The sequence below is a fragment of the Coregonus clupeaformis genome, chromosome 9 (genome assembly GCF_020615455.1).
Source record: "Coregonus clupeaformis isolate EN_2021a chromosome 9, ASM2061545v1, whole genome shotgun sequence".
Taxonomy (NCBI): Eukaryota; Metazoa; Chordata; class Actinopteri; order Salmoniformes; family Salmonidae; genus Coregonus; species Coregonus clupeaformis.
Window position 1 is genome coordinate 54,879,375 of NC_059200.1, and position 288,358 is coordinate 55,167,732.

At 43.2% G+C, this 288,358-nt stretch overlaps 3 protein-coding genes and 1 non-coding gene across 9 annotated transcripts; 2 read left to right on the forward strand and 2 right to left on the reverse strand.

Annotated features, from left to right (window-relative positions):
- Positions 1 to 20,223: 20,223 nt before the first annotated feature.
- zgc:56585 (uncharacterized protein LOC393297 homolog) lies at positions 20,224 to 24,619 on the reverse strand. Its single transcript, XM_041886711.2, has 7 exons — positions 24,354 to 24,619; positions 24,070 to 24,193; positions 23,101 to 23,207; positions 22,450 to 22,546; positions 22,106 to 22,182; positions 21,114 to 21,277; positions 20,224 to 20,690 (listed from the first exon to the last, which is right to left on the reverse strand). Exons 1-7 carry the CDS (start codon positions 24,444 to 24,446, stop codon positions 20,540 to 20,542), a joined length of 813 nt encoding a protein of 270 aa, XP_041742645.2. The 5' UTR covers positions 24,447 to 24,619; the 3' UTR covers positions 20,224 to 20,539.
- A 5,420-nt stretch (positions 24,620 to 30,039) lies between these two features.
- LOC121574108 (la-related protein 1) lies at positions 30,040 to 180,158 on the forward strand. 6 transcript variants are annotated; one of them, XM_045222681.1, is made up of 21 exons: positions 30,040 to 30,079; positions 31,071 to 31,170; positions 104,125 to 104,195; positions 106,400 to 106,465; positions 108,144 to 108,224; positions 109,958 to 110,108; positions 120,205 to 120,339; positions 128,830 to 128,976; positions 143,181 to 143,343; positions 143,864 to 144,008; positions 151,883 to 152,060; positions 159,363 to 159,559; positions 160,544 to 160,966; positions 163,762 to 163,885; positions 164,223 to 164,455; positions 164,941 to 165,047; positions 165,840 to 165,997; positions 166,391 to 166,535; positions 170,439 to 170,548; positions 170,787 to 170,914; positions 179,437 to 180,158. In XM_045222681.1, exons 4-21 carry the CDS (start codon positions 106,421 to 106,423, stop codon positions 179,656 to 179,658), a joined length of 2,892 nt encoding a protein of 963 aa, XP_045078616.1. In that variant the 5' UTR covers positions 30,040 to 30,079; positions 31,071 to 31,170; positions 104,125 to 104,195; positions 106,400 to 106,420; the 3' UTR covers positions 179,659 to 180,158. The 6 variants fall into 6 exon arrangements, with proteins under 6 accessions (XP_045078616.1, XP_045078615.1, XP_045078613.1 ...); XM_045222680.1 differs by lacking the exons at positions 30,040 to 30,079; positions 31,071 to 31,170 and adding exons at positions 59,417 to 60,181; positions 177,411 to 177,446 and having other exon boundaries at positions 179,437 to 179,489; XM_045222678.1 differs by lacking the exons at positions 30,040 to 30,079; positions 31,071 to 31,170 and adding an exon at positions 59,418 to 60,181 and having other exon boundaries at positions 160,559 to 160,966.
- LOC121574574 lies at positions 159,601 to 159,732 on the forward strand. Its single transcript, XR_006002239.1, has one exon. It is a non-coding gene; the product is annotated as a small nucleolar RNA SNORA49 (small nucleolar RNA).
- An 8,476-nt stretch (positions 180,159 to 188,634) lies between the features above and the next one.
- faxdc2 (fatty acid hydroxylase domain containing 2) lies at positions 188,635 to 200,851 on the reverse strand. The gene is made up of 9 exons (XM_041886713.2): positions 200,712 to 200,851; positions 199,414 to 199,490; positions 198,531 to 198,628; positions 198,292 to 198,395; positions 195,512 to 195,633; positions 193,997 to 194,202; positions 190,563 to 190,668; positions 190,211 to 190,377; positions 188,635 to 189,604 (listed from the first exon to the last, which is right to left on the reverse strand). Exons 2-9 carry the CDS (start codon positions 199,486 to 199,488, stop codon positions 189,448 to 189,450), a joined length of 1,035 nt encoding a protein of 344 aa, XP_041742647.2. The 5' UTR covers positions 199,489 to 199,490; positions 200,712 to 200,851; the 3' UTR covers positions 188,635 to 189,447.
- Between the last annotated feature and the right edge of the window lie 87,507 nt (positions 200,852 to 288,358).

Here is a 288,358-nt window from a genome sequence, read left to right on the forward strand (position 1 = left end):
GTAGGGTGGCTGAAGGTAATATCGCTGTAGTGATGGCAGCCATGGAACCAGTCCTGGTGCAGGGTAGACAGGGAACAACTGTGGCTGTGGCTGGATACTGTAGCAGGAAGGGATACCAAGCTGATCATAGGTGATACGTCTTGGAGGGTGTCTCTCTCTTTGTGGCAGCTGGTAGGCTGGTTCCTCAGGTTCAGCAGCAGCAGTTAATGAAGGAAAGGCACTTAGTGGACGATCATCAGGCACATTCTCAGCAGGCAAGTTAATCTCCTCAGCAGGCAGGTCTTTAACTGTTGTTGTCTCCTCCAGCTGCTTTTCAACAAGAGGCTGTGCTGGTAGCGTATCAGGAACTGGCACCGCAACTGTCTGTTTCACTGGTGGGGGCCTGTTTTCCGACTCTCTCGCTGGTTCAGCATACCTCTCCTCAGGTACTGTAGGAGATGTGGGGACCTGTAGCGGCTCATGATGAAGGTCATATTCATCCTCGCTGTCTTCATCAGAATCTAGAGGCTGTGATGCAGGCTGATGTCTCTTTTTCTTACTTTTGTCATCTTTAGTCATTTCTGGTTGTCTCTCAAAAGGTAAGTGGTCACAGGACATGAGCAGGTTTCTGTGCAGGACCCGGGAGCATCCCCTACCCTTTTCTGGTTTCAACTCATAAATCGGCAGGTCTAAACCCATTTGTCTCACTACTGTGTGAATTTGATCTTCCCAATAGTTACGGAGTTTGCCTGGTCCTCCTCTTGGTGTCAGGTTTTTAATCAGAACTCGCTCGCCAGGCTGTAGCACTGACCTCCTAACTTTAGTGTCATAGTACTTCTTACTTCTTTCAGCAGCTTTCTGAGCATTTTCATTTGCAATGGCGTATGCTTCTTCCATTCCTCGTTTCCAGTTCTCCACGTAGTCTCGCTGGTTACTGGAACCTGCCTCTGTGCACAGTCCAAAGAGCATATCAACTGTAAGCCTGGGTGATCTCCCAAACAGAAGATAAAATGGTGAATAGCCAGTCACTTCACAACGGGTGCAGTTATAGGCATAAACCAGTTTGTTTAGAGACTCCTTCCAGTTTGACTTTTGTGTCTCAGTTAGTGTCTTTAGCGTTTGCAACAATGTTCTGTTCATTCGTTCCACTTGACCGTTCCCCATCGGGAAGTTTCTTTAACTGATGGAACAACTGATTTTCGAATTCTCCCCCTTGGTCATGGTGGATGCGGGAGGGGAACCCAAACTTCAAGTTAAAGTCATTGAAGATGAGATTTGCAGCAGTTTTTACTAGTTACATGTTATTAGTTCATTTAATGTTATTAGTTGACGTGTGTGGAGTAGCTAATGTTTCTGGGCGATTGTTCATCAAAAAACGACCATTATTTGTGCTGTCCGTCGTCGAAGGAGGAGGTTGTCGGGTAAGCTTGGCGTCGGGTAAGCTTGGCTTTATACATAGCTTGGGCTTTGTCGAGTAAGGCTTAAACTATGTATTTAGATTGTAGTTAGGTATTGTAGGTAGGTATCGTGGGTTGTTGTATGTAATTATTGTAGGTTAGTATTGTATTCCGCTGTGCCGGGTGTAGCACGAAGCTAGCTAGCTAGCTAACTCACCACCTGGACTAGCTGGCGAGTAGCTATTAGCAACGGTATAGTTGTTTCACGCCTGAGAGTGCCTGTAATTACGCCAGCTGGCTGCCTACAATAATTACATACAATAATTACCTACCATTCAGCTGTTTTCTAACCTCATTGTCTGAACCGTTAACGTTAGGTAGCAAGTTACTACTGTGCTTGAAATTTAGCTAGCTTGTTGCTATCTGGATAGCTACTAGTAAACAATAGCTGGAACGACCGAACGAACAGACGCAAACTGGCTGAGTCAATTCAGTGGCTAGCTTTGCACTTGGCTAGCTAACAGTAGCTGCTAGGGGTAAGTCATAACCTACACTTGTGTTTTGTTTTTTACATATTGATAGCCCGAGTTGTTCAAGGAATTCGGGACATGGGTGACTAGTTAACGTTAGTTTGGCTCTCTCTGTGTGTTCGTGCCGTGAAAGGAGGGTTTCTTTGTCTGAAAGCAATGGCTAGCTAGTTTGCTAACTATTCTAACTAACTGGCTGAATAAGTTGACGACGGACTCGCTCAAGCTGTCGGGACTAACCCACAACGTTAGACACGGACACGAACGATCTGCTTGCGTGTTGATACACTGGTGGTTTGTTGTGGCCGAGTATTGGCGCTAAACCGTGTTGTTGGAGACCGGCATGCTAGCTGGCTGTGGCGTCTTATGACGAGGTGCCCGGACGTTTTTCACGGAATAATACTGCACCTAGTTAGCTAGCTGAATAAACTAAGTTAGTCTATTCCTAGAAAACATTGAACCGCTGTAGTTTACAACAATTATAGTTTCTGAGGTGGAAGTTGGGAGAGTTATATTTGGGAGTTGTGGTGAGGGAGGCCCCGCTCTCTCCTTTCCCAGATGTTTAGTTCATTTCATTCCGATCTCCTCTGCATTATTGTAGCCATCTGCTGCAGCCTGTCAACTATGCCTCTGCCTATCCCTGTTCTCTCCTCTCCGCACAGGCTACACAAACGCCTCACACCGCGTGGCTGCTGCCTCTCTAACCTGGTGGTCCCTGCACGGACGACCCACGTGGAGTTCCAGGTCTCAGGCAGCCTCTGGAACTGCCGTTCTGCTGCCAACAAGGCAGAGTTAATCTCAGCCTATGCTACCCTCCAGTCCCTCGACTTCTTGGCGCTGATGGAAACATGGATTACCACTGAAAACACTGCTACTCCTGCTGCTCTCTCCTCGTCTGACCATGTGTTCTCGCATACCCCGAGAGCATCTGGTCAGCGGGGTGGTGGCACAGGAATCCTCATCTCTCCCAAGTGGACATTCTACATTTTTCCCCTGACCCATCTGTCTATCTCCTCATTTGAATTCCATGCTGTCACAGTCACTAGCCCATTTAAGCTTAATATCCTTGTCATCTATCGCCCTCCAGGTTCCCTTGGAGAGTTCATCAATGAGCTTGACGCCTTGATAAGTTCCTTTCCTGAGGATGGCTCACCCCTCACAGTTCTGGGGGATTTCAACCTCCCTACGTCTACATTTGACTCATTTCTCTCTGCCTCCTTCTTTCCACTCCTCTCCTCTTTTGACCTCACCCTCTCACCGTCCCCCTACTCACAAGGCAGGCAATACGCTTGACCTCATCTTTACTAGATGCTGTTGTTCTACTAATCTCACTGCAACTCCCCTCCAAGTCTCCGACCACTACTTTGTATCCTTTTCTCTCTCCCTCTCCTCCAACACTACTCACTCTGCCCCTACACAGATGGTAATGCGCCGTCGCAACCTTCGCTCTCTCTCTCCCGCTACTCTCTCCTCTTCCATCTTATCATCTCTTCCCTCTGCTCAATCCTTCTCCCTCCAATCTCCTGATTCTGCCTCCTCAACCCTCCTCTCCTCCCTTTCTGCATCCTTTGACTCTCTATGTCCCCTATCCTCCCGGCCAGCTCGGTCCTCCCCTCCAGCTCCGTGGCTTGATGACTCATTGCGAGCTCACAGAACAGAGCTCCGGGCAGCTGAGCGGAAATGGAAGAAAACTAGACTCCCTGCGGACCTGGCATCTTTTCACTCCCTCCTCTCTACATTTTCTTCATCTGTTTCTGCAGCTAAGGCCACTTTCTACCACTCTAAATTCCAAGCATCTGCCTCTAACCCTAGGAAGCTCTTTGCCACATTCTCCTCCCCTGCTGAATCCTCCCCCCTCCCCCCCTCCTCCCTCTCTGTGGATGACTTCGCAACCATTTTGAAAAGAAGGTTGACGACATCCGATCCTCGTTTGTTAAGTCAAATGACACTGCTGGTCCTGCTCACACTGCCATACCCTATGCTTTGACTTCTTTCTCCCCTCTCTCTCCAGATAAAATCTTGCGACTTGTGACGGCAGGCCGCCCAACAACCTGCCCGCTTGACCCTATCCCCTCCTCTCTTCTCCAGACCATCTCCGGTGACCTTCTCCCTTACCTCACCTCGCTGATCAACTCATCCTTGACGCTGGCTATGTCCCTTCCGTCTTCAAGAGAGCGAGAGTTGCACCCCTTCTCAAAAAACCAACACTCGATCCCTCTGATGTCAACAACTACAGACCAGTATCCCTTCTTTGTTTTCTCTCCAAAACTATTGAGCGTGCCGTCTTTAGCCAACTCTCTTGCTATCTCTCTCAGAATGACCTTCTTGATCCAAACCAGTCAGGTTTCAAGACTGGTCATTCAACTGAGACTGCTCTTCTCTGTGTCACGGAGGCTCTCCGCACTGCTAAAGCTAACTCTCTCCCTCTGCTCTTGTCCTTCTAGACCTGTCTGCTGCCTTTGATACTGTGAACCATCAGATCCTCCTCTCCACCCTCTCCGAGCTGGGCATCTCCTGCGCGGCTCACTCTTGGATTGCGTCCTACCTGACCGGTCGCTCCTACCAAGTGGCGTGGCGAGAAGCTGTTTCCGCACCACGTGCTCTCACCACTGGTGTCCCCCAGGGCTCAGTTCTAGGCCCTCTCCTATTCTCGCTATACACCAAGTCACTTGGCTCTGTCATATCCTCACATGGCCTCTCCTATCATTGCTACGCTGACGACACACAACTCCTTTCTCCTTTCCCCCTTCTGATAACCAGGTGGCGAATCGCATCTCTGCATGTCTGGCGGACATATCAGTATGGATGACGGATCACCACCTCAAGCTGAACCTTGGCAAGACGGAGCTGCTCTTCCTCCCGGGGAAGGACTGCCTGTTCCATGATCTCGCCATCACGGTTGACAACTCCGTTGTGTCCTCCTCCCAGAGTGCGAAGAGCCTTGGCGTGACCCTGGACAACACCCTGTCGTTTCTCCGCTAACATCAAGGCGGTGACCCGATCCTGTAGGTTCATGCTCTACAACATTCGGAGAGTACGACCCTGCCTTACACAGGAAGCGGCACAGGTCCTAATCCAGGCACTTGTCATCTCCCGTCTGGATTACTGCAACTCGCTGTTGGCTGGGCTCCCTGCCTGTGCCATTAAACCCCTACAACTCATCCAGAATGCCGCAGCCCGTCTGGTGTTCAACCTTCCCAAGTTCTCTAACGTCACCCCGCTCCTCCGCACACTCCACTGGCTTCCAGTTGAAGCTCGCATCTGCTACAAGACCATGGTGCTTGCCTACGGAGCTGTGAGGGGAACGGCACCTCCGTACCTTCAGGCTCTGATCAGTCCCTACACCCAAACGAGGGCACTGCGTTCATCCACCTCTGGCCTGCTGGCTCCCCTACCTCTGCGGAAGCATAGTTCCCGCTTAGCCCAGTCAAAACTGTTCGCTGCTCTGGCACCCCAATGGTGGAACAAGCTCCCTCACGACGCCAGGACAGCGGAGTCACTCACCACCTTCCGGAGACATTTGAAACCCCACCTCTTTAAGGAATACCTGGGATAGGATAAAGTAATCCTTCTACCCCCCCTTACTACAACCCACCCCCACCCAAAAAAAAAAACAGAAAACATTTTTAAAAAACATTGTAAAGTGGTTATCCCACTGGCTATAAGGTGAATGCACCTATTTGTAAGTCGCTCTGGATAAGAGCGTCTGCTAAATGACGTAAATGTAAATGTAATGTGGTGGCGTAGGCTTGAGTGAAACGTGTAAAATGATCAACAATCACGAGGATGTACTCATATCCCCCTTTGCATCTGTCTAGATGGAGAAAATCTATACATACCAGTTCAAATGGCTGTGTTGTCGCAATGTTTGTCAGAGGAGCTCTTGTTTCATGGCCTGGCTTTTTCTGCTTGACACAGCTACAAGTTTTTGTCACATAGTGCTCGATGTCAGATTGCATATATGGCCAGAAGAAGCGGTCACGTACTAGTGATACAGTGCGGTCAGTACCTTGGTGTCCCATGTTATTGTGCAACTCTTCCATCACTTTACCTTTGTACTGTCAGCCAATTCTGCAACCCACCTGGAAGTGGTTGCGTTCAGTTTTGCAGTAGACAGAATGTAGCTGAGCGGGTTGTTATCGCTGTATACAGTGAAGGTCGGAGCATAGTACAAATAATCATGGAACTTATCAGTGATTGCCCATTTTAGAGCTAGAAATTCTAGCTTGCCAGAGTGGTAGTGATAGTTCTTCTCAGCTGCTGTTAAGGTTCGAGAACCATAAGCAATGACCCTAAACTTCCCATCTTGCTCTTGATAAAGAACTGCTCCCAAGCCTTGGTGTGATGCATCAGTGTGTACAACAAATGGTTGAGTGAAGTCAGGGAAACCTAAGACTGGTGGGTGAAGCAAACACTCAATCAGATGTTCAAGTGCCTGTTGATGCTGGTCAGTCCACAGGATTGACTTGTTTGAGGGCACCACATTACTTACTTTCTTTGTTTTTGCTTTCCGTGGGTGGTCAGGTAATTTCTCTGAATCTGCTTTCAGGAGGTCATACAGACAGCTGGCCTTCCTAGAAAAGTATTTGATGTACTGTCTGTAGTAAGTGAGTAAACCAAGCATTTTTCTGAGCTGGCCCACAGTCTCTGGTCTGATTTCTTTCAATGCTCTTACTGCTTCAAAATCGTCTGGGTCAACTCTGCTGCCCTCTGCAGACACTATTCTGCCCAAATAACGGACCTGGGGTTTAAAGAGATCACATTTACTTGGCTTGAGTTTGATGCCATACTCTCGGAGACGCTGCAAAACTTTTCGCACATCATTCACATGGCTGTCGAAAGTTTTACTGAAAACTAGCATGTCGTCCAGATAAGGAATGCAGATGTTGTCCCGGAGCCCTTCCAAACATTCCTCCATACAACGCTGAAAAGCTGCAGGAGCGTTCATGAGGCCGAATGGCATACGTATCCACTCATAGAGTCCCCACGGGGTCACAAATGCTGTCAGTGATCTGCTTTCTTCAGAGATGAACCCCTGGTGATACACTTTTCCCTGATCTAAAAGGGAGAACCAGGAATTACCACCTAAACTGTCCATGATGTCTTGGACCCAAAGGATGGGCTGGTGGTCGGGATGTGTCTTTCTGTTCAGGTCTCTGTAATCTATATAAAACCGGAGGGTCCCGTCCTTCTTCCTAACGCACACGACAGGTGAAGAATATGAAGAGTTTGACTTCCTAACCCAACCCTGGGCTATGAGGTCATGAAGGTAACCCTTCATCTCCTGATACAGTGGCCTGGGCACTGACATCTATGTGCGCTTGACTGGTTCAGAGTCCTTTAGGGAAATAGTCATTTTCAATCGTTCAATGCAGCCAATGTCATTTTCTGATCTGGAGAAGGAGTGAAACTCTTCTCTAAGCATTTGCCTAACAACATCTCTCTGTTCTTCGGTTAGGTGACTTAAACCTACTGGTGGATCCCACTGTTCAGTAGCAGTACATGGGGTTCGAACGCTGGTGTGATTCACTGTGGCTGGGGTGACAGCTCTTTCAAAGACCTGGGCAGGTAACACAGTCATAATGGTTTGTACTGTACCGATTATTGTGCGTCCTAGCAGTGCAATGTCATGGTCAGTGGGGTTAGAGACATCAAGCATGATAACTGGAAAAACACCTTTCCTGACTTTGACTAGTGTGTCAAAGAACTCAAGTTCATCTGGCCACTGCAGGTTCAGGTCTGGCTGGAAAAGCATTGTCATGTTGTCTTTGAAAGGCTGGGAAGCTACACGGCACTCAATCTGAATGCTACTGTGTTTTGGTACAGCAACCTTCTCTTTCTTGGTTTTCACTGCGTATTCATCTGTCTGTTCTGCGCTAACAGCCTGTATAAAAGCTCTCACCTTGTTTCTTTTGAGGCTTGGGAAAGCTTTTTTCACTGTACTGTACCGTTTAGTCTTTTCGGTCATTGTCAGGATGTGCTCAATAACATTGAAACCTATGATGGGATGAGATAGGTGACAGCCTTTCATTACCAGCACTGGGATGATCAGTTCCTTCGTTTGGTCAGTTTCAGAGGCTAGCCGAAAAGTTGTTTCAATCCATCCCAGGTACGGCATTTCAGTCCCATTTGCTGCCGTCAATCTTAGATCATCAGGTGAGTCCAGAATTTCTGAAACATCCCTCAGCCTTGCGTTTGGGAGAGATTCCGCTTTCCATCGTTCATCAATGACCGATACCTGAGAGCCTGTCCCATAGGGCTTGGAGGTGGTGGCAATTCAGGTGACACTCAACAAGGCACTGTCTACCGACTAGCGAGGTGACCTTATGGGGGTGGCAACCTTGAGCTAGGGATGGTAAAGAGTGGGCATTTTCCTCTGTACAGGAAAGCTTTTCACAGGTAGTCAATTTTCAGGTGAGTGCATTTTTCCTTATGTTTAGTCCAATGTTGGTTTTGACATCCTTTGGAACAGTACAGTGTCTCTTTACATGATGAACATTGTTTCAGGTTCTCAAATGAATCTTCTCTGGCACAATTTGCACATTTCTGGGACTTTTTGGTAGCTACGGTTAACACTCGTCCCTCAGCGGTAACCTGGCCCCGTTTAAAGGGGCCTCTTTTGATGGTCTGACTCCCCGGATTTTACATCCAGCTTGAAAATGTTCTCCACTCCCACATCGGAACCAGTGTGTGCAGCGTGCATCTCCTTGGAGCTTGAGCAGAGCGGTTGGTATACAGGTTAGGTGCATATTGATGCTGCGCAGGGTCAGGTGCTTGGGGTTTACCTTCCAAGTAGCTGCGTAGCTGTGAGCCTGGAGAAATAGCCCTGATTACTGCGTCTACTATTTCTACCTCAGGATAGCCTCTGTTAAGTCCATTTTCAATCTGATGGGCAAGGCTGGAAAAAGTATGTTTATCTTTCTGGCCCGGTTCACCTATCTGACCAGAAATTTTAAACTCTTTGCACCAGTATGAGCCGGGCTGTGCACTGGGTGAGAGCTGCATGCTCCTCTGAAGATGGGCAGGGAGTTGGGGCTGGCGCAGAGAATCACTGGCTTTGTCTGCAGTACTCTGCTCAGTTCCCACCCCTTGTTGTGGGGTTACAGTTCTCAGTTCCTCTATTCTGTGATGTGTTCTGGCTGTTTCAATATCATGGTCAGTTTGCCCTGTCTTGCTATCTATGCCACTGATCATCTCTGTCATTTTGTCTTTAAGTAGCAATAATTCCGACATGCCGCCATCTTCTAACTCTGCAACTTCCTCTCTTTCAAGGAACATCATAATGTGAGTCATCAATGATATGCGGGATTTGTCTTGAACATCTCTTCTCTGTTCGCCTGATATGTCAAGGAAATCACATACGTCTAGTAACTTCTAGTAAATTCTCCTACTACCTCTTCCTGTAGTTCTTCCAAGGCAGTTGTCATGTTGACAGGACAGGAGGAACCTTTACTGTGCATGAGTTGACTCTGAATTAGATGGTCCTTACTGTCTCTGATGGTCTCTCAATGGCCTCAGTTGACACGTACTTAACCACCAACTTCCAGCTCCCCTCGAACAGCAACACTTTCCTCACTGCAGCCTGCCTGGGTTGTTATGTAGGGCTTTAGCTGGCTCGGAATTCAGCGACCAGGATGTGGAAGCCGGACATCTGAGCAGCAATCTCAGCAGTGCCTCCAAAATGTTACGCCCCTGAAAAAGGGGAGAAATAATCACGAGAGTGATGCAGTTATGTTTCCTCAATGAAAACTTTAGTATAATCCTTTTACAAAAATACCACATTTTACAGAACAACAGATATACAGGAACTAGACAGTTTTGTAGGGTACAAAGCTTATTCAAGTCACAACAGCATAAACTGTAATTCACTAAAACATATACAAATGTTTCAATATAACTGTCAAACACAAAGTAGCTTTAGCTCAGTAACCCATAACTACAGTGAGGGAAAAAAGTATTTGAGCCCCTGCTGATTTTGTACGTTTGCCCACTGACAAAGAAATGATCAGTCAATAATTTTAATGGTAGGTTTATTTGAACAGTGAGAGACAGAATAACAACAAAAAATCCAGAAAAGCGCATGTCAAAAATGTTATAAATTGATTTGCATTTTAATGAGGGAAATAAGAATTTGACCCCCACTCAATCAGAAAGATTTCTGGCTCCCAGGTGTCTTTTATACAGGTAACGAGCTACGATTAGGAGCACACTCTTAAAGGGAGTGCTCCTAATCTCAGCTTGTTACCTGTATAAAAGACACCTGTCCACAGAAGCAATCAATCAATCAGATTCCAAACTCTCCACCATGGTCAAGACCAAAGAGCTCTCCAAGGATGTCAGGGACAAGATTGTAGACCTACACAAGGCTGGAATGGGCTACAAGACCATCGCCAAGCAGCTTGGTGAGAAGGTGACAACAGTTGGTGTGATTATTCGCAAATGGAAGACACACAAAATAACTGTCAATCTCCCTCGGCCTGGGGCTCCATGCAAGTTCTCACCTCCTGGAGTTGCAATGATAATGAGAACGGTGAGGAATCAGCCCAGAACTACACGGGAGGATCTTGTCAATGATCTCAAGGCAGCTCGGACCATAGTCACCAAGAAAACAATTCGTAACACACTACGCCGTGAAGGACTGAAATCCTGCAGCGCCCGCAAGGTCCCCCTGCTCAAGAAAGCACATATACAGGGCCGTCTGAAGTTTGCCAATGAACATCTGAATGATTCAGAGGAGAACTGGGTGAAAGTGTTGTGGTCAGATGAGACCAAAATCGAGCTCTTTGGCATCAACTCAACTCGCCGTGTTTAGAGGAGGAGGAATGCTGCCTATGACCCCAAGAACAGCATCCCCACCGTCAAACATGGAGGTGGAAACATTATGCTTTTGGGGTGTTTTTCTGCTAAGGGGACAGAACAACTTCATCAAAGGGACGATGGACGGGGCCATGTACCGTCAAATCTTGGGTGAGAACCTCCTTCCCTCAGCCATGGCATTGAAAATGTGTCGTGGATGGGTATTCCAGCATGACAATGACCCAAAACACACGGCCAAGGCAACAAAGGAGTGGCTCAAGAAGAAGCACATTAAGGTCCTGGAGTGGCCTAGCCAGTCTCCAGACCTTAATCCCATAGAAAATCTGTGGAGGGAGCTGAAGGTTCGAGTTGCCAAACGTCAGCCTCGAAACCTTAATGACTTGGAGAAGATCTGCAAAGAGGAGTGGGACAAAATCCCTCCTGAGATGTGTGCAAACCTGGTGGCCAACTACAAGAAACGTCTGACCTCTGTGATTGCCAACAAGGGTTTTGCCACCAAGTACTAAGTCATGTTTTGCAGAGGGGTCAAATACTTATTTCCCTCATTAAAATGCAAATCAATTTATAAAAATTTTGACATGCGTTTTTCTGGATTTTGTTGTTGTTATTCTGTCTCTCCCTGTTCAAATAAACCTACCATTAAAATTATAGACTGATCATGTCTTTGTCAGTGGGCAAATGTACAAAATCAGCAGGGGATCAAATACTTTTTTCCCTCACTGTACATTTATCAACCATGTCAACGAAGTATTCGAAACACATTATACAAATAACCCCAAAATATATTATTAACAACGCACATGTTCATTCACAATTAACATAAAATGGCAGCTACTCTCAGTACGAAGCTATTCTTCGCTGCAACCGAGCAGGGTTTCACTCACACACGCACATATTACTCTCTGCAACTTAACTCTAACTTACTCAAGATGTTACTAAAACACACCTTAAACACTCTTGACATGTTAGCAAGTTATTACATTCAAATTAACTCGTTTTATATCAATAACGTACCTGAAAAAGGGGAGAAATAATCACGAGAGTGATGCAGTTATGTTTCCTCAATGAAAACTTTAGTATAATGAGGAAAAAGACTGCGACTTCCCCGGGAACTTGGGTGGAGACCAGAGCAATCGATCTCAGGCTCATAGATTAAGAGCATTTAGTAGATCACAGATTAACACTTTTACCCTTAAATTAGACACCACAAAATAAAGTAGTCAATATAATGTTTACACATTCCTCTTACAATTTTTACCCTTTGTACACTTGAGGATTTCAACCTTTTAACACAATTATGAATTTTATCAATCTCTACGACTAGTACTGAATGCATGATCTTTTTAACCTTAGATATTTTAAGATCCTCGCATACCATGAACTTACTAATACTTTTTAGTGTATAACAGGCTTTGAATATTTCCTTTAACCTGTCACATCTGCGGGTGCGGTAGAAAGGGCGAACCAATCTCTGAAAACTAAATTAGTAAAATTGATTGGTGAAACAAGCCTGACTTGGGTGAAAGTGCTTCCATTGGCACTGATGAGTATGAGAGGCAGATCCCATACAGTCACTGGTCTCTCTCCACATGAGGTACTGACTGGCCGTCCCATGAGGATGCCTTTTCCCCAAAACAGGTTGTCCCTGCAAGGAATGGACGAAGACATGGTTAAGTATTGTGTCACCCTTAACGGTGTTCTGAAGACTATTTTTCCCCAGGTGAAGGCTTCTTTGCCAAATCTAGCAGGTGGAGCTGAACACTGTTTGAACCCAGGTGATTTCGTGGTGGTGAAAGACTTCAGGAGAAAGAGTTGGAAGGAACCCTGTTGGAGAGGCCCGTACCAAGTTCTTCTGACGACCCCCACTGCGGAGAAGGTTGCTGAGAGAGATACCTGGATCCACGTGTCACACCCTTGTGGGAAACCTGACAAAGGGTAGAAGGAGCCCTGATCGAAAAGGGCCAACGCTGGTCTGGAGCAGTGACCCAGAAGCAGATGGTCATCGTCGAAAGAGAGCCCTGTTGGGCCCTCACAATAATGAAGACAATTTGTTTAGTTTGCTTAATTGTGTTATTTTCATGCTGTAAGGCGATCTGTGCCTCTCTGGCTGGTAAGAGTTCAGCAGCTATCATGTTTTCTGCTCCTCCAGAGGATGGTGAACTTAATGAACTGCCGACTCTGGATGAGCTCCCATTTCCTGCTGTAGATACGGACGATGAGTAATGATTAAAGGTTGCTTTCTTTTAACAAGTTGAGGGTAAGGTAATCTGAACCCTAAATCTGTTATCCATGATGTGAAAAACTGAGCTGATGAGCCAGCACCAACCTTTTGAAGATCTTAGACGAATTGTTAAACAACAGGTTTTATATTTTGACTAAGTTAGAAAAACATAGGTCAATCCAACCCGATTGTGTTAAGAGATATGGAAGCAATGGGTAACATTGAGAGATTTATTCACCTCTGAATCTACAGATCCCTTGTGTATGTGTGTGTATTTTTGATACTCACTCCCATTAATAGGAGTATAACCTTTATTATGATTATATTATTACCATACTAATTGGATTGTACAACACAGAATGAAGGGTTTTGAAATGATGAATTGTCTGGTTTTTATGTGTTAATTTCGCTTACTTGAATATAAGTATTTTGAAAACCTCCTTTGAGGGAAGCTAACATCTAAATGATTACATTAAAATGTTTATTATCACACAAGTGATGAGGATGGAATGTGATGGAAATGTTAATGTTGGTGCTTTCCTATTCTATACATTTCTATCTTCTATTAATGTGCTGTTCTAATAACCAATTTCTGTGTTCATGCAAGTGACTGATCGGACGAATCCTCACTTATCAGCATCTGCAATTTGGCAGTACGCCCAGACCTTGTTTTGAGAACATGAGGAGAAAGATATCTCAGTTTCAAGGTCTCAGTTTAGAGAGAAGAAGCCTCGTGAGGTATTGGTCTGTCACATGTTATGAACCAGTATTGGTCGGTCACATGGATGAAACAAAACGGTAATGATTAATTAATTACGCTAAATCATGCAAATATAACTTGTCTGTGTATAGCCGTACAGTTGAAGTCGGAAGTTTACATACACTTAGGTTGGAGTCATTAAAACTTGTTTTTCAACCACTCCACACATTTCTTGTTAACAAACTATAGTTTTGGCAAGTCGGTTAGGACATCTACTTTGTGCATAACACAAGTCATTTTCATAACAATTGTTTACAGACAGATTATTTCACTTATAATTCACTGTATCACAATTCCAGTGGGTCAGAAGTTTACATACACTAAGTTGACTGTGCCTTTAAACAGCTTGTAAAATTCCAGATATTGATGTCATGGCTATAGAAGCTTCTGATAGGCTAATTGACATCATTTGAGTCAATTGGAGGTGTACCTGTGGATGTATTTCAAGGCCTACCTTCAAACTCAGTGCCTCTTTGCTTGACATCATGGGAAAATCAAAAGAAATCAGCCAAGACCTCAGAAAATAAATTTAGACCTCCACAAGTCTGGTTCATCCTTGGGAGCAATTTCCAAACTCCTGAAGGTACCACGTTCATCTGTACAAACAATGGTACGCAAGTATAAACACCATGGGACCACGCAGCCGAAAGAGGACCGTTTCCAAATAATCTGTGGGAGAACAAAAATATTTTCATCCCAAAGTCGTCTGTCTGACCGCCCGCAGCATGAAAAATGCAGACGGCGCCGCAATGATCTCTGTCGGGACCCACAGATCCCGCAGTCATCACGTGGGAATGCAGTCCTCTAGTGCAGTCAGTACACAACACTATGCCCATCATGTCTTAGCAGGATCAGATGTTGACAGGGGTCCCAGAAGGGTCAGACAGCCAGGGAAGACCAGTCTACGGTGTGAAGGCTGGCTGAATTCTGGCAAAGAGTATGTTCTTTTATCTCAGCATGTCTACAGTGAATGATGCAAAGTTTCATCTTGAATTGATGGGTAGACCTACAGTAGCCACAGGACAGCAGTTTAAGCTTAAAGCTACAGTCTGGGATCTGGGAATAATGGTCATTTCAATTATTGAATCATTGATTCTATTCTTGGATAACATAATGTAAAAATGTACACCAAGGTCATTCTTTGTCATGCCTCATTTTAGGAGGATCAGCTGGTGACAGGGGTCTCAGCAGGGTCAGGCAGCCAGGAAAGACCAGTCTGTGATGGAGGCAAGGTACATTTCTGCAGATACAAAACGTTATTCTCTCTGTGCAGCAAACACTGTACAATCCAGATTTCCAAACTGTATCAAGGCTTTTCCTGATGACACAAAACATGTAAAACAAAACTGTGAGGAAGACCTGGTAGAAGCTATTGATGATGATGAATGGATAGTTATGTTTGGAAGGTTGTTTATCCTCCCACAATGTCAAGTTATGAATCACAAGATTTGATTCATTACAAAACTAAGGGTATACTCTGCAACTTTCATAAGGTCTGGATGCCTTATATGGAATACTGTATGACTAAAGGAGTCTGTATTGAAAACATGCCCACGTCAGGGGAGATACCTACAGTGGGGAGAACAAGTATTTGATACACTGCCAATTTTGCAGGTTTTCCTACTTACAAAGCATGTAGAGGTCTGTAATTTTTATCATAGGTACACTTCAACTGTGAGAGACGGAATCTAAAACAAAAATCCAGAAAATCACATTGTATGATTTTTAAGTAAAATAATTTGCTTTTTATTGCATGACATAAGTATTTGATACATCAGAAAAGTAGAACTTAATATTTGGTACAGAAACCTTTGTTTGCAATTACAGAGAGCATACGTTTCCTGTAGGTCTTGACCAGGTTTGCACACACTGCAGCAAGGATTTTGGCCCACTCCTCCATACAGACCTTCTCCAGATCCTTCAGGTTTCGGGGCTGTCGCTGGGCAATACGGACTTTCAGCTCCCTCAAAAGATTTTCTATTGGGTTCAGGTCTGGAGACTGGCTAGGCCACTCCAGGACCTTGAGATGCTTCTTACAGAGCCACTCCTTAGTTGCCCTGGCTGTGTGTTTCAGGTCTTTGTCATGCTGGAAGACCCAGCCACGACCCATCTTCAATGCTCTTACTAAGGGAAGGAGGTTGTTGGCCAAGATCTCGCGATACATGGCCCCATCCATCCTCCTCTCAGTACGGTGCAGTCGTCCTGTCCCCTTTGCAGAAAAGCATCCCCAAAGAATGATGTTTCCACCTCAATGCTTCACGGTTGGGATGGTGTTCTTGGGGTTGTACTCATCCTTCTTCTTCCTCCAAACACGGCGAGTGGAGTTTAGACCAAAAAGCTCTATTGTTGTCTCATCAGACCACATGACCTTCTCCCATTCCTCCTCTGGATCATCCAGATGGTCATTGGCAAACTTCAGACGGGCCTGGACATGCACTGGCTTGAGCAGGGGGACCTTGCGTGCGCTGCAGGATTTTAATCCACGACGGCGTAGTGTGTTACTAATGGTTTCTTTGAGACTGTGGTCTCAGCTCTCTTCAGGTCATTGACCAGGTCCTGCCGTGTAGTTCTGGGCTGATCCCTCACCTTCCTCATGATCAATGATGCCCCACGAGGTGAGATCTTGCATGGAGCCCCAGACCGAGGGTGATTGACCATCATCTTGAACTTCTTCCATTTTCTAATAATTGCGCCAACAGTTGTTGCCTTCTCACCAAGCTGCTTGCCTATTGTCCTGTAGCCCATCCCAGCCTTGTGCAGGTCTACAATTTTATCCCTGATGTCCTTACACAGCTCTCTGGTCTTGGCCATTGTGGAGAGGTTGGAGTCTGTTTGATTGAGTGGGTGGACAGGTGTCTTTTATACAGGTAACGAGTTCAAACAGGTGCAGTTAATACAGGTAATGAGTGGAGAACAGGAGGGCTTCTTAAAGAAAAACTAACAGGTCTGTGAGAGACGGAATTCTTACTGGTTGGTAGGTGATCAAATACTTATGTCATGCAATAAAATGCAAATTAATTACTTAAAAATCATACAATGTGATTTTCTTGATTTATGTTTTAGATTCCGTCTCTCACAGTTGAAGTGTACCTATGATAAAAATACAGACCTCTACATGCTTTGTAAGTAGGAAAACCTGCAAAATCAGCAGTGTATCAAAGACTTGTTCTCCCCACTGTATTTAGGCAATCCCTAGCTGCTGGGCTGCTCAGTCCTGGCCCTGGAGGTCTGCCGTCCTGTGGGTTGTCACTCTGGCCTTGACCTAACACACTTGAAACCAATAATGAATGTTTCACTAACATCCTAAAGATGAGTGGGGTGTGTTGGGTTGGGGTGCTACAGGGCCGTGGACCCCTAGGGGCAGGACGGGGTGACCCAGCTATATTGTGTGTAAGTAGAAAGAGCTCTACAGTACTATTAGTCCTACGAGATTAATTATATGGATGATTTGCTGTTTCTGTGTGTTAATGTATATTTAAGGTGTATGTGTTTTTATTTTATTTAGTTTTTTGTTTCAAACCTTTCCCTTGGGAATTAAAAAAATAAAGGTGTGAACTGGGATGGAAATTGTGTTGTGAGAGAGTTGAGTTATTGAGTAGACTGGTGGGGGTCGGGCGTGCAGGCGGCTCGGCTGGCAGGTCGGTCTGGCTGAAATTTGATATAGAGAATGTCTTCATAAAGACAATCATAAAGCTTTGTATTTTTCAAGAATTGTTCATTTGTTAGGCTTTTGGTTGAAGGTGCAACACAATATGTATTATTGAATTACCTTTGATCTAGTTCAGTATTATTAAATCACTTAAACATATTTATTAATGGTCTCTTACCTAGTTTGATGACCGTGGGCATTTTTGCTTACTTTTTGTTCTAAATGGAGACGGCATAATGGATATTGTAAAAATGCAGGAAATGAGCTTTAGATGCCCCAAAAAATTATGGGGGAGGACCCCCAGACCACCCGCCAGGTTATGTACCCCCCACGTCTAAAACAAAAGGGCCGCCTCTCATTCTTTCCAATAGGAAAACCCTTTCAATCACTACTGCTAATACACCAGGATCACTCCCAACAATGTTTTGCTTTTACCCCTAGTGTAAGGTTTAAAATCCATCTTGGGGAGTGGTTCAATTTGTGTACTCACGAAATGGTTTACAATGTCATCGTTAGGGATATCAACAAAAATTCCATCGGAAGTACAATAAATCGTAGCGTTTAGTTTTCTTAGCAAGTCTCTTCCTAGTAAATTAAATGGTTGAGTGGGTGAATATAGGAAATCCTGTTCAACGTTTACTGGTCCTGTAGAACAGGGCATGGGTTTTGTTTCAAAATGCACTACCAAGTTTGAGGAAATCCCATAAGCGTTTATAGTTTTATTGGTTAGGTGTAGGTCAAGTCCAGTTGCTTTACCAAAGGTTGATGTAGTTTATTGCTTTAACCTTATCTTTATCAAATGATCCATAAAGGGAAAACTGGGAACATTTATCAGAATACCTTTTACACCACTTACAAACATCTACGTGTGGGTGCGCAAGTTGTATTTACCCCGCTGGATCAGCACCTTCAGCAGGACACTTAGAGGGTTCATCATGCATGCTTTCCTACTTGCAGGCTATCCAATTCCTGCTAATATACAGTGCACTTTTCCCACATTTTGTTACATTACAGTCTTATTCTAAAATTCATTTTTTTTATTCCCTCATCAATCTACACACAATACCCCATAATGACAAAGCAAAAACAGGTTTTTAGAAATTGTTGCAAATTCCAAAAAAAAAACAACAACGTATAAATCACATTTACATAAGTATTCAGACCCTTTACTCAGTACTTTGTTGAAGAACCTTTGACAGCAATTACAGCCTCAAGTCTTATTGGGGTATGGCGCAACAAGCTTGGCAAACCTGTATTTGGAGAGTTTCTCCCATTCTTCTCTGCAGATCCTCTCAAGCGCTGTCAGGTTGGACGGGGAGCGTCGCTGCACAGCTATTTTCAGGTCTCTCCAGAGATGTTCAATAGGATTAAAGTCCGGGCTCTGGCTGGAGACTTGTCCCAAAGCCACTCCTGCGTTGTCTTGGCTGTGTGCTTAGGATCGTTGTTCTGTTGGAAGGTGAACATTCGCCCCAGTCTGAAGACCAGACCGCTCTGAAGCAGGTTTTCATCAAGGATCTCTCTGTACTTTGCTCCATTCATCTTCCCTCAATCCTGACTAGTCTCCCAGTCCCTGCCGCTGAAAAACATCCCCACAGCATGATGCTGCCACCACCATGCTTCACCGTAGGGATGGTGCCAGGTTTCCTCCAGACGTGACGCTTGGCATTCAGGCCAGAGAGTTCAATCTTGGTTTCATCAGACCAGAGAATCTTGTTTCTCATGGTCAGAGTCCTTTAGGTCCCTTTTGGCAAACTCCAAGTGGTTTGTCATGTGCCTTTTACTGAGGAAAGGCTTCCGTCTGGCCACTCTACCATAAAGGCCTGATTGGTGTAGTGCTGCAGAGATGGTTGTCTTTCTGGATGGTTCTCCCATCTCCACAGAGGAACTCTGGAGCTCTGTCAGAGGGACCATCGGGTTCTTGGTCACCTCCCTGACCAAGGCCCTTCTCCCCCGATTGCTCAGTTTGGCCGGGCGGCCAGCTCTAGGAAGAATCTTGGTGTTTCCAAACTTCTTCCATTTAAGAATGATGGAGGCCACTGTGTTCCTGGGGAACTTCAATGCTGTAGAAATGTTTTGGTACCCTTTCCCAGATCTGTGCCGCGACACAATCCTGTCTCGAAGCTCTACGGACAATTCCTTCGACCTCATGGCTTGGTTTTTTCTCTGTCAACTGTGGGACCTTCTATAGACAGGTGTGCCTTTCCAAATCATGTCCAATCAATTGAATATAGCAAAGGTGGACTCTAATCAAGTTGTAGAAACATCTCAAGGATGATCAATGGAAACAGGATGCACCTGAGCTCAATTTTGAGTCTGATAGCAAAGGGTGTGAATACTTATGTAAATAAGGTATCTGTTTTTTTATTTGTAATATATTTGCAAACATTTCTATGTGTAGATTGATAAGGATTTTTCTTTTTATTTCATCCATTTTGGAATAACGCTGTAACGTTAAAAAAAATGTCAAGGGGTCTGAATACTTTCCGAATGCACTGCACTGGTCCAACAGTATATTTCACGTGATTATAGGTAAACCGGTCCCTACTATTGAAGAAACCACTGTGCTCCCATTGATCAATGTTAACCGGTCAGATTCATTATTATAGGGACATAGTTCTGCCAAATTGAACCCCAAAATGTCATGGATGAGGAGGACAGATCTTTCACCATTAAGGCTCGGCTGGAAAACAGACAGTCCCTCACAGAAATGTTTGAATAAGGTCTCTCTTTTTTTGGGGGGGGGGGGCTATTGTGGCCAGAGGGATGTCTGGGACCAAGCAAGCGAAACGGATGGAAAAAGTCAGGTCGCTCTCATTCGGGACACGGCACTAAATGTTGTGGAAAACTCGATCCAAAGATTAAGGCAGAGACTATTTAATTGCACAACAGAAACATCTTTAATCAAGCAGCTGCGAGGGAGATCTCTCTGATTTCACAGGGAAGAACTTGAAGAGTAAATGTCCCTTATATAGAGGGAGGTGATAATACAATCATATTGTTTACACAACAGTTATTTTATACAAGCAACAGTTCCAGAACACAATGGCCTTGTGTTAGGGTGCAGACATACCAGGAGTCTATGAAAGGCATAACATCACAGTCCAACACAGAACAGGCTACAGAGCAGCTCACCCCAAATTCTGCCACCACAATGGGTAGTACAGCAGTAGCTGGGGGGGGGGGATTCTGCTACAGAGAGGGGGCAAGGATACTGGGTAGCTGGGAAGCCGCTTGGGGAAACGTTACGTATGAAGCTCCCTCCTTCAGTACCGAAAGGGCCTCTCCGTTTCGACTCTCGTCCGTCACCAGCTTCAAGAAGTTCTTGGCTACCTCAGAGACTCTGAAACGAAACATGTGACAACATGTCCTTAGCATACCGTAAAACAGAGACCAACCCGCTCCTCTCTTCCCTACCTACCAGTGAGCACGGAGCGCACACACCTGCCTACAGGTTGCAACACTGACAGGCCCCTGTTGTTAATAGTGAATTCTCTGGGAGTGTGCATTGTTATCCGTTGACTGTCTTACAAACAATGCGAGGTATTAACATCTGTTTGTTTGTGGGATGCAAATGTGCAGCCTAATTTGTAGCATACTGTCATTGTGTAAAATCATCACAACACTGTAGCTTGTGAGTTTACTGCTCTAAACATGTAGTGTTCATCGCTTCTGTGCTGTAGTAGGGCTACATGGGGTGGGGTAATGAACCTAACATTGCTAACACTGCCCATCTAATGAAAGGGTCTGGGGAGGACAGACTCACTCAAGCACACCAAACTGTTCCAGTAGTTTCTCTGCCACGCCCCTCAGACCGGCAAACTGTCCCGCAGTCTCCTCTGAGCTCAGGGAGGCGAGGATGGCGGTTTGGACGAACGCAGGGCAGAGGACGTTAATTCGCACCCCGTAGTCGCACACACGGGAGACATCCTGTCAGAACACAAAGAAGCATCAGTCCCTGCCTACTGTCCACTGACACAGGGAACCTCAATTGAGCATGAGGAACTCTTAATGTTCTGCTGTTATTTCTGTTGTGGTTTTCCTGTACAAATGACGAAATGTCCTGCTACCACGTTCTCTCAGAATTACGATGCAAATGCCACAGCTGCTGATGAAACTGATGCGACATATAGCAGGAAAAGGAGAAGATGGCGTTTTTGTCACCCTCGTTGTCTGTGCTGCAGAGAGATAAGGGATCCTCTTTCTAATCTGATGTCTGCTTTTACTCACAGATACTGAAGTGCATCATGGGAAATCTCTGAATTATCTCAATCAAACCTATGTTGCATCCCAAATGGCACCCTATTGTACACTACTTTTGACCAGGGCCCATAGGGATGCCCCATTTGGGACAAATCATAATTGTGTGCCTTAGTCTGATAATCTACATACTCTGGCTCTTTGGAATCAATTGACTTCATACAGTGCATGATTAAAACAGAAGTATGTGAAGTCACACCGAGCAATTGTCTATGCCCCCATCATCTATGTCTATGCCCCCATGCCTAGAACCCTGAGAGTTTTTCCTGACCATGTGGCCTGGCAAGGAAAAACTCAAGGCCCTAGTTAGAACCTATAACTGGGGAAACTCCTGGCCATATGCTTTTCCCAATCCTCCTACCTCGGAACCCTATGATCAGTTTCTAACTCCTGGGAGGAGAGAAACTTTGCCGAAACACATCCGTTTGTTTGACCTCTGCAGCTGCTAAAGACCATTAGAGTCAAGCACACCAATTCCTGATTCTAAGAGGGACATACCGCCATAGCCCGGCTGAACCCCACCACCCCGTGTTTGGTGGCTGTGTAGATGGGAGCAGTCATCAGAGGACCCAGACCTATGGAAAGGGGGAGAAACATAATTTCAGTCAGATGTCAGAACAGAAGACACAAGGGCTAAATCCCAAACGGCACACTATTCCCTATTTAGTGCACTACTTGACCAGGGCCCATAGTTGTGCACTATATAGTGAATAGGGTGCCATTTGGGAATCGAGAGTCAGCCAAAGAACTCTCGAATTGTCACTATAACAACTGAAGTGAAAAGTAACTGACGTGAAAGTCAATTAATGGAATAAATATAAATAAATAAATGGACACTGCACCTGCCATAGACGCTACGTTGACGATGACCCCTCCCTGCCCTCTGTTCTCCTTTTTCATGTGCTGGAGGGCAAGATATGTGCCTCTCACCACTCCATTCTGTAGGGCTCACAATGAATCCTGGATGATCATAACAGTACAGCAGCCCAAAGTGCTTAACATTATGGAATGGAAATAATCCAAAAATTAAAGAGAGTACTACAAAATAAAAACAAGGTATAAAACATTTAAGAGCCATAAAAGATTAAAAATAAGAAAAGAACAGCCATAAAACAATCATAGTCCTATAAACAGAAGAGCAATGACAATACATATTCATAACAACCATTTAACAAACATATGTTTTCTATACGTATGGTGTGTATCTTAGCTAGACAAGACGAGTTATGTCGTGTATAATCTTATATACCGGCATATCATAGCCCAAATATTGAATTCATACATGATTTGGAATGAAGATCATTGAGAACTGTTGTTGCAATTCAAGGTGTTGTTTTACTCAAATTCAGAAGTTCTTAGCCAAAGCCAGAGGAGTAAGACACTTTTTCAGACTGCTCAGCTAACCACCAACATTGTTTGTGGCAACAGCTTCCCTAAACAGTTAGAGGAAACTCAGTAATAATGCAACAGAAAAAATACTTCCTCCATCTTACAAGATTTATAGAAACACATTTCTCCCAGTTCTTCTCATTGATGATACCAGCGTTGTTGCAGACGATGTCTAAGCCCCCAAACGTCTCTACCGTTTTCTGAAAGGCATCTGTCAACAGAATATAAATAGAAATGTCACTGTGAGTTGCAAAGTGAAGAAAAAGGTGTGAGTGAGTTACTTCTCACTTGTTATTTTGGGTGTGTTAGTAAATTCAATCTAGAGTGCCAGAGTGCGCTCTGGGTGTTCGTAAATTCAGAGCGTTGGTGACTAACTGCACTGCTGAAAACAATTGAATTACGCTTTTGGCGACGTTTACTGACACCGGCCATATTCAACGGGTTTTGAGCGTTCGTAAATTCATCAGTTATTCTGCACTCTGGCACACTCAGACGAGAGTGCTCTGAAATCGGAGTAGACAGCCAGTGCGAATTTACGAACACACCCTTAAGTGAAGGGAAGTCCTACCCGGTATTACTGTGTCAGAACTTTATGTTGACAAAGATACTGTATCAGCTTCTTTTTGAATCTACTGAGTAATACATTGGAACCACTCAGTTGATTTGAGGGTTATTTGTCCATACATTAAATAAACAACTGTTCTGCTCCTCGAGGAATTAGTGTGCCTAAGAAAGCACAAAAGAATGCAGCAGAAAAGGAAGTCCACCCTTTCAGCCTGACTGTAGGCTTACTGTAGTCTATATGACTCACTGGAGTTTGTGTGTAAAGTAAAACCCAATTGCTGCTCAAAGTTCCTCAAGCATATTCCAACCAGATTTAAAGAAAGATGAGAATAATTGTATTTTCCCCAGAGGAAACTTCAGTTGTGGCAAGTCGATAATTGTAGCCTAACATTTATCTTTGTTAATCAACATGATCTGAAATCACTACCAGTGTTGGAGGTAATGCTGAACAGAATGGATATGGTCAGTTGTGGTTATTTCCTTGAAGCGTGATGTGGGTGATAATTTACCTTTTAGTTGTTCCTCTGATTCAACAGTGCAGGTTAGAAACAGTGTTCTGTCTGGTCCATATTCCTTATCAAAGGCAGCCTTCAAATCCTTCCCTCCTAACTCATTTATATCCAACAAGGCTACCTAAACATACAAGACCACCAATAGATTACTTTTACACTAAAGAAAATCATGTAACATCGAATAAATATATTTTGATTACGTTATTTTCTTTTAATATTAGAATTCATTTACAAAACGTAACACAGTTTCATTGATTGACAACACTGATGCGCACTCTTACCTTTGCTCCGTTTTGTAGAAGAATTTCTGAGAAACCTTTTCCCAAACCTTGCGCCGCACCAGTCACTAAAGCCACTTTGCCATGCAATGCCATCACTGAAACAAGGTACCCTAATAAGCAGAGAAGACGCGGTAACAAACTTCTTGAAGCTCACACAAGAACTACACTTTTGAAGTCGCTGAGAAATGTCACAAACACAGTGCCTAAATTCAGTGCAGAGTCCATGTCAGAAGCGACCTGATTTGACAATACAAATTATTGAATGACGTCGGATCGTTATTTGTAGAACAGCGCACGCGCAATGTTGAATGGTGGCACACCTTCAGCAAAGACAGTACAGTACGAAGATATGCTAAACTGCTTCTCCAATAAAAATCCCTGATTGGCTAGCAAAGGTCATGCGTAGAAATACGTAATTGGGTCTAACGGCCGTCTCGCGCCAAACTGTGCATGTGTGGGCAGTCAAATCAAAAGCACTCGGATATAAAGTTGTTTTTTGATGAAAATGAAAACGTGTAAAATAAAATAAAATGTTATTGGCCACATACACATATTTAGCTAATGTTATTGCGGGTGTAGCGAAATGCTTGTGTTTCTAGCTCCAACAGTGCGGTAATATCTAACAATTCATAACAATACACACAATACACATAAATCTAAAAGGAAAATAATGGAATTAAGAAATATATAAATATTAGGACGAGCAGTGTTGGATTGGCATAGACGAAAATACAGTAGAATAGAACACAGTATATACATATGAGATGAGTAAAGCAAAAATATGTAAACATTATTAAAGTGGCCAGCGATTTCAAGTCTATGTATATAGGGCAGCAGCCTCTAACGTGCAGGATTACATAACCAGGTGGAAGCTGCCTAGTGATGGCTATTTAACAGTCTGATGGCCTTGAGAAAGAAGCTGTTTTTCAGTCTCTCGGTCCCAGCTTTGATGCACCTGTACTGACCTCGCCTTCTGGATGATAGCGGCGTGAACAGGCAGTGGCTTGGGTGGTTGTTGTCCTTGATTATCTTTTTGGCCATCCTGTGACATTGGGTGCTGTAGGTGTCCTGGGGGGCAGGTAGTTTGACCCCGGTGATGCGTTGGCAAACTACGCACCACCCTCTGGAGAGCCCTGTGGTTGTGGGCGGTGCAGTTGCCATACCAGGCGGTGATACAGCCCGACAGGATGCTCTCAATTGTGCATCTGTAAAAGTTTGTGAGGGTTTAAGGTGCCAAGCCAAATTTCTTCAGCCTCCTGAGGTTGAAGAGGCGCTGTTGCGCCTTCTTCACCACACTGTCTGTGAGGGTGGACCATTTCAGATTGTCAGTGAACTTGAAGCCTTTCACCATCTCCACTGCGGTCCCATCAATGTGGATAGGGGCGTGCTCCCTCAACGATCAGCTCCTTTGTTTTGTTGACGTTGGGTGAGAGGTTATTTTCCTGGCACCACACTCCCAGGGCCCTCACCTCCTCCCTGTAGGCTGTCTCGTCATTGTTGATAATCAGGCCTACTACTGTTGTGTCATCTGCAAACTTGATGATTGAGTTGGAGGCGTGCATGGCCACGCAGTCATGGGTGAACAGGGAGTACAGGAGGGGGCTGAGCACGCACCCTTGTGGGGCCCCAGTGTTGAAGATCAGCGAAGTGGAGGTGTTGTTTCCTACCTTTACCACCTGGGGGTGGCCCGTCAGGAAGTCCAGGGCCCAGTTGCACAGGGCAGGGTTCAGACCCAGGACCCCGAGCTTAACGATGAGCTTGGAGGGTACTATGGTGTTGAATGCTAAGCTATAGTCAATGAACAGCATTCTTACATTGGTATTACTCTTGTCCAGATGGGATAGGGCAGTGTGATGGCGATTGCATCGTCTGTGGATCTGTTGGGGCGGTAAGCAAATTGAAGTGGGTCTAGGGTGTCAGGTAAGGTAGAGGTGATATGATCCTTAAATTAGCCTTTCATGATGACAGAAGTGAGTGCTACGGGGCGATAGTCATTTAGTTCAGTTACCTTTGCTTTCTTGGGTACAGGAACAATGGTGGACATCTTGAAGCAAGTGGGGACAGCAGACTGGGATAGGGAGAGATTGAATATGTCCGTAAACACTCCAGCCAGCTGGTCAGTTTGACACTTTCACAAGGTTGGAGTATTAACATGTTCAACTATTTAAGACATTGGCTCGAATCTAGGTTGTGCTTTTAAATTTCGAGAAAATTAACAACTCAAGAAAATGATTTGCACTTCTCTCATTGACTTCTCAAACCCCAAACCCCGGCCTAGTATGTTCAGTCTGTTTCGCAAGCATTCCTGGAAGTCTCGCGAGCCTCTGAGTTTAGAAACTCTGTGCCTTCAGGCTACAATTTTTAGGGTCCCTGTCCTACCTAGCTTGTAACTGTAACACTTTGTAACAGTTTTGTAACACTAACCGATATATAGATATAATGCCTTTTAAACTTGATAACCATGTAACGAGCCCATAGAGGTATATTTTCTATTTAAATATGTGTACGCCTATTTGTATTTGTATTTATTATGGATCCCCAAAGCCTATGGACCATTAGTTATGGCTTACTGAAAACCTTTAGTTAATAATGGGCTGTATAACATATTTTATGCAAAACTTTTTAAACAGACTGAAAATAGCTGTTATAGTCTGAATCATTATGGAATGAAGAAAATATCTTATATGGTAGTCATACCTTATTTTGAGATCCTAAGTATTTATATTTTATATATTATTTTGAAATTCACAAATCTTGATCTTCTTTCTCTCCACTTACAGAAACATAATACTGTAGTTGCATACTTGACCACTTGATGGGAGTAATTAATCATGTGTCATAATAGTCTGTCAATGCTTCTTGTACTTCCTCCCTTTTCCTTAATGAGCACTGGTAGGCGCTCTCACCCATCAAGCCTTTTGAGATCAGTATTGATGTAGGAAAGGTTATAAAAAAAGGAAGTCAAGTGAACTATGTAAATACATCTGGAGTCCTCTGTCATGCTGTATTGGAACTGTCCATTTTGCATCTTGTTTGTGTTTCAACAAGCAAGCTCAGCCTTTAGACATGCTCATCATGAAAGGGTTACAAGATTTAAAAAATATATATTGTTATGTTTGTTTTTGTTTTTTGGGGGGTAGATCAGCTTTAATATTGCAGATAGATTGTAACTTCCATCAATGTAATTGTCTGCATCACTTCCAATCCCCCATATGTTTTTTTTCTCGCAAAATATATATATATATATATATATATATATATATATATATATATATATATATATATATATATATATATATATACACATACATATACACATACATACATATAAATACATATACATACATATACATATCCTTTTTTTAAATATATTTCCCTTTATTACTTTTCAACCCCACCACCCCTTCCCTAATTGGAGTAAACTAGTGAACAACAACGCTTAGGCCTCTACTTCCAACTTATACATACTATATACATTTTATGGACACTGTCAATTTTACAATAATTATATTTTGTTTATTTTTACTCCTGAGCTTCCTCTACCCTCAACCTCTCCGATCATTTTCATGATGTCCATCCGGTTTGCTTCTATGTGCCATATCTTTCTAACTGTGCTCTTTCACAAAAGCTCTCATCCTATAACCTATATACTTATTATGGACACAGTATGCTTTACATTAGTTATCTTGTTGTTATTAGTTGTTGTTAGTTGTTATTAGCCCCATCCTTCAGCTCCATTCAACACCTCCCATCTATGTAACGATCCCGGCAGTCTGAGTCGGGTCCTGTCTGTGGACTTGTTTTTCTGCTCGTGATCTCCAGTTTCCCGAGGGTTCTGGAACGCTCCGGGGAGCTCTCTTGATTTCCGCACCTGCATCCCATCAGCAATCTGCACACCTGGTCCTGATCATCACCCTTCTTAGGCTCTGGCCTAACATCCATTCCCTGCCGGATCGTTAGCCATGAACAGTAGGTTTACCAGAGTATCAGTCTTAGAGCGTCTAGCGTTAGTTTTGTTGTTTTGCACCTTGTTGGTTTGTTGTTTACTTACCTCCGTTTTGTTCCATCTGCAGTCACTCATCCGGGACCTTCATCCAACCTCTGCCTGGTGGTCGGCGGCTGCCGAGCCATGATGGGATCAACCACTGCACCCCCAACAACTAATCAACGCCGCCCGCTCTGTTCCCTGGATTATTCAGCATCACTCTTGAATTTGTAAATAAACACTCACCTTCGTTTCAACTTACCTTGTCCTGGTCTGCTTCTGGGTTCTGGCTTTGTAACTCGTGACAATCTATCTCTTAACACCATCCATATTGGATTTCTATTTGCCATACATTATGATGTTTCACAAAAGTTCTGAATCCTTCTATTCTCATTGTTTCTACAGATTGTAAATTGAAATAAACATTTTTGTTAAAAGTATTATTATATTATTGATTGATTGACTATGACTTTTCAGATCACCCATTAGTGCTATCTACAGGGTTAGCGCCAGGTAAATATTGCAATCCTTCAGCCATTCCTGGAACTTTGACCAAAAACAAGCTACAAATGGACAGTACCAAATCAATTGATCTAATGATTCTGTCGCGTCGCAGCAAAATCTGCAGAGCTGGGAAGATTGTATCCCCCATATAAATAACATTATATTGGTAGCAAGAATTTTGTATAATAATTTAAATTGAAAAATTATAAGTTTTGAATCTGGCGTCGTTTTGCGTATCAGTTCATAAACACTATGCCATGGAATCGGTACGTCAAAAATCTCCTCCCAACTATTTTGCAATCTATATGGGACGGCTGTCAATCCTTTGGTCCTTAAATGAAACTGGTATACTTTTTATTTATTTACATTTACATTTTAGTCATTTAGCAGACGCTCTTATCCAGAGCGACTTACATCACAATTGTCTTTAACCAATTATGTTCTTTAATGCAGGGCCGACAGACAAGTTCCTTACTTTTTCCCCCTTTCACTTTCCTCTTCCATTTTTGCGGTAATGCTGCAATGATTTGGCTGCAATTTTGGGTAGAGCAGACATTTCCATATGTTTTTGTTAGCTGCATGTGCGACATAGCTCCACCAGTCCTACCTATAATATCATTTACGAAGATTATACCTTTTTTAAACATTTTTTCAAAAGATAATGTGTTTTTATCAATTAGTATAATTGAGTTTAACCACAATATTTGTTGCATTATTTGTTCTGTCGTTTCTACAGGATTAAATTGAAATTGCAACCAACTTTCTATGGCTTATTTTAGAAATAGTGATATTTGGGAGATTATTTCCTTTTCAAATAACTGAAAGTAAGTGTCAAAGTGCGACGTGAATGCGGTAGGCGAAGTCAAACGCAGGACACCGAGCTGCTGGAAACGATACTTTACTAACAAAGTAACCAGAATACAAAAACCACCTCCAAACAGGGAGAGGAATACCCGCACACTAGCAACTGCCGAAAATGACGAGAACAATCACACACAACACACAATGAACGACAGAGGGTTAAATAGGGAATACAATACAACATAATAGGAAACAGGTGTACACAATCAAGACAAAACAAGTCAAACACAGAAACATAGATCGGTGGCAGCTAGTACTCCGGGGACGACGAACGCCGAAGCCTGCCCGAGCAAGGAGGAGGAGCAGCCTCGGCTGATTCCGTGACAGCAGAGGTTGTAATCTGAATAAAGGGAAAAGGGCCATTCTTGAACATGGGGTGAGATAATCTTACTTATTTGCTAGAGAACCAGTTCGGATTTAAGTATAACTTTTTTTTTATGACTGAAGCTTTTAGTGATAGGTCTACTGCTTTAATATTGAATTATTTATTTCCTCCGAATTCATATTCATTATTTAAATAGGCCTGTTTAAGTTTGTCTGGCTTGTCGTTCCAAATAAAATGGAATCTTTTTTTCTCCATATAATTTAAAAAACTGTTCGCTAGGTGAGGGCAAGTCCATAAGCAAATAGGTAAACTGGGATAATACTAAAGAGTTAATCAGGGTGATTTTTCCACAAATAGACAGGTATTTACCTTTCCATGGTAGCAAGATCTTATCTATTTTTGCTAACTTTCTATTAAAATGTATTGGAGTGAGATCATTTATTTCATTTGGGAAATGTATTCCGAGTATATCCACATCACCATCAGACCATTTTATTGGTAAACTACATGGTAATGTAAAAAATGTATTTTTTAGTGATCCAATACATAATATAGTACATTTATCATAATTTGGTTGTAATCCAGAGAGGTTAGAAAATGTATCTAGATCCTCTATGAGGCTGTGGAGGGTTTCAAGTTGTAGAATTAAAAGAAAACATGAATCATCAGCGTACAATGACACCTTTGTTTTTAAGCCCTGGATTTCTAATCTCTTTAATATTGTTGGATCTGATTTTAATAGATAACATTTCGATGGCCATTGTTATATTGTTATGTTGGCAACAGACATTATTGTGAAAAATAAGGACAAGAATTAAAAGTGCTTTTACAATCGAAGGTAAAATTAAATTAAAATACACCAATCAAATGTTCTCAGCACACTATTACAATTATTTCAAAATGAAATATTACTTTTTCCATAGCTATATGCCACAACTTTTGATAAAGATAAGCATGAAAAACAAAAAGAAAAGCATAAAACAAAATAAGCAAATGTCAAAAGCTCAATGCATGATTAATAGAGTGCATCTATTTCCGCCAGGTCACCCATGATACAAGTCAGTATTCAACGTCCATCCATTTCTGAGGTCGTCGGGAGATGACCGGCCACTAGGGGCAACAGTGAGAGCTGTTACTTTCAAGTAAGTTTTGTTTTTTGGTATTGTGTATGGGGATGGTAGATGGGCGTAAGCATCTGCCTCAGGTGCCAAAGGTTGCATGTTCAAATCCAGCAATAGAAAGTTATTCTTGTTTTAAGCCTGTCCCAAACCTTAACCTTTACTTTAACCATTCAGAGTTTATTCCTAACCTTAACCGTAACATTAAAAATGTGAAGCTAATGCCTAAACTTAACCTTAAACACTTCAAACTTTTACATTTGGAAGAACTTCGAAATTTGAAGTTTGAGAAATATGGATGAACATCTAATTCTGACGTGAGACTGTGAGAACTAGTTGTCTACGTACTGTATTCACTGTATCTGTGTGTGTTCTCTTGGTCCTCTTTCTGGGAGGGAAGGAGGGAGGGCGGGAGTTAGCAGAACTATCAGTAGCCGTCATGTATGGCACACCCTACCCTGATAGTTTTTCCTCTACTCACTGGGAGGGGTTGATTACAGGAATATCCCACAGACAGACAGCACACTGGGAGTTCACTATTCATAAACTTCCCAGAATAACTAGCTATATTCAAAACCAAAACACATCAACTCCACTGTAACTCCACAGTAAATGTAGGTCTATACTCCCTCACTCATCAAGCTATCTGATTACAGGAACATCCCACAGCACACTGGGAGTTTACTGTTCATAACCCGACCTCCCCACCAGAGGAACTAGCTGCATTCAAAACCAAAACACATCAACTCCACTGAATAGCTAAATTTAGGCCTGGCTATACAGTACCTCCTCATTCATCAAGGTATCTCAATCGATGCTCAATTGTTGCTCAATCTTAACTAGGATCTAAAGTGCATGCTGTGTGTGTGTTTGTGTGTGTGTGCGCGCACCCCTCCCCTATTTCCAAATAGGAGAAACCTGAATATTAGGTTCCCTCTCTACCTGAGGGGATTCAACAGTACTGTTGCCAGAAGGGTTTTGATAGGCATACTTGACAAGACTGTGCATGCCTTCCAATCTTTTTGGGAGAGAAAAGACTCATAGATTCTACTCCTACCATAAACTCAATAATTATCCTAACATATTAAATAATAACACTCAATCATTGGCCTACTTATGATAACATGTCAGCTATTTCAAAAGAAAAATCGATTCAAGCTTTTTGGGAGAGACCAGTTATGTTATGCAAATGTCAAGGGATGGACATTTCACCAGTTACATTATTGTGAATAATTTATGTGACAGGTTTAATTCAACAGGATTTCCACAAACACAATGCAGCTTGAGGGAGTGGAGATGTTAGTAATACAGATGTAGGATCTTAATTTGAGCCAGTTTGCTACAGCAGGAAAATTATCCTGCAGCAACAGGAAATGTGAATTATTATGTGGATTATTATGAATGGATATTTTTGTAGGTGTTGAGACATTTTACTTTTGGGAAAATCAAGTCTGAATTTACAAAGTGGAAATTACAAACTTTAGAAGCCTTTTTAAAACTCAAATACACGTTTGCATTTCCTGCTGTGTAGGAAATCAAATGAAGATCCTACATCTGTAGTGAAACGGCCCATTGCCTTCCTGGGAGACTGAGATAGCACCAACTGGTTTGGCAAACAACCCCACTATGGTGAATCACCAGTTTTAGAATGGGGTCACGGCCTGATGTGCCCATCTAATCTGCCCGAGGGCAATGCCAGACAGAAGAACTTGCTTTGACACACACAACAATAGGATTTATGTTACTTACACGATTCTTTTGCTTTTTGACAATTTGTTTACTATAATGCGAATGGAAACAATGTATTTTGTTGTGCTTCATATGGTTGTTTCTAGAGTGCAAGAAAACAGCAAGGCTTTCTCTACATAAAACTGTGTTAACCACTTCTTTGTACTTGACTATAAAAACCAAATAATTGAAATCAGTGACTACTACCACTAGGTGGGGCTTTGACTGATTTATCCATGAGAGTTGTCTTTTCAAAAGTTTTCACACTGACTACGTTTAAATGCACACCAATATCCCGTTATTATTCGGGACACTCAAATATTCTGTTTTTGAGTTAACCCATATAAACATCATATCCCGTTTACAATAAGCCGAAAAAGCTTGTATCCTGGTTATGAGAAACCTGGATAAGATGCCAGGCATTTGCTTATCTAAGACGGGAGATAGTGGCATGTAAACATCTTATCTTGTTTACTGTTGTTTTTTCCGGTCTGCACAGGCCTCAGTTTCGCATATCATGGGTGTTATGTGATGTTGCTTTCATCTGATTGTCAAACAAATCACTTCAAAACGTAGCCTGCGCAGTTCGATCCACCATAATAATTCACTATAATTGATTTATTATAATTTACTACTGGCTACTTTCACCCCTAATTTAGACAAGTTTCTGCTTATAATTTCGGACATTTGGTAGGCCATATTGTAATTTCCGACATTTGGTAGGCTATTTGTTTGTCAACTATAGTTAAATACCTCTGTCATAACTTGTTGCCCCGGAAGACTAAATAAAGTAGTGCTCACCAGGTTAATGTTTTATATCGATAGAATGAATGCGTTAGTAATCTAGTTAACACAGGTAAAGTTGTCTGTTTCGTTTAGGGATCAGGGAGAAAACACAATAATTCCAAAACAGTGGAAAGATTGGTCCTGCGCAAAATGTCCAAATGTCATCAGTTTGACCGGTTTTAAGGAAATGAAAAACTGAGAAAACGACTAAACACGTTTCTGATAAGACTTCAGTTCATCTAGGGTGCATTTTGATGTGGTTGAAATACTGTCTGCTTGCATAACAGTGTCAATAACACATTACACACGTATTCACATTTTCTCAAGAGATGCTGAAATAAAAAAATCTTATTTCTCCACACCTGTTCCTGAGACAAAATTGACATTTTTTGTTTAATTTTACTACAAGAAATACATAATTCTGCAGGAGTTAATATTATATTACGCTACATGTGAGCGGTTATAGGCCTACAGTCAGTGTGTCCACGCAATTACTATTCATGAAATACTCTGGTCCTAAATATCACCTGGGTTTCATTATTTATTTAACATCTAATTTCCTTCAAAATATCATACATTCTACAAGTTATATATAAAGGGAAACATTTTCACATAACCAATTAGAAAATACTTCTTCTTCAAAATACCATACCTTTATGCAGAAGTAATATTGTCAATAGCTATTATACATACTGTATGTATGAGCATCAATAACAAGCATCAGTTTTGCAGAGTACACTGACTCGGTCCACTCCACCTGCCCAGCAAGTAGCACTTTCACACACCCATTGTAATTGTTCCAGATGCTTCTCATTCAGACAGTATAGCACGCCTGTGGTGGGAACACTGAGTGACAGTAGCACTGTCTCTCTCTCTCTCTCTCTCTCTATTCTCTCTGGCCTGCTCCTGAACCCTTTCGCTGGGCTGCTATGGACAGTTTGCCCTCATAGCCAACCAAGGGATCATAGAACAAAGTAGGGCCCTGAATTTCTCCTGCCCACCTGATCTGACTGGGACAAACTCCAGGGTCTACTTATAGCTTATAACTATAGGACCCAAACTTTTCCCTGCTCGGGTAACATAGTCAGGAAAAACTCAGGGCTGTATCACAAAGGTATAGTATGGTATTAGTGCTCCATACTGAAAGCCTAGTTGAAAAGATCAAGCTGAGCTTGAGCTTACATCTAGATATGGATCACATTCAGGGATTTACAGTTCATCGTCTTGACAGAGGTTTGCTAGTAAAATCACATTTCAGATTTTCCACACTGTGGCATTTGATTACACAGCCTACGCTCTGTTTGCACTAGCTTGGAGCTTGGTCCACTAAGATCATTCAGGTGACTCTAAATTAAAGCCACTTATTTTCCTCAGTTGTTTACAAATGGATTATGTTATAAGGTTATTTTTAGTGTGTAATTCTAGAGTATTTTTTCTCTCTCTCTCTGTCTAGTTCAGAACAGATGTGAAATTTACAGATCCCATAAAGGGACTGTTCTAAAGACATCCAAACCACTACATCTCTCCTAGTTGCCTCCCCTCTGCCTGAGCAACAGCTCCACAATGCCCCCTGCATGCATTGCTTACGGAGCAATTCCACTATTTAAAGCTTTCAATTGTGATTTGCTGACCAGTTGCTGACTTTAGTTTTTATCCCTGTAGCCCATGGCCATTTAACTGGTGATTATATTGCTAAAGAGCTCCAATGGGCTGGACAATGCCAGATAGCTTTACATGTCACTGATGTCATCGGCTGCAAAGAATAGGATTCTGCAGTTGGTCAGAATATCACTGTGTTTACAACAAGGGGCCACCACAGGGTGGGGAGAGAGATAGTGTGTGTGGTTGTGTGTGTGTTTGAGGTTAGAAGGTGTGTGTTCATAGTGTGTTGGTTTAGCATGGTGCTATGGGTGAGCATTTGTGAGTCTGTGTGGGGTGGTGGGTTGTTGGCAGGCAAAAAGAGATTGTGTTGATATGCTTTCCTACAAGCCAACATGTTTTGGAGATCCAAGGAGACTGGGTTTTAGACTTTTTATTCTCTGAAATGAAAAGTGTAATTAAAGTTGGCAATGAATATCTTAGATAATGTGCCAAACAGTATGATATTTATCAAATTCTATCTCATAATATTTATCTCACCATATTCTATCATCAAACCACTAGTTTTCCATAGTTCCTGTATATACATACTAAACACAAATCTAAACGCAACGTGCAACAATTTCAAAGATTTGACTGAGTTACAGTTCATATAAGGAAATCATTCAATTGAAATAAATCAATTAGGATTTCACATGACTGGGCAGGGGTGCGGGCAGGGGTGGGCCCAGCCAATCAGAATTATCCCGCAGGTGAAGAAGCCAGATGTGGAGGTCCTGGGCTAGCGTGGTTACACATGGTCTGTGGTTGTGAAGCCAGTTGGACGTACTGCCAAATTCTCTAAAACAACGTTGTAGGTGGCTTATGGTAGAGAAATGAACATTCTCTGGCAACAGCGCTGGTGAACATTCCTGCAATCAAAATGCCAATTGTATGCTCCCTCAAAACTTGAGACATCTGTGGCAATGTGTTGTGTGACAAAACGGTACATTTTAGAGTTGCCTTTTTTTGTCCCCAGCACAAGGTGCACCATTGTAATGACCATAATGTTTAATCAGCTTCTTGATATGCAGCACCTGTCAGGTTGTCATGACTTCCTCCGAAGCTGCCTCCTCTCCTTGTTCGGGCAGGCTTCGGCAGTTGTCGTCACCGGCCTTCTAGCCACTGCCGCTCCTCATCTCATCACTCCATTTGTTTTGTCTTGTTTATTACACACACCTGGTTCATATCCCCTCATCAGTACCTGTATAAGTGTCAGGACTTTCTCAGAAACTGCCTCCTCTCCTGGTTTGGGCAGGCTTCGGCGTTCGTCGTCACCGGTCTTCTAGCCACTGCCACTACTCATCTCATCATTCCATTTGTTTTGTCTTGTTTATTACACAAATCTGGTTCATATCCCCTCATCAGTACTTCCCACTGCCCCCTTGTCCTTGTGCGTGATTGTCTATTGTGAGGAGAGTGTAGCTCAGTTGAGCTCCGTGTATTTTGTATTGCTGGGGTATTTTTCCCCGTGTGCCTTGTATTTTCCAGAGCGCCTGTTTTGCGCACTGGACTGTTTGACGCATTTCTGCGTAACTCTGTATTCCGGAATAAATTCTGTATTCTGTGATTTAACCTCCTGCGCCTGACTCCTTCAAATCACCAATCACAATAGGTGTTCCCTCTGCCCCCTTGCCTTTTTGTATGATTGTTTATTGTGGAGAGTAGTGAAGATCGGTGGAGCTCCAAGTAGAGAGGTGGGTGAGCGGCTGGTCCACCTGAGACAGGGGACGAAGACCACGCAGGACTTCGCCCTGAAGTTTCGGACTCTAGCGGCTGGTCCGGGTGGAACCAGCGGGCCCTCATCGACCACTTCCGGTGCCAGCTACGAGAGGACGTCCAAAGGGAGCTAGCCTGCCGGGACACCACGTTGTCCTTCGATCAACTGGTGGACATGGCCATCCAGTTGGACAACCTGCTGGCTTCTAGAGGACGTCCTGGAAGGGGCCTGCCCGTTTCCAAAATGCAGGTGACCAAATTACCACCTCATCGGGCGGGAGATTGCGCGATAAACCTCCGGGTAGATGCTGTGCCTCCCAGGAGTCATGTGTATCCCTGTCACAGGCTGAAACAGAGGCTATGGAGACATACGTCTCCGAGTCCCTGCACCTGGGGTTTATACATCCTTCCAATTCGCCCGCATCCTGGAGTTTCTTTTTTGTGAAGAAGAAAGACAGAGGTCTGCGCCCTTGCATTGATTTCCAAGCACTGAATAAGGGGACTATATGTTATAGTTATCCTCTACCCCTCATTCCATCTGTGATCGAGTCAATAAATGGGGCACGCTTCTTCACAAAATTAGATCTCCGGAGTGCGTACAACCTGGTGCGTGTCCGAGAGGGGGATGAGTGGAAGACCGCATTCAGCACAACCATGGGGCATTAAGAATACCTGGTGATGCCGTACGGTTTGATGAATGCTCCATCCGTCTTCAAGTCCTTTGTGAACGAGGTGTTTCGGGACATGCTTGGTCGCGGTCTAGTGGTCTACATCGATTACATTCTGGTGTATTGTACACTTTACATGTTGCGTTCATATTTTTGTTCAGTATAGTTCCTTAGTACCCAGGGTACTAAGCTAACATATGGAATTGTTTTAAGTAGGTCATATCAATTATCATTTCGCTATTTGATATTGAATTTTGAAGTTTGGCCTTACTGCTATTAGCCCATACAAATGCATTGAATAACAGATTCACTACATGGAACAACAGATAGTCCCCCCAAAAATCTAAATGAAGTTTGTTCTGAAGTGTCTGTCCTATATCTGAGATTCTTCAAATAGCCACCCTTTGCCTTGATGACAGCTTTGCAAACTCTTGGTATTCTCTCAACCAGCTTCACCTGGAATGCTTTTCCAACAGTCTTGAAGGAGTTCCCACATATGCTGAGCACTTGTTGGCTGCATTTCCTTCACTCTGCGGTCCAACTCATCCCAAACCATCTCAATTTGGTTGAGGTCGGGGGATTATGGAGGACAGGTCATCTGATGCAACACTCCATCACTCTCCTTCTTGGTCAAATAGCCCTACACAGCCTACAGGTGTGTTGGGTCATTGTCCTGTTGAAAACAAATGATATTCCCGCTAAGCCCCGCCAGATGGGATGGCGTATCACTGCAGAATGCAGTGGTAGCCATGCTGGTTAAGTGTGCCTTGAATTCTAAATTAATCACAGACAGTGTCAGCAGCAAAGCACCCCCACACCATAACACCTCCTCCTCCATGCTTTACGGTTGGAAATACACATGCAGAGATCATCTGTTCACCCACACGTGTCTCACAAAGACACGGTGGTTGGAACCAAAATTCTCAAATTTGGACTCCAGACCAAAGGACAATGTCCATTGCTCGTGTTTTTTGGTCCAAGCAAGTCTCTTCTTATTATTGGTGTCCTTTAGTAATGGTTTCTTTGCAGCAATTCGACCATGAAAGCCTGATTCACACAGTCTCCTCTGAACAGTTGATGTTGAGATGTGTCTGTTACTTGAACTCAGTGAAGCATTTAATTGGGCTTCAATTGAGGCTGGTAACTCAATTGAACTTATCCTCTGCAGCAGAGGTAACTCTGGGTCTTCCATTCCTGTGGCGGTTCTCATGAGAGCCAGTTTCATCATAGCGCTTGATGGTTTTTGCGACTGCACTTGAAGAAACTTTCAAAGTTTGTCACGATCGTCGTAAGAAGTGGACCAAGGCGCAGCGTGATATGCGTACATCTTTTAATGAGTACTATTACAATACAACAAAACAACAAAACGATACGTGAAGTCCTAAGGTAACAAAACACCAACCTACACGGAACAAGATCCCACAAATGACAAGTGCAAAACAGGCTGCCTAAGTATGGTTCCCAACCACCCCGGCCAACATAGAAAACACATGAACTAGAAACTGAACATAGAACACAAAACATAGACCCTACACACCCTGGCTCAACATATAAGAGTCCCCAGAGCCAGGGCGTGACAGTACCCCCCCCCCAAAGGCGCGGACTGCGACCGCGCCAACTAAACCCAACAGGGGAGGGGCCGGGTGGGCATTCCGCCTCGGAGGCGGATCCGGCTCCGGGCGTGACCACCACCCTCTAACTACCCCCATAGCGCCCCCTGGTCTGGTCCCGCTGGCTGGAGCTGGACTGGACATCGGTGGAGCGGATTGCCTAGGGCTCCGGTGTGGAGCAGCTGACCGGTACCTGACCAGGCACCGGTGAAACAGGCACAGGCTGTGCCGGACTGACGACGCGCACCACAGCCTTGGTGCGGGAGCAGGAACGGGCCGAGCGGGTTGACGACGCCGCACCACTGGCTTGGTGCGGGAGCAGGAACGGGCCGGACCGGGTCGACGCCGCACCACTGGCTTGGTGCGGGAGCAGGAACAGGCCGGACCGGGCTGGCGACGCGCACCACTGGTTTGGTGCGGGGAGCAGGAACAGGCCGGACCGGGCTGGCGACACGCACCACTGGCTTGGTGCGGGGAGCAGGAACAGGCCGGACCGGGCTGGCGACGCGCACCACAGGCTTGGTGTGAGGGACAGGAACAGGCCGGACCGGGCTGGCGACACGCACCACAGGCTTGGTGCAAGGGACAGGAACAGGCCGGGCCGGGCTGGCGATGCGCACCACAGGCTTGGTGCAAGGGGCAGGAACAGGCCGGGCCGGGCTGGCGACGCACACCACTGGCTTGGTGCGAGGGGCAGGAACAGGCCGGGCCGGGCTGGCGACGCGCATCACAGGCTTGGTGCGAGGGACAGGAACAGGCCGGGCCGTACTGGGAACACGCACCACTAACTTAGTGCGGGGAGCAGGAACGGGTTGGGCCGTACTGGGAACATGCACCCCTAACTTAGTGCGGGGAGCAGGAACGGGTTGGGCCGTACTGGGAACACGCACCACTAACTTAGTGCGGGGAGCAGGAACGGGCCGGACCGTACTGGGAACACACACCACTGGCCTTGTGCGGGATGCAGGAACAGGCCGGGCCGTACTGGGAACACGCACCACTAACTTAGTGCGGGGAGTAGGAACGGGTCGGGCCAGACTTGTTACGGTCCGGCACTGTTGGTCCTGTCCCCGCTTGTTTTCCTTTTCCTTTTTTCCCTGTGTGTGTTGTCTGTGTCTGTCTCCCTGCTGTGCAGCCCAGTCAGAGGATCTAGGTCAGGGGGCGTGGCCATTCTCTCTCTATGCTCAGTTACATCCAGCTGCAGCTCATTGTCACCAATCAACCAGCAGTTATCTACCCGGCTGGACACCTCTCCAGCGCCAGTTCGTTCCACACCACCTGTGGTAACTTGGCTCCGTACAGCAATCTCAGTTTAGTTGTTACTCTCTCAGCATTATAGTTGTTTCTGCCACGTTTGTAACCTGTCTCTCCTTCGACCAGATCCCGCCGGTTCCTGCTGCCTGCCTGCCTGCCATTCCCACGCCGCAACCTGCTCATCTGTTGTCTGATATCCTCGTCATCCAGCTCTCAGTACTACTGGCTCTCCACCCCACTCAGCTCCTACCCCGGTCTGAAGCTACTCCACCCTGAACTGTTTCTCTCTGCCAAAACACGCTGAATAAACAACATCCTAATTCACCCTCTTTGTCCGTGTGTCCGTCTCTGCACCTGAGTCCCCACCAAGCCTAACAGAACGAACTGGCCAAACATGGACTCAGCAGAGATGCCACATGGAACAACGGGTGATGGCGCATAACGCGCCCTCCATTCACAGGGAATGTTATTGGGACAACACGACCAATTCATCCGGTCTCTATTGGATAACAACCAGCGGTTGTTGGATCAAGTATCTCAGCTCACCTCTCAGGTAGCTAACCTGGTAACACTCACTACTTTTCCTCCCTCTGCTTCTCCTCTGCCTGTTCCTCCTACAGTTGCTCCAGGCTCGAGCTTCCGCTCCCTGCCCTTCGGAACCCCCCTACAACCTCACCCGAACCTTTCACCGGGGACCTGAACAAATGCCGTGGTTTCCTGCTTCAGTGCCGCTTGGTGTTCCAACAGAAGCCCCTGTCTTTCTCCACGGAATCCTCAAAGGTACATTACGCTCTGGGGTTACTGAGGGGCAAAGCTTTGATTTGGGCAGAAGCGCTTGTTCTACTCAGCAGATTGCCAGCCTGTCGCTTGACGATTTTTCCTCTCAATTGAAAATTGTGTTTGATCACCCGACCATGCCGGGACCGCCACAAAGAGACTGTTGAAGCTACGACAGGGCACGGGTAGCGTGGCTGAATACGCCATTGATTTTTGACCTTGGGCAGCCGATTCCAAGTGGAATGACGGCTCTTCAGGGAGCGTTTGTTAACGGTTTGAGTGACACGATTAAGGGATGAACTAGCTGTTCGTGATGAGCCTGCTAACCTTCATGTTCTCGTTTCCTTGCTACACGAATAGACAACAGGCTACGGGAGAGGAGAGACAGGAGAGGGGCGGTCGGGTCCACACCGCAGGCGGGGCCCCTCGCTTCTGCAACCCGAGCAACACCACCACTCGGACACCGCCCACACACCTCAGCGGATCCCTCCACGGAACCAGACGAGCCCATGCAGCTGGGCCGTGCTCGCCTTCCCCTGCCGAAAAGGAACGGGCGCATGCGGGCTGGTGAGTGCATGACTGTGGGGACCGCACTCATTTCCTGGTTAACTGTCCGGTTCGCCCAAAAGACCAAGCTCCAAGTAAAGGTGGGCGTATTTCGAGTGCTACACCTGACTCAATGCCCACAGCACCCCGCTAGTTATCCCAGCTACAGTCCAGTTCAGGAATCTGTCTGTCCCATTAGCTGCTCTCATTGACTCTGGTGCTGAGGATAGTTTCCTTGACGTTAACCTGGTCACTCAGGCTGAGATCCCTGTTAAGCCCCTGCCTAAGCCTATAACAGTAACCGCTATAGACGGCTATCAGTTTGCCAACATCACCCACCAAACTGTCCCCCGCTTTCTCTCATGCTGTCCGGCAATCACAAAGAAACCATCCAGTTTAAAGTAGTCTCCTCCTCGGCCTCCTCTTATCCTCGGTTTCCCGGCTTAGCCTTCACAACCCCCATATTGACTGGCAAAACCACAAAATACACAGTTGGAGCACTCACTGCCATTCTGCTTGCCTTGGGTCGGCTATTCCGCCTCGGTAGGTTCCCCCTGCTTCCCCTGTCAAACCCCCAGACCTCTCCTCAGTCCCTGAAGAGTACCTGGACCTGGCCGAGGTATTCAGTAAGTCCAAAGCACTTTCACTACCACCTCATAGGCCATACGATTGCGCTATTGAGTTACTGCCTGAGCTCCCCTTTGCCGTCCAGTCGGCTTTTCAATCTGTCCCGCCCTGAGAGAGAAGCTATGGAAACCTACATAGGCGACTCCCCTAGCCTCTGGGATCATTCGTCCCTCATCTTCCGCTGTTGGTGCTGGGTTCTTTTTTGTAGAGAAGAAGGACAAAACATTATGCCCCTGCATTGACTACAGAGGACTAAATAACATCACAGTCAGAAATACGTACTCCCTGCCTCTCATCAACTCAGCATTTGAACCCCTTCATGGTGCCACCGTGTTTACCAAACTCGACCTGCGTAACGCTTACCACCTCGTTAGGATCAGGCAGGGAGACGAATGGAAAACTGGGTTCAATACCCCTCTCGGACACTTTGAATACCTAGTCATGCCATTCGGGTCTCACTAACGCCCCAGCAGTGTTTCAGGCCATGGTTAACGATGTGTTGAGGGATTTTCTACACCGCTTTTGTGTTTGTCTATTTGGATGACATTCTAATATTCTCTAAGTCACAGGATGAACACGTCTCCCACGTCCGTCTGGTTCTCCAACGCCTCATGGAAAATAAACTGTATGTGAAAGCAGAAAAATGTGAGTTCCACCGCAGTCCGTCCCCTTTTGGGCTTTATTATCGAGCGGGGACAAGTGTCACCAGACCCTGACAAGATCAGAGCGGTTGCGGAGTGGCCCACACCCACGCCTCGGAAGCAGCTACAACGCTTCCTGGGCTTCGCCAACTTCTACCGCCGCTTCATCAGGGGTTTCAGCGAGTGGTTGCCCCCCTGACCAAGCTCACCTCCCCAAAGGTGCCATTCCTGTGGACGCCTGAGGCCGAGTCAGCCGTGAGTACATTGAAGGAACTGTTCTCCACCTCACCTGTTCTTATTCATCCAGACACTAGTTTGCAGTTTATTGTGGAAGTGGACGCCTCTGATTCGGGGTGGGGGCTGTCCTGTCACAACGTTCCCCCACGGACCAGAAGCTCCATCCTGTGGCCTTTTTCTCCAGGAGATTGACCCCTGCTGAGAAGAACTACGACGTGGGTAACCGGGAGTTGCTTGCTGTCAAGTTGGCGTTGGAGGAGTGGAGGCACTGGCTAGACGGAGCAGAGCAACCCTTCATAGTCTGGACAGACCACAAGAACCTGGCTTACATCCAGTCATCCAAGAGGCTAAACTCCCGTCAGGCCAGATGGGCTCTGTTCTTCAGCAGGTTCAAGTTTATTTTAACATATCGTCCTGGCACACGTAATGTCAAGCCTGATGCTCTCTCTCGCCAGTTTACAGACAATGAAGACTCCAGCAATCCTGAACCTGTTCTGCCCGGCTTCCTGTTTGGTGGCGGCTGTTCACTGGGAAATCGAGTCCCTCGTCCGATCGGCACAAGAGTCGGAACCTGGACCGGCCGATGGCCCCCGACCTTCTCTATGTTCCCGCAGCCGTGCGGCCGCAAGTGCTCAACTGGATCCACACCTCGCGCTTCTCCTGCCACCCTGGTATGAACCGTACACTGTCGCTACTGAAGAGGCACTTTTGGTGGCCATCCGTCGAGACTGACGTCCCGGGAATACGTGGCGGCCTGTTCCATCTGTGCCCAAAATAAGGCTTCCCACCGGGCTCCTTCGGGCCTGCTGCGGCCTCTCCCAGTCCCGAGTCGCCCTGGTCTCACGTGGCCTTGGACTTCGTCACTGGACTTCCTATGTCTGAGGGTAATGACACCATACTCACCATCGTGGACAGATTCTCTAAATCTGCCCATTTTGTTGCATTACCAAAATTACCGTCTGCCAGTGAGACAGCCGACCTCTTTGTCCTACATGTATTCCGTCCCATGGAATACCTGTGGACATAGTGTCCGATAGAGGCCCACAGTTCATTTCTCGGGTATGGAAGGAGTTTTGTTCTGCTCTGGGTGCCTCTGTCAGTCTCTCATCAGGTTTCCATCCCCAGTCCAATGGCCAGACTGAGAGGACCAATCAGGACCTGGAGGCTGCTCTACGCTGTGTGACATCCCAGAACCCATCCACCTGGGCCAAACACCTCCCGTGGGTCGAATATGCCCACAATTCCCTCACCTCATCTGCCACCGGCCTTTCACCATTTGAGGCGGCTTTGGGGTACCAACCGCCATTGTTCCCGTCTCAGGAAAAGGAGTTAGCCGTCCCCGTCAGTTCAGGATAACCTTCTGCCGCTGCCGCAAGGTGTGGGTGGACACCCGTGAGGCCCTTCTACGGACAGCAGAGCGTAACAAGAGAGTGGCGGACAGGCACAGGGTAGTCGCCTCCCCAGTTCCAGCCTGGTCAGCGAGTCTGGCTCTCCTCCAGCAACATCCCCCTGCGCACTGACTCCCGTAAGCTGTCGCCCCGGTATTTGGGTCCTTTCGAGATCGACTCCATCATCAACCCTTCGGCTGTTCGGTTGAAGCTTCCCAGGCCATGAGAGTCCATCCTACATTTCACGTGTCCCAGCTGAAGCTGGTCTCCTCCAGCCCTTTGTGTCCGCCTGTGGATCCCCCTCCGCCACCGCGGATATTGACGTACCATCCAGCCTACACGGTGCGGAGACTGCTGGACGTCCGGAGGCGTGGTAGAGGGCTTCAGTACCTGGTGGACTGGGAGGGATACGGTCCCGAGGAGAGGTCCTAGATTCCCCGACGGTTTATACTGGATCCGCAGCTGGTGGCTGACTTCATAGGGACCACCCTGACAAGCCGGGTGGGTCGCCGGGTGGCGCCCGTTGAGGGGGGGGTACTGTTACGGTCCGGCACTGTTGGTCCTGTCCCCGCTTGTTTTCCTTTTCCTTTTTTCCCTGTGTGTGTTGTCTGTGTCTGTCTCCCCCTGCTGTGCAGCCCAGTCAGAGGATCTAGGTCAGGGGGCGTGGCCATTCTCTCTCATGCTCAGTTACATCCAGCTGCAGCTCATTGTCACCAATCAACCAGCAGTTATCTACCCGGGCTGGACACCTCTCCAGCGCCAGTTCGTTCCTACACCACCTGTGGTAACTTGGCTCCGTACAGCAATCTCAGTTTAGTTGTTACTCTCTCAGCATTATAGTTGTTTCTGCCACGTTTGTAACCTGTCTCTCCTTCGACCAGATCCCGTCGGTTCCTGCTGCCTGCCTGCCTGCCATTCCCACGCCGCAACCTGCTCATCTGTTGTCTGATATCCTCGTCATCCAGCTCTCAGTACTACTGGCTCTCCACCCCACTCAGCTCCTACCCCGGTCTGAAGCTACTCCACCCTGAACTGTTTCTCTCTGCCAAAACACGCTGAATAAACAACATCCTAATTCACCCTCTTTGTCCGTGTGTCCGTCTCTGCACCTGAGTCCCCACCAAGCCTAACAGGACTGGGAACACGCACCCCTAACTTAGTGCGGGGAGCAGGAACGGGTTGGGCTGTACTGGGAACACGCACCCCTAACTTAGTGCGGGGAGCAGGAACGGGTTGGGCCGTACTGGGAACACGCACCACTAACTTAGTGCGGGGAGCAGGAACGGGCCGGACCGTACTGGGAACATGCACCCCTAACTTAGTGCGGGGAGCAGGAACGGGTTGGGCCGTACTGGGAACACGCACCACTAACTTAGTGCGGGGAGCAGGAACGGGCCGGACCGTACTGGGAACACACACCACTGGCCTTGTGCGGGAAGCAGGAACAGGCCGGGCCGTACTGGGAACACACACCACTAACTTAGTGCGGGGAGTAGGAACGGGTCGGGCCGGACTGGGAACACGCACCCCTAACTTAGTGCGGGGAGCAGGAACGGGTTGGGCCGTACTGGGAACACGCACCCCTAACTTAGTGCGGGGAGCAGGAACGGGTTGGGCCGTACTGGGAACACGCACCACTAGCTTAGTGCGGGGAGCAGGAACGGGCCGGACCGTACTGGGAACACACACCACTGGCCTTGTGCGGGAAGCAGGAACGGGTCGGGCCGTACTGGGAACACGCACCACTAACTTAGTGCGGGGATCAGGACGGGCCGGACCGGACTGGTGACACACACCACTTGCTTGGTGCGAGGAGCGGGACTGGGTTTCCTCATAAACCTCCGCTCCCTCTGCTGCCTAACCAGTTCCTCTCGCCGTGCCTCTACACTCTCCTTCTCCCTTATCGCCTCCAGTAGTTCCTCCCTCTGACCAACTAACACCTGCTCCCTCATGACCAATAGCCCCCGTAACCTGGTGGCCTCCTCTCCTATTCTGCAGATTCGCCCTGTAGCTGCCTCCAGCAGCCCCGTCGTCCATGCCGTGTGCCCCCCCAAAAATGTTTTATTGGGGTTGCCTCTCGCCTGTCCGACAACGGCCCGGTTGGCGCCGCTTCTCCTCTCCTGCCTGGACATCCTCCCTCATCGCCCTCAGGTAGCGGACGGCCTCCTCCTCGGTGATCTTCCCCCAACCGAGGAGGACATCCACTAGCGTTACCTCCGGCGTTTGCTCCTGGACACGCTGCTTGGTCCTTAATTGGTGGGATCTTCTGTCATGATCGTCATAAGAAGTGAACCAAGGCGCAGCGTGATATGCGTATATCTTTTAATGAGTACTATTACAATACAACAAAACAACAAAACGATACGTGAAGTCCTAAGGTAACAAAACACCAACCGACACGGAACAAGATCCCACAAATGACAAGTGCAGAACAGGCTGCCTAAGTATGGTTCCCAATCAGAGACAACAAGCAACAGCTGATTCACGTTGCCTCTGATTGGGAACCACCCCGGCCAACATAGAAAACACATGAACTAGAAACTGAACATAGAACACAAAACATAGACCCTACACACCCTGGCTCAACATATAAGAGTCCCCAGAGCCAGGGCATGACAAAGTTCTTGAAATTGTCCGTATTGACTGACCTTCATGTCTTAAAGTAATGATGGACTGTCATTTCTATTTGCTTATTTGAGCTGTTCTTGCCATAATATGGACTTGGCCTTTTACCAAATAGGGTTATCTTCTGTATACCCCCCTACCTTGTCGCAACACAACTGATTGGCTCAAACGCATTAAGAAGGAAATAAATTCCACAAATTAACTTTTAAGAAGAGACACCTGTTAATTGAAATGCATTCCAGGTGACTACCTCATGAAGCTGGTTGAGAGAATGCCAAGAGTGTGCAAAGCTGTCATCAAGGCAAAGGGTGGCTATTTGAAGAATCTCAAATATAAAATATATTTTGATTTGTTTAACACTTTTTGGGTTACTACATGATTCCAAATGTGTTATCTCATAGTTTTGATGTCTTCACTATTATTCTAAAATGTAGAAAATAGTAAAAAATAAAGAAAAACCCTTGAATGAGTAGGTCTTCTAAAACTTTTGATTGGTAGCATATACTTCCATAATTTTTTTTAAACTGGTACCGGGGGATCTTCAGATGAGTCTTGTGAGGCTCGTGGGCATCCTAGAGTAAATGATACAATGGGTGGGTCTAATCCTGAGGGCTGATTGGTTAGAACCGCATTCCAGTCGGTGTCTATTCCACAAGTTACCACCAGCTAAATCTATGACATTAAAATGCCTATTTACTCTGTTCCATCTGACTGCGCAATCCAATTTCCAGTCAGCCCAGCCAGGCAATTTATAAACTTGATCTCCACTATAAAAAGCATATAGACATTATCTCACATTTCTTTTAGACTAACATTTAGTTTTCAACAGTGGAGATTTGTATAAACCTTGCTGTCTGTCTCTCCGACATTTTCAACATTGTTTCAATATTCAAATTCGATCTTCAGCTGTGGAATAGTAGTCATGAACGTGTCGGGAGTCGGGAGTCGGGATGAGACAGACAGACAGGCAGCTTTTCTCAGCAAGTCGAAATCATGAATCAGCATCATTTTTATGGATATATACAAAGAAATATCAACAGAAAACAGGTAAATGAAATGAATTGCAGCTAGTTTGCAGTCTTTCCAGCTTCAGTTTGAAGTGATTGTGTTAGCTTTATTGTTGGCTAGCTCCTCTGAACAACAGTGTCCTGACGAGAGAGCACATTTTCTTTGCCTGGTGAAATCGCTCCTCAGTAACTCATTGTTATGGATGTCACTAGAAAAGAGCTTAAACAAATTCAAATGCAGCTACTTTGTTGTTATTCTGGCTGCACTGTTTGACGTGACTGTAAATTAGCCGTAGTTGGCTAGCTAGCAAGGGATAAGGATATCCAAGATGGCGAAGTAGTGCAGTCCTGTTTCTGTCGTGTGTCTGTAAATAGCCTGTAAATACCCTGTTTTTTTGTATTTTTCGTACATATTTCCCTATCAGACTTTTCATCCTTCTACAAAATATACTTTCCTGCAACCCGCCTCACTCAATGTGGAACGGATTCTATTTTTGACTTACCTTTATCTAGAATCTAGAATCTCCAGTTGAAACTAGCTAGCCAGCTAACTAGCTACTTGCTATTAGCCACAGCTAGCGGTGTTTCACCCAGAACATTGGATTTTTTTCCGCGGGATTAATTTTAATCACTGGACATTGATCACCGGATATTCGGCCAGTCTGCACAGCGCGTTATCGACCCAGAACATATCAGTTTTTCCGCCGGAATCACTGAATCACTGGACCTTTAACTCCGGATTCATCGCTACCAGCTGGCTACAACAAAACGGACGCTGTGGTCTGGCTAATCATCCTGAGCTAGGCCCATCTCCCGGCTATCTACCTCTCTGTCAACCGGACGGGACCACCTAGTGTTGACACGGAGCCCCGCCGATCCTACACGACTGGTCTGCCGACGAAATCGTCTGATGTGGTTACGACGTTAACCACGAAGATTCCATCCCATCGGCTAGCCCTGGCCCGCTAGCACACACTATCCGTGGCCTCTTACTCACAAGTGCTTCACCACCGGACCTTATGATAACTCAGCTATACAGCTGATATCTGCTGGACTGTTCCTTTTTACGGTACTACATCCTGTTTATGTTTAGCCTCAGCCCAAACATGGTTAGTTTATTGTTGTTTCGGTTATTTCTAATTGTACTATATCACTGTAGACCCCCCAGCCTAGCTAAAACTGCCTTAGATATCTCCTTTGTCCCTCTCCCCATACACTCAGAGACCGACTCAATTGATGCCTCTAGAGATACTATCTCTTTCATTGTTACCCAACGCTTAGGTTTACCTCCACTTTACTCATATCCTTCCATATCCTTGTCTGTACATAATGCCCTGAATCTTTTCTATAACACCCGGAAATCTGCCCCATTTATTCTATGTACCCAACGCACTAGAAGACCAGTTCTTAAAGCCTTTAGCCGTATCCTTATTCTAGTCCTCCTCTGTTCCTCTGGTGATGTAGAGGCTAACCCAGGCCCTGCAGCCCTCAGTATCACTCCTACTCCCCAGGCGCTATCATTTGATGACTTCTGTAATCGCAAAAGTCTTGGTTTCTTGCACATAAATATCAGAAGTCTACTTCCTAAGTTTGAGTTATTCACTGCGTTAGCACACTCTGCCAACCCTGATGTTCTAGCAGTGTCTGAATCCTGGCTCAGGAAGGCCACCAAAAATTCTGAAATTTCCATCCCCAACTATAACATTTTCCGTCTAGATAGAACTGCCAAAGGGGGTGGAGTTGCAATCTACTGTAGAGATAGCCTGCAGAGCTCCATCATACTATCCAGGTCTGTGCCCAAACAGTTTGAGCTTCTACTTCTAAAAATCCACCTTTCCAGAAATAAGTCTCTCACTGTTGCCGCTTGCTACAGACCCCCCTCAGCCCCCAGCTGTGCCCTGGACACCATATGTGAATTGATTGCCCCCATTTATCCTCAGAGTTTGTACTGCTTGGTGACCTAAATTGGGATATGCTTAATACCCCAGCCATCCTACAATCCAAGCTAGATGCCCTCAACCTCACGCAAATTATCAACGAACCTACCAGGTACAACCCTAAATCCGTAAACATGGGTACCCTCATAGATATCATCCTGACTAACATACCCTCTAAATACACCTCAGCTGTCTTCAACCAGGATCTCAGCGATCACTGCCTTATTGCCTGCGTCCGTAACGGGTCCGCGGTCAAACGACCACCCCTCATCACTGTCAAACACTCCCTAAAACACTTTAGCGAGGAGGCCTTCCTAATTGACCTGGCCCAGGTATCCTGGATGGATATAGATCTCATTCCGTCAGTAGAGGATGCCTGGTTGTTCCTTAAAAGTAATTTCCTCTCAATCTTAAATAAACATGCCCCATTCAAAAAATACAGAACTAAGAACCGATATAGCCCCTGGTTCTCCTCAGACTTGACTGCCCTTGACCAGCACAAAAACATCCTGTGGCGTACAGCATTAGCATCAAATAGCCCCCGCGATATGCAACTTTTCAGGGAAGTTAGGAACCAATATACACAAGCAGTCAGGAAAGCAAAGGCTAACTTTTTCAAACAGAAATTTGCATCCTGTAGCACTAACTCCAAAAAGTTTTGGGACACTGTAAAGTCCATGGAGAATAAGAGCACTTCCTCCCAGCTGCCCACTGCACTGAGGCTAGGAAACACTATCACCACCGATAAATCTACAATAATCGAGAATTTCAACAAGCATTTTGCTACAGCTGGCCATGCTTTCCATCTGGCTACCACTAACCCGGCCACCAACTCTGCACCCTCTGCTGCAACTTGCCCATGCCCCCCCCTGCTTCTCGTTCACACAAATTCAGACAGCTGATGTTTTGAAAGCGCTGCAAAATCTGGACCCCTACAAATCAGCTGGGCTAGACAATCTGGACCCTTTCTTTCTAAAACTAGCCGCCGAAATTGTCGCAACCCCTATTACTAGTCTGTTCAACCTCTCTTTCATAACGTCTGAGATCCCCAGAGATTGGAAAGCTGCCGCGGTCATCCCCCTCTTCAAAGGGGGTGACACTCTAGATCCAAACTGCTACAGACCTATATCCATCCTGCCCTGCCTTTCGAAAGTATTCGAAAGCCAAGTTAACAAACAGATCATCGACCATTTCGAATACCACCGTACCTTCTCCGCTATGCAATCCGGTTTCCGAGCTGGTCACGGGTGCACTTCAGCCACGCTCAAGGTCCTAAACGATATTATAACCGCGATTGATAATAGACAGTACTGTGCAGCCGTCTTCATCGACCTGGCCAAGGCTTTCGACTCTGTCAACCACCGCATTCTTATTGGCAGACTAAATAGCCTTGGTTTCTCAAATGACTGCCTCGCCTGGTTCACCAACTACTTCTCAGATAGAGTTCAGTGTGTCAAATCGGAGGGCCTGTTGTCAGGACCTATGGCAGTCTCTATGGGGGTGCCACAGGGTTCAATTCTTGGGCCGACACTTTTCTCCGTGTATATCAATGATGTCGCTCTTGCTGCTGGTGACTCTCAGATCCACCTCTACGCAGACGACACCATTTTGTATACATCTGGCCCTTCATTGGACACTGTGTTAACAAACCTCCAAACGAGCTTCAATGCCATACAACAATCCTTCAGTAGCCTTCAACTGCTCTTAAACACTAGTAAAACTAAATGCATGCTTTTCAATCGAACGCTGCTAGCACCCGCCCACCCGACTAGAATCACCACTCTCGACGGGTCTGACCTAGAGTATGTGGACAACTACAAATATCTAGGTGTCTGGTTAGACTGTAAACTCAACTTCCAGACTCACATAAAGAATCTCCAATCCAAAGTTAAATCTAGAATCGGCTTCCTATTTCGCAACAAAGCCTCCTTCACTCATGCTGCCAAACATGCCCTCGTAAAACTGACTATCCTACCGATCCTTGACTTCGGCGATGTCATTTACAAAATAGCCTCCAACACTCTACTCAGCAAATTGGATGTAGTCTATCACAGTGCCATCCGTTTTGTCTCCAAAGCCCCATACACTACCCACCACTGTGACCTGTACGCTCTTGTTGGCTGGTCCTCACTACATGTTCGTCATCAAACCCACTGGCTCCAGGCCATCTATAAATCACTGCTAGGCAAATCCCCGCCTTATCTTAGCTCATTGGTCACCATAGCAGCACCCACCCGTAGTCTGCGCTCCAGCAGGTATATTTCACTGGTCATTCCCAAAGCCAACACCTCCTTTGGCCGCCATTCCTTCCAGTTCTCTGCTGCCAATGACTGGAACGAATTGCAAAAATCTCTGAAGCTGGAGACTCTTATCTCCCTCAATAACTTTAAGCATCAGTTGTCAGAGCACCTTACCGATCACTGCACCTGTACACAGCCCATCTGAAATTAGCCCACCCAACTACCTCATCCCTATATTGTTATTTATTTTGCTCTTTTGCACCCCAGTATCTCTATTTGCACATAATCTCTTGCACATCTAGCATTCCAGTGTTAATACTATTGTAATTATTCTGCACTATAGCCTATTTATTGCCTTACCTCCATAACTTGCTACATTTGCACACACTGTATATATATTTTCTGTTGTATTTCTGACTTTGTTTTTTTTTACCCCATATGTAACTCTGTGTTGTTTTTATTGCACTACTTTGCTTTATCTTGGCCAGGTCGCAGTTGTAAATGAGAACCTGTTCTCAACTGGCTTACCTGGTTAAATAAAGGTTAAATAAAAAAATAAATAAAAAGAATGTTGCCAGCCAGTATGGCAATAGAACATTTAGAATGAACGACTCCGTCGCGTCCATAGATACAGAACAAAAATACTTTACGACTGGGTTGCGTCTCTGGCAACAGAACTGATAGAACAAACCCTAGATTTGTGTCGGGACTATATCTTGTGGAAGGATGAAATAGTATGAATGCATTCATCATAATAACATTTTTAATGAAAATATGTAAATCATTATTTGAATATGTTGGTAACCCATTGTATAAAAGTAATGATGAACTCAAAGCTGATGTTTGGAGGATATATTGGCATAGTTTGCCAGCCCTCAACTGTGTCTCAGGCCTAACAACACCCCTGCCAATATATCCTCCAAACACCGGCGTCTCGGGCATTATCACTTAAACAACCTACTTGTACGTGTTCGTGAGAGACTCACCTTTCCACAGAGGGTGTGTAGCCCAAACTGTTCGAATGCTACAGACAGAAGTTGGCAGATCGACTGTACCGACTTCAGACGAGTGCCAAAATGCTTTTGGGTGTCATAGAGCAAAACGACCCCCAGAAGCGTTTGGACGCTACAGATATTTTCATGGTCTGACAAACACTGCTCCAACTCTGCCACCTTTCACCTCAGATGCGCAAGAGCGACATCCGCGGATGCGGTGGATTGAGACGCATCTCATGCAAAAAACAGATATCTCTAGCTTAAACAGATTTTGATGGGGATGTGTTAATTATGCTAATTAGATTTCCACAGGGGCGCGGACATTGACTCTAGGGGGTTTAAACAAAAACGGTGTTACTGTTGAGAACCATGTCAGCAGCTTTCTACTGATATATTCCACAGAGACAAGCATGTAAGCTTACTCCCTTCAACATTGTCCCTGCCTGGCCCTAGGTTAATCCCTAAATAGGCAAAATGATCAGGTTTCCCAGGGAAAGACAGACACTTGTTGTCCCTGTGTGTGCTCCTGAGTGGCCAGCTTGTTTGTCTGTCAGCTGTGTTGTTGTGGGTAGATAGTTACAGGAACAGTAGTCAGGATGGGCTGAAATCAGGTTATTTTGTCACCCTGCCAGCCTGCTGCCACCTGTGCTGCTGGCTTGTTTGTCATGTGGGCAGCACAAATATGACATTTCACTATGTGTATTTTCAACAGGACGCCCCTTGCATCTCACGAGGGTTTTGTACTATTGACCCAGAGGCATGTCAAGGTTTGTCCACCATTCCCACGCAGCGTAGGTGGTGGGTCAACGTACTATAGATCTAACAGCCATCACTATGCCTGCTTAAGAGTATAGATTCCTTCCCTGTCCCTCACTGGGCTCAAACCAGGGATCCTTGGTAAAACTAGCGATTTAAAAAGAGAGAGTGAAGAAATTTCAAGCTGGGGAGTGAGGTTACTAATCCAACTCGTTACATAGGGCCCAACATCAAATCGACTCCTAGACCCTATCAATATACACCCGGCCTTCTTTCTTGATTCCCCCTTGCAGATCTATACTTGGTCAGGTATCAGCTACATAGTAAAAACATGGTAATAGTTCCACCTGGCCTTATGATTGGCTGGATGGAGTTTCTGCCTTATTGGGCTGCTCTGCTGCTAATTCCTTTCCAGTCCATGAATGGTCTGCAACATGGGCATTAGGTAGGGGTGAGGGAGCTGTTTCAGACTGGGCCATAGTGTCTCCTGGGCTCGTATTCAGGATCAGTTTGGACTATTAGTCAGATCATAATGAATAAGATTATAATGGGAAGATCAGTACTCCTAATCTGAGATGGACCCAGGAGTCTGTTATGCAAGGGTTGGGGTGAGGTGTGACCCAGGTGCGGTGCAGCATATACATTAAGCAGTAGGCAGAGATGGTGAAACAAGGATCTTTACTGGTGGTCCCGAAGCCTAAATACAAAATAATGGACTTACCAGAAATAGATAAAAGAAAGGCGGAGCAAATAAGTCTCCAAAAACCGTCTGACAGCCAAAATACGAAATACTACCTAAGACTGAAACAAATAACGAAACAGGAAGAACACTTCTCAAGTACCTGTACATAGGTCTCCGATCAGACACTGAGTAGTACTGCAAGACATAGAGAAACTAGCAGAGAAAACTGAGCAAGGGAACACATGGAAGTGAGGGCATAAATACACAGGTGAACAGATAAACACAGGTGACACCAATAGGATCATGATTAGTCCCGACTGTGAGTGAGGAGGTGCCTAAGGTTGTTGGGGGATGACACCTAGTGGGTCGCTCCGGAACTGCGACCCCCTCCTGTAACAGTGCCCCACCCCTTCCATTTATTGCAATGGTCATAAATTGCACAGCACAAACAATGAAGAAATCAGAGGAAATTTGAATTATTGTGAGTGCGGCAGAACGCTTTTTGGGACTCAGTGAGTTTACAGCCGAGGTATTCCAAGAAATCCTGTTAAAGGATGTTCTGCCCTCACAGGCCCCTGAGCCTGTGTAGGGATGTGACTTGAATTGGAAAGTGACTGAAGGAGTGGGACAGTTTTATTTTAATGTGTCTCTTTTGTGTAAACTGAAGAGGTGGTGTTTGCTCGATTGCGCTTAAGACATTGTACATTGAACATCTGGTTGGCAAGCATGTGAATGGTTTGTGTCTGGAGTGTATGGTCGATGAAACGGTGGCGCATGTGTTGTTATATTGTTGTAAGTATGTTGATGAGAGGGAAAGAATGAAGTGAAGGATCATTGAGGTTGGACAGGATTGTGGGGTTTGGAAGGGATTTGGGGAGGGTCTATTAGAATTTAGTAGGACTCTTTTTTATTTTCTCAGAAGTACTGAGGAGGATTTAGAAATGTTGTAAACAGTAATTGACCACAAACACCAGTACAGTAGGTGGCAGCATGCACCTTTAACACCTTTAACATTTGTTTGCGGACTGTCATTATATCATAGAAGAAGAAGAAGAAGAAGAAGAAGAAGAAGAAGAAGAAGAAGAAGAAGAAGAAGAAGAAGAAGAAGAAGAAGAAGAAGAAGAAGAAGAAGAAACCCAATTGCGCGGAGGGTGGACCATGAGATGTCGGAAGCAGAAGTGTCGTTTATAGCTTAACGCGCGTCAAGTACAGTTAGCGAGAAAGATGAGTGGACAACATTGAAGTCCAAGAATGGAACAAAAAGGGCTAAAATTATTGTGGAAAATGAGTCTGATGAATCGTTCCTTGTTGGAGTACATATTTTGGATAAAGATATTTACTTGGGAAACCCTTTTGAAGTCACAAGGATGGTGAAGAAGGCGTTGGGAAAAGTGGATGCAGTCAAAGTAACCAGGAGTGGTATGGTGTTGATATGGTGTGTATCTAAAGAGCAAAAGGAGCGTGCATTGTGGCTCGCAAAAATATTGAAGCATGAACTGAACAGTTTTAATTTTCTGTGTTATTTCTGGCATCCCGTTGGACATTGATAAGCAATATCTTAGGCAAAAGTTTCCAGGAGTAGTTAATGCACGTCCCTTGACCCGTTTGGAGAATGGGAAAAAGGAGCAAAGTTGATCTGTATTATTGATGTTTGATGAGTATTTACCATACTATGTAAAGTTGGGATACAGTGCATTCAGAAAGTATTCAGACCCCTTGACTTTATCCACATTTTGTTACGTTACAGCCTTATTCTAAAATTGATTAAATAAAAACATTTCCTCAGCCACCCTGTTTCCATTGATCATCCTTGAGATGTTTCTACAACTTGATTGGAGTCCACCTGTGGTAAATTCAATTGGATTACTGCAACTCGCTGTTGGCTGGCCTCCCTGCCTGTGCCATTAAACCCCTACAACTCATCCAGAATGCCGCAGCCCGTCTGGTGTTCAACCTTCCCAAGTTCTCTCACGTCACCCCCCTCCTCCGCACACTCCACTGGCTTCCAGTTGAAGCTCGCATCCGTTACAAGACCATGGTGCTTGCCTATGGAGCAGTGAGGGGAACGGCACCTCTGTACCTTCGGGCTCTGATCAGTCCCTACACCCAAACGAGGGCATTGCGTTCATCCACCTCTGGCCTGCTGGCTCCCTTCCTCTGCGGAAGCATAGTTCCCGCTCAGCCCAGTCAAAACTGTTCGCTGCTCTGGCACCCCAATGGTGGAACAAGCTCCCTCACGACGCCAGGACAGCGGAGTCACTCACCACCTTCCGGAGACATTTGAAACCCCACCTCTTTAAGTCTTTAAGGAATACCTGGGATAGGATAAAGTAATCCTTCTACCCCCCCAAAAAAAAATGGTAAAGTGGTTATCCCACTGGCTATAGGGTGAATGCACCAATTTGTGAGTCGCTCTGGATAAGAGCGTCTGCTAAATGACGTAAATGTGCCCTTGAGCAAGGCACTTAACCCTAATTGCTCCTGTAAGTCGCTCTGGATAAGAGCGTCTGCTAAATGACTAAAATGTAAATGTAAATGTAAATTTGGAAAGGCCAAGCCATGAGGTCAAAGGAATTGTCCGTAGAGCTCCGAGACAGGATTGTGTCGAGGCACAGATCTGGGGAAGGGTACCAAAACATTTCTGCAGCATTGAAGGTCCCCAAGAACACAGTGGCCTCCATCATTCTTAAATGGAAGAAGTTTGGAACCACCAAGACTCTTCCTAGAGCTGGCTGCCCAGCCAAACAGCAATCGGGGGAGAAGAGCCTTCGTCAGGGAGGTGACCAGGAACCCGATGGTCACTCTGACAGAGCTCTAGAGTTCCTCTGTGGAGATGGGAGAACCTTCCAGAAGGACAACCATCTCTGCAGCACTCCACCAATCAGACCTTTATGGTAGAGTGGCCAGACAGAAGCCACTCCTCAGTAAAAGGCACATGACAGCCCGCTAGGAGTTTGCCAAAAGGCACCTAAAGACTCTCAGACCATGAGAAACAAGATTATCTGGTCTGATGAAACCAAGATTGAAGTCTTTGGCCTGAATGCCAAGTGTCACATCTGGAGGAAATCTGGCACCATCCCTACGGTGAAGCATGGTGGTGGCAGAATCATGCTGTGGGGATGTTTTTCAGCGGCAGGGACTGGGAGACTAGTCAGGATCGAGGCAAAGATGAACGGAGCAAAGTACAGAGAGATCCTTGATGAAAACCTGCTCCAGAGCTTTCAGGACCTCAGACTGGGGCAAAGGTTCACCTTCCAACAGGACAACAACCTTAAGCACACAGCCAAGACAACGCAGGAGTGGCTTCGGGACAAGTCTCTGAATGTCCTTGGCCCAGCCAGAGCCCGGACTTAAACCTGATCGAACATTTCTGGAGAGACCTGAAAATAGCTGTGCAGCAACGCTCCCCATCCAAGCTGACCGAGCTTGAGAAGATCTGCAGAGAATGGGAGAAACTCCTCAAATACAGGTGTGCAGAGCTTGTAGCGTCATATCCAAGAAGACTCAAGGCTGTAATCGCTGCCAAAGGTGCTTCAACAAAGTACTGAGTAAAGGGTCTGAATTCTTATGTAAATGTGATATTTCATTTTTTTCATTTTTTAAAATAAATTAGCAAAATGTATAGGGTATTGTGTGTAGATTGATGAGGGAAAAAAACAATTTAATCAATTTTAGAATAAGGCTGTAACCTAACAAAATGTGGAAAAAGTCAAGGGGTCTGAATACGTTCCAAAGGCACTGTATATAAGATACGCCGTAAGAACATTCATGCAGAACCCGATGCAATGCAAGAAGTGTAAAAAGTTTGTGTCAAGTGTTTGCAGACGGAATGATTATGTTATTGAAGAGTATGTGAATGTAAAATGTTGCAACTGTGTGGAGATCATATTTCCAAATTCCCTGAGTGCCCTGTTAGGGTGAAAGAGGTTGAGGTGTCAAGGGCCAGGGCTGTACAGCAAATATCCTTTGTGGAGGCAGTGAAGAGCGTTGAAGGGGCAACAGGACACAGTTCTGAAGAAGATATGCGGTGGATGCACCACAACCCGTTGCAAATGTTATCCTTCAATCAAGTGATCTGGATACACTTATGGTGAAAAGGTGGATTTTGTAGCATTTATAGCCACAGTTATTAATTGTACTGCACAAGTGTCCAAGAAGTCAGACATCATTATATCTGCAGCCGAGAAGTTTTTGGGCCTCCTAGACTTAACAGCAGAAGCGCTGCAAGGACCACTGTCGCCAGGAACTGTCCCGCCATCACAGGATCCTTCTGAGCCTGTGTAGGGACCTGATTAAAACAGAAAAGCAGGCTGATTTAGTTTAATTAACATGTCGTTACTGATCATTTGTATGGATATTAATTTTTTTACACCGCATTTTTTCCCTTTTTGGATCCTTATTATCCACCTGTACAATAGGTGGCGGAATGTACATATAATTGTTGCGAACGCCGTTATACCAAAGAAGAAGAATAACCCAATTGTACACATCTTTGCGTGGTCACACCCCCCGAGCGTACGTGCGCGCACCCTTCTATCGCGTGATGGTGATCATCCATGTTGCTGTTAGTGGTGAAGATTAGCTTGTAATTTAAGAGAAGCTCTCGGGCGCTTTTTATATGTTTTAATTTAACACAAACCACTCTGCGTCTTAGACTGAAGGCTATTTAGTCTAGGGGTGGAGTGGAGAAACGATAGACGAGTTCATTCGAGGAATATTAAACATTTTCGTTCTTGAGTTGTAGGCGAATTTGGGGGTATCGTGAGTAAAAGGGGAAATGGCCACTCAGGTAGAGACTCTCCTACCCAACAATCCTCTTATCAAACAGGAGGATAATGGGCAATCGAGCAAGATGATACAACATGGAGAGGACTGTCTGGAAAAGGGGGTGAAGCAGACAGGTGTTGCCGACGAGGGTAGCAATATGAAAACAAACAACTCGGAACAGGGTGGGATTGCAACGAAGGAACTAAGCTCTAAACAGGCAAAAGAAGAGAGTAACAATCAAGAGAAAGACATCCTGGATCAAGAGAAGTACACGACTGATCAAACGGAAGACTGTGTGAAATGCAGTAAAAGGGAGTTTGCTGAAGCACCCCCGCCCAAGGTGAACCCATGGACTAAGAAAATGAATGCGGTGACCGTGGTCAGCGTGAATGGACGATCGCATCATGGTTTGTATTCCTCCCATAACAACAATGTTCGTGCTGACACTAGTACTGCCTGGGTTTAGGGTGCATTCACCTGAACCACTTGAAGGCCAAGCATGATCTGTTGCTGTCAGATCTATGATAGTAGGGAGTTCCTCGCAGGATAATGCTGCATTGCAAGCTTGCTCGCACCTAGTAGACCGCTCTAGCTAGTTAACAATATATAGAGCAAGGCCCCAAACTATTTCTGGAATAGTGGATTGTAAGCTTCTTCCACAATATAATTGGAGTTGATGTTCAAAACAACGTATTCTGTCGTCTCTTTGACTGATGACACCTGTTCTGCAAATGTAATAAGATAAATGAAGCAGATGGCTAGACTTTTTTTTTGCCAGTGTCTGGGCCTCACTCGGGGACGTTACAGGCTGAAACTAGCGATGTTTCATATGTCGTATATTTAAAAACTATAACGTTATCATTACACTACTTTTTGCCAATTTTTTTGTTGTTGTGCCAGCTGCCGATGAAGTGACTTGGGTTGACCATCAGTTTCCCATTACAGTTGCATGGCTAGCTAACATGGCTGTATAGACGATGCTAGCAACAACACGATGTCTGAACTGAAGCAGCAAGGCACAGTAATACCTTAGCATTGTCATAGGTGGAACGCGATTTAACTTTTACGATTAAACGCCAGATAGCTTATGGTACTTACAGTAGCTACAATTTTTTTGCCCATATTTGTGAAGCACTGTTTAGTGACATGCAGCCAATGGACATTTTAAGCTCTTGTTTTCAGTTGAGAAAGATTAGCCTAGCACGCTGAAAGTGAGTGCTGATGACTAACAATAACGTTAGAAGTTGGGCCTAGCTAACGTTAGTTAGCTAATCATCAGGCTCGAGCTAGCTAGTTGGGTAAAGCAGGCAGCTAACGGAATCCAAATCACGTTATTTAACGACACTTAGTTTGACGCTTAGCAAAAATGCAGCGTTGGAAAATATTTGCGCAGTTTTATCCAACAGGCTGAAAACTAGTGTTTGTTTGTTATGGTAGGCTGGACACATGACATTTTTTACAACGTTTTTTTGATAAAAACGAGTTCATTGCATCCGCCGTTGAACCCAGTTTCATAATATTACCATATGTCCCAGCTGCTTGCCGTAGTTTTGAAGTAGTAAGGAAAAAACGGCCCTTATTTTAGGTTATTTTTCACCCTGCCAGCTCCTATTAGTTCTATTGAGCACCGTGGCACCAACTCGCCTACCAAATGTTTTATTCACAGCCCATTGTTCTATGTCACAGTGCCTGCTTCGCTATTGTTGGCAATGACACCTGCACAGGTTAAACCAATTGCTGATAGTTAAAACGTCAACAACAAAAAATTACTCATGGAACTCTGAGGTCCTCCCATTGTTTCCTATAGGGGAAATATAGGTATGTCTATTTGGCCAAATATCTCGCAATGTGTACATTTAGATTTTTTTCAAGTCGGGCATCATTTTAATCATGAGAATCTCCTCTTTCTAATTATGTAAAGCTGGGCAGCGTACTCCGTTGTCGTCAAACGCTAGCCCCGAAATACTTTTTGCCCTTGGAACGCTGAGCTCCCCCAATTGTTTTCCTATGGAGAGGCATGCTGGTATATTTCGCCAAATATCTCGCAATGTGTATATATTTACATTTTTTCAAGTAGGACACCATTTGAATCACGACAATCTCCTCTTTCTAATTATGTAAGGCTGGGCAGCGTACTCCGTTGTCATCGATCGCTAGACCAGAAATAGTCAGAAGTTGCCCTTTTTTCCCCTACTTCCTCGTAATGCAGACATAAGCACAGTTGACACCATCGAGGTGTGGATGTTTACTTTCTACACGAGTTGTTCTTTTTCGGTTTCGTCCTAAGAACAGATTGTAGTGGTAAAAGGAAAAGGTATACATTTTTTGGTGACATTTAGGCGAACTGGAATTCTAAGCATAATCCCAGTCAAAATAGGTTCTGCGAACGTTCGATTCAATTAATTTGCTATGGGCTCGCGCTAGTGTTCCAGTTTAGCCAACGTTCTATTGCCGTTTTTCAGCCTTAGGTGAATTTTGACTCGTTCTATTGTCCATCCTAGTTATGGCACGTTAAGTGTTCCTCCACCAAATGGCCAGGAACAATACCTTTATTTAAAATGTATGTTTAGGAAGTATTTCTAACAATTTCATCGGTGTCTGTCGTAAAACATGCCAAGTTCTGTGTTATGATTCACCTATTATGGGGCAGATAGCTGGCTCTTGCATTGCAATGATTCATCATGGCTACAGCCGCTGCATGATCAGATGCTAGCTTGATGTTAGCCAGTAAGTTAGTTATCTCTTTTGCTATGCTAGCCACTTAGCTAGCTACCTATCAGCTTGGATGTAGACATCCCAATTTGGTTGTTGTCGACCTGTTGCCTAAGACTAATAATCGTATCCTTCTGATAAAGAATAAATGAGAACCTCGTTTTTAGTACACTGTACAAAAATATAAACGCAACATGTAAAGTGTTGATCCCATGTTTCATGAGCTGAAATAAAATATCCCAGAAATTTCCATACACACCAAAAGCTTATTTCTCGCAAGTTTTGTGCACAAATTTGTTTAATAAGCTTCTTGATATGACACATGTCAGGTGGATGATTTATCTTGGCAAAGGAGAAATGCTAACTAACAGGGATGTAAACAGCATGATCATTGCACAGGTGCACCTTGTGCTGGGGACAAAAGGCTACTCTAAAATGTGCAGTTTTGTTACACAACACAATGCCACAGATGTCTCAAGTTTTCAAGGAGTGTGCAATTGTCATGCTGACTGCAGGAATGTCCACCAGAGCTGTTGTCAGATAATTGAATGTTTATTTCTCTACCATAAGCCGCCTCCAACGCCACTTTAGAGGACTCAACCGCAGACCACCTGTAACCATGCAAGCCCAGGACCTCCACATCCAGCTTTTTCACCTGCGGAATCGTCTTGAGACCAGTCACCCTGACAGCTCTTGGAACTGTGGGTTTACACAACCAAATAATTTCTGCACAAACTGTCAGAAACAGTCTCAGGGAAGCTCATCTGCGTGCTTGTCGCCTCACCAGGGTCTTGACCTGATGGCAGTTGACCTGACATGCCATTCATCTGCCACCATCACCTCATGTTTCTGCATGATAATGCACAGCAACATGTCACTAGGATCTGCACACAATTCCTGGAAGCTGAAAATGTCCCAGTTCTTCCATGGCCTGCATACTCACAAGACATGTCACCCATTGAGCATGTTTTGGATGCTCTGGATCGACGTGTACGACAGTGTTTTCCAGTTCCCACCAATATCCAGCAACTTCGCACAGCCATTGAAGAGGAGTGGGACAACATTCCACAGGCCACAATCAACAGCCTCATCAACTCTATGCGAAGGAGATGTAAATGGTGGTCACACCAGATACTGACTGGTTTTCTGATCCACGCCCCTACCTTAAAAAAAAAAAAAGATGTGACCAACAGATTCATGTCTGTATTCCCAGTCATGTGAAATCCATAGATTAGGGCCTAATTTATTTATTTCAATTGACTGATTTCCTTATATGAACCCCATAATGACAAAGTGAAAACATGTTTTTAGAAATGTAGGAAGTGTATTGAAAACGAATTACAGAAATATCTCATTTACATAAGAGTCAACACTTTGTAGAATCACCTTTAATGGCGATTACAGCTTTGAGTCGTTTTGGGTATGTCTGTATCAGCTTTCCCATTCTTCCTTGTAGATTTTCTCAAGCTCTGTTAAATTTAGATGGGGAGCGGCAGTGAATAGCAATCTTCAAGTCTTTCCACAGCTTTTCAATGGGATTCAAGTCTGGGCTTTGGCTTGGCCACGCAAAGACTTTAACATTCTTGTTCTGAAGCCATTACAGCGTTGCTTTGGCTGTATGCTTAGGGTCATTGTCCTGTTGGAACGTAAATCTTCACCCCAGTCTATGGTCGCTTGCCCTCTGAAGCAGGTTCTCATCAAGGATTTGCCTGTATTTGGCTCCATTCATTGTTCCCTCTCCTTACCAGTCTCCCAGTCCCTGCCGCTGAAAAGCTTCCCCATAGCATGATGCTGCCACCACCTTGCTTCACGGTAGGGATGGGGTTAGACGTGTGAAGAGCTGTGCCTGGTTTTCTCCAGACATAGCGCTTTGCATTCCGGCCAAAAAGTTATATTTTTCTTAGTCTTTCACGTGCCTTTTTGCAAACTCCAGGCGTGCTGTCATGTGCTTTTTTTTTTCTCAGGAGTTGCTTCAGTCTGGCCAATCTGCCATAAAGCCCAGATTGGTGTTGTGCTGTAGAGACTTTTGTCCTTCTGGCAGGTTCCTCCATCTTAGCCAAGGAACAATGTAATTCTGTCAGTGGTCATTGAGTTCTTGGTCACCTCCCTGACCAAGGTCCTTCTTGCCTGGTAGCTCAGTTTGGTCGGACGGCCAGCTCTAGGCACAGTCTGGGTAGTTCCATATGTTTTCAATTTCCCGATGATGGACATCACTGTGCTCTTGGAAACGTTCAACACTCTAGAAGTGGTTGTATACCCTTCCTCAGATATACAGTTGAAGTCGGAAGTTCACATACATCTTAGCCAAATACATTTAAACTCACAATTCCTGACATTTAATCCTAGTAAAAATTCCCTGTTTTAGGTCAGTTAGGATCACCACTTTATTTTAAGAATGTGAAATGTCAGAATAATAGTAGAGAGAATTATTTATTTCAGCTTTTATTTATTTCATCACGTTCCCAGTGGGTCAGAAGTTGGTAGCATTGCCTTTAAATTGTTTAACTTGGGTCAAATGTTCATCCCACAATAAGTTGGGTGAATTTTGGCTCATTCCTCCTGACAGAGCTGGTGTAACTGAGTCAGATTTGTAGGCCTCCTTGCTCGCACACGCCTTTTCAGTTCTGCCCACACATTTTCTATAGGACTGAGGACAGGGCTTTGTGATGGCCACTCCAATACCTTGACTTTGTTGTCCTTAAGCCATTTTGCCACAACTTTGGAAGTATGCTTGGGGTCATTGTCCATTTGGAAGACCCATTTGTGACCAAGCTTTAACTTCCTGACTGATGTCTTGAGATGTTGCTTCAATATATCCACATAATTTTCCTTCCTCATGATGCCATCTATTTTGTGATGTGCACCTGACCCTCCTGCAGCAAAGCACCCCCACAGCATGATGCTGCCACCTCCGTTCTTCACGGTTGGGATGGTGTTCTTCGGCTTGCAAGCAACCCCCTTTTTCCTCCAAACATAACGATGGTCATTATGGCCAAACAGTTCTATTTTTGTTTCATCAGACCAGAGGACATTTCTCCAAAAAGTATGATCTTTGTCCCCATGTTTAGTTGCAAACCGGAGTCTGGCTTTTTTATGGCTGTTTTGGAGCAGTGGCGTCTTGCTTGCTGAGTGGATTTTCAGGTTATATCAATATAGGACTCGTTTTACTGTGGATATACAGTGGGGAGAACAAGTATTTGATACACTACCGATTTTGCAGGTTTTCCTACTTACAAAGCATGTAGAGGTCTGTAATTTTTTATCATAGGTACACTTCAACTGTGAGAGACGGAATCTAAAACAAAAATCCAGAAAATCACATTGTATGATTTTTAAGTAATTAATTTGCATTTTATTGCATGACATAAGTATTTGATACATCAGAAAAGCAGTACTTAATATTTGGTACAGAAACCTTTGTTTGCAATTACAGAGATCATACGTTTCCTGTAGGTCTTGACCAGGTTTGCACACACTGCAGCAGGGATTTTGGCCCACTCCTCCATACAGACCTTCTCCAGATCCTTCAGGTTTCGGGGCTGTCGCTGGGCAATACGGACTTTCAGCTCCCTCCAAAGATTTTCTATTGGGTTCAGGTCTGGAGACTGGCTAGGCCACTCCAGGACCTTGAGATGCTTCTTACGGAGCCACTCCTTAGTTGCCCTGGCTGTGTGTTTCAGGTCATTGTCATGCTGGAAGACCCAGCCACGACCCATCTTCAATGCTCTTACTGAGGGAAGGAGGTTGTTGGCCAAGATCTCGTGATACATGGCCCCATCCATCCTCCCCTCAATACGGTGCAGTCGTCCTGTCCCCTTTACAGAAAAGCATCCCCAAAGAATGATGTTTCCACCTCCATGCTTCACGGTTGGGATGGTGTTCTTGGGGTTGTACTCATCCTACTTCTTCCTCCAAACACGGCGAGTGGAGTTTAGACCAAAAAGCTCTATTTTTGTCTCATCAGACCACATGACCTTCTCCCATTCCTCCTCTGGATCATCCAGATGGTCATTGGCAAACTTCAGATGGGCCTGGACATGCGCTGGCTTGAGCAGGGGGACCTTGCGTGCGCTGCAGGATTTTTATCCATGACGGCGTAGTGTGTTACTAATGGTTTTCTTTGAGACTGTGGTCCCAGCTCTCTTCAGGTCATTGACCAGGTCCTGCCGTGTAGTTCTGGGCTGATCCCTCACCTTCCTCATGATCATTGATGCCCCACGAGGTGAGATCTTGCATGGAGCCCCAGACCGAGGGTGATTGACCGTCATCTTGAACTTCTTCCATTTTCTAATAATTGCGCCAACAGTTGTTGCCTTCTCACCAAGCTGCTTGCCTATTGTCCTGTAGCCCATCCCAGCCTTGTGCAGGTCTACACTTGTATCCCTGATGTCCTTACACAGCTCTCTGGTCTTGGCCATTGTGGAGAGGTTGGAGTCTGTTTGATTGAGTGGGTGGACAGGTGTCTTTTTTATACAGGTAACGAGTTCAAACAGGTGCAGTTAATACAGTTAATGAGTGGAGAACAGGAGGGCTTCTTAAAGAAAAACTAACAGGTCTGTGAGAGCTGTAATTCTTACTGGTTGGTAGGTGATCAAATACTTATGTCATGCAATAAAATGCAAATTAATTACTTAAAAATCATACAATGTGATTTTCTGGATTTTTGTTTTAGATTCCGTCTCACAGATGAAGTGTACCTATGATAAAAATTACAGACCTCTACATGCTTTGTAAGTAGGAAAATCTGCAAAATCGGCAGTGTATCAAATACTTGTTCTCTCCACTGTAGATTCTTTTGTACCTGTTTCCACCAGCATCTTCACAAGGTCCTTTGCTGTTGTTCTGGGATTGATTTGCACTTTTCGCACCAAAGTACGTTCATCTCTAGGAGACAGAATTGCTCCCAAGGATGAACCAGACTTGTGGAGGTCTACCATTTTTTTTCTGAGGTCTTGGCTGATTTCTTTTGATTTTCCCATGATGTCAAGCAAAGAGGCACTGAGTTTGAAGGTAGGCCTTGAAATACAACCACAGGTACACCTCCAATTGACTAAAATGATGTCAATTAGCCTATCAGAAGCATCTAAAGCCATGACATAATTTTCTGGAATTTTCCAAACTGTTTAAAGTCACAGTCAACTTAGTATATTTAAAACCCTAGACCCACTGGAATTGTAATACAGTGAAGTGAAATAATCTGTCTGTAATCAATTGTTGGAAAAATTACTTGTGCCATGCACAAAGTAGATGTCCTAACCTACTTGCCAAAACTATAGTTTGTTAAGAAGACATTTGTGGAGTGGTTGAAAAACTAGTATGTAAACTTCCGACTTCAAATGTATGCCTCATCACAATTCTATCTTGGAGATCTACGAATGATTTCTTGGACTTTATACTATAGTTTCTGCTCTGACATGCACTGTCAAATGTGGGACCTTTATATAGATAGGTGTTTCTTTCCGTCATAGCAAAGGGGTGAGAACGTATGTAAATGAGATATTTCTGTATTTCAATATCAATTAAATTTGCTAAAATGTGTCTGCATGTTTTCACTTTGTCATTATGGGGTGTTGTGTGTAGATGGATGAGAGAAATAAATCAATTTAATCCATTTTGAATCAGGCTGTAACATAACAAAATGTGGAATAAGTCCAGGGGTATGAATACTTTCTGAAGGCACTGTAGACTGTGAGTAAATGTTTTATTAGGCCTACAGTTGCATAAGGCAGGACTACACGATGCAAACATACATAAAGCAAGCTCAGCCCTGTGAGTTTTATTTTCATGTTGCTTTCTCTGTGTCTGTGTATAGGAAACCCCCATAGTCCTTCTTTAAAAGACAGTTCATATGAGGTTGCTGCAGTTGGACAGGGTTTTCATCCTCCCCAAGGCCAGGAGTTTTTCCAGGAGCTTTTTAAAATGTTTTGACCTGATTTGAGAAACTCTGGTCCCATCATAGCCAATAACCTTTTTACAACATATGAATCATGTCATACTGTGTAAGGTCAGCGTTTTACCTGGTTAGGTTACCAGATCAGGAAAAACCAAGGGCCCCAGAATGTTTTTTTTTCGCAACACCACTCTGGGACCTCTGGCCCCACCTCTGATTGATACCTTTGAAACAAGGTCTAGTTGCAGTCGCAACCGGGTTAGATTGTGAACGACTCTTGGCAGAATGACACTGCTTGACTGCCACGAGGGAGATTAGCACAATATCATGAACTGCAGCAGCCCTCTGAACGATTTGTCCTTGAGTTCGTGTTGAGCAATGAGCAGAGGCAGGATGTGCATGTTTTGGTCCTACAAAGCTGTGTCCATCGAGTAACATTCAATAATCAAGTAACGTTCATTCTTGCACCATGCGATCAATTATCAGTTCTCTTCTATGCTGCCTCAACATAATCTATTTTCCCTTGTGCACATGATCGACAGTTGCTCGTCGGAGCACATATTAATCCGGCTGTAGTATTCATTGCAGCCAGCAGGTCAAACGAACGACTAAAATGAACGAGTCACTCGGAAGAACGAATCATGACTCTCGAGTCAGTATTGAGTGTCATTCAAAAAGAACGAATAATTCCTGAACTGCACATCACTAGCTCCAATAAGCCCCCTATGGTGAACGAGGCTTGTAGAATCATGACTAGGGATGCGGGTTTGAAATCATGTAATTATTCCAATAGTGTCATGAAGTTTTTTTGGATATCTGGATATTCGAAATGCATGTATTTTATTTTTTATAAACATACGTTTTTAACCTGAGCAATGCTGCACGAGGGAGAGGTTATGAGACTGGTGCACTATTGCTGCAGCTGAGGAGGTGCCAGTGAGATGGGAGTGAGCAGACGGAGGCAGAGCAAGAGAGACGCTAATCTGCTGCAGCCAAGACTAGCTAACTTGTAGCAGCCACAATGTTATTTATCATCCCATAGAACAGTGCCTGTCTTGACTGGAGTAGCCTAGAGAAGCTAACTAGCTAGGCTAATTGAGGCCACATTTTGCGCTTTCACCCCAACCACATTCAGGTAAAACAAAAGCCTACCTGTTGGTTGCTCGTTGTAGTCTTCTACTTCTCATTTCGTTAACTTTGAATTCCGAAATGTTATTCCATCTTGCATTGCGTTAGTGAACTCTCACTACACTCGTTACACATTGAGCCTCTTTGCCGCATTGATTGGCCAACATAAACCACAAGCTACACATCGGACAGCTACCGGTCTTTTTTATGGGGCGCAGGTCATCAAAACTACATTGTAAAGTTGTTTTTATTAAATTAATTTGAAATGTCATGGTATATCCTTGTATGTAACAATGTCAAATAGTTATTTGTGTTAAAATAGGCCTATAATTTTTTTGCCGCAAAAAATTATACTCACACTAGTATTCGAATACTAAAGTCCATTCGGATATTCGAAGAACCGTGCACGTCCCTAATCATGACTTTTTTTTTGAGTTTTCAATTCATCGTTCACCGGTTGGGAGACTTGTGTGCTCTGGGTATTACTGGTGCAAATTAACAAAATGAGTCGAAAGATCAGTTCTTTTGACTGAACAAGTCGAAAAGAACAGAATCAGTAAAAAGAGCCGAACTTCCCATTACTATGTAAAATGTGTGATCCAAAGAGCATCTATATACCGACTGTACATGTAGCGACGTGTGCACCTTTTGTACATTTGTTCATATCCTTTGCAAGTTAGTGAGTTTTTAGCCCAGCTATAGAGAATTTGTAGGCAGCAATGGGGGAGTGATTGCTTCCTACAAGAGCACAAAATGTGCGCATTTCTAGAGATCTTTGAAAAGCGAGTCAGGTAAAGTTTTTTTTGTTTTAAAGGGTCAGTGTTGTATTCTTTTTCATTTAGCAGACGTTTTTATCCAGATCTATTTACAGTAGTGAGTGCATACATTTTCATATTTGTTGGTACTGGTCCCCCATGGGAATCAACCCTGGCGTTGCAAGTGCCGTGCTCTACCAACTGAGCCACACGAGACCACATTTTGAGACAGGCTTGAATAAGCTAAGTAGCCGAAAGGCAGAGGGTAGCATAATTTGTCTGATTCCCTGTAATAATGGTATGGGAAAAATTATGCATTTTGTTTTGTGGTTTCTTGCATCAAACTACACAACATTTTCAGTCACCTCCTTGTCTGAAGGACAAGTGGGTAAACAGGTTAATGTCAAGCCCTGCATGTTTTTTTCAAAAGTGTCATGGAATATAGGCCTGCATTGAACACCACACATTGGCTGCTACTCTAGGCTGAACGATGGAACAGCTATTTCAATGTTCAAATGTTATGGGATGCATTTTCTCCATTGTTTTTGGTGGTAGGCCATTCTGGTAGGCCTACATTATGATCAAATAGCCACAGTATCTACTTGACCACTGTTAAAACTAACTTAAAGCAGGTGTACAGCCTCAGTGTTCACAGTAAACACTCGCCGGAAGTTGCACAGAATTTTCACAACGTTCAAGTTTGTGCTCAGCAGACCTGAAATTGCTCAGTGACAAAACAAATGTGAGGGTGCATTGGTCAGTGCTATCCCTGTCTACTGGTTTTAATGTCTATGGTTTTGGCATGGACATTGCCATTGAGGGCTTCCACCATTTTAAAATAGTCAACTGGGTGGGACTTCCTATGGGTTAAGAAAGGATCACATGATTCCATCAGGAGGGATCAGCCAATTAATTATACTCATGAGTAAACACTAGGTGGCAGTATGCACCCTTTGTTTATCAAGTCATAGAAGTAGTAGAAGAAGAAAATGGACTACTTCAAAATGGAGATTGCCTCAACGGTGCTGCCCGTGCGCTCACAGACATCATAATAGGACATGTGTAAAGATATCTCTATCTCTGTGGGTGTATTGCAGATTTCCACGGTTGTGTCAAAATAACGTGGTCTCAGCCATGTGATTTTTCTATTTCGTCAATTTATAACTAATTGTTGGCACATTCTAACAGGATGTCACAGCAGAGGGGTCGTTGTCATATTTATTTAGGGGGGAAACGGGTGTAAACAATGCAACTGGGCCTCCTACTCACACTTTCCCCCACACACAGAGTGAGCCAGCTAGCCACTAGTGTTTTAGCATCGTCAAGTCTGCCACATGTTGTTTTGATACATGGCACAGTGTTATGCATGAAAGTGAAATCTGATGGGAATTGATCAAATTTGTTTTATTTAATCACAAAAGTTAATTGTCATATGTATGCCTAAAATGTATCTTATAGCATCTCATTTGCCTGAAAGACAGGGAACTTACCAAAAAAAGAAATGTCCCTTTTTCAGGACCCTGTCTTTCAAAGATAATTTGTAAAAATCCAAATAACTTCACAGATCTTCATTGTAAAGGGTTTAAACAAACTCGAAGCTACGAGTTTTATATATATAACATTTTATTTTATTTTATATTTTAATCAAAGTTTGCATATCTTTGCACATGGAGTACAGGGAGTGGATTAGCTAAAGATACTGGGACCCAGGCTAACTGCATTCCATTTCTGAAGACATTTCTTTTCATTGTTAGAGCGGCCACTTGAGTATCTGGTCAATATAATGGATAATCTGTGGTCACACAAAATAACGGAAATTTGTAAGTCATGCGAAATGTCAATTGGCCCAATGGGGGACGGGGTGCTGCATCATTCGTGGTGGACGACATCGTTACTGTTGCCTTGTGTGACGATTTCAATATTTTTTAAACATACATTTATGAATATTTAGACATTGAAATGTACACTGAACACAAATATAAACGCAACATGCAACAATTTCAAAGGTTTTACGGAATTACGGTTCATAAAAAGGAAATCCGTCACCTTAAATAAATTAATTAGGCCCTAGTCCATGGATTTTACATGACTGGGAATACAGATGTGCATGCTGTTGATTGTGGCCTGTGGAATGTTGTCCCACTCCTCTTCAATGGCTGTGTGAAGTTGCTGGATATTGGCGGGAACTGGAACACGCTGTCATACATGTCGATCCAGAGCATCCCAAACATGCTCAGTGGGTGACGTCTGGCAAGTATGCAGGCCATGGAAGAACATTTTTCAGCCATTTGATTAGCTGTTCAGGAGTCTTATGGCTTGGGGGTAGAAGCTGTAAAGGAGCCTTTTGGACCTAGACTTGGCCCTCCGGTATCGCTTGCTGTGCGGTAGCAGAGAGAACAGTCTATGACTTGGGTGGCTGGAGTCTTTGGCAATTTTTAGGGCCTTCTTCTGACACCACCTGGTATACAGGTCCTGGATGGCAGGAAGCCTGGCCCCAGTGATGTACTGGGCCGTACGCACTACCCTCTGTAGTGCCTTGCGGTCGGAGGCCGAGTAGTTGCCATACCAGGCGGTGACGCAACCGGTCAGGATGCTCTCGATGGTGCCGCTGTAGAACTTTTTGAGGATCTGAGGACCCATGCCAAATCTTTTCAGTTTCCTTTGTGGGAATAGGCATTGTCGTCCCTCTTGATGACTGTCTTGGTGTGTTTGGACCATGATAGTTTGTTGGTGATGTGGACACCAAGGAACTTGAAGCTCTCAACCTGCTCCACTACAGCCCCGTCGATGAGAATGTGGGCATGCTCGGCCCTCCTTTTCCTGTAGTCCACGATCATCTCCTTTGTCTTGATCACGTTGAGGGAGAGGTTGTTATCCTGGCACCACACTGCCAGGTCTCTGACCTCCTCCCTATAGGCTGTCTCATCGTTGTCAGTGATTAGGCCTACCACTGTTGTGTCGTCGGCAAGCGTAATGATAGTGTTGGAGTCGTGCTTGGCCATGCGGTCATGGGTGAACAGGGAGTACAGGAGGGGACTGAGCACACACCACTGAGGGAGCCCCCGTGTTGAGGATCAGCGTGGCAGATGTGTTGTTACCTACCCTTACCACCTGGGGGCAGCCTGTCAGGAAGTCCAGGATCCAGTTGCAGAGGGAGGTGTTTAGTCCCAGGGTCCTTAGCTTAGTGATGAGCTTTGAGGGCATTATGGTGTTGAACGCTGAGCTGTAGTCAATGAATAGCTTTCTCACGTAGGTGTTCCTTTTGTTCAGTGGGAAAGGGCAGTGTGGAGTGTAATAGAGATTTTTCATCTGTGGATCTATTAGGGCGGTATGAAAATTGGAGTGGGGTAGGGTTTCTGGGATAATGGTGTTGATGTGAGCCATGGCCAGCCTTTCAAAGCACTTCATGGCCACAGACATGAGTGCTGCGGGTCGGTAGTCATTTAGGCAGATTACCTTGGTGTTCTTGGGCACAGGGACTATGGTGGTCTGCTTGAAACATGTTGGTATTACAGACTCTGTCAGGGAGAGGTTGAAAATGTCAGTGAAGACACTTGCCAGTTGGTCAGCGCATGCTCGGAGTACACGTCCTGGGAATCCGTCTGGCCCTGCGGCCTTGTGAATGTTGACCTGTTTAAAGGTGTTACTCACATCGGCTACGGAGAGCGTGATCCCACAGTCGTCCGGAACAGCTGGTGCTCTCATGCATGCTTCAGTGTTGTTTGCCTCAAAGCGTTTGCAATTAGCTTGTCTGGTAGGCTCGTGTCAATTGGCAGCTCGCGGCTGTTTTTCCCTTTGTAGTCCGTAATAGTTTGCAAGCCCTGCCACATCCGACAAGTGTCGGAGCCGGTGTAGTAGTATTCAATCTTAGTCCTGTATTGACGCTTTGCCTGTTTGATGGTTCGTCGAAGGGCATTGCAGGATTTCTTATAAGCGTCCGGGTTAGAGTCCCGCTCCTTGAAAGCGGCAGCTCCACCCTTTAGCTCAGTGCGGATATTGTCTGTATCCATGGCTTCTGGTTGGGGTATGTACGTATGGTCACTGTGGGGACGACGTCATCGATGCACTTATTGATGAAGCCAGTGACTGATGTGATGTACTCCTCAATGCTATCTGAAGAATCCCAGAACATATTCCAGTCTGTGCTAGCAAAACAGTCCTGTAGCTTAGCATCTGCATTATCTGACCACTTCCGTATTGAGCGAGTCACTGGTACTTCCTGCTTTTAATGTTTGCTTGTAAGCAGGAGTCAGGTTATGGTCAGATTTGCCAAATGGAGGGTGAGGGAGAGCTTTGTACGTGTCTGTGTGTAGAGTAAAGGTGGTCTAGAGTTTATTTTCCTCTGGTTGCACATGTAACATGCTGGTAGACATGAGGTAAAATGGATTTAAGTTTCCCTGCATTAAAGTCCCCTGCCACTAGGTGCGCCGCCTCTGGATGAGCATTTTCTTGTTTGCTAATGCCCTTATACAGCTCGTTGAGTGCTGTCGTAGTGCCAGCATCGGTTTGTGGTGGTAAATAGACAGCTACGAAAAATATAGATACATTCTCATGGTAAATAGTGTGGTCTACAGCTTATCATGAGATATTCTACCTCAGGCTAGCAAAACCTAGAGACTTCTTTAATATTAGATTTTGTGCACCAGCTGTTATTGACATATAGACACAGACCGCCACACATTGTCTTATCGGAGGCAGCTGTTCTATCTTGCCGATGCACGGTAAACCAAGCCAGCTGTATGTTTCAATATCGTCGTTCAGCCACGACTCGGTGAAACATAAGATATTAATTTTTTTTATGTCCCGTTGGTAGGATACTCTTAATCGGAGCGCATCCAGTTTATTATCCAATTATTGCACGTCGGCTAATAGTATGGAAGGTAGAAGTGGGTTACCCACTCGCCGTTGGATTCTTACAAGGCAACCCGACCTACGTCCCCTATATCTCTGTCTCTTCTTCATGCGAATGCCGGGGATTTGGGCCTTGTCCGGTGTCTGAAGGAAATCCTTTGCGTCCGACTCGTTAAAGAAAAAATCTTTGTCCAGTACGAGGTGAGTAATCGCTGTTCTGATATCCAGAAGCTCTTTTCGGTCATAAGAGACGGTGGCAGAAACATTATGTACAAAATAAGTCACAAATAACGCGAAAAAACACAATAGCACAATTGGTTAGGATCCTGTAAAACGGCAGCCGTCTCCTCCGGCGCCATTAGATTTCGTTCACCAGATCTCAACCCAATTGAACACTTCTGGAGCGGCGCCTGAGATATCGTTTTCCACCAACATCAACAAAACACCAAATGATGGAATTTCTCGTGGTAGAATTGTGACGCATCCCTACAATAGAGTTCCAGACACTTGTAGAATCTATTCTATGCATTGAAGCTGTTCTGGTGGGTCGTGGACACCCTATTAAGACACTTTATGTTGGTGTTTCCTTTATTTTGGCAGTTAACTGTAGCTAGATCTATTCAAGCAATGTTGTGGGATGCGGTTTCATCTAAGCATTAGACTACTTTTAGAGGTCTGAAAACATCTGACAAACTTTGATTTAATATCCCTTTATCTTATTTTGATATTTGGCTGGTTGGTATTTGCGTATTCTTTCCACAAGGTCACACCTGGTATGGTGATGTAACGTCTGTGGGAACATCAAACCTGTTGAGTTTGACATGTCCAAGTGCAGACCACCGGGAAGTACTGACTTTCTCCCAAATGGCACCCTATTCCCAAAGGGCTCTGATCCATCAGATTGATCTTACTACCTTTTTGAAGATTGTGTTCCACGATATAATTTGTTTTTTTATTAACTAAACATACACTACATGACCAAAAGTATGTGGACACCTGCTCGTCAAACATCACATTCTCCAAAATCATGGGCATTAATATGGAGTTGGTCCCCCCCTTTGCTGCTATAACAGCCTCCACTCTTCTGGGAAGGCTTTCCACTAGATGTTGGAACATTGCTGCGGGGACTTGCTTCCATTCAGCCACGAGCATTAGTGAGGTTGGGCACTGATGTTGGGTGATTAGGCCCGGCTTGCAGTCAGTGTTCCAATTCATCCCAAAGGTGTTCGATGGGGTTGAGGTCAGGGCTCTGTGCAGGCCAGTCATGTTCTTCCACACCGATCTCGACAAACCATTTATGTATGGGCTTCGCTTTGTGCATGGGTGCATTGTCATACTGAAACAGGAAAGGGCCTTCCTCAAACGGTTGCCACAAAGTTGGGAGCACAGAATCGTCTAGAATGTCATTTTATGCTGTAGCATTACGATTTCCCTTCACTGGAACTAATGGGCCTAGCCCAAACTATGAAAAACAGCCCCAGACCATTATTCCTCCTCCACCATCAAACTTTACAGTTGGCACTATGCATTGTGGCAGGTAGCGTTTTCCTGACATCCGCCAAACCCAAATTTGTCCGTCGGACTGCCAGGTGGTGAAGCGTGATTCATCACGCCAGAGAACAGGTTTCCACTGCTCCAGAGTCCAATGGCGGCAAGCTTTACACCACTCCAGCCGACGCTTGGCATTGTGCATGGTGATCTTAGGCTTGTGTGTGGTTGCTCGGCCATGGAAACAGATTTCATGAAGCTACCGAAGAACAGTTCTTGTGATGACGTTGCTTGCAGAGGCAGTTTGGAACTCTAGTGAATGATTTTTATGCATTTCAGCACTCGGCGTTCCCGTTCTGTGAGCTTGTGTGGCCTACCACTTCGGCTGAGCTGTTGTTGCTCCTAGACATTTCCACTTCACAATAACAGCACTTACAGTTGACCAGGGCAACTCTAGCAGGGCAGAAATTCTACAAACTGACTTGTTGGAAAGGTGGCATCCTATGACAGTGCTACGTTGAAAGTCACGGAGCTCTTCAGTAAGGCCATTCTACTGCCAATGTTTGTCTATGGAGATTGTATGGCGGTGTGCTCGATTTTATACACCTGTCAGCAACGGGTTTGAAGGGATCTCCACATACTTTTGTGTATTTATGGTGGATATGAGGCAATTTAGCAATTAGGATTTGTTATCTGTAATAGTTATGATAAATTATGCATTGTTGCACGCTGTTGGCTTATAGATAAATGTGCACTTCTTTTTTCCTGTGTGGGCCTTGTGTTCTAAATAGCATTATTTATTTTTTTCGAGTACTGAAACAAAATCATGCGAGTACTTGAACAATAAAAAAAATTCATGCCCATCCCTAGACGGTAGGCTGCACTAAAGTTAAAACTGTGATGCTCTTCTTTTGGCTTCATTTTGCCATGAAGTGTTTGATATGTGCAGTAACAGCCGTTCATTTTAAACCCAGCAGCACAGCTTTGAAGGTTTTTTTCTCAGTGATGGGGTAGAAATGAGCTATATCTAGGTTTGTGGTGGAATAGGCAATTATTTCACGTCCAGTTTTTTATTATTTAATTTTTTGCCAAAGCATAATGGTCTGGTCCTCTTGACCAGACTGTGGTATGCACTATTCAGCTCTAATCATTGGTTGAAAAAGCCACTTTCTGGTTCACCGATGTACCAGCTTACTAGAGCAAAAAGCAAAACTCTGGATAGTGAAGTCCTCCCTTCCTCTCTCTCAGCTGTTTTAAATCAGCCCGAATACCCAGGTCTATCTCAGCTCTAGACTTTTGATCTTTAAAGGGATACTGCGACATTCAGGCAACTGTGTAGCATACGCTACAGGGTTCTCTCCAGGATTTTTTAACAAGGTGGTGCTGCTGATTACGGCCGGTGGGAGGCCCGGTGGACTCAGACATTTTTGAGTTTTTGAACACCTGTAACTGCCATTTCCTGCAATCTAGAGCAAAAAAAATGCCTTGTATGATAACAAATCAAGTAAAATAACAATTATTATAATTTTTATCATAGAGGTGCAGCCAGTCCACAAGGTCGCGCAGCGCCTCTCTTACATTCTTTGGGGAGAACCCTGCACTAGCGTACCTGTGGACTTCCAGTCATTGCGCTAACGCTAGTTAGCATTGGCTCGCGAAACTACTTAACTTCCTTCATACTGCACGCAGAGACAGAAAAATGGTATCCACAAGTTCATCTGACTCTGGATATGTAGATAACCATTGCCAGAATCTTGCAGTATCCTTTTAAAGAGCTGCATCTGTTTTGGGCTCAGCGTTATGGACACATCCCAGTGAGAGCACACTTCAGATGGGAGTGTTGGCCTGTGCCTAGGGTGTGTGTGTTTCTGTGTGTGTGTGTTGCTGTCGCCTCAGGCAGAGGCATAGTGACCTCTTTCCAGCTCAGCCAGAACCCAGTATTTGAGCTTGTTACTCATCGGGTGGTGATGTCACCCTACTAAACGCTAGTGAGCGTCTTCGAGAGGTGTATGTGCGAGAGAGAGGGAGGGAGTGTGTATGGCTGCTGCCGGCATGTGCCCTGTCTTTTCCTCCATATTTGGTTCTCACTGGCCTCAGTCATCATGGTGTTGCAGCAGCTCTGCTACTGTGCTCCTTAGATCGAATCTAGGACACGAGTGTCATCGGCAAGCACTACTCTAATGTGTGTTCAAATATTATGCTTTAGATGCAGACTGCTAACGGACTGCTTTTTATTTCAGTTGGTTCATTATCTTCCCCTGAGCCCAGTTCATGTGCATATTCTGTCAGAATAACAAAGGCTGATAGACTAAACAACATTTCTTTGGTATCTTTCATGTCTGCTGCTTTTGGTGGTGTTGATCATTTAATAAGCACTTCTCACATGCTCTAATTAAGTTCTCAGACAGACATCACATTTATAGGTTGCTTGCTTTGCTCGTGTCTTGGTTGCATTTCTTACATTGGCTAGCTATACAACTGAGCACAGTACAAAAGGTACATCGTGTCTTACAGTGGCCACACGGCTAGCTAGCTAAGCATATGGGTTGGCAGTGTCCCTATTCAGTTCTCTCTCTGTCTGGTGGCTCTCCGCTCATTTAACAGGGTTTGATTAATTTTGCCCCCTTGTACAGTGTTTAAGACCTTGGTGCCTACGTGGCACGATGCTTATTCATAGCCCCCATATCCTGTGAGATTTTTTTGTTGTTGTTTCAGGTTATTCCCCTGAGAATTAAGCTGTGGTCTCCACCTGAAGATGTTTGGCGGGGAGGGAGGTGGCTGAGTATGAGCGAGTAGGATGGGAGGAGGGAGTGACTGACGCGAGGTGGATAGAGGGAGACTGGTGGGGGCCTCTGGCTATCTGTGTATACGACAAGCTGCAGACTTGCTCTGATCTGACTGCAGGTTGGGAATGAGAGGGAGAAATAGAGAGGGAGGGAGATAGAATGATCAAATCAAATGTTGTCACATACACGTGTTTCGCAGATGTTATTGCGGGTGTAGCGAAAGGGAGGGGGTGGCAGCGGCTGGGCAGAGTGCTGCGATTCCCAGGAGCTGTCATAGGGCTGCAGCCCACGAGGTTGACCAGGGTTTTTCTGGATCAAAATGAGGCTTAGGTGGTGGTGTTGGCAGTTTTAAAGTTAATTTCCTGAAATGCTACAAATTTTGCCATGGCTTATGCCATGTTCTTATGCTATCTGAGTGACTCAAACATTATAACAAAATCAGTGCAATGACAAAATACCTCAATGCATAATTTGCATCAAAATACCTGAATGCATCAAATGGGTTCGCTCCTACAGAGAGTGAGTCACGTGGCCGTGACTTGCTATATAAAGCAGACAGACAGGCATTGAGGCATTCAGTTACTGTTCGATTGAACGTTATAATGGGCAAAACGAGTGACGTAAGCGACTGATCGTTGGTGCCAGGCGCGCCGGTTCTAATATCTCAGAAACGGCCAGCCTCCTGGGCTTTTCACGCACGACAGTGTCTAGGGTTTACTGAGAATGGTGCAACAAACAAAAAAACATACAGTAAGTGGCAGTCCTGTGGGCGAAAACAGCTCGATGAGAGAGGTCAAAGGAGAATGGCAAGAATCGTGCAAGCTAACAGACGGGCCACAAACAGGCAAATAACGGTGCAGAACAGCATCTCGGAATGCACAACTTGTCGGTTCTTGTCACGGATGACCACACTGGTTTCCACTCCTATTAGCGATAAACGAGAAGAAACATCTCCAGTGGGCACGTGATCACCAACACTGGACAATTGAGGAGTGGAAAAACATTGCCTTGACCGATGCATCTCTGTTCCTTTTGTGTCACGCTGATGGCAGAGTCAGGATTTGGCGTAAGCAGCATGAGTCCATGGCCCTATCCTGCCTGGTGTCAACGGTACAGGCTGGTGGTGTAATCGTGTAGGGAATGTTTTCTTGGCACACGTTAGGTCCGTTGATACCAATTGAGCAACGTTTGAACTTCACACCTTGTAGAATCCATGCCCTGAAAAATTCTGGCTGTTCTGGAGGCAAAGGTCGGTAAAGTACGAAAATGTATGCACTCGCTACTGTAAATCACTATGGATAAGAGCATCTGCTAAATGACTAAAATGCAAATATAAAATATACCTAATAAACTAGCCACTCAGTGTATATAGGTCCATTATCTTAATCCCTTATCTTTTTTGTTTCTGGTTTTAGTCTTAGTTTACACTGAAGACGTTTTACCATCCCAAAATGTTACAAATATATTTGTTGAGAGGAGATTTTTGACGTACCGATTCCATGGCATAGTGTTTATGAACTGATATGAGTCTCCCGAGTGGCGCAGTGGTCTAAGGCACTGCATCGCAGTGCTAGCTGTGCCACTAGAGATCCTGGTTCGAATCCAGGCTCTGCTGTAGCCGGCCGCAACCGGGAGACCAATGGGGCGGCGCACAATTGGCCCAGCGTCGTCCAGGGTAGGGGAGGGAATGGCCGGCAGGGAGGTAGCTCAGTTGGTAGAGCATGGTGTTTGCAACGCCAGGGTTGTGGGTTCGTTTCCCACGGGGGGCCAGTATGAAAAAAAAAAAAAGAATAATGTATGCACTAACTGTAAGTAGCTCTGGATAAGAGCGTCTGCTAAATAATATAAATGTATATGCAAAATGACGCCGGATTTAAAACGTAGAATTTTATAAAATTCCTGCTACCAATAGAAAGTTATATATATGTGGGATACAATCTTCCCAGCTCTGCAGATTTTGCTGCGAAGAGACAGAATCATTAGATCATTTGTTTTGGTACTGTCCATTTGTAGCTTGTTTTTGGACACAGGTCCAGGAATGACTAAAGGATTGCTAACCTTGCAGCTAACCTTGCAGATAGCATTACTGGGTGATCTGAAAAGCCATAGTCAATCGATCAATAATATAATAATACTTTTAGCAAAAATGTTAATTTTCAATTTACAATCTTTAGAAACAATGAGAATAGAAAGGTTCAGAACTTATGTAAAACATCACAGTACAGTTGAAATATATATGGCAAATAGAAATCCTACATGGATGGTGTTAAGAGATAGATGGGTGGTGTTGAATGGAGTTGAAGGATGGGACTAATGACAACTAACAACAACTAATAACAAGATAACTAATAATGTAAGCATACTGTGTCCATAATAAGTATATAGGTTGCAGGTTGGGAGCTTTTGTGAAAGAGCACAGTTAGATATGGCATATAGAAGCAAACCGGATGGACATCATGAAAATGATCGTAGAGGTTGAGAGTAGAAGTTGTTCAGGAGAAAAATCAAACAAAATATAATTATTGTAAAATTGACTGTGTCCATAAAATTTATATAGTAAGTATAAGCTGGAAGTAGAGGCCTAAGCATTGTTGTTCACTAGTTTACTCCAATTAGGGAAAGGGTGGTGGGGTTGGAAAGTAATAAAGGGGAATATATATATTTTTTAAAGGATATGTATGTGTGTGTGTGTATGTATGTGTGTGTGTGTGTGTGTATATGTATGTGTATATATATATATATATATATATATATATATATATGTATATATTGTGATGTCACGAGAGGCTGTGTCCTGGAGGGACGTTACATCCCCTGAGGTGGCTGCAAACCCAGACAGCTATGGCTCCATCTGCTGGTATGGTCGGGAACTCCAACCCTCTATGGCCAATCTTCCCACGCAGCTGAAACAAATCAGGAGCTGATGAGCTGAAGGCTTTTTGAAGGGAAGAGACACACTGAGAGGGTGTGTGTGGGTGGTGAAGAAACACAGTCTCCAAGCTGGGCTCTCTGGAGGACAAGAGTGCTGCACGTCCACTTCCATGAGGAATATAAGGATTTGGAGATACTTACCTTTGGGAAATACTCACCTTTGGATATATGCACCTGTGGAAATACGTGTGGGACATTTGGAAGGACGTTTTGCTGGGTTGGCCACTCGCTGCAACGTGGAAGACAGTAAGACTGGGGAAAAGTTATTTGAGCGAGGGAGAGTTATGATTTTGGATGTGGAAGAGACATCCCTGAACTGTTAACCCTTAAGAGCCACCAGAGAACAGTATTGTGTTATACTTGCGTTAGTTTCCCAAGACCGTTAATAAAATCCTTGTTTTGGTTGAACCTGGTCTCCTTGCACTACTTGAGCAATCCCGCTGAAAGCTGTGTAGCCTCTCGTGACGTCACAGATGGTGGAGAATACGGGCACGCTCAAGCGTTAATAGTGCATGTCAGAGGAGGATACCGAAGGTTTGATCACCCAGTTTTCCAAGTTGGCCGTAGGCTCCCCGCCGACTGAAATGGAGGACATATTGAAAGCCCTTGTTGCTGGCCAGCAAGCCCAGATGCAAGCAAACGTGGCTCTCTTGGAGGAGCAAAAGAAAGCCAACCTTCTGAAGGCAGAGGAATTGCAGTTGCAGAGACAGAGGGTGGTCCAAAATACCCGCCCAATAAAGGCAAGTGACTTTATATCTAAGATGGGAGCTACCGATGACATTGAGGCATACCTGCATGCATTTGAGGCCACGGCCACTAGGGAAGCCTGGCCCAAGCAACAGTGGGTTGGTCTGTTAGCCCCCTTTCTAACCGGGGAATCGCTGAATGCTGTCCGGGACCTGGGCCCTGACCAGGTTACTGACTATGATGCCCTGAAGTCTGAGATCCTCAGCAGATATGGACTCACAAAGTTTGGTATGGCCCAGCGCTTTCACAGTTGGACCTTCCAACCAGACCAACCTCCTCGGGCGCAGATGCATGAACTTGTCCGAATCGCAAGGAAATGGCTGGATCCGCAGAGGAATACAGCAGCGGCGGTGGTGGAGGCCGTTGTGGTGGATCGTTACCTACGCGCCCTGCCTTATGAGGCAAAACGGTTCATCAGTCAACAGGCCTTGACCACGGCTGATCTGACCGTGGAAGCTGTGGAAAAGTACCAGGCCACAGCGGAGATGCTGAATGCTTCCCGAAAAGACCCCAGGAGTGCGGCCCCACCACAAATGGGGAAGAACCCGTCCAAAGGACCCCAAGGTCTCGAACCCAGCCACGTCAGGACTTATCCCGGCTCCAGGGGGAGCCAGAAACCAGGCGGGTCCAAGAAGAGTACACCAGGATGGGGAACCTCGACAGTGTTACCGGTGTGGGGAGATGGGACATATCTCCTGGCAGTGTGGGAAACCAGCCGATGAACCTATGCCCACTGCGGAGTCCTCCAGCTCAGCACCCACACATCGTTTTGCCTCGCTCTTGGGAGTCGTAGATGGCGGCCCAGATCGACCCCCCCCACCTGCCCGGTAACTGTGAATCACCATGATGTGGAGGCCTTACTAGATTCTGGTAGCCGGGCCACCCTGGTGCGTAAGGATTTGGTGGGCCCAACGTGTCTGACCCCGGGAAAGTCCTCCCAGTTTCCTGTGTCCATGGGGACACCAGAGAATACCCCATTACTGAACTTACAATGACCAGCACACGGGGAACCATACACACGACGGCGGGGGGTGGTTGATTCCCCTCCCCGTCCCTGTCCTAATTGGACGAGACTGCCCAGCCTTTTACCCACTCTGGAGAGAGTCTCAGGAGAGGATAACCCGAGTACCTCGGAAACGGAGAGGCAAGACTCATCCTGGGAAGGCTCCGGTGCAATCCTCCGAATTACTCACTCCCGCCCGGGCTTTGATAGGGATGGCAGGTGCCCAGACCGACACAGAGACGGAGCTACAGAATCTGGACAAAGAACTGTCTGGTCTGAAGGGGACCGCTGAGAGGTATCGTTTGTTAAAGCAACAGTTAGACATGAAGACAGAAGAGTTAGATATCCTCCAGGCTAAACTCCAACAGAGCTCCTTCCCTAAGCAACAGGAGGAGCTGGAGAGGCTGCGCAGGACCATCGAGGAGTGTGAGGAGACCCTGCGCAGTAGTAAGGAGGTCCAGAAGAAGGCAGAGGAGAAGTACAAGGTGTTGGAGAACAAGATGAAGAATGCGGAGGCAGAGAGAGAGAAGGAACTGAAAGCTGCTCAACAGAAGCTAAACTCTGCTAAAACCAAGGCTGATGCGTTCAGTAAGAAACTCAAGGAGAGACAACAGGAGGCTGAGTCCCTGGTCCTAGAGTTGGAGGAGTTGAAGAGAGAGCAGTCTGGCAAGCACCACGGCAATGCGGACGCCCTCTCCCGGCGTGATGCCTTCTTCGCTGCCTTTACCCGACGAGGACGTCGGTCCCGAGGAGGGGGATGTGTGATGTCACGAGAGGCTGTGTCCTGGAGGGACGTTACATCCCCCTGAGGTGGCTGCAAACCCAGACAGCTATGGCTCCATCTGCTGGTATGGTCGGGAACTCCAACCCTCTATGGCCAATCTTCCCACGCAGCTGAAACAAATCAGGAGCTGATGAGCTGAAGGCTTTTTGAAGGGAAGAGACACACTGAGAGGGTGTGTGTGGGTGGTGAAGAAACACAGTCTCCAAGCTGGGCTCTCTGGAGGACAAGAGTGCTGCACGTCCACTTCCATGAGGAATATAAGGATTTGGAGATACTTACCTTTGGGAAATACTCACCTTTGGATATATGCACCTGTGGAAATACGTGTGGGACATTTGGAAGGACGTTTTGCTGGGTTGGCCACTCGCTGCAACGTGGAAGACAGTAAGACTGGGGAAAAGTTATTTGAGCGAGGGAGAGTTATGATTTTGGATGTGGAAGAGACATCCCTGAACTGTTAACCCTTAAGAGCCACCAGAGAACAGTATTGTGTTATACTTGCGTTAGTTTCCCAAGACCGTTAATAAAATCCTTGTTTTGGTTGAACCTGGTCTCCTTGCACTACTTGAGCAATCCCGCTGAAAGCTGTGTAGCCTCTCGTGACATCACAATATATATATATATATATATATATATATATATATATATATATATTAAATAAATAAATAAAAAAACATGGGGGATTGGAAGTGATGCAGACAATTACATTGAAGGAAGTTACAATCTATCTGCAATATTAAAGCTGATTTAACACCCTAAAAAACAATAAAATAAAAATAAACTAGCCACTCAGTGTATATAGGTCCATTAAGCAGACATTGAATATCCCTACGTGCATGGTGAAGTTATTAATTACACTTTGAATGTTGTATCAATACACCCAGTCGCTACAAAGATGCAGGCGTCCTTCCTACCTCAGTTGCCGGAGAGGAAGGAAACCACTCATGGATTTCACCCTGAGGCCAATGGTGACTTTAAAACAGTTAGAGTTTAATATTCCAAAACATGCATCCTGTTTGCAACAAGGCACTAAAGTAATACTGCCAAAAAAATGTTTGTCCTGAATACCATGTGTTGTTTGGGGCAAATCCAATACAACACATTACTGAATACCACTCTCCATACTTTCAAGCATAGTGGTGGCTGCATCATGTTATGGGTATGCTTGTAATCGGTAAGGACTGGGGAGTTTTTCAGGATAAAAAATAAACAGAATGGAGCTAAGCACAGGCAAAACCTGGTTCAGTCTGCTTTCCAACAGACACTAGGAGATTAATTCACCTTTCAGCAGGACAATAACCTAAAACACAAGGCCAAATCTACGCTGGAGTTGCTTACCAAGAAAACGGTGAATGTTCCTGCGTGGCAGAGTTAGTTTTGACTTAAATATGTTTGAAAATCTATGGCAATACTTGAAAATGGTTGTCTAGCAATGATCAACAACCAATTTCACAGAGCTTGAAGAATTTTCAAAAGATTAATGGGCAAATATTGTGCAATCAGGTGTGCAAATCTCTTAAAGACTTACCCAGAAAGACACACAGCTATAATCGCTGCCAAAGGTGACTCAAACATGTATTGACTCAGGGGTGTGAATACTTACGTACATTTCATATTTCTGTATTACATTTTCAATACATTTGCAACAATTTCTAAAATATTTTTTTCACTTTGTCATTATGGGGTGTTGTGTGTAGATGGGTGAGAAAAAACATGAATTGAATCCATTTTGAATTCAGGCTGTAACACAACAACATTTGGAATAAGTCAAGGTGTATGAATTCTTTCTGAAGTCCCTCTCCAGTAGCTTCAGCCCAACATCACACACACATTCATTTATTTTGTCTCCACATTATGTCTTATCTCCGATCAGCTACCAAGGAAAGGGCTTGGAAATAAGGTTAATGAAATCAATAACTTTCTAACATTGGATAACATTCATATACTGGCCATCTCTGAAACTCTGTTGGATAATTATTTTTATGATATTTATTTTTATGATACAGCAGTAGCAATATAGGGATATAACATCTACAGAAAAGACAGGCATGCCTATGGGGGTCAGATGAAACCAAAATATAACTTTTTGGTAAAAACTCAACTCGTCGTGTTTGGAGGACAAAGAATGCTGAGTTGCATCCAAAGAACACCATACCTACTGTGAAGCATGGGGGTGGAAACATCATGCTTTGGGGCTGTTTTTCTGCAAAGGGACCAGGACGACTGATCCGTGTAAAGAAAAGAATGAATGGGGCCATGTATCGTGAGATTTTGAGTGAAAACCTCCTTCCATCAGCAAGGGCATTGAAGATGAAACGTGGCTGGGTCTTAAAGCATGACAATGATCCCAAACACACTGCCTGGGCAACGAAGGAGTGGCTTCGTAAGAAGCATTTCAAGGTCCTGGAGTGGCCTAGCCAGTCTCCAGATCTCAACCCCATAGAAAATCTTTGGAGGGAGTTGAAAGTCCGTGTTGCCCATCGACAGACCCAAAACATCACCGCTCTAGAGGAGATCTGCATGGAGGAATGGGCCAAAATACCAGCAGCAGTGTGTGAAAACCTTGTGAAGACTTACAGAAAACGTTTGACCTGTGTCATTGCCAACAAAGGGTATATAACAAAGTATTGAGAAACTTTTGTTATTGACCAAATACTTATTTTCCACCATAATTTGCAAATAAATTCATAAAAAATCCTACAATGTGATTTTCTGGATTTTCTTTTCTCATTTTGTCTGTCATAGTTGACGTGTACCTATGATGAAAATGACAGGCCTCTCTCATCTTTTTAAGTGGGAGAACTTGCACAATTGGTGGCTGACTAAATACTTTTTTTCCCCACTGTATATATATATATATATATATATATATATCATATTATTATTTTATTTTTTTGTGTGTATTTTACACCATTTTTCTCCTCAATTTCGTGATATCCAGTTGCGATCCAATTACGATCTTGTCTCATCGCTGCAACTCCCCAACGGGCTCGGGAGAGTCATGCATCCTCCGAAACATGACCCACCAACCCGTGCTCCTTAACACCCCCCCGCTTAACCCGGAAGCCAGCCGCACCAATGTGTCGGAGGAAACACTGCTCAACTGACGACCGAAGTCAGCATGCAAGCGCCCGGCCCGCCACAAGGAGTTGCTAGAGCGCGATGAGCCAAGTAAAGCCTCCCCTAATCCGGACGACGCTGGGCCAATTGTGCGCTGCCCTATGGAACTCCTGGTCACAGTCGTTGATGACACAGCCTGGGAGTGACGCCTCAAGCACTGCGATGCAGTGCCTAAGACTGCTGCGCCACTCGGGAGGCCACAGCCTTTGATGTTCTTGATCATAAATTGTTATTAAATAAACTCACTTGCTATCACATGGTTGTAGAATTATTTATCCAACAGAACTCAGATTGTTCTTCAATGGAAGCTTCTATAACATCATTTACAGTGCATTCGGAAAGTATTCAGAACCCTTCCCCTTTTCCACATTTTGTTACGTTACAGCCTTATTCTAAAATAGATAAAATTAACAAATGTCCTCATGAATCTACACACAATACCCCATAATGACAAAGCGAAAACAGGTTTGTACAAATTTTTGCAAATGTATTAAAAATAAACAGATACCTTATTTACATAAGTATTCAGACCCTTTGATATGAGACTCGGAATTGAGCTCTGGTGCATCCTGTTTCCATTGATTGGACTTCACCTGTGGTAAATTCAATTGATTGGACATGATTTGGAAAGGCACACACCTGTATATATAAGGTCCCACATTTGACAGTGCATGTCAGAGCAAAAACCAAGCCATGAGGTCGAGGGAATTGTCCGTAGAGCTCTGAGACAGGATTGTGTCGAGGCACAGATCTGGGGAAGGGTACCAAATAAATTATACAGCATTGAAGGTCCCCAAGAACACAGTGGTCTCCATTATTCTTAAATAGAAGAAGTAAGAATCACCAAGACTCTTCCTAGAGCTGGACGCCCAGCCAAACTGATCAATCGGGGGAGAAGGGCCTTGGTCAGGGAGGTGACAAGGAACCCGATGGTAAATTTGACAGAGCTCCAGAGTTCCTCTGGAGATGGGAGAACCTTCCAGAAGGACAACCAACTCTGCAGCACTCCACCAATCAGGCCTTTATGGTAGAGTGGCCAGATGGAAACCACTCCTCAGTAAAAGGCACATGACAGCCCACTTGGAGTTTGCCGAAAGGCACCTAAAGGACTCTGACCATGAGAAACAAGATTCTCTGGTCTGATGAAACCAAGATTGAACTGTTTGGTCTGAATGACAAGCGTCACGTCTGGAGGAAACCTGGCACCATCCCTACTGTGAAGCATGGTGGTGGCTGCATCATGCTGTGGGGATGTTTTTCAATGGCAGGGACTGGGAGACTAGTCAGGATCGAGGGAAAGGGGAACGGAGCAAAGTACAGAGATATCCTTGATGAAAACCTGCTCTGGTTCGCTCAGGACCTCAGACTGGGGCGAAGGTTCACCTTCCAACAGGACAACGATCCTAAGCACACAGCCAAGACAATGCAGGAGTGGCTTCGGGACAAGTTTCTGAATGTCCTTGGTTGGCCCAGCCAGAGCCCGGACTTGAACCCAATCGAACATCTCTGGAGAGACCTGAAAATAACTGCATCTACGCTCCCCATCCAACCTGACAGAGCTTGAGAGGATCTGCAGAGAAGAATGGGAGAAACTCCCCAAATACAGGTGTGCCAAGCTTGTAGTGTCATACCCAAGAAGACGCGAGGCTGTACTCACTGCCAAAGGTGCTTCAACAAAGTACTGAGTAAAAGGTCTGAATACTTATGTAAATTTCATATTTTCTTTTTTTTTCCTTAACAGTTTTTGCTCCAAAAGCATGCTGAATCTAACAGCACAGTGGGTCGACGAGGATTTCGTACTGAGGAAAGCTGTATTGCATGCTCAAGAATGTGCTGGTTCTCATACTGCTGCTGCCTTTTCAATGGCATTTGAGAACATGTTTGAAACTTGGAAAATCCCCAAGAACAAAGTACACACTGTGTTACGTGATAATGCATGTGACATGACAAAGGCTTTGGAAGAATGCGGAGTCGCCAGTTTGCCGTGCATGGCACACACGCTGCAATTGGCTGTGAACGAAGGTGTTTTGGCCCAACGCATTATATCTGACACAGTGGCAACAGGTAGGAAGATAGTGGGTCATTTTAAACACTCACAGCTAGCATACTGCCGCCTGCAAGCAATACATTTTACATTTACATTTTAGTCATTTAGCAGACGCTCTTATCCAGAGCGACTTACAGTTAGTGAGTGCATACATTTATTATTATTATTTTTATTTATTTTTCATACTGGCCCCCCGTGGGAATCGAACCCACAACCCTGGCGTTGCAAACGCCATGCTCTACCAACTGAGCTACATCCCTGCCGGCCATTCCCTCCCTTACCCTGGACGACGCTGGGCCAATTGTGCGCCGCCCCATGGGTCTCCCGGTCGTGGCCGGCTACGACAGAGCCTGGATTCGAACCAGGATCTCTAGTTGCACAGCTAGCACTGCGATGCAGCGCCTTAGACCACTCGAGCATACAGGAGCAGCTTGGCGTGAAAACGAAAAGGCTTAAGCAAGACGTTTCCACCAGATGGAACAGTACTTTTTACATGGAGAGCCTGCTGGAACAGAAACCAGTGCTTGGCGTGTACGCAGCCGACTATGAGTTACCTGCAACAATCAGTACAAACCAGTGGACTCTCATTGAAAACATGAACACACTCCTAGCTCCATTCAGAAAACTCTTGAGAAATAAGCTCATCAACTGCGTCTGCAGGGACATGATACCCTCTGTCATGGTATTGAAACGCCTGCTCAACAAAACTGCCGACACAGACCGTGGCTGTGAACAAGCAATTCGGTGGCATTCTCTCTGAGCCTCTTTACTGTGTCGCCACCATGCTTGATGCTAGGTACAAGGACCGCTACTTTGATGCAGACAAGAAACCAGGGTTTACGTGAAATGTTAGACACAGCTGGACAAGATGGAAACGGACACAGTGACAGTGCGCACCGAGGAAGAGGACCCACGACAGAAGAGGCCACGGACAGACAGAGCTGAAACTTCACTGCTTGACATGTATGATGAAATCCTGGTTGAGAATGGAACGACTGAAGAAATGAACAACGAAACAGTGTGTGTGTCTATGAGAGAGAGAGAGACGCGTTGTATTTTCATTTTCTGTTACTACATTGGCCAACATTTGCCAAAGTCTATGCTTTTGGAATGCAAGAATAGTGCACTATGTTGTATTAAATGTACTAACCCCATCCCCCATTTCCCATTATTTGCAGATACTAGCCGAGTAGGTCCTCTTTGTGAAGAAAAACCTCCCCCAAATGTTAAAATTGTAAATGGGCAGTCATATTGTAACCCAGCCATCTAGCGTCACTGGAAAAAAATTTACTAAGCCCAATGGCTTTTCTGTTGTTTATTCATGGCTGGTATAGGTCAAGATTTTCATTGAATAAAAAAAAAAAAAGCAGTTTTGTTATTATTATATATCTTTTTAATTTCCTAAATGAAAGATGAGATGGTGTTGTAAATTTGCTCGCATTTTACTAGTCAAGTCAGTTGAAAAGTTTAAATTGTGCCATTTTATAGCAGTTTATGACATAGCCTAGAGAGAGTAATTTTTCAAGGGGTTAAAGCTAAAATGATTAACTGCATTTTAGTTTAAACTAATATTTATTTCAAAGCATTTTTAAGTTTCTCCATACATTCAAGATTGGATAGTAAGAAGAGCCACCAACAACTTAACCATCTTTGTAATGCGGGGCAGCTAAAATATTTGTGTCATGAATATCTGTTGTGCGATAAAATACATTCATGGATTTGTCATTTTTCTCATTTACAAGTTATTAAACAATCTGTTCCTAACTGAATAAATGAACATATTACACTTTGTTTCAACTATTTAACTGTACTAGAATGCTTAAAAGGCAGCTAAAATTTTAAAGATCAGTTATCAGTATCAGGATTTTTGGTAAGGAAAATATCGGATATCGGTATTGGCCAAAAATTTAATATCGGTGCATCCCTAATCAGAATGGGTGATTAATAATAAACGGGTCTTAGAGAATATTTCTAACGAAACATTTTTATTTAAGACCTAAACCTCAACTGGAGTTGTACATAAAGGGTGTGACCATTGAGCAAGTTGAGGAAGCTAAACTCCTAAAAATTGCTGCTTGCAGCTATATTACTGTGCGATTTGATTGTTTTAACGTCTTTAATTTTGAAATGTACACCTGAAAAATCTATCAAGATATAATTTTCCTTTCGCCTTTACTTTTTTTTATTTTTACATTGTAATAACTTACTTACCTTTAGCAAAACTGAAATTGTATCCGTATATGAACAGACACATTGAATCATATTACATTGCTTTCTGGTTGGTTATGCCTTATCTTTTCTTTTGTGTTCTGCAGTACAGGCTACAGTGATTCATTGTATTGCATTAGAGCAGGGTTTCTTGAACTTTGGGACTGGACCCCAAATGGGCCCTGGTCATGTGAGATGTGGGTCACGAGTTATGAGAATACATCTATTATCACAAACTATTTATTCGGGTCACAGGAGGACAGTCAATTTCTCATGTAGGTCTCGAGCTGAAAAGATTTAAGAACCCCTGCATTAGAGGTTAATTGATTGCATTGGATGTTGCGTTGTATCATGGTGCCTCTTGATTTAGCCACTTGATAGCTTACAGTTTAGTTCCAGTGTGTGGGTTGCGTCCCAAATGGCACCCTATTCCCTACATAGTGCACACTTTTGACCAGAGTCCTATGTGCCCTGGTCAAATGTAGTGCACTATTGGGAATAGGTTGCCCTTTGGGACGTAACCAAAGTCCTGTCACAGCTGCCCTTTAAATATCATCAGATTTGCAGGGAGCACAGTGTGGACTGTGGAGGGTATGCCTAGTGCCCATGTGGATACATAGTTTACCACTAAACACCAATCCCAGAGTTTGGTCCATGTTTAGAAACCCATTTGTATAGGGGGCATGTACAATTTCAAGCTTTTCAATCCCTCTGACATTATGGGAAACTGCATTACTGCAGCACCTGGATCATTTTACGGGCCTACACACAACCTCAGGCTGTGTGTCATTGATCATGCTCTGGATGTTTTCAGTTTGGGTTGTTCCAATGACTTACTTGCATGTTCAGAGATCAAGACAGAGCCTTTCACCCAATTCTTTAAGCATTATTACACTGGGTTTGAGTGCTACCGCTGTAGCTTTATACACAGCATGTTAAGACTGCTTATTTTTCTGTTTCAGCATTATCTTTCTGAAGGTCATACTGGAAAACACCTTGAGTTCACAATCAGCATTGCTGATAACCTATTTTTAGCAGGAGTTTGAGAATTTGGGACTTTAATCTTGAAAGTTAATGTATAATCTGTTTTTAGACCAAAGTACATACACCTTTACAGGATGAGACTGCCTTGTTGCGGCGAGGAGGCTCTTGCCTGAAATCTGTAGCCTAGGTCAGCCATTCTCAAACGTCTTTGTGCCAGGGACCAGCAAGGCATGGCCTTGTTCTCTGGACCTCTTTGTTAAAAAATTATTGACAATCGCTTTTTCTTTATAAAAAAAGTATTAATTTATTTTTACTTTACACTAAAATAATCAATTATGTATTTACTTGGCTGCCTTCATGGTTTGTCTGTCTGTGCTGTCTTCATGGGCAGTGTCTCTCTCTGTGCTTTCTTCATGGGCTGTCTTCAGGGTCTGTCTGTAAATGACAAAACAATAAATATGGATGTGATCCATGTCTACATCACGCTGGTCAACCAGAGTTGAGAATAGGTGGAACATATCGAAAATGCCTTTATCCACTTGGTCTCTCCAGACACCCAGCTTTTTCTTGAAAGCGGCAATTTTATTGTTTGCTTGGAAAATGTCATTTGCTCGTCCCTGCATGGATAGGTTGAGCAGCAGTCTCACCGTTACAGATCCAGATACAAAAGTCCCATCGTAATCCATGTCCTGTTATGTACTTGTTCAGAACACAGAATATTTCACTTGCAGTTGTATTCTGAGGCAACTCTTTGCACCAAATGAATTATTTATATACACTACCGGTCAAACGTTTTAGAACACCTACTCATTCAAGGGTTTTTCTTAATTTTTACTCTTTTCAACATTGTAGAATAATAGTGAAGACATCAAAACTATGAAATTACACATATGGAATCATGTAGTAACCAAAAAAGTGTTAAATGCATTAAGAAGGAAAGAAATTCCACAAATTAACCTTTAACAAGGCACACCTGTTAATTGAAATGCATTCCAGGTGACTACCTCATTAAGCTGGTTGAGAGAATGCCAAGAGTGTGCAAAGCTGTCATCAAGGCAAAGGGTGGCTATTTGAAGAATCTCAAATATAAAATATATTTTGATTTGATTAACACTTTTTTGGTTACTACATGATGTGTTATTTCATAGTTTTGATGTCTTCACTATTATTCTACAATGTAGAAAATAGTAAAAATAAAGAAAAACCCATGAATGAGTAGATGTTCTAAAACTTTTGACTGGTAGTGTATGTAGAGAATATATACAAGAAGCGGAGTATGTCAGTTGTCTCATCTAAATGGATTGTAAACTGTCTAAAACCTGTGATTCAATATCATCGGCCATATCCTGGATTCTATGCATGACAGTGTCATTGTAAAGTGGGATTATGCTGGTCTTTGTAGCAGCAGATCGGCTTGTATCCACGATTGAGGGCATGACCAGCTTTTCAGCTATAGTGAAAGGAGCCTTGCACTTGGAACATTTTATGAGATTAAGAATGAAGCCTTAATTAAATTCTCATTGTCTGTGAAATTATTGTACAGCATTTTTGTTTGGTTGGTCATATCTTTTTTTTGTAAGAAAAAAAAGTATAGTTTATCCTTGAGATGTGGATGCTTTGTTTCTAAATGTCTGTGCATTTTTGATGGCTTCATAGCATCTGGACCCTTTCTTAAAATTAGCCGCCGAAATTGTTGCAACCCCTATTACTAGCCTGTTCAACCTCTCTTTCGTATCGTCTGAGATCCCCAGAGATTGGAAAGCTGCCGCGGTCATCCCCCTCTTCAAAGGGGGTGACACTCTAGAACTGTTACAGACCCATATCCATCCTGCCTTGCCTTTCGAAAGTATTTGAAAGCCAAGTTAACAAACAGATCACCGACCATTTCGAATCCTACCGTACCTTCTCAGCTATGCAATCTGGTTTCCGAGCTGGTCATGGGTGCACCTCAGCCACGCTCAATGTCCTAAATGATATAATAACCGCGATCGATAAAAGACAGAACTGTGCAGCCGTCTTCATCGACCTGGCCAAGGCTTTTGACTCTGTCAATCACCGCATTCTTATTGGCAGACTAAATAGCCTTGGTGTCTCAAATGACTGCCTCGCCTGGTTCACCAACTACTTCTCAGATAGAGTTCAATGTGTCAAATCGGAGGGCCTGTTGTCTGGACCTCTGGCAGTCTCTATGGGTGTGCGACAGGGTTCAATTCTCGGGCCGACTCTATTCTCTGTGTATATCAATGATGTCGCTCTTGCTGCTGGTGACTCTCAGATCCACCTTTACGCAGACGACACCATTTTGTATACATCTGGCCCTTCATTGGACACTGTGTTAACAAACCTCCAAACGAGCTTCAATGTCATACAACACTCCTTCCGTGGCCTCCAACTGCTCTTAAACGCTAGTAAAACTAAATGCATGCTCTTCAATCGAACGCTGCTTGCACCTGCCTGCCCGACTACAATCACTACTCTCGGCGGGTCTGACTTAGAATATGTGGACAACTACAAATACCTAGGTGTCTGGTTAGACTGTAAACTCTCGTTCCAGACTCACATTAAGCATCTCCAATCCAAAGTTAAATCTAGAACCAGCTTCGTATTTCGCAACAAAGCCGATCACTGCACCTGTACACAGCCCATCTGTAATTAGCCCACCCAACTACCTCATCCCCATATTGTTAGTTACATTATTTATTTTGCTCATTTGCACCCCAGAATCTCTATTTGCACATCATCTTCTGCACATATACAGTGGGGAAAAAAAGTATTTAGTCAGCCACCAATTGTGCAAGTTCTCCCACTTAAAAAGATGAGAGAGGCCTGTAATTTTCATCATAGGTACACGTCAACTATGACAGACAAAATGAGGAAAAAAAATCCAGAAAATCACATTGTAGGATTTTTTATGAATTTATTTGCAAATTATGGTGGAAAATAAGTATTTGGTCAATAACAAAAGTTTCTCAATACTTTGTTATATACCCTTTGTTGGCAATGACACAGGTCAAACGTTTTCTGTAAGTCTTCACAAGGTTTTCACACACTGCTGCTGGTATTTTGGCCCATTCCTCCATGCAGATCTCCTCTAGAGCAGTGATGTTTTGGGGCTGTCGCTGGGCAACACGGACTTTCAACTCCCTCCAAAGATTTTCTATGGGGTTGAGATCTGGAGACTCCAGGACCTTGAAATGCTTCTTACGAAGCCACTCCTTCGTTGCCCGGGCGGTGTGTTTGGGATCATTGTCATGCTGAAAGACCCAGCCACGTTTCATCTTCAATGCCCTTGCTGATGGAAGGAGGTTTTCACTCAAAATCTCACGATACATGGCCCCATTCATTCTTTCCTTTACACGGATCAGTCGTCCTGGTCCCTTTGCAGAAAAACAGCCCCAAAGTATGATGTTTTCACTCCCATGCTTCACAGTAGGTATGGTGTTCTTTGGATGCAACTCAGCATTCTTTGTCCTCCAAACACGACGAGTTGAGTTTTTACCAAAAAGTTATATTTTGGTTTCCTCTGACCATATGACATTCTCCCAATCCTCTTCTGGATGCACTCTAGCAAACTTCAGACGGGCCTGGACATGTACTGGCTTAAGCAGGGGGACACGTCTAGCACTGCAGGATTTGAGTCCCTGGCGGCGTAGTGTGTTACTGATGTTAGGCTTTGTTACTTTGGTCCCAGCTCTCTGCAGGTCATTCACTAGGTCCCCCCGTGTGGTTCTGGGATTTTTGCTCACCGTTCTTGTGATCATTTTGACCCCACGGGGTGAGATCTTGCGTGGAGCCCCAGATCGAGGGAGATTATCAGTGGTCTTGAATGTCTTCCATTTCCTAATAATTGCTCCCACAGTTGATTTCTTCAAACCAAGCTGCTTACCTATTGCAGAGTCAGTCTTCCCAGCCTGGTGCAGGTCTACAATTTTGTTTCTGGTGTCATTTGACAGCTCTTTGGTCTTGGCCATAGTGGAGTTTGGAGTGTGACTGTTTGAGGTTGTGGACAGGTGTCTTTTATACTGAAAACAAGTTCAAACAGGTGCCATTTAATACAGGTAACGAGTGGAGGACAGAGGAGCCTCTTAAAGAAGAAGTTACAGGTCTGTGAGAGCCAGAAATCTTTCTTGTTTGTAGGTGACCAAATACTTATTTTCCACCATAATTTGCAAATAAATTCATTAAAAATCCTACAATGTGATTTTCTGGATTTTCTTTTCTCAATTTGTCTGTTATAGTGGACGTGTACCTATGATGAAAATTACAGGCCTCTCTCATCTTTTTAAGTGGGAGAACTTGCACAATTGGTGGCTGACTAAATACTTTTTTTCCCCACTGTATCACTCCAGTGTTCATACTAAATTGTAATTATTTTGCTCTATGGCCTATTTATTGCCTTACCTCCATAACTTACTACATTTGCACACACTGTATATAGATTTTCTAATGTGTTATTGACTGTACGTTTTGTTTATTCCATATGTAACTCTGTGTTGTTGTTTTTATCGTACTGCTTTGCTTTATCTTGGCCAGGTCGCAGTTGTAAATGAGAACTTGTTCTCAACTGGCTTACCTGGTTAAATAAAGGTGAAATAAAATAAAAATAAAAAGTTGCTGAGGCAAATCTGACATCACACAGACCGGTTTTGGCGGGCATCTGTGAATATAATCAAATCCAGTGAGAGTGAGAGCAGGCTGCGCAGCATGGCTAGCTTGTGCGTGTTTGGTGTAGCTATACTTTGTCATGGCAAAACAATTTGTTTACCACAGCATGCATAGTTCAGTGCATTGCACAAGTAGGTCTACAGCAAGTATTTATTCTAGTCAAATATGCCGCGGACCCAAAAAACCAAACATATTAAAGACAAATGACGCGGACCGGCAAGCATTCCTCCACAGACTGACAGGCTGGCATATGTGGTGTAATAAAAGTCATTCTTTATAGTTCGGATGTCTGCCTGGCACAAGTTATTGCAATAGAAAATGATTGGCGTCATCAGCCGTGGATGTAGCTTTTGTTACCTTACCCCAACTGTTAAATAAAGTTGAGGAAAATACGTTGTAAGCACATGTCAATGAACATAGTCCTATCCCATCCCCCAATTCCCAATACTTTCCTTTTTTTAAAGGAGGGATTATGAAAGACATGTCAGAAGCATTCAAGTTCTTTGACAGCCAATAGCTGGGGTAATTCTAGGCAAAATCATGTGAAAGACATCGCATAAACAGCGCCGGAGAAGATGGCTGCCGTTTTACAGCCCTCTAACCAATTGTACTATTATGTGTGTTTTTCCGCGTTATTTGTAATTTATTTTGTACATAATGTTTATGCCATCGTCTCTTATAACCAAAAAGAGCTTCTGGATATCAGGACAGCGATTACTCACCTCGCATTGGACGAAGACTTTTTCTTCAACGAGTCGGACGCGAAGGATATTCTACAGACACCCGGCAAGGCCCAGATCCCCGTCATTCGCCTGAGGAAGAGACGGAGATATCGTGGACGTAGGTCGGGGTGCCTTGTAAGGATCCGACGGCGAGCGAGTAAACTGCCTCTCCCATCAATACTATTAGCCAACGTTCAATCTTTTGAGAATAAAATTGACGATTTAAGATTACGGTTATCCTACCAACGGGACATTAAAAACTGTAATATCTTATGTTTCACGGAGTCGTGGCTGAACGACAACAATGATACCATTCAGCTAGCAGGCTACACGCTACATCGGCAGGACAGAACGGCTGGCTCCGGTAAGACAAAGGGTGGCGGTCTCTGTATATTTGTAAACAACAGCTGGTGTACAAAATCAAATACTAAGGAAGTCTCGAGGTTTTGCTCGCCTGAGGTAGAGTATCTTATGATAAGCTGTAGACCACACTATTTACCAAGAGAGTTTTCAGCTATATTTTTCATAGCTGTCTATTTACCACCACAAACCAATGCTGGCATTAAGATTGCACTGAATGAGTTGTACAAGGCCATTAATCAACAGGAAAACGCTCATCCAGATGCAGCGCTCCTAGTGGCCGGGGACTTTAATGCAGGGAAACTTAAATCCGTTCTACCTAATTTCTACCAGCATGTCAAATGTGCAACCAGAGGGAAAAAAACTCTAGACCACCTTTACTCCACACACAGAGACGCATACAAAGCTCTCCCTCGCCCTCCATTTGGCAAATCTGACCATAACTCTATCCTCCTGATTCCTGCTTATAAGCAAAAACTGAAGCAGGAAGCACCAGTGATTCGGTTAATAAAAAAGTGGTCAGATGACGCAGATGCCAAGCTACAGGACTGTTTTGCTAGCACAGACTGGAACATGTTCCGGGATTCTTCAGACAGCATTGAGGAGTACACCACATCAGTCACTGGCTTCATCAATAAGTGCATCGATGATGTCGTCCCCCACAGTGACCGTACGTACATACCCCAACCAGAAGCCATGGATTACAGGCAACATCCGCACTGAGCTAAAGGGTAGAGCTGCCGCTTTCAAGGAACGGGACTCTAACCCGGAAGCTTATAAGAAATCCCGCTATGACCTCCGACGAACCATCAAACAGGCAAAGAGTCAATACAGGTCTAAGATTGAATCATACTACACTGGCTCTGACGCTCGTCGGATGTGGCAGGGCTTGAAAACTATTACAGACTACAAAGGGAAGCACAGCCGCGAGCTGCCCAGTGACACAAGCCTACCAGACGAGCTAAACCACTTCTATGCTCGCTTCGAGGCAAGCAACACTGAAGCATGCATGAGAGCACCAGCTGTTCCGGACGACTATGTGATCACGCTCTCCGTAGCCGATGTGAGTAAGACTTTTAAGCAAGTCAACATTCACAAGGCCGCTGGGCCAGACGGATTACCAGGGCGTGTACTCCGAGCATGTGCTGACCAACTGGCAAGTGTCTTCACTGACATTTTCAACATGTCCCTGACCGAGTCTGTAATACCAACATGTTTCAAGCAGACCACCATAGTCCCCGTGCCCAAGAACTCTAAGATAACCTGCCTAAATGACTACCGACCCGTGGCACTGACGTCTGTAGCCATGAAGTGCTTTGAAAGACTGGTCATGGCTCACATCAACAGCATAATCCCAGAAACCCTAGACCCACTCCAATTTGCATACCGCCCCAACAGATCCACAGATGATGCAATCTCTATCGCACTCCACACTGCCCTTTCCCACCTGGACAAGAGGAACACCTACGTGAGAATGCTATTCATTGACTACAGCTCAGCATTCAACACCATAGTGCCCTCTAAGCTCATCACTAAGCTAAGGATCCTGGGACTAAACACCTCCCTCTGCAACTGGATCCTGGACTTCCTGACGGGCCGCCCCCAGGTGGTAAGGGTAGGTAACAACACATCTGCCACACTGATCCTCAACACGGGGGCCCCTCAGGGGTGCGTGCTCAGTCCCCCTCCTGTACTCTCTGTTCACCCATGACTGCATGGCCAGGCACGACTCCAACACCATCATTAAGTTTGCCGACGACACAACAGTGGTAGGCCTGATCACCGACAACGATGAGACAGCCTATAGGGAGGAGGTCAGAGATCTGGCCGTGTGGTGCCAGGACAACAACCTCTCCCCTCAACGTGACCAAGACAAAGGAGATGATTGTGGACTACAGGAAAAAAAAGAGGACTGAGCACGCCCCCATTCTCATCGACGGGGCTGTAGTGGAACAGGTTGAGAGCTTCAAGTTCCTTGGTGTCCACATCACCAACGAACTATCATGGTCCAAGCACACCAAGACAGTCGTGAAGAGGGCACGACAAAGCCTATTCCCCCTCAGGAGACTAAAAAGATTTGGCATGGGTCCTCAGATCCTCAAAAAAATTCTACAGCTGCACCATCGAGAGCATCCTGACTGGTTGCATCACCGCCTGGTATGGCAACTGCTTGGCCTCTGACCGCAAGGCACTACAGAGGGTAGTGCGTACGGCCCAGTACATCACTGGGGCAAAGCTCCCTGCCATCCAAGACCTCTATACCAGGCGGTGTCAGAGGAAGGCCCTCAAAATTGTCAAAGACTCCAGCCACCCTAGTCATAGACTGTTCTCTCTGCTACCGCACGGCAAGCGGTACCGGAGTGCCAAGTCTAGGTCCAAAAGACTTCTCAACAGCTTCTACCCACAAGCCATAAGACTCCTGAACAGCTAATCATGGCTACCCGGACTATTTGCACTGCCCCCCCCACCCCATCCTTTTTACGCTGCTGCTACTCTGTTAAGTATTTATGCATAGTCACTTTAACTCTACCCACATGTACATATTACCTCAACTACCTCAACTAGCCGGTGCCCCGCACATTGACTCTGCACCGTTACCCCCCTGTATATATAGCCTCCCTACTGTCACTTTATTTTACTTCTGCTCTTTGTTTTTCTCAACACTTTTTTTTTTGTTGTTGTTTTATTCTTACTTTTTTTGTTTAAAATAAACGCACTGTTGGTTAAGGGCTGTAAGTAAGCATTTCACTGTAATGTCTGCACTTGTTGTATTCGGCGCATGTGACCAATAAAATTTGATTTGATTTGATTTGATTTGATTTGAAAGTTATGCCTAATATTACTGGAGCTATGTTTTTTCTTTCTGCGTTTTAAACTACTCACAAGCCGCTATGTTTTGGTTTGATAACAAACGACATTACTAGCTAGCAACCTGATAACTTGACCACTGACTGGGCTATGCACAAATATGGATGGCACAGGAAGAACTGAAAATAGGCTCCTCAAAAAGATGCTTCAAAGGTACACTGCAAATGCAAGAGTTGGGTGTGTATAATTGTGTGTGAGAGAGGATGTGCTTTTCAAGTTATTGACACGTGCACTAGTATAGTGAAATGCCATTCTTGCTCTTTCCCAACAATGCAGTAATCAATATGTGAGGGAGAGTATATAGACATATGTGTGTAAAGTTATCTAAACAGAACAAAATGTTTAGTGTTTTCATAAAAACATTGTGACAAGTTTTAAACTTTTTTATTCTTTGTATCCATAGAGCCAGTTCTTTTTTTCGAGATAGTCACACTAATTTAGAATGCCTGAAGCTTTAACAGTACTTAAAGCTGTGTGTGTGTGTGAGAGAGAAAGAGAGGGAGTGTGTGTGGGCTGTGTGCAAGTTTTAAACTTCAAGAACATTGATAAGAGGGAGTAGGCCTACTTAAAAATTGGGAGCATTAATAGCTGTAGCTATGTTAGTGACTTTTGTGTTGTTTATGGTGAAAATTCGATTAAACCATTCTGATGTAGATACTTTTGTAGTTCGGTTCCTTACAATCAAAGCATAGTATGCCTGTACCTCAATCCACTGCTTTTTAAATGGACAAATCTTTCTTTAGGGCCAAATTTGAGCAAAAACTTTTTTTTGTGATTAACTAATGCCATTAACTTAATTTTAATTATTTGTATCGTAGACCACCCTAATCCTATTACATGAAAGCAAATGGATGCCTTGCTACCAGTTGATAGGAAAATACACAGGGGGAAACAAACTGTCATTGTTAAGATGTCATTGGCTGATGTTGGACATTTGACCTTGGGTGGGTGTAAGAGGAATTTCGAGAGAGGCAATGTCATCCAGCATAAGCCAAGCACATGCAAGGATAAACTGCCTTTCAGATTGTGTTTTCTAAATGAGAAGTGTTAGTATAAAAAGCACTGCGATGCCTAATCCAGTTTATTTTCAAAGTGAAAGGGGAGCTGAAATAGTTTATGATGACTAGAAAAGTTTGTGGGGAAAAAAAACTTTAAAGTAAAACTTTGGTAAAGTTGACTGTTGTGAATTTCACATCCGCCATCTTGGAAATTAGTAGACAGCGGTAATGTCATGGGCATTGTATTCTGCATGGGCTCTGTGGACTGTCCGTGGACATGGACTGACATTGATTGTCAGATGGTGTGACGTAATACACTCTGATCAATAAAAGTACATTATTTAGACACTTATATACTATGTGCAACTCAATATTAGGAAGGTGTTTTTACTGCTCTAGTTGTTTTAATGTAATAGCCTGATATGTTTTTTCAGCTCAGATTTACTCAAAAGGCATAGGCCTACAATGCAGTGTAGGCATAGCCTAAAGGCCTGGTGTTTTTATTGTGTCAATCTTATTTTTCTATGTATTAATTCGGGTTCACAGTCCAGACCGAACTGAGGTCCCTGTACCTAACGGTTCGGTACGAATTACACCCCTAGTGAACGGTCAAGTGCAGTCAGTTCACCACCAGTCCCAATTCAACTTAGCACAGTGCTTTCTTTTTACTGGCTCAGAACTTCTGCAGTTTCACAGAGCACATATACTTCAGACAGTCCCATGCCATTGCTTAAGCCTATATCATGAATTGACTGTGCATGCTTCCCAAATGGCACCATATTGCTTATAAAGTGCACTACATTTGACCAAAGCCCTAATGAAGAACTTTGGAGGACTGAAGTTTACTAGCTCCTTAATGTGCTCCTGAATGAAAAATCAGATCGACGCAACAATCGTCTCGTTAATGTTGCGTTTTGTGGTGCACTATATAGGGAATAGGGTGCCATTTGGGACACAGTCTGTGTTGATGTCCTCACTTCCTTCTGTCAATGCCATGAGCATCGGACAGCCCTCTCACTGACCCAATAACATATTAATTGTTTGTTCTGCTAGTGGAATTGAAAGGAGACAAATGTGATTACATGGCTCCATGACTGTGTAGTTGTTTGGTATGTTTTTTGAAAGAAATAGATCATAAGTTCATTCCAGGACTCATTGAGTTCTAAAGATGACTAATGTGGTATTAATGGTATACAGTAGAACAACTTATTTCCTTGTTGCCTTTTTTGTTGATGGCTGTAGCAGGCAGACTCCCAGCTGTAGCAGCCTGTGTTGATGTCCACCGTATTTCTTGTTTCCACAGAGCCGCCACCCACAACAGGCCCAGCCAAGGTGGTGAAGGCCCCAAACCCCCGGCCTCGGAGAGGAGAAAAGGTAACGTCCTCCTACTACTGGCCAAACAATTGTGTGTGCCTGTGTGTGTGTTTGACTGTGTGTGCGTGCGTGTGTGTGTACACCTGAGGCTTAGAAACAGTCTATGCTTCCTGGTATGCAAATGGTAGTACCTGGGGAGTCTATGTCAGATAAGGTGTATAAACACTAAAGCAGTGGTTCCCAAACTGTGGGGTGTTTTTTTTTTTTAAAGGAACTCACTCCGGCTTGAAACTTTCTATTGAAAGTTGTAATAATAGAATGCACAAGGTGCAATTTCAAAATTGGGTAATGCATCATCAGTTCCTCTTGTCATTTTAGTCATTGCATACCTTAGAGAGCTGTTTATAACTTGTCAGAAATGTCCAGATCAACTAGCCCATGTAGGCTAACATTTTTTTATTTAGTTTCTTTAGCCCATAGATATTGTTGTAATTTTTTTTGTCTCTCAAATATCACATTAGACATGGCTAAATGTATAGAATTGCAAGAAAATTAGCTTTAAAACTGCAACATTTTCTCTGCACCATTACAAAATGTGTAGAATTGCAGGAAATAATCTTTAAACCTGCGAAATTCTCTCCACCAACAAGAGGGGTGTGAACAGATCGTGTCATGTACAGTGCTTGTGCCCATAGAAATAGACATGGGGGGGGGGGGAGATGTTCCCCAGTGCTGGAAGGGGGGCCCCCGAGTGGAAAAGTTTGCGAACCCCCCTCTACAGCAGGTGTCTTCAACCTTTTCTTGGCCAAAGAACCCCTCTCAGGCAAACCGGCGACCAAGGGACATCTATCATATGTTAGCAAAAAATTGGGCACGTCTTGTCTTATCATCAAGTGAATATGTGAACTCTAACAGCCTATTAGCTAGAAAGGTACCTCCAAACACATTTCGCCATTATACAGTGCATTCGGAAAGTATTCAGACCCCTAGACTTTTTCCACATTTTGTTACGTTACAGCCTTATTCAAGTACATTTAAAAAAAAAAATCCTCATCAATCTACACACAATACCCCATGACAAAGCGAAAACAGGTTGTTAGAAATTTTTGCTAATTTATTAAACATAATAAACAGATACCTTATTTACATAAGTATTTAGACCCTTTGCTATGAGACTCGAAATTGAGCTCAGGTGCATCCTGTTTCCATTGATCATCCTTGAGATGTTTTTACAACTTCATTGGAGTCCACCTGTGGTAAATTCAATTGATTGGACATGATTTGGAAAGGCACACACCTGTCTATTTAAGGTCCCACAGTTGACAGTACATGTCAGAGTAAAAATCAAGCCATGAGGTTGAAGGAATTGTCCGTAGAGCTCCGAGACAGGATTGTGTCGAGGCACGGATCTGGGGAAGGGTACCAGCATTGAAGGTCCCCAAGAACACACTGGCCTCCATCATTCTTAAATGGAAATAGTTTGGAACCACCAAGACTCTTCCTAGAGCTGGCTGCCCGACCAAACTGAGCAATTTGGGGAGAAGGGCCTTGGTCAGGGAGGTGACCAAGAACCCGATGGTCATCTGTCAGAGCTCCACAGTTCCTCTGTGGAGATGGGAGAATCTTCCAGAAGGACAACCATGTCTGCAGCTCTCCACCAATCAGGCCTTTATGGTAGAGTGGCCAGACGGAAGCCACTCCTCAGTAAAAGGCACTTGACAGCCCGCTTGGAGTTTGCCAAAAGGCACCTAAAGGACTCTCAGACCATGAGAAACAAGATTCTCTGGTCTGATGAAAACAAGATTAAACTCTTTGGCCTGAATGCCAAGCATCACGTCTGGAGGAAACCTGGCACCATCCCTACGATGAAGCATGGTGGTGGCAGCATCATGCTGTGGGGATGTTTTTCAGCGGCAGGGACTGGGAGACTAGTCAGGATCGAGGGAAAGATGAACGGAGCAAAGTACAGAGAGATCCTTGATGAAAACCTGCTCCAGAGCACTCAGGACCTCAGACTGGGGCAAAGGTTCACCTTCCAACAGCACAACGACCCTAAGCACACAGCCAAGACAACATTGTTTGATGTGATGAGCATAAAGAAATGTTTGCGTTCCAAATGGCACCCTATTTCGTATATACTGCATTACCTTTGACCAAAGCCCTATGGGCCATGGTCAAAAGTAGTGCACTATGTAGGGAATAGGTGTGCCATTTGTGACACACACGCTGAAGAGTCTGTTAAATTCCCTGGATGTTCTTTTTAGGTTGGAGATTTTGGTGATGCTATGAAGTGGCCAACCCCAGGGGAGATCGCAACTAAAGAAACTCAGGTAAGTCGGCGCTCGGAGGTAGTACTGCTGACACACACACACACACCACCCCCCCAGTGGCCAGTTGAGTAGGTCACAGTGCTGTTTGCAGTGGTAGTGAACACACAGCTTTTGATTATTCAGAAGTTACAACAGGACCTCTGCAGTCTTAACCAGTCCCCCTGACCTATCAATTAATGATACCTCTTAGAACAGGATACTTTTTCTAGCACCTCATTGGTAGGAGAATAACTGGGTGTGCAGACCAGGCGGGTTTGGAGTCATGATGATGAGGAAGAGATGTAAATGAACGTTGGCGCTCTTTTCCCCTCTGTTTATGATGCTGATCTGGGTGTTTTGTGTTGGGGTGTAATTGTAGAGCGTGCTCAGACGAGTGACTCGACTCTGAGGTCATTCTGCTTAGCCTTAGTTAGCACACTGTAGATCTACTTTAGGGTGCACACAGGAGCGTTAGTTTCGGTCCCAAATGGCACCCTATTCCCAACATATGTGAGAAAATAGTCTGTTTGAGAGAACACTTCACTACGGCCCTGCAGGTAGAAAAATACCCCTCTCTCCATCTGAGAGGGAATAACCCTACCTGAGAGATCATCAGCACTGCAGACTTAAATACACACCTGAGATGGGTATAGGGACTCAAAAGCCCAGCTCAGTTCTGGACTCTATCTCTGCATCTAGCAGTGCACCTGATGCATCCATCCATCCCGTCCTCCATTTTCCGAGGTGATGGGTCAGTTGGTCCCACGGACAGAGGATGCGACTCATTTGTGGCCTCTTACAGTAGCATAACCCCGCAGGCTATTTCTGTCCGCCAGGATTTGGCCGATTGTCACTGGCAGAGTGACCTTTTTTTAGACAAGCAGGGGGCGAGGTGAGGGGGGGCTGCTGCGTACGTTCTGCCAAGAGAGCACAGGCCTGAGGAGATGTAGGTTTCAGCCAGGAATAACCAGGCCTGGACGGGTCCCTATAAGAGGGATGTCCTTTTTAGGGATCCCCCACAATACGCCCCATCGTCACCCCCGGACATCTCCTGCTATTCTGGGAGCTGTTCGGCAACCAAACCTTTCTAACAAAGCTAAATCAGTCAGTTACTCTTAAAATGTTGTAACTGAGAATTTGGTATCAAAAATGTTGAACTTAATATAGTTGCCGTTTTTCCCAGAAAGGTACTAGGGCTGTGAAGGTGTTGGTTAAATGTTGTTTTTGTAGTGTTTAGGTTTGTGAATGTAGTTTACTGTGTCCCCAGTGTTATGGTTGGAGGATCTGCGTTTGGGTGCCAGTATCACAACAACCCTCCCCAGACACCTATCTTCTTTAGAAACTTCTGAGTATCCTTCCTGTCCACAGAATGAGAATACAGTGTTTAAAATCCTGCCTGTAGAATGATAACACATTGTATAGAGTTCTGCCCATAGAATGATTCAGGATTCTTCTTACCCTTTAGTTTAGAGCACATTTCATAAGCACATTTTCGCCACCAACACAATCTCATAACCATGACTGATTCCATACAATTTTCAATACACACTCCCATTACAAGGCACTAAACACACACACACGTCATCATCATCATAATCTGTCATTGTCATGTGTGCCATTGTTGAAATGGCAAAACTGTTATTTTCCTCCAGGCGCCCTTTTGTCCTAAAAAAGCCTCCCTTCTGTCCCATCTGCTCAGATTGAGGTTGTGAATCGGACTGTGTCATGCCCCATGCCCGTCAGGCAGGTCAGAGAAGTGGGCTCCACACGGAGATCCCCAGTAAGTTCACCCTCCACAGGGACCTGGAGCAGCCTGGGCTTGGGAGTTTCCGGCCTCCTGGCTCCATATAACCTGAATGAAAACTAAGGATACTTACTCAGGAGGAGTTTAGTGGTATGGCCTGCAACCTGGGGTGATGTTAACCAATCAAAAGCTTGCTGGGGAATTAATAATAATGGGGAGACGGTTGCACAGACCCTGACTAAGCCTACTCGTGGTTTGAACAGAACTACCAATCAATGGAGACTCACAATGAAATTGTTTAGTCAAGTAGTCGTCGTAATGTGGGTCTGTGCAACCAGCTGTCTGTGGATGTCCAGAAGGAGTATAATGGTGGAAATGCCTGCTACTGTTGTGAAATTAGCATTATATTAGGTATTCACGGCTCAATGGCCATTAACTACCTATTTAGGCTATTGGTTTTCCGGTAGTTACTCATTTATGCTTAATGTGAACAGCTATTCTGGTTCCAATTCAGATACAGAAAAGTATACAGTTCATCTTCTATTTGAGTGTGATTGCATGGGTTTGTATAGCGATTTAGTTATCGATCACATTTGAATGGATGTCCAAGTAAGACCCTAGTGCAGAGCGTCATTAGGGCTGTCCTTGCTAAAAAGGTGACAGGGTTTTTTGTAGATTACTTCATTTGTGACAAGTTTTAAAAAAATACATCCTACCACATTTTGAAGTGAGTGTAGATAAAGTGTGTGAAGCTAGGAAACTAGCCTATTCTTGCAAAACTAACCCTTCAACTGAATGCTTTGAAAAAGTGCCCCAAAAAAGAACTTATTTAGATGAGTGGAAGTGTTAGCTGAGTGAGTGAGCTCAAACATCATCAAGTGAACTAAACTTGCATTTGATTTGACTAAGTCTCAAATCACACACTGCATGACTAAAAGAGCAAAGATTATTGCACACACAGGATCTGCAACTGTCTGTAGGCAGCTCTCTGTGTGGTCGTCCTGCCTGGAGCTTGTCCACTTCATACCACCAATGACTTAAATGATGAACCGTATGAGCCCTGGTCAAAGGGAGTGCATTATATAGGGGATAGGGTGCTATTTGGAACACAGTCTTTAATGAAATAGTCTGGCCATCTATATGGCCCATGTCACTCACTAGTCACTAGTCTTAACCCCGGGATAGGTTGTGTCCCAGATTGACAGCAAGAATAAATAGAATGGGATTTCTGTGCTTAGTTGGTTTCCTTTCCCATGCACAATTGAGTTGCACCTTAAGAGCACTACAGTGGGAATCTTAACTTCCACTTCGGTCAGATTTTCACTTAGTCATGCTTTAATGTCAATGGGAGACTAAGTGAAAAGACTCCACTATGCAAGTAACCATTTCACTGTACCGTTTACACCTTCTGTATCCTGTGCATGTGACAAATAAACGTAGATTATATTTTTTTATAGTGTGTGTTTACCAGAGACTGTAATGTGAAGAACAACATGACCTGTACCAAAGTCAAATGATGATTGCTTATGTGCAGCTCCAGTAGCCAGGTCAGTCTCACCTGTGTGTACTGTAGGTGAGTGTGACCAGTGATCAGCAGTCTTAGTGTTTGTACCATATGGCACCATATTCCCTATTTAGCACATTACTTTTGACCAGGGCCCATATAGAGAATAGGGTGGCATTTGGGACGCACAGTAAGTGATGCTTCTAAACCTGGGTGGTAAACCTTCTGTGTTATTGTACCCTGTGTTAACTAACCTACTCCCCAGGCCCCCAAGAAGCCCGTGGTGAAGAAAGAGTTGAAGGAGAAGCGCGACACCAACGAGGAGAGCAAGGAGAACCAGAAGGCGAAGTCGGACGACTCTGGAGAGGAGAAGAATGGAGACGAGGACTCTCAGAAGAACGGACAGAAGAAGAAAGGTGGGTTCCTTTACTTGGATTGACCTTTTCTTCTTATATTTTTATTGACAGAACTGGCAGTTTTTTTTCCACATACGTGACTCGTTTCAGGAAACTAGGTGTATGTCCCATGTCACTACTTCACAGGAGAGGCATTTGAACGTAAACATAAAAAAACAACATAAAAATGCGTTTTCTGTTTTGCAGAAATGCCTTCTGGAACATGTGAACTTTCATGTGCCTTAATAACAAACTTCTATGCCATCTGTAAATACGAATAAAATGGTTAAATTACGAGTATAGTTGGTTTAGCCACAGAAAAAGACAGGAACCTTCGCGCTAGCCATGTAGCACGCTTCTGTCTATAATGAGCTGCTCAGTATGTGTAGGTAATCCTTTCTAATGCAGATTTTTTTTAAAGATAGCTCTCCACTTTCTGGAGGACCGAGTTTTGAAATCATTGGAATGCTCGGTGGAAGCAGAGTATGATAGCTAAGGAGATGGAGAAAATTCAGGCGTTTGATTGCAAATGCGGAGGGAGTCGAAAAGAGAACACAGAAGGCTGTTGTATAAAACACCTGTCTCCGGATTACATCTTCAAACTAAGGGCAACCATGGCATACGTGACAGAGAGGGAGAAGTGTTCATCCATGTATACGGGTAAGAGAGTCTAGCTAGCTACATTTTCAGATATTATAAGTTTCTAATTTTGTCAGGAAGTCGTTTTCATTGCAAGTTCAAGTGTACTGTTAGCTAGCTAGCTAACGTTGGCTGGCTGGCTCGCTAGCTAACGTTACGTGTATGATATGTGTAGTAATATTATTCGTATCTCAGAGCCATTTGCATTGCTAGTTATAGCCAAATGTTAGCTAGTTAACATTGAACTTAGTTGGTTAGCGTTTAGCTACCTGTAGATTCATGCAGGGTAGTAACGTTATGAGTTGGGATTATGGTTAATTGTTTATCTAGCTAGCTAGCTAGCTACATGTCTAAACAAAATACTCCACTATGCAAGTAATAATTTCACTGTACCGTTTACACCTTCTGTATCCTGTGCATGTGACAAATAAACGTAGATTTTATTTTATATAGTGTGTGTTTACCAGAGACAGTAATGTGAGGAACAACATGACCTGTACCAAAGTCAAATTAGGATCAAACGTTAGGCCAATTAGACAGTGTCAACATTCTAAAATGCCCTGCTTTTATTTAGTCACACTCACAACCGTAAGCTATTTTCTGTAATTATCTTGCCATTAACTTGTAAATAATGATCTCTTTTCTCTTTCTCTCACTCTGTGAATTTATTTCCCTGTAATAATGAATGGCAACTGTATACAGAGATGTCGATAGATGTAGTATAAACCAGACTTTAGTCTTGAAATCTTTGGTTGTTTATTACACAACCGTACTCAGTGTTTAGCACATGGCCTCACATGTCCGTAAAGAGATGGGTGGGGCTAAGGCTTAAGAGGGTGTGAACGATGGGTGTAGACAAAGAAGAGCTCTCCAGAAGGTGCACTAAAACATTCAAGGGTCTTTTTCTCAAAAGTGGGGTTATAAGTTTATCAATTTTCAAAGCAGAATTACTTTCCCATTGTTCCTCAACTGTAGTGTATTCTAAAACATTTCTAGCTCTGAGTCTTTACTTTTATCCAATGTAAAAAACACAATTTCAATTTATGACTGAATCGAGCCGGTTGGTCACATATGTACAGTGGGGGAAAAAAGTATTTAGTCAGCCACCAATTGTGCAAGTTCTCCTACTTAAAAAGATGAGAGAGGCCTGTACTTTTCATCATAGGTACACGTCAACTATGACAGACAAAATTAGAAAAGAAAATCCAGAAAATCACATTGTAGGATTTTTAATGAATTTATTTGCAAATTATGGTGGAAAATAAGTATTTGGTCAATAACAAAAGTTTCTCAATACTTTGTTATATACCCTTTGTTGGCAATGACACAGGTCAAACGTTTTCTGTAAGTCTTCACAAGGTTTTCACACACTGTTGCTGGTATTTTGGCCCATTCCTCCATGCAGACCTCCTCTAGAGCAGTGATGTTTTGGGGCTGTCGCTGGGCAACACTCCCTCCAAAGATTTTCTATGGGGTTGAGATCTGGAGACTGGCTAGGCCACTCCAGGACCTTGAAATGCTTCTTACGAAGCCACTCCTTCGTTGCCCGGGCGGTGTGTTTGGGATCATTGTCATGCTGAAAGACCCAGCCATGTTTCATCTTCAATGCCCTTGCTGATGGAAGGAGGTTTTAACTCAAAATCTCACGATACATGGCCCCATTCATTCTTTCCTTTACACGGATCAGTCGTCCTGGTCCCTTTGCAGAAAAACAGCCCCAAAGCATGATGTTTCCACCCCCATGCTTCACAGTAGGTATGGTGTTCTTTGGATGCAACTCAGCATTCTTTGTCCTCCAAACACGATTGAGTTGAGTTTTTACCAAAAATATCTATTTTGGTTTCATCTGACCATATGACATTCTCCCAATCCTCTTCTGGATCATCCAAATGCACTCTAGCAAACTTCAGACGGGCCTGGACATGTACTGGCTTAAGCAGGGGGACATGTCTGGCACTGCAGGATTTGAGTCCCTGGCGGCGTAGTGTGTTACTGATGGTAGGCTTTGTTACTTTGGTCCCAGCTCTCTGCAGGTCATTCACTAGGTCCCCCCGTGTGGTTCTGGGATTTTTGCTCACCGTTCTTGTGATCATTTTGACCCCACGGGGTGAGATCTTGCGTGGAGCCCCAGATCGAGGGAGATTATCAGTGGTATTGTATGTCTTCCATTTCCTAATAATTGCTCCCACAGTTGATTTCTTCAAACCAAGCTGCTTACCTATTGCAGATTCAGTCTTCCCAGCCTGGTGCAGGTCTACAATTTTGTTTCTGGTGTCCTTTGACAGCTCTTTGGTCTTGGCCATAGTGGAGTTTGGAGTGTGACTGTTTGAGGTTGTGGACAGGTGTCTTTTATACTGATAACAAGTTCAAACAGGTGCCATTAATACAGGTAACGAGTGGAGGACAGAGGAGCCTCTTAAAGAAGAAGTTATAGGTCTGTGAGAGCCAGAAATCTTGCTTGTTTGTAGGTGACCAAATACTTATTTTCCACCATAATTTGCAAATAAATTCATAAAAAATCCTACAATGTGATTTTCTGGATTTGTTTTCCTCAATTTGTCTGTCATAGTTGACGTGTACCTATGATGAAAATTACAGGCCTCTCATCTTTTTAAGTGGGAGAACTTGCACAATTGGTTGCTGACTAAATACTTTTTTTCCCCACCGTAGATGCTGGTATGGTGCTGGAGGTAGTGAATATGAGGCTAAAACATGGTGGAGTTCCCCTTTAAGTTTGTACAGGGCTAAGAGAAACAGAAGGCCGTATGGGCTGTGTGCAGCAGGTCTTCCGACCTTAGGGCTTTTACAAAGAACAAGTGTTTGTCTGAACACACAAGAAACTATAGCAAATAGTCTACTTTATCTTTTCTTTTTATTGGCCAGTCTGAGATATGGCTTTTTCTTTGCAACTGCCTAGAAGGTCAGCATCCCGGAGTCGCCTCTTCACTGTTGACATTGAGACTGGTGTTTTGCGGGTACTATTTAATGAAGCTGCAAGTTGATGACCTGTGAGGCGCCTGCTTCTCAAACTAGACACTCTAATGTATTTGTCCTCTTGCTCAGTTGTGCACCGGGGCCTCCCACTCTTCTTTCTATTCTGGTTAGAGCCAGTTTGCGCTGTGAAGTGAGTAGTACACAGCGTTGTACGAGATCTTTAGTTTCTTGGCAATTTCTTGCATGGAATAGCCTTCACTTCTCAGAACAAGAATAGACTGACGAGTTTCAGAAAAAAGTTATTTGTTTCTGGCCATTTTGAGTCTGTAATCGAACCCACAATTGCTGATGCTCCAGTCTCAAGACTAGCACAACATTTTCCAGCTGTGCTAACATAATTGCAAAAGGGTCTTCTAATGATCAATTAGCCTTTTAAAATGATAAACTTATTAGCAAATTAGCAAATACAACGTGCCATTGGAACACAGGACTGATGGTTGCTGATAATGGGCCTCTGTACGCCTATATAGGTATTCCATAACAAATCAGTCGTTTCCAGCTACAATAGTCATTTACAACATTAACAATGTCTACACTGTATTTCAGATTAATTTGATGTTATTTTAATAAACAAAAAAATTGCTTTTCTTTCAAAAACAAGGACATTTCTAAGTGACCCCAAACTTTTGAATGGTAGTGTATCTCATCACTCAATCTTGCCAAACGCATATTCTATAGGAGGGGTTAATATGAATTTAAAATAATTTGACATGATTTACAGTGGTGGAAAAAAGTTTTTAGTCAGCCACCAATTGTGCAAGTTCTCCCACTTAAAAAGATGAGAGAGGCCTGTAATTTTCATCATAGGTACACGTCAACTATGACAGACAAATTGAGAAAAAAAAATCCAGAAAATAACATTGTAGGATTTTTTATGAATTTATTTGCAAATTATGGTGGAAAATAAGTATTTGGTCACCTACAAACAAGCAAGTTTTCTGGCTCTCACAGACCTGTAACTTCTTCTTTAAGAGGCTCCTCTGTCCTCCACTCGTTACCTGTATTAATGGCACCTGTTTGAACTTGTTATCAGTATAAAAGACACCTGTCCACAACCTCAAACAGTCACACTCCAAACTCCACTATGGCCAAGTCCAAAGAGCTGTCAAAGGACACCAGAAACAAAATTGTAGACCTGCACCAGGCTGGGAAGACTGAATCTGCAATAGGTAAGCAGCTTGGTTTGAAGAAATCAACTGTGGGAGCAATTATTAGGAAATGGAAGACATACAAGACCACTGATAATCTCCCTCGATCTGGGGCTCCACGCAAGATCTCACCCCGTGGGGTCAAAATGATCACAAGAACGGTGAGCAAAAATCCCAGAACCACACGGGGGGACCTAGTGAATGACCTGCAGAGAGCTGGGACCAAAGTAACAAAGCCTACCATCAGTAACACACTACGCCGCCAGGGACTCAAATCCTGTAGTGCCAGACGTGTCCCCCTGCTTAAGCCAGTACATCTCCAGGCCCGTCTGAAGTTTGCTAGAGTGCATTTGGATGATCTCATCATTCCAACATATTTGAACATTTAATTAATTCTTCATTCCGTTCAGTAATTTGTCTGAGTTGCAATAGGAACTAAATCAAAGAGAATAGAACAGTCTTATCCATGTGTGTATTCTAAATTCTCCAAAGTTCTTTAGCCTCTCACCGTCAATATTATAAGTTTAATTTAGGCCTATCCCCCCCCAAAAAAAATAGGCCTTGAACTTGTAGGCATTGCAATTTAGGCTATCATTTTGGGTACTGGTGTCTTGCGGAATAATTTTAGAACTCTATTTGTGTTTTATAACTGTTTTTTATTATAGGGCTGCCCTTAAAAAGAGATCCTAGCTCACAGGCCTCTAAATGTAGCCTTTAAATAAATGTTAAACAAAATAGTTGAAGAAGCACGTGCAGTGGCTGATAGGAAAATAAATCTGGCAATAAGAATAGGCTATAGATAGTCTTGACCATTTGGGACCCCTTGGCTATTTAGCTCAGGACAGGTTATAGCCAAGACTTAATCAATATTTAGTTTTGTCTCATTTATTGATATGGATATAGCCTCTGCGTGATGTGGTTGTGCAACGCAAATGGCTATAACAAGCCTACATACAGAGTGGAATTCACAAATGCAACAGTCAAAATGCGTAACAGAAGGCCTACAGTCCGTGCTCCCAAATACTGGTTACATGATCACCACAGTAGCCCCTATATAAATATATAATATTTTAAATATAAATTATGCAATTCTATGGCCATTAAATAACACACAACAGCATGGCATATTTAGATATGGTGTCAGAGGAAGGCCCTAAAAAATGTCAAAGACTCCAGCCACCCTAGTCATAGACTGTTCTGTCTGCTACCGCACGGCAAGCAGTACCGGAGCGCCAAGTCTAGTTCCAAAATACTTCTCAACAGCTTCTACCCCTAAGCCATAAGACTCCTGAACAGCTAATCATGGCTACCCGGACTATTTGCACTGCCCCCCCCACCCCACCCCATCCCCCTCTTTTACTCTGCTGCTACTCTGTTTATTATTTATGCATAGCCACTTTAACTCTACCCACATGTACATATTACCTCAATTACCTCGACTAGCCGGTGCCCCCGCACATTGCCTCTGTACCGGTACCCCCCTGTATATATAGCCTCCCTACTGTTATTTTATTTTACTGCTGCTCTTTAGTTATTTGCTTTTTATTTATTTACTTAACACTTTTTTTTATTACTTTTTCTTTAAAAAACTGCATTGTTGGTTGTAAGTAAGCATTTCACTGTAATGTCTACACCTGTTGTATTCGGCGCATGTGGCAAATAAAATTGGATTGATTGGATTGGATTGAGTTAGTGGAATAGGCCTAGCCTATATCATGTTTACTTTCTACTTTGCAGCTCAGGCAGTTATTCTAGACAAGGATCTTCTGTGTCTTTATAGTATCATTCACACACAAGTCATTTGCTGAACGCCCAAACCTATACTACGCCATCTACTGATAGAACGTCGTTATCAAATTCCGTTCTAAAACAAGCTCTAGACTTTTATTTTGGAAATGAAACCGGAAGCTGCAAAGCAACTCTAACGTCTGGGCTAGAGTTGCTTGATTGACTAGCTAACTTCGACTAGCTACGTTCGGTTCATGGCCTTTGCAGATGCCACATTCCTGACAAAAGTTTGTACGTATAAAAAAGATCTGTAATTGAACTCATAGTCGTAACATAGGGTTTGTACGTTTACAGATCAAAAGATAAATGTTTTACCCCTTTTTCTCCCTTATTTTGTGATATCGAATTGGTAGTTAGTCTTGTCTCATCGCCGCAGGTCCCGTACGGACTCGGGAGAGATGAAGGTTGAGAGCCATGTGTCCTCCGAAACACGACCCTGCCAAGCAGCACTGGTTCTTGTCACACTGCTCGCTTAACCCGGAAGCCAGCCGCACCAACGTGTCAGAGGAAACACCATACAGCTGGCGACCGTAGTCTCATGCGCCCGGCCGGCCACAAGGAGTCGCTAGAGCGCGATGGGTCAAGGACATCCCAGCCAGCCAAACCCTCCCCTAACCCGGACGATGTTGGGCCAATTGTGCGCCGCCTCATGGGTCTCCCGGTCGTGGCCGGCTGAGACACAGCCTTGGATTGAACAGGGTCTGTAGTGATGCCTCTAGCACTGCGATGCTGCGCCTCTCGGGATGTCCATTACAGATCTAATTTAACGGTTACGTTTCATGTTTCACGCATGGCTTTTCTTACGATCCTAGCAATTTACTTATGGATTTTCTTACGATCCTAACAATACGTACGTTCAACCTTTTGGCAGCTATATGGCTCCATAGCTCTCGCTCTCTTGCCCTTTCTCTCTTCCTCTCTTTCTCTTGCTCTCTTTCTCCCGCTCGCTCTTTCTCCCGCTCGCTTTCGCTCCCGCTCGCTTTCTCATTCTCGCTCTTGCTCTCTTTCACTCTCTCTCAGCTCTTTCTTTCTTTATCTCGTGCTCTCTTTTTCACTCTTTTTCGCTCTTTCTCTCGCTCTTTCTTTCTCTCGCTCTTTTGCTGTTGCTATCGCTTTCTCTCTCGCTTTTGGTTTCTCTCTTGCTTGCTCTCTCTCTCGCTCTCTTTCTCTCGCTTTTTCTTGCTTTCTCTCGCTCGCTCGCGCTCCCTCTTTCTTTCTTTTGCTCTCTCTCGCTCTTTTTCTCGCTCTCTCTTGCGCTCTCGCTTTCTCATTCTCGCTCTTGCTCTCTTTCACTCTCTCAGCTCTTTCTTTCTTTATCTCGTGCTCTCTTTTTTGCTCTCTTTCTCTCTCTTGCTCTTTCTCTCTCTTGCTCTTTCTCTCTCTTGCTCTTTCTCTCTCTTGCTCTCTCTCTCTCTCTCTCTCTTTCTCTCGCTCTCTTTCTTTAGCTTTCTCTCTTGCTCTCTTGATCTTTTGTTTCTCTCTCACTTTCGCCGTCAGCAGATAGGAACAGGGCCACATCACTCTTACTGGGAGTCACTTGTGTCCAACGCGCTCGCTGTGGTCTCCGGGCCTTACACACACTCCACTAACAGACCACTGGCACAGCCTGCTGGCCAGCAAGGGGAACTACATCTCAGGCTGAATAGCTTTTTGGGGGGGTTTAATATGCATAGTCAACCAAGAAAAACGTGAGGTATTTCTTTTGGATGTTCTTTCTCATCTCTCAATAGGATTAGAATTCCCATTCACAATCCCAGCCATGAAACCTTTTAAAACCTGATTGGTCTAGCAGGATACAGTGGGGGAAAAAAGTATTTAGTCAGCCACCAGTTGTGCAAGTTCTCCCACTTAAAAAGATGAGAGAGGCCTGTAATTTTCATCATAGGTACACGTCAACTATGACAGACAAAATGAGAAAAATTTGATGTGCAAATTATGGTGGAAAATAAGTATTTGGTCAATAACAAAAGTTTCTCAATACTTTGTTATATACCCTTTGTTGGCAATGACACAGGTCAAACATTTTCTGTAAGTCTTCACAAGGTTTTCACACACTGTTGCTGGTATTTTGGCCCATTCCTCCATGCAGATCTCCTCTAGAGCAGTGATGTTTTGGGGCTGTCGCTGGGCAACACAGACTTTCAACTCCCTCCAAAGATTTTCTATGGGGTTGAGATCTGGAGACTCCAGGACCTTGAAATGCTTCTTACGAAGCCACTCCTTCATTGCCCGGGCGGTGTGTTTGGGATCATTGTCATGCTGAAAGACCCAGCCACGTTTCATCTTCAATGCCCTTGCTGATGGAAGGAGGTTTTCACTCAAAATCTCACGATACATGGCCCCATTCATTCTTTCCTTTACACGGATCAGTCGTCCTGGTCCCTTTGCAGAAAAACAGCCCCAAAGTATGATGTTTTCACTCCCATGCTTCACAGTAGGTATGGTGTTCTTTGGATGCAACTCAGCATTCTTTGTCCTCCAAACATGACGAGTTGAGTTTTTACCAAAAAAGTTATATTTTGGTTTCATCTGACCATATGACATTCTCCCAATCCTCTTCTGGATGCACTCTAGCAAACTTCAGACGGGCCTGGACATGTACTGGCTTAAGCAGGGGGACACGTCTAGCACTGCAGGATTTGAGTCCCTGGCGGCGTAGTGTGTTACTGATGGTAGGCTTTGTTACTTTGGTCCCAGCTCTCTGCAGGTCATTCACTAGGTCCCCCCGTGTGGTTCTGGGATTTTTGCTCACCGTTCTTGTGATCATTTTGACCCCACGGGGTGAGATCTTGCGTGGAGCCCCAGATCGAGGGAGATTATCAGTGGTATTGTATGTCTTCCATTTCCTAATAATTGCTCCCACAGTTGATTTCTTCAAACCAAGCTGCTTACCTATTGCAGATTCAGTCTTCCCAGCCTGGTGCAGGTCTACAATTTTGTTTCTGGTGTCCTTTGACAGCTCTTTGGTCTTGGCCATAGTGGAGTTTGGAGTGTGACTGTTTGAGGTTGTGGACAGGTGTCTTTTATACTGATAACAAGTTCAAACAGGTGCCATTAATACAGGTAACGAGTGGAGGACAGAGGAGCCTCTTAAAGAAGAAATTACAGGTCTGTGAGAGCCAGAAATCTTGCTTGTTTGTAGGTGACCAAATACTTATTTTCCACCATAATTTGCAAATAAATTCATTAAAAATCCTACAATGTGATTTTCTTTTTTTTTTTTTCTCAATTTGTCTGTCATAGTTGACGTGTACCTATGATGAAAATTACAGGCCTCTCTCATCTTTTTAAGTGGGAGAACTTGCACAATTGGTGGCTGACTAAATACTTTTTTCCCCACTGTAAATTACAGTGCAGCTTGTTCAGTGCTGCTCTGTCATTCCCCCTACACACATCAACTAGTTTCATACTATCCCTGCCTGCCTGCATCTCACTGCAGACAGGGACGCTTGGTCTTGGACAACAACAACAACAAAAAAAGATATACATTCATTGTAGAAATCTGACAGACAGGTGCCTCCCTAACAGCAGTGTGTGTGTGTGTGTAGGAAACAAGCATAAGTGGGTGCCGCTGATGATCGAGGTGAAGTCTGAGGGGCCCAGAGAGCGCTCTGCCTCCAAGAACAACACCCGTCAGAACGAGGTGCACAGGATGCCCCCCAACAGCAAGAACGACCTCCGAGGTGAGTGACATCTCCCATCGCCAACCTGATCCCTTATGCCAGCCTGACTTCATCCCAAATGGCAGCCTATGCCCTATATAGTGCACTATTTTTGACCAGTACCCATCGGGGATATACAGGTAGCAGCCAAAATAAAGGATAGGGCGTTGGGCCACCATGAGCCAGAACAGCTTCAATGTGCCTTGGCATAGATTCTACAAGTTTCTGGAACTATTTTGGAGGGATGCGACACCATTCTTCCACGAGAAATTCAATAATTTTATGATTTGTTGATGGTGGTGGAAAACACTGTCTCATGCGCCGCTCCAGAATCTCCCTTAATGTGTTCAATTGGGCTGAGATCTGGTGACTGAGACGCACACACACACACCAGGGTTTCTGTTAGAAAAATGTGGTGCCGGACAACGTGACCAGCAACATTTTAATTTACCGTAAGGCATTAGGGCGTCCACCCACGGTGCTCAAAATCACATTTAGATTATTTTAATTAATCTTAACAGAATTGATCCTGTAAAGTTGTAATAAAATACAGTAGAACAAAGTTTCTTATACCAACATAACAGGTTTTATTGAAAAGCATAACATTGTCTGTTGTATTCGTCCCTGCTATAAATCATGAATATCATTTAAAAAAATAAAAATACATTTAGCCTAGAAGAACAATTCTCCTATGCAGTAATAAAACACAACTTCAAAATATAAAATGTGTATAATATAATTTTAGAACGACCTGTCCTATAGGCTATTTGTATGAACATTTTAATTAATAAATAACAAAACACAGCTGTTTGCAAATACAATCTAGGGCTCTCTAATTTAATTAGCCTAGGCATGAACATTTTAATTAGGCCTAATAAATACAAAACATGGCTGTCTACGAACGCAAGGGCCGGCCCACCCCATTCCCCTGCGATTCAGCACCATATCTGTAGAAAGATGTCACTCTAGGCAGCCACAAAATTAAGAAATTATAAAACGTATGTAAATAAACTACATTCGTAAAGGCTGGTTCGTTGAGAGGAATCTTATTTTACAATGCTCCTGTGAAAAGAGGCCCGCACCATGCATTTATGAAAGAACTTGTTTCCAAAACTCAAATTATATCTCAATCTTTTTACAGTTCTACTGGATGATGTTAATAAATGTTATGTTTATTGTCATTTTAACTTTCGTGGGTTCATGACTCGTGTCATGTGTGAAATACATGGCTTATTGATAACAACTCTGCTCCCTACTATAGGCAGTTGGCTGCCTAGTGATTGCAACATTTTAACTCTCCGATGTGAACAGTTGGCAACGATGTTTAGTTTCTAAGTGCTACTGAATAAGGTCAACTGAAATGCACCAATTGCGCATGATACACATCATTACTCTCTCAATCCATTCCAAATCGTTATACTATACATGACACGGGCGGCATATGTTGATCTTGCTTAGGGTGGCAGCAGAACTGCTAGGACCAGGCCTGACTAACATACAATTTGCCTCTAATTTACTTGTGTTTGCAGCAGACCTTAGCCTGCTCAAAGTTAGCTGCTGTTGTTGGGAAGTCAAAACTGTCAAACTCCTTGGAGCAGCTTGCGATGCGCGTCGGCCTCGTTACTTTGTCATCAAGAGGGCACGGTCTTGAGGCCGTCTTTACTCTGTTTTGGAGAAAGAAGCCCCTCTCGGCAGGCACACTGGAAATTGGGATAATCAACACGTTTGCACATTTTGCCCAGTCGGGGTACACTTTTTTTTGGGGGGGGGGTGGTAGATCAGCTTTAATATTGCAGATAGATTGTAACTTCCATCAATGTAATTGTCTGCATCACTTCCAATCCCCCATGTTTTTTTTATCTCGCAAATATATACTGTGTGTGTATATATGTATATGTATATGTGTGTATATATATATATATATATATATATATATATATATATATATATATATATATATATATATATATATATATATATATATATATATACAGTTGAAGTCGAAGTTTATATACACTTAGGTTGGAGTCATTAAAACTAGTTTTTCAACCACTCCACAAATTTCTTGTTAACAAACTATAGTTTTGGCAAGTCGGTTAGGACATCTACTTTGTGCATGACACATGCTTGTGGTCCTCTGTAGCTCAGCTGGTAGAGCATGGCGCTTGTAACGCCAAGGTAGTGGGTTTGATCCCCGGGACCACCCATACACAAAAAATGTATGCACGCATGACTGTAAGTCGCTTTGGATAAAAGTGTCTGCTAAATGGCATATTATTTATTTATTTATTTACAAGTAATTTTTCCAACAATTGTTTACAGACAGATTATTTCACTTATAATTCACTGTATCACAATTCCAGTGGGTCAGAAGTTTACATACACTAAGTTGACTGTGCCTTTTAAACAGCTTGGAAACTGATGTCATGGCTTTAGAAGCTTCTGATAGGCTAATTGACATAATTTCAGTCAATTGGAGGTGTACCTGTGGATGTATTCCAAGGCCTACCTTCAAACTCAGTGCCTCTTTGCTTGACATCATGGGAAAAACCTAAAGAAATCAGCCAAGACCTCAGAAAAAAATTGTAGACCTCCACAAGTCTGGTTCATCCTTGGGAGCAATTTCCAAATGCCTGAAGGTACCACGTTCATCTGTACAAACAATAGTACGCAAGTATAAACACCATGGGACCATGCAGACGTCATACTGCTCAGGAAGGAGATGCGTTCTGTCTCCTAGAGATGAACGTACTTTGGTGTGAAAAGTGCAAATCAATCCCAGAACAACAGCAAAGGACAAAGGACCCTGTTAAGATGCTGGAGGAAACAGGTACAGAAGTATCTATATCCACAGTAAAACATTTTACATTTTAGAAATTTAGCAGACACTCTTATCCAGAGCGACTTACAGTTAGTGAGTGCATACATTTTTAAAGTTTTTTTATTTTTTCATACTGGCCCCCCGTGGGAATCGAACCCACAACCCTGGCGTTGCAAACGCCATGCTCTACCAACTGAGCTACACGGGGCCCTAAAACTAGTCCTATATCAACATAACCTGAAAGGCCGCTCAGCAAGGAAGAAGTTACTGCTCTAAAACCACCTTAAAAAAGCCAGACTACGGTTTGCAACTGCACATGGGGACAAAGATCGTAGTTTTTGGAGAAATGTCCTCTGGTCTGATGACACAAAAATAGAACTGTTTGGCCATAATGACCATCGTTATGTTTGGAGGAAAAAGGGTGTTGCTTGCAAGTTGAAGAACACCATCCCAACCGTGAAGCACGGGGGTGGCAGCATCATGCTGTGATGGTGCTTTGCTGCAGGAGGGACTGGTGCACTTCACAAAATAGATGGCATCATGAGGAAGGGAAATTATGTGGATATATTGAAGCAACATCTCAAGACATCAGTCAGGAAGTTAAAGCTTGGTCGCAAATGGGTCTTCCAAATGGACAATGACCCCAAGCATACTTCCAAAGTTGTGGCAAAATGGCTTAAGGACAACAATGGCAAGGTATTGGAGTGGCCATCACAAAGCCCTGACCTCAATCCTATAGAAGATTTGTGGGCAGAACTGAAAAAATGTGTGCGAGCAAGGAGGCCTACAAACCTGACTCAGTTACACCAGCTCTGTCAGGAGGAATGGGCCAAAATTCACCCAACTTATTGTGGGAAGCTTGTGGAAGGCTAGCCGAAAATTTGACCCAAGTTAAACAATTTAAAGGCAATGCTACCAAATACTAATTGAGTGTATGTTAACTTCTGACACACTGGGAATGTGATGAAAGAAATAAAAGCTGAAATAAATCATTCTCTCGACTATTATTCTGAAATCTCACATTCTTAAAATAAAGTGGTGATCCTAACTGACCTAAGACAGGGAATCTTTACTAGGATTAAATGTCAGGAATTGTGAAAAACTGAGTTTAAATGTATTTGGCTAAGGTGTATGTAATATGATGCACATATAATATATACATATACACGTGTATATATATATTTATATATATATACGTATACTTAAAAATATATATATTTCCCTTTATTACTTCTTAACCCCACCACCCCTTCCCTAATTGGAGTAAACTAGTGAACAACAACGCTTAGGCCTCTACTTCCAGCTTACACATACTATATACATTTTGTGGACCCAGTCAATTTTACAATAATTATATTTTCTTTGTTTTTACTCCTGAAATCCCTCTACCCTCAACCTCTCCGTCGGGGTAGACTTAGCTGAAGTACCTTACGAGGACCTTGTGTCTTTTGCGTGAGTAAAAATAGAAACGCACACAGCCGACACTAATTTCCAAGCAGCTTGAGGATTTGTTAGCCTGTGAAGTAGATTTGCCTTTGAAGTTGGAGCACATCGACTGGTATTTCCATCAATGCATAAAAAGCATTATTTTGCTATGGATTTTCTTCTTCTTCCGGACAATTTGGCTGGCAAAATTTTTATTTATCAGCTTTTTATTGATTTATCGGCCAACAGAAACCCCCTGACACACACACACCCTTTAAACCCCCATGCTCTTTTGCGACCCCTCTTTTTTAAAAGTTGCTGAGTTCTCTTCTAGCCATGATAGCGAAAATAATGGTAAACTGGGCATCGCTTAATTAACTCAAGAACCACACCTGTGTGGAAGCACCTGCTTTCAATATCCTTTATCCCTCATTTACTCGTGTTTCCTTTTATTTTTGCAGTTACCTGTATATAAAGGTTATATGTCATATATAATTAGGTATTTTAGGTTTTTGAATAATAAACATTCTAAATATGCTTTATAAGTAACTGTAGTGCATGACCCTAGGGTGGCAACACATACATTCTAAGGTTTTTTTATGGGGCTTAGTCCATTCTGATAGTTTTATACTGTTCAATCAAACTTCACCCAAAATATGGAATATAGTGGGCACTTTGAATACAACGTTTGACATGACAAGGAATGAAAAAGCCATGGAGGGGTTATTGTGACAGTGTAGGAACCAAGGTGTTGGTCAGTGTTTCCCAGTGGACCCTAATTAGATGTTACATTAAATGTACTATTTTATTGTCGCTTTGATGTAGCTAAAATATTCATGCTTTGCCTATTCCTCTCTGATTTAGAATATACCGTTGCACAAACATTCCGATCTAGGCCTACACAAGAGGGGTATACTACAAAACAGGATCATTGAGTTAGCCAGCTAACTTTGATAAACAACCAGAAATAACCACACATTTTCTGGGTCTTGAGAATACTAAATTTAGATATGTGTTTTTGGTTATTGAGTCAACTAGATAATTTGCGTTTCAAGCTTATCTATCAAAAAAATAAAAAGGTATGGAAGAATATTTAGGGAAGTGCGCTGGCTAGCTGGCATTGATCCTGCTTTATAGTATATCCCTCTGCACTGGTATCAGGCTGTATTATCTACAGTGCCTTCAGAAAGTAGTCATATCCCTTGACTTATTCCACATTTTGTTGTGTTAAAGCCTGCATAAAAAATTGACTAAATTGCTTTTTTTCCTCACCCATCTACACACAATACCCCATAATGACAAAGTGAAAACATGTTTAGGGATTACTTTTTTTTTTTGACTGAAAATTAAATACAGAAATATCTAATTTACACAGGTATTCACGCCTCTGAGTCAATACACGTTAGAATCCCCTTTGGCAGCGATTACAGCTGTGAGTCTTTCTGGGCAAGTCTCTAAGAGCTTTGCAGACCTGGATTGTACAATATTTGCATATTTTTCTTTTCAAAATTCTTCAAGCTCTGTGAAATTGGTTGTTGATCATTGCTAGACAACCATTTTCAAGTCTTGCCATATATTTTCAAGCAGATTTATGTCAAAACTGTAACTCGGCCACTCAGGAACATTCACTGTTTTCTTGGTAAGGAACTCAGTGTAGATTTGGCCTTCTGTTTTAGGTTATTGTCCTGCTGAAAGGTGAATTAATCTCTCAGTGTCTGGTGGAAAGTAGACTGAACCAGGTTTTCCTCTAGGATTTTGCCTGTGCTTAGCTCCATTCCATTTCTTTTTTTATCCTGAAAAACTCCCCAGTCCTTAATGATTACAAGCATACCAACAACATGATGCAGCCACCACTATGCTTGAAAATATGGAGAGTGGTACTCCGTAATGTATTGGATTTGCCCCAAACACAACACTTTGTATTCAGGACAAAAAGTGAATTGCTTTGCCACATTTTTTGCAGTATTAATTTAGTGCCTTGTTGCAAACAGGATGCATGTTTTCGTTATGTACAGGCTTCCTTCTTTTCACTATGTCAATCAGGTTAGTATTGTGGCGTAACTACAAAGTTGTTGATCCATCCTCAGTTTTCTCCTATCACAGCCATTAAACTCTAACTGTTTTAAAGTCACTATTGGCCTCATGGTGAAATCCCTGAGTGGTTTCCTTCCTCACCGGCAACTGAGTTAGGAAGGACGCCTGTATCTTTGTAGAGGCTGGTTGTATTGATACACCATTCAAAGTGTAATTAATAACTTCACCATGCTCAAAGGGATATTCAATGTCAGCTTTTATTTTTTACCCATCTACCAATAGATGCCCTTCTTTGCGAGGCATTGGAAAACCTCCCTGGTCTTTGTGGTTGAATCTGTGTTTGAAATTCAGTGCTCGACTGAGGGACCTTACAGATAATTGTATGTGTTGGGTACAGAGATGAGGTAGTCATTAAAAAATTATTTAAAACACTATTGCACACAGTGAGTCCATGTAACTTATTATGTGATTTGTTAGTAAAATATTTATTCCTGAACTTATTTAGGCTTGCCATACTTCTTGACTCAAGACATTTCAGCTTTTCATTTTTAGTTAATTTGTAAAAAATTCTTACAACATAATTCAATTTTGCCATTATGGGGTATTGTGTGTAGGCCAGTGACACAAAATCTAAATTTCATACATTTTTAATTCAGGCTGCAACACAACAGAATGTGGAAAAAGTCAAGGGGTGTGAATACTTTCTGAAGGCACTATACCTACGTTTGCTCTGACAAAGTACTTTTAGCTAGCTAGTGATTTAGCATTAGGGGCTAACAGTTTATTTTAGCCACAACTTGCTAAGGGAAGATAAACTAGCTGTTGGCAGACAGTAAGATACAAACAAATAGTGTAATTATAGAATGTTGATAGGCCTATCACGTACATGCCCTTATGTCAGTCATCAGTCAAAAAGAGGGTGTCTTGTCCTGCTCCTGACATCTGCTCCTGCATTCATCCCAGTCATCAACAACAGAGCATTGGGGTAGGTGCATGTATGACATCAATGTGTGCACAATTACAATGATAATTTAATATGTTCAATTTCAGAAAATTTTATATAACATAAACATACTGTTGACAAGTAGGCTATGGTGTAATGGAATGTTTTGCCTTGTGTGGTAGGCTTTTTTGACAATAATGTAGGCCATACAATAACGCAATATGTCACAACAGGTCTAAATATATTTGACATGACAGTGTTATGACAATATTATGACAGTGTTATGACTGGTTGTCAAGTGTTACCAACGTGGAACACTATAAAAACGAACATTACACAAGGCGGAGTGGCGTAACACATTTAACAAACCAAACATTGAAATACCGTTGTATAAGATAAAGTAAAACCCAAACGGGTCCGTGTATCAATACCTGTATATAGGAAAATACGGTATACCGCTCAGCCCTATATATAATAATTTGACTTTTGCGTTATAAATGGGTAGCTCCTCAACAGTGACTCTCATTTGCTTATATGAGTGTGTTTAACATGTACACTACATGACCAAAAGTATGTGGACACTTGCTCGTCGAACATCTCATCCCAAAATCATGGGCATTAATATGGAGTTGATCCCCCCTTTGCTGCTATAACTGCCTCCACTCTTCTGGGAAGGCTTTCCACTAGATCTTGGAACATTGCTGCGGGGACTTGCTTCCATTCAGCCATGAGCATTAGTGAGGTCTGGCACTGTTGGGCGATTAGGCCTGGCTCCCAGTCGGTGTTCCAATTCATCCCAAAGGTGTTCGATGGGGTTGAGGTCAGGGCTCTCTGCAGGCCAGTCAAGTTATTCCACACCGATCTCGACAAACCATTTATGTATGGATCTCGATTTGTGCACGGGTGCATTGTCATGCTGAAACAGGAAAGGGCCTTCCCCAAACTGTTGCCACAAAGTTGGAAGCACATAATCGTCTAGAATGTCATTGTATGCTGTAGCGTTAAGATTGATGATTTTAGGCTTGTGTGCGGCTACTCGGCCATGGAAACCCATTTCATGAAGCTCCCAATGAACAGTTCTTATAAGGCATTTTGGAAAACTGTAGTGAGGTTTGCAACCGAGGACAGACGGGCACTGAGCTCTTCAGTAAAGCTATTCTACTGCCAATGTTTGTCTATGGAGATTGAATGGCTGTGTGCTTGGTTTTATACACTTGTCAGCAACGGGTGTGGCTGAAATAGCCGAATCCACATACTTTTCTATATATAGTATATTTTATGTTCTCAGACTGGTACAGTGGGAAGTACGAGCGTGAATGGCGTGACGACCGTGATGAGGTGTCCAGCGTGAAGAGCGAAGGTGCTCCCTTCCGTGCCGGGTTCCGGGGGCGTGGTCGTGGCAGGGGCCGGGGACGAGGCAGAGGAGGCTCCAGAGGTAAGCAAAAGAAATGCATTACCATGTAAATGGTCAAAGTCATCGTATCATATCGTAACTATACTGAACAAAATTATAAACGCAACATTCAACAATTGTAAAGATTTTACTGAGTTACAGTTCATTTAAGGAAATTAGTCAATTGAAATAAATTAGTTAGGCCCTAATTTATGGATTTTACATGACTGGGCAGGGGTGCAGCCATGGGTGGGCCTTGGAGGGCATAGGCCCACCCACTGGGGAGCCAGGCCCAGCCAGTCAGAATGAGTTTTTCACCACAAAATGGCTTTATTACAGACAGAAAAACTCCTCCGTGGTTACACGTGGTCAGCAGTTGTGAGGCCGGTTGGACATACTGCCAAATTCTCTAAAACGACATTGGAGCCAGCTTATGGTAGAGAAATTAACATTAAATTCTCTGGCAACAGCTCTGGTGGACATTCCTGCAGTCAGCATGCCAATTGCACGCTCTGTGGCATTGTGTTGTGTGACAAAACTGCACATTTTTAAAGTGGCCTTTTATTGTCCACAGCACAAGGTGCACCTGTATAATGATTATGCTGTTTAATCAGCTTCTTGATATGCCACACCTGTCAGGTGGATGTATTCTGTTCGCTAAGGAGAAATGCTCACTAACAGGGATGTAAACAAATTTGTACACAAAATGAGATCAATAAGCTTTTTGTGTGTATGGAAAATGTCAGGGATTTTTTTTATTTCAGCTCATGAAACATGGGACCAACACTTTACATGTTGCGTTTATATTTTTCTTCAGTTTAGTTGGATACAGTCGACTCACATCTACTGAACTGTTCAGTGCAATTCACCTGTCTTCATGCTTATGCATTTGTACCTACATGATAACCTAGATCCCAATGAAATACAAGATCTAAATGATTGAATACAATGAAAGACCTAAACTATAGGATTTTTCAGGATTTGACTGTAGAAAGTAATACATTACCCTGTACTAAAGATTTCAAACTCCATTTGAGGCGTCCAATTTAGTGTTCGGGCTCTATTTTAGCAACCTAACACAATGGTTAATATCCGATGGTGTAGCGCTATCGGTCAGAAATATATTTTGCTATTTTCACAGCGGCAATTATGAGCGCAATAGTTGGTGGTGGCACGAAAGGGCTGGGTTTTGATTAATAAATCAATTGTAGATATGACGAGGGCTTGGCCACTCAATGGCCAATCAATGCTATCCATGGGGCAGAATTCTCGTCCTAGTCAATTGTGGATTGATACTACAGTTTATTAAATAGCATAGCATACAGGAAAAAATAACAGTAAAAGAAAACTAAATGTTTGCTCAATATGTTCATCATAGGAGAGCTGTAGCTCCGCCCACTGGTGATGTGGAGCAGAGCATGCTGGACGATCTCTAACTGAGGAGAAGGAAGTAACTAGAGAAAGTACACAAGCCAAGTGATAAGTTCCAGCCATCTGCTGTGATTACCTTTAGTTAGCATTCTTTGTGTTAGCCAAGGCCAGTGTGCGTCCATCAGAAATCACACACACTCTTGGTTAACACAATTGTCATGCCATACACTGTGTTGTGCTGTGCCATTTCTGCTCTATGTGAATCATCATCATTAAACTACCTCAACTGGAATCCTACCTGTCTGCCATCTGTGCCCTTACAAGCACCTGGGAGAGAACACATAGTGCTAAGAATATACAGTCCAACAGGTCCTCCACTACATTGTGGTTCATTCGAGACGGAGCTTCAGTGCTTTTTCCCAGAGCAAGATGCAAGACTACTACGTGAGTGAAGCATTCACATAGCCAGCAGTTCGCCCGAAGCGTCAGACACGGCCACCACAACATATACAAGATCACGAGGTAGGGTATGTGAGCCATAGATGGCACGCTTCACCACACCATAGCACAGCACAGTATGATGTACATGAGCAAGAAGAGGAGTGGTGTTCTCATCATGAAGGAGCGGCCAAGATGACCCCCTTCACCTCGTCACGTGTAACCTCATCCACTCGCTAGGTTCAATGGGATACTGCCCCAGAGAGGGACCATCAGAGCTATCACCACAGAGGGTATGGTTCAGAACCCCAGCTAGCCCACAGCCTGCAGAGAAAAAGAGAGCACATGGAGGTAAGCAGAGAAGCCTCCACACCCTACGCTTACCGGGAACACAGGAAGCTGCCAACAGCTTACCAAGCAGAGCTACAGAAGTTCCGGAAAGAGAATGAGAAGCTGCGTATATCTCAACTAGCTGTACAAAGAGAATTCGCCAAGTTTGATGGAGTTAAACATGAAATGAGGAAGCTTGTGGATAAGGTCTGCAGCCTCCAGCCACTCCTTCACCCGACTGCAGCTAGCTACACCCCCGCAAAGTCTACTCAACAACAATCTGGCCCGCTGTACGAATTGAGTCGGTTCTAACAGTCCACCTCATTTCCCCACCAGAACTAGAGGAATAGTTCTGCGAGGAATACAGTGAGGAGTACGATAATGATGAAGAGGAATGCGATGATGGTGAGTGGCCTGACCACCATCATGGCCTACATAGGAAGAATCAGAGCAGTCAGAGAAAGAACAAGTAGTAGACCTCCTGGACAAGATGATGAGTGAGCTCAAAGCCATGAGGTATCAGGCTACTTCCGCTGCTGCTAAGCAGAGCAGACCAGCATCAGTAGTCATGAATCCAGGCCACCCTCCAAGAGAGGCTACACCTTCTCCATGTCCCAGAGAGTCAAGTTACCACCCTGATGGGGACTATAGCCAACCTCCTCACCAGGCCAGTGCTGCACCTTCACAGCGCTACGTTGGTGCAGTGACCCGGCAGTCTTTTCCTCCAAGGGATCACCCTCATGCAGCAGCCTATGAGCCACGAAGAGCTGCCAGCCAAAGGCAACCAGAGTACCCACCAGGTCGCCGACCAGGTCAGGTTCAATGGATACCTAGGTCAGACCCTCAACCCCATCCGCAGCCCCCTAGAGGCTTCACCGCCACAGCAGCAGCAGTGCAGACCTACAGAGGGCCTAGGCCAACCAACCCTAACTTCAACAGCTGAGACCCAAGTGAGTTCGGTCGACTGATGATTGCACTAGGGAACCTCCTGCCGGGTGACGGGAACGAGCTCTTCAAGTATCAGATCCTATTGGATCACTTAAAGCTAGAAGAATTGCATCGTATTCAACTGCTCCTACCAGTTCCAGATTCTCAACCTGAACGAGTCCCTGCTGCCAGGACCTACCTTGGGTATGTCACTCCTGGGAGTACTGTTGCGGTTCCGCGAGCATGCCGTCGGGGGATCAGTGGCGACATCAAGTAGATGTTTCATCAGGTCCGCCTCCTACCTGAAGATAGGCCCCTCCTACGGTTTGTTTGGCGTGACATGAAGAGAGAAGAGACCCCTGATGTCTTCGAGTGACAGGTGCTTCCCTTTGGCACCACATGCAGCCAATGCTGCATCTTTGCCTTCCAGAGGCATGTCACAGAAAACGGTGAGCCTGGCGAAGATATTCGGTTCTCTGTAGAAAGGTGCTTCTACGTTGACAACTGCCTCCAGAGCGTGCAAACACCAGCAGAAGCCAGACAGCCAGTGGACAAGTTACGAGAGCCCTGGCATCTGGCTGGTTCGAGCTACACAAGTGGGCCAGCAACATGCCAAGTATCATCAATCACCTACCAAAGGAGGCCAGAACAGACAACCTCGAGCTTTGGTTCGCCTAAGAGAAAGAAGATTGAGTCTACCCTAGGCCTCAGCTGGCACTGTCAGTCAGACACCTTGGGGGTACAAGCTTCGAGCCGTGGACTATGGAGTGCCGACCATGCGGAATGTGTACAAGGTTCTCACCAGCCAGTACATTAATTCTGCCGTACACCACCCGAGCGAAACTGTTGGTCCAGCGCCTCTGGGATAAACATTGGGACTGGGGTGACCCTCTTCTTCCTCAAGATCTACTCCAGGCTTGGAACAATTGGGAAGGAGAGCTACAGATCCTGCCACGCATCACCCTGCCTAGGTGCTATGTACCTGCAGATGTCGACCAGTTGAGTGTCAACAGAGAGGTCCATGTGTTCTGCGAAGCTTCAGAGAAGGCCTACGGGTCTGTCGCGTACATGAAGACAGAAGATAGTCCTTGCAAGACCTACCTGTCCTTCCTGATGGCCAGGTCCAGAGTTGCTCCTAATCGACTACATTCCATGCCAAGACCCGAGCTCTGTGCAGCCGTCACTAGAGCCCAGCTTGCCAAGCTGCTAGAGAAAGAGCTTACCTTTAAAAATCAACCAGACCACCCTGTGGACAGATTCCACAACCGTGCTGATGTGGCTGCAGTCGGAATCCTTCCACTTCAAACCTTTTGTAGGCACCCGGGTGGCTGAGCTTCAAGAACTTACAGATCTCTGTGCATGGCGCTATGTGGATTCGGCGAGGAATCCCACAGATGACATCGAGATGCAAGACTCTGAAAGACCTTGCGGAGCTCAACAGATGGCGCCAAAGACCATAATTTCTCCTTCAATGTCCAGATGAGTGGCCAGCTAAGCCAAAAGCTCATCCTGAAGAGGACACGTCTGAACTCCGGAAGCCCACCTTCTGTGGTGTCACTGCAATTGCTGGTCCCCAAGACCCAGATGTGAGCCAGTGTACCACCTGGAAGGAGCTTCTAGAACATGCTACAGTTCATCCCATCGTCCTCGATCCTGGTCATCCATCCACTAGATTCCTGATCCAAGATTACAACAGCCGTATGTGCCATCCTGGCCCTGAGAGGGTGTTTGCAGAGATCCGCCGCACCTTTTGGATCCTCCGTGGGTGGGAAGCCATCCGTCACTTCCAGCACACCTGCACAGAATGCTGTAGATGGTAATCCAGACCTGCTGTCCCCAAGATGGCTGACCTGCCAGCTGCTCGCCTGTACCTCTTCAAGGCAGCCTTCCACTCCACGGGCATGGACTGCTTCGGGCCTGCCGTAACCCCTCCCAAGAGCCCTTAGCCTTTCTCAGGAGCAAATTGACGTCGCAATTTGGGGGTGGCTGGACGAAAGACTATTGAGAGTAAATATTAGTTCATCATAGGAGAGCTGTAGCTCCGCCCACCGGTGATGTGGAGCAGAGAATGCTGGGCAATATAACTGAGGAGAAGGAAGTAACTAGAGAAAGTACACACGCCAAGTGATAAGTTCCAGCCATCTCCTGTGATTACCTTTAGTTAGCATTTTTTTGTTTTAGCCAAGGCCAGTGTGCGTCCTTCAGAAATCTCACACACTCTTAGTTAACACAATTGTCAAGCCATACACTGTGCTGTGCCGTTCCTGCTCTATGTGAATCAGCGTCATTAAACTACCTCAACTGGAATCCTACCTGTCTGTCATCTGTGCCCTTACAAGCACCTGGGAGAGAACACATAGTGCTACGAAAACGCTAACAATATACAGTCATGGTCAAAAGTTTTGAGAATGACACAAGTATTGGTCTTCACAAAGTTTGCTGCTTCAGTGTTTTTAGATATTTTTGTCAGATTTTACTATGGTATACTGAAGTATAATTACAAGCATTCCATAAGTGTCAAAGGCTTTTATTGACAATTACATTAAGTTTATGCAGAGAGTCAATATTTGCAGTGTTGACCCTTCTTTTTCAAGACCTCTGCAATCCACCCTGGCATGCTGTCAATTAACTTCTGGGCCACATCCTGACTGATGGCAGCCCATTCTTGCATAATCAATGCTTGGAGTTTGTCAGAATTTGTGGGTTTTTGTTTGTCCACCCGCCTCTTGAAGATTGACCACAAGTTCTCAATGGGATTAAGGTCTGGGGAGTTTCCTGGCCATGGACCCAAAATGTCGATGTTTTGTTACCCGAGCCACTTAGTTATCACTTTTGCCTTATGGCAAGGTGCTCCATCATGCTGGAAAAGGCATTGTTTGTCACCAAACTGTTCTTGGATGGTTGGGAGAAGTTGCTCTCAGAGGATGTGTTGGTACCATTCTTTATCATGGCTGTGTTCTTAGGCAAAATTGTGAGTGAGCCCACTCCCTTGGCTGAGAAGCAACCCCACACATGAATGGTCTCAGGATGCTTTACTGTTGGCATGACACAGGACTGATGGTAGCGCTCACCTTGTCTTCTCCGGACAAGCTTTTTTCCGGATGCCCCAAACAATCGGAAAGGGGATTCATCAGAGAAAATGACTTTACCCCGTCCTCAGCAGTCCAATCACTGTACCTTTTGCAGAATATCAGTCTGTTCCTGATGTTTTTCCTGGAGAGAAGTGGCTTCCTCGCTGCCCTTCTTGACACCAGGCCATCCTCCAAAAGTCTTTGCCTCACTGTGCGTGCAGATACACTCACACCTGCCTGCTGCCCTTCCTGAGCAAGCTCTGCACTGGTGGTCCCCCGATCCCGCAGCTGAATCAACTTTGGGAGACGGTCCTGGCGCTTGCTGGACTTTCTTGGGCGCCCTGAAGCCTTCTTCACAACAATTGAACCTCTCCCCTTGAAGTTCCTGATGATCCGATATATGGTTGATTAGGTGCAATCTTACTTGCAGCAATATCCTTGCCTGTGAAGCCCTTTTTGTGCAAAGCAATGATGACGGCACATGTTTCCTTGCAGGTAACCATGGTTAACAGAGGAAGAACAATGATTTCAAGCACCACCCTCCTTTTAAAGCTTCCAGTCTGTTATTCTAACTGAATCAGCATGACAGAGTGATCTCCAGTCTTGTCCTCGTCAACACTCTCACCTGTGTTAACGAGAGAATCACTGACATGAGATCAGCTGGTCCTTTTGTGGCAGGGCAGAAATGCAGTGGAAATGTTTTTTGGGGATTAAGTTCATTTTCATGGCAAAGAGGGACTTTGCAATTAATTGCAATTCATCTAATCACTCTTCATAACATTCTGGAGTATATGCAAATTGCCATCCTAAAAACTGAGGCAGCAGACTTAGTGAAAATGAATATTTGTGTCATTCTCAAAACTTTTGACCACGACTGTACAGTCCAACAGGTCCTCCACTTCAGATTGTGTATGTGTGCCATTGAGGTAAGAGTGCCTTTGAACGGGGTATGGTAGTAGGTGCCAGGCGTACCAGTTTCAGTGTGTCAAGAACTGCAACGCTGCTGAGTTTTTCATGCTCAACAGTTTCCCGTGTGTATCAAGAATGTTCCACCACCCAAAGGACATCCAGCCAACTTGACACAACTGTGGGAAGCATTGGAGTAAACATGGGCCAGCATCCCTGTGGAATGCTTTCTACACCTTGTAGTCCATGCCGTGACGAATTGAGGCTGTTCTGAGGGTAAAATGGGTGCAAGTCAATATTAGGAAGGTGTTGTACACTCAGTGTATAATAGCTTAGATTGAAATGAACGGATTGATGTCAATTGTTGTTTTATATATCAGTTCATAGACCGATGCCAAGGGATTGCGACTTCCAAGACCTGTTCCCAACTGACTTGAATTTTATGCAGCGTAGCTTTTAATGAGAATGACAGATCTATAACTCAAATTTCTATGTGAATTTGCTCGGGTTGCCTAAAAAGTTACATATTGCAGCTTTAAAGTCAAAAGGTTTGACAGCTTTGCTGCATAAAATTGAAGTCGCTGCATTAACTTCTAACTTGTCAATGTTTTAATTGGATCAGATTTTTATAGCTCATATTTCAATGGCCATAATGAACAAATATGGTGACCTTGTTTTAGTCCTATTGACAATTCAAAGTTCTCAGAGAAGTAAACATTGTTCATGAATTATTATACATAACCTTTACCCATCCTATAAGATTCTCTGAAGTTGAAAAAGTCTTGGCACTTATAAATGAATTCTCAAAATCTGGATGACAAGCCCCCCCATCCACAGGTCACTGAATGGTTTGATGAGCATGACAATGATGTAAACCATTTGCCATTGCAATCTCAGTTACCAGATCTCAACCCAAATGAACACTTATGGGAGATTCTGGAGTGGCGCCTGAGACAGCGTTTTCCACCGCCACCGCCATCAACAAAAAACAAAACAAATTATGAAATTTCTCGGGAAGAATGGTGTCTCATCCCTCCAATATTTAAGAGACTTGTTTTTTGTACTGTCCCCCCGGATGCTGCTTCATTCAGTTGGAGAAACATTTTTTTTACTTCATTCTCCATTTGTAGAAAAATTCTGTATGATCTATGTTGAAGGTTCAAGAAGAACTTAGCATTTTTTTGTTTAACTGAGTCAGGTTTGTTGGCCTCCTTGCTCGCACACACTTTTTCAGTTCTGCCCACATATTTTCTATAAGATTGAGGTCAGGGCTTTGTGATGGCCACTCCAATACCTTGACTTTGTTGTCCTTAAGCCATTTTGTCACAACTTTGGAAGTATGCTTGGGGTCATTCGATGATGGTGTTCTTCGGCTTGCAAGCATTCCCCTTTTTCCTCCAAACATATGGTGGTCATTATGGCCAAACAGTTCTATTTTTGTTTCATCAGACCAGAGGACATTTCTCCAAAAAGTACGATCTTTGTCCCCATGTGCAGTTGCAAACCGTAGTCTGACTTTTTTATGGCGGTTTTGGAGCAGTGGCTTCTTCCTTGCTGAGCGGCCTTTCAGGTTATGTCGATATAGGACTCGTTTTACTGTGGATATAGATACTCTTCACAAGGTCTTTTTGCTGTAGTTCTGGGATTGATTTGCAATTTTCTGCACCAAAGGACGTTCATCTCTAGGAGACAGAACGCGTCTCCTTCCTGAGCGGTATGATGGCTGCATGGTCCCTTGGTGTTTATACTTGCGTACTATTGTTTGTACAGATGAACGTGGTACCTTCAGGCATTTGGAAATTGCTCCCAAGCATGAACCATACTTGTGGAGGTCTACAATTTTTTTTCTGAGGTCTTGGCTGATTTCTTTTGATTTTCCCATGATGTCAAGCAAAGAGGCACTGAGTTTGAAGGTAGGCCTTGAAATACATCCACATGTACACCTCCAATTGACTCAAATTATGTCAATTAGCCTATCAGAAGCTTCTAAAGCCATGACATCATTTTCTGGAATTTTCCAAGCGGTTTAAAGGCACAGTCAACTTAGTGTATGTAAACTTCTGACCCACTGGAATTGTGATACAGTGAATTATAAGTGAAATAATCTGTCTGTAAACAATTGTTGGAAAAATTACTTGTGTCATGCACAAAGTAGATGTCCTAACCGACTTGCCAAAACTATAGTTTGTTAACAAGAAATTTGTGGAGTGGTTGAAAAAAAAGTTTTAATGACTCCAACCTAAGTGTATGTAAACTTCAGACTTCAACTGTATCTACAGTACAAAATCCATGTGTGTGTATGCATGTGTCTGTGCCTATGTTTGTGTTGCTTTATAGTCCCCGCTGTTCCATAAGGTTTTTTTTCCTTCTGTTTTTTAAATCTAATTTTACTCTGTGGATCAGTTACTTGATGTGGAATAAAGTTCCATGTAGTCATGGCTCTATGTGGTACTGTGCGGCTCCCATAGTCTGTCCTGGACTTGGGGACTGTGAAGAGACATCTTGTGGGGTATGCATGGGTGTCCGAGCTGTGCGCCAGTAGTTCAGACAGACAGCTCGGTGCATTCAACATGTCAATACCTCTCATAAATACAAGTAGTGATGAAGTCAATCTCTCCTCCACTTTAAGCCAGGAGAGATTGACATGCATATTATTAATATTAGTTCTCTGTGTACATCCAACGGCCAGCCGTGCTGCCCTGTTCTGAGCCAATTGCAATTTTCCTAAGTCCTTTTTTGTGGCACCTGACCACACGACTGAACAGTAGTCCAGGTGTGACAAAACTAGGGCATGTAGGACCTGCCCACTTTATTATGGACAGACTTCTCTTTCATAACGTCTGAGATCCCCAGAGATTGGAAAGCTGCCGCGGTCATCCCCCTCTTCGAAGGGGGTGACACTCTAGATCCAAACTGCTACAGACCTATATCCATCCTGCCCTGCCTTTCGAAAGTATTTGAAAGCCAAGTTAACAAACAGATCACCGACCATTTCGAATACCACCGTACCTTCTCCGCTATGCAATCCGGTTTCCGAGCTAGTCATGGGTGCACTTCAGCCACTCTCAAGGTCCTAAACGATATTATAACCGCGATTGATAATAGACAGTACTGTGCAGCCGTCTTCATCGACCTGGCCAAGGCTTTCGACTCTGTCAACCACCGCATTCTTATTGGCAGACTAAATAGCCTTGGTTTCTCAAATGACTGCCTCGCCTGGTTCACCAACTACTTCTCAGATAGAGTTCAGTGTGTCAAATCGGAGGGCCTGTTGTCTGGACCTCTGGCAGTCTCTATGGGTGTGCGACAGGGTTCAATTCTCGGGCCGACTCTATTCTCTGTGTATATCAATGATGTCCCTCTTGCTGCTGGTGACTCTCAGATCCACCTTTACGCAGACGACACCATTTTGTATACATCTGGCCCTTCATTGGACACTGTGTTAACAAACCTCCAAACAAGCTTCAATGCCATACAACACTCCTTCCGTGGCCTCCAACTGCTCTTAAACGCTAGTAAAACTAAATGCATGCTCTTCAATCGAACGCTGCTTGCACCCGCCTGCCCGACTACAATCACTACTCTCGGCGGGTCTGACTTAGAATATGTGGACAACTACAAATACCTAGGTGTCTGGTTAGACTGTAAACTCTCGTTCCAGACTCACATAAAGAATCTCCAATCCAAAGTTAAATCTAGAATCGGCTTCCTATTTCGCAACAAAGCCTCCTTCACTCATGCTGCCAAACATGCCCTCGTAAAACTGACTATCCTACCGATCCTTGACTTCGGCGATGTCATTTACAAAATAGCCTCCAACACTCTACTCAGCAAATTGGATGTAGTCTATCACAGTGCCATCCGTTTTGTCTCCAAAGCCCCATACACTACCCACCACTGTGACCTGTACGCTCTTGTTGGCTGGTCCTCACTACATGTTCGTCGTCAAACCCACTGGCTCCAGGCCATCTATAAATCACTGCTAGGCAAATCCCCGCCTTATCTTAGCTCATTGGTCACCATAGCAGCACCCACCCGTAGCCTGCGCTCCAGCAGGTATATCTCACTGGTCATTCCCAAAGCCAACACCTCCTTTGGCCGCCATTCCTTCCAGTTCTCTGCTGCCAATGACTGGAACGAATTGCAAAAATCTCTGAAGCTGGAGACTCTTATCTCCCTCAATAACTTTAAGCATCAGTTGTCAGAGCACCTTACCGATCACTGCACCTGTACACAGCCCATCTGAAATTAGCCCACCCAACTACCTCATCCCTATATTGTTATTTATTTTGCTCTTTTGCACCCCAGTATCTCTATTTGCACATAATCTCTTGCACATCTAGCATTCCAGTGTTAATACTATTGTAATTATTTTGCACTATAGCCTATTTATTGCCTTACCTCCATAACTTGCTACATTTGCACACACTGTATATATATTTTCTGTTGTATTTTTGACTTTATGTTTTTTACCCCATATGTAACTCTGTGTTGTTTTTATTGCACTGCTTTGCTTTATCTTGGCCAGGTCGCAGTTGTAAATGAGAACCTGTTCTCAACTGGCTTACCTGGTTAAATAAAGGTGAAAAAAAAAAAAAACTTCTGCCCATCTTAGCTACTGTTGTATCAATATGTTTTGACCATGACAGTTTACAATCCAGGGTTACTCCAAGCAGTTTAGTCATCTCAACTTGCTCAATTTCCACATTATTTATTACAAGATTTAGTTGAGGTTTAGGGTTTAGTGAATTATTTGTCCCGAATACAATGCTTTTAGTTTTAGAAATATTTAGGACTAACTTATTCCTTGTCACCCGCTCTGAAACTAACTGCAACTCTTTAAGTGTTGCAGTCATTTCAGTCGCTGTAGTAGCTGACATGTATAGTGTTGAGTAATCCGCATACATAGACACTCTGGCTTTACTCAAAGCCAGTGGCATGTCATTAGTTAAGATTGAAAAAAGTAATGGGCCTAGAAAGCTGCCCTGGGGAATTCCTGATTCTACCTGGATTATGTTGGAGAGGCTTCCATTAAATAATACCCTCTGTGTTCTGTTAGACAGGTAACTCTGTATCCACAATATAGCAGGTGGAGTAAAGCCATAACACACGTTTTTCCAGCAGCAAACTATGATTGATAATGTCAAAAGCTGCACTGAAGTCTAACAAAACAGAACCCACAATCTTTTTATCATCAATTTCTCTCAGCCAATCATCAGTCATTTGTGTAAGTGCTGTGCTCGTTGAAAGCATGCTGAACGTTTGTCAATTTGTTTACTATAAACTAGCATTGTATCTGGTCAAAAACAAGTTTTTTCAACAGTTTGCTAAGGGTTGGTAACAGGCTAATTGTTTGGCTATTTGAGCCAGTAAAGGGGGCTTTACTATTCTTAGGTAGCGGAATGACTTTTGCTTCCCTCCAAGCCTGGGGGCACACACATTCTAGTAGGCTTAAATTGAAAATATGGCAAATAGGAGTGGCAATATCGTCCGCTATTATCCTCAGTATTTTTCCATCCAACTTGTCAGACCCCGGTGGCTTGTCATTGTTAATAATTTTTTCACCTCTTCCACACTCACTTTACGGAATTCAAAATTACAATGTTTGTCTTTCATAATTGGGTCAGATATACTTGGATGTGTAGTGCCAGCAATTGCTGCTGGCATGTCATGCCTAAGTTTGCTAATCTTGCCAATGATTTTTTTTTAAAGTAGTTGGCAATATCAGTTGGTTTTTTTGATGAATAAGCCATCTGATTCAATGAATGATGGAGCTGAGTTTGCCTTTTTCCCCAACATTTCATTTAAGGTGCTCCAAAGCTTTTTACTATCATTCTTTGTCATTTATCTTTGTTTCATAATGTAGTTTCTTCTTATTTTTATTCATTTTAGTCACATGATTTCTCAATTTGGAATATGTTTGCCAATCGGTTGTGCAGCCAGACTTATTTGCCATTCCTTTTGCCTCATCCCTCTTAACCATACAATTTTTCAATTCCTCACCAATCCATGGTGGAGTTTTTACAGTCATTTTCTTAAGAATAAGCATTTTCATAAATGTGTCAAGTGCAGTGTCTGTTTGCTCCTCATTACACACCACGGACCAACACATTCTTTACATCAACAACATAGGAATCACTACAAAACATATTATATGTCCTCTTATACACAATATTAGGCCCAGCCTTTGGAGATATGGCTACTATATTGTGATCACTACATCCAATGGATTTGGATACTGCTTTCAAACAAATCTCTGCAGCATTAGTAAAGATATGATCAATACATGTTGATGATTTAATTCCTGTGCTGTTTGTAACTACCCTGGTAGGTTGACTGATAACCTGAACCAGGTTGCAGGCACTGGTTACAGTTTGAAGCTTTCTCTTGATTGGGCAGCCTGATGAAAGCCAGTCAATATTTAAATCACCCAGAAAGTATACCTCTCTATTGATATCACATACATTATCAAGCATTTCACACATGTTATCCAGATACTGTCTGTTAGCACTTGGTGGTCTATAGCAGCTTCCCACCAGAATGGGCTTTAGGTGAGGCAGATGAACCTGTAGCCATAGTACTTCAACAGTATTTAACATGAGATCCTCTCTAATCTTCACATGAATGTGGTTCTGAATATAAACAGCAACACCTCCACCATTGGCATTTCTATATTTTCTGTAACTGTTATAACCTTGTATTGCTACCACTATCATCACAGGTATTATCTAAGTGAGTTTCAGAATATGAATGTCATCTGTTACTAGCAAATTATTGATTTAATGAGCCTTGTTTCTTAAGCTACATATGTTAATGTGGGTTATTTTGAGCACTTTTATTCTGGGATGCGTACTTGTTTTTATTGCTTTACTAGGAAGCTTAGCAGCAGTAGATGTGCTCATGTTCTTTATGTTAGTGCAGGGTGAGCTCCACACCGTGGACTTCTTCCTAGGGCACACTGGCTCAGTGCTAACAGTATAAATCTGGTTCTTTGGCACATGAGATTTATACTGATTTATACTTCAGAGGCATTCAGGGCAGTTAGAGGGACATAAATTAGGTTACTTATATTGGGTTCAACAGCTGTGCTGCAAATGTCTCCCTGCTGTTGCTGAACTCTCGTAGCTCTGTAGCCTTGTTTACTTGTAGTAGGCTTGTGACAGCGGCCCTGTAATGGTTTACTACTGCTATGTCTCCCACCAGGCCACTATGACTACAATTATGGCTACAAGGCCTACAACGGGAAGGACGGCGCCTACGGACAGAAGTTTGGCGCTCCAGTGACCTACTACTACGACAACATGAGCAGCAATGACCTGTACTCAGTTGACCAGGACCTGCTTAAGGACTACGTCAAAAGGCAGATGTGAGTACTACCTACCGTTGGTATTTAAATGTACTTCCATTGGTTACTACGCTTTATAGGTCAAAGTTTCAAGAGGAAGCAGATGTCACTGATATTTTGTTCAGCCTTGGAATAGTGTAATATAATATATAGAAGCCATTTAGCAGACACTTTTATCCAAACCGACTTAATCATGCATGCATTCATTTTCATATGGGTGGCCCCAGAATATAACATGGAATCGGAATCAAGGTGTAAATACATAGGCCTATACTATTTCCATGATGAAATTCCATCGCCAATACAACTGGTTACAATTGAAATGCCATTCATCTCCAACTCAAACGAAACTGAGAACTTAGGCAAATATTTAGTCTGAAGACTTTTCCCACATATCATTGTACTCCCTGACAAAGGCTTTGTTGAAAGTTTTTTAAAGTTTTTTTCTTCTATTGAACATGCCTTCATAATAAAGGCATTTTAATCATAGGAAGAGTACCTTGATCCTCCTTGTTTTTGGACTTTCCGCATCTCTCCGTAGTGAGTACTACTTCAGCCTTGACAACCTGGAGCGGGACTTCTTCCTGCGCAGGAAGATGGACCAGGAGGGTTTCCTGTCCCTTGGCCTGATCGCCAGCTTCCACAGGGTGCAGGCCCTCACCACTGACGTCAACCTCATCGTAGAGGTACACTATGTTCCTGATTTACATGTTTATATAGCCAGATGGCTTTAGTCTCAGAACTAAAATAAGTTTCTATGCCTCATCAGCTGTATAATGTGTATGTAATTCAAGGCTTTTCATTGAGCTTTGACTTGTAAAAAACAGTTTCTGCAGACCATACTTCATAGGACTGATCTCTCTTGAAAAATAGAAACATCGATGTTAAATATCTATCTACACACCCCTTAAAATTTGTGGATATGGCTATTTCAGCCACACCCGTTGCTGACATGTGTATGAAATCGAGCACACAGACATGCAATCTCCATAGACAAACATTGGCAGTAGAATGGCCTTACTGAAGAAATTAAATTGGTTTCCATGGCTGAGCAGCCGCACACAAACCTAAGATCACCATGCGCAATGCCAAGTGTCGGCTGGAGTGGTGTAAAGCTTGCCGCCATTGGACTCAGGAGCAGTGGAAACGCGTTCTCTGGAGTGGTGAATCACGCTTCACAATCTGGTAGTCCAACAGACAAATCTGAGTTTGGCAGATGCTAGGAGAACGCTACCTGCCCCAATGCATAGTTCCAACTGTAAAGTTTGGTGGAGGATAAATAATCGTCTGGGGCTGTTTTTCATGGTTCGGGCCAGGCCCCTTAGTTCCAAATAAGGGAAATCTTAATGCTACAGCATACAATGACATTCTAGACGATTCTGTGCTTCCAACTTGTGGCAACAGCTTGAGGAAGGCCATTTCCTGTTTCAGCATGACAATATACCCGTGCACAAAGCGAGGTCCATACAGAAATGTTTTTTTGAGATCGGTGTAGAAGAACTTGACTGGCCTGCGCAGAGCCCTGACTTCAACCCCATCGAACAACTTTGTGATGAATTGGAACGCCGACTACGAGCCAGGCCTAATCGCCCAACATCAGTGCCTGACCTCACATGCTCTTGTGGCTGAATGGAAACAAGTCCCTGCAGCAATGTTCCAACATCTAGTGGAAAGCCTTCCCAGAAGAGTGGAGACTGTTATAGCAGCAAAGGGGGAACCAACTCCATATTAATGCCTATGATTTTAGAATGTGATGTTCGACGAGCAGGTGTCCACATACATTTGGTCATGTATTTTGTGTGTTTGTGTGTATATATATATATATATATATATATATACACACACACACACACACACTCACACTCACTACCGGTCAGAAGTTTTAGAACACCTACTCATTCAAGGGTTTTTCTTTGTTTTTACTTTTTTCTACATTGTAGAATAATACTGAAGACATCAAAACTATGAAATAACACATATGGAATCATGTAGTAACCAAAAAAGTGTTAAACAAATCAAAATATATTTGAGATTTCAGATTCTTCAAATAGCCACCATTTGCCTTGATGACAGCTTTGCAGACTCTTGGCATTCTCTCAACCAGCTTCACTTGGAATGCTTTTCCAACAGTCTTGAAGAAGTTACCACATATTCTGAGCACTTGTTGGCTGCTTTTCCTTCACTCTGCGGTCCGACTTGATTTGGTTGAGGTTGGGTGATTTTGGAGGCCAGGTCATCTGATGCAGCACTCCATCACTCTCCTTCTTGGTAAAATAGCCCTTACACAGCCTGGAGGTGTTTTGGGTCATTGTCCTGTTGAAAAACAAATTATAGTCCCACTAAGCCCAAACCAGATGGGATGGCGTATCGCTGCAGAATGCTGTGGCAGCCATGCTGGTTAAGTGTCATCACAGACAGTGTCACCAGCAAAGCACCCCCACACCATAACACCTCCTCCTCCATGCTTTACGGTGGGAAATACACATGTGGAGATCATCCGATCATCCACACCGCTTCTCACAAAGACACAGCGGTTGGAACCAAAGATCTCAAATTTGGACTCCAGACCAAAGGACACATTTCCACCGGTCTAATGTCCATTGCTCGTGTTTCTTCGCCAAAGCAAGTCTCTTCTTCTTTTTGGTGTCCTGTAGTAGTGGTTTCTTTGCAGCAATTCTGCAGCAATTCGACCATGAAGGCCTGATTCACACAGTCTCCTCTGAACAGTTGATGTTGAGATGTGTCTGTTACTTGAACTCTGTGGAGCATTTATTTGGGCTGCAATTTCTGAGGCTGGTAACTCTAATGAACTTATCCTCTGCAGCAGAGGTAACTCTGGGTCTTCCATTCCTTTGGCGGTCCTCATGAGAGCCAGTTTCATCATAGTGTTTGATGGGTTTTACGACTGCACTTGAAGAAACATTCAAAGTTCTTGACATTTTCCTTATTGACTGAACTTCATGTCTTAAAGTTATGATGGACTGTCGTTTCTCTTTGCTTATTTGAGCTGTTCTTGCCATAATATGGACTTGCTATTTTACCAAATAGGGCTATATTCTGTATACCACCCCAACCTTGTCACAACACAACTGATTGGCTCAAATGCATTAAGAAGGAAAGAAATTCCACAAATTAACTTTTAACAAGGCACACCTGTTAATTGAAATGCATTTCAGGTGACTGCCTCATGAAGCTGGTTGACAGAATGCCAAGAGTGTGAAAAGCTGTCATCAAGGGAAAGGGTGGCTACTTTGAAGAATCTCAAATATAAAATATATTTTGATTTGTTTAACACTGTTTTGGTTACTACATGATTCCAAATGTGTTATTTCATAGTTTTGATGTCTTCACTATTATTCTACAATGTAGAAAATAGTAAAAAATAAAGAAAAACCGTTGAATGAGTAGGTATTCTAAAACTTTTGACCAGTTGTGTATGTGTGTGTCTGTATGTGTGTATGTAATGTATATATATACATTACAGTTCAAAAGTTTGGGGTTACTTAGAAATGTCCTTGTTTTTGAAAGAAAAGCCATTTTTCTGTCCATTAAAATAACATCAAATTGATCAGAAATACAGTGTAGACAGCTGGAAACGTCAGATTTTTAATGGGATATATACATAGGCGTACAGAGGCCCATTATCAGCAACCATCAGTCCGGTGTTCCAATGGCACGTTGTGTTTGCTAATCCAAGTTTATAATTTTAAAAGGCTAATTGATCATTAGAAAACCCTTTTGCAATAATGTTAGCACAGCTGAAAACTGTTGTGCTGATTTAAAGAAGCAATAAAACTGGCCTTCTTGAGACTGGTTGAGTATCTGGAGCATTAGCAATTGTGGGTTTGATTAAAGGCTCAAAATGGCCAGAAACAAATAACTTTCTTCTGAAACTCGTCAGTCTATTCTTGTTCTGAGAAATGAAGGCTATTCCATGCGAGAAATTGCCAAGAAACTGAAGATCTCGTACAACGCTGTGTACTACTCCCTTCACAGAATAGCGCAAACTGGCTCTAACCAGAATAGAAAGAGGAGTGGGAGGCCCCGGTGCACAACTGAGCAAGAGGACAAATACATTAGTGTCTAGTTTGAGAAAGAGGCGCCTCACAGGTCCTCGACTGGCAGCTTCATGAAATAGTACCCGCAAAACACCAGTCTCAACGTCAACAGTGAAGAGGCGACTCCGAGATGTTGACCTTCTAGGCAGAGTTGCAAAGAAAAAGCCATATCTCAGACTGGCCAATAAAAAGAAACGATTAAGATGGTTAGTCTGAGATATACACAGTACCAGTCAAAGGTTTGGACACACCTACTCATTTTTCTTTATTTTTACTATTTTCTACATTGTAGAATAATAGTGAAGACATCAAAACTATGAAATAACACATATGGAATCATGTAATATCCAAAGAAGTGTTAAACAATATTTGAGATTCTTCAAACAGCCACCCTTTGCCACACTCGGCATATCCCTCAACCAGCTTCATGAGGTAGTCACCTTGAATGCATTTCAATTAACAGGTGTGCCTTCTTAAAAGTTGTGGAATTTATTTCCTCCTTAATGCGTTTGAGCCAATCAGTTGTGTTGTGACATGGTGGAGGGGAATGCCAATAGTGTGCAAAGCTGTCACGAAAATATATTTTGATTTGTTTAACACTTTATTGGTTACTACATGATTCCATACGTGTTATTTCATAGTTTGGATGTCTTCACTATTATTCTACATTGTAGAAAATAGTAAAAATAAAGAAAAACCCTTGAATGAGTAGGTGTGTCCAAACCTTTGACTGGTAATGTAGGTTTTAACGACCTCCGCTTTAGGCGATCTGAGAAACTTAGGGAGGACTATACCAAATGTTTTGGAGAGAGAGAATAATTTTCTCTGACCCCCTCCCGTGCTATTGAAGGGGTTTGGAACGTTTCAGCCGACTCGTTGACCTAAACAAGTATCTGATGAAACTTTGCAACGACAGGAATGTCTCCTTTTGTGACAACTTTGATTTGCTGTGGGAGCAACAAGCACTTTTTAAAAGAGACTGGATTCACCCCAACCACCGGGGTTCCAGGATTATTTCCAGCAACATTGTGAACTGTTTTAGAGACTGATGGACAGGGTCTGGTAGTTCTCCAGTCCTCGCTATCAGAATAAGCAACAGGGGACTTGGTAAGCATATCAACTCCTATAGAAATGGCACTATGGTTATTGTGAGTAACCTAGTTGATGTTTCGCTGTCTGCGCCTTCTAGTGAGTTTATACAAACCGTCATCTCCTACCATTCTGATAGATTGGAGTCTGTCAGAAAATCTTGTTTTAACATAAAAAATGTGGTTGTTATTCCATTGGTTACCTCGAGGCTGGTGCCCCAGGGGCAGTGTGGCCCACACTCATTGAATATGGCGCTTTTAAATGTTAAGTTTTACTAGTGATGGCTCTTTCTCGTGAATGACTTAATTTCTGAGCGCAAAGTAGATTGCATGTTTCTCACTGAAACATGACTGTCTTCAGATTATATTGGCGCTCTTATTAAAGCCTCCTTTACTACAGCTTTTCATACTCTATCAGAAAAGGGAAAAGGGTGGGAGGACAGCCTTTATTTTTACTAGTGCTCTCAACTGTAAGGACAATTCGTTTGGCGACTTGAGGTCTTTTGAGCATCATGCTATACTGTTTAAATGTCAGCCACCAGTGCTGGCTATAACCCTTTATAGGCCACCAAAGCACTGCCCCACTTTCTTTCCTGATTTCTCTGAACTATTGTCTATTGAGTGTCCTTGAGAACCATGATACAATCATTGTGTTGGCTGATTTTAATATTCATGATGACAGACTGACTCCAAGGCCATTGCATTTATGAGTCTTTTGAGCTATATGGACTTTATCCAACATGTTACTGGGCCCACCCATAAACGCGGCCATACTCTGGACCTGGTTGTTACCAATGGGCTTTCTATTGACATATCCTCTATTGAGGATGTTACTTTATTTAAATGTGCTGACTTTGCGGCAGATAACAAACAATAGGCTGGCTATCAGTCAAGCAAGACCTAATGAGAAGTTTATGTGCCCTAGCCTACCACGCAAAGGCATATGGATTTATATTTTCCCTGGTTGACACAGACATTCTCAGGAAAGTGATATCACAACTTAAGCCTTCTACTTGCCTTCTCAATCCTATCTCCACCACTTTCTTCAAAACAGTTCTTAATTGCATATCTGAAGAAATGCAAGCTATTGTTAATCCCTCCCTCTTCACAGGCACTTTCCCCACTGCACTAAAAATTGCTATGGTCAAACCTAAAGAAAAGCAATCTAGATTCTTCAGCTCTTAGCAATATCCGTCCAATCTCCAGCCTTAGTTAAAGTGGTAAATGATCTTAGAGCCAACACAGATGCCAAACAGCTCTCTGTCCTTGTACTCTTGGATTTAAGTGCTGCATTCGACACTGTTGACCCATGATGTCCTTCTGGTCAGACTGGAGAGGTGGGTTGGCCTCTCCAGTCCAGTTGTGAATTTGTTTAGGACCTATTTAACCGGTCGAGAGTTTTGTCACCGTTTGTGGACATAACTCGGTGAAAATTGATATCACGTGGCGTTCCACAAGGTTCGATTTTGGGTCTGTTACTGTTCAGTTTATATCTGTTACCCCTTGGCAGCGTTATCAGAAAGCACAGCATTAATTGTCACTGCTACACAGGCGAAACACAACTTTACATTTCTGTGTCACCAGAGGATTTTAGCTCCACAAATAAATTGTTAGACTGTATTGGTGATTTAAATACTTTGATGGCTCACAACTTCTTCCAGCTAAATCAAGACAAGACTGAGGTACTTATTATTGGTGCCAAAGCACAGAGAGAGAATCTGGCCTCACATTTGAATTCACTGGCAATAAAGATAGAACACCAACTAAAAAACCTAGGTGTAATTTTAGATTCTGAACTCAATTTTGAATCACACATTAAGAATGTAACCAAAATAGTTATTTACCACCTGAGGAACATTGCCAAGGTGCAGCCATTTCTCTCTCAGACTGATACAGAGAGACTCATCCATGCTTTTATTACAAGCAGGCTTGACTAGTGTAATCCTCTCCTGTCTGGTCTACCCAAGAAAGCCTTTGATCAACTGCAAAACATACAGAATGCTGCAGCACGGGTACTGACCAAGACCAGGCGGAGAGCACACATTCCACCAGTTTTAAGGTCTCTGCACTGGCTGCCTGTAATTGTTATAATTAATTTAAAAATTATTTTGTAATTGTTTTAATCAATCCACAATTGTGCACCCCAATACATAATATAATATCAGACATGCTTTTTAGCTATGTACCCAGTAGGTCCCTCAAGTCCTCTGGCACTGGCCTTTTCCCAAAGCCTAGGGCCAAGAGGCATGGAGAGGCAGCCTTTAGTTACTATGCCACCAGCCTGTGGAATAGCCTGCCAGAGAACCTGAGGGGGGTTGAAACTCTGGACATATTTAAAAGGGATCTTAAAACACACCTTTTTAGCTTTACTTTTCCTTTTTAGTCTTTGTTTTTATTGTTATTATATATATATATTTTCCCTCTGTTGTTAAATATTTCCGTTTTTTTAATTTTGATTTTTATTAGTTTTTTTTCCTGTGAAGCACATTGTGTTGCATCCATGTCTCAGTGCCTTCGGAAAGTATTCAGACCTGTTGACTTTTTCCACATGTTACGTTACAGCCTTATTCTAAAATGGATTAAATAAAAAAATTCCCTCAGCAATCTACACACAATACCCCATAATGACAAAGCGAAAACAGTTTTTTAGAAATGTTTGCAAATGTATAAAAAATTATAAACAGAAATCCCTTATGTACATAAGTATTCAGACCCTTTGCTATGAGACTTGAAATTGAGCTCAGGTGCATCCTGTTTCCATTAATCATCCTTGAGATGTTTCTCAACTTGATTGGAGTCCACCTGTGGTAAATTCAATTGATTTGACATGATTTGGAAAGGCACACACCTGTCTACATAAGGTCCCACAGTTGACAGTGCATCTCCGAGCAAAAACCAAGCCATGAGGTCAAAGGAATTGTCTGTAGAGCTCCGAGACAGGATTGTGTCGAGGCACAGATCTGGGGAAGGGTACCAAAACATGTCTGCACCATTGAAGGTCCCCAAGAACACAGTGGCCTCCATAATTCTTAAATGGAAGAAGTTTGGAACCACCAAGGCTCTTCCTAGAGCTGGCTGCCCTGATTTTTGCTTTGTCGTTATGGGGTGTTGTGTGTAGATTGAGGACAAAAAACAATTTAATACATTTTTGAATAAGGCTGTAACGTAACAAAATGTGAAAAAAGTCAAGGGGTCTGAATACTTTCCGAAGGCACTGTAAACAAAGCTTGATTTGATGATGGGATGTTAATTGCTTAATTAACTCTGGAACAACACCTGTGTGGAACCACCTGCTTTCAATATACTATATATCCCTCATTTACTCAAGTTTATCTTGATTTTGGCAGTTGCTTGTAGATGCATACTATTTAATTGTGTTTCATACCCTCAACACTTTTAAAAATCTGCCCGTAGTCTTTGAAGGACAGCAAAGAGGTGGAAATCATTGACACAAAGATCCGTCGGAAGGTGGAGCCGGAGAAGTGGCCTCTTCCTGGCCTGTCCATGGGACCGGACCACAACCAGGTGGACCTGACCCAGCTCATCCACTGCCCCGAGTTCGTGCCCCGGCAGATGCCAACTGAGCAGACCGGTATAGTACCTATACCCCTTAGCCAGCCACACACTATACAACTGATTGGGACTTAGCTATGCAGATTCACTATCAAAACGGGTGGCTATACATTCAACCATCTATTTCACCTCTCACTATTAAAACAGGTACAGTGCCGTGAAAAGTGTTTGCCCCCTTTCTGATTTTCTCTATTTTTGCATATTTCTGACACTGAATGTTATCAGATATTCAACCAGAACCTAATATTAAATAAAGGGAACCCGAGTGAGCAAATAACACAAAATGTTGATACTTATTTCATTTATTTATAGTGCCTTTAGAAAGCATTCATACCCCTTGACTTATTCCACATTTTGTTGTTACAGCTTGAATTCTAAAAGGATTAAATACATTGTCTTTCTCACCCATCTAAACACAATACACCATAATGACAAAGTGAAAACATTGTTTTTAGAAATGTTTGCAAGTTTATTGTAAATAAAATACAGAAATATCTCATTCACATGTATTAACACCCCTGAGTCAATACATGTTAGACTCACCTTTGGCAGTGATTACAGCTGTGAGTCTTTCTGGGTAAGTCTCTAAGAGCTTTGCTAACCTGGACTGTACAATATTTGCACATGTATTATTTTTAAAGTTCTTCAAGACATTTTCAAGTCTTACCATAGATTTAAAAGTTGATTTAAGTCAAAACTGTAACTCGATAAGCAACTCCAGTGTATATTTGGCCTTCTGTTTTAGGTTATTGTCCTGCTGAAAGGTGACATTTGTCTCCCAGTGTCTGTTGGAAAGCAGACTAAACCAGGTTTTCCTCTAGGATTTTGCCTGTGCTTAGCTCTATTGCTTTTATTTCCCCCCCAAAAAAACTCCCCAGTCATTTCCAAAGGCAAGCATACCCATAACATGATGCAGGCACAACCATGCTTGAAAATATGAAGAGTGGTACTGAAGAGTGGATTTGCCCAAACATAACACTTTGTATTCAGGGCATAAAGTTTATTTCTTTGCCACATTTATTGCAGTTCTACTTAAGTGCCTTATTACAAACAGGATGCATGTTTTGGAATATTTTTTTCTGTACAGTCTTCCTTCTTTTCACTCTGTCATTTAGGTTAGTATTGTGGAGTAACTACAATGTTGCTGATCCATCCTTAGTTTTCTCCTATCACAGCCATTAAACTCTGTAACTCTTTTAAAGTCACCAATGACCTCATGGTGAAATCCCTGAGCGCTTTCCTTCCTCTCCGGCAAATGAGTTACGAAGGATGCCTGTATCTTTGTAGTGACTTGGTGTATTGATACACCATTTAAAGTGTAATTAATAACTTCACCATGCTCAAAGGGATATTCAATGTCTGCTTTTTTTTATTTGTACCCATCTACCAATAGGTGCACTTATTTGCGAGGCGTTTGAAACCTCCCTGGTCTTTGTGGTTGAATCTGTGTTTGAAATTCACTGCTCGACTAAGGGACCTTACAGATAATTGTATGTGTGGGGTACAGAGATGAGGTAGTCATTCAAAAATCATGTTAAAACAATATTATTGCACACAGAGTCCATGCAACTTATGTGACTTGTTAAGCAAATATTTACTCCTGAACTTATTCAGGCTTGACATAAGAAAGGGGTTGAATACTTATTGACTCAAGACATTTCAGCTTTTCATTTTTAATTAATTTGTAAAAAAGTAAACAAAAAATAAACGGAATTCCACTTTCACATTATGGGGTATTGTGTGTAGGCCAGTGACACAAAATATACATTTTATCGATTTTACATTCAGGCTGGAACACAACAAAATGTGGAAAAAGAAAGTGAATACTTTCTGAAGGCACTGTAATTAACAAAGTTATGCAACACCCAATGCCCCTGTGTGAAAAAGTAATTGCCCCCTTACACTCAATAACTGGTTGTGCCACCTTTAGCTGCAATGACTGCAACCAAATGCTTCCTGTAATTGATGATCAGTCTCTTAACATCCCACTCTTCCATGCAGAACTGTTTTAACTCAGCAACATTTGTGGGTTTTCGAGCATGAACTGCTCGTTTCAGGTTCTGCCACAACATCTCAATCGAGTTTAGGTCTAGACTTTGACATTGCAGAACTTTACATTTGTTGGTTTTCAGCCATTCACATGTAGACTTGCTTGTGTGTTTTGGATCATTGTCTTGCTGCATGACCCAGCTGTGCTTCAGCTCACGTACGAATTACCTGACATTCTCTGTTAAATCTCTCTGATACAGAACACAATTAATGGTTCCTTCAATTATGGCAAGTCGCCCAGGTCCTGAGGCAGCAAAGCATCCCCAGTCCATCACACTACCACCACCAAGCTTGACCATTGGTATGAGGTTCTTACTGTGGAATGCAGTGTTTGGTTTTTGCCAGACATAATGGGACATAAAGTTGTATTAAGTTTGCCAAAAAGCACATGGATGATCGACAAGACTCCTGGAAGAATGTTCTATGGACAGATTAGTCCAAATTTGAACTTTTTGGACGGTCAGGAGACTGAAAAGATTAGGTATGGACTCTCTCAGATCCTCAAAGTTCTTCACCATTGAGAGCGTCTTGACTGGCTGCATCACCGCTTGGTACGGCAACTGCAAGGCACCCGACAACAAGGCGCTTACAGAGGGTGGTGAGTATGTTCCAGTACATCACTGGGGCCCAGCTTCCTGCCATCCAGGACATCTATACCAGGAGGTGTCTGAGGAAGGCCCCAAAAATTGTCGAAGACACCAGCCACCGAAGCCATAGACTGTTCTCTCTGCTACCGCACGGCAAGCGGTACCAGTGCACCAAGTCTGGAACTAACAGGACCCTGAACAGCTTCTACTCCCAAGCTGTAAGACTGCCTTAACAAGGCTGATAAATAGCTAAGCAAATTGATACCCGGACTACCTGCATCACCCTTTCTTGAACTAACTCTCTCTTGCACTGACTCTATCCACATTCACTGGACTCTACCCACACACATATACTTACACTGACACCCCAACACACACACACACACTATATATATATATATATATATATATATATATATATATATATATATATATATATATATAGATATATATACAAAAGTATGTGGACACCCCTTCAAATTAGTGCTCACATTAAGAATCTCACATTAAGAATCTCCAATCCAAAGTTAAATCTAGAATCGGTTTCCTATTTCGCAACAAAGCCTCCTTCACTCATGCTGCCAAACATGCCCTCGTAAAACTGACTATCCTACCGATCCTTGACTTCGGCGATGTCATTTACAAAATAGCCTCCAACACTCTACTCAGCAAATTGGATGTAGTCTATCACAGTGCCATCCGTTTTGTCTCCAAAGCCCCATATAATACCCACCACTGTGACCTGTACGCTCTTGTTGGCTGGTCCTCACTACATATTCGTCGCCAAACCCACTGGCTCCAGGCCATCTATAAATCACTGCTAGGCAAATCCCCGCCTTATCTTAGCTCATTGGTCACCATAGCAACACCCACCCGTAGTCTGCGCTCCAGCAGGTATATCTCACTGGTCATCCCCAAAGCCAACACCTCCTTTGGCCGCAATTCCTTCCAGTTCTCTGCTGCCAATGACTGGAACAAATTGCAAAAATCTCTGAAGCTGGAGACACTTATCTCCCTCACTAACTTTAAGCATCAGTTGTCAGAGCACCTTACCGATCACTGCACCTGTACACAGCCCATCTGAAATTAGCCCGCCCAACTACCTCATCCCTATATTGTTATTTATTTTGCTCATTTGTACCCCAGTATCTCTATTTGCACATCATCTCTTGCACATCTATCATTCCAGTGTTAATACTAATTGTAATTATTTTGCACTATAGCCTATTTTATTGCCTTACCTCCATAACTTGCTAAATTTGCACACTGTATATTATATGTATTTCTGTTGTATTTTTGACTTTGTTTTGTTTTACCCCATATGTAACTCTGTGTTGTTGTTTTTATCGCACTGCTTTGCTTTATCTTGGCCAGGTCGCAGTTGTAAATGAGAACTTGTTCTCAACTGGTTTACCTGGTTAAATAAAGGTGAAATAAAAAAAATAAAAATAGTGTATTCTGCATTTCAGCCACACCTGTTGCTGACAGGTGTATAAAATCGAGTACACAGCCATGCAATCTCCATAGACAAACATTGGCTGTAGAATGGCCTCTCTGAAGACCTCAGTGACTTTCAAGGTGGCACTGTCATAGGATGCCACCTTTCCAACAAGTCAGTTTGAGAAAATGTCTGCCTTGCTAGAGCTGCCAAGATCAACTGTAAGTGCTGTTATTGTGAAGTGGAAACATCTAGGACCAACAACGGAGCGCCTGGAAGTGGTAGGCCACACAAGCTCACAGAATGGGACCGCCGAGTGCTGAAATGCGTAGTGCTGTTGCAGCTGTCCTCTGCTGCAACATTCACTACCGAGTTCCAAACTGCCTCTGGAAGCAACGTCAGCACAATAACTGTTCATCGGAAGCTTCATGAAATGGGTTTCCATGGCCGAGCAGCCGCACACAAGCCTAAGATCACCATGCGCAATGCCAAGTGTCGGCTGGAGTGGTGTAAAGCTTGCCGCCATTGGACTCTGGAGCAGTGGAAACGCGTTCTCTGGAGTGGTGAATCACGCTTCACCATCTGGCAGTCTGACGAACAAATCTGGGTTTGGCGGATGCCAGGAGAACGCTACCTGCCTGAATGCATAGTGCCAACTGTAAAGTTTGGTGGAGGAGTAATGGGTCTGGGGCTGTTTTTCATGGTTTCGGCTAGGCCCCTTAGTTACAGTGAAGGGAAATCTTAACGATATAGTATACAGTGTGTTCGGAAAGTATTCAGACCCCTTGACTTTTTCCAAATTGTTACGTTACAGCCTTATTCTAAAATTGATGAGAAAAATATATATTTTAATCACACAATACACCATAATGACAAAGCTAAAACCGTTTTTTGTAGAAGGTTTTGCAAATGTATTAAAAATACAAAACAGATACTTGATTTACGTAAGTATTCAGACCCTTTGCTATGAGACTCGAAATTGAGCTCAGGTGCATCCTATTTCCATTGATCGTCCTTGAGATGTTTCTACAACATGATTGGAGTCCACCTGTGGTAAATTCAATTGATTGGACATGATTTGGAAAGGCACACACCTGTCTATATAAGGGCCCACAATTGACAAGAGCAAAAACCAAGCCATGAGGTCAAAGGAATTGTCCGTAGAGCTCCGAGACAGGATTGTGGTGAGACACAGATCTGGGGAAGGGTATCAAGAATTGTCTGCAGCATTGAAGGTCCCCAAGACCAGTGGCCTCCATCATTCTTAAATGGAAGCAGTTTGGAAACACCAAGACTCTTCTTAGAGCTGGCCGCCTGGCCTAACTGAGCAATCGGGGAAGAGTGGCCTTGGTCAGGGAGGTGACCAAGAACCTGATGGTCACTCTGACAGCTCCAGAGTTCCTCTGTAGAGATGGGAGAACCTTCCAGAAGGACAACCATCTCTGCAGCACTCCACCAATCAGGCCTTTATGGGAGAGTGGCCAGACGGAAGCCACTCCTCAGTAAAAGGCCATGACAGCCCAGCACCTAAAGGACTCTCAGACCATGAGAAACAAGATTCTCTTGTCTGATGAAACCAAGATTTAACTCTTTGGCCTGAATGCCAAGCGTCACGTCTGGAGGAAACCTGGCACCATCCCTACGGTGAAGCATGGTAGTGGCAGCATCATTCTGTTGGGATGTTTTTCAGCGGCAGGGACTAGGAGACTAGTTGGGATTGAACAGAGGAGAGTACAGAGAGATCCTTGATGGAAATGCTCCAGAGCCTCAGGACCTCAGACTGGGGTGACGGTTCACCTTCCAACAGGACAACAACCCTAAGCACACAGCCAAGACAACGTAGGAGTGGCTTCGGGACAAGTCTCTGAATGTCCTTGAGTGGCCCAGCCAGAGCCTGGACTTGAACCCGATCAAACATCTCTGGATAGACCTGAAAATAGCTGTGCAGCGATGCTCCCCATCCAACCTGACAGAGCTTGAGACAAATACAGGTGTGCCAAGCTTGTAGCGTCATACCCAAGAAGACTAATGTAATCGCTGCCAAAGGTGCTTCAACAAAGTACTGAGTAAAGGGTCTGAATACTTATGTAAATGTCATATTTCAGTTTTTTTATTTGTTATACATTTGCAAGAAAATCTACACCTGTTTTTACTTTGTCATTATGGGGTGTTGTGTGTAGATTGATGAGGGGAAAACATTATTTAATTAATTTTAGAATAAGGCTGTAACGTAACAAAATGTGGAAAAAGTGAATGGGTCAGAATACTTTCTGAAGGCACTGTAGCTACCTCAAATCAAATGTTATTGGTCACATACACATATTTAGCTAAAGTTATTGCGGGTGTAGCGAAATGCTTACCTCGTACCCCTGCACAACGCTTTGTTACTGTATATAGCCATGTTATTGTTATTCGTTATTCAATGAATAAGGCTTGATTTCAATGGTAGAAAAATCCCTGGTTTGGTTGCAGTCATTGCAGCTAAAGGTGGCACAACCAGTTGAGTGTAAGGGGGCAATTACTTTTTCACACAGGGGCATTGGGTGTTGCATAACTTTGTTTATGAAAGAAATGATAGCAGTATCAATCAGAGTAGGCTAGTGGGATGAGCTATATAAATGGAATGGTACCTAACACATGGAAACAGTGTGTTTGACTCTGTTCCATTGATTCCATTCCATCCATTACATTGAGTCCATCCTCCTATAGCTCCTCCCACCAGCGTCCACTGCTATCAACATGTTGTGTTATTCGTTCACTCAGTCACTATCTACGTGCTAGTTTCTCACTATCCACTTTCAGCATCACAACACTCAGGTGAAGGCTAAATGCCTCCATACGTTGGCTCAGTTGGAGCAGAGCCCAGACACCTGTGTTCCCTAAGGACAGCGGTATACAGTATAATACCGTGAGACGTAAAACCGTTGGATAAAAGGGCTTATTTCTTACTGCTCCTCTGTGAGGACACTGATTCAGTCAAGTGCTCTCCTGCTGTGTTTCTAATAGACAATGATTAGAAAACACTGATTCATTAATCAGGTAGGACTGGTAGGTAGGTCATGGGTATGAGAGGTAGTAGTGTCTGCGTCCCAAGCAGCACACTATAAATGGAATAGGGTGCTAACTAAGTCCATCAGGTAGTTCAAGGGGATTGAAAGGTAGCTGAAATAGAGTGAGCTTACTCTCACTAGTCCACTATGTAGGCTTGTCTAGTCTAGTGCTCACCTATAGTCAATCTAATCGACAGAGTCTGCTCCAGGGTCTCCCCGGTCCTCCACGCCCACCAGGGGAATGACCAGGGCCTCCATGCAGCCCAAGATGGAGCAGGACGTGTCCAACCTGAAGAGTATGCCGAAGGGACTGTCGGCCAGCCTGCCCGACCTGGACTATGAGTCCTGGATCGAGGTGAAGAAGAGACCCAGGCCCTCCCCGGCCAGACCCAAGGTGAGTGGAGCTGAATAGATCTGACCTGATTGTCTATTGGCCTTCCTCTACCTTTATCCAGTCACTCTGTGGCCAGTTGAGTTGTCTGGCATTGAAAGAGTATACAGCATAATGGCTCTCACCTCTCTCATCCAAGACCATTATCCTACATGAGGCTTGTGATAGCTGTAAAAAAAAAAAAAAAGATATCTCTATAACAAATATTGAATGTCGGTTCTATTTGATTAGGACTCTATAAAATCTGAATTTTTTTCCCCTAAATTAAATTTTCTCCGTTTTGTTTTTCCAGGTTTCAGATTTTTACTTTTTGTAATAAGTTCAATACTTCAATATTGTTGAATTCCATTTTAATGTCCGTGATTCCATCCACGTTCTCCGCATCGCAGATTTTATAGGGTCCTACATGATGTATTCCTATTTGAGTGTTCTGTCTCGTCGCATTCTGAATAAGCCCCTGAAGTTAGTCTTGTAGATCCCGTTTGCCGGTTTTTATTTCAGCATTCACTTTCAGTCAATGAATGAATGCTATGGATATACGCGCAATTGAGCATTGTCATGCTTGCAACAAAACCCAATGCTTGTAACATGATGGTTGCAACAAATACCTGCTTACGAAGGCTTCTTTCAGGATCAACTTACTTACAATTTATGACCTAATGTAGCATTTCAAATGGCACCATATTCCTTATTTAGGGCACTACTTTAGACCAAAGCACTTGTTAAAAGTAGGGCACTACATAGGGAATAGGTTGCCATTTGGGGTATGTTCAAAATGTTAGTGTGCATCGCCAGTCCATTTCCCCTGCCTGTGGTGTTATCTAGTCATCTCGCACCCTCTTCATGGTGACCCTGCCTGTATACAGTATGACTGCCTGCCTGCTCCATACCTCTACATTGCCCTTTCTCTACTTCCTTGTCTCCCTCTTCACTTTGGCATCCGTCCATCCCTCCACGCCTCCTCCCCTGGGCGTTAACTGATGGTAGACCCCTTCGTTGCAGCAGAAGGAAGATGCTCGCTCTCCTGTGCCCCAGGCTGGCCTCAGCCTGGTCTCCTCCACCTCCTCAGCCCAGGCCATGACAGCCAAGGAGGAGCAGGACGAGCCCGAGGAGCTGGACTTCATGTTCGACGAGGAGATGGAGCAGATGGACGGCCGCAGGAACACATTTACCGACTGGTCCGACTCGGACTCGGACTGCGAGATCGCCGACAACGACGTCAACAAGATCCTCATTGTGACACAGACGCCGCCCTACCTGCGCAAGCACCCAGGGGGCGACCGAACGGGCCACCACACGTCACGCTCCAAGCTGACCAACGAGCTGGTGAAGGTGATCAACGACGGCCTGTACTACTACGAAGCGGACCTGAGGGATGACAACTACGAACCCGAGTACGCCACCATCAAGGTCAGTCCCTTTTACTTTGACTTCAACTCTGTAGTCAGGTAGCAAGCACTCTTATCTAGAATAGGTGCATTAATTTAAGGACTGTAAAGATGGATATCAGGATGTTCCATAGGGAGTAACTAAGTATTTGGGAACAGCCTAAGTAATTCCAGATTTTCCAGTTAAATGAGGCATGTGCCTAGTTTCCATCAGGCCCGGAAACCATTTAAAGAAAATACACTCTGTTGTGCAAGTCACCATTCGGAGATAAAGAAAAACAACAACAAATAGACAATAATAAACAAAACCATTATGAACAACCGCGTATCACTGATATACCTTAAGTGGGCTATTCTGACAAGTTCCGGGTGTCCATTCTGGCTGCAGTGTGTGTGTGTGCGTGTTGTCCCCGCTCCCATTGTGGCAGGGCTCTTTGTGCCGTTCACATGCCCCCCATCCAGTGGTGTGGGGGGGGGGGACGACACTGTCTTGCTTATGAATAAACCCTACATGGCCTGCCTCTGCCTAGCAAAGGGCTCTGTGGAGTGGGTTTCAGGGGGGAAAATGGCTTTTCAGATGTCTTCAGCGATTACTTGGTCAGAGATGGCCAGCGTTTCAAATGTAAGTCTTGTTTCCTAGGTTGCATCCAAAGTGGAACCCTATTTCCTATTTAGTGCACTACTTTTCACCAGAACTCTATGGGCCCTGTTCAAAACTAGTGCACTATAATAGGATGTCATTTGGGACAAAAGCTCAGTGTATGCAAGTCAAGTTCTAGTTTAGTTCCTATAATTTTGTTGCTATTTTTATACCACTTTTGTCTTTCAGTAAAGTTGAGGGTTCTGTGTTGTGTTTGGAGGTTGTTACTGTTGACAAAGCCTCAGTTTGAAATGGACTGGAATTAAATTATAGTTTGATGAAGGCTCTAAGTTAATATAGCCTATTAGTATTATTGGCCACCATGCCATGTTGGTGTGTGTCCAACCGTCGCCAAACCTTTGAAGAAGGTACAGTTGAAGTCGGAAGTTTACATACACTTAGGTTGGAGTCATTAAAACTTGTTTTCAACCACTCCACAAATTTCTTGTTAACAAACTATAGTTTTGGCAAGTCGGTTAGGACATCTACTTTTTGCATGACACAACTAATTTTTCCAACAATTGTTTACAGACAGATTATTTCACTTATAATTCACTGTATCACATTTCCAGTGGGTCAGAAGTTTACATACACTAAGTTGACTGTGCCTTTAAACCGCTTGGAAAATTCCAGAAAATGATGTCATGGCTTTAGAAGCTTCTGATAGGCTAATTGACATAATTTGAGTCAATTGGAGGTGTACCTGTGGATGTATTTCAAGGCCTACCTTCAAACCCAGTGCCTCTTTGCTTGACATCATGGGAAAATCAAAAGAAATCAGCTAAGACCTCAGAAAACAAATTGTAGACCTCCACAAGCCTGGTTCATCCTTGGGAGCAATTTCCAAACGCCTGAAGGTACCACGTTCATCTGTACAAACAATAGTACGCAAGTATAAACACCATGGGACCACGCAGCCATCATACCGCTCAGGAAGGACACGCGTTCTGTCTCCTAGAAATGAACGTCCTTTGGTGCGAAAAGTGCTAATCAATCCCAGAACAACAGCAAAGGACCTTGTGAAGATGCTGGAGGAAACGGGTACAAAAGTATCTATATCCACAATAAAACGAGTCCTATATCGACATAACCTGAAAGGCCGCTCAGCAAGGAAGAAGCCACTGCTCCAAAACCGCCATAAGAAAGCCAGACTACGGGTTGCAACTGCACATGGGGACAAAGATTGTACTTTTTGGAGAAATGTCCTCTGGTCTGATGAAACAAAAATATAACTGTTTGGCCATAATGACCATCGTTATGTTTGGAGGAAAAAGGGGGCTGCTTGCAAGCCGAAGAACACCATCCCAACTGTGAAGCACGGGGGTGGCAGCATCATGCTGTGGGGGTGCTTTGCTGCAGGAGGGTCAGGTGCACTTCACAAAATAGATGGCATCATGAGGAAGGAAAATTATGTGGATATTTTGAAGCAACATCTCAAGACATCAGTCAGGAAGTTAAAGCTTAGTTGCAAATGCTTCTTCCAAATGGACAATGACCCCAAGCATACTTCCAAATTGTGGCAAAATGGCTTAAGGACAACAAAGTCAAGGTATTGGAGTGGCCATCACAAAGCCCTGACCTCAATCCTATAGAAAATCTGTGGGCAGAACTGAAGAAGCGTGTGCGAGCAAGGAGTCCTACAAACCTGACTCAGTTACACCAGCTCTTTCAGGAGGAATGGGACAAAATTCACCCAACTTATTGTGGGAAGCTTGTGGAAGGCTACCTGAAACGTTTGATCCAAGTTAAACAATTTAAAGGCAATGCTACCAAAATATTAATTAATATAATAATAATAATATGCCATTTAGCAGACGCTTTTATCCAAAGCGACTTACAGTCATGAGTGTATGTAAACTTCTGACCCACTGGGAATGTGATTAAAGAAATAAAAGCTGAAATAAATTATTCTCTCTACTATTATTCTGACATTTCACATTCTTAAAATAAAGGTTAGAATTTCAGACCCAATCGGGCCCGGGTTGGGTCTTGGGTATATCGGGTCAACCCGGACCCGTGAAGACCTCTACTAAGAAGCACTTTCAATGGAGAATCTCCATTGAACATACTTTTTATTCTAGGACTAGACTTAATCTACCTCCCTGAAACGAACCAGCCTATTGAGTTTGACCACCACTGTCTCACTGAGCCTCCCTGTCATGTGATTGTCTCTGCAGCAAGAGGTGGAAAACTTCAAGAAGGTTCACCTGATCAGCCGAGAGGAGTTTGACTGCCTGACCCCAGAAACCCCCGTCGACCCCAACCAGGAGGTGCCCCCTGGACCCCCAAAGCCCCAGCAGAGTGAGTACCACAGACACGGACAAGACGTGCACACACACCTACACGGACGAGACGCAGACCTCTCACTAAGACGGGGGTCACACAGCTATGGCTTAATCAAGTGCGAAGCACAACCACTCTACTGAACCAACATTGGGAAATAACACCAGATATAGAGAGCAGAATAATTCATTGGAATAAGTTGGAAGTGTCTCCAAGTGGGAATGGTTCTATGGCTTTACAACACACACCGACAAGCTATAGGAATACCTCCACATAGGACACTGATCTTATTCATGTGCATATTGAAATTGAAGCTGTGATACAGAAATGACCCATATGAACATCTGTGTTCCAGAGATCACTCGTGACTCTCATCTCTCAGTTCCCGTAGACGCCTTGGCGAACAAACTTTTCGGTGTCCCTGAACCTTCCACAATAGCACGCTCCCTCCCGACTACTGTGCCTGACTCGCCCAACTACCGCAGTGCCCGGACACCCCGCACGCCTCGCACCCCGCACCGGAAGGACCCCGCCATGACGCCCCGCTTCTACCCCGTTGTGAAGGAGAGCTGGCCCGTTGACGCCAAGGTAAGAACAGTTAGTTTCTGCCATTTTGCTTAGACTCGCCCAGATCCTGTAGATCTACCAGGGTACAGTTGTCTATTGGTTATTGATTTTGACATATCCAACATCTGTGAGGCGGCACACTGATCCTCTGTTTATGCTAATACGTTACATCTGTGAGGCGGCACACTGCTCCTCTGTTTATGCTAATACGTTACATCTGTGAGGCAGCACACTGCTCCTCTGTTTATGCTAATACGTTACATCTGTGAGGCGGCACACTGCTCCTCTGTTTATGCTAATACGTTACATCTGTGAGGCAGCACACTGCTCCTCTGTTTATGCTAATACGTTACATCTGTGAGGCGGCACACTGCTCCTCTGTTTATGCTAATACATTACATCTGAAACTGCCGACTAGGGATGGATTAGGGTCTGGGACTGCTGTGGTTCTCTGCTGTGGGTACTGTGTGGTTAACTGTACTCTCTCTATCCCCCTCCCTCTCCAGACCCCCAGGAAAAGGAAGACCAGGCACAGCTCCAACCCCCCCATGGAGTGCCACGTTGGCTGGGTGATGGACTCGCGAGAGCACCGATCTCGCACTGCCTCCGTCAGGTGAGACAAGTCCACTCTCATCTCCTGTGGTATTGCTAACGTGTACACTTTAATTGTTCATTCTACTACATTTTTACATTTTTACATTTTAGTCATTTAGCAGACGCTCTTATCCAGAGTGACTTACAGTTATCACATACATTATTTTATCGAACCCACAACCCTGGCGTTGCAAACGCCATGCTCTACCAACTGAGCCACATCCCCTGCCGGCCATTCCCTCCCCTACCCTGGACGACGCTGGGCCAATTGTGCGCCACCCCATGGGTCTCCCGGTCGCGGCCGGCTACGACAGAGCCTGGATTCGAACCAGGATCTCTAGTGGCACAGCTAGCACTGCGATGCAGTGCCTTAGACCACTGCGCCACTCGGGAGAGACAAAAGGCTAGCTACAAAAGGCTTTTTGTTATATCTTCTTTAGAACATTTCACCGCAATAAATATTGTTGAAGTCATACTGAATTGTTTATCACTTACACATTGGTAAATGTACTTACCAATGCTGTACTTATACCAGCGTTTCCCAGACTCGGTCCTGATGACCCCAAGGGGTGCACATTTTAGTTTTTTTCCCCTAGCGCTACACAGCTGATTCAAATAATCACAGCCCAGTGATGAGTTGATTATTTGAATCTGCTGTGTAGTGCTAGGGCAAAAACCAAAATGTGCACCCCTTGGGGTCCCCAAGACAGAGTTTGGAAAATGCTGACTTATACCCATTTCATACAGGTTTAATTTGTCGGTGGTGTTTGTATGTGCGTTTAAGCACTCCTCCTCTTCCCTCTCTCTCCAGCTCCAACGCAAGCCCCTCAGAGGGTACCCCTGCATTGGGTGGAATTGGCTGCACTCCCCAGTCGCTCCCCAAGTTCCAGCACCCCTCCCATGAGCTGCTCAAGGAGAACGGCTTCACGCAACACGTTTACCACAAGTACCGTCGACGCTGCCTAAACGGTACGCATAGCTACCCATATCTTTTTCCCTGAACAAAGAACACACACAGACTTAATCACTCATTCACACACTTACACAGTACAGCCATAGCACCTTTGCCATTTCAAGAATTTGCCCACACCATTTCATATACCTCTTCCATTGTTCACTATCTCCTATTCAAAGACTAGAAAGTTATGTCACACACGTGTCACATTATACTTGTGGATAAATAGTTAGAAACACTGCATATAGAAACAATAGCTGTTGCTTACTTTGTCACACAGGTTGCATCCCAAATGGTCAATGGCCTACATAGTGCACTACTTTTGATAATATAGGGAATAGGGTGGCATTTGGGACACAACCATGGTGTCTGACTGACCTTTCACCCCTCTACCCCACTAATCACAGAACGCAAGCGGTTGGGCATCGGCCAATCCCAGGAGATGAACACTCTGTTCCGTTTCTGGTCATTCTTCCTGAGGGATCACTTCAACAGGAAAATGTACGAGGAGTTCAGACAGCTGGTGGTGGAGGATGGGAAGGAGGGTTACAGGTAATGCTTGATTTCATTCTTTGTTTAATACTTACCCGCCTACCAATTATACACAGTACTTTGATTGTAAAGGGCCTACAGTTGAAGTCGGAATTTTACATACACCTTAGCCAAATACATTTAAACTCAGTTTTTCACAATTCCTGACATTCAATCCTAATAAAAATTCCCTGTCTTAGGCCAGTTAGGATCACCAGTTTATTTTAAGAATGTGAAATGTCAGAATAATAGTTGAGAGAATGATTTATTTCAGCTTTTATTTCTTTCATCACATTCCCAGTGGGTCAGAGGTTTACATACATGCAATTAGTATTTGGTAGCATTGCCTTTAAATTGTTTAACTTGGGTCAAACGTTTCGGGTAGCCTTCCACAAGCTTCCCACAATAAGTTGGGTGAATTTTGTCCCATTCCTCCTGACAGAGCTGGTGTAACTGAGTCAGGTTTGTAGGCCTCCTTGCTCGCACACGCTTTTTCAGTTCTGCCCACAGATTTTCTATAGGATTGAGGTCAGGGCTTTGTGATGGCCACTCCAATACCTTGACTTTGTTGTCCTTAAGCCATTTTGCCACAACTTTGGAAGAATGCTTGGGGTCATTGTCCATTTGGAAGACCCATTTGCGACCAAGCTTTAACTTCCTGACTGATGTCTTGAGATGTTGCTTCAATATATCCACATAATTTTCCTTCCTCATGGTGCCATCTATTTTGTGAAGTGCACCAGTCCCTCCTGCAGCAAAGCACCCCCACAGCATGATGCTGCCACCCCCGTGCTTCACGGTTGGGATGGTGTTCTTCGGCTTGCAAGCGTTCCCCTTTTTCCTCCAAACATAACGATGGTCATTATGGCCAAACAGTTCTATTTTTGTTTCATCAGACCAGAGGACATTTCTCCAAAAAGTACGATCTTTGTCCCCATATGCAGTTGCAAACCGTAGTCTGGCTTTTTTATGGCGGTTTTGGAGCAGTGGCTTCTTCCTTGCTGAGTGACCTTTCAGGTTATGTCGATATAGGACTCATTTTACTGTGGATATAGATACTTTAGTACCTGTTTCCTCCAGCATCTTCAGAAGGTCCTTTGTTGTTGTTCTGAGATTGATTTGCACTTTTCACACCAAAGTACGTTCATCTCTAGGAGACAGAACGCGTGTCCTTCCTGAGCGGTATGATGGCTGTGTGGTCCCATGGTGTTTATACTTGCGTACTATTGTTTGTACAGATGAACGTGGTACCTCAGGCGTTTGGAAATTGCTCCCAAGGATGAACCAGACTTGTGGAGGTCTACCATTTTTTTTCTGAGGTCTTGGCTGATTTCTTTTGATTTTCCCATGATGTCAAGCAAAGAGGCACTGAGTTTGAAGGTAGGCCTTGAAGTACATCCACAGGTATGCCTTCAATTGACTGAAATTATGTCAATTAGCCTATCAGAAGCTTCTAAAGCCATGACATCATTTTCTGAAATTTTCCAAGGCACAGTCAACTTAGTGTATGTAAACTTCTGACCCACTGGAAATGTGATACAGTGAATTATAAGTGAAATAATCTGTCTGTAAACAATTGTTGGAAATATAACTTGTGTCATGCACAAAGTAGATGTCCTAACCGACTTGCCAAAACTATAGTTTGTTAACAAGACATTTGTGGAGTGGTTGAAAAAACGAGTTTTAATGACTCCAACTTAAGTGATGTAAACTTCTGACTTCAACTGTAAAAATGCGTGTTGGGCAAGGAGAGTGCAATGTGTGAAGGCTCTTGACCCGTAAAAGTATTTGGGCCTAAAATTGTGTTTTGAAAGGGGAGGCAACAGGGGCGTCAATGTGTGCAGGCACTTGTTCCAGCCCTGCTCTAACACACACCTGATTCAATCAAGCACAGGCATTTTTCTGCCAATGAAATCCTCTTAAGTCTAAACAGTGTACAAAAGTATTTTTCAGGATGAAAAAACACTTTCTGTGTAAGCTTAAACAACTAAAACCAGATATGAAGCATGTAGAAAAGATTACAAAAAAAATATAAACGCAACATGTAAAGTGTTGGGCCCATGTTTCATGAGCTGAAATAAAAGATCCCAGAAGTTTTCCACATGCACAAAAAGCTTATTTCTCTCAAATGTTGTGCATACATTTGTTTACATCCCTGTTAGTGAGCATTTCTCCTTTGCCAAGATAATCAATCCACCTGACAGGTGTGGCATATCAAGAAGATGATTAAACAGCATGATCATTACACAGGTGCACCTTGTGCTGGGAACAAAAGGCAACTCTAAAATGTGCAGTTTTGTCACACAACACAATGCCACATATGTCTCAAGTTTTGAGGGAGCGTGCAATTGGCAAGCTGACTGCAGGAATGGCCACCACAGCTGTTGCCAGAGTGTTTAATGTTAATTTATTAACATTAAATTCTCTACCATAAGCCAATGTTGTTTTAGAGAATTTGGCAGTATGTCATACCAGCCTCACAACCGAAGACCACGTGTAACCACACCAGGCCAGGACTTCCACAGCTGGCTTCTTCACCTCTCAGACCCATCACCTGGACAGCTGATCGAACTGTGGGTTTGCACAACCAAATAATTTCTGCACAAACTGTCAGAAACCGTCTCAGGGAAGCTCATCTGCGTGGTAGTCGTCCTCACCAGGGTCTTGACCTGACTGCAGTTCGGTGTCGTAATCGACTTCAGTGGGCAAATGCTCACCTTCGATGACCACTGGCACGCTGGAGAAGTGTGCTCTTCCCGGATGAATCCCGGTTTCAACTGTACCGGGCAGATGGCAGACAGTGTGTATGGCATTGTGTGGGCGAGGGGGTTTTCTTATGTCAACGTTGTGAACAGAGTGCCCCATGGTGATGGTGGGGTTATGGTATGGGCAGGATTAAGCTACAGACAACGAACACAACTACATTTTATTGATGGCAATTTGAATACACAGAGATACCGTGATGAGATCACCCATTGAGCATGTTTGGGATGCTCTGGATCGACGTGTACGACAGCGTGTTCCAGTTCCCGCCAATGTCCAGCGACTTCGCACAGCCATTGAAGAGGAGTGGGACAACATTCCACGGGCCACAATCAACAGCCTGATCAACTCTGCTAAGGAGATGTGTCGCACTGCATGAGGCAAATGGTGGTCACACCGGATACTGACTGGTTTTCTGATCTATGCCCCTATCATTTTTTTAAGGTATCTGTGACCAACAGATGCATATCTGTATTCCCAGTCATGTGAAATCCATAGATTAGGGCCTAATTTATTTATTTCAATTGACTGATTTCCTCATATGAACTGTAACTCAGTCAAATCTTTGCATTTATATTTTTGTTCAGTGTATTTTTTAAATAATATAATCTTTGAGAACTAACAATTACCAAAATAAAAGCTAGACAGTCAGGGTGAATTGAAAATTCCAAAAACAATTAATTTAGCAGTATTGATTTTATTATGTTTCAGCAAAATAACACAGCATTAGCCATGGCAAAATGCATGGAATTGCAGGAAATTCGCTTTAAAACTGCAAACATTTCTTTCCGCTGCATGGAGAACTGTGTAGAAATGCAGGAAATTGGTTTAAAAATGCAATGATTTCTCTACACTGCCAAATTGTATTTGAAATTCAGCGGTGCCGACAGGCCGATCGCGTCCATTGCCACGCCCACCACCTATGCCCCTTTTTGATCCAGATAAACCCTGCAAGCTTAGTCTTCAATTTAGACCACCATGTTGAATCAGCCATGTAACTGATGAGTTGGAACAAAAGCCTGCACTCATTGTGGCCTCCCGAGTACCACTACTACTGTTAGTAGTGGTACTAGTGTTAGTAGTGGTACTAGTGTTAGTAGTAGTGTTTAGTCTGCTCGACCACCACACACAGCTGATTAATACCTGTTGTCTGTATTGCAGGTACGGTTTGGAGTGCCTGTTCAGGTACTACAGCTACGGACTAGAGAGGAAATTCAGGCCAGACATATTCAAGGACTTCCAGGAGGAGACTATGAAAGACTACGAAGCTGGTGAGATGCATCACCTAGGAAACCTCAACCGTACACATTCACACTGCTCAATAACTCTCAATTTGGTTACTACTGTTCCTCCAAAATGAGTACGTTCTGTGTCCCAAATGGCACCATATTCCCCATATAGTGCAGTACGTTTGACCGGAGCCTTATATAGGGAATAGGGTGCCGTTTGGGACGTAGCCTTAGACTTCCCCCTAACACCTGCCTGTCTCTGTGTCCCAATCTCCCACAGGCCAGCTGTATGGACTTGAGAAGTTTTGGGCATTTCTTAAATACTCCAAAAACAAGAACATGGGTATCGACCCTAAGCTGCAGGAGTGCCTGAGCAATTTTAAGCGTCTCGAGGATTTCAGAATCGATGTAAGTAGGGAAACCTGTCAAAGAATGTTGTGTAATTTTCTCTTCTACATTTTACTACTAGGGAAACCTGTTAAAGTACATGTTTAGACACCTTTACTACAACTTTTTCACTGCTAGCCACATGAGTGCTATCATTCTTCGCCAGGCTTTTGTAGGGTCAAAGTACTGAGCAAGTGGGTTTGTTAAACATTAAAGGGATCCCCGTTGTTGCATAGAGATGTATAGAGTTGGGGTGTAACGTTTAAATGAAATTGGGACCGTTAACATTTAGAAAAAATCCCTAACTGAATATATACACACACACACTACCGGTCAAAAGTTTTAGAACACCTACTCATTCAAGGGTTTTTCTTTATTTTTACTATTTTCTACATCAAAACTATGAAATAACATATATGGAATCATGTAGTAACCAAAAAAGTTTTAAACAAATAAAAAAATATTTTATATTTGAGATTCTTCAAAGTAGCCACCCTTTGCCTTGATGACAGCTTTGCACACACTTGGCACTCTTGCATTTCAATTAACAGGTGTGCCTTGTTAAAAGTTAATTTGTGGAATTTCTTTCCTTCTTAATGGGTTTGAGCCAATCAGTCGCAAGAACAGCTCAAATAAGCAAAGAGAAACGACAGCCCATCATTACTTTAAGACATGAAGGTCAGTCAATACGGAACATTTCAAGAACTTTGAAAGTTTCTTCAAGTGCAGTCGCAAAAACCATCAAGCGCTATGATGAAACTGGCTCTCATGAGGACCAGCCTCAGAAATTGCAGCCCAAATAAATGCTTTACAGAGTTCAAGTCACAGACACCTCAACATCAACTGTTCAGAGGGGACTGTGTGAATCAGGCCTTCATGGTCGAATTGCTCTAAAGAAACCACTATTAAAAGGATACCAATAAGAAGAAGAGACCTGCTTGTGCCAAGAAACACGAGCAATGGACATTAGACTGGTGGATGTCTGTCCTTTGGTCTGGAGTCCAAATTGGAGATGTTTGGTTCCAACCGCCATGTCTTTGTGAGACGCGGTGTGGGTAAACGGATGATTTCCGCATGTGTAGTTCCCCCCCCCACCCACCTTTTCCCAACACAACTGATTGGCTGAAACACATTAAGAAGGAAAGAAATTCCACAAATTAACTTTTAACAAGGCACACCTGTTAATTGAAATGCATTCCAGGTGACTACCTCATGAAGCTGGTTGAGAGAATTCCAAGAGTGTGCAAAGCTGTCAAGGCAAAGCGTGGCTATTTGAAGAATCTCAAATATAAAATATATTTTGATTTGATTAACACTAATTTGGTTACTACATGATTCCATATGTGTTATTTCATAGTTTTGATGTCTTCACTATTGTTCTACAATGTAAAAAATTATGAAAAACCCTTGAATAAGTAGGTGTGTCCAAACTTTTGACTTGTAGTGTACATACATAGAGTGGCTTGCGAAAGTATTCACCCCCCTTGGCATTTTTCCTATTTTGTTGCCTTACAACCTGGAAGGCAATACTTTGTAGAGACATCTTTTGCAGCAATTACAGCTGCAAGTCTCTTGGGGTATGTCTCTATAAGCTTGGCACATCTAGCCACTGGGATTTTTTCCCATTCTTCAAGGCAAAACTGCTCCAGCTCCTTCAAGTTGGATGGGTTCCGCTGGTGTACAGCAATCTTTAAGTCATACCACAGATTCTCAATTGGATTGAGGTCTGGGCTTTGACTAGGCAATTCCAAGACATTTACAGTGGGGGAAAAAAGTATTTAGTCAGCCACCAATTGTGCAAGTTCTCCCACTTAAAAAGATGAGAGAGGCCTGTAATTTTCATCATATGTACACGTCAACTATGACAGACAAAATGAGAAAAAAAATCCAGAAAATCACATTGTAGGATTTTTTATGAATTTATTTGCAAATTATGGTGGAAAATAAGTATTTGGTCAATAACAAAAGTTTCTCAATACTTTGTTATATACCCTTTGTTGGCAATGACACAGGTCAAACGTTTTCTGTAAGTCTTCACAAGGTTTTCACACACTGTTGCTGGTATTTTGGCCCATTCCTCCATGCATATCTCCTCTAGAGCAGTGATGTTTTGGGGCTGTCGCTGGGCAACACGGACTTTCAACTCCCTCCAAAGATTTTCTATGGGGTTGAGATCTGGAGACTGGCTAGGCCACTCCAGGACCTTGAAATGCTTCTTACGATGCCACTCCTTCGTTGCCCGGGCGGTGTGTTTGGGATCATTGTCATGCTGAAAGACCCAGCCACATTTCATCTTCAATGCTCTTGCTGATGGAAGGAGGTTTTCACTCAAAATCTCACGATACATGGCCCCATTCATTCTTTCCTTTACACGGATCAGTCGTCCTGGTCCCTTTGCAGAAAAACAGCCCCAAAGCATGATGTTTCCACCCCCATGCTTCACAGTAGGTATGGTGTTCTTTGGATGCAACTCAGCATTCTTTGTCCTCCAAACACGACCGAGTTGAGTTTTTACCAGAAAGTTCTATTTTGGTTTCATCTGACCATATGACATTCTCCCAATCCTCTTCTGGATCATCCAAATGCACTCTAGCAAACTTCAGACGGGCCTGGACATGTACTGGCTTAAGCAGGGGGACACGTCTGGCACTGCAGGATTTGAGTCCCTGGCGGCGTAGTGTGTTACTGATGGTAGGCTTTGTTACTTTGGTCCCAGCTCTCTGCAGGTCATTCACTAGGTCCCCCATGTGGTTCTGGGATTTTTGCTCACCGTTCTTGTGATCATTTTGACCCCACGGGGTGAGATCTTGCGTGGAGCCCCAGATCGAGGGAGATTATCAGTGGTCTTGTATGTCTTCCATTTCCTAATAATTGCTCCCACAGTTGATTTCTTCAAACCAAGCTGCTTACCTATTGCAGATTCAGTCTTTCCAGCCTGGTGCAGGTCTACAATTTTGTTTCTGGTGTCCTTTGACAGCTCTTTGGTCTTGGCCATAGTGGAGTTTGGAGTGTGACTGTTTGAGGTTGTGGACAGGTGTCTTTTATACTGATAACAAGTTCAAACAGGTGCCATTAATACAGGTAACGAGTGGAGGACAGAGGAGCCTCTTAAAGAAGAAGTTACAGGTCTGTGAGAGCCAGAAATCTTGCTTGTTTGTAGGTGACCAAATACTTATTTTCCACCATAATTTGCAAATATATTCATTAAAAATCCTACAATGTGATTTTCTGGATTTTTTTTCTTCTCAATTTGTCTGTCATAGTTGACGTGTACCTATGATGAAAATTACAGGCCTCTCATCTTTTTAAGTGGGAGAACTTGCACAATTGGTGGCTGACTAAATACTTTTTTCCCCCACTGTAAATGTTTCCCCTTAAACCACTCAAGTGTTGCTTTAGCAGTATGCTTAGGGTCATTGTCCTGCTGGAAGGTGAACCTCCATCCCAGTCTCAAATCTCTGGAAGACTGAAACAGGTTTCCCTCAACAATTTCCCTGTATTTAGTGCCATCCATCATTCCTTCAATTCTAACCAGTTTCCCAGTCCCTGCTGATGAAAAACATCCCCACAGCATGATGCTGCCACCACCATGCTTCACTGTGGGGATGGTGTACTCGGGGTGATGAGAGGTGTTGGGTTTGCGCCAGACCTAGCGTTTTCCTTGATCGCCAAAAAGCTCAATTTTAGTCTCATCTGACCAGAGTACCTTCTTCCATATGTTTGGGGAGTCTCCCACATGCCTTTTGGCGAACACCAAACGTGTTTGCCTATTTTTTTCTTAAAGCAATGGCTTTTTTCTGGCAACTCTTCCGTAAAGTCCAGCTCTGTGGAGTGTATGGCTTAAAGTGGTCCTATGAGCAGATACTCCAATCTCCACTGTGGAGCTTTGCATCTCCTTCAGGGTTACCTTTGGTCTCTTTGTTGCCTCTCTGATTAATGCCCTCCTTAAACTGGTCCGTGAGTTTTGGTGGGCGGCCCTCTCTTGGCAGGTTTGTTGTGGTGCCATATTCTTTCCATTTTTTAATAATGGATTTAATGGTGCTCCGTGGGATGTCAAAGTTTCTGATATTTTTTCAGAACCCAACCCTGATCTGTACTTCTCCACAACTTTGTCCCTGACCTGTTTGGAGAGCTCCTTGGTCTTCATGGTACCGCTTGCTTGGTGGTGCCCCTTGCTTAGTGGTGTTGCAGACTCTGGGGCCTTTCAGAACAGGTGTATACAGTTGAAGTCGGAAGTTTACATACACATAGGTTGGAGTCATTAAAACTAGTTTTCAACCACTCCACTAATTTCTTGTTAACAAACTATAGTTTTGGCAAGTCGGTTAGGACATCTACTTTGTGCATGATACAAGTAATTTTTCCAACAATTGTTTACAGACAGATTATTTCACTTATAATTCACTGTATCACAATTGCAGTGTGTCAGAAGTTTACATACACTCAGTTTACTGTGCCTTTAAAAAGCTTGGAAAAAGATGTCATGGCTTTAGAAACGTCTGATAGGCTAATTGACATCAATTGTATTTCAAGGCCTACCTTCAAACTCAGTGTCTCTTTGCTTGACATCATGGGAAAATCAAAAGAAATCAGCCAAGACCTCAGAAATCTGGTTCATCCTTGGGAGCAATTTCCAAACGCCTGAAGGTAACACGTTCATCTGCACAAACAATAGTACGCAAGTATAAACACCATGGGACCACGCAGCCGTCATACCGCTCAGGACGGAGACGCGTTCTGTCTCCTAGAGATGAACGTACTTTGGTGCGAAAAGTGCAAATCTATCCCAGAACAACAGCAAAGGACCTTGTGAAAATGCTGGAGGAAACAGGTACAAAAATATCTATATCCACAGTAAAACGAGTCCTAGATCGACATAACCTGAAAGGCCGCTCAGAAAGGAAGAAGCCACTGCTCCAAAACCGCAATTAAAAAAGACAATACGGTTTGCAACTGCACATGGGGACAAAGATCGTACTTTTTGGAGAAATGTCCTCTGGTCTGATGAAACAAAAATAGAACTGTTTGGCCATAATGACTATTGTTATGTTTGGAGGAAAAAGGGGAAGGGTTGCAAGCCGAAGAACACCGTCCCAACCGTGAAGCACGGGGGTGGCAGCATCATGCTGTGGGGGTGCTTTGCTGCAGGAGGGACTGGTGCACTTCACAAAATAGATGGCATCATGAGGAAGGAAAATGATGTGGATATATTGAAGCAACATCTCAAGACATCAGTCAGGAAGTTACAGCTTGGTCGCAAATGGATCTTACATATAGACAATGACCCCAATCATACTTCCAAAGTTGTGGCAAAATGGCTTAAGGACAACAAAGTCAAGGTATTGGAGTGGCCATCACAAAGCCCTGACCTTAATCCTATAGAAAGTGTGTGGGCAGAACAGAAAAGGCGTGTGCGAGCAAGGAGGCCTACAAACCTGACTCAGTTACACCAGCTCTGTCAGGAGGAATGGGCCAAAATTCACCCAACTTATTGTGGGAAGCTTGTGGAAGGCTACCCAAAACGTTTGACCCAAGTTAAACAATTTAAAGGCAATGCTACCAAATACTAATTGAGTGTATGTAAACTTCTGACCCACTGGGAATGTGATGAAAGAAATAAAAGCTGAAATAAATCATTCTCTTTACTATTATTCTGACATGTCACATTCTTAAAATAAAGTGGTGATCCTAACTGACCTAAAACAGGAAATTTGTACTAGGATTAAATGTCAGGAATTGTGAAAAACTGAGTTTAAATGTATTTGGCTAAGGTGTATGTAAACTTCTGACTTCAACTGTATATACTGAGATCATGTGACACTTAGATTGCACACTGGTGGACTTTATTTAACTAATTATGTGACTTCTGAAGGTAATTGGTTGCACCAGATCTTATTTAGGGGCTTCATAGCAAAGGGGGTGAATACATATGCACGCACCAGTTATTTTTTTCATTTCTCTTCACCAATTTGGACAATTTTGTGTATGTCCATTACATGAAATCAAAATAAAATTCCATTTAAATTACAGGTTGTAATGCAATAAAATTGGAAAAACGCCAAGGGGGATGAATAATTTTGCAAGGCACATACATACATACAGTTGAAGTCGGAAGTTAACATACACCTTAGCCAAATACATTTAAACTCAGTTTTTCACAATTCCTGACATTTAATCCTGTCTTTGGTCAGTTAGGATAACCACTTTATTTTAAGAATGTGAAATTCACCAGTGAATAACAACGCTTAGGCCTCCACTTCCAGCTTAGACATACTATATACATTTTATGGACACATTCAATTTTACAATAGTTCTATTTTGTTTGTTTTTACTCCTGAACTTCCTCTACCCTCAGCCTCTCCAATCATTTTCATGATGTCCATCCAGTTTGCTTCTATATGCCATGTCTTTCACAAAAGTTCTATATTCTCATTGTTTCTACAGATTGTAAATTGAAAATAAACATGTTTGCTAAAAGTATTATTATATTATTGATCGCTTGACTATGACTTTTCAGATCACCCAGTAGTGCTATCTGCAGTTTTAGCTCCAGGTAAATATTGCAATTCTTCAGCCATTCCTGGACCTGTGACCAAAAACAAGCTACAAATGGACAATACCAAAACAAATGATCTAATGTTTTGTACTTTGTTGAAGTATCCTCGAGTCTTCTTGTGTATGATGCTTCAAGCTTGGCACACCTGTATTTGGGGAGTTTCTCCCATTCTTCACACCAGACCCTCTCAAGCTCTGTCAGGTTGGATGGGGAGTGTCGCTACACAGCTATTTTCAGATCTCTCCAGAGATGTTCGATCGGGTTCAAGTCCGGGCTCTGGCTGAGCGACTCAAGGACATTGAGGCTTGTCCCGAAGCCACTCCTGCATTGTCTTGGCTGTGTGCTTAGGGTCATTGTCCTTTGGAAGGTCAACCACCTGTTTTCATCAAGGATCTTTCTGTACTTTGCTCCATTCATCTTTGCCTTGATCCTGACTAGTCTCCCAGTCCCTGCCGCTGAATAACATCCCCACAGCATGATGCTGCCACCACCGTAGGAATGGTGCCAGGTTTCCTCCAGACGTGACGCTTGGCATTCAGGCCAAAGAGTTCAATCTTGGTTTCATCAGACCAGAGAATCTTGTTTCTCATGGTTTGAGAGTCCTTTAGGTGCCTTTTGGCAAACTCCAAGCGGGCTGTCGTGCCTTTTACTGAGGAGTGGCTTCTGTCTGGCCGCTCTACCATAAAGGCCTGATTGGTGGAGTGCTGCAGAGATGGTTGTCCTTCTGGAAGGTTCTCCCATCTCCACAGAGGAACTCTAGAGCTCTGTCAGAGTGACCATAGGGTTCTTGGTCACCTCCCTGACCAAGGCCCTTCTCCCCCGATTGCTCAGTTTGGCCGGACGGCCAGCTCTAGGAAAAGTCTTGGTGGTTCCAAGCTTCTTCCATTTAAGAATGATGGAGGCTACTGTGTTCTTGGGAACCTTCAATGCTGCCTACATTCTTTGGTACCCTTCCCCAGATCTGTGCCTCGACACAATCCTGTCTCGGAACTCTACGGGCAATTCCTTCGACCTCATGGCTTGGCTGTTGCTCTGACATGCACTGTCAACTGTGGGACTTTATATAGACAGGTGGGTGCCTTTCCAAATCATGTCCAATCAATTGAATTTACCACAGGTGGACTCTAATCAAGTTGTAGAAACATCTCAAGGATGATGAATGGAAACCGGATTCACCTGACCTCAATTTCGAGTCTCATAGCAAAGGGCCTGAATACTTATGTAAATAAGGTATTTCCGTTTTTCTTTAATTTTTGCAAAAATTTCGAAAAAACCGTTTTTGCTTTGTCATTATGGGGTACTGTGTGTAGATTGATGAGGATTTGTATTTATTTAATCCATTTTAGAACAAGGCTGTAACGTAACAAAATGAGGAAAAAGTCAAGGGGTCTGAATACTTTCCGAATGCACTGTATCTACATCAATTTCCTCGTACACCTGCACATCGACTCAGTACTGGTACCCCGTGTATATAGCCAAGGTATCGTTACTCATGTTGTATGTATTTATTATTATTATTGATAATTTTTCTATAATTTGTCTCTCTACATTGTTGGGAAGGGGCCCGTAAGTAATTATTTCACTGTTAGTCTACACCTGTTGTTTACGAAGCATGTAACAAATACAATTAGATTTTGATGTCATAGCTGACACCCCATCTTTTAATCTTATTTCGAAGCAGATATTTAACGAAGTTTTGGGAAAAACGTGGTCGCATAAAAACTGAGGGAGATTTTACCACACTGCAATCTGCACAGTTCATCCAGTAAATGTGTTTTTGTGAAATGTTCTGTGTAAATTGTTCAAAGTAGTCCTTGTGCATAGAGTTATATGCTTTGTTAAACTTTGAAATTAATGGTTTTTGTTTGGCATAGATTTTAAAGTGAAAGATCTGAGTCAGTGTAATTCCGTTAACGTGGAATTGTCCTTAGAGAACGTCTGTAGAGCCCCAGTCAATCCCACATCTCACCATTTTCCTTCATTGCAGCCCCCGATGGAGGAGGGAGGCCGCAAGAGACACTCATCCAGCGGAGATGGTTGCCGCCGCCACCCCTCCCAAGGCTCCAGCCGCCCCCACAGCCAAAGTGGCATCAGCCCAGCCCCGTTTGCCCAGGCCCCCGCCAGGGATGATGCCAAAAACAGCAGCCAGAGCCAGCGACCTGCAGCCCGGGCCCCGGCAACCACATCAGACGCCCAGCCACCAAAGTAACCCCGGACAACCCTCAGCCATGTGGATCAACTCAACGTCATTAAGGGGGTACAATTGTTCACGCAAGCATGAGAGAATGACTTTCTGACAAACGACTTGTGATTGAATAAATCAAGGCTCTTCCATTTTGTTTGAAACACCCAGCGTTTTGTCTTGTTAGAGACGAGACTGAATTACTATTGAAGGAGTGGATTCATTATTTTATTTAGCAAACCTTGGCATATATTCTCCCTGTGGTTACAGTGTGGGGAATGGACAATGGTTTCTGAGGACGTTTGATGGCAACTGCAAACCTTGTGGCCCCCTTTCAATCGTTGGACCCCCTTTCCAATTGGCACCATCTAGTTGGCTGACAGATCCGATTTTTATTTCTACGAGGCAAGTGGTGGATTGGAAATTGATGCTTTGAAAAACAAGTATTTGACTTGTTGTTTTGGGCGAGAGAGAAATAGAGGGAGAATAAAAAGATGGGGGGGGGGGGGACACCAAACCAAACCAAATGATGAAAAAAACTTGTACCAATCCCTCAGTATGAGCAAGATCATTGAAAGTTGCCTTATACTAATGTTTTTTCTGCTTAACTTGTGCCCACCACAATAATGTCGATTGTACAGCATTGACAATTGCAAATATGCAACATTGGTCACCACCTACAGTAGTGGCCACTCAGTGACTCCCTGCCTGCCAAACAGTTTTGAACTCACCCCTCTGAACTGTCTTCCAAATGTTCTGTTACAAAGCCTACAGTGACACTCCCACTGACAAAGAAATGATCAGTCTATAATTTTAATGGTCGGTTTATTTGAATAGTGAGAGACAGAATAACAACAACAAAATCCAGAAAAACACATGTCAAAAATGTTATAAATTGATTTGCATTTTAATGAGGGAAATAAGTATTTGACCCCCTCTCAATCAGAAAGATTTCTGGCTCCCAGGTGTCTTTTATACAGGTAACGAGCTGAGATTAGGAGCACACTCTTAAAGGGAGTGCTCCTAATCTCAGTTTGTTACCTGTATAAAAGACACCTGTCCACAGAAGCAATCAATCAATCAGATTCCAAACTCTCCACCATGGCCAAGACTAAAGAGCTCTCCAAGGATGTCAGGGACAAGATTGTAGACCTACACAAGGCTGGAATGGGCTACAAGACCATCGCCAAGCAGCTTGGTGAGAAGGTGACAACAGTTGGTGTGATTATTCGCAAATGGAAGAAACACAAAAGAACTGTCAATCTCCCTCGGCCTGGGGCTCCATGCAAGATCTCACCTTGTGGAGTTGCAATGATCATGAGAATGGAGAGGAATCAGCCCAGAACTACACGGGAGGATCTTGTCAATGATCTCAAGGCAGCTGGGACCATAGTCACCAAGAAAACAATTGGTAACACACTACGCCATGAAGGACTGAAATCCTGCAGCGCCCGCAAGGCTTTGGGGGTGTTTTTCTGCTAAGGGGACAGGACAACTTCATCACATCAAAGGGACGATGGACGGGCCATGTACCGTCAAATCTTGGGTGAGAACCTCCTTCCCTCAGCCAGGGCATTGAAAATGGGTCGTGGATGGGTATTCCAGCATGACAATGACCCAAAACACACGGCCAAGGCAACAAAGGAGTGGCTCAAGAAGAAGCCCATTAAGGTCCTGGAGTGGCCTAGCCAGTCTCCAGACCTTAATCCTATAGAAAATCTGTGGAGGGAGCTGAAGGTTCGAGTTGCCAAACGTCAGCCTCGAAACCTTAATGACTTGGAGAAGATCTGCAAAGAGGAGTGGGACAAAATCCCTCCTGAGATGTGTGCAAACCTGGTGGCCAACTACAAGAAACGTCTGACCTCTGTGATTGCCAACAAGGGTTTTGCCACCAAGTACTAAGTAATGTTTTGCAGAGGGGTCAAATACTTATTTCCCTCATTAAAATGCAAATCAATGTATAACATTTTTGACATGCGTTTTTCTGGATTTTTTTGTTGTTATTCTGTCTCTCACTATTCAAATAAACCTACCATTCAAATTATAGACTGATCATGTCTTTGTCAGTGGGCAAACGTACAAAATCAGCAGGGGATCAAATACTTTTTTCCCTCACTGTACCCCTTTACCCACCCCTTAGTGTGTTTGCAATTTGTGGCTCTTTGTGCTAAAACGCTTTGCTTGAGAGGGGGAGAACAACCAATGGACAGACTGTCTCCTCTCTGACCCCTGAACCCAACCAACCTGTTCTTTTCCCATGAACAGCAGACTACACCCAATCTACCAGACATACAGTCAGATAAACTAATAATCTAGTGTGGATAACGTCATCTTTATCCAACAGAGAACTGATGATATCAAATAGATAAGTGATTTTATTTTTTCTTCACTAATGTAAATGTAAATTGGACAGAAGATAACTTACACCTCCTGGCTAATTGTTTTATTGTTATAGAACAGTTTATATAGTCACTTTACATGTGTATGTACTTTTTCTCCTTTTTTTTTTTTAATGGTCTGATATTTTAATGCTTTTTCATTTGCTGTGTTTCTAGCTATGCTATGGATATGTCTCAGTATTGCATTTGTTGAAACCTCTGTAGACTTTCAGAAATGGGAACATAGTATATATAGTATAGTACAAATAAAGGGAAATTTACATTAGGTCATCAACTGACATTCAATGCAACAACCCCCAAAAAAATCACACGTTTCCAGAAAGTCAAGTTCAATTTCAAATCATAGTTAATTAAATATATTTTATGAATTCAGTTTACAAATTGATTGATTGATGTGAAGCACTAGTGTGTTCATGCGACGGCAATTCAAACTTTCCACGAATCGTATCATGAGCCAAAGTCAAACTTGATGGTTGAATATATAACTAACTAGTTATTGATCAGTGTAATGGTCCTCTTTAGTTAAATATCAAATGGCATAAATAACAGTTATAGCTATACCTTCTGCTGGAGGTTGAGGAGTGATTCAGATTCACTGGTGGTTCCGCTGTGTTAGAATGTCCAATTGTCTTCATGTTTGTTTTACAATTTATTTTCATTTACCATTGTTGAAAAAGTTGAGTTTCGCGAGAATTAACGTTGTTTTTAGCTTTTTTTCCTTTCTTGTGGGTTTAACTCAAGGGAGCTGTGGGTCAATTGAGGGGGCTTATATGATTGATGATGAATCACTCAATAAATCTTTTACTCGAGGAATAAAGACAAATTACGACAAAAACTCAAATAATTTCCCAAGCATGTGAATCCTCTGAGAGGATATGGTGTGGTGGCTGTGGGCCTGGGGGGTGGTCACCAGGGGGCGTGCTTCCACAGACAGATAGCCACACAGACGTCCCCCCCCACCCCCAGTGAATGTCACCCAAGTGTGTCCCCCCCACTTGTCCTGGACCAGGATAGAGGGGACAGGTCCTTTGGGGTCCAGCCTATTCGTTAGCATAGTGACACAAACCCTGTGGGTGGAACAGCTGGTGCTCCAATTAACTCTATGCCTGGTGTCCTGCAGTGTCAGATGGACTGGGCCGGACACTGGAGAGAAAGAGAGGGAGGGAGGACGAGAAAAGAGGACGTAACCCACTTTGGGTTTGTCAATATTCAGAGGATATGAATGGCTATGATGTCTGGGACTGCAAAAATGACAAAATTCCATAAAGCCATGTAAATAAAAATAGCTGTATATGAACCATTAAGACATTTTAATAGTTCATTACCATTACAATATCCTAGGCTTGTCATGATGGAAAAAAAGAAAAAGAAATACTTGAATGATCTTGTATTATAACACTTAATATCCATAATATCTGCTTTGTAGGCTGTGATTCGCAATTAGTGTTATTTGTAGTAATTGTGCTTTTCCTTATATATAAAAAAACAAACATTAAATGGACAAAAAAAACTTAAACACCACCTGTGTCATCGTCCTGTTATTTACTTGTCTGTATTTTCCTGTTGGGAGTTCCAGAACGCAGAATTATTAAGTTAACCAGCTAACTTTGAGAAACTGCCACTGTTTTTCTGGCTGATTAAGAAAGCAAAATGTGTATATTGGTTGTTGTTGTCAACTCACTGGGTATGTTCGAGCAGTAAGGCTAACGCAACCGACTGCAGAAGAAAGTCTACGAGTGAAGTCGGGGGAGGTGCATCTGCAACAGCTGAAAGTCAGACACTGTTGTGGTTTACCTACAGCAAGGCTCCAACCCCCATACAACACATTTACAAACGTACAGTTATAACTACTGTTCCCTGAAGGAGGGAAACTAGGTAAAACACAGCTACGGGGAGTTTGCATGCTAGCGCCCTCTACTGAAGAACATTAGAATCACACCTGACAAGGCCAATGAACACCGTGCCTCACGGATTCATTCCTTCAATTCAGTTCTGCTCTTCACCAAGCCCAGAACTTGGTGGCACGTAGTTATAGTCATGACTGTCCGTGCCCTTTCAGTCGGTCAACTTTGTACAACACAACTATAGGGATATGAAATCACGCCCCAAGCCGATATCAAATTAAATGGCCCACGGCAGACCATCCGGAGTTCCAAGCCAACCTGCGGTATACGGATAACCCCTTGTCCGCTCAATGTACATGCATAACACTCATACCGGACACAGGGCATGTAACCTCCGCTGTTCCTTAGCAAACTGAGGAGGCGAAAAGGGAAAGAGCTCAAAAGTTAGAGACCTGTAGGACATAGTCATGACGAAGGCCGCATTAGGACGCAACGTCAACTTCGAGTCAACAAGGGCAACTTCCTACAGGAGGGATGAACGGATAACGCGTGGAGATCTCCAACGCGTTTAACCGAGACCAAAGCCACGAGCAGGGCAGTCTTGTAGGAGAGGATCTTCAGATCCACAGTGTCTATTGATTCAAATGGGGCCTCACACAGCACATCCAAAACCAAAGCCAAATCCCGAGTGGGCGCAATAGGTTTAGAAACTGGCCTGAGACTGCACACACCTTTTTAAAAACCCTGGAGTGGCACCATCAATTCCCACATGACACGCTGTAAACACCTGCCATTTATATCAATACAACCCTCTCCTGGAGGGTGCACTTGTGGACTGTATAGTAACCATAACGTTCAGAGGTAAACCACTTGCCATCAGATTGGACCTTTCAGGGGCCAAGCCCACAGATTCCAAATGTCCGGCCGCGGGTGCCAGACCTGCACTGGCGCCTGGAACAACAGGTCCATGGTCAATGGGAGTTGCCACGGGTCCCCGCCTAAAAGGCGAATGATCTCCACGAGCCACAAAGGGTCAATGAGGCACCCTTCCCAGCGTGGGCTGAATCAAAGGTGTATTCATTACAACGATTCTGTTGCAACACGTTTCGTCTGTTGCAAAACGTTTTGCAACAGAAACCGTTTACTCTAAACGCTCTTCAACATGACGTTAAAGCTGTTGGGTTTTTAAATGGAAGTTGTAGTTCATTTTAATTGTATGGTTTCCACGCGTTTACATTCCAATCCGAATAGTCTGCGAAGTGTTTGGCATCTATAAATTATCGATTTTCCACGCACTGTGAGAAAACACTAATTGTCGGCTGTTTTTCTCGATAAGCGACCTAAGTGCTCCGTTGGGAACGGATGCTCTCGCGCACCAGTGGCCTCTGACAGTCCTTTATGTATTTCTCCATGTGGACATGGGGTGTATTCATTATGACAATTCTGTTGCAAAACATTGTCTGTTGCAAAATGTTTTGCAACAGAAACCATTTACTCCAAAGCCTGTTGAGGGTTTTTTCTTAAATGGAAGTTGTAGTTCAGTTGTGTCTCTCTTCCAAAAACATATGCATCTGGAAGAACTTGGAAGGAACCCTGCGGATTTCACTCGTTCTTCCAGATGCATATGTTTTTGGAAGAGAGACACAACTGAACTACAACTTCCATTTAAGAAAATACCCTAAACAGGCTTTGGAGTAAATGGTTTCTGTTGCAAAACATTTTGCAACAGACAATGTTTTGCAACAGAATTGTCATAATGAATACACCCCATGTCCACATGGAGAAATACATAAAGGACTGTCAGAGGCCACTGGTGCGCGAGAGCATCCGTTCCCAACGGAGCACTTAGGTCGCTTATCGAGAAAAACAGCCGACAATTAGTGTTTTCTCACAGTGCGTCGGCCCTGCCGAACATTTCCCATATCTGGGAGACCACCCAGGAATGCAGCCTCCACTCCGGAGGCCCCCACGGATAGCAGATCCGCATCCGTGTTGAGGCGCCCGGGGAGATGCATCACCCGGAGCGAGGGAAAGTGCACACTGCTCTACAGCAGTAGGGAGCGAGCTATGGATAAAAGGGGGTGAGATCGCAGCCCTCGCTGTCTGTACGCCACCGTTGTCAGTCCTCACCAGCACATGCTGGCCTGATAACAATGGGAGAAAATGCATGAGTGCTATATACACCGCCAACAGCTCCAGGTAATTGATGTGCAGCACGCTCTGCAACACTGTCCACAACCCCCAAATTGAGGGGGACAAAGTGCATTGCATACACCACCCTCGGGGGATTGTGTCTGTCGTGATCACCTTGCAGGATATACCTTGACCCATGCTGCTGGTCCCTCCACCGAGACAGAGCCTGTTGGCATGACGGAAACACCCGGAGTGACGGGTTTAGGTGCCGCAATGCGTCCAAGCGAGTGGCGATACCCATCCCCAATAAGCGCAAAAAAATGTGACCCAGCCTAAATTTGGCCAAGCAAAGCTGGAAACCGGCCTCGCTAACTCGAGACCCAGAAACGGAATGCGCTGAGATGGACTCTTTTGATTCACTATGGGTGTGTGTAACACCACCTGCTCCCTTGACTCCGCTACCACCAGCCAATCGTCCCGGATGTTCGTGAGCATTCTGAATTTGTAGACCCTGAGGTGCTTGTTTAGGGCACGCAGGACAATAATGGGACGCAAAGTCCCGCCCCTTTTGGGAACCAGGAAATACCGGCTGTGCCAGTCGTCCTGGGCCTCTGACATAGGAACCACTTGGATTGCCTGCTTCTTAAGAAGGTAAGAAATCTCCTCCCTCAAAACAGGCGCTGATGCCTCAGGAAGAGTCGACGTAATGACGCTGTAAAAATGTGGGGGACGCACCCATGAACACCGTGGAACTTGGGGTAGAAACAATGTGTTTAAGTGCCGACGTTTGCCTGAAGCCCCAACCGTGGGGACCGTGCCCCCTCCCCTTTCATCAAGCTAGATGCGCAGGGGCTGCTGCCTCCCCTGCTCTGCGGAGGGACCAGCTTTCACTTCACCCTTGGGGGAGTAAAATGGCGCCGGTGCCAAGCACTGCTCTTGTAGAGCAGGACAAGGCCTCTGTCTGCAGACGATGTCGCCGCAGCAGCAAAGGTCCTCCAAGGAAGGATGACGCGCAGCGCCGCTTCCTGCTTCTTTTTGTCCTCAAAATGAGACTGCATGAACTACAGGGCCGAGCCGAACAACCCCGTAGGGGAAATCGTCTCGTCCAAGTACAACTGCCTGTCTTTCTCTGGCACCTGCGACAAAGTCAACCAAATGTGCCACTGCACCACCACGGTAGCACCCATGCTTCTCCCGAGCACCGAGACATGCGCAATACCAAATCGGCCGTAGCAAGAATCTGATATATGAGCTCTGCATGGGGCTCCCCAGCAGCCAGAACCATGGGCAGGTCCACCAACAGCTCAGTCTGGTAAACAAGACCGTGTTCAGGGAACGGGCCGCCACCCCGTGCCCGGTAGACCTTGTCAAGCTGCACTCCCGAAAAACAAAAGTGCGGTGGAAACGCTTTTATGCGCAATTATTGATATAATAACCATCATACTGAAGTAAACTTGGAGTCATACGATGACATGTGGTCCTCCCACTGCGACTCTTCGGGAAAGCATGCAGTTTATTAGGCTACAGATTAAATAAGTTATGATGAACTTCACAGGGTGGTGAAAGTGCACAGTGATGAGCTTGATGCTGCTTTCCAATAGATATTGAGGGTCTTATTCTGGTGACATGATGATCGATGCTTGGCTGCCGTTTGACAAATAAAAATAATCTTGCTCTGTCTATAATAATATCATCATGTAGGCTAGCTGTTGGCTAGAGCACACGTGCCAATACCAGAGTATTACTATATAACGGAAAAAAATGTGTGACTAAACTATCAGTAGAGTTGAAAATGCGATTGAAACCCATTGAACTTGTATTTTTTATTCGGTACATGGGAATTTGACCGCAAAAGTAATTTTTACGTACACTACGTCATCACACACAGCCTTTTATCCACAACAAGTCAATTTGATGGAAACATCTCTGGTGGGAAAATAATATTAGAATGTTGGCATGAAAATCTGTCGCCAATTGGAGGGAAACCAAGCTACTGTTGGGTCCTGTTCACGTGGGTCAAACAAAAACACTAATGATTGGTTGAAAAATAGTGCCTCCCACTAGCCAGGCACTGGCTGCATGATTCAGCTGGTGAGAAGCAACTGCAGTGACTTGATGGCGACTTCATCAAAAACGGAATGTCCTTTGATCACATGGTTTTTGTAAAGTTCATGCAGTCAACATGTATGCGCAAGTTGGACAATTTGTATCCCCATATACAAACTTTGGAAGGCGGTGACCGATGATGGTCACCGACTTAGCAAAATGTATCCACTCGAACGCGCCCAATTATACCTTGCCTATTCCAATTTCAAGACCATATATCTTGAATAGATTAAGTAATTCACATTTCTTCGGCACTTGACTCTAATTGCTCCTGTAAATTGCTCTGGATAAGAGCATCTGCTAAATGACTAAAATGTAAATGTAATCCAGCTTTCTGGAACAGCCCCCTTATTTGATCACATCACTGATGGATGATATTGTTTTGATTAATATTGTAGCAGACTACTGATTATGTGTGTGAAAGAGTGGAGAGATTGAGGGTGAAAACGATGACTTACAGATGTGACGATGAATGCTGATTTTGTGTCAAAGCTTAGAAGAAATTTTTTAAACACATCTCATTTGTTTCAAAGGTTTTATTCTGCAACAATGCACAGTTTATGAATTACGGGTCATGTAAAAATCTATGATGACTCCCAAATCTCAACCTAGGAGTCAGACTCTACAGAACACATCCCTTTAAGGACCCATTTACAGATTGTACAAATGGTGACAAGGATGGGATGATTGTATGGTTTTCCATGGCCCAGAATCCAAACTTACTAACAATACAATAAGCATACTAACATACTGATATTAGTAAGCTTATTAAAGGTTTTCTAAAGTTACACAGGAAACATTCAAAGAAATAAGTGCTAATTACGGTAATAAAGTGCCATCCAACAATCGGATTATAAAATATAGGGATTTATAATTAAAATGAGGTATGTCCGCTGTTTTGGTCCCGTGGCTACCACGTTGTAAGAGTGTGAAGCGAACCCCTGCACATGCGCATATACTGTGTGAGAGCGAAGTCTTGCATCTTGCTCATCACAATATCTGCGTTGCTGCTTGTGCAACGTCATTTGGCTGACTCTACCTTTAATAAGGACTCAACTGTATCTACTACCAAGAGCAGAAAGGAACAGCGGGAGTGGAGCCATCCCAGTGCCAGACTTGAGGATGGGAATACTCTGATTGCATCCCAATAATCTCTCCTTTCTCTGTGCACTTGTTCACTTCCCTTCATCATACATTTTCCTCTAGCCCATGCTTACACCAATCCAATGCTTTTAACTGTATGGGGAGTAGTGAATGAGTGCACACTACAGAAGTAAGGAGAGATTATTGGGATGTAGCTGAAGGTCAGAAGTGACGTTTGGGTTAGGGGAGAATCACTGGACCTTCTTGGGGGGGTCTGGGATGCTCTCGGTCAGAGGGGTGAGGCTGAGGAGCAGGGTGTGACGCTCGTAGGCCTTGGTCTTCCTGAAGTTGGCGTCGGTGCCGTGTAATCTGTCCAGAACCCCCAGGACTCCAAAGTTCTGGTTGAACCTGCAGAGATGGAGGGTAGAGTACATTATTAGTACAAAAGAAAACACAGTGTACTGTGCTTAACGTTTCCTCCTTTGAATTTTACTTGTACATCGCCTGGCTAAAGCCACAGACTCGCTGTGTGTCAGGCAGGCTAACTTGTCCATGGAACAAATCCCAAACCAATCCCAATACCTCACCCTTTTGCACGCATCAACTCCCCTTTTCGGATCGGGAAGGAGTAGATTTAATAAGCTGTAACCAATATTACAGAAAAATTCCACCTAGCCTTCAGAAGAGATATGTGGAGGAGCTATTACCACACTTTTAATTTCTGCCATGGCCGGCAGAGTCAACAAAGTCCAAAGTACAAACAAAGAACTGGACAGGGATTCACAGTATTAAAATGAAGATGCCAAGAACAGTGTGCACTATATCAGTTAACATACCAAAGTTCCCTCTGGGAAAATAAAGTTATTCTGTGTATATCCCAAATGGCACCCTATGTCCTTTATAGTGCACTATTCTTAACAAAGGCCCATAGGGCTCTGGTCACAAGTAGTGCGCTACATAGGGAATAGGGTGCCAGGTGGGACGCAACCCTATCTTGCATAAGACAGGACTCACTTGAGGTGGTGGTAGTCGTGGAACTCGGGGGAGGGCAGGAAGGGGAGGTGGTAGCCACAGTGGGAGATGGTGGTGCTGACCAGAGCCAGAGCGTACCACAGGGTGGTTGTGACAAGGTGGGAACCCAGGATCACAGGGCCGATCAGAGCAGGCAGCATGTTGGACAGCTGGGGGTGAAGCGGGACCATCAGCAACATGGTTTTACATTGTTTAGAAATAGGCTACATGGTTATAAATGATCTGCTTACAAGATTATCCACACTGCAGTGTTTCAAGCTATGGTCCCCTAGTCTGACTTTAAGAGAGAGAGAAGAAAGAAAGAAAGAGGAGTGGACAGGCATAAAGTGCTCACCACGTGCTCCAGAGGATGGGCGTAGAGAGAGACCACTCCGATGGGAGCCGTCCACTCATGGTGCTGCTTGTGGAAATGCTTGTAGAGGGCAGGATGGTGGAACAGCCTGACAGGGAGGGGATCACAAGTTAAATGTCAGAAAGGTGTCAGAGACTGTCGAAGATACTGTCAGGGTGAGTTGCACTTTCACTCTCAGCTCTCTTGTATACTGAACAAAAATATAAACGCAACATGTAAAGTGTTGGTTCCATGTTTCATGAGCTGAAATAAAAGATCCCAGAAATGTTTGATACCCACAAAAAGTCTTACTTCTCTCACATTTTGAGCACAAATTTGTTTACTTTGTGAGTATTTCTCCTTTGCCAAGATAATCCATCCACCTGACATGTGTGGCATATCAAGAAGCTGATTAAACAGCATGATCATTACACAGATGCACCTTGTGCTGGGGATAATAAAAGGCCACTAAAATGTGCAATTTTGTCACACAACACTATACAACTGATGTCTCAAGTTTTGATAGAGCATGCAATTGGCATGCTGACTGCAGGATGTCCACCAGAGCTGTTGCCAGAAAATGTCTCTACCATAAGCCGCCTGCAATGTTGTTTTAGAGAATTTGACAGTATGTCCAACCGGCCTCACAACCGCAGACCACGTGTAACCACGCCAGCCCAGGACCTCCACATCCAGCTTTTTTACCTGCGGGATCGTCTGAGACCAGTCACCCGGACAGCTGATGAAACTGAGGAGTATTTCTGTCTGTAATAAAGCCCTTTTGTGGGGAAAACTCATTCTGATTGGCTGGGCCTGGCTCCACAGTGGATGGGCCTATGCCCTCCACTGCAAGACTGTACAGAATAAAAAATATTCCAAAGCATGCATCCTGTGGCAAAGCAATTCACTTTTTGGCCTGAACACAAAGTGTTATTTTTGGGGCAAATCCAATACAACACATTACCGTGTTCCACTCTACATATTTTCAAGCATAGTGGTGGCTGCATCATGTTATGGGTATGCTTGTAATCATTAAGGACTGGGGAGTTTTTCAGGATAAAAAAATTAACGGAATGGAGCTTAGCACAGGCAAAATCCTAGAGGAAAACCTAGTTAAGTCTGCTTTCCACCAGACACTAGGAGACAAATTCACTTTTCAGCAGGACAATAACCTAAAACACATGGCCATATCTACACCGGAGTTGCTTACCAAGAAGACAGTGAATGTTCCTGAGTGGCCGAGTTACAGTTTTGACTTAGAAATCGACTTAAAAATCAATGGCAAGACCTGCAAATGGTTGTCCAGCAATGATCAACAACAACCAATTTGACAAAGCTTGAAGAATTTTGAAAAGATTAATGGACAAATTAACACACAATCCAGGTGTGGAAAGCTCTTAGAGACTTACCCAGAAAGACTCACAGCTGTAATTGCTGCCAAAGGTGATTCTACAAAGCATTGACTCGGGGTGTGAGTACTTACGTAAATGAGATATTTCAGTGTTTCATTTTCAATACATTTGCTAAAATATCTATATACAGTGAGGGAAAAAAGTATTTGATCCCCTGCTGATTTTGTACATTTGCCCACTGACAAAGAAATGATCAGTCTATAATTTTAATGGTAGGTTTATTTGAACAGTGAGAGACAGAATGACAACAAAAAAATCCAGAAAGACGCATGTCAAACATTTTATAAATTGATTTGCATTTTAATGAGGGAAATAAGTATTTGACCCCCTCTCAATCAGAAAGATTTCTGGCTCCCAGGTGTCTTTTATACAGGTATCGAGCTGAGATTAGGAGCACACTCTTAAAGGGAGTGCTCCTAATCTCAGCTTGTTACCTGTATAAAAGACACCTGTCCACAGAAGCAATCAATCAATCAGATTCCAAACTCTCCACCATGGCCAAGACCAAAGAGCTCTCCGAGGATGTCAGGGACAAGATTGTAGACCTACACAAGGCTGGAATGGGCTACAAGACCATCGCCAAGCAGCTTGGTGAGAAGGTGACAACAGTTGGTGCGATTATTCGCAAATGGAAGAAACACAAAAGAACTGTCAATCTCCCTTGGCCTGGGGCTCCATGCAAGATCTCACCTCGTGGAGTTGCAATGATCATGAGAACGGTGAGGAATCAGCCCAGAACTACACGGGAGGATCTTGTCAATGATCTCAAGGCAGCTGGGACCATAGTCACCAAGAAAACAATTGGTAACACAATACGCCGTGAAGGACTGAAATCCTGCAGCGCCCGCAAGGTCCCCCTGCTCAAGAAAGCACATATACAGGGCCGTCTGAAGTTTGCCAATGAACATCTGAATGATTCAGAGGAGAACTGGGTGAAAGTGTTGTGGTCAGATGAGACCAAAATCGAGCTCTTTGGCATCAACTCAATTCGCCGTGTTTGGAGGAGGAGGAATGCTGCCTATGACACCAAGAACACCATCCCCACGTCAAACATGGAGGTGGAAACATTATGCTTTGGGGCTGTTTTTCTGCTAAGGGGACAGGGTAACTTCACCACATCAAAGGGACGATGGACGGGGCCATGTACCGTCAAATCTTGGGTGAGAACCTCCTTCCCTCAGCCAGGGCATTGAAAATGGGTAGTGGATGGGTATTCTAGCATGACAATGACCCAAAACACACGGCCAAGGCAACAAAGGAGTGGCTCAAGAAGAAGCACATTAAGGTCCTGGAGTGGCCTAGCCAGTCTCCAGACCTTAATCCCTTAGAAAATCTGTGGAGGGAGCTGAAGATTCGAGTTGCCAAACGTCAGCCTCGAAACCTTAATGACTTGGAGAAGATCTGCAAAGAGGAGTGGGACAAAATCCCTCCTGAGATGTGTGCAAACCTGGTGGCCAACTACAAGAAACGTCTGACCTCTGTGATTGCCAACAAGGGTTATGCCACCAAGTACTAAGTCATGTTTTGCAGAGGGGTCAAATACTTATTTCCCTCATTAAAATGCAAATCAATTTATAACATTTTTGACATGCGTTTTTCAGGATTTTGTTGTTGTTATTCTGTCTCTCACTGTTCAAATAAACCTACCATTAAAATTATAGACTGATCATGTCTTTGTAAGTGGGCAAACGTACAAAATCAGCAGGGGATCAAATACTTTTTTCCCTCACTGTATATTTTTTTCACTTTTTCATTATGGGGTATTGTGTGTAGATCGGTGAGAAAAAACACCTATTTAATCAATTTTTTATTCAGGCTGCAACACAACAAAATGTGGAATAAGTCAAGGGATATGCCTTTCTGAAGGCACTGTAATGATCTTTTCTTTGGAACCTCTCAGAGGAATGTGTATGTTTCCCCATATGCATATGTCTGTCTATTGTTTGTCTATCCTTTGCTTATCTTTGGTTACAGCACTTTCCACACCTTCAGCTAAATCAATTAGTACCTAGCCACAGCTATTACCTGTGTGAGTAGTAGAACATGACCTCCTCCAGCACGGCGAAGAAGGCCAACTCCAACAGGCCTCGGTGGAAGGTGGGCAGCTCTGGGCCGCAGGGATTCCCCCTATAAAACATAACCGCCCAGCACACCACCACCATGGGAGCAGAGATGAAGAGCTGGTTGAGGACCACAGTCTTCACAGCGTGGCGCAGCCTCACTGGGTCAACCTACGGGATGGGAGAATTTTGGTGGCAAATGTCAGGTCATCCATTTCTGCAATCAGCAGTCTTCTTGTTTATTGTTCACTTAGTTGAACGTGTTTTGTTTACTTCAAAGTCTTACATTTCTGCTAGTTTTTAAGATGTAAGTAGGGGTGCTATTTTATTTTTGTACATTTTACAAAAGTAGTGGACTGGGCCTTCACTAGTTCTGTATTAGCGGAACGATATATCCCAACCCCCGACTACAGCCGTATGTAGCTCGAGAAAAAAAATATTGTGTGAAAAAAAATCGCAGCACCCCCAAACATCTTCCCGCGGCTATGCTCTTGTTTGTTGTGTACTTAGAATATTACTCTAGCTAGCACCATCAATCTTTCTTAGGAAACCACAATGTAGCACATTACAATAAAGTCATTTATTGATAGTGTGTTCATCCGTCTGAAAGAATTTGGATGGTATCCATGACAAATTCAAAAGCCAATCCAGAGCTGGACAAATCAAACACTTGCTACATACTAGTGGGAGTATACATCACTGTATACCAGATTTAGAGAGACCATAGTAACATCATAGTAATGTTAATTCAGAAATATATTTATTCCAAATGAATTAAACAGATTTATGCTTTATAATCAGATAAAGAGGTTATGTCCCGCTGGTAAAATATAGTTATCCTCGGTCCTGTCTCATGTTTCCTGAGCTTTGCACCCTCACATTGAAAAGTCATCACTGACCTTTGAAACTCACAGGGAAGTTCTTCAATATCTGGCTACATTATTTGCTGTGCGTGTTACCTAAGGTGATTATATCTAGCTGCATTTGGCATATATTATAAACAGGTAATGTTTATGACTGATAAGCGCTTGAGTAACGCTATGTCACTTAAGTATCTAATCATCCACAGATTGCAGGAGGGGGCAGGCTAGGGTAACCAGCGGTCATCAGTAATTGCAGTCGTTATCTCGCTAGTGTCCTGTAAAACAACATCTATTAATCAAACGCAGTAAGAGGACTTTGGTCCGATCGACTGATGGACATGCCCTTCATTGAGACCTGAGTTTTTCCTGACCACGTGACCTGGACATGCAACATGAACAGGAGAGAAACTCTTGGCCCTATTTATGATGACTCTGAATTTCACAACACACATGCTAGTACAAACAAACGTGCACGCGAGAGCACACACAACTCCTTTCACTAGAGTGAAATGTGAGGCTTTCATAAGGACGATCCTGATTTGAGCCCTTCCTGCCTACTGTAATAAATGGAGGTCATGGTGAGATACAGGAGTAAAACAAGATTAGATTGACTGTACCGGGTTGTTCTTGTCCACCTGTATTCTGTAACGGGTGATGAAGTTGGGCATTCCAGTGTAATCAACCAGCATGAGCAGAAGATTGGACCCCCAGAAAGCCACAAAGGGCACAAACATCGCCCCTGTTCAGCACAACCGAAAACAATGCATTACATACAATACAAAACAACAACCGCATCATGTACACATGAACCAATTCAAGATACAGCATGTCCTAACATTATCTAAGAACAGCTCAGCATGCTTCACTCAATCAGTGCATTAACATCTCATTAAAGTGATATAGAACCAAAGATGGTGACTGAATTACCGCCCTCTCATATCCCAAAGCAATATTACATAATGTCCATCTGGCTAAATAACAAGTAAACTTTCTCCTGATGTTCCCTGTCAAACAGTCTTCTATTTACAAGACCCTTACAGTGAGGGAAAAAAGTATTTGATCCCCTGCTGATTTTGTACGTTTGCCCACTGACAAAGAAATGATCAGTCTATAATTTTAATGGTAGGTTTATTTGAACAGTGAGAGACAGAATAACAACAAAAAAATCCAGAAAAAACGCATGTCAAAAATGTAATAAATTGATTTGCATTTTAATGAGGTAAATAAGTATTTGACCCCCTCTCAATCAGTAAGATTTCTGGCTCCCAGGTGTCTTTTATACAGGTAACGAGCTGAGATTAGGAGCACACTCTTAAAGGGAGTGCTCCTAATCTCAGTTTGTTACCTGTTTAAAAGACACCTGTCTACAGAAGCAATCAATCAATCAGATTCCAAACTCTCCACCATGGCCAAGACCAAAGAGCTCTCCAAGGATGTCAGGGACAAGATTGTAGACCTACACAAGGCTGGAATGGGCTACAAGACCATCGCCAAGCAGCTTGGTGAGAAGGTGACAACAGTTGGTACGATTATGGAAGGAACAGAAAATAACTGTCAATCTCCCTCGGCCTGGGGCTCCATGCAAGATCTCACCTTGTGGAGTTGCAATGATCATGAGAACGGTGAGGAATCAGCCCAGAACTACACGGGAGGATCTTGTCAATGATCACAAGGCAGCTGGGACCATAGTCACCAAGAAAACAATTGGTAACACACTACGCCGTGAAGGACTGAAATCCTGCAGCGCCCGCAAGGTCCCCCTGCTCAAGAAAGCACATATACAGCCCGTCTGAAGTTTGCCAATGAACATCTGAATGATTCAGAGGAGAACTGGGTGAAAGTGTTGCGGTCAGATGAGACCAAAATCGAGCTCTTTGGCATCAACTCAACTCGCCGTGTTTGGAGGAGGAGGAATGCTGCCTATGACCCCAAGAACACCATCCCCACCGTCAAACATGGAGGTGGAAACATTATGCTTTGGGGGTGTTTTTCTGCTAAGGGGACAGGACAACTTCACCGGATCAAAGGGACGATGGACGGGGCCATGTACCGTCAAATCTTGAGTGAAAACCTCCTTCCCTCAGCCAGGGCATTGAACATGGGTCGTGGATGGGTATTCCAGCATGACAATGACCCAAAACACACGGCCAAGGCAACAAAGGAGTGGCTCAAGAAGAAGCACATTAAGGTCCTGGAGTGGCCTAGCCAGTCTCCAGAACTTAATCCCATAGAAAATCTGTGGAGGGAGCTGAAGGTTCGAGTTGCCAAACGTCAGCCTCGAAACCTTAATGACTTGGAGAAGATCTGCAAAGAGGAGTGGGACAAAATCCCTCCTGAGATGTGTGCAAACCTGGTGGCCAACTACAAGAAACGTCTGACCTCTGTGATTGCCAACAAGGGTTATGCCACCAAGTACTAAGTCATGTTTTGCAGAGGGGTCAAATACTTATTTCCCTCATTAAAATGCAAATCAATTTATAACATTTTTGACATGCGTTTTTCAGGATTTTGTTGTTGTTATTCTGTCTCTCTGTTCAAATAAACCTACCATTAAAATTATAGACTGATCATGTCTTTGTCAGTGGGCAAACGTACAAAATCAGCAGGGGATCAAATACTTTTTTCCCTCACTGTATGTGCTAAAAATGTCACTGCACTACTTTTGACCAGTGCCAATAGGGCATATATAGGGAATAGGGTGCCATTTGAGACCCACCCTTTACAAATCACATGACATTTTTACATTTTAGTCATTTTAGCAGACGCTCTTATCCAGAGCGACTTACAGGAGCAATTAGGGTTAAGTGCCTTGCTCAAGGGCAGATTTTTCACCTAGTCGGCTCAGGGATTAGAACCAGCGACCTTTCGGTTACTGGCACAACGCTCTTAACCACTAAGCTACCTGCCGCCCCATCATCTCTAGACAGATAATGTTTGTGTCTAATAATGAATGGAACATAAATATACTTCACAACTCAATTCTGGGGAGAGTACTTTGTTTGTCTTTTTTATATCACCTAAATATCAGCACTGTGGAACATCAGAATTCCAGGAGAGAGTTGTACTGGGCTGCTCGCCACAGTCTATTCCTTCCTGTTCCTTTGTGCAGCCCATAATACTTCCTTTAGTTTATGTCAGATGATATTTCCAGCCTGTCTATTCATAGATGGCGTGTCATGCTGTTATGTAGCTGTATGGGTAAATGTTTTGTTGTTGATGTTGTTGTAGCGAAGGTGAGTTGGACTCATGCTATCGTGATGAGGTAACCCTGCCTGTGACTTAAAATCAGTGTCACCCTCAGCACAAGTGGGAATTTCCTCTTGGTCTAATGCTTAAGATGTTGTTTTCCCAAGCGGGACACCAGGGTTCAGATCCCACCAGTTACATTGTCTCTTACCGGCATAGAACAAGGCTGTCTCGTGTCCCTCCCACCTCTGGTGCACTTTAGTCCACTGGTTTTGCCAGAAGTCTCCTGATGCTCCCCAAAACCTCTGCAGATGCCTGGGAGGCACAGGGAAAAGGCTAAGGTTACAACTTGTCCCACAAATCTGTGGTCGCAACAACAATTCAATGTTGTGCTTATTACTGAAAACATCCCTGTCCCTAGATGCTGTGTTAAGGTCTTGTCGTTATTACCATGTTAAGGAGTTCCCGAAGGCTGCCAGGACAAAGAGGCTAGATCCAATGACGATGACCGCTTTCATCACTGAGTCCCACAGGCCTCCTGTGGCCTCCTATAGGAAGAGAAAACCACATCTTTAAAACATCAGCTCTCTGGCCCAACAGTCAGGTTATAACACAGTGGACAAAGTGATGAACATTCTGTTCATCTGTAACTGTAAATGTCAAGTCTGGGTGATCTTTTTTTAATTATTTTTTTATGTAAATGTATGAGCTGTGGAAATGAATTTCCTCTTCAGAGGACAATACAATTGATCTAACCTATGGAGCTACTCTGCTATTGTGTACCTCTATAAAATGTACATTATCAGTCTATTTGAAATATGTTTAACAGCCATAGAACGCTTTTAAACCTTTGGTTAAATCGTTGTGTCAACTCTTTTCCAAAGGCTAGGAACGCCTTGGACACTGGAGGCAAACCAGCCAGAGAGGCAGAGCCACTCAAGACCTGTGTCCAGTGGGGCGACAACTCAGAGTATTGACTTCACTGTCAAATGAAAATTAACCTTAGTTAAGGAGGCTTTGAAAAAACATGACAACAGTGCGCACCATCGATCCGCTGAACAAAATGTTCTGGTTGGCTCCACAACTAACACTCACTCACATGTATGTATCTGACTCCTTGTGCAGAAAGAGACTATCCTGGGTACCAGTCTGTTTAGCTAATATTCCACACCTTTTAGTCTACTATGGAGTACAAGGAGTGGAATGTTAGCTAAACAGACTGGTACCCAGGCTAGAAAGAGACTATCTATGACTCAGTCTTACTTATTCAACAAATGCCTTGTAAACCTCCAGATGTCAATTACACTGCATGATTCAGGGCGGATGTTCTTACCTGTCTTCGACTGCTTGCGTTCATTTGGAGAGGGACCTGACCGTTGCTGTTCATTTGGGCGACTTCCCCCTTCATGTCTTAAAAGAAAACACATTTAATGTACAGTGTAGGCTACCACACTCTTATGTAACATGTTTTATTTTCACAAGCCCTAGCTGGCACTTTTGTTGTCCTGATGATTTCTATTGTCCAAAGTCCTGTCTTATCATATGATTTTACAATAATAGATTGTGGCTGGAATTTACAGTTGCAGGTTGATGTATAATCTGATTATATAGAAGTGTGCTTCTATATTGTTTAAATGATAACGTGCACTTTAACAAAAGCTTGCAGTGAAAAACATCAACATCTAATCAGGGTTTATCTGTTGGATCAACAAGACAACAGTCTATTTACATAGGGCAACAAAAGCAGGCTAGTGGAAATTCTGCATGCAAAGCATAGGCCCAATTTGTAGACCTACTCTTAAGGAGCCTAACATTCCCCTTACTTTTCAAGGTCCAAGGAACTTATACCGTATGTTATTTTCAGAGGTAGACTGGCTCTGACAGCCATCTAAACGTGAAACGATTCTCAATTGCGATACGGTTCTAGAAACATAAAGCCATTTACTTTCATATCACATCAAAATAATTTCACAAATGCAAAATACACACACACTGTAGGCTACACTGTTTTAACCGGCTTTATCACGGTTGCAGCCAAAAGTATTTTTCAGCGATAACACGTTTCTGGCAACCTTCTTCCTGTTACACACAGGTGTTTGACGCGTACTAGATAGCTAATTAGCACAGGTGGTCCCTCCGTCATCCGCGCTAAAAAGTGGAGATAGGCTATGGTCGTGTGGGAACACTAACCATGTAAAGGTGTGTATCAATTTTAACGTTTCATTTTTTGAAAAATGTTTCTCGCTGATATGAACGATAAGGTCCTTATGTTTCCAAAACCGTACCGCAAGCAATGCGTGTTAATGTTAAGACCGATCCAGAAGACGCCTTCCTCCAATGATGTGTAATGGAACTGAGTGTCATGATCAAGGGCTAAGGCCTAACCATCGGAGTCCAGGTAACCATCATCAGTCTTTTCCTGACTTATATTTTGTCAAGTAAAGCTACAGTTTGCTAAATAGACTGACTGCCCTATTGACTGACTACAATGCTTTTTACAGAATGCATAAGGCTCAGTGAAATTGATAGCCTGTAGAATACAGTAAGTAGCAAACTCCAGATCAGTATCCAATCTAACGTTAATAGAAGGAGATGAGAGCAATAGGTAGGTACTGGTAGCCTAATACTTACTGCGGCAGTTTCCTCGGTCGATCGTAATCAAAGCAATTGTGTTTCCAGTCCGGAGGCTATATACAGCCTATTATTTTACATAACAAAGTCGCAGCTTCAATTTGATGTTTTTACAACCCTATACGACTTATGATTGGTGGATAAATTGTCAGCTGACCATGAAAAACGCACGAAGCTGCACTTGCCTCGATGGCTTTCGTAATTTTCTATCTTCTACATGTATTCGGGTGAAGGTTGAACGAACTGTTCATTGCCTTTCCCCTCAAACAATGTCTGGGTTGAGCGGGTGATTTTCTTTTTTTTTCCCCTGGGAAACGTTATGGTAGCCTATACTGACTTCGCCTTTTCCTGTTTAGATTCAAGATTGTGACTGAATTGGACCACTGTCAATTCCATATCTTAAATTGATCCTGTGTTTCTGGACCAGGCATGCAAAAGTTTACTATAGAATAGAAAATAACTACTTTATTTTTCCTGTGAGGGAACGTCTTGTTATGTTGACTTTGTTGCACAACATTCAACAAGTGATATCCATACCGTTGTTCTACAGAGAAAGGGTGTGAAAAATAGGTATATGAGTGGAAATGGTAACCCTGGCAAGAGAGACTGATTAAACAGATTTTCGAACATCATCTATGTGAGAATATCAGGAGATGACAAGTCCTGTCTGCCACAGGTTTTCCCCAGCTGTCGTACTATGCCAGTTACATGTGTTTAACTGAAAGTATTGCTTCTCCCAAGAGTTTATGGATGGATGTCAGATGACTATAAATCATCTGTATAACTCAATCTTCTGTCATATTATGGAGATGTTTCATATTGGTGATTTGAATGCTGTATAATGAAAGTGCACCCAACTGCTTGACAAATTTATTTATTCCCCTAATGCAAGTATTATGTTATGTAAATGTCAGTATGTATTTGTATACCAGCCGGAAACCCCCTGCCAACAAACACTACTCATGTAGTCAGTCATCTTTTTGACTCTGCTGAAAGAACAAAAGGCCACAGCATCTCTTTCAACTTTCACCTGATTAGCTTTGCCTAAATTGCCTTACAGGTAACATGTCTGCTATATTGCATATATTAAGTAGAGAAGCTCCAACGCACCTGCTAATAACCTACTGTACTCTGGCGTGCATTTCACTACTGAAACGTTGTACTGCAAGTACTGCAACATTGTTGTGTAACATAATAATAAGCCTATATTGGGGAAGCTTGGTTTTTGGGTGAAATATAATTCAATAATATGATGAATGTGAACCAATCTTCTAATCTAACCAATAATCACTTGACTTTCACTTTCTAGAATTCCACCTCTGACCCCAGACGGGTCACAGGAAGATCAACGTCGAGTTCCAGGCAGACTATATTGCATTAGTGGCATTGCATCAACCAATGGTTGAATCAATCAACAGCAGGCATCTGCAATGTAATCAGCCTGAAACGCAGCCCGCCCAAGTGTCTGGCATTGAGATGGCTGGACTGACTGTTCATTTACTTTTGGTAGAAACTAGAAGTTGTGGAGTCCTCTGACAGACAGCACCTTATGTGGAAGCTCACCTCTTGCCTTCTAGATTAGATGTCTTGTTCAACAGCCTAGATAATTGAGACTAGATCGGGAGAGACTGGTGGTGTTTCAAACATTTTTATAGGAAAGAAGGAAATACCACTTCAACCAATGTGAAATTCTACAATGCATTTGTTGGATGGTAGTCTGCTCTTACCATATTTGTTTTATTAGCACTTAAAGATGCATCTATTTGATAATGCTTTAGTACGTTTTTTTGTGAGGATCCGGTCTGTATCAATGGAAAAATATACAAGCATTTCCCTCACCAGACATATGCCAATGATCATTTATAGTAATGTAATAATGTACATGCCAATGATAATGTTCTCTCTCTCTCTCTCTCAATGCTGTAATGACCTCTAGTGTGGCAACAGCCTCACTGCACCTGCACATGTTCATATGTAGCAGAAGGGGATCTGTGAAACTCACCCCTCAGCCTGAAGTGTCTCCGCTTGTGCTGGCAAATAGCTAGCTTTTCGTTGGCGTGACTGGGTAAGATGCTTTAGGATGGCCGTTGTGTGTTTGCGAGGCAGAGGTCCTGGGTTTGAGCCTCGGTATGAGCTGAATCACGAGGAAGTGGTGGGCCTACTCGCTAAGCAAGCAGTGTGACATCCTTTACACATTAACATGATATCCAACCTCTGTCAAGATGTTTGATATTAAAAAGTTTGATAGGCTACAATTGAATTCTGCAGAACCCCCCCCACATCAATCACACATTTCCCGGAAAACTACCCTTTTCGTCCTGCTGTTGCCCTTGTTTACACTAAGCTGCACTGGGGTAAGACACAATGGAGCCGGCACGAGATGTCGGTTGGAAAACGTACCTTAATGCAGGGATGGGATATGCCACTGTACTTCAAATTTTACCTTTATCCACACTGATACATCGAGAAGATTGAAATACTGCTAGTTTTCCCAGAAAACTGCCCTTTTCGTCCTCATGCTAGCTAGCAGTAGGCACAACAGCCATTATGGAATAGTAGGTCACCTTAAATAACAAAGGAGCTGATTGGCTGACACTGCCATTCCAAAGTTCCTGTGGTGGCTAGCATGAGGACGAAAAGGGCAGTTCCGACCTCAGTGCAACTCAGTATAAACAAGCGTAACGGTGGGGTTGGAATCTTCTGGTAATGGCTTAGGAATAAGGGCTTGTTAATAGTGGGCTTAGTGCACAGGGTTAAGATCTCAGCGCGCGCACATACCATTGAAGTATGTCTATGAAACACATAGGTTTCTTGCCCTCTGAAGCAATGACTAGTCTATTAATTCCAGAACAGTAGCGTATAGAGTGGTGAGTCATGTGCGCTCTGTAGAGTTGCTATTTTCTCGAGTTTTCACGCGTCAATTAACTTGTGACATTCCTGGTTTACTCATTATTTTAATACAGTATAATTTGATCATTAAATACGATAATTATTTTTTTAAAAGTTTAACGCCCACACCAGCGAAAATTCACTTTTTTTCAGCTGAAACACGATGCCCAGAGCTTACCCGTGATGTTGCACAACGATTTAAGTCAATAAGTCACCGTTTGAGTCAAAGTATGATATATTTGGGCTTGAAAAGGGAAATCAAAAGTTAAACTTTGGATTTTTACGCATCTATGCCATGTGTTTCCTAATAAAATGACATACATTTCGATCTGACTATACGTGTCTTGCGAGGGCTGGCTTTAGTTAATTTGGAACCATCTACAAAACATGTACATGTATGGCCTCATTACTATCTGTTTACATCCTGGTGTTACGGCTTATTGCTGTCTGTAATGCACTTACACTATATATACCAAGGTATGTGGACACCGCTTCAAATTAGTGGATTCGGCTATTTCAGCCACACCTGTTCCTGACAGATGTATAAAATCGAGCACACAGCCATGCAATCTCCAGATAGACAAACATTGGCAGTAGAATGGCCTTACTGAAGAACTCCATTACTTTCAACATGGCACCGTCATAGGATGTCACCTTTCCAACAAGTCAGTTAGTAAACTTTCTGCCCTGCTAGAGCTGCCCCGGTCAACTGTAAGTGCTGTTATTGTGAAGTGGAAACGTCTAGGAGCAACAACGGCTCAGCTACGAAGTGATAAGCCACACAAGCTCACAGAACGGGATTGCCTAGTGCTGAAGCGCGTAGCACGTAAAAATTATCTGTCCTCGGTTTGCAACACTCACTACTGAGTTCCAAACTGCCTTTGGAAGCAACGTCAGCACGTGAACTGTTCATCGGGAGCTTCATGAAATGGGTTTCCATGGCCGAGCAGCCGCACACAAGCCTAAGATCACCATGCACAATGCCAAGCGTCGGCTGGAGTGGTGTAAAGCTCGCCGCCATTGGACTCTGGAGCAGTCGAAACGCGTTCTCTGGAGTGATGAATCACGCTTCACCATCTGGAAGTCCGACAGACTAATCTGAGTTTGGAGGATGCCAGGAGAACGCTACCTGCCCCAATGTAAAGTGCCAAATTTAAAGTTGGTCAATGGTCTGGGGCTGTTTTTCATGGTTCAGGCTAGGCCCCTTAGTTCCAGTAAAGGGAAATCTTAACACTACAGCATACAATGACATTCTAGACGATTCTGTGCTTCCAGCTCTGTGACAACTGTTTGGGGAAGGCCCTTTCCTGTTTCAGCATGACAATGTCCCCGTGCACAAAGCGAAGCCCATAAATAAATGGTTTGTTGAGATCGGTGTGGAAGAACTTAACTGGCCTGCACAGAGCCCTGACCTCAACCCCATCGAACACCTTTGGGATGAATTGGAACGCCGGCTGCGAGCCAGGCCTACTCGTCCACCGTCAGTGCCCGACCTCAATAATGCTCTTATGGCTGAATGGAAGCAAGTCCCTGCAACAATGTTACAACATCTAGTGGAAAGCCTTCCCAGAAGAGTAGAGGCTGTTCTAGCAGTAAAGGGGGGACCAACTCCATATTAATGCCTATGATTAATATTGGAATGAGATGTTCGACGAGCAGGTGTCCATATACTTTTGGTCATGTAGTGTAGTTCGAGCTGGAGCTGTGGGATGGGCTGACAGGGAAACGGTGAGTAAGAGAAAAGCTAAAATTATTCTGACGAGCTACTGACGTTCACTTGGCTATAGTAAGCAGCCTGGCAAGGCAAACGTTAGCTGAACGAGTTATCAGTGGCTAGCTTTATGGCTAACGTCGCCTAGCTAACATTAGTGCAGTGATGTAAATCCATATGAAGTAGCTAAGTTCATGCTGTATATAGCTCAGTGAGTAAATCACTGCTTTACCAGTACTAATGCGACTGCACTGTTTTTATGTTACCGAACGCGAAGCTGTCTCCAAAACTGCAAGGCGTCTTTACAGTAATACACCTAGCTGTCAAAGGGAATGTGTGATTGCTGGCCAATGTGATATGAAGGTGAAGAAACTGGATGTTGAGGTCCTGGACTGGTGTGGTTATACGAGGTCTGCTGCTGTTACGCCGGCCGGATGTACTTCCAAATCTTCTAAAATTATGTTTGAGGCGGCTTATGGTAGAGAAATAAACACTACATTCTCTGGCAACAGCTCTGTTGGACATTCTTGCAGTCAGCATACCAACTGCACGCTCTCCCAAAACTTGAGACATCTGTGGCATTGCTTTTTGTGCATATGGAACATTTCTGGGATCTTTTATTTCAGCTCCTGAAACATGAGACCAACACTTTACATGTTGCTTTTTATATTTTTGTCCAGTATAGTTTAAACAACAATGACTAGCTACAGATTCTGATTCATACAAGATGTTTGGAGAAGGGGAGACTTGTGCCCTGAGACGAGTGACTGTAAGTGAGTGAAACAGAGCCGAGAGTGTGTCTCTCTGGGGAAATGAGAGCAGAGGGAGAGTGCCTTGTTCTAATCTAATCGTTGCAGCAGGCTCAACTGATACCCCACCCGTTTCTTTACAGACAGAAGAACTGGCCAATAGTTGTTTAAAGCACACAGCGCTTCACACTGTTTGAGTGAAAGAGATGCGTGCAGGCAGCTGAAAAGTAATTTTTTCTGACCACGGATAATTGCAAAAAATACTCAAATCATAATCGTATTCGGAAAATTCTCCATATTCGTTAAGATACTCGTTTTGTTCGAGTACTCGGCACACCCCTACTCTGTATAGAACATCCATCTCACTGATGGTTGATAAGTAAGTACAAGGTTCACAGTACGCTCACTTGTCTGGGTTGAGAGAGTGTGCCGTGTCCAGAACCACAGACCCCACTGATGGTGTGGACATAACATTGAGTCTGTAGTAGGGCTGTTATGGTGACCGGCGGTCACGAGTCATGACGGCAGTCAAATTCCACATGACCGCTTAGTCACGGTAATTAGGCTTCTCCAAGCTCTGATGCTGCTGATGGTTATTAGTAGCCTACCAAACTTGCTAACTGCCTGGTACTCAGCACTCTATTATCCCTCTAATCACTCGGACATCAATGCAAATGTATTGAAAATCTAATCAAACACTTCATGAGAGCCCATGAGCTCATGTTGCACAACATTTCTATAGGCTATGCAATTGCGTGAGAAAAGTGTGATGGCCTCTATTAAAAAGAGGAGAATCCCATCAGCTTTCTATAGGCTAGGCCATATATATATATATATATATATATATATATATATATATATATATATATATACTGCTCAAAAAAATAAAGGGAACACTAAAATAACACATCCTAGATCTGAATGAATGAAAGAATCTTATGAAATACTTTTTTCTTTACATAGTTGAATGTGCTGACAACAAAATCACACAAAAATGATCAATGGAAATCAAATGTATCAACCCATGGAGGTCTGGATTTGGAGTCACCCTCAAAATTAAAGTGGAAAACCACACTACAGACTGATCCAACTTTTGATGTAATGTCCTTAAAACAAGTCAAAATGAGGCTCAGTAGTGTGTGTGGCCTCCACGTGCCTGTATGACCTCCCTACAACGCCTAGTCATGCTCCTGATGAGGTGGCGTATGGTCTCCTGAGGGATCTCCTCCCAGACCTGGACTAAAGCATCCGCCAACTCCTGGACAGTCTGTGGTGCAACGTGGCGTTGGTGGATGGAGCGAGACATGATGTCCCAGATGTGCTCAATTGGATTCAGGTCTGGGGAACAGGCGGGCCAGTCCATAGCATCAATGCCTTCCTCTTGCAGGAACTGCTGACACACTCCAGCCACATGAGGTCTAGCATTGTCTTGCATTAGGAGGAACCCAGGGCCAACCGCACCAGCATATGGTCTCACAAGGGGTCTGAGGATCTCATCTCGGTACCTAATGGCAGTCAGGCTACCTCTGGCGAGCACATGGCGGGCTGTGCGGCCCCCCAAAGAAATGCCACCCCACACCATGACTGACCCACCGCCAAACCGGTCATGCTGGAGGATGTTGCAGGCAGCAGAACGTTCTCCACGGCGTCTCCAGACTCTGTCACATGTGCTCAGTGTGAACCTGCTTTCATCTGTGAAGAGCACAGGGCACCAGTGGCGAATTTGCCAATTTTGGTGTTCTCTGGCAAATGCCAAACGTCCTGCACAGTGTTGGGCTGTAAGCACAACCCCCACCTGTGGACGTCGGGCCCTCATACCACCCTCATGGAGTCTGTTTCTGACCGTTTGAGCAGACACATGCACATTTGTGGCCTGCTGTAGGTCATTTTGCAGGGCTCTGGCAGTGCTCCTCCTGCTCCTCCTTGCACAAAGGCGGAGTTAGCAGTCCTGCTGCTGGGTTGTTGCCCTCCTATGGCCTCCTCCACGTCTCCTGATGTACTGGCCTGTCTCCTGGTAGCGCCTCCATGCTCTGGACACTACGCTGACAGACACAGCAAACCTTCTTGCCACAGCTCGCATTGATGTGCCATCCTGGATGAGCTGCACTACCTGAGCCACTTGTGTGGGTTGTAGACTCCGTCTCATGCTACCACTAGAGTGAAAGCACCGCCAGCATTCAAAAGTGACCAAAACATCAGCCAGGAAGCATAGGAACTGAGAAGTGGTCTGTGGTCACCACCTGCAAAACCAGTCCTTTATTGGGGGTGTCTTGCTAATTGCCTGTAATTTCCACCTGTTGTCTATTCCATTTGCACAACAGCATGTGAAATTTATTGTCACAATCAGTGTTGCTTCCTAAGTGGACAGTTTGATTTCACAGAAGTGTGATTGACTTGGAGTTACATTGTGTTGTTTAAGTGTTCCCTTTATTTTTTTGAGCTATATATATACACTGCTCAAAAAAATAAAGGGAACACTTAAACAACACAATGCTGTGGCAAGACGAGCTGTGGCAAGACGGTTTGCTGTGTCTGTCAGCGTAGTGTCCAGAGCATGGAGGCGCTACCAGGAGACAGGCCAGTACATCAGGAGACGTGGAGGAGGCCATAGGAGGGCAACAACCCAGCAGCAGGACTGCTACCTCCACCTTTGTGCAAGGAGGAGCAGGAGGAGCACTGCCAGAGCCCTGCAAAATGACCTCCAGCAGGCCACAAATGTGCATGTCTCTGCTCAAACGGTCAGAAACAGACTCCATGAGGGTGGTATGAGGGCCCGAAGTCCACAGGTGGGGGGTTGTGCTTACAGCCCAACACCATGCAGGACGTTTGGCATTTGCCAGAGAACACCAAGATTGGCAAATTCACCACTGGCGCCCTGTGCTCTTCACAGATGAAAGCAGGTTCACACTGAGCACGTGACAGATGTGACAGAGTCTGGAGACGCCGTGGAGAACGTTCTGCTGCCTGCAACATCCTCCAGCATGACCGGTTTGGCGGTGGGTCAGTCATGGTGTGGGGTGGCATTTCTTTGGGGGCCGCACAGCCCTCCATGTGCTCGCCAGAGGTAGCCTGACTGCCATTAGGTACCGAGATGAGATCCTCAGACCCCTTGTGAGACCATATGCTGGTGCGGTTGGCCTTGGGTTCCTCCTAATGCAAGACAATGCTAGACCTCATGTGGCTGGAGTGTGTCAGCAGTTCCTGCAAGAGGAAGGCATTGATGCTATGGACTGGCCCGCCCGTTCCCCAGACCTGAATCCAATTGAGCACATCTGGGACATCATGTCTCGCTCCATCCACCAACGCCACGTTGCACCACAGACTGTCCAGGAGTTGGCGGATGCTTTAGTCCAGGTCTGGGAGGAGATCCCTCAGGAGACCATCCGCACCTCATCAGGAGCATGCCCAGGCATTGTAGGGAGGTCATACAGGCACGTGGAGGCCACACACACTACTGAGCCTCATTTTGACTTGTTTTAAGGACATTACATCAAAGTTGGATCAGCCTGTAGTGTGGTTTTCCACTTTAATTTTGAGGGTGACTCCAAATCCAGACCTCCATGGGTTGATACATTTGATTTCCATTGATAATTTTTGTGTGATTTTGTTGTCAGCACATTCAACTATGTAAAGAAAAAAGTATTTAATAAGATTATTTCATTCATTCAGATCTAGGATGTGTTATTTTAGTGTTCCCTTTATTTTTTGAGTGTATGCATATATATATATATATATATATATATATATATATATATATATATATATATATATATATATATATATATATTTTTTTAATATATTTTTTTTACTTTCCTAATGTTAAGTGCATTGCTTCTCTTTACAACAGGAGTATAGCCTATCTGGCTGGCATGAAAATGAACCACAAGCCCCTGTTTCGAGACCGGTGCATGGTAATGGTCCATTCTAAATCAAAACAAATCTCGTTTACTATATGTAAAGACAAGATTACATCAAGAACAGTTTGATGGGTGACAATAATAGCCTATCACTTTGTAAATGATGCCAAGCTTGTGTGCAGTAAGGCAAGAAACAGCACATGCCTTTTTCAAATCATAGTCGCACACCTAGCCCATAGGCCTACAGTGAGGGGAAAAAAGTAGTATGTTTACCCACTGACAAAGACATGATCCGTCTATAATTTTAATGGTAGGTATATTTGAACAGTGAGAGACAGAATAACAACAAAAAAATCCAGAAAAACGCATGTCAAAAATGTTATAAATTGATTTACATTTTAATGAGGGAAATAAGTATTTGACCCCTCTGCAAAACATGACTTAGTACTTGGTGGCAAAACCCTTGTTGGCAATCACAGAGGTCAGACGTTTCTTGTAGTTGGCCACCAGGTTTGCACACATCTCAGGAGGGATTTTGTCCCACTCCTCTTTGCAGATCTTCTCCAAGTCATTAAGGTTTCGAGGCTGACATTTGGCAACTCGAACCTTCAGCTCCCTCCACCTCCTCCATGCTTTACGGTGGGAAATACACATGCAGAGATCATCCGTTCACCCACACGAGTCTCACAAAGCCACGGCGGTTGGAACCAAAAATCTCAAATTTGGAGACCAGACCAAAGGACACATTTCCACAGGTCTAATGTCTATTGCTCGTGTTTCTTGGCCCAAGCAAGTGTCTTCTTCTTATTGGTGTCCTTTTATTAGTGGTTTATTTTCAGAAATTCAACCATGAAGGCCTGATCCACACAGTCTCCTCTGAACAGTTGATGTTGAGATGTGTCTGTTACTTGAACTCTGTGAAGCATTTATTTGGGCTGTAATTTCTGAGGCTGGTAACTCTAATGAGCTTATCCTCTGCAGCAGAGGTAACTCTGGGTCTTCCATTCCTGTGGCGGTCCTCATGAGAGCTAGTTTCATCATAGCGCTTGATGGTTTTTGCGACTGCACTTGAAGAAACTTTCAAAGTTCCTTACATTTTCAGTATTGACTGACCTTCATGTCTTAAAGTAATGATGGACTGTTGTTTCTCTTTGCTTATTTGAGCTGTTCTTGCCATAATATGGACTTGTTAATTTACCAAATAGGGCTATCTTCTGTATACCCCTCTACCTTGTCACAACATAACTGATTGGCTCAAACTCATTAAGAAGGAAAGAAATTCCACAAATTCAGTTTTAAGAAGGCACACCTGTTAATTTAAATATATTGAATGTGCAAAGCTGTCAAGGCAAAGGGTGGCTATTTGAAGAATCTCAAATAGAAAATATATTTGGATTTGTTTAACACTTTTTTGGTTACTATATGATTCCATATGTGTTATTTCATAGTTTTGATGTCTTCACTATTATTTTACAATGTAAAAATAAAGAAAAACCCTTGAATGAGTAGGTGTGTCCAAACTTTTGACTGGTAGTGTATGTTTGGAATACTTATTTCTTGCACAGAATAGGTCAACTTTTGTACTATGGGGATAGTAGATTGACATAGGCTAGTGCTTTTGCGTGTCTGTCTTCACTGTAGCCTGTGAGAAAGACCCGATCACGTGACGGGCATTGGCTAATAAGAATTGAGCTATCTGAGAGAGCAATGTGAGTGAGAGGTGCTTCGGAGCACGCAGCTGGAAGAAGGGAATTATAATTATTATATTCATCCCAACTGCCACTGGCCGCAAAGGTTTGTTTTTTTGTAGTAGATTTTTTTAGGTGGCATTACGGCCACACAAAGGGGATGCCACCGGGAAATTCGAGGCATTATCAAGTGCGTGTCAAATTGTGAATGTGAGACTGATGAAGTGTGTGCAGCTTGTGCAACTTTTTTAAAATCATCATTACAGTCGCATCATGCCTTATAAAAAATCAAAATATATATCCCAATGTTTGTATCACAACTAACGTTGCATAAATAACTCTAAATTAAGCATATAGGAGGACCTGTTTCTTTTGTCAACCGCTCAACACAGAATAGCCGCATGTGCGCACTCCCTCAAATCGTTTAAAGAAAATATCCTTTATTTTATTCAGCTATGTTCAATTGTATTCTTCATACTATAAAATAATGCCATGGAATTCTAAGCAAATCTTGTCTGATAAATTAACTAGTGTTGCCCACAGCCATATGGCACAGCCAGATCAGGGCCTAACATAAGGACAACTCAGAGTATGCTATTCTGTTCTTCTGAAATAGACTACATTTAGACCTGTCTAAAATAAATAATGAATTTATTGTGATTTTGTAGGCTGTATTACATGGATTTATTATACTAAAATGGAAATGTTCGAAAGGTCTGCATCAGTGGCTTGTAGGCTATGCGTGGAAGCCAGAAGATGCTAAATGTGTTTATGTTAATTAACGGTCAATTACCGTGAGACCGGCAGTTATTTGTTTGACAATCACTGGCTGACAAAATGTCATGACCGCCATAGACCTAGTCTGTAGTACCTCATGAAAGTCATGGGTGTTGCCCTCCTTGCAGCAGCACAGATAGAGTCCAGGGAGGCCCCTGAAGTGGCCATACCCCTGGTGGAGTGTGCTACTACACCATCTGGAGTTGGTTTACCTGCTGCAGTGTATGATTTTGACACTGCATTGGTAATCCAATGTGCCAGTCTGCTTTGATACAGCACGACCTTTGTTCTCCCCATAGCACACAAAAAGCTGTTCAGTTTGACAAACCGTTGTTGTTGCAGCAAGATAGGTACTCAATGCCCTAACCGTTCAATCTGTATGAAACTCACAACTCTCCTGTGAGGAGTAGGGAAGTGGACAGAAATGCCGCTAAGGGATGGTTAAAATGTGATGCTGAAAGCACCATAGGTACGAATGCTGCAATTTGCCTTAGATCCATCTTCTGCTAAAGTGAGGCATGAAGGATGGGTAGAAAGCACATGTAATTTTCCAACATGCTTGGCTGAAACAATAGCCAATAGAAAGGCATTCTTGACTGAGCGCTCACATAGCTCAAGTGAAGACAGGGGCTCAAATGGTGGGCTCATAAGTGATCGTCGGACAACATCTAACGCCCATGCGGGTATTGAAGGAGCCTTTGGGTCCATATCCTGCGGGCTCCTTTCATGAATTGTGATACTAGAGGGTGTACCCCTGGTGATGCACCTGCAATCTGGTCATGACCAATAGAGATGGCTGGCATATACACTTTCATGTAGATGGGGATTCCCTGCAGCCATTAGCTCCTGGAGTAAAGTCAAAATGACAGAAATAGGGCAGGAAGATGGCGATTTTGCATGGTCGACACACCACTTCCTGAACACATTCCACACGAATACAGGGTTCGCGAAGAGGATGCCCTGGCTGCCTGAATTGTATCAATTACCAGAGAGGGCAACCCTGCAGCTACCAGGAGGTTACGTTGAGGGCCACACCCACAACTTCAGTATGCTGGGTTTGGGGTGTCAAAGCTTGCTGTTTAACTTGTGACAGGAGGTCCGCTCGAAGAGGGAGTTCCCAAGGTTGGGAGGTTGTCAGCTGTACAAGGTCTGAAAACCAGTGATGCAGTGGTCAACGTGGAGCAAGTAGAACTGATGCGATCTCGAGACTGATCTTCATCAAGACCTGAGGGAGCAAGGTAATTGGTGGAAGCGCATACAGCAGCTCCCTTGGCCATCTCTGTGATAGGGCGTCGACCCCGAGCGGGCCTGCTGGATCCTTTATGGAGAACCATATAGGACAATGGGTTGAGGCTTGCAATGTGAACAAATCGGCGATGGCCGTTCCGAATCACGCCCTGATCATCTCCACTACTGTGGGATGTATCCTCCAGTCTAAAGGAAGAGGGCCTCCTCTGGGGAGAAGGTCTGCTGCCTGATTCTCCACCCCCGGCAGGTGTATTGCTCTGAGGAATGTAAGGTGTCTGTTTGCCCAAAGCAGTTGTGCCCTTGTTACCTGGTGTAGTGCCATTGACCTCAGTCTGCCCTGGTGGTTGATGTGTGCAACCACTGTTGTGTTGTCTGTACGTATCACTACATGTTGTCCCCTAAATACTGGGAGGAAGTACCAAAGTGCAAGGTGAACCGCCTTGAGGTCCAGTATGTTGATGTGAGCTGTTGTCCATGATGCTGATCATACACCATGGATCCCTGACTGGTTCAAGACTGCTCCCCATCCCTGTAGAGAGGCTTCTGTGGTCAAAGTCACCCTGTTGTGAACTGGGCCTAAGAGAACTCCACAGGGAGTTTAAAGTGCTAGGCGCCACCATTGTATTGCTCTCCAGCAATTCATTGAAATTGTTAGCTCTTTGTCCCTTCTGGGACATACAGTGCCTCACAAAAGTATTCAGCCCCCTTGGCATTTTTCCTATTTTGTTGCATTACAACCTGTATTTTAAATGGATTTTTATTTGGATTTCATCTAATGGACGTACACAAAATAGTCCAAATTGGTGAGGTGAAGTGAAATGAAAAAAAAATTACTTGTTTCAAAAAATTATTACAAAATAAATGGTGTGTACATATGTATTCACCCCCTTTGCTATGAAGCCTCTAAATAAGATCTGGTGCAACCAATTACCTTCAGAAGTCTAATTAGTTAGACTGCACACAGGTGGACTTTACTTAAGTGTCACATGTTCTGTCACATGATCTCAGTGTATATATACACCTGTTCTGAAAGGCCCCAGAGTCTGCAACACCACTAAGCAAGGGGCACCACCAAGCAAGCGGCACCATGAAGACCAAGGAGCTCTCCAAACAGGTCAGGGACAAAGTTGTGGAAAAGTACAGATCAGGGTTGGGTTATAAAACAATATCTGAAACTTTGAACATCCCACGGAGCACCATTAAATCCATGATTAGAAAATGGAAAGAATATGGCACCACAACAAACCTGCCAAGAGAGGGCCGCTCACCAAAACTCATGGACCAGGCAAGGAGGGCATTCATCAGAGAGGCAACAGAGACCAAAGATAACCCTGAAGGAGCTGCAAAGCTCCACAGAGCTGGGCTTTATGAAGAGTGGGCAGAAAAGTCATTGCTTAAAGAAAAAAATAAGCAAACACATTTGGTGTTCGCCAAAAGGCATGTGGGAGACTCCCCAAACATATGGAAGAAGGTACTCTTAATTGAGCTTTTTGGCCATCAAGGAAAACGCTATGTCTGGCGCAAACCCAACACCTCTCATCTCCCCGAGAACACCATCCCCACAGTGAAGCATGGTGGTGGCAGCATCATGCGGTGGTCCTCTGTAGCTCAATTGGTAGAGCATGGCGCTTGTAACGCCAGGGTAGTGGGTTTGATCCCCGGGACCACCCATACGTAAAAATGTATGCACACATGACTGTAAGTCACTTTGGATAAAAGCATCTGCTAAATGGCTTATTATTATTATTATTGTTATTATGTTTTTCATCGGCAGGGACTGGGAAACTGGTCAGAATTGAAGGAATGATGGGTAGCGCTAAATACAGGGAAATTCTTGAGGGAAACCTGTTTGAGTCTTCCAGAGATTTGAGACTGGGACGGAGGTTCACCTTCCAATAGGACAATGACCCTAAGCATACTGCTAAAGCAACACTTGAGTGGTTTAAGGGGAAATATTTAAATGTCTTGGAATGGCCTAGTCAAAGCCCAGACATCAATCCAATTGAGAATCAGTGGTATGACTTAAAGATTGCTGTATACCAGCGGAACCCATCCAACTTGAAGGAGCTGGAGCAGTTTTGCCTTGAAGAATGGCCAAAAATCCCAGTGGCTAGATGTGCCAAGCTTATATAGACATACCCCAAGAGACTTGCTGCTGTAATTGCTGCAAAAGGTGGCTCTACAAAGTATTAACTTTGGGGGGGGGGGGGGTGAATAGTTATGTATGCTCAAGTTTTCTGTTTTTTTTTGTCAATTTCTTGTTTGTTTCACCAAAAAATATATTTTGCATCTTCAAAGTGGTAGGCATGTTGTGTAAATCAAATGATACAACCCCCCCAAAATCCATTTTAATTCCAGGTTGTAAGGCAACAAAATAGGAAAAATACCAAGGGGGGTGAATACTTCTGCAAGCCACTATATATTGTGTCTGTTGTACCAGCACTGCATTGGATGCATGTGGAGCAAGCCCAACGGTACAACATGGACTGCAGCGGCTAGGTGGCCTAGGAGCCTTTTGAGCACTGTCACCTGTTTTCTCAGTTTGAAAGTTGAAAGACAATTTGTCATCGATACCATTCTTTCTGGAGAGAGGGTTGCTTGCATGTTTTGAGTGTCCAGTGTCAAGCCCATGAAGTGTACACACTGACTGGGGACCAGATAACTATTTTCCAAGTTCATTGTTAGTCCCAACTTGGAGAGGTGATGTGAGACCATGGATGTGTGTGAACCTGTACATATTAGCCAATCATCTAAGTACTTCAGGACCCTAACTCATGCTTGGCAAAGGGGGGCTAGCACTGTGCTTATGCACTTTGTGAAAGTGCGAGTGCCGAGCGAAAGGCCGACGGGTAGAACGCGAAACAAAGACACATTTTTCGAAGACAAATCTCCGGTATTTTCTGTGTGCTGGTAGAATAGGGATATGGAAGTATGCATCTTTCAGGTCCACTGTTGTGAACCAATCACCTGGTTGTACTGACTGAAGGATGCTTTTGATTGTCAGCATTTTGAAAAGATTGTTTCAGGCACCTTAGGTCCAGGATCCGCCCTTTTGAGGCCCAGAAAATAGATTGAGTAGAACCCACAGTTTTATTGCTATGTTTCTACCTCGTCGACTGCATGCTTTTCTAGGAGCAAGGAGATTTCTGAGCAGAGTGTTTGCTTTTGAGCAGGGTTGCGAGCTGTTGTTTTCAAGACACCCCTTAAACATGGGGGTCACTGACAAAATTGTAGTGCGTAGCCTTTTGTTAGAGTGCGTAACACCCATTTGTTGGTCGTTGACCTTTTCCAACTGGAAAGGTGGTGCTCGATGAAACAGTGTTGCGTTAGAGAGTCGGCCCCATCAGGACCGAGGAGTGGAACCTTCTCTTTGTCAGGAGCTTGGACTGCCGCTAACCATAGGTGGTGCCGTGCAACACACAGTTATGCCAAAGATTTCCCAACCATCTGAGCATTGCCCTGAAGGCATTGGATGAGCAGGTCTGTAATTTTAGACGTTCTTTCGTGGTCTCAGCATCGTAGTTTGCGGAGAGGCTTGCCTGAAAATAGGCCTCCCTTGCGCAAATAGCCTACATCTGTGTCTGTCTTGAGCTCACTGGCATGGGAAACTGAGGGCCCAGAATATTTTTATACAATGTTGCAAGTTTGCTAGCTAGCGTGACCCAAGTTGATAAAATGTTTCAAGTTTGTTGCAGTCTGTTTTATAGGATATTTATTTTTATCTGGATATTTTCTACCTGCAGTCTGCAATGTTTTTATTAGTTGGCTTTATGTAGGCTATTTTTACATTGTTGGCAATGGCAATAGAAGTTCGTTTTTAGGTTTGTATCATTTTCTTTTAGATTTGGATAGAATTTTGATTAACCACATGACAATGATTTTGAGATACGAAGATGTTATTATAAACTAAATTAAACTGTTCTATGAAAATGTGCATATGAAAACCATAACTGGCATGCAGATCGGTAGAAATGGTAAGATAAATTGGCATTCCACATGAGAAACATTGCCGACTCCTCGTGTAGGCTATTATCAACAACTTCAGGAGAGTAATGGCATAATCTGAGAAAGCCAGCAGGAGAAGGATGGTCAGGTTAAAGGTTGCTTTGTTCTGGTTATCTTGATCTCTGGCTCCCTCTTGAGTCATTTGTCTTATTTAATCAATCGGTGTGCTTACAGCATCAGACAAGCTCAATACATATATATGGAAAAATACACGTTTTAAAATTTCTACTAATCGATTGGTCGAAAGAACAGACGACTTGCGGTCGACCAAGATTTGTTTGGGTCGGGGACAGCGCTAAAGGGAGTGCATATGCTTGGCCTGGCAGGGGTTCTGTCATTTGGCATGCTCCAAGTGCATTGGTGCTCACACACTAAGGGTGCGTTCATAAATTCACTTTGGCTATCTACTCCAATTTCAGAGCACTCTCATTTATGTGCCAGAGCACAGAATAACTGATGAATTTGCAAATGTGCAACACCCATTGAATTTGACAGGCATTAGTAAACGTCTGCAAAAAAATGGAATGAAATTGTTGCTAGCAGCACAGATGGTCACTAACGCTCTAGATAACATGAAAAGGCTAACTAGCTCTGCTAGGGCGAGTAAAATGCTCAAGGTGTTCTCTCATTTGTGAGGTGTTCTCACATTTGTGTTTGGAAGTAGCTAGCAAGCTAGCCAAATTTAGCCAGTTAGCTTGGGCGCTGTTGTGAGGTCAGAACTCGCAGAGAGTGAAATGCACTGAATTACAAACGACAATCTGACAACGTTCTTAATTCACGAACGCCCTGAGTGCACTCTGACACTCCAGAGTGAATTTACGAACGCACCCTACGTCTTTGAACAACAGGATGGATGTCTCCATCTTTGAAGAACTGAATTCATAAAAGTTGGATTTGGATGCCATGGCAGTAGGTGCATGCTCCATGTTGAGGTTCCTGCTTGCCCTCTCAAAGTTTGGCTGTGAAGTTGGCATGTATTGGGCGGTGGATCACGAGGAGAGTGAGACCTGTCTAGGGTTGCAAAATTCTGTGAACTTTCAATCAATTAAAATAGGATTTTGGGAAAACCAGGGGAATGTACCAGATTTCCTGCTTATTCCCTCCTGATTCCAGGAATCCTCAAACTGAGATTTCAGGAAAACCAGGGAATTTATTAAAAGTTTCAGGAATTTTGCAACCCTAGAACCGTCATTAGACCTGGCGCGTTTGGAATGATCATTGATCTGTGTGGCAGACTTATCTGATGAGAATCCAAAGGCTCCGCCCCCAAAGCGCACAAGTCGATTTCAATGCTCTCTGTTTGAATTTCTGACAGTGAGTACAAGAGCTGCTACCCTGTGCAGCTGCTTGAGGATGTTCAGCTCCCAAGCAAAGAACGCAAAGTGTGTGCTCATGTGAGGCTGGGAGTTGTTTTTCACACTGTTGACATGGGTGGAAGGACATCCTAAACTGAATCAGTGTGCAAATAACGGATTTTCACACAAGATTAGTGTGTTCCAAGAAAAGGTAACAAAAAATGTTTGTCCCTGTGTATGCTTTAATTGCCTCGGTATCGGCTTCAGATTCTTCAAGAGAATGTTATACTTACCGGCATCGATCCGTAGTGCTTCAGGGTCGAGACTCCCGCATATATATGTATCAAGGTCCGGGCTCGAAATTCCCACCTATATGAAGCTATCTGACTGGCACAGTCAAGCGTGGACTGTCAGTCTCGGCGTTGGTGGACTTGGTCAAGCGAGGACCGGTAGCCTACAGCACCACTGAGCTCCGTGATCACAGCAAAACTCCAAGCGAGGGAGTGGCAATACTGGATTAACGGGCTGGTGTGGCAGTCAAGCCGGGACTGGCATGACACTGTGTGTCAACAAGCACCTACAACAAGCTAGCTACCGTAGCTATGTGTGGCTAATTTAGGTAACAAGCTATGAGCTAACTTCTGAGGTAACGGGATAGACCCGACGCTAACTAGCTCGCTAACAGACAAGGATGGAAATGCCTGACATAAAGCAATAAAAGTTAGCTAGTATGGGCAGGCACATTAACGAGAGAGAGGGGGAGTAGATTAGATAAAAATCAACTACTCACAACACTTCCTTGAGTGATTGAAGAATCATTATTCCGTTAATTAATAGCTATATCGTAATGTTAAACACATAAACGCGAGATTGACCAAAAGCCAGTATGTCATGCCACACCGCCTTTTTATAGTGACAGGTCACATGGGTACAGTAAGGGTGTGGCTTGACTGTAAACAGGGTTTGGAAATGAGCACCCGTCACCCGCCAAATGCGGGTAGAGTTTGTCATTGGCAGGTAAGAATGTATATTTCATTAGCCACGTTGGCGGGTGGTCACACAGAGCATTTGGGGGGAAAAAAAGTTTTAATCCAAAAACCCAGAAGTTGGTCAAATAGACAAAGGCTTGTAGTGTGACTTTGTTCTGGTGTTCCTTGGCCAGTTACATCGTTTTGTTCACATGCTAGGTTTTTTTCAATGTTAGTTTGAGTTTGCTGCAACTGTCGGCTGCTGAGAAGACATTGCAATCAGATTTTTTTTCATCACAGACAAGCAAGTGCCGGTGCCATTTAAAGGGCCAGCTGACCATTTTTGTCTCACCAAATGCTTGTGCTTGATTGAGCATGGATCAATCCCAAAAAGAATGTATTCATTAACTTTTAGTCATTTTTCTCCTAGATTTATTTGTGTGCTTCTACATTTCTGTATAGGAGCACTTCTTGTACTCCTTGTATAAACTGTCAGCATGGAGTCCTGAACTATAATAATAAATAAGCCATATCACTCAGCATTTTGTGGCAGGGCAGGCACTTTGTTGATTCTAGGTTGTTCAGTTTTAGAATTTTTTATTATTGGATCTAAATGATTTATTTTAACATACAATTGTTAAAAGACGCAGGTCACAAAAATGTAATGAAATTAAGCAACATACCCTCTTACTTCTTACTAGTAATACATTTCTTGTTTTTAAACATTAGACAGCATGCTCATCCGTTATTTTGTCATTGTTTTTCTGTGTAATTATGGAGAGAAAAAATATTTTAGCTGGTAAAAAATCTGAGTGGCTGGTAGATAAAAAAAAAAAAATCTACATGCCACAGTGGCTGGTAACCAAAAAGTACATTTCCCACCCTGAGTGTAAACATGGGATAAGATGCCTGGGATATGCTGATCTTTGACTGTATACTGTGGCATGTAAACATATTGTTTTTCACGGTCTGCACAGGCTCAGTTTCACATTATTGGTGTTGTGTGATGTTTTCATCTGATTGTCAAACAAATCACTTCAAAAAGTAGGCTACCTGCGCAGTTCGATCCACCATAATTCCATAATAATTTGTTTGCTGATACTCCATACTAGACTAGCTTACTGGCTACTTTCACCCCTAATTTAGACAACTTTCTGCTTATAATTTCAGACATGGTAGGCCATTATGCTATATCCAGGGGTGAAAGTAGAATTAATTTCTTCTCGGTATGGGACCAAGCGCATGCACCAAAAAAATGTTATGGTCCTAATCATAGAATTACATATACAGTGCATTCGGAAGGTATTCAGACCCCTTCACTTTTCCACATTTTGTTACGTTACAGCCTTATTCTAAAATTGATTAAATCATGTTTTTCCTCATCAATCTACACACAATACACCATAATGACAAAGCGAAAACAGGTTTTTATAAATGTTTGCACATTTTATAAAAATTAAAAACAAATACCTTATTTTCATAAGTATTCAGACCCTTTACTCAGTACTTTGTTGAAGCACCTTTGGCAGCAATTACAGCTTCGAGTCTTCTTGGGTATGACGCTACAAGTTTGGGACACCTGTATTTGGGGAGCTTCTCCCATTCTTGTCTGCGGATCCTTTCAAGTCAGGTTGGATGGGGAGCGTCAATGCACAGCTATTTTCAGGTCTCTCCAGAGATGTTCGGTCGGGTTCAAGTCCGGCCTCTGACTGGGCCACTCAACAGTCCCTATTAATTCAATAGGATCTCTGTGGGCCTAGTCGTAACTTTTTTAATGTATTACCTTTTTATTGTGGCATAAACACAACCAGTCAAGATGTTTTCATCTGATTGTCAAACAATCACTTCAAAGGGCTCCTTCTTAGGCTACCCGCTCACGTTCATCCACTTGCAACATATTTCCAGCCTCCAAACAGTGGTGAATGGAAAGAGACATTTGTTACACAAAACAATAATGACAAATTTGAATTTGTGTCCACTGCTGTCCGCTCACGTTTTGGTGTCGGCCACTCATCTCTGCCTTCGCAAAATGTCACTGTTCTCCTCGAACCACATCGCATTTGGGAGTAGGCTATACCACCCGTTTTAAGTCCATTCACTCATTTGTCATGCCTCTGACATGCGGTAATGATAAATAATGGTGTAATAGCCTACAGTTGTCTTGCCATTTTGTTGTAATTATTGTGAATGGCTTATGTTTTACCCTGGCTATATCTGCTACATGATTTATACTGAACAAAAATATAAACGCAACATGTAAAGTGTTGGTCCCATGTTTCATGAGCTGAAATATAAGATCCCAGAAATTCATTTTAGCAATTGTTGTAGGATTAGATGGAATATAGATTTACCATATGCATTAAAACATATGAAAGCAACAGCAAACATTTCAACAAGTGAACAAAGCGTTCTCCACTGGCACAAGTGGAGAGAAGCACCATTGCCACAATAATAATTAATTTTTACAACAAATTCCAAATGCAATTTTCATAAGTAAATTGTCAAGCAATGTTGACACACCAAAAGACCAGTACGCCTATGCTAGTAGTTGTTGCTTAATGCCCCATTGCTGGTGAGCTTGTAAAGTAAGCAGTTAATATTCTTGATCACCAAACCATTTTTGGAGCTGCATATTTATTTATAATGGCACTCTTCTCTCCCTACAATTTGATGTTTGCGCTGCAACCGATCCTATAGCTAGCTGTACAACAAATCAGCATTCTGTTCATCCAGGAGAGGCTAATCTGGAGGCGAAAGAAACACACACCTGTTTAGGCGAGGTGCTGGCTAGCGGAGTAGAACACTTGAAAAAGAAAAGGAGAGCCGTGCACTCCAGGAGCTTCAGACGCAATAATTTAATAACCAACGTTTTGACAGAACAGCTGTCTTCATCCAGTAGAGGATGCCTGTTGTCACAGTGCCAAAACCAGTCAGAACAACCTGGACTCAGGGGTAGACTTAACGTAGTAAACAACCTTCGGGACACTCCAATTAGTATGATATGCTAGGTTTCGTATGGTGTGTATTAATTTGTGGATGTCCTGCATCCATTTCTTATGATATTTACATCATTTAGCAGACGCTCTTATCCAGAGCGACTTACAAATTGGTGCATTCAACTTATGATAGCAAGTGGGACAACCACTTTTGTTTGTGGGGGAGGGGTGGGGTAGAAGGATGACTTTATACTATTCCAGGTATTCTTTAAAGAGGTAGGGTTTCAAGTGTCTCCGGAAGGTGGTCAGTGACTCCGCTGTCCTGGCGTCGTGGGGGAGCTTGTTCCACCATTGGGGTGCCATTGGGATATGTTACGAATTACAATTTGTACAATAAGTTACACATTTGCAAAAACGTATGATATGTTATTCGAATTTGTTGTGACTAAGGTTAGCTAGACTAAGGGTTAAGGTTGGAGTTAGGTTAAAGGGATAAGGTTAGGGTTAACAAACATGCTAAGTAGTTGCAAAGTAGCTAAAAGGTAGTTGTCCGTGTTGAGATTCGAACACGCAACCTTTGGGCTAGACATTTGTGTTATACACCCACTCAACCACCCTACTTTCGTTTCTTCCTTAAAGGGGAATTTCACCCTGGGGGAATCTGGGCTTGTTTTCATTATGTCTGAGCCATTTCTAGGACAGTGATATGTGTTTCACACATAATTGCCCAGGAGGAAGGCAGGTCAGGGTTTTGCGCGCTGAATGATACACCCTATGATGGCTTCCGGTGTGTTGATGCAGGGGGCGAGATCTAAAAATACAGTCTTGCTTTGTGGCATTTTGCGAAGGCTCTATGTTATACTGATCGCATTATACATTTTTGTGGGTGTGGATATGGCTGTCCTTATTCGATAGAACCATTGGACGTCTTTTAGCGACGTTCCTATCGGCTGATTCATTGATTCACTGCTTGTATATTCATAAATATACAAGCAGACACATATTTTCCAGTCTCTGAAAGACTACAACTTGTGTTGGGTAGTGCTTCTTGCTCTGGCCCCCGTCCCTCCCCCAAGGTGGGCTTTTTTTTAAAGGATGTGGACACTAACAACAATGCTTTGGGCAACATTGAAAGAACTGACCAGACACAATAGCTTCAAGTGGTTCCTCTCATCAACACGAATTTGAGGATGGAGCATCTATTAGCTACATGGTGACATTCAACCATACTTGTTTCAACCTGAATATAGCAAAGAGGATTCGAAACAAAGACTTGGATTTAGCTGACATTAGAAGCTCAGCTACAGCCGATGCCAGCACCAAGAGGGCAGATGACAAATACGGTGCCTAGCTAAGTAATTTATTTTTCCTGCCAGCCACCTAACTAACTTAAATGTATCTACTGAAACCTATATTGTGTATTCCTGGCTAACATACTACTGTGTTACATTGGGGGGAAATATATTTATTTTTCTATTTGCTAACTAGACTGAACAAAAATATAAACGGAACATGTTTCATGAGCTGAAATAATACATTTTCCATACACACAAAAAGCTTATTTCTCTCAAATGTTGTGCAAACGTGTTTACATCCCTGTTAGTGAGCATTACTCCTTCGCCAAGATAATCCATCTACCTGACAGGTGTGGCATATCAAGAAGATAATTAAACAGCATGACCATGCCTCAGGACTACCTGGCTGTCCCCAGTCCACCTGGTCGTGCTGCTGCTCCAGTTTCAACTGTTCTGCCTGCAGCTATGGAACCCTGACCTGTTCACCGTACGTGCTACCTAGTCCTGGACCTGCTGTTTTCATCTCTCTCTCTCTCTCACTCACTCACACACATAATCTCCACCCGGCACAGCCAGAAGAGGACTGGCAAACCCTCAGAGCCTGGTTCCTCTCTAAGTTTCTTCCTAGGTTTCTGCCTTTCTAGGGAGTTTTTCCGAGCCACCATGCTTCTACATTGCTTGTTGTTTCGGGTTTTAGGCTGGGTTTCTGTATAAGCATTTTGTGACATCTGCTGATGTAAAAAGGTCTTTATAAATACATTTGATTGATTGATTACACAGGTGATCTCCGCATGTGTGGTTCCCACCGTGAAGCATGGAGGAGGAGGTGTTATGGTGTGGGGGTGCTTTGCTGGTGACACTGTCTATGATTTATTTAGAATTCAAGGCACACTTAACCAGCATGGCTACCACAGCATTCTGCAGCGATACGCCATCCCATCTGGTTTGCGCTTAGTGGGACTGTCATTTTGTTTTTCAACAGGACAATGACCCAACACACCTTCAGGCTGTGTAAGGGCTATTTGACCAAGAAGGGGAGTGATTGAGTGCTGCATCAGATGACCTGGCCTCCACAATCCCCCGACCTCAACCCAATTGAGATGGTTTGGGATGAGTTGGACCGCAGAGTGAAGGAAAAGCAGCCAACAAGTGCTCAGCATATGTGGGAACTCCTTCAAGACTGTTGGAAAAGCATTCCAGGTGAAGCTGGTAGAGAGAATGCCAAGAGTGTGCAAAGCTGTCATCAAGGCAAAGGGTGGCTACTTTGAAGAATCTAAAATATGTTTCGATTTTTTTAACACTTTCTCTCTCTCTTTCTTCTGTCTTCCTATATTTCTCATCTTCCTTTCTCTCTTGTGTCTTCCTTTCTCTCTATATCTCTTGCTCTCTCTTATTTGGGAGTATTTCTCACAGTAGAGATAAGTGTGTCTCCCTTTTTCTATAGCCAATTGGTGGTCGCTGAGCCTGTACTCGGTCAGGATCTATCTCTGTTTTGTATCTCTGACAGGGCAGAGATACAGTGGGGAGAACAAGTATTTGATACACTGCCGATTTTGCAGGTTTTCCTACTTACAAAGCATGTAGTCTGTAATTTTTGTCATAGGTACACTTCAACTGTGAGAGACGGAATCTAAAACAAAAATCCAGAAAATCACATTGTATGATTTTTAAGTAATAATTTGCATTGTATTGCATGACATACAGTGAGGGAAAAAAGTATTTGATCCCCTGCTGATTTTGTACGTTTGCCCACTGACAAAGAAATGACCAGTCTATAATTTTAATGGTAGGTTTATTTGAACAGTGAGAGACAGAATAACAACAAAAAAATCCTGGAAAACGCATGTAAAAAATGTTATAAATTTATTTGTATTTTAATGAGGGAAATAAGTGTTTGACCCCCTCTCAATCAGAAAGATTTCTGGCTCCCAGGTGTCTTTTATACAGGTAACGAGCTGAGATTAGGAGCACACTCTTAAAGGGAGTGCTCCTAATCTCAGCTTGTTACCTGTATAAAAGACACCTGTCCACAGAAGCAATCAATCAATCAGATTCCAAACTCTCCACCATGGCCAAGACAAAAGAGCTCTCCAAGGATGTCAGGGACAAGATTGTAGACCTACACAAGGCTGGAATGGGCTACAAGACCATCGCCAAGCAGCTTGGTGAGAAGGTGACAACAGTTGGTGCGATTATTCGCAAATGGAAGAAACACAAAATAACTGTCAATCTCCCTCGGCCTGAGGCTCCATGCAAGATCTCACCTCGTGGAGTTGCAATGATCATGAGAATGGTGAGGAATCAGCCCAGAACTACACGGGAGGATCTTGTCAGTGATCTCAAGGGAGCTGAGACCATAGTCACCAAGAAAACAATTGGTAACACACTACGCCGTGAAGGACTGAAATCCTGCAGCGCCCGCAAGGTCCCCTGCTCAAGAAGCACATATACAGGCCCATCTGAAATTTGCCAATGAACATCTGAATGATTCAGAGGAGAACTGGGTGAAAGTGTTGTGGTCAGATGAGACGAAAATAGAGCTCTTTGGCATCAACTCAACTCGCCGTGTTTGGAGGAGAAGGAATGCTGCCTATGACCCCAAGAACACCATCCCCACCGTCAAAAATGGAGGTGAAAACATTATGCTTTGGGGGTGTTTTTCTGCTAAGGGGACAGGGCAACTTCACCGCATCAAAGGGATGATGGACGGGGCCATGTACTGTCAAATCTTGGGTGAGAACCTCCTTCCCTCAGCCAGGGCATTAAAAATGGGTCGTGGATGGGTATTCCAGCATGACAATGACCCAAAACACACGGCCAAGGCAACAAAGGAGTGGCTCAAGAAAAAAGCACATTAAGGTCCTGGAGTGTCTTCAGACCTTAATCCCATAGAAAATCTGTGGAGGGAGCTGAAGGTTCGAGTTGCCAAACGTCAGCCCCGAAACCTTAATGACTTGGAGAAGATCTGCAAAGAGGAGTGGGACAAAATCCCTCCTGAGATGTGTGCAAACCTGGTGGGCAACTACAACAAACGTCTGACCTCTGTGATTGCCAACAAGGGTTTTGCCACCAAGTACTAAGTCATTTTTTTTGCAGAGGGGTCAAATACTTATTTCCCTCATTAAAATGCAAATCAATTCATAACATTTTTGACATGTGTTTTTATGGATTTTTTTGTTGTTATTCTGTCTCTCACTGTTCAAATAAACCTACCATTAAAATTATAGACTGATCATGTCTTTGTCAGTGGGCAAACGTACAAAATCAGCAGGGGATCAAATACTTTTTTTCCTCACTGTAAGTATTTGATACATCAGAAAAGCAGAACTTAATATTTGGTACAGAAACCTTTGTTTGCAATTACAGAGATCATATGTTTCCTGAAGGTCTTGACCAGGTTTGCACACACTGCAGCAGGGATTTTGGCCCACTCCTCCATACAGACCTTCTCCAGATCCTTCAGGTTTCGGGGCTGTCGCTGGGCAATACGGACTTTCAGCTCCCTCCAAAGATTTTCTATTGGATTCAGGTCTGGAGACTGGCTAGGCCACTCCAGGTCCTTGAGATGCTTCTTACGCAGCCACTCCTTAGTTGCCCTGGCTGTGTGTTTCGGGTCGTTGTCATGCTGGAAGACCCAGCCACGACCCATCTTCAATGCTCTTACAGAGGGAAGGAGGTTGTTGGCCAAGATCTCGCGATACATGGCCCCATCCATCCTCCCCTCAATACGGTGCAGTCGTCCTGTCCCCTTTGCAGAAAAGCATCCCCAAAGAATGATGTTTCCACCTCCATGCTTCACGGTTGGGATGGTGTTCTTGGGGTTGTACTCATCCTTCTTCTTCCTCCAAACACGGCGTGTGGAGTTTAGACCAAAAAGCTATATTTTTGTCTCATCAGACCACATGACCTTCTCCCATTCCTCCTCTGGATCATCCAGATGGTCATTGGCAAACTTCTGAAGGGCCTGGACATTCGCTGGCTTGAGCAGGGGGACCTTGCGTGCGCTGCAGGATTTTAATCCATGACGGCGTAGTGTGTTACTTATGTTTTTTTTTGAGACTGTGGTCCCAGCTCTCTTCAGGTCATTGACCAGGTCCTGCCGTGTAGTTCTGGGCTGATCCCTCACCTTCCTCAGGATCATTGATGCCCCACGAGGTGAGATCTTGCATGGAGCCCCAGACCGAGGGTGATTGACCGTCATCTTGAACTTCTTCCATTTTCGAATAATTGCGCCAACAGTTGTTGCCTTCCCACCAAGCTGCTTGCCTATTGTCCTGTAGCCCATCCCAGCCTTGTGCAGGTCTACAATTGTATCCCTGATGTCCTTACACAGCTCTCTGGTCTTGGCCATTGTGAAGAGGTTGGAGTCTGTTTGATTGAGTGTGTGGACAGGTGTATTTTATACAGGTAACCAGTTCAAACAGGTGCAGTTAATACAGGTAATGAGTGGAGAACAGGAGGGCTTCTTAAAGAAAAACTAACAGGTCTGTGAGAGCCGGAATTCTTACTGGTTGGTAGGTGATCAAATACTTATGTCATGCAATAAAATGCTAATGAATTACTTAAAAATCATACAATGTGATTTTTCTGGATTTTTGTTTTAGATTCCGCCTCTCACAGTTGAAGTGTACCTATGATAAAAATGACAGACCTCTACATGCTTTGTAAGTAGGAAAACATGCAAAATCGGCAGTGTATCAAATACTTGTTCTCCCCACTGTATTCTGCCAATTTAGATGGCACTGTTTCCCTCGCGGTGTCAGTACTGTGTGCCGTTCAGAATGTTTTAGATAGAAATGTATTCTAGCTGACATGATTGCCTATTCTACATGACAGAGAAACATGTCTGTTCAGTTGTTTCTATCTGAACATTCTGTAATATTGCGCCCCACTGAACAAGGCCCTGGTCCATCAGGATGGTGGTACTTAAGTTCTATGTGCTAATTATTACTTAAGTTGTATGTCCTAAAACTGAAGGAGAGTTGCATTCTAAGTGTTTGCAATACTGTGGTGTTTTTTGTTTGTACTGTGTGTTTGCACCCATCAATTTGTCAATTTTTCTTGGAACGGAACCTTTTTATGTTAATTGTGTATTAGTTATGGTATATACTGTACTAGATGGAGTGTATGCGAAATGTTTTAGTAAAATCTTAGGGTTAATTTTTTTTATTCTAATTTCCACTGACAACTCTAAAAAGAAAAGCTCATTTGAAAATAAAATGGTTATTTGGGTTTTATTAAGTTATAAATCTATTGATAGCAAATAGCATTTTGTTTGAGGAGTTGTAAGAAGCTGTACAGGCCATTCGCTCACAGGCAATTAATCCTCTCTCTCGCCAGTAGATGGCTCCCTATTGTCACGAATGACATCTTTCACAGAGCCATTTTGTGCTGGAAAGACCTTTTTCATTTAATATTTAGATGTCTAAAATGAAGTGGCACTTATGTGGATCAGAATAGATGCTGCATTAACTAATTGCTGTAAGCACCATGCATTTGACATTTTCAATATCTTTCTAATGATGACATGTCTTGAAGAGAAAAAATAATGATTTCTTAATATTGCTAGGACTTTCCAATCCGTGAATAAAATGTCTTGAAAACATGAATCTGTTTTTTACTCTCCGGTAACTGTCACCATATCAGAAAATGTAGTAGCCTTCATTGTTGAGTAAAGTCTAATTCTATTGTGTGTGCGGCATGCCTGTGCATGCCTGTCTGTGTGTATGTGAATGAGAGAGTTCGTGTGGGAATAGTTGTTGTAGGCTACTAACGTTTAGGTTGTGCGTAGGCGGTGGGTGCAGAGACCCCAGGCCTCTGTCTCATCCTGGGGCTATGTTGGCAGGGAGCTCTGAGGACCAGGAGTCAGACGGGGGTCACTTTCCCAGCGCAAAAGAGGGAGGCAGGGACCTCCTCGAAGGGCGTCCATCTGACGACTAATCCCCAGAAAAATACAGGCAGGTTTCCCCCGCTCTCCCTCGCAGGGAAAGCTCTGTAAATTCAAAGCATCTGTACGAGGCCGGGGCCAGTCCTCTGTCCTGCAAACAGGGCCGTGTTCATATAGAGGAAAAAACTAAATAAAGTTAAACAAACACTGCAGAAGATCAAGGAGGGTAAGAAGCTGGTCATCAAAGATCTTGCCAGTGTTTATGAAAGGAATGTAATATGTCCCTCATGGCGCTGTGGGACCCTCTCTCAGATACGTACACCAGCCCTGTTCAAACCACCGGTGATATACCTTATTTACTGACACTGCTAAAGTATTTGGGTTCAACTGTATTGTTTTCTGTAAATATATGCCAGCGTCAGTCAGGTTGGTAGCAGACTAGTGTTGGCTATTCAGCAGTCTGATGGTCTGAGGGTAGAAACTGTTGGCCAGTCTTTCAGTTTTTGCCATGATGCTCCTCTACTGCCTGCGTCTGAGTGATTTGAAGCGGGGAGAACAGGGCATGGCTAGGTGGCTGGGGTCCCTTATGATCTTCTTGGCCTTCCTGCAACACCTGGTGTTGTAGGTGTCCTGTAGGGCAGGCAGTGTGCACCCAATGGTGCGTTCGGCTGCATGTATCACCCTCTGAAGAGCTGTTGTGCTTGTGTTTCTGGGTCTGCGTGCCTGAGTGTCAGCGTATGAATTAGGAGGGACATCCAGGGTGTTGCCGGCCGTCTCCATGCAGCAAAGGGTTAAGGCGGCTCCCTGGCTTTGCCACACTACACTTTGGACCAGTTAGCACAGGAAACCTGATAGTTGTGTTCCTTTTGATAGCCCTGGCTTACAATAATAAATTAAATGCAATCCCAGCTAGGCTTCAGCTACAATGAAGGGGCATACTGATTTCTTTTTTCTTCATCTGGGGAGCTTAAAGCAAACCTCTCTTCCCTCCTCCTACCCCCCTGGGCTCAGCGTTAGAACATACAGGCTCCCTCAGGATTCTGAGTGACACCGATTTGGAATATGCAGCCCTGATCCGGTTAAACAGTGCAGAAGACCCAGAGAGAGCCACCAGTCTTATGCTAGGGGAGAATAACAGCCCTGTAATATGTTTAGGCTGCAGATCTTTGGGTGTTGCCGACCATGCTCCGTGTGATTGTAGAGCGGCGTTGGGAGAATAACAAGCTGCGCAAGAACAATAAGCACTTGGGTTCCCACTTTCTGCGCTGGAGAGAGACTAACACTCCCAATTAGTGTTGCTGCCTCCCTGGCTGCCACAGTATTGGCTGAGCTTGTCTCGATGGCACACTCACTCAGTCAATGAGAGACAAGCACAAACAGGTGTACTGTACTGCATAATGCAAGAAGAGGTCGGTGGTCTTGCACTACTGCGCCATCATCTAGGGTTTGGTTGTGAGCCGAAATGGAACTGAGTCGCATTTGAATAGGATAAAGCTACCTAAGCGTACCCACGTTGTTTATTAGGGAAACTATGCCTCATTTTATGTATTTTTTTCCCAAGAGTTGCAGGGCTGATTCATACTGAAAGGCCAGTACACTACATCATACTGTATGTTTTGTTTTTAGGTTGTGTGTAATTGTTGAATTCCAGTGGCCAGGGTTGTCACAGGAATCTCTTGAAGTAATTGTTGAAGTAAGCAAACAACCTTGCACAAAGTAAAGTAATCAAGACTCACCTTCCAAATGTTTTTTCCAAAGGTAATGTGATATCTATAAAGCATTACTTTAACTGGCCAGGGTTGTACCACATTAACTTCATGATCTCACCTTCCATAGTTTTTTTTATGAGGGTACACACTGGGCACAGATGCCAGTTCAACGTCTAGTTTTGATTTACATCTGGTTGAGTTGTCAACTAATGTGAATTTAACGTGAAATCAACCAAAAATGTCATTGGATAAAAGTTGGGTAAAAAAAATACGGAATGCCCTTACGTTGATGACTTTTTGCAAATCCAATCTGTTTTCCACGTTGATACAACGTCATCACATAGATTTATTTGGTTGAAATGACGTGGAAACAACGTTGATTCAACCAGTTTTTGCCCAGTCGGTAGTGTGATATCTATAAAGCATTACTTTAATCGCGTTCCAGATAAGAACTTGTAAAAACATATATAGCGATCAAAATGTTTTCTCAAGACAGTTAAAAATATCAATTTTAATCATAACACTGCCTTAGTGAGCTTTGCCCTATGACTAAGGCAGAGCTCTCCCTGCTTGTTTTAACACATCACACGAGTACCTGACCTACTAAATATCAGAAAAAGCCCAGGCACCTCTCCCAACCTCATGGGAATACCACGACAGGTCAAGTAATGTATCACTGCTGGGTAGTAATTTGTTTACCAGTGGAGTTTTATTAGACTTGCCAGGGTCTTAGGGGGTTGGCTGTGGTTTCTGAGCAGAGCAGAGGAGCCAGGGAGGATTCCACCCACAGATAGGGAGGATTTGTTCAAACTGTCCTTATCAACCTTGTTGTCAGTCACCCAGAGATGGAGTTACAAACAGACGCAGATATTCTGTCACTCCCTTATGAGCTGATACATGCTCCGGTGCAGAAATGACTACCACTTGGAGACCCAAGAGATAAAATAACAAGACTTTACTCTGACTGACAGGAAGGGATCTGTGCTGCTGTCTTATGACTACCAAATTATTATTCCCAGCTTTGTAGATATTTTGTAGATTCAAAATATTCAGTAGGAAGAAGAATGACCTAGGCTTTATCGAGCAGAAATGTTTTGAATGAATGCAACAAACAGTCTTGTTTGTCTATTTGGAATAAATGTGTGACGGCGCGGATAAATGGAATATGTCATCGCCGTTGACAGGGGAAATGAAGGGTATCAAAGCATGGAAGGTCGGCATGAAGTGTAAAAAAAGAAAATGGTTTATATTCAGAACACTGAAAAGAGGCTCACCCTTGAACTTCTTGGATCATTGTCAGTGAGGGAATTCATTCATCTCCATGTGTGGTGATACCTGTGCAAGGAGTATGCTGAGACCGTAGGGAGAAAGAGGTAGGGGTGGGGAGAGGTTGCCCCCGAGCTAATTGGGAGCTCCCCCTTCTTTAGTCAGGAGCTCACCGCTGTGCTTTGACACCTCAGAGGAGGACAGGTGATGCCGGGACGCCCCCCTTACCTAGGGTGTGAGGAAGTGGGGTTCGGGTGAGGGTGAACCTAGGGACAGGCAGGGTGCCGGTGTCAGTTTAGGTGTGTGAGGAGTGTGGGTGTTGAAGTGGAATCCTGGCTATTGTGATTGGTGATGAAGAGACGCGACAGACCGGGTGGGTCCATCACCAAAACCATCTAGACCAGCCCTAATATTAAGTGACTGTCCACACTAAGTTCCATACAACACCAATGGATGGGAGTCAGATATCAACAAATGGAGAACTATCTGGATAATGAGAACGCTACAACCCAAATGGCACACTATTCCCTTTACAGTGCATTACTTTTGACCAGGGCCCATAAGGTCACCAGGGCCTATATGACAATTCTCAGAGGCTTATCCATAGCAAATCTTCTCATACACCCACAGCCAATATGAAGGGACTCAAAAGAGGATGTCGAGAATATTTGTTGAAAGATTGACTTGGTAATGCAGTGGACAAATTTAAATCTTAAATCAACAGTGGTCTCAATCCTGCCTTCTTAAAAAACAAAACTTAGACACAGTGGATCAATGTTGAACTGTGCCTTCAGTATGAACCAGGGACCAGCCTGAGTATCACACAGTAGATATTTGATCCACGACATAGATACAGTACTATCTAAGGGATATGTGTTTACTGAAAGCAGTAATCTGAGGATCCAACCAAGCAAGCACACACATTTCACTTATTGTACGTCTGCTTATAATGTACTGTGTGAACCGTTTAATATTACAGCAAATTATAAATTTAGTCACACATACTTCCTCATAGCATGGGCAGGATAAACTGTGCTGAGCAATCGCACACACAACAACAAATGTCTAAAAAACAATGTTGAGGGAGGCCCAGTCAAAACGTCTCATCTGGAGCTGGTCTGTCTGTGAGTGTGTCTACACAAGCCTTGCAACAAATGTATCCCCTAAGTCCCTTTTATAAAGCAGGCCATCCCATGTCTTTGCGTTGCATGGCACATAAGTCACATCCTGTCAGGGAGGCCTGGTGAAGACCGGGCCATTGATCCTTTAAACCATGTCATACAGTAACGTGTGATCTGACGTCCATGATTATAGACACGTGCTGCAGGGAGCAGAGACCTCTTCAGACAGGCTGGTCTGACTGACAGACATGCATCATGAGCTAAAATGCCATCAGAGCTGCGTTGGGCTGAAAAGACAGATTATGTCTGAGGCTGTCTTCACAGACCGGGAAGACAGACCGAAAGACAGACAGGTGCAACAGACCTGGTGGTATTGGGCTGGGGATTGAGGAGGTAGGGGTAGGGCTGAATCAAAGAGACGTTGGGGTAGGTTAGGGGGGTTGATCAGGGCCTTCCCTGACAAGTCCTGACAAAGGGACTGGGGCTTTTTTCTTGCTGCCACACAGTCTCAGTACTCTGGCTTCTCTGCTTGGACCCAGACACCAGGCCAGGGGTGTAATTTATTTCCACACAGTTCAAAGTCCACCAGAACAATGAACAGCAATTAGGAGCTTAGGGTGGAATGTAACATGTCAAAGGGCTGATGGATACTGAAGGAGAGGTCTGACTAAAGGCTCCTCTGAAGACATGTTGGGGATTTCAGTTAGGAAAGGTAGGGAAACTTCATCAGGGATAATGGAAGTGTTAGGAATGCCTAAAGCAGTTGGGATCAGGGCAAGGCTTTCTCTCCATTAGTGTAATTCATTCTGGTGATAGGTGGTCGTGTTGTAAGGAAATTAGATGATATCCTTTTTGCAGGGGAATCAGAGTTTCTGAATGTTGATTATAATGTATGATTTGTTAGTTGACTGACACCTTTATGGTCGGTTGTCAAACTATACTGTATTTGAATTAGATGAGTCTTGTTTTGGGACTGTTTCTGTACTTGAGTGTTGGCTGAGCCTGACAGATGATCATCGAGACAGATTCACAGACACACCCTGGATGACATTTCACCCCCCCCCCCCTTGCTCTGAAAGGAGAATCTCAGCATCTAAATCCCCCCCGCCCCCCAGTACAGACAAACATGTAGACCTACATATACCCCCAGTGTAGTGTAATACCATGCTTGCGTCCCAAATTGCACCCTATTCCCTATATAGTCTGTTACATTTGACCAGGGCTCTGGGCAAAAGTAGTGCAATATATATGGAATAGGGTGCCATTTGGGATGCAGCCGTTGTGTCGTGTAGTGTCCCTTCCACTCTGGTCGTGTCCACGGGTCCTGTGACTGTCTTTGTCTGAGCCTAATGTAACATAAACCTTGTCTAGACTGACTGGCTACTGCCCTTAATCCTCAGAAACGTCCAGCGGACTCAATCAGAAACCTGAGAGGGGACAGTCCCCTGTCAGTCCCCCTGTTAATGTTAGTGGAGGGATGCTTCCCTGAATTGATTAAACAATGGGGGTCCGAACAAACACACACACACGCACGTACACACTACACCCGATCTTAGCCGGTTGGGCCGAGCAGAGGCATTGGGTACTTTGAGTCTGTGTGAGTCCAGTCCAGTGCAGCCCTTAGGGAATGCCAGTTTCTCGCCTGACCCCAGACAAGAACCTGACCCTGAGGGATGGGTGACTGGCTGGACTGACATTGTGGACGTGTGGTTATGATACCCAGACATGGCATGCTGCTGCTGCCTCAGTCTCCATTCAGAAGATGTTCCTCTCATATCATCTCTCAGCCCCAGATACTGTAGATTCCTATACTGGGGAAACCCATAGAACTGCAAACCAATCTGTGGAGTTGAGGCGATTTAAGGAGATGACTGACCCCATGACTCTGACTGGGCCCTAGTTATGAATAAGCAAAAATGTGTCAAACGTATAACACCTTTTTCTTGGAAAATCGAGTTTGTGTTCGTAGAGCTGAATATTCGGTTTATAGCGCGATTGACAATTAAAGGCAATGTTCCCGCGGTCGCGGAGACTGCGTTCATGGAAAATGCTGCATATGTCGGCTCAATCGGGAATTACATTAACATTTTAACGCGGATCTTCCGCAATACTTTGGTGATACGGATTGAATCCAGCCCTAGGAAAGTATTTAGAGAGTAGGAAAGGTATGTCTAGGTCTCCACTTCATCATCAGACACGTTTTCAGTTGAATCACTGCTGTCTGTCCCCCTGGGAGCAGCCACCAGCCACCTGGCTCTGCACTCACCAGTTGTGCGTCCCAAATGGCACCCAATTCCCTATGTAGTGCACTACTTTTGACCAGGGTCCACATGGCTCTTTGCACTACTTTTGACCAGGCCAATAAGGCTCTGCTCGGAAGTAGTGCATTACAGGGAATAGGCAGAGGTGGGATCAAGTCACTTTATTATTATTATTATTATTATTATTATTAGTCACAAGCAAGTCTCAAGTCACAAGGTCCGATTCTCAAGTCGAGTCCGAAGAACAGGTCAAGTCCAAGTCGTGCATTCTAAGAGCAAGTCAAGTCAGGTCAAACGTTTATTCAAGTCAAGTATCAAGTAAATTTTTTTATTTTTATCTATACACTCAATGACTTGTTCAACTACAAATATTTTTCTATTTATTGAGGCTACCAGACAGCCCTTTTCATTATTTTGTCTACAACAATTAATTTTGACAAATTCCAAATGCATAAGTAAATTATCAATTTAAAGCAATGCATAGGCCTATGCTAGTAATTGTTGCTTGATGCCCAATTGCTGGTGAGCTTGCAAAGTAAATAAATTAATATTCTTGAATACCAAACTGTTTTTGGAGTTGCATATTTATTTATGGCAATCCTCTCTCCATACAATTTGATGTTTGCGCTGCACCGATCCAAATCAGCAATCTGTTCACTAGCTCAGTGGTACTCAAACTTTTTGACCTGCGACCCTCAAAAAGGCAGTGGTTCAAAGCTTGCGACCACTACACACGCATGTTTTCGCGCACACAATGGCTGCGCAAAAGTAGCCTGTCACTTCAGCCATAAACAGCAATGCATTTTCAAAACTTAAGATACAGAAATAAGCTGCGTTTTACACATGCATTTTTAGCTGAAAGACATTCGTGTTAGCAGCCAATATCAAGTAGGGATATATTATGTAACTTATCTGGAGTCCAGAGCAAGCATAATCATATAACCTACCTACCTGTGTGTGTGTGTGTGTGTGTGTATATGTATGTATTTGTGTATATGTGTATACAGTAGGGGAAAAAAGTATTTAGTCAGCCACCAAATGTGCATGTTCTCCCACTTAAAAAGATGAGAGGCCTGTAATTTTCATCATAGGTACACGTCAACTATGACAGAAAAATTGAGATTTTTTTTCTCCAGAAAATCACATTGTAGGATTTTTTATGAATTTATTTGCAAATTATGGTGGAAAATAAGTATTTGGTCAATAACAAAAGTTTCTCAATACTTTGTTATATACCTTTTGTTGGCAATGACACAGGTCAAATGTTTTCTGTAAGTCTTCACAATGTTTTCACACACTGTTGCTGGTATTTTGGCCCATTCCTCCATGCAGATCTCCTCTAGAGCAGTGATGTTTTGGGGCTGTCGCTGGGCAACACGGACTTTCAACTCCCTCCAAAGATTTTCTATGGGGTTGAGATCTGGAGATTGGCTAGGCCACTCCAGGACCTTGAAATGCTTCTTACGAAGCCACCCACTCCTTCGTTGCCCGGCGGTGTGTTTGGGATCATTGTCATGCTGAAAGACCCAGCCACGTTTCATCTTCAATGCCCTTGCTGATGGAAGGAGGTTTTCACTCAAAATATCACGATACATGGCCCCATTCATTCTTTCCTTTACACGGATCAGTCGTCCTGGTCCCTTTGCAGAAAAACAGCCCCAAAGCATGATGTTTCCACCCCCATGCTTCACAGTAGGTATGGTGTTCTTTGGATGCAACTCAGCATTCTTTGTCCTCCAAACACGACGAGTTGAGTTTTTACCAAAAAGTTATATTTTGGTTTCATCTGACCATATGACATTCTCCCAATCCTCTTCTGGATCATCCAAATGCACTCTAGCAAACTTCAGACGGGCCTGGACATGTACTGGCTTAAGCAGGGGGACACGTCTGGCACTGCAGGATTTGAGTCCCTGGCGGCGTAGTGTGTTACTGATGGTAGGCTTTGTTACTTTGGTCCCAGCTCTCTGCAGGTCATTCACTAGGTCCCCCCGTGTGGTTCTGGGATTTTTGCTCACCGTTCTTGTGATCATTTTGACCCCCCAGATCGAGGGAGATTATCAGTGGTCTTGTATGTCTTCCATTTCCTAATAATTGCTCCCACAGTTGATTTCTTCAAACCAAGCTGCTTACCTATTGCAGATTCAGTCTTTCCAGCCTGGTGCAGGTCTACAATTTTGTTTCTGGTGTCCTTTGACAGCTCTTTGGTCTTGGCCATAGTGGAGTTTGGAGTGTGACTGTTTGAGGTTGTGGACAGGTGTCTTTTATACTGATAACAAGTTCAAACAGGTGCCATTAATACAGGTAACGAGTGGAGGACAGAGGAGCCTCTTAAAGAAGAAGTTACAGGTCTGTGAGAGCCAGAAATCTTGCTTGTTTGTAGGTGACCAAATACTTATTTTCCACCATAATTTGCAAATAAATTCATTAAAAATCCTACAATGTGATTTTTCTGGAAGAAAAAAATCTCAATTTGTCTGTCATAGTTGACGTGTACCTATGATGAAAATTACAGGCCTCTCTCATCTTTTTAAGTGGGAGAACTTGCACAATTGGTGGCTGACTAAATACTTTTTTCCCCCACTGTATGTATGTATGTATGTATGTATATATATATATATATATATATATACTACCGTTCAAAAGTTTGGGGTCACTTAGAAATGTCCTTGTTTTCGAAAAAAAAAAAAAAAAATTGGTCCATTAAAATAACATCAAATTGATCAGAAATACAGAGTAGACATTGTTAATGTTGTAAATGGCTATTGTAGCTGGAAATGGCTGATTTAAAAAAAAAAATTGAATGTCTACATAGGCATACAGAGGCCCATTATCAGCAACCATCAGTCCTGTATTCCAATGGCACGTTGTGTTTGCAAATCCAAGTTTATCATTTTAAAAGGCTAATTGATTATTAGAAAAACCTTTTTTGCAATTATGTTAGCACAGCTGAAAACTGTTGTGCTGATTAAAGAAGCAATAAAACTGGCGTTCTTGAGACTAGTTGAGTATCTGGAGCATCAGCAATTGTGGGTTTGATTACAGGCTCAAAATGGCCAGAAACAAATAAGGTTCTTCTGAAACTTGTCAGTCTATTCTTGTTCTGAGAAATGAAGTCTACTCTATGCGAGAAATTGCCAAGAAACTGAAGATCTCGTACAATGCTGTGTTCTACTCCCTTCACAGAACAGGCGCCTCACAGGTCCTCAACTGGCAGCTTCATTAAATAGTACCCGCAAAACACCAGTCTCAATGTCAACAGTGAAGAGGCGACTCCGGGATGCTGACCTTCTAGGCAGAGTTGCAAAGAAAAAGCAAAATCTCAGACTGCCCATCTTAATATTTTCTTTTTATTGGCCAGTCTGAGATATTACTTTTTCTTTGCAACTCTGTCTAGAAGGTCAGCATCCCGAAGTTGCCTCTTCAATGTTGACGTTGAGACTGGTGTTTTGCGGGTACTATTTAATGAAGCTGCCAGTTGAGGACCTGTGAGGCTGTTTCTCAAACTAGACACTAATGTATTTGTACTCTTGCTCAGTTGTGCACCGGGGCCTCCCACTCCTCTTTCTGAAATGTGAGCCAGTGGAAATAGTACTGAACGACACTGCAGAACCATACAGTGTCAATGTGACCAGGAGAGTACCCATCCCATTGTTCCCAAAAGTTGAAAAGGAGCTGGATAGAATGGAACAGCTTGGTGTGATAGCGGAAATATCCGAGCCTACTCCATGGTGTGCTCCAATGGTGCCAGTTGTCAAGAAAAATGGCGACATCCACATCTGTGTGGGCCTACAGCGGCTAAATTAGGTTGTGGTGCATGAGAAATACATACTGCCAACGTTGGATGACATCATTCCAGAGCTGACAGGAGCCAAAGTGTTCTCCAGTCAGTGGGTTTTGGCAAATTCCCCTGGATGAAACTAGCAAGAAGCTAACAACCTTCATTACACCATTCAAGAGATACTGCTTTCGCAGACTTCCCTTTGGAATAACCAGCGCACCCGAAATATTCCAAAGGAAGATGACTGAGCTGTTGAGTGGCCTGGACGGAGTGAAATGCTACATGGACAACATTTTAGTTCATGGACCCTCAAAGGATGAGGATGACCAGAGGCTAGCAGAAGCCTTCAGAGTGATAAAAGCTTCAGGACTGAAGTTGAACAAGGAGAAATGCCGTCTGAACCAAAGTGAGCTCACCTTCGTCGGACACCGAATCAGCAAGGATGGGGTCAGCCCTGACCCAGAGAAAGTAAGGGCAATTCAAGAACTGGAAAAACCACAGAACATAAAGCTGAAACGGATACTAGGCATTGTTAACTATCTATGCAGATACTTACCAAACAGTTCCACTGAACTGCAGCCACTCAACGAACTTCTGAAGCAAGACATCGTCTGGTCCTGGGGGAGAAGCCAAGACGAGGCCTTCAGAAAAGTAAAGGGCATGCTAGTGTCAGCACCAATACTAGTGTTCTACAATGTTTCGAGACCCACATTCGTGAGCACTGATGCCAGCAGTTATGGCATTGGAGGATTACTGTTTACAAGAGCATGAAGCGAAAATGCTGGCCGTAGCCTTCTGCTCACGTACCCTCTCTCCTGCTGAGAGAAGATATGCCCAGATAGAGGAGGAGTGCTTGGCATCAGTTTGGGCTTGTGAGAAGTTCTCACGTTACCTGTGTGGCCTGGTGTCTTTCAAACTGCTAACAGACCACAAACCGTTGTTTATCTACAAAACCTGGATGAGGTCCCTCTGCAATGTCAGCGATTGCTTATTTTAATGAAGAGGTTCAGCCCCAAAGCTGAATGTACCCCAGGCAAGATGGGTCACCAGGGCCTCACAAAGTGCAGAGAACATGCTCGACTCTGTGTGGTGCCTGGGAATCAGCATGGACATAAAGGACAAAGTGAGTCAGTGCAAACAGTGTCAAGCGACCAAGCCATCGCACCGCAAAGAACCGTTGATGATGGCTGAGTTGCCAGACAGAACTTGGCAACGCATCGCAGCCAATCTATGTGAGGTTGACAGACAGCAGTACCTGGTTGTTGTCAATTACTTCTCAAGATTCATAGAAGTGGTACACATTCCAGATACATCAAGCAAAAGAGTGATCGGGAAGCTGAAGAATATGTTAGCGTTTCAGAATAGCTGAGGTCTTGGTGTCATAACGCAAGCCAGTTCACATCTTCCGAGTTCCAGTCCTTCAAGGAAGAGTATGGCTTCGATCCCGTGACCTCCAGCCCTCACTTCCCACAAGCTAATGAAGAAGCTGAGAGAGTTGTCCAGACGGCTAAGATAATCTTAAAGCAAGAAGATCCCTTTCTCGCTCTTCTTACCCACAGAGCGACACCGATTGCGGCTATAGGCTGTAGCCCAGCACAGCTACTCATGGGGTGTCTGTTACAGACAACGCTTCCAACCATAGCAAATAATCTAGATCCTAGGTGGCCAGACTTGAAGAAGGTTGCCAAGCAAGACTGAGGCAAAAGCATCCTTCAGGACCTACTACAACATGTGTCACGGAGCCAGACCCCTGTCACCGTTACAGCTGGTTGACTCCGTGCGTGTGAAGCTTGACCCAGACAAATGCTGGATGACCACGCCAAAAGTGAAAGGTCAAGCTGAACAGCCCAGATCATACATTGTGGATACTGAGCATGGCGAATTCAGGAGAAACCGGAGACACCTCCAAGAAACTCCTGAGGACAGACACCACACAATGGAAACCCACAAGGCGAGTCTGATATTCTAGTGGAATGTCTGCCGTCTGCAAACCACACTGGTGATCCTCCAACCACACCAAAAACCCCTAGGTCACCAAAAGTTACCACCCGGTATGGACGACCAGGGAAGAGAAGAAAAAAACACAAAAAAGGTGCTGCAGCTACTGTAATCCATGGAGACTGTGCCACAGAATGAGCGTCAAAATGTTACAAAACCTGCCCAGATAATTTCAAGTAATCTGTCTCAAGTCAAAGACTAGTCCTGAGTCTTGAGACTCCAAGTCCAAATCAAGTCTCAAGTTATTTTATTTTCTATCAAGTCGAGTCTCAAATCATGTGACTCGAGTCCACACCTCTGGGAATAGGGTGCCATTTGGGATACAGATCCCCCTGGATGCAGCCACCTGGCGCTCACCAGGCCCACTGAAGGGGATAAATATAAACACAACAACAGAACAGTCAAAGGAAACATGTCATCATACCACAGCAGCATAACAACTCATAAATCGGGATCAGCTTGAACAAGCCAGTGAATCCCCCTGTCATCTGCCACGTGTGTTCTACACTGGAGATTGATGTTCTGACTGCCTATTTATTACCCTCAGTCACCAAATATAAACAGGCAACAGGCAGTATGTGGGTTTTTAAATGGGGCCCGCTCAGATGCAGGGAGGGTGAATGTGTAACTGATGTCATGATTATGGCTGGTGATGAAACAAGCCTGTCTGCCTTTTGGAGGGCTAGATTTATCATACAGTGCATACAGCCCCGTGTCCCTCATGGCATCCTATTCCCTATATAGTGCACTACTTTTCACAGGGCCCAAAGGGGCAATGCGTACACAGTCTGGTACCTAGAGAAGAAAGCACATACTGTAGGCCTACTGTACTTCTAACTGTCTTCTATGAACCACACATAGCACTTTAGGGGGCTAGGAGTGGTCATCTGATTACAGTAAAGGTCTTCCCTCCGTATCTCCTGGGTGTCATTAGTACACAGCAAATTGGCCAGTATCGATTTTTCAGTGTAACTTTTCTAGTGTTGATTCAGGAGTTAAATTCACTCTGTAAGAGTGATATTAACACTCAGTGGTGTAAAAGAACCACCAGTGTTGGTGTTAATAACCAGAGTTATTGTTTTACGCTGGGGAGAGTAAAACAGTCCCATCAAAACCACACCCATCATTATCATATTTCCCAGAATGCTCTACTGCAAGTAGATCTTTTAGGATTGTTTTTAATATGGGTGTTTTTGCATGTACATTGATTGATTAATCTTATGCTACACAAAGATAAATAACATACATTTTTCTAAACTAATCCAATCAGTAAGTTAAATATATTGCACCCGTTACTGAAATGGTTGTTCTGGTTTTAATGGTTTATGTAGTCTTTAAAATGTTTTTTTTAATTATGTTTCTTAAACCTGACAGTCATTCTGAATGCAAATTGCGGGTGAATAAAAATTCCAACTGTTGGATATCCTAACTCTGGCTGGATTCCAATATGCATTACACATCACTTTGCAAGCCAGCATAATGTGACTTGCAGGCCTGATGTGTCCTAACACCACTGTGTTACCCTGTGAAAAACGTAACTTGTTTTTATGGTATTTTACTGTAAAAAAAAGTTATTGTATGTAAATTCCAAAGAAAATGTGGTTTAACAGTACATTACTGTAAAGAAGTGGGTGGTAATGCTATAATTCCCTCAAAAAGAAAAGGCACCATTGTTAATGTGCAAATTTACACCATACAGTGTTAAAACAACACCCAAAATTACTTACTGTAACAGTGTTTTTGATTAACACTAATAGGAGTTAACTCTGGATCAACACTTTTGTTGAATATAAATAACACTGTTTCAGTTAAATACCTCAGTGTTAAATTTATATAAAAGTAACATTGGCAAGTGTAATGCAGTGGTCATTTTTTACATTACGGAGTGTTACATTAACACTCAAAATGTAACACTATATTCAGAGTACTTTTTACACTGTAGAGTGGGACCATATGTACTCTAAGATAGTTACAATGAACTCTTTAAGCATTGACTTAACGGCAAAATGTACACCTAAAATTTTTGCACACACTTCGGAAGGATGGAGGATTGACTGATGTTTACTCTATGACACCCTCCCACTTCCCTCCATCAGCCTCTTTTCTCTTTTAGCACTGTCGTTCCATCCTACTCCTGTATATCCTACAGGCTGGTTCCATTTCTCTGGACACGCTGACATAAGAGGTCAGATGTGTATATTTGACTAAGGGCACCACTCGACGCTGGAGAAGACACACCAACACTCCTTTGATCCCTCTTTCCTCCCTTCTCTCCTCACTGCCACTACTGTATGAGGTCATAAATCTTAGTGAGGAGGAAGTGGGTTCTCTGAGGTTGACCCCGCGTACACACAACACTTCCCCTGTCCACCTCACTTCACTGAGCACTCAACAGGGGTGTCAAGCGCCCGGGGCGCGAGTTCACACACGCACATGCACACAAACACATACACACTCCTGTAGCATTTGATAGCTCTGTGGAAATCCATGCTTTAAGGTCACTGTCTGTGTGGGGAATTGATTGCCCATTGAGCTGGATGGGCAGTCAATAGTGACCTGACATCTCAATCTGATCAGATCAATTTTTTCCCCTCATCCAGTCCTGAATGGATGGAATAGCCCTTTGAAATGTAGCTAGGCGGCCGGCATGTGCATCAGTCAGAAGGACTCTTTGCTCTATGGCTCTATGACAAACAACAATAATAAGGTAAAAAACGGACGCATGTGTGCAGTTTCGGTTGTAACCAGAGATCACACAGAAAGGGTCTTCAGAGTCTGGATCTGAGGCTGAATCAGGCCGTAATCACACGCCGGCCCATCTTGTTGGAAATTGTACTATTTGTAATTAACGCTCAATTAAATCTGATATGGCTGCCCCCAAATCCCTGTAAATGAATGGATTATCCGGCACAGCTGGTCTGCATTGGACTGCTGTTACAGCAGATAGAGTTACCTTGTTAAGGTAGATTCCCTTCAATTTATAAGATTTGTTTCATCCCTTCAACGAACCTCTTCGGCCATGCAACCCAGCCCCAGAGAAACGGAGAAAGAGGGGCCAGAAAGAGGCCAGGAAGTGCAGGGCTCTAAAGACATATTGTGGTAACTTCACCATTTGATTACACTGCAGCAATCACACGCTGGAAGAAGGAATGTGAGGAATCTATCTGCAGATGTATTCATCTGAGTGTGTATTAAGTTTTTATTAACAACACATGGTGACGGGGAGGGGGGGGGAGACAAGCCTCGCTTTCAGCTGCAGAGCGTAAGAAAAGGGAGGGGAGAGGAAAGAGAGATGGAGGGTGAGCGAGCTTATCCTTCAACATTGCCTCGTCTGTGTGCGTTGAGATTTGAGGCACAAAGGTATATTGAAGGGCGAGATAACTGTCTGGTTTGTGGAGGCGGAGGGCTTTGTCCGTGGCCCTTCCACAGTTTGACGTGGCATTATCAGTGTACTGCAGTTATTCTGCAGTCTGACTGCAATCTTTTTTTTTGTAAGGGCACATGCACAAATGCACGCACACACTCACACACTGGCCTGTTGACTCTGGTGAATGATCAGCCGCATGGCGGTGCGACAGGACAAATGACTCAGACCCACGTATCTGCAGTCACCTGCAGTCAGCGCTCATAACAAACACATAAGCCATCGATTGAGGGGGCAGTTAAGGTGATCATTACAAGTGCTTGCTTATATCTCAAATAAAGTGAGAATGTTGATGAGGGTCACAGGTGTTGCGTATGGTGATAGGTAATTGGTCAATTCTTTCCCCATTGTCAAAGTTGGAATCATTCATCTGAAAATGATGCATTGATTGAAATGAATGACCAAGTGTGCAGCGGCAGGTTACTGTGGTGGCATTTTCCATGCCACTCCTCCTCCTAGCTGGCAGTGGGTGGGTGGCTGCCATTTTGTGTTCACGGCGTTGCTCTGAACCTGCTCTCTCTGTTTGGACAGAAATGACATTCAATCTGTTTGCCTTTCTCTGACACCATAGCAACCCCTCCATTCTCTAAACAACAAGCACACAGTAGAGAATAACATATGAATTTGCAGGTATTTATTTTCATGGAGATAGTAGTTAGTTACTCTCAAACAGGAGTCATTTAAACAGACAGAGAGGCCTGAGATGATGATGATGATGGTTATGGCTGTAAACCTGTAGCTCTAATTAATAATTAAACAGTCACACTCTACATCAGCCTTCTGACAATCAGACTTATTGGTGTGATTCTCACCAGCATCAAGCTTCTCCAAAACACACTTAATTTTTTTATAATAAGTCAGACATGCCTGAGAGATATGGTAGTTATGAATGCAAACCTTACGCCTACATATACCTGACGCTCTCTGTAATTAACTTGTCATGCCTCCATATCATCTCTCTGACACTGACAGCTCTCTCTCTCGCTCTCTCGCTCTCTCGCTCTCTCGCTCTCGCTCTCTCTCTCTCTCTCTCTCTCTGGGGTTAACAGCAGAATAAATTGCGAAAGGTGTTAGTAGCTTCCCATTCCTGCCATTGTTTGACTTGCAGATTTGCGAGATACTTTAGTATCTTAAGTGAGGGTGGGAATGTTGTCCTTACCTGATCCACTTGTTAACATGGGGTTACAATACACTGTCAGCTTCCTTAAAGCATGTCAGGGAGGAATGGAAATAATCTCAGGTAGCTGGCTGTTATATCATCTGACCTCCCAATGAACAGGGATCATTTACGTTCAGTATGTAGCCAAGGCACCATTGTTTAACACAGTGTGTCAATTAAATGTAAGTTCAGGTAAAACAACATATGCAGTGTTTACCGGGAATGCAATCTCCGATAACGCGGGAACATTGCCTTTAAATTTCAATCACGCTGTAACACCAAATTTCAGAGCTACTTTAATAGTAGTTTACAGGCAGCTCGGTGGCAAGTAAAATTCTGTATTTCATATTACAGTACACATGCTGTAATATAAATATGGTATCAAAGCAAGTCCTTTGTAATGACACACAGTACAATACTGTAAAGTTGACTGTATTACGCTGTAAAAAAGTAAATGATACCGTAATCAGAATGAATGAATGAAATTCATTGAGGGGAGGGGTGTGTATTTCACAGTATTTTACTGTAATGACAAGGGATGGTGCAAGCAGATTGGCTGCTAGGTAAAGTGTTTACACATGACAGAATATTAATTAATATTTGGTGTTACTTCTAGAGGCCTTAACAAAGGCTTCCAAACTGGCAGCGACTACAGGGCAAAACAGACCAAAAGGACATGGCAAAATGCTCAACCATTTAATGGTCCTGAACAGTCATAATAATATTGAATGATATTTGGATGAAAGCAGATCAATGTACGTTGCTTCTACATTGATAGAGTTTGATCATAAAGTTACTGCTCCCCTCCCCCATGTCAAACGCTTGGATTGAGGAGGCGGGACTATTAAGGGGACATGGTGGCATCACCCTAACTCTCATTTGAATACACCAATACAGTAGTAACATGATATTTTCTTACCTAATTTAAATAAGGACCGCCTTGTAACAAATATCGGAGAAAGCGTGTTTGCAGAGGGGCGTGATTTATAAAGCTAGAAAGCTACTCTACTGGTGCCAAAATTTGACTGTAGGGTGACAGCAAATATAATTACAAGTTTACACTATTCATTTATGGCAAAGATACTTATGTTTCCCCTTTCATCTGTGTCTGGTGTTAGCTAGTTACCAGTGGAGGCTCCTCAGGGGAGGAAAGGGGGGACCATCCTCCTCAGAGAATTTTATAAAAAGAAACATTGGAAAACATTGAAAAAGTTATCATTTTTAGATAAAACTATACTAAATATATTCACGTCACCAAATAATTGATTTAAAACGCACTGTTTTGCAATGAATGTTTACAGTAGCCTCAACAGCACTCTGTAGGGTAGCACCATGGTGTAGCTGGAGGACAGCTAGCTTCCGTCCTCCTCTTGGTACATTGACTTCAATAAAAAACCTAGGAGGCTCTTGGTTCTCACCCCCTTCCATAGACTTAATAATTATGACAACTTCCGGAGGACGTTCTCCAACCTGTCAGAGCTCTTGCAGCATGAACTGACATGTTGTCCACCCAATCAAAGATCAGAGAATGAATCTAGTACTGAAGCATAAGCTACAGCTAGCTAGCACTGCAGTGCATAAAATGTGGTGAGTAGTTGACTCAAAGAGAGAGAAAGACAATAGTTGAACAGTTTTCAACAAATTCATTTCTTCAAAAATGAAGGAGAAGCAAGAGAGGGAGAGCGATTTGTCATTTTTTTTCACTTTTAGTTTCACTTACTTAGCTAGCAAATGCAGCTGGCTAGTTTAGTTACTCAAACAGAGGGATGCTATGTCAGCTAGCTGGCTATGACTATCCAACACAACACTGGAACTCTTCCAAATCAAGGTAAGCTTTTGGTTTTATTAATTTATTACCACCAGGGCCTGCCGGTGTAACTGCTTACTGACTATACACTGTAATGTTACTGTATGATTGTAGTGGGTTTACTAACGCATTAGTTCTATTAGCTATGTTGACTAGGATGTTACTTTAGCTAATATGGGGACAACGATGTAGACTGTGTGTAGCGGTTATAACATGGTTTGGCTTGGAAAGGTTTTTTCGCCTGGTCACAAACAGCTGATGTGTTGTTCATTGAAGTCCACAAACGAAGGGAAAAGGTTAGAGGAGGAGAGTGCATAGAGGCGAGAAGGAATACAACGTGGCTGCTATGAAAGTGAACTGTGTTTATGCGTGATCAGGGGTGTATTCATTCTGCTGATCTTTTGAAAAACGTTTCTTAAATGGAAGCAAATGAAACGGGATAAAAATACCTGAATTTGTCCAATAGAAACTCTCGTTTGCAACTGTTGGACTAATGATTACACCCTAGATAAGCTAGATGCAGGGAAGAGTGCAAGGCAGTATTGAATGTGTCACTGTCTGTCAATGTGTCACTGTCTGTCATCTCAAATTTGTCTCTCGACCTGTGTGCACCTACGTTGTAAACTTTAATTCATAGGCTAGGTTGTAGCAACCTCATGATGGGTATAGGGAAAATGTTTGTATCATGTAGTAGCCTAAAACTATCGATGTTACTTTGAACTGGGTGAATGGAATATGAATGACAGTCATCCAACATGCTGTAATATAAAAATAAAAAAAATCGTCCTCCCTCATCATAAACGGCACTGATCGCCACTGCTAGTTACTGGCTAGCTAGGTCTTGAGCCAGCATGGAACAAAAGGGGGAGAAGGGTCGTTCAAAACTCTGAGGCAGTGATCGTCAACACACCCGTCAGTGCTGCTGTGAACCGCATCACAAGAGACATGCCAAACGGGAGATGTGTTTATATATATTTTTAATGCAATTTCAATGATTGAGTTGCGTTGTGTATCACCAAATTTGCTTGAGATGATTTTACTGCAACACTCCTCACTGCATCCAAGCATCCTATTTTACATGGGACTCAAAATGACTGTTCAGGACCTCTAAGACTTAAGACTTTCTGCAGCTCCAATCTGTTCCCTGTACATTTTAAATTGATGGGGCACTATAACCACATAGGAGTTAAATTGGTACAGCATTCTCACTCATGGGTGCAACAAATATAACCTCTTACAAGACACACCTCAAAATAAGTTAATGTACCAGACACAACAAAACCATGCACCCACTAATGGTGAAAAGTTTTTTGGTGCTTCAAAGATACGGTACAGTACTGTATTCTGTGAGGTTGAATTAGAGTACCATTTGAAATACATCAATTCTTTCCCCACCCACAACATTTCTCCACAATGCACCATCATTTACAGTATGCTGCAGTAAAACGTTTCAGAGTATTTTACTGTTGATAATACCCAAAATTATGTTATAGTGTAAGTATTTAAAAGTGAAACCAGGTGTTTCGGAGGAAAACTCCATTGTATGTTATGAAAATATACAGTAAGATGATTGCGATTCAGCTGTGCAGGTCTGTGCATGTGGAGCAGTTGTGTACAGAGAACACTGTCATCCCCTGTGCCAACCAACCACTCACCCTATGTTGTCAGTCTAGTATCAGTCTCATCTAAGCCAATAGGAAGCAGGAGAAGGGTGGCAAGTAGGAGGACAAGCGACAAAGACCTGGTTAGTTAGGATTTTGTTTACCCTCCATTCAGAGCTGTGACCACGAAGCCCTCTGGTCAACAGAGGATTACCCAAGAGGCTGTGGCGATAGCTGGTCTAAGCCCCAATGATAACAACAACCATTACTAATGGCAAAAAGGCAATTAGGTCTGTGTTAATGCCTGATGGCTTGAGACATGCTTGGTGAATTAATATCTGAGGATGTGGTCTCTCTCTCTCTCTTTCTCTCTATATGGGACATAATCCCTCTTTAAATAGTCACAAACAGGAGTTACCTCAGTCTGTCTCTGGTGACCTGGTTTTAACTCCATACAATTTGGATAGCCAATCCTTATACATAATTATAATATTTATTAATTGAAATGTCATACGTTTGATATTTTATAATCCATTGAATTCCATTTTATTTAGTTTAATTTAACAATAAGTTATAATAACCATTCTATGAGCCTACTTTGAATTAGCATTTTTCTACTTTGAATTTGCATTTTTATTGCCCAGAAATATTAAATTTCAGGAGCCTTTCCATAGCACTCCAGCTAAAGTTGTGAATTTAGTTTGAGTGGCCTATGCGCACTCTGGATCTGAACTAGTGAGTGGCTTACACTGTAAACCCCCAAGGCATTTTTTACTCAAATTATTCTAGTGTAGCTCAGTTGGTAGAGCATGGCGCTTGCAACGCCAGGGTTGTGGGTTCGTTTCCCACGGGGGCCAGTATGAAAATGTATGCACTCACTAACTATAAGTCGCTCTGGATAAGAGCGTCTGCTAAATGACTAAAATGTAAAATGTAAGTGCAACTCAGTCAATAAAAAGTAATTAAATGAGAAGTAACATCAACTCTATTTAAAAAAAAAGTTATGATAAATTAACTTTTTGGAATTGTTTTTAATATCTGTGTTTTTGCATGTACCTTGAGTGATTGATTAATCTTATGCTACACAAAGGTAAATCGCATAAATTTTTCTAAACCAATCCAAACATTTAGTTAGATTTTTTGCACCATGTTACTGAAATGGTTGTTCCAGTTGAAATTGTTTAGGTAGTCTCCTCCTACTATTCTTAACCGTGGCAGACATTATGAATGCAGGTTGCAGGTGAATACACATTTTAACTTTTGGATATCCTAACTCTGGCTGGATTCCAATAGGAATTACACATCACTTTGCAAGCTAGGATAATGTGACTTGCAGGTAGGGTTGCAAAATTCAGGGAAATTTCACGTTTTCCAGAAATCCTAGTTGGAAGATTCCTGGAAATCCTTCAACCAGGATTATTTGAAAATTAGGGAATTTTGGGAAAGTTACTGGAATTTGTAACCCTACTTGCAGTCCTGATGTAGCCTGTAAACCATATGTTCAGGCCATTGTATTATGGTAAAGCTATGCCTCAAAATAAGGTCTCATGAGATATGCAATGTAATGTCAAAGACTTTAATTGTAATGATAACATTTGCCTAGGAACTCACTAGATGAAGGCCACCAGACTAAAAATTGCAGAATTCACAGGACAAAAAAAATTCACGATTTCAAGAACCGGTTTTTAAGTAACTGTACTCAGACATATTTAGTGCAACAGGTTTCCTGAAAAGTTTTGAGTAACGACAGCACATTGGGGTTTACAGTGTACTCCCTCTCTTGCTCCTCCACTCCATTAAAGGACTTTGTTTTAATCCGTCAGGGATTCCACCGTTCCTTCAGTGCCCTATAGGTCTTAGTGTATGAGATAGTACAGGGCAGGGATGGTATGAGCGCTGGGGAGGCAAGCACAAACAGTGCTAAAACAACTGCAGCGTTTCAATCCTGTGGGCAAAGGCAACAACATACCTGTTTGATGAATGGGTTTCATCCTGTGAACACTTAGTCATTTTAGCAGAAAAACACACATAGCTACAGTATGTGTAAATGTAACAGAAACAATAAGGTTAGTGTAGGGTAGAGGTTGCAGAGAGACTCTGTTAATGTCAAGAAGTTGAGCTGGCCCTCCCACACCCAATTACACACAAACAGAAAGGGTGCCACACACTACTGTATGCATTCCACCCATTACTCACTGTGAGAATGCCACACAGAATGTTAAAAGGGTGAGCTGAAGACTCCACAGAACTGTCAGAACCCCAGCGGTGTACACTGTAATCCCCCATAACTCAAAACTTTTGAGGAAAGCTGCTGCACTTAATATATCTGAGTACAGTTACTTAAAGTGATCTTATAGTCATTACTTAAACAGATAAAGTCACTGTGGTCCAGATTTGAGTTGTATCAGCGTGAACATTTTGAGTAAGGCTCCCACTAAGCCACGCCTCCAATATAATTTCCCAGTGTGTCTTGCCTTTTCGAGTGAATTGTAGAGTTACCACCCATGACTGTATTTGTAAGTGACAAAGACATGGATGTTGAATTCGTGCATTTTCAGCCCTGTGGCCTTCATAAAGTGAGTTCGTAGGCAAATGTTATCATTATAAATTCAACGCTTTGTGACAATACATTACATAGGCCTTATTTTGAGGTCTAGCTTTACCCTAATATGGTGGTCTGAAACTCATGGTTTACAGACTACATCAGGCATGCAAGTAGGATTTCAAAATAACAGTAACTTTCCCAAAATTTTCAGATAAAAAAGAAATCCTGGTTGAAGGATTTCCAGAAATCTTCCAACTGGTATTCTGGAAAACCTGGGAAATGTACCTGAATTTTGCAACCCTACCTGCAAGTCACATTATCCTGGCTTGCAAAGTGATGAGTAATTCCTATTGGAATTCAGACAGAGTTAGGATATCCAACAGTTGACATTTTTATTCACCCGCAACCTGCATTCATAATGACTGCCAGGGTTAGAAATGTTGTGAGGAGATTACCTAAGCCATTTCAACTGGAACAACCATTTCAGTAATGGGTGCAAAAAAATCTAACTAAATGATTGGATTAGTTTAGAAAAATGTATCGTTGTGTAGCATAAGATTAATCAATCAATCACTCAATGTACATGCAAAAACACAGATATTAAAAACCATTAAAAAAAATCAACCTGCAGTAGAGCATGCTGGGAAAAAAGTTCATTTGATTGTAACTTCAAAAAATAGAGTTGATGTGACTTCTCATTTAGTTTTGAGTCGGTACCACAAACATTTTAAGTAATAATGACTTTTCATTGACTTTGAGTTCAACTTATTAGAAGTATTTGAGTTTAAAATGCCATGGGGTTTAGAAGTATTTGAGTTTAAAATGCCATGGGGTTTACAGTGTAGTTATCATGCTCATACTGTAGTCATCATGCAAGTGAAAAATGGCATTTAGACTACATGTCACATCCCCACCGATGGTTTCATAACGATGATACCCCTTTGTCACGCAATTGCAACATAAGACAAATAAGGTCCATACAAATGTATGCACACCTGCATTGCTGACGTATGGTAGTTTCTTCACGTGGGAACACCTTTTACGTTTTGACCTGAGAAAATGTTTGCCTATAGAGCAGAGTAACAATACTAGGGGTGTCTCTCGCCCATAGGGTTTGTTTAGTCTGATTTTCATTGATATGCATCCCAAATAGCACCCTATTCCGTTTATAGTGCACTATAAACGGAATAGGGTGCCATTTTGGGTGCAACCCTATGTGACCTGCGTGACTGAGCCTGTGCAGCTGGTCAGCGTTGTGCCAAATGCCTGTCTGTGTGACAGCAGCAGAAATGATGTATTATGGGACTGTTGTGTCAGGACGGGAGGACCGATTGTCCAAAGTCAACTTCCCTCGAAAATGTTGTTCAATAGAAAAACAAGTTGGGTCAAAAAAACATCTAATCTAATTCTTTCACATTTTTCCCCATAACCATTTTTATACAGGCCTTTATGATGATAATTTTTTTAAATCAAGCTGAGTTGGACATTTAAGAAACAAGTCACAGTCTGTGTCAGCATGTAATGATCTATCTGGAAACGTACTGTAATGTCAGGAAACAATACATGAGGGATTGGAGAAACTGATTATTATGCGACACCATTGTCAAAATATATATTGCTGTTGTGCTTTGTCAACACTGTAGGACTGTGAGTAATGACTTCTATATTTATTTGGTTGCTACCATGGATACTGTTCAAAAGTCTTGATATATGGAGGGCTGTATACCTTGAGAAAGTCATTCTCTTTACTGACACATCATGCAGTGTTTTGCGAAGAAGAATATGTGTGTTTTGAGTATTTCAACGATGAAACAGGCTACAGCAACACCAGCTAAGCAGGGCTCTATGTGGTGCTTTGAAGTACATTTCATCAAAAGATTCTCTGAAGGCAGAGAAAAAAGAAGAGGAAGAAAAAAATATGAACATAAAAAGGAGCACTCTTTTTCACTCTGAATAAACACACTGAGGCCAACCGCATACAATAAATGAATAATAAATAAAAGACAGTCACTAATATCCATCAGTCAACACTCCTCTTCTCTTACTGTATTGGAAAATGTTAAAGTGAACAAAAACCAAGCAAAAAGGCCCTGAACAATCTCCCAAACTCTTTTTGACCAGATTTGCCATATGCTTTTCCAGAGGGTGTCACCGGTGCCTCTGGTGTCTTTGCTGGCCGATCCCATGTTTCAGTACTTTGTTTCAGTGTTTTAATATTTCAGTATTTCATACTTTCTATATTTCAGTGATTCAGTGTTTCAGTACTTTAGTGTGTCAGAATTTCTGTTTTTCAGTATTTTAGTGTTTCAGTATTTATTTATCAGTGTTTTATTTCAATGTTTCAGTATTTCATCTGAGCCTCTCTGTGAGAGAGATGTCTGTCTAAATGATGGTTTGAAGTGCAGGCAGGCTTTGATGTGGGCCTGTAAAAAGGGGGTGCTTCACTTTGATGTGTTGGCTGAGGCTGTCCAGACACACACACACACACACACTGGGCAGGCAGGCTAGCACCACTTGTCCTGTTTCTGCGGCTGGCTGGCTGGCTGGCTGGCTGGCTGGCTGGCTGTCATCCTTGGGCAGTAAAAGACATGTAAACATTCGGCGAGGCTAGTTACGGAGCGTCGTGTGGATCTGTGAGGAGGTGGTGTCCCAAATGGCACTCTATTCCCCAGGGCTCTGGTCAAAAGTAGTGCACTAAATAGGGAATAGGGTGCCATTTGGGACTGAGACAGAGAGCGAGGATCTGGGATACTGGAGGGGAATGGGAATAGGAACGGAACGTCTGTCTATATGCTGCCTGGCTGTCACATAAAGACAGACTACGGCTAAGTACTGTGTGTTTATTTCCCATCCCTTCCTTTGCCACTGTGTGCATCACATGGGAAAGGAGTGGATATTTTTATACAGTGCATTTGGAAAGTATTCAGACCCATTGACCTTTTCCACATTTTGTTACGTTATAGCCTTATTCTAAAATGTATTAAATAGTTTTTTTCACCTCATCAATCTACACACAATACCCCATAATGACAAACCAAAAACAGGTTTTTTAAATGTTTGCACATTTCTTAAAAAAGTATTCAGACCCTTTACTCAGTACTTTGTTGATGCACTTTTGGCAGCGATTACAGCCTCAAGTCTTGTAAACGCATGTATTGGGGAGTTTCTCCCATTCTTCTCTGCAGATCCTCTCAAGCTCTGTCAGGTTGGATGGGGAGTGTTGCTGCGCAACTATTTTCAGGTCTCTCCGGAGACGTTAGATCGAGTTCAAGTCCGGGCTCTGGCTGGGCCACTCAAGGACATTCAGAGACTTGTCCCGAAGCCACTCCTGCATTGTCTTGGCTGTGTACTTAGGGTCGTTGTCCTGTTGGAAGGTGAACCTTCGCCCCAGTCTGAGGTCCTGAGCGCTCTGGAGCAGGTTTTCATCAAGGATCTCTCTGTACTTTGCTCCGTTCATCTTTGCCTCGATCCTGACTAGTCTCCCAGTCCCTGCCGCTGAAAAACATCCCCACAGCATGATGCTGCACCATGCTTCACCGTAGGGATGGTGCCAGGTTTCCTCCAGACGTGACGCTTGGCATTCAGACCAAAGAGTTCAATCTTGGTTTCAGAAGACCAGAGAATCTTGTTTCTCATAGTCTGAGAGTGTTTAGGTGCTTTTTGGCAAACTCCAAGAGGGCTGTCATGTGCATTTTACTGAGGAGTGGCTTGCGTCTGGCCACTCTACCATAAAGGCCTGATTGGTGGAGTGCTGCAGAGATGGTTGTACTTCTGGAATGTTCTCCCATCTCCACAGAGGAACTCTAGAGCTCTGTCAGAGTGACCATCGGGTTCTTGGTCACCTCCCTGACCAAGGCCCTTCTCCAGCGATTGCTCAGTTTGACCGGGCGGCCAGCTCTAGGAAGAGTCTTGGTGGTTCCAAAATTCTTCCATTTAAGAATGATGGAGGCCACTGTTCTTGGGGACCATCAATGCTGCAGACGTTTTTTGGTACCATTCCCCAGATCTGTGCCTCAACATATTCCTGTCTCGGAGCTCTACGGACAATTCCTTCAACCTCATGGCTTGGTTTTTGCTCTGATATGCACTGTCAACTGTGGGACCTTATATAGAGGTGTGTCCCTTTCCAAATCATGTCCAATCAATTGAATTTACCACAGGTGGACTCCAATCAAGTTGTAGAAACATCTCAAGGATGCTTAATGAAAACAAGATGCACCTGAGCTCAATTTCGAGTCTCACAGCAAAGGGTCGGAATACTTATGTAAATAAGGCATTTCTGTTTTTCATTATCATTATGGGGTATTGTGTGTAGATTGCTGAGGAAAATAATTTAATCCATTTTAGAATAAGGCTGTAACGTAACAAAATGTGGAAAAAGTCAAGGGGTCTGAATACTTTCCGAAGGCACTGTACATGGCAATTAGTGAATGACGGATCAATTGAATTTCAGGTCTTGACAGATCCTACTTAATCAAATATAAACAAATTGTATCATATTTCAGTGATGTACTTTTGTTTGTTTGTTAATCAAGACTGATTGATAATGATGACTAAATAATTTTGTATTATGTTACAGATAACTGTAGGCCTTCAGGCATACAAGCAGCTCACAAACTTAATGGAAGTTGTACATTTCCAAATGGCAAAGATGTGTTATTTTAGCAGATGCTCTTATCCAGAGCAACCAGGGTTTCTCAAGGGCATATTAACAAATGTTTTACTTAGTAGGCTCAGGGATTCGAACTAGCAACCTTTTGATTATTGATGCAACTTTCTTAACTGCTAGGCTACCTGCCGTTATATCCACGTTATGGGACAGAGAGAATGAAAAACAGCTTCTACAGTGAGGGGAAAAAAGTATTTAATCCCCTGCTGATTTTGTACGTTTGCCCACTGACAAAGACATGAACAGTCTATAATTTTAATGGTAGGTTTATTTGAACAGTGAGAGACAGAATAACAACAACAAAAATCCAGAAAAACGCATGACAAAAATGTTATAAATTGATTTGCATTTTAATGAGGGAAATAAGTATTTGACCCCTCTGCAAAACATGACTTAGTACTTGATGGCAAAACCCTTGTTGGCAATCACAGAGGTAATCGTTTCTTGTAGTTGGCCACCAGGTTTGCACACATCTCAGGAGGGATTTTGTCCCACTCCTCTTTGCAGATCTTCTCCAAGTCATTAAGGTTTCGAGCCTGACGTTTGGCAACTCGAACCTTCAGCTCCCTCCAGCTTTCTTGAGCAGGGGGACCTTGCGGGCGCTGCAGGATTTCAGTCCTTCACGGCGTAGTGTGTTACCAATTGTTTTCTTGGTGACTATGGTCCCAGCTGCCTTGAGATCATTGACAAGATCCTCCCGTGTAGTTCTGGGCTGATTCCTCACCGTTCTCATGATCATTGCAACTCCACGAGGTGAGATCTTGCATGAAGCCCCAGGCCGAGGGAGATTGACAGTTATTTTGTGTTTCTTCCATTTGCGAATAATCGCACCAACTGTTGTCACCTTCTCACCAAGCTGCTTGGCGATGGTCTTGTAGCCCATTCCAGCCTTGTGTAGGTCTACAATCTTGTCCCTGACATCCTTGGAGAGCTCTTTGGTCTTGGCCATGGTGGAGAGTTTGGAATCTGATTGATTGATTGCTTCTGTGGACAGGTGTATTTTATACAGGTAACAAGCTGAGATTAGGAGCACTCCCTTTAAGAGTGTGCTCCTAATCTCAGCTCGTTACCTGTATAAAAGACACCTGGGAGCCAGAAATCTTTCTGATTGAGACAGGGTCAAATACTTATTTCCCTCATTAAAATGCAAATCAATTTATAACATTTTTGAAATGCGTTTTTCTGGATTTGTTTGTTGTTATTCTGTCTCTCACTGTTCAAATAAACCTACCATTAAAATTAAAGACTGATAATTTATTTGTCAGTGGGCAAACATACAAAATCAGCAGGGGATCAAATACTTTTTTCCCTCACTGTACCTCAAGGCCATCAGACTGTTAAATAGCCATCACTAGCACATTAGAGGCTGCTGCTGCCTATTGAAATCACTGGCCACTTTAAGAAATGGAACACTGGTCACTTTAATAATGTTTAGATATCTTGCAGTACTCATCTCATATGTATATACTGCATTCTATTCTATAATATTCTACTGTATCTTAGTCAATGCCGCTCTGTCATTGCTTGTCCATATATGTATATATTCTTAAATTCCATTCCTTACTAGTCTTGTGTATATTGGGTATATGTTGTGAAATTGTTAGATATGACTTGTTAGATATTACTGCACTGTCGGAGCTAGAAGCACAAGCATTTCGCTATAACATCTGCTAAACACGTATGTGACAAATAAAATGTGATTTGATTTATTTCCTTTTCCCCATTTTCCTACATTCTTGTATTCCTTCTTAATGCTGTGACGTGTGTTGTGACTCATGTAAAATGCACTTTAAATTAATTCTGACCTGACAAAATTGAGACTGTAGCAATCTAATATTTTCTGGTCCTCCTCCAAAGCTTGGTGTTGTGTGTAGCTGATGTAAACATCATGATGTAAGAAAAGGTCAGGGCCAGCGCAACTCATTATTCTCCTGATTGTTATGAAGGGCGATGGGTCAGCATCCATCGGGCCACTTTATAACTCTTGCCGGTTTGCAGTGCCTCTCTTCCAAAGGCCCTAATGCATTCTCTTTGACCTCCCGGGTGTAAATCACATACCTGGCCTCAGCTCTTGAGACTGTGTGTGTGTGTGTGTGTGTGTTGCATGCACGTGTTTGTGTATGAAAAAAAGAGAGCGGGAGCCCTCTATTTATTTTTTCCTTCTTTTTTTTTTTTCCATAAGTAGCTTTCACATAAAAAAAACATTGCTTTTAATATCAATATTGATTTTAAATTAGTACACATTGGTAACTAGCTTCCACTGCAGCCTACCATTCCAGACTCCCCTCTGTCTGGTCTCTCAATTTAATACTGAGGCCAACAGGTGGCAGTAGCTGGCTTGTTTTTCTACTGCAACATTTGCTACAAATTACAGCATACACATATGAGTGGATGCACCATCATCAAAACGAATCAAAGGACTTCAGTCACTTCAAGATTTTCTATCGTCTTGATCGATTTAGTCATAGAAATAATCCAAGAGACAGCTTACATTTCTACTACACTGACTGCATCAATTGAAAGTATTTCAAATATAATGCATGTGAAGTTTTCCTTGATAGAAATGTATCGTTCATGGAATATTTATTTTAGATATTCATCAGAAGGCATAGCTGATGTTTTATCATTTGAATTAAAACTTTTGGTTTATTTCTACTTTTCTACAGAGCTGTCAACAAGAGATGTGTGCCTGTTGTTTTACATTTAGAATGTAACGTTGGTTTGTTCTGAAGAATTTTATTTGTTTTAAATATTTGAATATTTAAATATATAATACAATCATTCAAAGAAAAATAAGCTTGATGCACAGATAGCGTGTGATCTGTGATGTACTGATATGCAAACATATTTCAAGGTTTGAAAGTTGCATATATCTGTGCAACTTTTGTGTAAATGCTAAAACTCATTTCACAGATAAATAATAGGAATCGTGTGGTCTGAATTAAATCCATAACAGCCTTAAGGGGGAATAATCAGTAGTCATCCAATGAGGAAGTAGCATCCTGTCTCTGTCTGAATGTCTCCACTAAGTCCCTCTAATGTTCACTTCCACCTAGGACTCTTTCACAGTACACAATAAATTCACCAAACTAAATAACCAACTTTTTAATACAAAATGCAATGTAATGATTTCGGTAGCAGCTATCTGTGAGATCAAGAGGACTTGGCGGCAGCTGTGTCTGGTGCCTCATTGCCAAACACAATATTCAGGGCTCCCCCAGTCACATACACCAAACATACACCTTATCCCCCAGGACCCACCAGATCAAAACATATAACATACAAGAGAGTTTAAAAATAGAGAGGACAAAGGTCAAATCTACACAGGGATTTACGGTCTTACCATTATCACAGAACAGCTGGCAGCTCTGAAAAAGTAGTACCCCAGCCACAAGAAAAAATATTGTGTGTGGAAGTGGAATTCCGTAGTGCCCGAACTGTGGACACCGTGAAGCAGTTTGAAGTGTGTATATTTTGAAAATAGCAATAGCCACTCATGGGTCGGTGGGAGGGAGGCTGAGGAAAGTCAAGAGTGTGTATTTACCCAGTTGATTTCAGAGAAAATCATATTAGCAGATCAGGGGTGTAATCCGTGGAGAAACAGCTGAGGTCGACCATGGGAGTATTGCTGATAATGACATGAAAGAAAGGGGGAACGTTGAAAGATAAGTTATCTGTCTGTTCCCTCACGCTGTACCCAAGTCGTGGCTCGATCATGGTCATGTTATGAATGATACCCAATATGAAGAGCACTTATGGTGTGATGAATAACACTTCAGAATGCCCATTTATGCCATTATGTGCGGGATCCAAACACGCTTTGAGAGCCACTGGATTCAATAGCTGCAGTGTATCATGTAAAGGCTGCTACCAGGGACTTTTCAAGTGCCTTTTTCTTTAGATCCGGACAGCTCTGATATCTGATCATGGACATTCTCGTTGTCCTGAGAAAAAGACATTCCACTCCATCTTCATCTCTGGGCTTAACTGAATTGGTTGCATGATGCTATGATTTTATGTTAATCGAATAATGCATAATAAGCCAATATTATTAAATTATCGAATAAACCGCAAAAAAAAAAAACGAAATTACACTAAATTAAATATTCAGTCAATTTCAAGACATTGTAGGCCGTCTCCCCATCCACAGTAAAGTAACAGGGTTTATCAACACCTTGTAGGTTATTACACTGTATACAAAGTCATTACCGACATGAAAACAGTTAAGCTCCTTGAAGGAAAAAAGGGTGTTCTGAAGCTTGATAAAAATCTATGTTATTTCAAGGGGAGTCGGAGCATGGGTTTATTGTTAGCTTTTGGCCACCAAAGTGGAGACAGAAATGCTTTAAAGCAAACTCCAAAGCTGACCTTTACGGCTCAATCAAAAACAGAAGGTTTGGCTAAATGAGGCGGCGGTGCTTAAGCACATTGAAGCGGTAGGCTGAGAATTTACCGTGGTGCATTCCGATAGGGCTATACTAAAATGGCACAAAAGAAAGAATGAAAAACATTAACAATAGAAAAGGAGTTGGCTTTGTCATTGGAAAAGAGGGAAATAACTTGCGTTCTGTATATTAACCTGTCATTGAGGAGTGAAGGCTTGGACAATATCCCACACTGACATGCTGTACCCTTAGCATCTTTCGGACTAATTCTTGAGTAGCCTAAACCTGGGTCTTTTGAGATGTCCCCTCTGACTTTATTTTTATTTTGATGTGTTCAATAGGTCTAGATCTATGAATATGTCCATGTTTGTAACTGGCATTCATTCCACTAATGATTCTTACTGTAATAATTGTGCTTTCTTTTCCTGTTAGGGTTTTACCATGTAAAACACATGAACGCAGTATAAGTAGTCTATAGGCCTACTCTAGGCCTGTCTAATTATAATATTCATTCTCAATCTTAAATGGCCGTCAGTTTTCACAACAATAATCACACACAAAAGAGAAAAGCATCAATCCATGAGACACAAAATAATCATGCTGACGTAATTAATTTCTCCAAATATAATTATTTAAAATTCATAAAAGCTCACAAGCATATTGCACTCACAAGCATATAGGCTAAGCCTATCAATTCGGAGAGGAACATGTTTTGAAATGAACATGATTGAAATGAGTGACTCACAATTGCAAATGCATCAAATCCTAGACCTTGAGGCTAATTAATTTACATTTATTTGCCCTGGAGGTAAATGTATATTTTGTTATGAGTAGGGGAGTCATGCACTCCCAAAATCTGAGGGGGTACAAAGTAGGCTACTTGAGGATGGCTGGGGGGTGGTCCGGTGGGGTCTAGGTCAAGTTGGAGAATTTTGCATTTTCCAAACACCTGAAACAGCTTTTTCCTGCAATCTAGAGCCATAATCATTATGCTTAATTCTATGTAAAAAAAAAAAAAAGAAATCTGCATATCTAAGCATACCTCTTGAGCTGTTTGTATCCTCCTGACTAGAGGATATTTTTTAAATAAACTAAATATGCTTCTCTGCTAAAATCTGGGTCAAAGATTTAAAGGAATGTGAGTCTTATTAGTTATTTAGTTATTGCTTGCTTTTCTAAAGTCTACCAACCTTACCAGCAGGCTTGCCAGCTAAGATAGACAAGCTAGCTACTCTAACTTGATTGATAGCCCAGATATGTTCCCAATCCCCCAACCTCGAAATTAGCTACCAAGAAGCCATTTCAGGCTATCTTAAGCCAAATTCAATAAATTGCTAGGTGGCTATTGGTATTACAGAATTTTTTTATTTATTATTATTGTTAAAACAGGACATCTGAGGGGCATGTGTCCCTGTGCCACCTAAGGGCATGACACCTCTGGTTATGAGCCACATGCACCATATAAAAAAAGTGTGTTTGATCAGTAACTGAAAGGTTGCTGGTTCGAATCCCAAAAGCCAACTAAGTGGGAAATCTGTTGATGTGCCCTTGAGCAAGGCACTTAACCCTAATTGGTCCTGGATAAGAGTGACTGACTTATTTTAATGACTAAAATGTGAAAAGTTGGAACACATATGGCTTTTGACAACAGCCTATCCTAATTTTCTAATTTATGCTCAGGCGAGAGAATAGATGCACATTATTCCCAAGTAGGCCTACTGTAAATTACTGTAATTTTTACCATGTAAAACATAATTGTTTCAGCTTATTCTCTACAAATATTGTTTTCAATTATTATTCTGTTTTCTGTCATTTTAGACACCATTCTTTATTTTCACAAAATAAACATAGACAGGTTCCATAGTGATAAAAACATAAACTTCTATTTATATACGTTTTAAGAGTTTCATTCCAAAACACTATATCAGTTTTCAGAGATTTTGGTAAATTAGCTTTCATTGTTTAAAGAAATGATGAAAGAGATTGGTGTGTTTTTTCACTATCTAATCATGGCATGTGGTTGTTCAATGACAGACATGTATGTTTTAAAAATGGTTTAATTTCAGAGAGACAAATAATCGTGTTTTTTTTGCAAAATGCTATATATCCACCTCACTCTCAGATAAATAAGTAGTACTGCTAGGTTTTACGCAGTCAATGTAACAAAGAACTAAACCATTTTTTTATAAAGAAATGTACAAATTATACATTTGTGACATTACTATTTAAAAAATAAATAAAATAATAATAATAAACATTTACATTTGACAATTTACTCATTTAGCAGATGCTATTATCCAGAGAGACTTACAGTAAGTGAATTAATCTTAAGATAGTTAGGTGAGAGCACGTATCAGTCAAATATACAGGATATGAACATTCTATACAAGATAAACAATGGAAATATAGCATTTACCCAAAAAACACATTTTCATACACACCTAAAATGTATGAATAAAACATCTGAGAACAGTAATATTTTACACAGACACATACGTAACCATAAGCAACCATTTCTGATGAAAAAACACAAATGGGAAAAATTGGTGGAGGATAGTGTATGTGTGTGATGGTAGGGTGAGTAATGTTTTTTTTTTTTGGGGGGGTCGATGTAGCTGGCCACTCCCTGAATAACCCTCTTATTGTTCCTCACTTGAGCCTTTCAGGGATGAAGATGCTACATAAATCCTTCTGCTTTTATGTCCTCTGAGTACAGAAATAAAAAAGAGCAGAGAAGATACACTACTGGTCAAAAGTTTTAGAACACCTACTCATTCAAGGGTTTTTCTTTATTTTTACTATTTTCTACATTGTAGAATAATAGTGAAGACATCAAAACTATGAAATACCACATATGGAATCATGTACTAACCAACAAATTGTTAAACAAATCAAAATGTATGTTATATTTGGGATTCTTGAAATAGCCACCCTTTGCCTTGATGACAGCTTTGCACACTCTTGGCATTCTCTCAACAAGCTTCAACTGGAATGCTTTTCCAACAGTCTTGAAGGAGTTCCCACATATGCTGAGCACTTGTTGGATGCTTTTGCTTCACTCCGCGGTCCGACTCATCCCAAACCATCTCAATTGGGTTGAGGTCGGGGGATTGTGGAGGCCAGGTCATCTGATGCAGCACTCCATCACTCTCCTTCTTGGTAAAATAGCTCTTACACAGCCTGGAGATGTGTTGGGTCATTGTCCTGTTGAAAAACAAATGATAGTCCCACTAAGCCCAAACCAGATGGGATGGCGTATCGCTGCAGAATGCTGTGATAGCCATGCTGGTTAAGTGTGCCTTGAATTCTAAATAAATCACAGACAGTGTCATCAGCAAAGCACCCCCACACCATAACACCTCCTACTCTATGCTTTACGGTGGGAAATACACATGTGGAGATCATCTCTTCACCCACCCCGCATCTCACAAAGACACAGCGGTTGGAACCAAAGATCTCAAATTTGAACTCCAGACCACAAGGACACATTTCCACCGGTCTAATGTCCATTGCTCATGTTTCTTGGCCCAAGCAAGTCTATTCTTCTTATTGGTGTCCTTTAGTAGTGTTTTCTTTACAGCAATTTGACCATGAAGGCATGATGCACACAGTCTATTCTGAACAGTTGATGTTGAGATGTGTCTGTGACTTGAACTCTGTGAAGCATTTATTTTTGGGCTGCAATTTCTGAGGCTGGTAACTCTAATGAACTTATCCTCTACAGCAGAGGTACAGTGCCTTGCAAAAGTATTCATCCGTTTTTCCTTTTTTGTTGCATTACAACCTGTAATTTAAATGGATTTTTATTTGGATTTCATGTAATGGGCATACACAAAATGGTCCAAATTGGTGAAGTGAAATGAAAAAAATAACTTGTTTAAAAACAATTCAAAAAAATTTGTAACGGAAAAGTGGTGTGTGCATATGTATTCACCCCCTTTGCTATGAAGCCCCTAAATAAGATCTGGTGCAACCAATTACCTTCAGAAGTCACATACAGTGGGGAAAAAAGTATTTAGTCAGCCACCAATTGTGCAAGTTCTCCCACTTAAAAAGATGAGAGAGGCCTGTAATTTTCATCATAGGTACACGTCAACTATGACAGACAAATTGAGAAAAAAACATCCAGAAAATCACATTGTAGGATTTTTAATGAATTTATTTGCAAATTATGGTGGAAAATAAGTATTTGGTCACCTACAAACAAGCAAGATTTCTGGCTCTCACAGACCTGTAACTTCTTCTTTAAGAGGCTCCTCTGTCCTCCACTCGTTACCTGTATTAATGGCACCTGTTTGAACTTGTTATCAGTATAAAAGACACCTGTCCACAACCTCAAACAGTCACACTCCCAACTCCACTATGGCCAAGACCAAAGAGCTGTCAAAGGACACCAGAAACAAAATTGTAGACCTGCACCAGGCTGGGAAGACTGAATCTGCAATAGGTAAGCAGCTTGGTTTGAAGAAATCAACTGTGGGAGCAATTATTAGGAAATGGAAGACATACAATATAATTTACAAGACCACTGATAATCTCCCTCGATCTGGGGCTCCACGCAAGATCTCACCCCGTGGGGTCAAAATGATCACAAGAACGGTGAGCAAAAATCCCAGAACCACACGGGGGGACCTAGTGAATGACCTGCAGAGAGCTGGGACCAAAGTAACAAAGCCTACCATCAGTAACATACTACGCCTCCAGGGACTCAAATCCTGCAGTGCCAGACGTGTCCCCCTGCTTAAGCCAGTACATGTCCAGGCCCGTCTGAAGTTTGCTAGAGTGCATTTGGATGATCCAGAAGAGGATTGGGAGAATGTCATATGGTCAGATGAAACCAAAATAGAACTTTTTGGTAAAAACTCAACTCGTCGTGTTTGGAGAACAAAGAATGCTGAGTTGCATCCAAAGAACACCATACCTACTGTGAAGCATGGGAGTGGAAACATCATGCTTTGGGGCTGTTTTTCTGCAAAGGGACCAGGACGACTGATCCGTGTAAAGGAAAGAATGAATGGGGCCATGTATCGTGAGATTTTGAGTGAAAACCTTCCATCAGCAAGGGCATTGAAGATGAAACGTGGCTGGGTCTTTCAGCATGACAATGATCCCAAATACACGGCCCGGGCAACGAAGGAGTGGCTTCGTAAGAAGCATTTCAAGGTCCTGGAGTGGCCTAGCCAGTCTCCAGATCTCAACCCCATAGAAAATCTTTGGCCTCTCTCATCTTTTTAAGTGGGAGAACTTGCACAATTGGTGGCTGACTAAATACTTTTTTTCCCCACTGTAATTAGTTAAATAATGTTCACCTGTGCGCAATCTAAGTGTCACATGATCTCAGTGTGTGTGTGTATATATATATATATATATATATATATATATACAGTGAGGGGAAAAAGTATTTGATCCCCTGCTGATTTTGTACGTTTGCCCACTGACAAAGACATGATTAGTCTATAATTTTAATGGTAGGTTTATTTGAACAGTTAGAGACAGAATAACAACAAAAAAATCCAGAAAAACGCATGTCAAAAATGTTATAAATTGATTTGCATTTTAATGAGGGAAATAAGTATTTGACCCCTCTGCAAAACATGACTTAGTACTTGGTGGCAAAACCCTTGTTGGCAATCATAGAGGTCAGACATATCTTGTAGTTGGCCACCAGGTTTGCACACATCTCAGGAGGGATTTTGTCCCACTCCTCTTTGCAGATCTTCTCCAAGTCATTAAGGTTTCGAGCCTGACGTTTGGCAACTCGAACCTTCAGCTCCCTCCAGCTTTCTTGAGCAGGGGGACCTTGCGGGCGCTGCAGGATTTCAGTCCTTCACGGCGTAGTGTGTTACCAATTGTTTTCTTGGTGACTATGGTCCCAGCTGCCTTGAGATCATTGATAAGATCCTCCCGTGTAGTTCTGGGCTGATTCCTCACCGGTCTCATGATCATTGCAACTCCACGAGGTGAGATCTTGCATGGAGCCCCAGGCCGAGGGAGATTGACAGTTATTTTGTTTAGTTTCTTCCATTTGCGAATAATCGCACCAACTGTTGTCACCTTCTCACCAAGCTGCTTGGCGATAGTCTTGTAGCCCATTCCAGCCTTGTGTAGGTCTACAATCTTGTCCCTGACATCCTTGGAGAGCTCTTTGGTCTTGGCCATGGTGGAGAGTTTGGAATCGGATTGATTGATTGATTGCTTCTGTGGACAGGTGTCTTTTATACAGGTAACAAGCTGAGATTAGGAGCACTCCCTTTAAGAGTGTGCTCCTAATCTCAGCTCATTACCTGTATAAAAGACACCTGGGAGCCAGAAATCTTTCTGATTGAGAGGGGGTCAAATACTTATTTCCCTCATTAAAATGCTAATACATTTATAACATTTTTTACATGCGTTTTTCTGGATTCTTTTGTTGTTATTCTGTCTCTCACTGTTTAAATAAACCTACCATTAAAATTATAGACTGATCATTTATTTGTCAGTGGGCAAACGTACAAAATCAGCAGGGGATCAAATACTTTTTTCCCTCACTGTACATGTTCTGAAAGGCCCTAGAGTCTGCAACATCACTAAGCAAGGGGCACCACCAAGCAAGCGGCACCATGAAGACCAAGGAGCTCTCCAAACAGGTCAGGGACAAAGTTGTGAAGTACAGATCAGGGTTGAGTTATAAAAAAATATTCGAGACTTTGAACATCCATCGGAGCACCATTAAATCCATTATTAAAAAATGGAAAGCATATGGCACCACAACAAACCTGCCAAGAGAGGGCCGCCCACCAAAACTCACGGACCAGGCAAGGAGGGCATTAATCAAAGAGGCAACAGAGACCAAAGATAACCCTGAAGGAGCTGCAAAGCTCCACAGCGGAGATTGGAGTATCTGTCCGTAGGACCACTTTAAGCCGTACACTCCACAGTGCTGGGCTTTACGGAAGAGTGGCCAGAAAAAAGCCATTGCTTAACGAAAAAAATAAGCAAACACGTTTGATATTCACTAAAAGCCATGTGGGAGACTCCCCAAACATATGGAAGAAGGTACTCTGGTCAGATCAGACTAAAATTGAGCTTTTTGGCCATCAAGGATAACGCTATGTCTGGCACAAACCCAACAGCTCTCATCACCCTGAGAACACCATCCCCACAGTGAAGCATGGTGGTGGCAGCATCATGCTGTTGGGATGTTTTTCATCGGCAGGGACTGGGAAACTGGTCAGAATTGAAGGAATTATGGATGGTGCTAAATACAGAGCAATTGTTGAGGGAAACCTTTTTCAGTCTTCCAGAGATTTGAGACTGGGACGGAGGTTCAACTTCCAGCAGGACAATGACCCTAAGCATACTGCTAAAGCAACACTCGAGTGGTTTAAGGGGAAACATTTAAATGTCTTGGAATGGCCTAGTCAAAGCCCAGACCTCAATCCAATTGAGAATCTGTGGTATGACTTAAAGATTGCTGTACACCAGCGGAACCCATCCAACTTGAAGGAGCTGGAGCAGTTTTGCCTTGAAGAATGGGCAAAATCCCAGTGGCTAGATGTGCCAAGCTTATAGAGACATACCCCAAGAGACTTGCAGCTGTAATTGCTGCAAAAGGTGGCTCTACAATTTTTGACTTTAGGGGGGTTAATAGTTATGCACACTCAAGTTTTCTGTTTTTTTGTCTTATTTCTTGTTTGTTTCACAATAAAATATATTTTGCATCTTCAAAGTGGTAGGCATGTTGTGTAAATCAAATGATACAAACCCCCAAATAATCCATTTTAATTCCAGGTTGTAAGGCAACAAAATAGGAAAAATGCCAAGGGGAGTGAATACTTTCACAAGCCACTGTAACTCTGTTTCTTCCATTCCTGTGGTGGTCCTCATGAGAGCCAGTTTCATCATAGCGCTTGATGGTTTTTGCGACTGCACTTGAAGAAATTTTCAAAGTTCTTTCAATTTTCCGTATTGACTGACCTTCATGTCTTAAAGTAATGATGGACTGTCGTTTCTCTTTGCTTATTTGAGCTGTTCTTGCCATAATATGGACTTAGCCCTATTTGGTAAAAGACCATCTTTTGTTTACCCCCTACCTTGTCACAACACAACTGATTGGCTCAAATGCATTAAGAAGGAAATAAGTTCCACAAATTAACTTTTAAGAAGGCACACCTGTTAATTTACATGTGTTGAGTGTGCAAAGCTGTCAAGGCAAAGGGTGGCTATTTGAAGAATCTCAAATATATAAAATATATTTTGATTTGTTTAACACTTTTTTGGTTACTACATGATTCCCTATGTGTTATTTCATACTTTTGATGTCTTCACTATTATTCCACAATGTAGAAAATAGTAAAAATAAAGAAAAACCCTTGAATGAGTAGGTGTTCTAAAACTTTTGACCGGTAGTGTATGAGAAAACTGATACAATATTAGCAGACACCAAAGGAGCTAGGGAAAAAAGGAGATAGATTGGAATTGATAGGTATGGATAGAGATACATTTTCTGTGTTCAGTCTGCTGTCTCAAACTTTGGCCCTCCTAAGACAAGAATAATCTTCATTCTGATACACTGGCGTTTGGCCTCACATGTTTGAAACCTAAGTCGAAAGAAATTGAGTTGGGGTCAAATCTTTTCTTATGTTGGTAAATACAGAAAACAAAATGTGAGAAAATTCAGGAATTGCCCATCATTGTCAATCCATGAACTGAATTTAAATGTGTTTCTTTGTTGAGTTACAATTAAATCGACCCCAATTCAATAATACATGGAAAACATTTGAGACAATTTATACTTTTTAATTATGATCAAATTTACAATAACCTTTCTCTGCTAAGATTGGCATTATAGAAACCATTAGAGCAAAATCAAGACCAAGTTGATGGCAATATTGACAGTGTTTCTAGAAAACGTCCTCTACAGTACCTACTCCAGAAGTGCTTAGAGTAAAATGCTACAAACCCTGCTACGGTCTACTGTATGCCATGAGTAGTAAAGACCCTGTTAGAGTCATTGCGTTGGGCTTGGCTCCCCAGCCTCGCAGCCTCCACCTCTAGCCCTACTAGAGCAGGAGAGCACGGAGGGAGCAGCATTGCGAGCAGATGTGGGGTGGCCAGGCCTTGCAGCGCTGCAGGGCCTCCCTCACATAAGACCTGAGATGTGCTGAGTCCAGCACAATGGTGGGTTAGGATTACAGCTGCAAATAGGCCTCACAGAAAGCCAGGGGCCTAACAGCTAATGTAGCCAATTAAGGGTAATCCACCGATGTATCATTGTCTCAGTCAGATAACATAGCTGCTAAGTGCCCCTGCTAATGAGAATAGCGAAGGACAGGGCAAAAGCCTCATCAGAGACCCTGTACGACAACAACAGCAGCAACAACATCTCAGACAAATTTCCTCACAACTAATGTGTGTGATTTTAGGGACCATTGTCATGTGGATCCTCCCTGGATTGGTTGTGCTGTAGTGTAGTGAATCCCTTCTCTGCAGAGACAACCATCTTGGAAGGGAGTACATAGAAAGTAAAGGCATCATATTCTGTATGTCCTAAGTGGTAGGCGATAATAAAAAAAAAAAAATCACAGTAATATAGGTAGATATTTTATTAAAACAATTATCAAACATTTCTTCATCCAGATTAGTCTTATTAATTAAGATAGAAGCGTCTCAGAGTTGGAGTGCTGATCTAGGATCTGTCCGTACAATAATATTCATTATGGCCTAAAAGACAACTGATCCTAGGTCAGCACTCCTGATCACGTTTAGATAGGCAGCCCAATTCTGATCTGTTTCCCACTAATTGGGCTTTTGACCAGTCACATCAGATCTTTTCAAATCAGATATTTTTCAGAGCTGATCTGATTGGTTATGTTCTTCAAGAATCAATGGCTATATATTATTCATTTTAAATGTCAAAAATGGATGTACTGTACAAATCCCGGATTGCCCCTTGAATGTAGTTTGTTTCTTCAGGGTCCACCCTCATTGAAGCTTTTATACCCCTGTACTAACACAGGGCTACGGTCACCTGCTAGCAGGAATGTGATTTTCACACCTGAGGAGGGAAAAGAGGTGCAAAGTCATTTCACACCAAAACCAATTGAACTAACACTAAAATGTGATGGGCTAATTGGAAAATGATGTGTTGCATCAATTAGGTCTAAATTGCAGGTGTTTTATAAAGCTGTATTTTGGGCTATGCTTCAGGAGTCATGTGTTGCAGAATAAAATGCTGTATCTGTGTGGAAAATGCCTCCGGATTATGGTGAATTTCTCATTAATTATTCCGGATTTGGTTTAATGGTGTTCACATAATGAGACCTTTGCCCACAAACACTGCAGTGTCAGAAGCCCATTTATTGTAACACATTGGCTCCCACAATAGAATTAGAAGGAATATAATTATTAGAACCATAGAATTGTATTCTACTTCCATGGCTCCAACCAAACCTCTGAATAATTCCGCTATTAAAAATATAGCTGTTAAAATATATATATATATATATACAGTGGGGAAAAAAAGTATTTAGTCAGCCACCAATTGTGCAAGTTCTCCCACTTAAAAAGATGAGAGAGGCCTGTAATTTTCATCATAGGTACACGTCAACTATGACAGACAAATTGAGAAAAAAACATCCAGAAAATCACATTGTAGGATTTTTAATGAATTTATTTGCAAATTATGGTGGAAAATAAGTATTTGGTCACCTACAAACAAGCAAGATTTCTGGCTCTCACAGACCTGTAACTTCTTCTTTAAGAGGCTCCTCTGTCCTCCACTCGTTACCTGTATTAATGGCACCTGTTTGAACTTGTTATCAGTATAAAAGACACCTGTCCACAACCTCAAACAGTCACACTCCAAACTCCACTATGGCCAAGACCAAAGAGCTGTCAAAGGACACCAGAAACAAAATTGTAGACCTGCACCAGGCTGGGAAGACTGAATCTGCAATAGGTAAGCAGCTTGGTTTGAAGAAATCAACTGTGGGAGCAATTATTAGGAAATGGAAGACATGGAATACTTTTTTTCCCCACTGTGTGTGTGTGTGTGTGTGTGTATATTTGTGGGTCTCTCTATTTATGTAAATGTGATATTATTATTTTACTACCACAAAATATTTCATGTCTGAATGCATATAACACTAAATAATGAGTACATGAATTATTTATATATATATATATATATATATATATATATATATATATATATATATATATATATATATATATATATATATATATATATATATTTATTTTGTGGTAGTAAAATAATATCACATTTACATAAATAGAGAGACCCACACTCATTTATTATCGCACATGCGGGTACAGAAAGTCATTGCAGCAAGAAAATGCAGTTCTCTCTACAGTGAGTAGCTGAAGGAGCCTCCTTCCCACTATTTACAACCTCTGCGTGTATTCCAGATGTCTGATCCGTGTCAGGGTGTCCTCACTCACATGGGCATCCTGGCATTAGAAATGCTGAAGGAGCTGAGCGCACTAATATCTCAGGCTTTACTACAGCATATCTGGTGCCTGGCACACTGTGTTTGTGTGTGTGTGTACGTGCATGCTTCTCTGTATGTGTGTGTCCACCTATTCCTTGTCATTACACCGAAACAGCAGAAAAAGTAAAAGCATTGAAAATTCACATGTAACGTAATGTAACCATAGTAATATTTTGTAAGTTCTTCTATGAAAATAGTACAATGGTTGCATTACATGTGAGTTTTGCAATGCTGTTTCGGTGTAGTGTGGGATCAATGAATGAAATGACAAGGAGTAGCCTTGTACGGAAAAGCCTTGCTTTGTCTTCACTCCTAAAATCATGTTTCTGTTATTGCTGGATAAATGTTGTCTTTGACATAGTGTAGGGAAAGAGAGGGGCGGTTGGCCTACTTGTAATTGGCTGCATTAGCATCGTTATTGCTCACTGCCGGCCCCTCCCCCCCTATCTCCGTCTCCTCTTCTCTCATTGGCCGTCGCTACATTCCAGTGTATTTACAAGCTACCTGGGGATGTATTTTTTTTTTCACATAGATTTCCTTCTCTGTACTGCCAGGGCCTAACGAGCAGCCCTGTCCTGTCCTGTGTGTTATTGTATCTGCGTCCAGAATGACACCCTATTCCCTTTACAGTGCACTGCTTTTGACCAGGGCCCACATTGCACTATAAAGGGTGTAGGGTGCCATTAGGGACACATACTGTGTGTTACTGCTGTTCTACCATGCAGTAATAAAGACTAGGGCCCCTAAATGAGACGTTAGCTCCCATAAATGCAACAAAATTCCAACTTTGGGGGGGGGGTCTCTAAATAATGCTAATTTTACCATTCTTCTGTGTATTTAAAATGTAGTGGTAAATATGTTTTACAGTGGTAAATATTAAAATAAAAGCTTCCAAATGAAAATAACACCCCCTACCTATCTGTCATGGTTTAAACCATTTATTTATATGTGGCGGCGCTATCCACTCAGTATTGCTGAATTTCGGCCTCAGCTGAGCTCCTTTACGCATCGATTTTCCTTAATACTTCCTCATTTTCGCCATTTGTTTGCCATGCGTCCTTGATAGAAATAGCCTTTATTCCAATGAAATTGATTTATCCGTTGATTTATCATTGTTTGCTTTTGCCAGTCAGCTGTTTAGAGCACTCATTGCTTTGTTTTTCAGGTGCATGTGGGTACTGGTGTTCTCCGTGCCATCCGTGGCCTGAAGTAATAGACCATTTATTTAGCTTTATTAGTTTCTGTCAATATTTGTTTTCTTTCATGGATCAGCTGATGATGGTTGACAATATCACTAGACAACTAACCTACAGCTAGACACCAATGCGTATCCAATCCATCCAACAAGTATACGTTAATGACAGTAGGCCTATACAGTGAGGGAAAAAAGTATTTGATCCCCTGCTGATTTTGTACGTTTGCCCACTGACAAAGAAATGATCAGTCTATAATTTTAATGGTAGATTTATTTGAACAGTGAGAGACAGAATAACAACAAAAAAATACAGAAAAACCCATGTCAAAAATGTTTTAAATTGATTTGCATTTTAATGAGGGAAATAAGTATTTGACCCCCTCTCAATCAGAAAGATTTCTGGCTCCCAGGTGTCTTGTATACAGGTAACGAGCTGAGATTAGGAGCACACTCTTAAAGGGAGTGCTCCTAATCTCAGTTTGTTACCTGTATAAAAGACACCTGTCCACAGAAGCAATCAATCAATCAGATTCCAAACTCTCCACCATGGCCAAGACCAAAAAGCTCTCCAAGGATGTCAGGAACAAGATTGTAGACCTACACAAGGCTGGAATGTGCTACAAGACCATTGCCAAGCAGCTTGGTGAGAAGGTGACAACAGTTGGTGCGATTATTCACAAATGGAAGAAACACAAAATAACTGTCAATCTCCCTCGGCCTGGGGCTCCATGCAATATCTCACCTCGTGGAGTTGCAATGATCATGAGAACGGTGAGGAATCAGCCCAGAACTACACGGGAGGATCTTGTCAATGATCTCAAGGCAGCTGGGACCATAGTCACCAAGAAAACAATTGGTAACACACTATGTCGTGAAGGACTGCAATCCTGCAGCGCCCCCAAGGTTCCCCTGCTCAAGAAAGCACATATACAGGCCAATGTCTGAAGCCAATGAACATCTAAATGATTCAGAGGAGAACTGGGTGAAAGTGTTGTGGTCAGATGAGACCAAAATCGAGCTCTTTGGCATCAACTCAACTCGCCATGTTTGGAGGAGGAGGAATACTGCCTATGACCCCAAGAACACCATCCCCACCGTCAAACATGGAGGTGGAAACATTATGCTTTGGGGGTGTTTTTCTGCTAAGGGGACAGCACAGCTTCAACGCATCAAAGGGACGATGGACGGGGCCATGTACTGTCAAATCTTGGGTGAGAACCTCCTTCCCTCAGCCAGGGCATTGAAAATGGGTCGTGGATGGGTATTCCAACATGACAATGACCCAAAACACACGGCCAAGGCAACAAAGGAGTGGCTCAAGAAGAAGCACATTAAGGTCCTGGAGTGGCCTAGCCAGTCTCCAGACCTTAATCCCATAGAAAATCTGTGGAGGGAGCTGAAGGTTTGAGTTGCCAAACGTCAGCCTCAAAACCTTAATGACTTGGAGAAGATCTGCAAAGAGGAGTGGGACAAAATCCCTCCTGAGATGTGTGCAAACCTGGTGGCCAACTACAAGAAACGTCTGACCTCTGTGATTGCCGACAAGGGTTTTGCCACCAAGTACTAAGTCATGTTTTGCAGAGGGGTCAAATACTTATTTCCCTCATTAAAATGCATATCAATTCATAAAATTTCTGACATGCGTTTTTCTGGATTTTTTTGCAGTTATTTTGTCTCTCACTGTTCAAATAAACCTACCATTAAAATGATAGACTGATCATGTCTTTGTCAGTGGGCAAAAATACAAAATCAGCAGGGGATCAAATACTTTTTCCCCTCACTGTAGATACTGTAACTTTCGGTTAAAGGCATTCGATTTTGCAATGACATAGGCCTACATTATTTTGGATTTGTGTGACCATGAGAACTGTTTTCACGGCAAAACATAATGAAATGTTACGTAGGCATACAGTAGTTACACTTATAGTGCATTTTCCAAGATCTCCAAGTTCCATAATTCGTACAGGGTTTACGTTCAATGTTCTAATTCAATTGTTAAATGCTTAATAATGACAAATAACACTGTCATAAATGTCATTAATGTAAGGAAAGAAAGGTAGTTTTTTATGTCACACGATGATTAGGCGTGTCCAAACTTTTGACTGGTACTGTATACACTACTGGTCAAAAGTTTTAGAACACCTACTCTATCAAAGGGTTTTTCTTCATTTTTACTATTTTCTACATTGTAGAATAATAGTGAAGACATAAAACTATTAAATAACGCATATGGAATCATGTAGTAACCAAAAAAGTTTTAAACTAATCAAAATATATTTTATATTTGAGATTCTTCAAATAGCCACCCTTTGCCTTGATGACAGCTTTGCACACTCTTGGCATTCTCTCAACCAGGAATGCTTTTCCAACAGTCTTGAAGGAGTTCCCACATATGCTGAGCACTTGTTGGCTGCTTTTCCTTCACTCTGCGGTCCGACTCATCCGAAACCATCTGAATTTGGTTGAAGTCGGGGGATTGTGGAGGCCAGGTCAACTGATGTAGCACTCCATCACTCTCCTTCTTGGTCAAATAGCCCTTACACACCCTGGAGGTGTGTTTTGGGTCATTATCCTGCTGAAAAACAAATGATAGTCCCACTAAGCCCAAACCAGATGGGATGGTGTATGGTTGCAGAATGCTCTGGTAGCCATGCTGGTTAAATGTGCCTTGAATTCTAAATAAATCACAGACTGTATAACCAGCAAAGCACCCCCACACCATAACACCTCCTCCTCCATGCTTTACGGTGGGAACTTCACATGTGGAGATCATCAGTCTCAAACACCAGTCTCAATGTCAACAGTGAAGAGGCGAATCCGGGATGCTGACCTCCTAGGCAGAGTTGCAAAGTAAAAGCCATATCTCAGACTGCCCATCTTAATATTTTATTTTTATTGGCCAGTCTGAGATATGGCTTTTTCTTTGCAACTCTGCCTAGAAGGTCAGCATACCGGAGTCGCCTCTTCACTGTTGACGTTGAGACTGGTGTTTTGCGGGTACTATTTCATGAAGCTGCCAGTTGAGGACCTGTGAGGCGCCTGTTTCTCAAACTAGACACTCTAATGTATTTGTCCTCTTGGTCGGTTGTGCACCGGGGCCTCCCATTCCTCTTTCTATTCTGGTTAGAGCCAGTTTGCGCTGTTCTGTGAAGGGAGTAGTACACAGCGTTGTACGAGATCTTCAGTTTCTTGGCAATTTCTCGCATGGAATTAGCCTTTATTTCTCAGAACAAGAATAGATTGACGAGTTTCAGAAGAAAGTTATTTGTTTCTGGCCATTTTGAGCCTGTAATTGAACCCACAATTGCTGATGCTCCAGATACTAAACTAGTCTCAAGAAGGCCAGTTTTATTGCTTCTTTAATCAGCACAACAGTTTTCAGCTGTGCTAACATAATTGCAAAATGGTTTTCTAATGATCAATTAGCCTTTTAAAATTATAAACTTGGATTAGCAAACACAACGTGCCATTGGAACACAGGACTGATGGTTGCTGGTAATGGGCCTCTGTACGCCTATATAGATAATCAGCCGTTTCCAGCTACAATAGCAATTTACAACATTAACAATGTCTACACTGTATTTCTGATCAATTTAATGTTATTTTAATTGGCCAGAAAATTGCTTATTTTGAAAACGAGGACATTTCTAAGTGACCCCAAACTTTTGAATGGTAGTGTACATACATACACATACAGTGGGGAGAACAATTATTTGATACACTGCCAATTTTTGCAGGTTTTCCTACTTACAAAGCATGTAGAGGTCTGTAATTTGTATCATAGGTACACTTCAACTGTGAGAGACGGAATCTAAAACAAAAATCCAGAAAATCATATTGTATGATTTTTAAGTAATTAATTTGCATTTTATTGCATGACATAAGTATTTGAAAAGCAGAACTTAATATTTGGTACAGAAACCTTTGTTTGCAATAACAGAGATCATATGTTTCCTGTAGGTCTTGACCAGGTTTGCACACACTGCAGCAGGGATTTTGGCCCACTCCTCCATACAGACCTTCTCCAGATCCTTCAGGTTTCGGGGCTGTCGCTGGGCAATACGGACTTTTAGCTCCCTCCAAAGATTTTCTATTGGGTTCAGGTCTGGAGACTGGCTAGGCCACTCCAGGACCTTGAGATGCTTCTTACGGAGCCACTCCTTAGTTGCCCTGGCTGTGTGTTTCGGGTCGTTGTCATGCTGGAAGTCCCAGCCACGACCCATCTTCAATAGCTCTTACAGAGGGAAGGAGGTTGTTGGCCAAGATCTCGCGATACATGGCCCCATCCATCCTCCCCTCAATACGGTGCAGTCGTCCTGTCCCCTTTGCAGAAAAGCATCCCCAAAGAATGATGTTTCCACCTCCATGCTTCACGGTTGGGATGGTGTTCTTGGGGTTGTACTCATCCTTCTTCTTCCTCCAAACATGGCGAGTGGAGTTTAGACCAAAAAGCTATTTTGGTTTCATCTGACCATATGACATTCTCCCAATCCTCTTCTGGATCATCCAAATGCACTCTAGCAAACTTCAGACGGGCCTGGACATGTACTGGCTTAAGCAGGGGGACACGTCTGGCACTGCAGGATTTGAGTCCCTGGTGGCGTAGTGTGTTACTGATGGTAGGCTTTGTTACTTTGGTCCCAGCTCTCTGCAGGTCATTTACTAGGTCCCCCCGTGTGGTTCTGGGATTTTTGCTCACCGTTCTTGTGATCATTTTGACCCCACGGGGTGAGATCTTGCGTGGAGCCCCAGATCGAGGTAGATTATCAGTGGTCTTGTATGTCTTCCATTTCCTAATAATTGCTCCCACAGTTGATTTCTTCAAACCAAGCTGCTTACCTATTGCAGATTCAGTCTTCCCAGCCTGGTGCAGGTCTACAATTTTGTTTCTGGTGTCCTTTGACAGATCTTTGGTCTTGGCCATAGTGGAGTTTGGAGTGTGACTGTTTGAGGTTGTGGACAGGTGTCTTTTATACTGATAACAAGTTCAAACAGGTGCCATTAATACAGGTAACGAGTGGAGGACAGAGGAGCCTCTTAAAGAAGAAGTTACAGGTCTGTGAGAGCCAGAAATCTTGCTTGTTTGTAGGTGACCAAATACTTATTTTCCACCATAATTTGCAAATAAATTCATTAAAAATCCTACAATGTGATTTTCTGGAATTTTTTTTCTCAATTTGTCTGTCATAGTTGACGTGTACCTATGATGAAAATTACAGGCCTCATCTTTTTAAGTGGGAGAACTTGCACAATTGGTGGCTGACTAAATACTTTTTTCCCCACTGTATATGACACAGATTTTTTGGTCCTTAAATGAAACTGGTATACTTTTTTATTTATCACAATTTTCTTTAACCAATTATATGGTCTTTAATGCAAGGCCGACAGACAAGTTCATTACTTTTTCCCTCTTTCACTTTCCTCTTCCATTTTTGCGGTAATGCTGCAATTATTTGGTTGTAATTTTGGATAGAGCAGACATTTCCATATGTTTTTGTTAGCTGCATGTGTGACAACTCCACCAGTCCTACCTATGATATAATTTACAAAGATAATACCTTTTTTAAACATTCTTTCAAAAAATAATGTTTCTTTATCAATTAGTATATTTGAGTTTAACCACAATATTTGTTGTATTATTTGATCTGTCATTTCTGGTGGATAAAATTGAAATTGCAACCAACTTTCTATGGCTTGTTTTAGAAAAAGTGATATCTGGGAGATTATTTCCTTGTCAAATAACTGAAAGTGAGCGGTTGTAATCTGAATAAAGGGAAAAAGGCCATTCTTGAACATGGGGTGAGACAATCTTACTAATTTTCTAGAGAACCTGTTGGGATTTAATTATAACTTTTGTATGACTGAAGCCTTTAGTGAGAGGTCTAATGCTTTAATATTTAATAATTTCTGGCCTCTGAATTTAATTCATTAGAGAAATAGGCCCGTTTAATTTTGTCTTGCTTGCCGTTCTTAAAAATATTTTTTTCTCATATAATTTCACACTGTTTGCTAGGTGTAGGCAAGACCATAAGCAAATAGGTTAACTGGGATATTACTAAAGAGTTAATCAGGGTGATTTTTCCAGAAATAGACAGATATTTACCTTTCCATGGTAGCAAGATCTTATCTATTTTTGCTAACTTTATATTAACCTTTATTGGAGTGAGATCATTTCTTTCTTTCGGGATATGTATTCCGAATACAGTGGGGGAAAAAAGTATTTAGTCAGCCACCAATTGTGCAAGTTCTCCCACTTAAAAAGATGAGAGAGGCCTGTAATTTTCATCATAGGTAAACGTCAACTATGACAGACAAAATGAGAAAAAAAAATCCAGAAAATCACATTGTAGGATTTTTTAATGAATTTATTTGCAAATTATGGTGGAAAATAAGTATTTGGTCAATAACAAAAGTTTCTCAATACTTTGTTATATACCCTTTGTTGGCAATACCACAGGTCAAACGTTTTCTGTAAGTGTTCACAAGGTTTTCACACACTGTTGCTGGTATTTTGGCCCATTCCTCCATGCATATCTCCTCTAGAGCAGTGATGGTCTGGGGCTGTCGCTGGGCAACACGGACTTTCAACTCCCTCCAAAGATTTTCTATGGGGTTGAGATCTGGAGACTGGCTAGGCCACTCCAGGACCTTGAAATGCTTCTTACGAAGCCACTCCTTCGTTGCCCGGGCGGTGTGTTTGGGATCATTGTCATGCTGAAAGACCCAGCCACGTTTCATCTTCAATGCCCTTGCTGATGGAAGGAGGTTTTCACTCAAAATCTCACGATACATGGCCCCATTCATTCTTTCCTTTACATGGATCAGTCGTCCTGGTCCCTTTGCAGAAAAACAGCCCCAAAGCATGATGTTTCCACCCCCATGCTTCACAGTAGGTATGGTGTTCTTTGGATGCAACTCAGCATTCTTTGTCCTCCAAACACGACGAGTAGATTTTTTACCAAAAAGTTCTATTTTGGTTTCATCTGACCATATGACATTCTCCCAATCCTCTTCTGGATCATCCAAATGCACTCTAGCAAACTTCAGACGGGCCTGGCTTAAGCAGGGGGACACGTCTGGCACTGCAGGATTTGAGTCCCTGGCGGTGTAGTGTGTTACTGATGGTAGGCTTTGTTACTTTGGTCCCAGCTCTCTGCAGGTCATTCACTAGGTCCCCCCGTGTGGTTCTGGGATTTTTGCTCACCGTTCTTGTGATAATTTTGACCCCACGGGGTGAGATCTTGCGTGGAGCCCCAGATCGAGGTAGATTATCAGTGGTCTTGTATGTCTTCCATTTCCTAATAATTGCTCCCACAGTTGATTTCTTCAAACCAAGCTGCTTACCTATTGCAGATTCAGTCTTCCCAGCCTGGTGCAGGTCTACAATTTTGTTTCTGGTGTCCTTTGACAGCTCTTTGGTCTTGGCCATAGTGGAGTGTCTTTTATACAGGTGTCTTTTATACTGATAACAAGTTCAAACAGGTACCATTAATACAGGTAACGAGTGGAGGACAGAGGAGCCTCTTAAAGAAGAAGTTACAGGTCTGTGAGAGCCAGAAATCTTGCTTGTTTGTAGGTGACCAAATACATATTTTCCACCATAATTTGCAAATAAATTCATTAAAAATCCTACAATGTGATTTTCTGGAGAAAAAAAATCTCAATTTGTCTGTCATAGTTGACGTGTACCTATGATGAAAATTACAGGCCTCTCTCATCTTTTTAAGTGGGAGAACTTGCACAATTGGTGGCTGACTAAATACTTTTTTTCCCCACTGTATATCCACATCAACTACACGGTAATGTAAAAGTTGTATTTTTTAATGATCCTTTATGTATTATAGTACACTTATCATAATTTGGTTGTAAACCAGAGAGGTTATAAAATGTATCTAGATCCTCTGAGGCTGTGGAGGGATCCAAGTTGTGGATTTAAAAGAAAACATGAACCATCAGTGTACAATGACACCTTTGTTTTTAAGCCCTGGATTTCTAGTCCTTTGATATTATTGTTGGATCTGATTTTAATAGCTAACATTTCGATGGCCATAATAAATAGATATGCCGATAGTGGACAACCTTGTTTTACTCCTCTTGACAGTTTAAAACTTTCGGAGAAATAGCCATTATTTACTATTTTACACATAGGGTTACTATACATGATTTTAACCCATTTTATAAGAGATTCTCCAAAATTGAAATGTTCCAGGCATTTATATATAAACTCCAGTCGTACTTTATCAAAGCCTTTTCAAAGTCAGCTATGAATAGCAGGTCTGGTTTCCCAGATTTTTCATAGTGTTCTATTGTTTCCAGTACTTGCCTTATATTATCTCCAATGTATCGTCCATGTAAAAAACCTGTCTGATTAGGATGAATAATGTCTGACAATACCTTTTTAATTCTATGCGCTATACATTTTGCTAGAATTTTTGCATCACAACACTGAAGTGTAAGGGGCCTCCAATATTTAAAAAAATATATATTTCCCACTTGTATCCTGTTTCAGTAATAATGAAATCAGACCTTCTTGTTGAGTGTCTGACAATCTACCATTTACATAGGAGTGGTTAAAACATGCTAATAAAGGTCCTCTGAGTATATCAAAAATGTTTTGGTATACCTCAACTGGAATGCCATCCAGCCCTGGAGTTTTCCCGTACTTAAAGGCTTTAATTGCATCAAGAAGTTCCTCCTCTGTAATTTCACCTTCACATGAGTCTTTCTGTATGGCTGTTATTTTTACATTATCAATAGAAAAAAAATCCATACAATTAGCTTCGGTTAGAGGAGATGGAGGAAACTGAAATAAAAACATATGCTTGAAGTACTTTGCTTCCTCCTTCAAAATTAACGTCCGTTTCTATCTTAGTGACTATCCCTTTTAGAAACGGACATTAATGAACTTAAAAAGAGAACATCTTTCTGAGAGAAGCTTTACTAGACATACAGACCTAGATCTATGAGAGAAAATCTAGTATTATGGGTATCCAAGAAAGAGAAGGAGAAGTTCCCGAAAATGCAGTGAAGGAATTCTTTCTTACAGCGTTTCAAATCCCACTCGATGCTGTCGATAAAATCCAACTCGAACGTGTACACCATTTCGGACAAAGAGGACAGAGATATGAGCGTCCAAATTTGCTTTCTTTAAGGATAAAGTAATGGTTAAAAGCCTGAGTAAAAGACTCGCTGGCACGAAAATAGGCATGAATGATCAGTTCCCGAGGCAGATTGCAGAACGGCGCAAAGTTCTGTATCCAATCTTCAAGGAGAATAGATTAAAAGGGAAGCGTGTAGTCGATAAACACTATATTGACAACCAAATGTTCTGAGACACAATGACTACTCCATGGCTATTCTAAAAATTACAAAGTTCTCATAGAGGAGTCGAATAATGGAACACCGAATACTAGCCATGGTAGGGATTTCATTAAAAAATATATAGATAGAAAAGCAATAAAATAAAACAATTCTTAAATAAAATATAGTACAACTACACTGTACCTTTCAAGATATGGAATGATGTAAAATAATTAGTTTTCCATTTATAGTATTTTATAAATGGATAAGACGGCATTAGAAGAAAGGATATCTAGAAAAATTATAAATCTTCAAATATAACTAATTGGAACACAAAAGTACTCAATCAACATGGTGGAGAGAAAAACACAGCAAACAGAAGACATAGAAGGCACGTGTGGATGTATTGTGATGGAAGGTGTGGTGTGTGTGTTTTTTGTTTGGAAAAGTGTGGCGTTAACTGAGTGAGAAAGGAAATGGTTGCATATCCCAGAACCAATGTGTGTCTGTGAGCAGGGATGGTGAGAGAGGGCTTTCAATTTTGTGCAGATGAGGGATATACATTTTAAAATAAAGTATACATCCCCCCCAAAAAAGTATTGTCCTATCATGAAGGAACAGTCCCCAACCCTATACCCTAGACACCCACCTGAGCGACCCATACACCAAAGAGAAGTCCCTATCTGTTTTATGGGCCTGCTGTAAATTGCCTATATGCAGCCAAAACAGAAAGATAAATGTGGTCAGAGACTTACTAGAGCAGCACTGCTCCCTCAAGATTCTGAGACTGCCTGGCAGGGTTGGTCCTACAAAGCCAGAGCCCCCTGATGGGAGAGCATAATAACCTTGACGACCTTGTACCTAGCCGGTGGGGATTCCGGTGGGGTACCCCCACCCAGGTAGTGGCAGTGCTGGCAACACTGGCTGCAGTAACCGATGGGAGGGGGCATATTATTGTGTCCCTGGTGGCACAAAATAAACAAAGGTCTGACTGCTCAGAGATGCTGGGGAAAATGGTCACAATGGGGGACCAGCGTATGTGTTTCAGGGGAAGGGGGTCGATCTGATCTCCATCACCTAGGACTTGACATTGGTTAATCAAATCTCACATTTTGGCAAATTTTTGCTCAATCTGGCACTCTTTCTCAAACAACTGTAACTGTATATGCATTTGTAAATCAGGTCCTTTCTTGAGTTGGGCTCTGGGATGTAACAACTGTTGAGCATCTGAGCTTATGGTTGATTGTGGGGGAAAGGGGTTGAGTGTGTAAAAGTATGTGTTTGTGAGTGTGTGTATGTATCCCACATCTGTTGCAAGGGGGTAAGGATGTTAGGGATAATATAGGATGAATCACAAAAATTGTTTGCTAAAATAATAATTGCTTGACAAAAACGTATAACTAACCGGTTATAGCTAACAATCCTTTGCATGAACTGCCAACATTATTACGCATATTAATTGTTAATGATGGAAATTAAGATACGCAAGATATTTTAATAGATATATATTTTTAATAGCTATATATAAAGCAAATTGAGGTGAGAGCATTGGAAATACTTTTAGCGGTTGATCTGTTTCTGTTCTGTGGGTGGCACTGTCTGCTGTTTTCGAAGGATGGGTCCTGGGCTCTCGGGGGACCTAGGGATCCGGGGGGACGGGGGTGGTCTGCCGGTCACTGGGATGACAATCCAACTTGAGATGGGGAGGGGCTTTAGTGGGTGAAATAGTGGAGAACAATTTGAGGGTTACTTAGTAGCAATGCAAATATCATGGTACAGCTACAGTTGAAGTCGGAAGTTTACATACACTTAGGTTGGAGTCATTAAAACTTGTTTTTTAACCACTCCACAAATGTCTTGTTAACAAACTATAGTTTTGGCAAGTCGGTTAGGACATCTACTTTGTGCATGACACAAGTAATTTTTCCAATAATTGTTTACAGACAGATTATTTCACTTATAATTCACTGTATCACAATTCCAGTGGGTCAGAAGTTTACATACACTAAGTTGACTGTGCCTTTTAAACAGCTTGGAAAATTCCAGAAAATGATGTCATGGCTTTAGAAGCTTCTGATAGGCTAATTGACATCATTTGAGTCAATTGGAGGTGTACCTGTGGAGGTATTTCAAGGCCTATCTTCAAACTCAGTGCCTCTTTGCTTGACATCATGGGAAAATCAAAAGAAATCAGCCAAGACCTCAGAAAAAATATTGTAGACCTCCACAAGTCTGGTTCATCCTTGGGAGCAATTTCCAAACGCCTGAAGGTACCACATTCATCTGTACAAACAATAGTATGCAAGTATAAACACCATGGGACCACGCAGCCATCATACCGCTCAGGAAGGAGACGCGTTCTGTCTCCTAGAGATGAACGTACTTTGGTGCGAAAAGTGCAAATAAATCCCAGAACAACAGCAAAGGACCTTGTGAAGATGCTGGAGGAAACGGGTACAAAAGTATCTATATCCACAGTAAAACGAGTCCTATATTGACACAACCTGAAAGGCCGCTCAGCAAGGAAGAAGCCACTGCTCCAAAACTGCCATAGAAAAGCCAGACTACGGTTTGCAACTGCACATGGGGACAAAGATCGTACTTTTGGGAGAAATGTCCTCTGGTCTGATGAAACAAAAACAGAACTGTTTGGCCATAATGACCATCGTTATGTTTGGAGGAAAAAGGGGATAGCTTGCAAGCCGAAGAACACCATCCCAACCGTGAAGCACGGGGGTGGCAGCTTCATGCTGTGGGGGTGCTTTGCTGCAGGAGGGACTGGTGCACTTCACAAAATAGATGGCATCATGAGGAAGGAAAATTATGTGGATATATTGAAGCAACATCTCAAGACATCAGTCAGGAAGTTAAAGCTTGGTCGCAAATGGGTCTTCCAAATGGACAATGACACCAAGCATACTTCCAAAGTTGTGGCAAAATGGCTTAAGGACAACAAAGTCAAGGTATTGGAGTGGCCGTCACAAAGCCCTGACCTCAATCCTATAGAAAATGTGTGGGCAGAACTGAAAATGTGTGTGCGAGCAAGGAGGCCTACAAACCTGACTCAGTTACACCAGCTCTGTCAGGGAAGCTTGTGGAAGGCTACCCAAAACGTTTGACCCAAGTTAAACAATTTAAAGGCAATGCTACCAAATACTAATTGAGTGTATGTAAACTTCTGACCCACTGGGAATGTGATGAAATAAATAAAAGCTGAAATAAGTAATTCTCTCTACTATTATTCTGACATTTCACATTCTTAAAATAAAGTGGTGATCCTAACTGACCTAAGACAGGGAATTTTTACTAGGATTACATTTCAGGAATTGTGAAAAACTGAGTTTAAATGTATTTTGCTAAGGTTAATGAAAACTTCCGACTTCAACTGTATATGGACACTCAATCACTATGGTACTTTTTAATTGTCACACTCTGGCTCCAGGACTGTGTGTTAGAGCCAGGGTGTATTTCATTTGGTGGTGTTGGGGTTGGGTGAGTTTCATTTTGTTTGTGTTTAGTGGTGATTGGTCAATGACTCCCAATCGGAGGTAACGAGTGTCAGCTGTCGGCTCGTTATCTCTGATTGGGAGCCATATATATACTGTTGTGTTTCACTGTTTGTTTGTGGGTTTTTGTTCCATGTTTCTGTCAGTGTTACAGAGGACTTCACTATTGTCATTTGTTGTTTTTTCGTGGTTGCTTTATTAAATAAAGTCATTATGTTCACTCCACGCGCTGCGTATTGGTCCGCTTCTTCAGACGATCGTGACAGAAAAACCCACCAAAAAAGGACCAAGCAGCGTGTCAAGCGGCAACAGGATCCACCTACACAGGATTTATATCCACCCATAAAGGATTCATGGACATGGGAGGAGATACTGGATGGTAAGGGTCCTTGGGCACAACCGGAGAATATCGCCTCCCTCGTGAAGAGCTGGAGGCAGCTAAAGCCGAGAGGAGGCGATATGAGGAGGCAGCACGGAGGCAAGGCTGGAAGCCCGGGAGTACTACCCAAAAAATTTTTTTGGGGGGGCACATGGCTTGGGCGCCTGGGCAGCAGGAGGCTGCCACAGGGAGATGTGGAGAGAAGGCTATCGGATTACGGGAGCCATTGGCGAGTAGAGGGAGGGAAGTTGTTGTCGCACGGCATGAGAGACTGAAGTGTGTTACCAGTCCGGTCCGGCCCGTTCCTGATCCCCAGTTAAGGCCAGTGGTGTGTGTTCCCGGTGCGGACCGGCCTGTTCCTGCTCCAAGCACGTATCCTACGGGGTGCGTCACCAGCCCAGCCCGGCCTGTTCCTTCAGAGCCGTCCGCCAGACCGGAGCCGCTAGAGCCTTCCGCCAGACAGAATCATACACCTGCTATGGAATCAGCAGGAGCCGACGCAGCCTATGCTGGACTGGAGGCTCGGGTTCGTGACCGGCAGGAACGGCTCATGCGGATGGGAGCCGCCCTGCTGGAGGTGATGACTGCAATCCGAGGCTGGGGTCCGCCTCCACCGCTAGCCGCCCAGCCAGCACCATCAGCCAGCCATGAGCAGCCAGACCCGTCAGCCAGCCATGAGCAGCCAGATCCGTCAGCCAGCCATGAGCAGCCAGATCCGTCAACCAGCCATGAGCAGCCAGATCC

What these genes read in the sequence shown, in the direction of transcription:
- faxdc2 (XM_041886713.2), bottom strand. Translation starts at nt 199,488, where the DNA reads ATGAAGGGGGAAGTCGCCCAAATGAACAGCAACGGTCAGGTCCCTCTC. An exon ending in ACGCAAGCAGTCGAAGACAG is followed by an intron (nt 198,629 to 199,413) that starts GTAAGAACATCC and finishes CTCTTCCTATAG; the next exon opens with GAGGCCACAGGAGGCCTGTG. An exon ending in ATGTTCTACTACTCACACAG is followed by an intron (nt 190,669 to 193,996) that starts GTAATAGCTGTG and finishes CCTCCCTGTCAG; the next exon opens with GCTGTTCCACCATCCTGCCC.
- LOC121574108 (XM_045222676.1), top strand. Translation starts at nt 59,785, where the DNA reads ATGGCCACTCAGGTAGAGACTCTCCTACCCAACAATCCTCTTATCAAA. An exon ending in GGCCTCGGAGAGGAGAAAAG is followed by an intron (nt 104,196 to 106,399) that starts GTAACGTCCTCC and finishes TGTTCTTTTTAG; the next exon opens with GTTGGAGATTTTGGTGATGC. An exon ending in ACCCCCAAAGCCCCAGCAGA is followed by an intron (nt 163,886 to 164,222) that starts GTGAGTACCACA and finishes TCTGTGTTCCAG; the next exon opens with AGATCACTCGTGACTCTCAT.
- zgc:56585 (XM_041886711.2), bottom strand. Translation starts at nt 24,446, where the DNA reads ATGGCATTGCATGGCAAAGTGGCTTTAGTGACTGGTGCGGCGCAAGGT. An exon ending in CAACGTAGCGTCTATGGCAG is followed by an intron (nt 22,183 to 22,449) that starts GTGCAGTGTCCA and finishes CCCTTTCCATAG; the next exon opens with GTCTGGGTCCTCTGATGACT. An exon ending in GAACAGTTTGGTGTGCTTGA is followed by an intron (nt 20,691 to 21,113) that starts GTGAGTCTGTCC and finishes GTTTCGTTTCAG; the next exon opens with AGTCTCTGAGGTAGCCAAGA.